Below are 288358 nucleotides of genomic sequence, written 5' to 3'. Positions count from 1 at the left end.
AAATATATAATCAAACCGCAGATTCCTCTAATAAATTCATGTAGTCAATGAATATTTATATATATATATATATATATATATATATATATATATATATATATATACATGTGTGTGTGTAATGCATATATATATATATATATATATATATATATATATATATATATTCACTATATATGTATGTGTGTGTATGTGTGTGTGTGTATTTGGAGAGAGGTAACAGGGAGTAAACTCAGGAACACTCAATCACTGAGTCAAATCCCCAGCCACATTTTGTATTTTATTTAGAGACAGAGACTCACTGAGTTGCTTAGCGCCTTGGCTTTTGCTGAAGCTGCCTTTGAACTTGAGATCCTCCTGCCTCAGCCTTCAGAGCATCTGAGATTACAGGTGTGTGCCACTTCACCTGGCCAATATATATATTATTACTCTGTGCCAGGCACTGCAATGCCACTGCTAACATGGCTCTGAGCAGAGAGACACAGTCTGCATCCCTGATACATTAAGTTCAGTGAAGACACAATTAAGTACTCAAATAAATATTTAAACGCTAATCTTTACAAATACTACTAAGACAGAAAGAGATAAGGCAAACTGGATGATTGGTGCAGTGAGAGCAAGAGAGGGGATTGATTAAAATAGGGTTATGTGAGAAAGATAAGAAATTAGGAATAAGGAGTTACATAAGAAGGGAAAATCATCAGGGATGGAAGCCCTGAACAGGTAAAGTATGGAGAACTCAGGATTATCCCAGAAAGGTAAAGAGAAACTGCGTTCATGAAAGCACATGGAAGACTTTCAGCATTGTATTTGGAGAAATGAAAATACCTGGGGACTACTAAGGAAACTTGCATTAACTAAGCAGTATAGAGATGGAAGTTGAGGCGGGATGGGGGGAAGCTGTGTTAGCTGGGAAGTAGCGTGTGGTAGGAGTACAGGTAGGACCTAGTGACTGCATTTCCTTCAAGGAAAAACCTATCTATTTATCTAGACTAACATGCCAGTCTTACCTCTGATTTTCTGGTGGAAGTGGTAGAAAAGTGTCAGCTTCAGCTGAGACCTAATCCATTTAGCACAATAATAACAGATTTTATTTTAGACTGGATATGGAGAATGATGAGAAAATACTTCAATACTATCTCTTAGGATTTATTGATAAAGTGATATGTACTGAGATGGAGGTTACTGGAGGAACACAGCCAAATGTGGAGCCAGTTCAAAATTTGCTTTTGGCAATTCTGTTTAGTTTGTGATGCATCTGAGCTCTCCTAATAGTGCTGTTGGAGTCCAATCTGTTCCTTGTGAAGTTCAGCAACAGGAAGTTTAGGGCTCCTATAGAACACCCTGGACCTCAACTATGCCCCAGATTGTCTTCTGAACATATATGTCTTCTCTCATCCTTATCATCATATCATGATCACTAGATGGCCGTACTTGTCCAGTTTCATATCCACATTCCAATTGGGAAGCAAAAAGAAAAATGTGCAGAAGGAAACTGCCACACATGTAGCCTGAAACCTCAACTTTTCCAGAAATCTTGTTTAATCTCCTAAGTCCCAAGGGAATATGAGTAACAGCTTTAAAAAAATCTAGTTAAATTGTTGTCCTAAACATTCTTATTAGTTATTTATTTCTTTCTTCTAGTTAAAAAAAAGAAGTAGAAGAAGAAAAGAAAAAAGTAATAAAGAGAGAGAATTGGGCATTAGAATGGGCCAGTATGTCCAGATACATATTATCTTGAAGGACGTAACTCTCTCATGTATGCTGGAAATTAGGTCAAGTGAGTGTTTTCTGTAGAAAGCTGCTTTCTTGCATACATGCCAAGTTCCCTGGAATGTTGGTTATATAGGGACACAAAGCAAGCTAAGCTGGTGACTGTTTCTGTACCCTAGCTTATAAACTTCTTTCCCTGTGGTAACTGGCATGGATCAGAACACTGTGGGAAGGGAAGTGCTTATCCAGCAGGCTGTCACTGGATAAAACATCATGAGAGAATGGACGAGCTATTTCTGGTGAATGAATTGAAGGTGCACCTGTCCAGCCCATCACCATTAGATCTTCCAAGTCAGCATTTCTCATTAAATCTTATATCTCACAACCCATTCCCAGGTGTCTTCTTTGGTCTCTGAGCATCCTACTCCACTGTTATAGCACAAACTGTGGATGCACGAATTCTTTCCCATGGGAGAAAAGAACCCTATCTTTTCCTGCTAAGTACTTTCTTAGCCCCTGAAACTTGAGGAGTCATCCAACAATCACTTGTGGAATAGATGAGCAATAAGGAAATTGCTGATGTTTGTTTTGTCATTCTTTCTTACTTCAAAGCAGAAATCATGCAAGAAGAGTGAACTGAAATGAAAGTAGGAAGGCACATTAGAACTATGTGAACTCTGATAAGGTTTTTGGATTTTAATATGGAATTTTTTTTTAATTAATGAAGGATTTACATTTGCACAAGTATGATTGTATTTACTGTTTAAAAGGATGCTTTTTAACAAGATATAGTTTTGGAGATGAAGAGCCATATTGGAAGTCAAGAACTCAAGATTTACTACAGAAGAAAAGGCAAAAGATATAAATTCTTGGATGAAGAGGATATTGAGAATGTGGAATTCCCATATTCTTTATTAAGGTCCGACTGAATTATTTATAAATAACATTGTTTTTCAGTGTTACTCATGTGGTAAGTATGATTCTAAATGCTTTTCTTATCCATATGATCTGCTTGTCTTTTCTCCTCAGACTTTTAAATGAAATAGCATAAAAATAAGGAAGCACTACAGATTCACACCCAAGTTCACATACATAAAACCTAGCTGAACTGAGATTTAAACTCAGATTTGTCTACCTTGAATACTCATGAGCTCATCCTATCTTCTGGTAGTCAGCAATGTGAGATTGCAGCTTTGGTTTTCCTTGCAGACTGGTATAGGCACTAAGGTCTTCCTTTCTAAATGAACCTATCTTCATTCAGTTCTTGTCCTCTATTCCTTCCTCATTGTGTGAATGTGGGAAATTATTTACCAACCATTCATTGCTTTAATTTCCAGCTTGGCAAAATCATTATACCTAATTCATACAGTTGACACAAAGATTAAATGAGTATTTGTAAAACTTTTCTTCATAGTAAGCATAACACATAAATAGAATGATATAGTTTATTTATTAAATAATATCAGATTTTCCATTGGCTCTGTGAAATTTTTGCCTCATCCTATAAGATATTTTAATTTCAGATAAAGATGTAAAATTGATCTTTCATTTGATTTTATCATCTCATTTGGTTTTCCTTTCAAATTTGACTTCAATTTCTTAATCTACTTAATAGTTTTCTAATACACAAAATATTCAGTGCTTGTCTACAAATTTGCTACTATTGTGAAAGGTTGACAATCATGCTTTATTTTCCTTTAATTGTTCATGTAATAGAGAAGAAGTTTTTATTTTACATTGAATGATTTCAATATGCAGCTAACATGTATATAACTAATACTTTGCCTTACTCCTTCTTGTTGGTAGACGTAGTGTCATTTTTCTTTTCTTAGAAATTTTTTCTCAAAACAAGATCCAGAGAGAAAATAAGAACCATAAGAGAAACAAACATGTTTCATGGCATCGGTTTTACTTGTAAGAAACAGAAAAAAAAGTTATCCCTTCTCTGGCTGAAATAGTTTTAGCTGAGTGCTGAAAATAGCAGTTTATGAGGACTATTGCCACTGTTGAAAAGTCCACTGTTTTGCCCTCATGTGCCAGGAACAATGTGTTTGCTACACCACTCTCACTATAAGAAAACACTACAAAAGACTACCTGAGGCAAGCCTGGAGGCATAGGGATGGATGTAAAAACCAGGCAATCTGTCTAGTACTGAATTTCAACACTCTCAGCTTCATTGCTATAACTTAGGCTTTCATTACTTACTTGGATCCTATACAGGACAGACCATTGGCCTTCAATCATCTCCAAAGCTAAAGTATCCAAGAAAATGGTAAGTTTCTCCAAAGCCCCAGAGGATCCTTACTCCCAAGCAGTGTCTATCTGCAGTTAGGAGAATGTTGGGTACATGACTGAGACTTCTATTAATAACTTCTTACAATTATGGTCTCCAATCATTCTCTTTCCTTTTTGGCATCTATTGGTGCCTTTTCGTCTTGGATTATGTCTCCATGGTGACACATGCAAACTGCAACACTTCAAAGAAATTTAAACCTTACTAAATTCACAGAGAAGGAAGATGGAGAAAAAGAAATAGATGCAAAACAGGATAAAAGAAAAGTTTTTTTCTTTTATATCCATAACACTGTTTAACTCCAACTATGTGGGTCTCTTCCATCTCAAGCACTTCTCAATTCTCTGATCTCTAACTAGATGTTAGAAGTCAATTATGTTCTAACACCAACTAGCTAAAACTAACTAGTGAAGGACTCAGTCCCCACAAAACTACTCCTTTTTTATATGCCAAGTCCAATATCTAGACTTCAGGTGCTTCTGATCAATTGGCTTTAAATTAGGGGTTCCTTACCCTCTTCCACAGGTTTTCTAGAATACCTGACATGACTCAGAAAAACATACAACCTATATTTACTGGTTATTTATAAAGGATACAACTCAGGAATAGTCAAATGGGGGAAAAATAGGCAGAGAGATGCAGGGGAAAGAGGCATGTAGCTTCTATGCTCTTTTTAGTTCTGCTTTATTCTAACACTTCCATGTATTCCTCCATTTGGCAACTCTCCAAACCCAGTTTTGAATTTCAAGGGAGCATTTCTTACATAGTCATAATTGATTAAATTATCTAGTATTGAAAGTTATCTCAATCTCCAGCCCTTTCCCTCTCTGGAGGTAGGGGTGATTGCACAAAGTATCAATTCTCTAAACACGTGTCCCCTGACAAACATTTTTACAGTTTTCAGGGCTTTCCAAAAGCCATTTCATTGACATAAATTCAGGTGTGTTTAAAAGGGGCTTATTTTGAATAACAAAAGACTCCTTTTATCTCTCTTGAGCTATCTCAGGAACCCAGGATGATAACCAAACACACAAAAAAGATATCCTCCTCTACTTCTTATTGTTAGAAAATTACATTGACTTTATGAGCTATAACTAAGAGCTTGGAATGAAAAACCAAAGTACTGTAGATAGTTAATGTATCACACTTATAGAAATGGGATGACTTGGACTTCTCTGTTCCCTAGTAGAAAACTAAACCTCAAAGCACAAAAGAAAGACTTATCAAGCAGACCAACTCAGAGAGTGTAGAGTGCAAGATGGAAAATTTTGAGTACATGCTTGAATGATAGGTTTGGTTTTTTCCCCAGTGTGAAAATGAGAGAAATTGGATTTGAAAGATGAAGAGTGAGATAGTAAAGAAAACACTAGTTTGAATGAGAGACAGTCACTGAAGCAGTTAATATCATGGACAATGATGAGATACAAATTTGGGAATAAAGGGAGAAATAGAGTCTTGAAGGAAGTGCTCCTCAATCATTGAAATGCACAAATCATCTATAAACAATCACAACACCTAAGCCACCTACCCTTGACCCATGTCCTTGACCCATGCTCTTTTAACAAGACAGTGATAGGCAAATGCAGAGAAAACTAGAGCAAAAGAATACAGCTCCAACCTGCATCCAATTCTAGTCCAAACCTTAGCACCTGCCCTTTGTAAGTAGTAACACCACACACCAATGGATCTCTTCCTTAAGAGATAGCCTGATTTCTCTCTTGAATGTCTATTCCTTGCTTGACTCCAAAAGCCTTTCTCTTTAGAGATTGTCTCCATTCTTCCTTGAATGTGTATCTACTTTCCTAAGTAAAACTTCTTTGTAACTTTGAACGGCACTTGCTAAAATTCTTTTCTGTTGCATATGCCAGGAACCCCAATGTTCCTAGATCTAATCCCCCTTCCTCAATGGAAACTTCTCAGACACTTCTTGTCAATTGTGTCTTTTCCTGTGACAAATGACATATTCAAATTGGGAGTGTTGCAATTGGTTCACCTTTATTCCCAAACAGAAAACATGACACTCTAAGGCACCATTCCTACAATATGGAGGCTATTCTGTTTACTTTTTGAATGAATGTCTATGTATCATATTTGAGAGCTGTCCTGGACCTATCTGAACAAATGAGAGAATTGGAAAGAAATGGTAGGACCTAAAGAAGAAACAGGCTTCTTTATTCTGCAAGAATGAGTAATTTTCACCCAAACAAGTGATAATAACTGAAAAGGTATCCAAGATTGAGCCACCTTAATCTAAAGGAATTACCCCCATGTTAGAGTGATCTCACCAGCAAAGCAGGCTTAGGTCTTTCAAAGCCATGATGTACAATTGCTTCCCCTACTTACTGCAACCAGATCATACTTAATATTGTGTTGGAGAGAGGGAAGAAAAAGAGATATAATTTGTGTTTAAGATTAAAGTTTTAAACTGGCTCAAGTTTTTATAGGTGAATCAACTGGGAAGTTATGGTTTCTGCCCAAGATGTTGTGAAAAGACAGGAAAGGAAGATTTAGCAGAGCAATGTTGGAACTAGTTCTTGAGGAAAAGATTCATATTTATATACTGCTGCATAATTTAGAGTCATCAATAAACTGGTGATATATAATATGTATAATACATATGTAGCAAAAATTAATCTTAAGTCTTCTTGTTTATCAAGTATTTACTTGTTTACTTTCTCTCTCCTTCCACTAGATTATAAACTTCATTACAATCCCAAGAAAAATAAGTGAATTTTATAGTCTTGTTGCATTAAATCAGCTGAACAATTGTAAAATATAAAAAGCAAATATTCTCAATCTATCACTGTTTGTTATTAGACATTTAAATTTCCAAGAACCTCCCAGTCCTCTGTTGTCCTGAGACTCAGTAATTCAATTGCTCATTTCCTCATTTATTCACTCAATAAATATGTATTTCACTTCATACACGTTGCAGTATGGTAGGTAATGTAGGAACGGCAGGCATACTTAAGAAACAGCTTTTTTTCTAGAGAACATAAAATCTGAACAGGGATGACATGATGGAACTCAATAAATCAGTTGAGAAGAAGGTGTAAATTATGGAATGAAGTTGTGTTTACACATGCCTTTAGCCTGTTAGAAGACATAGGTTAGAGAAATGCATTGTTATCATGAAAGCAGTAACAGATGTGTAGATTGTGAGAAGGTAGAGGGAGCTGATTTCATTGTCTAATGATGAAGTGAAAAATAAATTGGGAGTCAATACTCCCAATTTGAGGGTCTCTTCAAAAATTCAACTAGTGTTTGTTGGGTCTGATGAGGCTGACCTAGAAAACAGAACTGAGACAAGTTTGACTTAAATAGATCAGCAGAGACTACCAGTAGCCTGCCTAGGTACACATGAGGTCAAGGTTGGCCTTAGAAAAGTGGAGTGAGACTGAGGATTCAGGTCAGTCAAGCTGCAGGGAGTGGAAGTACATAGAAACAGAAAGAGACACTTGTGTTCTTCCTTTTCCCATTTACTATTATAAATCTGAATTTATTATCCTAGTCATAATATTTGCAATATGATTAACGTGATTTTAGAATTGTGTTGGGGCTAATAAATGGAGAACAGTGTTTCTAACCCAAACTTCCTTAGCTGACTGGTTTGCATTAAGAAATTTAGAGGGCTATGGAGAGCAGTTTTTGTCCCCATGGTATAATCCAGGAAATGTATTAATATAAGATTATTACATTTGATGTAAACAGTAGGGGCCAGTATTCTTAGAGCTCTCGACTTGTACAGTCGTGTGGCTCAGCCATTGGAACATCTACAATGTGAACAAACTGAATTTAAGATCTTTTCATGTTGCTTTTACCCTTAAAAGAAAGCCTTATAACTGCTGATCAATATGCTGTGCAGAGCTCCTTCCTGAAACTGCTGGATAATTTTTACTGCAGTTATAATTATAACATTTACTCATTTTTTGGTGTAATTACTGATGCTCACAGTAGCTCTACTTGAATATTTCAAAATCATTTGAATATTAATTTAAAATATATTTCTTCTGTTTATTCTTCTTTTATTTTTAGCTGAGACTCCAGTTGCTTCCTTTCTAAATGGAGTCAAAGGAATGCCACTTCTCTGAAGTGCCTTCTGACCTTTGTCATCAAATGATGGAGTCACAGCACATGAATCCTGTACTGTTCATCTGTCATTGTGATGTTGTGATACAGTAATAAATATATATTTGTTCTTCATCCTAGATTCCTGGATCAGAGCTTCTAAGACCTTTGTAACTTCCTGAGTGATAGGGGTGACAGGAGTGTCTTTTGTTATAGTATTTAGTTTATGGCCCTGATTCTTGGCATAGAGCTCCTAATGCCTTTGCAACTTCCTGAGTGATATAAACAAAAGGAATATCTTCCATTATTCATAATGAACCATTTTCAGTGAGGAGAATCTGCTAATGAGGTGAATCTTGGAGAATATGAGGAATGAATTGTGTGGTTTCAGGGTTGGAAATTGAATTCCAGGTTAGAGGAACTGAAGACTGAGTCAATCTCCAATTGTTTAGATAATTTAATCATCTCCCATTCATAACAGAAACTTCGTAAGAGTCGTAAACAACATAGTTTGGGATTTGGAGAGCTTCTGAGTTGGTACCTATGTCCATGTACTGGGAGGGTAATGTGTCCCATGACACAACCACAGAAGAAGCTCCTGCTCTCACGGCCCTCCAGGCCTCACTTCCGCACCTCTTCATTGTGCCTTTTATAATAATGGTTCTAATAAACCAGTAATAATAAGTAAAGTCTTCTCTTGCTTTCAATGAGGCAATTTTTTGGTGAAGTTTGGACAGAAACTTGAGGAACTGGGGATTCTCTGAACATGACTGACACCTGAAGCAAGGGGGCAGTCTTGCAGGACTGATGCCTTAACTTCTAAGGTTTCCAGGAATTGAGCTAAAAAGCCAGGTGAAGTCCAAATTCAATTAAATCAAATGACACTCAGTTATTGTCTGCAGAGTTATGGATACTTTCTGCATGTGGAAAACCAATGTGTGGTATTAGATTTGTTGGACTAAAAAGCACTATTTTTTCCTCATTTAGTCATTAATTACAGAGCAAACTGTGCAAATCTCTTCTATTGTTTCTCTTTTCATTAATTGATTTGTGTATCTACTTGTGAATTCAACAAAATTTTCAGTTCTTTAGATGTAAAGGTAGTGAATCATGCATTGCAGTAGTCAAGAAACATAATTTATGCTATTTTTTAATTTTAAAAAATATTTTCATAACTCAATTCAATAAAATATAGTTTCTGTCCATTGAATCATTTTAATTTGTGATTCAGAGCCAGTAATCGGTTGGTGATTTTCCTTTTGTAGTTCTATTTGAGTAACCTTTTTTTTTTTTTTTTCCGGTGGTGCTGGGGATTGAACCTGGGGCCTTGTGCACGTGAGGCAAGCACTGTACCAACTGAGCTTTGTCCCCAGCCCTTCAAGTAACTTTATGAAATCTGAATGCTCTACAACCTCTTTTCTCTTCTCCCACACAATTACAGTCACCTATCAGTAAATTTTTGAATCCTTTCTGACTTATTTTCCATTTTCCTCTGTCTTGCACTCCTCCAGAAAAAGAGAAAGTAATTTCTATTAATATAATAAACTCCTGGTCATCTCCTTCAGTTAAAATAGTGATATAGTTACCCAATCCACAGCATTCTTACTAGGAATTTGAGGAACTGGGGACCAAGTTGTTTAAGAGGAACTTTAATATTGGGAAAACTTTTGCTACTAATGAAATTCAACTGTATCAATACTTACCTACTCTGCAATCTGGGTGCTTAAACTCTTGGTGATCCTAGAAAATCTTTATTTAGAAAGGTAATATAAAGTTTGGGATGGATTTTAGTTATTTGTCAACAATTTGATTACCTTTGCACTGATTTTCCTCTTACTGAACACAGCAATGTGAACAATTAGAAGAGACTCTATAAGAAATCTGGGAGTCAGGCCTGAGAGAAGTACATGTGGATTGCAGTTGGCTTTAATATAATTTTGGTTCAGAGTAAATCATCTAGTATAACACAGCAGTCTATGAGTACTATGATAGAGGAAAATGACCCTATACAACATGTAACAGGCTTATTCCTTTCAACTCTGATGATCTTATTTAGATCAAACCATAGGGCAGCCTTTTACACTATTCCTGTCCCCTCTGTGATGCATTCTGCATGGGTATAAAATAGGCTGATGTGAAACACAGTCTCCCTTAACTGCACTGTCATGCTTGGCAATTAATAAAATTTCCACTTGCTTCTCTTTTTCAGGAATAATTTCCATTTTGTAACAATTCAGTGTTTATTTTTCAATCACCAATCAGGATTAGATGCCTAAGCAGAAATATCTGGACTTCGAAGTGTAACATGTCACTAATGTGAAGATAACTATCTAATATGAAATGATTTGTAGCTAATTTATAAAGAAGTGAAAATTTTTTCTGGTTGTCCTGTGACATACACATGGATCTTTCTCTGGTACTGACCAATCCAAATAAATCTTAAACAACTTGGTCTTTGGATAGTAAGTTAATACCTTGTGTTGTAGTCAAAATAATAGTTCAACTCTGTGATTCTAAGAAGAAATTTCCGATTATTCCACATAATTTGATCAAATTGTTATTTCTTCAACCATAGAAATATAAAGGATAAAATCACAATGTTGGAAGGAATATAAGAGAGTTCAATATAACTTATTATTTAAAAGTTGATAACTAAAGTCTATATTAACATTAAATGATTCATATAATTCATTTGTATAAAATTGTCAAATCTTATTACTTCAGACATTAAAATAACAAAAGCAGATTGACCATTTAAGCACTTGGTAACTAATTCAGTCTGTCAATGTTCTATTTTGTGCTGCCTTTAATGGTACAAGTGGTGAAGAATATGGATGGGGATGAAGTTTATTGATGATCCTTGGTTTACCTGTGATAATCAAGTAGGAAGTGACAGATTTCATCCAACAACATAAATGAAGAGTCTTACACACAGCATTTTGTGATTTGCTTAAAATTACTGAAATGGTGATGAAAGGAGAATTCCCAAAGTGCCTGTTTGATAATGCATCTGGTACTTACTGACTGCTGTTATATGCCTCAGTCACATAGCCATTTCTACATGAATTATCACATTTACTTCTCAAAGCAGATTTTGTTTGGTTTCTTATTTCCATGTTGTAACAATTTTTGATGCCACAGAGACTTAGAAATTCTAATTTTGAAATTTGACCACTAGTAAGTGGTGAATTAAATGTGAGGCTAAATCTATTGAAATTAACTCACATACTGTGGCATAATATATGCCATACATCCAATCAGAAGGAAATGCAATTGTCTGAATTTTTCAGAACTATGGCAGAACAAGTGTCATAGATTGCTGATCATGTGTGCAGCTTTCTTCACAAGCCCAAGGACAAAAAATATAGTCTTCTGGTTTCTAAAAGATATTATGTGAGAATATGGAAATATTTATATAGGATATTAGGATTTACATAACTTTTTCTAATGAATTATTGCATGTGGTTGATCCTATGCTTTCTGAGATGAGAAATTAAGAGTAACTTTTATTCCTTATATTTAGTGTCTTTTAAATTGGAACAAGTATATGTAATTAACTTAGGACTTTGTTTCTGTTCAGTTTCATTGTTTTATTGGACCAAAGTTCTTTTCTACCAGAAAAGCTCCAAAGTAATTAATGACGTGATAAAAAAAAATCACATCCTTTTGAGGCTCATGTCAAAAGAGAAGTTTCTTTTGCTGAGGCTGGCTTTTGAACTCGCGATCCTCCTGCCTCAGCCTCCTGAGCTGCTGGAATTACAGGTGTATACCACCATGCTGGGGCTGTAGCTCAGAGGTAGAGCACTTGCCTTGCATTTGTGAGGCACTGGGTTCCATCCTCAGCACCACGTAAAAAATAAATAAAGATGTAAAAAAAAAAGAGAGAGAAAAGTTTCTATAACCAGCAATTTAAGTATGCACACATATAACTTTCTAAACACCCCTATGTTTTACCCTATTTCTTTTTGACATGATTTGTGTGATATATCCCATAATATTCCATGCCAGGAACTAATTTGGTAAAATGTTACTTGCATTTATTTACACTATAAGTCCCTCAAGGAAACTTTGAATCCTTAGCAGATAGAAATAGGCCTTCTTTTGCTTCACTTATAGGTCCTCCCTGTAATTCCATTGCCTTGCTTGAAATATAATCCTATTTTGTGTACTAAGTTTCATTACCCTCCATTTTCCCCTGCCTCCTTCACAAATAGGGTCTCATTATAGTTTTCTGAAACTTCCTTACATTTGTCACCTCATTGATGTAAACGTACTGTTAGTCAATTCAACATTCAAGGTGAGTTCATAACAGTGACATACAGAAGAGCATTATAGTATTTTCCAGATCATTCTCAATCATATCCTCTTTTTTTTGTGGCCAACATTGTACATTGAAATATTCACAATGATGCATAGATCCTTTTCCTGAGAGGTTACAAAGCAGGTTGAAATAAGAATACTTTCTGGTAATATATGACTTGTCACACAGTGATTTCAAAGCACTTTGTTAACAAAGAAAGATTATTACCATCAATTTAATGGGAACTGAAACACATAAGTTAAATTACTTTTTCAAAGTTGAACAGAAAGTAAGTTACTACATTACGAACATAATTCATATTCTTGTCATTATAGTGTTTAATTCTATCTACTGGAGCACACTTCCTTTCAGGCTGTCTTCTATATGACAATTTACTGCCCACTTGGCAGAGCAGAGGCTCAAATTCATGGATATGAGAATCTGGCTGTATCTAGGCAGCCACTGGTTTTATCTATGTGGCTTTGGCAGGATGAAGCGTAAGTTCAACAGCTTCACTACATCTAGAAGCACCCACATTGTCAGGGGTCCATCATTCCCTGTAAACAGACTGAATGCATAGTCATTATTGAAATTTGAAGAAAAAAAATAATAGTCAAAAATTTTAGAAAGATGGGCTGGGGATGTAGTTTAATGGTAAATTTCTAGCCTAGCATGTGCAGGGCCTAGGGTTCAAATCCCAACGCTGTAAGCAAATGAAATGTAAATAAGACTAAGAAAAAAAAAAGAGTATTCATCCCATCATCTAAAAATTGTTACTGAACTATTGTTGGTCGTATCCCTTTCTATTATGGAACTAAGCCCATGACTGAACATTTTAAACATTGGCATTATTGTCTACCTAGAATCTATATCTTTAAAATTTTTAACTTAATATTATTTTTAAAAATTTATAAATGAATTAATTAATGAGGTCTTGGGATAAAGCTCAGAGGTAAAGTATTTGCCTAGCATGCTTATGGCCTTGGGCTTAATCGTTAGTACCACAAATGCATGCATACACACACACACACACACACACACAAAACAACCAAACAAAAACTTTTTAATAAGCAATAATTGAACTGATGAGTCTACTTCAAATGGACTATTAATTTTCATGTGTATATATGTGTATATGCATGTATCTATATACACACATCATTTATTATAGAATTGCTTTTCTTTTGGTGATACCTGGAACTGAATCCAGCAGTACTGTCCTACTGATCTACATCCCCTAATCTTTTTTCAATTTTTATTTTGAGACAGGGTACTACTTGAATGTGTAAGGCAGTGGGTTGCAAAGGCTAGCCTCAGCTTCCCAAGTTGCTGGAATGGTAGGCATGTGCCACTGCTCCTGGCCACTATTGACCTTTGATTACTGTTTTTTTTAAAAAAAAAACTTTTCATCTTCTAAGGTATTCTTTAATTTCTTTCTTTAGCGTTCTGTAGTTTTCTTTGTAGAGGTCTTTCACCTCTTTTGTTAAGTTGATTCCCAAGTATTTTATTTTCTTTGAGGCTATTAAAAATAGCATACTACAGGGACACAGCCACATCAGTGTTTAAAGCAGCATAATTCACAATAGCTAAACTGTGGAACCAATGTAGATGTCCTTCAGTAGATGAATGAATAAAGAAAATGTGGTATATATACAAAATTGAATATTATTCATCATTAAGAGAGAATAAAATCATGGACTTACAAGTAAATGGATGGAGTTAGAGAATATAATGCTAAGTGACGTTAGCTAATCCAAAAAAAACAAATGTCGAATGTGTTCTCTGATACAAGAATGCTGATTCATAATGGGGTTAGGGTTCCACGTGGGAGGATTAGATGAACTCTAGATAGGGCAAAGGGTGGGAAGGAAAGGGAGGAGGCATGGGGGTAGAAAAATAGTGGAATTAGATGGACATCTTTACCCTAAGTATATGTATGAAGACACGAATGGTGTGACTCTACTCTGTGTACAACAAAGATACGAAAAATTGTGTTCTATATGTGTAATATAAATGGTAATGCATTCGGCTGTCATATATAACATAGTAGAATTTTTTTTAAATCATAATTTCAGTGTCATTTTATATAAAATTTTATTTCTCAGTTTTTATTTTCTCATAGACACAACTGTTATCTAAGAGAGGCCCCCGCCTTCTTGGCAGTAGGAACTTTTTGGAATTAATTATTGATGACTTAATTGGTTTATGGTCTTATTGCATTAAGAAGGGTCAGTCATCATCTTATTAACATGTTAGATTTTATTATCATTCTCTGTAAACTACTATTAGATTGTATCTGAAGAATATTTGTCATCTGAAGGTACGGTGTATTCTCTAAATATGACAATACAGTTTTTAAAATATAGATTCATAAAATCCTCTTATTTGTTACCTACATTACATCTTCTTCACCCTGAATTAAATTTATTTACTTGATGTGTTATGGGTTGAAAAATATCCTATTTCTTCTTTTTGTTTTGTTTCCTTTATGAAAGTTTGTGATGTGCTCTTTGTTGCAAACATATTCATAAACGTGATAAGCTTGGAATTACACCCTTCCTTATCTCATTTCATGTGTTTTTATGTGCATTTTACTTCATCTGACTTGATAAATGTAACTTCTTTCTTTTTCTTGGTAATTTTTTTGCTGTAACTTTTTTCATCTGTGTTCATATTAATTATAATTTTTATTTTATCAGTGCTGTTACTTTAGGAATGTCTTTTGCTCTATAATAATGACAGGGGTTTTGCTTTGCGATCAAATCATAAATGATTTTTTAAAGATTATTATATTTACCTTCTTCATATGATACAATTTTTTTTCATTACATCTTTTTTTTAAATATATTTAAGTCTTTCACTTTGAGGTATTGTTGCTTTTTTCTTCTTTTATTCTTTCTAAATTTAAGAGATATTTGATTTTGTTCTAGTGGTTATGATGATAATTGGTTCTTAGCTTTCTTTCTTTCTTTGGAAATTATCCTTTGGTTTTTTAGGTTGAAAGAACACAATAAAAACTTTTATCATCTTCTTGACATTTCTAACTCTTCTTTCTCAATCTGTTTTGCTAAATAATCTTAGTACTCACTTTTGAACAATTGCCATCACTTAACAGCAAGGCCGTAATCTGCAAAATGCATTGTTAGGCAGTTCTGTCCTGTTTTAGCAGCATGGAGTGTGTGTACCAAACTGAGGCAGCTTCCACCTCTGCAAGACAAAATACTCATGGAACTGCTGTTGATTATGCAGTGTCTCCTTGACCTGAATGTTGTTCTGTGACACCTGACTTTATTTTTAAATATGCCTAAAAGTTGGCTACTAAATTTGCCAATTTCTAGTGGCAACCTTGACTTTTAACTATCATACACAAGGCAATAAATAAACTTATTCCCTGTTTCCTCTGTCACACCCGGTCTCCCATTTTTTTAGCTGTGTTTATACTTGCAGATCACTGACATTTACTTTCATTTTTCCACTCCTTTGCCATCTAAAGTTTTGTTTTGACCTGCCATTTATCTTGTTCTTACCTTTCAGGAGTTTCAGAAGCTCTAAGCAATTTTTAAATCATCAAACTAATTGTAAATTTTGTCCTTCAGAACTTGTTCATTGATATATAAAAGTTGAGATAGGGCTTTACCCCATACCCAGAGAACCTTGTAGATACTACTCATTCCCTCAGCATTGACTAGCTTTGTACAGAAGTCCCAAAGGATAAGTTCTTTATATTTAAAACCCAATCATTTTTTAAACATATTTTTCAACTTTTTTTTCTTTTTTCTTTCACAGGGAAGGAAACCAGGGCCTCATGTACGCCAGGCCCAGTGAGCTACATCTCAGTCTTTTTTTTTTCATGTTTTACATATTTGTTAACATGTTGTTATAGATTATTCACAGCCAACTCTCCCTGGAATATTACATGAATTTTTAATTAGTAAAATTTCATTTCAGGAAAGATTTCTTGAATTATGTATTTAAGTTTTTTATTTGGCTTCATTGTTTTGGTTTCACTTGGATATTCTTAGGCATAAATCAGATGTCATTTTCTGTCTTAATCGTCTTCATTTTCCTTCATTTTTTTTTCAAATTTTCTTTATTTCTGCGTTGATGTGTTTCTCGTTCTCATTTTCACCCTCTATAATTTATAATGTATGCCTAAAAGATCTGTTCCCCTCTGTGATCATTTTTTTTAAGTCTTCATTTCTGCAAATGGCCTTCTATTTTTTTTTGTATTCCTTCTTTTAGTTCCACAATTTGTTTTTGTTTATTTTTTGTTTGTTTGCTTTTTCAATGTCTCCTGTAGCCTCACAACATCCTTTGACCTCTAATTGCCTGTACTTCTGGCTTTTGGCTGGAATATCTTCATGTACTTAAATATATATATATATATATATATATATATATATTTCCATATATATATATATATATATATATATTCCCATATATATATATTTCCATATATATATTTCCATATATATATATATACATATATATATTATGTATATATTTGATGGCAGAAATTTGATTTTTTTATGTACACATACAATGAATGACCACATTTTCTATCAAGTTTCTCCATCTTTTTTTCTTTTCTACTGTGTGTCCTCTGATGCTTGTTATCTTTACTCATTTTTCCCTAACACACGCGTGCACACACACACACACACAAATCAAACACAAACTATCTCTAAGGATAAGAATGAGTCATAGAAGTGGACACAATTTATCCCTCCAAAACTGTCCTCTCCAATAAATAAAGAAAATAGGGGGTCATGTAGCACACCCTCACATCCTCTTGTATATCCCCTGGGCCATTGGAGATACCTGACACTTTTCCCCTGAACTGCCCGTCCCTATAGGAATCACTGCTGTACCTCAAGCACATGACCTATGCCTTCCTAAATATATGTAAAATAGCAGACATGACAGTAATAGTTTATTAAAAATATGGTCCCACTCTCTAACATTGACTTCTTTGCCCCAGAGTCTTATCTAATCTGACTCCAAAGTACACTCTTTTCAGCAGACTTCAGATCCCTCTACTCTCTCCCTGGTTGCCAAGTGATAAAATCTTTCTTCCTTCTCTCAGCCCTTGGGCTCCCTTCATTTTTTCTAATTCCAGTTCTCCTCAGCATTCACTCTGTTCAGTGCCAGGCTTGTTCACAAAAGTGCCAGTAAAGGTGAGACCCTCTCTGCCCAGAGGAGTTACTGGGTCTCTCCATTTAAGGTCACCTTCTCCAACCCAGAATTGCTTTTTCCTTCCTTCCTTGTCCCCAAATAACTGAGATTCTGCTCTTTGTAGTATTTTCTTGACCAATATACACACAATTGAGAAGATGGCTTTTTTCTTTCTTTATTTTTACATTTGTTTTCTCCACTTAATTTAGGATAAAAGTGAGTCTACCTTAGTGTGTGTTACTTATCTTTTCTCCCGGCAGCTCTGCATGGTTTTAGGAAAGTCTATGGGAACATTCTGAACTAACCTGACTATATTCTTAACAGACTTTCCATTTAAGCAATGATCTTCATATATAATGCAAAATTGAACACATAATAACATTATGAATAGATCTACTCAAAGTGAGAAGTTATATGCCAAGTTAAATCTTAGATACAACAGAAAGAGGTGTGTCTTTCAGGTGTTTATTAAACTGCAGAACATTGATTCATAGGAACATTGGACAGTGTAGTTAATGCTTAAATGTAATTATGTGCTTTTCCTTTGACTTTCATATTTAAAAAAATCTAAACTTACAAATATGTATAAGTAACTATGCATTTTTTAGATAATATGAAATAAGTATAATGAAAAATATGTATTTTTTTTGAAATAGAGGTTTTAAAAATAAAATCTGATGATAAGTTTAATTAACAAGGCTAATTAATTGTAAGTTTTGATGTCCCACTGTCTTGTATTAGCATGAATAATTTTTAGCTAAAGTTGGGCATGTTGAAAACAGATACAAAATGATAGTAATAGTTATATGCTGAAATTTTTCATGCAAAGACACTCTGAGTTTCTTTATTGTTTTTTTTTAATTTTGTGTTAAGTTTGATGACAACTAATTTGCAATAAAAAAAATTTTCCAATTCCTGAATATAGTGGTGGTCATCCAGTTTTTAAAATGTTCCTACATCTTGAGATAAAATAGCTCTTCTAAAAGAAATTTTTTAAGCTTGTATTGAAGTTTGTTTGAGAAGGTAAAGCTATATTAATATTATAAAGTTTAAATATGACAATTAATGTACTTTTAACTAACTAAAACTGATTGTTACATTCATAGGAGAGAGGGATCCACACTGATAGAATAATTGTGCTAATGACACTTTAAAATGGTTGTTACTTGATCAAGATTACTTAAATGATATTATGAGAAGAATGTCTTGGCAATATAGTTCAGAATAGAATTACTTATTTACATGCACTTTTTGTGGTGAGCTACCACGAAGGAAGATACTGTAGGGAATCTCTTCTTCTGCTTTGGAAAGAATAAACTTATGAGTACTTACATCTTTCTTTGCTTTACTTTTGTATACACATTCTGAAAAATGCTGGAAATTTCATACTTAAAAAAATCTGACACATCAGAAGAAAAAAATAGGTATTTGGATCTGACTTCATTTTATCATGAAATAGATTAAGAAAAATTAGTGGATATTGATACTGAAAGTTGAGAGCCATGGAAGAAACAAGCACAACAACACATACACAGACACCTACACACACTTGTGTACAAAAATGAAGGCTTCTCCAAAAGCTTTTGCCAACCTCACAATATTGATAAGGTGGGAAGATATCAGTTTCTGGCTTCAATCTATCTCCTCAACTCCAACCTTAAAATCCTACAGAAGGATGTTAGATGGTTTTAATTTCCAGAAAGTAAATAAGAAATCTCTAAAATTCTGTGTAAGAGTAAGGTTGTTGGTTGCCAGTGAGACATGGAGAGAAAAGAGGTAACAAGTATGCAGTAAAAGAATAGGAAATGGGAGAGCTTTACTTGTGCTTGTTCCTTGCTACAGATTGCACTTCTAGCCAATATCCTAAAGAAAGCATTATCCATGTGAAACAAGCCAGGCATTCTCCAGGGCTGGTTGGATTGGGGCACAAATTTCAACAGATTCAGAAAAATATTCCACTCCTTGAGAATTGTATTGCCCTCATAATGTATATACCATGGGGTCCAAGTCAGGTTTCTCTTTGTTTTGTTTGTAAGTTGAGGACATTTAATTTCCTCAGGGGCAGCATTATCTGATATGTGTTGTGGAAGGTTGTTAGAGACTATTGTAGCATATGCAACAGCAAAGAACATGCCCTAGAACTTGAGAGACATAGTGTCATCTCATGTAGTCGATATTCTTGGGGGAAAAAAAGGGGTAAGACATATTAAAGGTGGAGTTTTTGTATAAAGATAGCAAACTGAGCAAACTGTACCAATGAAGGAGAATTAATATGGTTTAAATATGAGGTGTCCCCCAAATGTTCATGTGTGAAACAATAGAAAAATGTTCAGAAGTGAAATGTCAGGTTATGAGAGCTTTAACCAAACTGGTGATTTAATCCACTAATGTGGATTAACTGGTTGGTAACTATAGTCAGATTACATGGGGCTGGAGAAAGTCAGTCACTGGGAACTTGTCTTTGGGGTTTATATTTTGTCCCTAGTGAGGGTAGCTATCAAACTCTCCTTCCTGATTTCCATGTTCTGAGTAGCTTTCATTTACCTTCCATTATTATGTTCTGTTTAATCTTGGGTCCAGAATTCTGGATATGGCTGACCAAGGACTGAACCTCTGAAACTATGAGCCAAAATAAACTTTTCCTGACCAGAAAAAACAAAAACAAAACCAAAAAAACTTCTTGCTTTTTGTCAGGTCTTTTGTTTATAGTGTTGCAAAGCTGTTTAAACAACTAATAAACAAAAATTTAAATAGGTTTTTACAATATGAAAATAGAGAAGGATATTGAAAATATCAATTAGGTCAAGATGTTATCTATAAATAAGAATCAAGTGGTTATATTGTGAATCCATAAGATTAAAAAAAAAAAAACTCAACTAATAGAAGTTTTTAACAATGAATGAATAATGCCACAAATCATCTTGATCTACTTGGTGGATGAAAGATAAGAAAGAAAGAATCATAATAAATACACATAGAAAAATAAGAAAACAGAAGTTAGATCAAACATTATAGTAATGCTAGTATATAAGAATAGTTTTTCTTTACCAAACATTAATGAGAAACACTTCAAATAACAAAATGATACAGAAAAGTAGAAAATTTTATATTGGAAAAAAATGTAACAAGAAAACAATAAAATGCAGCAATTTCATATAAAGTTATTCAATATTTTGATAAAGTTTAAATAGAAAGTAAAATTATAAATTTGTAAATAAAATATATAATAATTATCAATATATAAATAACTAACAAAACAACTCAAATGTATCATCCCAAAACTGAAAGACATAGAGAAACAGAAAATAGGCCATATAACTTGATATTTTTCTATAAATTTTTCAGAATCTGAGACTGAATACAAAAAAATACTAATTATTGGAAAAGCATTTCTAAAAGTAACAAGAACTCCACATGTGTATCAGAATATATATTTTTTAATATTAATATTATATTTATAAGGGCACATTTATATATACATACAAGAATGCAGAAATATCAAGGAAAACAATAACATAGTCACTTTTTTTGGGGGGGCAGATCTTGGCCAAATCAAATGGGGTAAGTGGATTCAATGGCTAACCCTGAGCAATATTAAATAGGATTTTATCTTTTCCTCCTGGGAAAAGCAAGAATATTTGATATCCTTAGACTTTAAATTGGATAATTCCAAAAGAGTTGTCATTTCAAAGTAACCTTTTTTCCAGCCATATTTCTCATGTATTCATTTTCGTGCTACAGATTAGTCATAAAAGATATGCCCACTGAGCTTCTCACTTGAACACTTCATTCTTTGTGGCCATGCAACATAGCAATAGTTGTACATAATAATATTTACCATCTGGGCACAATGGCATATGCTGGCACACTCAGTATTTCCAGAGCTGAGGCAGAATTGCAAATTTGAGTCTCAGCATCTTAGTAAGATCCTCAGAAACTTAGCAAGACCCTGTTTTAAAATTAAAAAAAAAAAACAATTATATTAAAAAGAGGCTGGGGATATAGCTCAGTGGTAAAATGCCCCTGGGTTCAATTCCCAGTATAATGTAATAATAATAATAACAACAATAACATCATTAATTGTTTACAAAACAAGACATGAATTACCTTTTATGCAACAGAGTATATTCTAAGTAAAAAACATAAAAACACATGAAACTAGATTCCTGATAATAATTTAGGTCCTATCCTTATAAACAACCAACAAAAACAATAAATATGTAGTAAGGAAGATGAATTCTATTGGGGATGTTGTCCACTGTAGATTGACTGGATGCAGTTTGAGATAGGTACCACTATTTTAGGATATGGTCACAAAATGTAAATTCTAAGGTCATTTAGCACTTACATGGTGGTTGAAGACACAAGAGTAGATTTTCCTAATATAGATTTACATTTAATTTGACAATTAGCTGATTATTTATAATCAATTCTTATAATTTAATCTCCATGGAACATTCTTATCTATGCATTATATCCCTAAAATACATTTTAAGTGTATGTTCTTATTATTTTGATAGAAAGCAGCATTGCACCGTAGAAACAGTCCTTCATTTTCCAATGTGAAGTCAGGAGTTGAAATTTATTCTAACATCTAATTTTTCAGTGGATATAATGATGTAAGCAATACAGAACACAGAATACCTTGTCATTTTATTTAACTATTAGCAGATTTTGTTCTTAAGTGACTTGTCAATTTTGTGAGCATGAAATGATAGTACAGAATCACTGAAGGATATTAGCTGCTTTAATGTGAAAGGAGGATTTCAGTTGGTTCCAAACAAAGGAAACAGTAGGGACAGGGGAGACACATAAGGACAAAAGGTCTGTAGTTTCATACTACATGAAGCATTATTGTTTCTTCCTTTCCCCTGACCCTTTGGATATCTTTTCTTTGAAATAGTCAAAAACCCTCTAATTTAGGCTTTAAGTTCCTCTGGAGTCTACTAAAAGAAAATAACGGCTGGTGTGGTAGAAAGAAAATGGATTTAGAAATCAAATCCTGTTTCAGATTCTACACTCATATTAACACACCATGGACCAAAAGACATAACTTAATTTTGGGAAACTTCCATTGCACTGTGTAACAGAGTTTAGGTGAGAAGGGGAAAAATATATTAGAGTGATATAAAAACATGATGTTAATGTAAGAATGTCACCATTTCTTTTAGTTCATCCCATTAAGTGTTGTCATACTTGCCAAGAAACAAGGGTGGCTATACTTGTATGTATGACTCCTCATCTCAATTATTTTTTGGCTTGTTTTCCTATCAATTTAGGATTATTTTATTTGCATTATTTATAATAAGATTTTATTTATGAGAAATTGTGTTTGAATTATTGGCCTGTATTATAATTATACTATTTTGAACTATCAATTATACTATCAATTAATACTATCAATTATAAGATGTACCATTATTTTATATTGCATTAAGAAAGAAAAAGAATGTACTGTCATTTGAACTCCCACATATTTTGGAGTGGGATCATACCTCAGTGGTAGAGCACTTATCTATCATGCACAAACTCATGGGTTCAATACCCAGCATTGAAAAACCAACAAACAAAAACAAAACAAAACAAAACAAAACCCTTCAATGTACCTGAATCTTAATCTCAGAGTTCTTAAAATGTCAAGAAATATGCATAGAAAGTCCATGATAAATGATGAGCCTTGAACTTTTCTGATCATTAAAAATTTGTTTTTACATATGTATATTTACCACAAGATAATATTAACATTTCCTTTAATAAAAATGCATAGAACTAAAATTTATGCATATAAGTTATTTTATATCACTATTTTAGCATATTTTGGAAACAAAAATTCAGGCCTTCCTCTTAGGGACTTTGTCTTTCCCTTTACCATGTTTTATAATGCAGAAGTGATAAGATAAAAGATAAAATGTTGAGAGTCTTAAAAACATTAGAGGTGGCAGGGATAATTGAGGTTTTAGTCCTTCTTCTCCATTAAGACACAGTTGTATTCTACCTAGTAGTTTATTTTCTGGCTTAGGTTAAACACTGTATCAAATTCAAACTTCTAAAACACCAATGGAGTAAATCTTGAGGGGAGATAGAGGAAAAAACAAACAACAAAGGAATAGGGATAAGAATGGGAATTCCAGCTAATTTCTTTTTGGAGGCCATGCAAATCAAAAGATGGGAAATATACAGCTTTAACCTGTTGGTGGAAAAAAAGCAAAATAAACAATGCCCTACATCCTGTCAGTCCAGAATTCTACAACCAACAAAAATGTCTGTCCTTCAAAAACTGGGAAGAAAAGAAGAAAGTCTAATTGCTCACTAACTCTACTTTTCAGAAAATATTATAGGTCAAAGTATATAATACCTATTTGAAACTTGGATCTATAGTACATAACTCTGTGAGTGGAGGGTTTTGGGTATGGTTCCGGGGAGGGCAGTTGCCTACCATGCATGGGGCCATTATGAGACAATCCTCTTTGTTGGAGATTTTGTTCCATTTGAATCCTTTGCCTCATCATCCCATTATCTCACCTTTGAAATTACTCGTTTGAGTAATACTTTGAAGTGTTGGAGTGCCTACAGAACATCAGTGTCTTGAACCTCAAAACATATTTGTCCTTCTTTAATTATTACATATTTTTAAATTAAAGGTTTATAATAGGGCCTTTGTGCAGTTGTCTTGAACCTGAGATGTAGTTTGTGTAAAAACAAGATTTGCTGCCTAAATAAACAGTGAGGAAAGTCAATAATGAACAGCAACCATCCAGCCAAGTTGTAATGGGGACATGAAGTAGCGCTTCACTTTCCTCTTGAAGGCAGCGTTAGTTTTGTGTTCCAGAAAGAAAAGGGATAAAAATTAGTATTATTATTTAAGATGGAATTATGATAAAGGTTAGAATAAGAATTTAGCATTGAAAATTATACTTAACTTTTAAGAAAAGTTCTAGTTAAGCATCTATTTCAAGTTTATCAAGTAGGTTAAAATCCTTTCCCCTGTGTTTTAAAGTCACTGAGATGATGGGAAAAGAAAAAAAAATCCTTTCTCACTTTCAATGTCATTTTCTAATAATTTAACTGTAAGACATTCAGACACTCAAGACTGAGTGTCAATTGAGTGGAAAGAGCTTCTTTTTGGTCAGGAGAAAATAATTCATATATCACTGTTATTTTAAGTGATTCCTTTGAGTGATGATATGTAACCACCTGGGAACAAAGAAGTGAACCTTATCGGACTATAACTAGATAGGGTGAGCTCAGCCATGATTGCAAATGCTGTGTTCTGTATGAAATAAGTCCCCCCCCCCTTTTTTTTTTCTGAAAGTGGTCTAATGCAATAACAAAAAGTTCTGGGTGTTTTAAAAGTGCTCAAGAACAAGAACTATAAGAAACAGTCGTACAATTTGACCCTAAGCCATGCTCTTCTAGATTTGTAAGCTTCTAAAGGGTAGCAGTGTGAAGACCAAGCAACCTACAGCTATCCTTCTCTTCCCTTTTCCAAGTTCTGTACTGCAGTATCTCCGGGGTCTATAGGATTTAACACAGAATCACAACCAGTTTTGAGTGGACCAGTCAAAGTGTTTGGGCAGGAGTAATGGCAGCAGCAACCCTAGAATTGCAAAGTTCCAAACTTTCACATTCCATTCAGAGGCAATTTATGAACAGTGTGATCCCTGAGTGTGATCAGAAAAAAATTTCTTTCTTCTCTTCTCATTATAGAAACCTTCATTTTCACTTTTGCCTAATCTGTCTCCAAAATCAATTTTCCACTCTTCATTGGAGTTCTTCATTTTTGATTTGCACAATTCAAATGTAGGAGGCATGATCAAGGGCATAACTGACCTAGATAAAATATATCAAGACTATTCAAGGATTTCAATTACCTGTATAATTTTCTTGTTCCTTGATTATGTGTGATGAATTTTCGGTTAAAAAACAAAAACCCTTGTTGTTTTAAAAATGATTTACTTTCTGTGTTTGAATACTGGCTTCTCCTGTTTATACTTGTGTGACCTTGAACAGTTGCCTCTCAGTTCACTCCTCTTCTATTTGAGGACAAAAAAATTTTATCTATCTCTTAGAGTTGTATGGGAAGATATTAAGTGAGTTATACTGCTAAAGTTGTTATAAGAATGCCTGACACAGAGAATCACTATAAATATTACCCATTCTCAAAAATATATATTTACTTTACACTTTTGTGTTATTTTGTTTGAAAATAACAGAAAAAAAAAACAATCAAAACTAACTTAGGAAAAGGAAAGAATTCACTGGATCATACACCTGCAATGTATAAGGCCAGATATGGATTTAGTCATAGGGTTTTAAACAATCTAATTAAAATCTGATTTGACTTTCATATCCTGAGTTTGCAAATTCTGTGAAGACATGTGTTGAATTTAGTCACAAGATGGCTGTTTGTGGTTACAGTTGACATCAAGTAGAAAAGGAAAAGAAATTATATCTCAGCAATTCCATTTGAAGGTTTGTTGTGGTCTGATTTCTGAAGCAATATATGGGATTGAAGAAATGCAACACATGTTTATATCTAATTCATTGTATCTTTTAATATGGGAAATTATATGGATTCAGAATATGGAAACACACGGTTTCAGGGAGAAATTCGAATTTTATTTAGAAAATGATCTGGTCACTAGACTGCAGAAACAGCTGATCTCCATAACAGTCTAGAAATAAGAACATAAGTTAGAACTAAGATGATAATCTCTATATATACAGGATTCTTTAGAACAAAAGAATAGAAATTTAGAGCACTGTAAAAATAATGATCAAACTAATAATAGGATAGTAAGTGATAATGGATATCATATTTTCTTATATATTCAAATGTATTTTTCAATTTTGAAATAATTTCCCATATGCAATTTCATTCTTTTTTTCATAGAGCATCCTATGAAATATCTGTGGTTACCTACTCACAGCTGCACTTAGAGGAAAACTGAGGTTCAATTCTGTTGAGTGATTTTCATAAAGCGATGCAAATAATTTGAAGAATGCAGAGTAGAATTCAGGACTGCTAATTTTTAATCTTGTACCTCTTTCCTATGTCACTCTACTATATTAAAGGGATCTAACCAGAGGCCCATATCCTGGAAGAGTATCAGGAGGAGAAGACTCATGTTACTTTTTGACACCTTTACGAGATATTGTAATTGGTAAGCCCTGCCTGTTTAATGTTTTAGAATTCTACTATATGATACTGCTATAAAAATCCTTCCACTCTGTCTAGAGTGGGCAAAAAACTTAGTTAATGAAAAAAATGATTAGAGATAGAAAGCTGCTCAGCAGCTCTAATGGTCTCAATTTTGTTCACAAAATAACTTATAAACCATTCATAGTATTCTACCAGTACCTCCTTCTCTTGATTTATAATCTCTTTTTTATGGGTTCAGAATGGAATCAATGGTCTGGAAGAGCACAGGAGGGTAATGTTTCCCAGAAGAGATGATGTTAGAAAAAAATGTGCTGCCCTTGCAGCTTTTGATACACGTTCTCATTGGTCTGTAGGTTGTTTTCTTTCTCGACTGTGATCTGGAAATGTACAACCAGAGGATCTCAATAAATGCTCCAATGTGTGACTGACTAATTTTATTAACATCCGTTCTCTCTGAAATTATGCTGCATTTACTTGGAAACAGAAGCAGGTGGCATGAACGAGGAGGCTGTGGATGAATGCTATCACTGAGAGATGCTGCTGCCTCTGAGGACCAGGCACCCTGGCTCCACATTTCCCTGGGAATTGTTTCAATAGGACTAAAATTAATTATGCCTATCCTTCTTAAAAAGCTCTCCATTGAGAAAAGCACCCTCAATGTTTTTGTTTTTATTTCAATATTTTTTTGCCACCTGTTGCTGTTATCACTGCCCTTTTAATGAGAATGTACTATTCTTTTTTTCTTTCAGAGATTCTATCCTGTCCTCGATGGTGCTAGGAAAACCCATTTTCAGAATCCTGTGTTGGGATACAAAGTCTTCCTGTCACCTTCCACAAAGTAAAATTAACCTTAACCTCATGATTGTTTAATGAGCTAGTATCCAGTTATCCCAGAAAGCCATTCATCCAGTTAGCCAATTATTATCTTGTTTAAGGAAGATAATTAATTGAAATCTGAAAGATGTTCCCATTGCTCTTACTACTACCATCACCTCAGGTTTTACTTGCAAGTTCCTTCCTCCCTTACTTAAGGCAGTTATTTGTCATAACAAAGAAGTGCATCACCTTTCTATTTAAGAGAGTCCAACTGCCTGTCAAACTCTATAATATATTAGTCACTCCTGCTATGAGACATAGCAATGGAAAGTAGTCATAAACGTTGCTTTAAATATGTGATTTATATCAGCTTTTGCCTTAGGGTAATTTAAATAAATTATGGTAAAATAGCTAATTTTCTCTTTGACTTTTGTCTGGTGGTTATAAATAATTAAAAAGATAAATTAATTATCATCTAGTAAGCTTCTATAATGTGCCATGATTGTATTCTAAGGATTGAAAATATATATCACTTAGTGAATTCTAAATGCAAAGATAAAGCTCAACACTTATGCTCCAATTTCAAATAGTGATATGTGATGCTCAGCCTTTCAATTGTGGTGTTGAATCATGCTTTCATTAAGTAAAGGTGAAAAGAAGACCTCTTATGAACTTACTTTAGATAACGATGCCTGAGATCCCACAGGAGCCTCTATGGTGGACAAGGTGCGAAGTCACCTCTCTATTGATTGAAACTAATCTCTGCCATGCTCCAGGAATGACTACCAAATACAGTCAGAGGTATCTATTGTATTATTCCAGGAAGAAGAACAAATTCACACTTGACCAAGCAAAAGCGCAACAAGATCCATAAATCAATGTGAGTCAGGTCCCTGTTCTTCCAGCATACGAGCATAGCTCTCAGGCAACTCATGGTTTATGGAAGCCATCTTTTTGCTTTACCTATTAGCACAGGGAAACAGATTTTCATTATCTGCACGAGGAAGCAAACATCTCTTTCCCTGCCTGTCCCACTGTGCTCCCCTCCATAGCATCTGAAGTCATAGAACATTAAACCTGGCTACCTTCCACCCCAGAATCCCTACCCAACTGAAACTATATGCAAGATAACTGAGAATTATGAATAAGCATTTTTCCTATGGAACGAAGTCATGGACTTTTGCTTTATGCTCGGGATCACAAAATTTAAGAATGAGCAGTTAAATCCAGAGGCATCGTGTCTCATAGAAGGAGAGGAAAATATAGAGATCTCTACAGGTACAGTAAGTGTCCACACTTTATCCAAGGCGCAGGCACAATTGCAGTTCAAATCTTCTGTCACTCAAATAGCTGCTAGTTCTATAGGATGACTTCTTTGAGTAGTCTTCTTCAAGCAATTTGCAGTACCATTATAAACAAAAGGAAAAAAGGGTACAGAAGTGAAAAAGAAAAAAAATTAGAAATGGAGAGAAAAAAAAAAGCTTGAGAGAAATACTAGAAACAAAAAACTTCTAATTGTTCACAATTCAAAAGCCTGTGGCTTCCATGGTTAGCACATTCTATTATCATTTACAAATTTTGTGTGTAGGGTTATTGTTTAAATTAAAATTCTTTTTCTTAGTGAAAACAATTAAGAATGGGCTTTGTGTTAATTAGAACAAATAAAAAGTAGAATGGGCTTTGTGGAAAGTGGTTCTAGACCATCACTAAAGCTAAATTTTATACAAAAATTCTAACTCCATTAATAAAAATATCAGTCAATATATACTGATCAATAAAAAAAATTTGTTAACTTTAACTTTTAGTATTCTCATATTAAATTTCAGAACCCATTACTGTTAAATGCAAGATAATATGCAAAGAATTAATAGACATACAACTGAATAAAAACTTAAAAATAATATCACATAATGCAGAAGTTGAATTAATATATATGTATATTAATTCATATGTAGAGATATGCATTTGTCTCAGGAATTGATTGATGATAAGAAATAGCCTTAACAGTATGTAATGTATGGATTATGTGTAGGTAAATTGCCATTTATTTAAAAGATGCTAGGTATTAGCATTTTTTCCCTCTCAACTTTTTTTTTCTCTAAAAACTGCATTGTTTGGACTCTGAATCACTTATATTATAATCAAATGGCTGATAGTAGGCTTGCTAGAGTTCAAATTCTTGAAGTTTTACATAGAATTGCTAAAAAAACAAAACTGAATCAGTTTTCAAGGTGACCCAGGATTCTGAATTTTGTATGAAACTCTACAGGTGCCACTGGTACAGAGCAGTGTTTGCAACTACTCAATGTCTCAGCAACTATCAGATGTACAATCCCTACAAGCCACTGACACCATTAAGGAAGTATGATATACAGATGATACATTTGATTTGTCACAATTAGCCAAATTTGAGTGCATATTATGCCTATGAAATAGGAATGTCATTATGAAATGCAAAAGAGAAAGAATATTAAAGTACTACTGAGTCTCATTTAAGAAACTGTAATGAAATAGACACCAAAACAAATAAAAATCTCTAAAATCAAGTCTGCCTTCTCATCCTTTTTCACAAAGACATGACACTTGGAATTTGGATTGATGAACAGCTTTATTGAAATATAGTAGATGTATAAAAGGCTTATATTGAGTTGTACAATTAAATGAACGTAAACATATACATACACTCAAGAATCTATGACCACAAAAGTGACAGTAGACAGATACAGCCCCTCAAAAGGTCCCTTATGCATCGTTTGCTCTGTTTCTTCTTATCTCAATAACACTTAAGAAGGTTTATATCATTTGGGGAAAACTAAGAATTGTTATTTTCCCTATTTAATTTAGCATCTCTAAGGATAAATTTTATTTTGATTCTTCCATCAACGGAAATATGACTATTTGTATAGATTTATAAGGTCATCCCAGTGGGTTTAGACAAATAAAACTAAACTCATCTTTTTAAAACAATATTAAGAAGTGAATACTCTCTATCTTTTTAAGTCTATAAAATTATAAGTCTAAGCAGTAATTAGTATCACTTAAGTGATTCAATTCATCACTAGCCTCGGGAACTATATATTATGTTATGATTGGGATCATAGAACTCACCCTGTAATATAGAATCATGTACATGGTGTTTAAATTGTGTTGTTTATATAAGCAAATTTGTGCACATTGTATATAAGTAACTGCTTGTCAAATCCCTAGGGTAGTTTTCTTTCTTTTATTTACTTTTCTGTGTCATATTATTTAATTATCTATGCATTTATGTCTGAAATATTTGTTTTGGACTCTTTGAAACCGCTCAACTGGTTCTCCTACTTGACTCTTTTTTTCTCTGTTTTTCTTGTACCACTTTCTAATTCTGACCTCTAAATGCTTTTATCTAAATACATCCTCTACATGAACTCATATACTCTCATAACATTTAATTGCCAAAACATGTTTGGGACATACAAACTTCTATTGCTGACCTTTTTCTTTCTTTACACTCATATATCTAATTGACTGTTTATCTATCATTCCTACTTGGAGATCTATTCAAGCATCTCAAAATTCATAGTTAAGTAAATAAACAAAGCACATTTTCTCCGTATCTATATCCACCTTTTCAGACTTATCCATTTGAAGTGGTTGTTCATGCTCAAAACGTAAGTTTTATCCTTGATTGTTCTCTTTCTTTACACCACTGTTCCCATTGACTCATCCATCAGTAAACATGATTGCTCTTGACTTCTAAATGTATATTATATTCATTAATTTCTTCCATTTCCCACACAATCACTTCTGAATGAATTAACATTCTTGCTCAGAGACTACTGCAATAGCTGTCTCTTTATTGGTGTCTACTTTTTGCACCCATGTGGTTCATTTGTCAACCAATATACATAGTGATTTTCTTATGTAAGATTATGTCATTGTCATGCTTAAAGTCCTAAATATCCCAAGCATGCTTAGAATAAATCTAAACCTGCCATGGTGTTCACGGTGATGCATGATCTCACATTTGCCTACCTCTCCAATATAATTTCCTAAATCTCTTGTCTACCTCTCCAATGTCATTTCCTAAATCTGTTACTCTTATTGTCAATACCCAAGTTCAAAGATATTATTTCCTATCCTTATGCCTGTGAAAGTCATTGTCATTTGTTTTCTGCAGGCTTTCTGTTTGAGATGTACCTTGCCTGGATATTGACCCATCAAGTATTAACATAAATTGCGTTGTCACTGATTGTAGGGGCAAACCATCTATAACTATCTCATAACACTTGCTATTTTATTATACTTTGTTGTTTTCTGACTTCATTGCCTTCTAAACTCATAGTATTCATTGTTAATCAATCCTCACACACCCCAATTATGATGGTTTTCTACATAAAGGCTGAGACATTTTTCTTAATGGATGTTATTCCCATCACCCAGATTAGTGCTTATGATAGGAGGTCAATAAATTATTCTCAACTGACTTTTTGTATTCATTATTTAGTCATTCATTGTATAAGGACTTTTCTTTGTAAACCGAGACCAGCAAAACTTGGCTTAGTCAGAACCTCAAATAAAAAGGCAAGTACCATCATTATCTGCCTTAAGCAAAACATCTAAGTTTTAGGGGAAAATCATGGCAGAAAGCAGGAGATACTTCTAAAGTAATTATGTAAAATATTTAAAAATAATTTTAAATCCACGTGCTTACTTTTATCTATATCTTTTTCATCTACATTTGCCTTTGTAATCTAGAAATTTATACCCACAATGATGACCCTGAGACCATGTGAAACTCATACTAAACATTTTGTTTTGGTTTCTTCACTGGTGTGCTTGAAATTAGTAAACATATGTAGGAATTTAGAAATGGTTTGTGTTGATAGTTAAGAGGTAAAACAGTCATATTTATAGCTTTATTAATGATATTAGATTTTAGAATAGAAACCTTGAAAATTATAATTGTTCTTAATGTTATTCTGATTTAAAAATGTCATTTTTTTTAATCTTCTAAAATGAAAGATTATCCAGGCCACCACAGCACCTCTGGGACAACCTGCATTGTTGTGACATGGATATCAGGATTACACTAATGCAGTTGTACTGTGAATTCCCATCTGACAAGTGGGTAGGCAGAGATTTGGTAAATCTCTCTATATGGGTATACAAACTACAGTATACCCATAATAGATTGCAACCGGTTCTAAATTCGCCTTAATATTTTTTAAAGCATGTTTATCTTTATGGGAAAGAAATAATTCAAGCAAATAAAAATTACTCATTCCATGTGTTTTGTCAATTACTCAAATATTATTTTCAAGATAGTGAAAAAAATATATTTGTGTTTTAAACAAACACTTCCCCCAAATTTTCTGTAAGTTGTTAATGTTACAGAGTCATTCAAAGTCTCCTTCTGAGATGATATTAAAATAGGTGGGGGGGAGGACTTTGTAAATCATGTAAGTTATAGAACTGAAAAGAAAATCCTTTAAAGAATAGGTCATTGGTTTTGATATTAAGGAATAAAGTATGAGATGCACTTTGAGGAACTGTAACCTAACCAAGCAGCTCACACATAGTGGTTTTCATTAAAAAGTTGCCATTTATCTTATCATGGCGAGTTTATCTTACCATGAGCTGTCATTGAAATGATAGGGAAATACTGTGAATGGCTACAGCACAGGAGATATCAAGAAAAGACAGATGGCAACTTTTTAATGACAGGCACTGTTCTCCAGGGCTTTTCACATCTTCAGATTCAGGAGAAGCCTCCATCAATACCAACCTCTGAGACTGAGCTGAAAGGAGACATTAATAGAGTGAATTCTATGTTAGCATTAGAAACTGGAAGTCTTAGGGAAAAAATTCATTTCCTTTGGAATCTGTCCTATTTATACTGAAACAACAGCATTAGGATAAGAGACAAATTTTATTTTAGTGTGCTAATCTAAGCTTTTTAATTTGTTTTTATAACATTTGTGAATTTTCTGGATATAATTCAACAGTTAAAATCCAGTGGTTTTGAGCCACTCATTGTTAGAATCAATCTGCAATTCTTTGTGTCTCAATTTTTTCATCTATGATGAGGGACAAAAAGAAATGTTGCCAACTCATGAGGTTATATAACAGGTTATGAAAAGCAAGGAATAGAATAATATCATTGTTAGTGTTATTGCTTTTAGCACAAACTAATGAAGTCCCCTGCACTTGATATTGTATTCAGTAAATCAAACCTTAAGTCTCTAAAGAAAGAAAGAAATCTACTACTCTCCCCAACACAAATGGAGGTAATTTTAAAATATACATTCTTAAAGCAGTCTCTTAAGTATCATGCTCCCATAAGTTCTGATTCTGCAAAAGATGTAGACATCTTTCAGTCATTTTTACCTTAGAGGGAGATTGACCATTTGGAGAGAACTTTCTTTATATCCAATCTTTCTACCTGGGCTAAAGTCATCTCTCCATTTCCTGATCTTATTGTCCATACCACACATTTTGATACTTCTTTATTAGTTTTATTCTATTAATTTGTATGAGAATGTTTCTATTCCAACTTGATAGTAATTCCTTTTGAGGAAATTTGAGGCACCACATATTTCTCATAGAATTCTGAAGCAACTACCCCGGTGTGAAGCTCAAATTAGAACTTCCAAATATTTTACCTAAAAAATAATATAAATTAATTTACCTAAAATGAACTTATAGTACTATCTTTGTATTGTTGATAGAGGGAGAAAAATACTGAACTCAAACACTTGTCAAACCTAGATTTTAAATCTTTCTAGAGAAAACACTTATTCTCACTGTACCTCAGTTTCAATGTATTGAATAACACAGTAAAATAGTGACTTTCAGATCCACTCCAGATTGAGTATTACTGAATATAACTTTATTCAAATTTGACTCTCTTTGGACCACCATCCCTAATTTCAATGCATATTTATTTCATAAAGTTAGCCCACTGTATGTTCTAACCACATGGAATGACCTTGGCCATAGTCTTCACAACTCCAAACAAAGGTAAAATGTAACAAAGAGTATATGACTACTAGTCTTTTTACTTTAAAAAAGAAGACCATTGGACATATTTACAATGTGAAAGTCATTTCCTATCAGACTGCTTTTAATTCCCTTCAGTGTCTCACTCAGAGTGTTTTTCTTTAATTCTCCATTTATCAGATGCTTAAAAACTCTGAAGAATGAAGTTAACTAATTGTCCATTAGGTGCGATGGATCTTTCATCTATTTAAGGATGTCTCCTTGATGCAGTTCCTCTCATTAGACAGAGCTGTGAGCTTTGCTGTGCACTTGCAGATGGGATCCTGGCTTCTGCAGCAATGGGCACTTAAGCTCCAGGAAGCCCTGTTTAGATGGGGATGTTTTAATAGAGCAGTCCACATCCAACCTCTCACTCTTCTCTAAGTACCTGCTGGTGATGATCACTTTGCTTCCTGCTGCTCTAAGTGTAGTCATTAAAAGAAATGCAACTTTCAGCACGATTGTGAGAGGGTGGAAACTTCTCTCTTCATCAGAAGGTCAGCTCCACCAAATGCTTTACGTGTCCACTGACATCTCTCTAATCATTATGAAGAAATCAGATAATCCCTATCATTAAAGAGGCCTAAGAGATCGGTAAATCTAATTTTTTTTTATTCCAGGAATTGGAAATAAAGAATAAACAAAAATTTAGAAATTTAATGACATTTCCTTTCTTTTTTTAGATATAGAGAAGAATATTATAGCATCCTATAGAATATAGACTAGTATTCAGTACAATGAAATTTTTGAGAAATTATTTGTCCAGTTATCCCTTCAGTTCATTGCCTATGGTAATAGAGTGGATGGTGATAATTTGTTAGTTTGGGGATTATCATTATAGAACAAAAATATAAGAAATGAAGTTTGAATAATTACTGAAGAAGAAAATTAAATTTGATGGTAAGTAAACAGTTTAAACTTTTCAAAATTTTAGACTTATTCACTGTTTTCCAATAATTCCCCAAAGTATTTTTCAAGTAATTATTGCAATTGAGCTGTTACTTCCTGAGGGATATATCAAAGAATCATTCAGCATGACATCTGCCCTCAGGATTGTAAAATCTAGTTGAGTAAGAGAAGACAAATATATATATAAAGGACAAAATTTACATTTAGATATGAAACAAACAGAGGAAAATACAAACCAACATAAATTTAGGCACTACATTTAACATAATTAAGTACAAAAATAAACCATAAAACTTTTATTTGTAATATGTAGTTCAATATTCAAGAGATTATGATTATTTAGGTTAATGCCTCCTAGGGAATTTCAACTGAAATGATTTCAAAGAAGTAGGAGAGAAGTTTTAAATGAGAAAACACAATGAACAGAAGCAGAACCAACTTCTTCAACTCAGAGATTCGAATGCAAATGCTCATCTGCGAAGATCCCTTCCTTCATAGATCCTGAAAGACTTTATCACTTTATTACCCACATGGTCTCCATGCCCATCTGTTTTATTTTTCTTTATTTCAATTGTGTACTTATAAAATCACACCCTCCACTTTCAATAGCCTCAGGGCACAAGTACCAATAAAATTCCCATTGATTAAAGTATTAAAATACATGAAAAGGAACAATAGCCAGCAGCAATAATGATTAAATACATAAGTATCAAACAAAACAAAATTGTATTAAAAACAACAGGCTCTTCAAATCTATCCCTTAAAATGGAGCATCCCAGCTTAGACTGAGGGAAAAATTAGTGGAGTTATAATTATACACAGCAACCCTGGTTATAAATAGAGTAAAACTCACATACTAATGTTTGGCTTAGTTTCGGGGGATTCTCAGTAAAATTTTCTTTCACTTCAGTGTCCCTGTTTCTTTAGCTATCAAATTAAAAATATATTTCTTATCATAGAAAAATACCATGGCATAGGGATGTTGTGAGGAAAAATAAGAAAATTAAAATGACTTGAAAAGCAGATCAGCACAAATGTCTTAACTGTTTCTAACATGACTTATCATCCTAAAACTTTTAAAATACATAAACCTTGCTTGTATCCTTCTGTGATAAGAAACTCTGTATATTTGATATATATTCTGTGGTTACATATGTTAAATACCATAAATAAAAAATACAATATAATTACTTAGAGATTTACTAACTTGCTAATATTCATGGCTGATAATGGAGTCAGTGGCAAAATGACCCTCTCTTCTGTGATGCATTAACTTTACTTGACACATTTTCAAAGCTCTTGCTTTACTAGCTGAGATTGAATATATAGATGATATCAAATTTTGCATTCAGACCTCCAAAGCCAAGAGAATATACTTTCTTCATTACTTTTCTATCTAGATCTGAAAACACAGTTCTACCAATGACTCTCCATACCCCCGCAAAATAACCTGTCATATTTCCTTGTAAGTGTTCATTTACAAATTAAACCTTTAAGAATTCACTATTATAATTTCCACAAATCTATTTAAAAAATTAGCAGGCACTCAAATGCACAAACACACACAGCATCCACCGTTCTGAGTACCCCATGACATATCTTCATTCCAATTTTCTTGAAAAGTGTGAAAAACTTTGGTCTTTACCATCATTTCGAAAAGGATGAAGGTGGAATAATTCACTGAACATCAGATCAGCTACGCATATTATCAAACAATAATAATGAAAACAATAGAGGTAAATGATCTATGTGTCATTTTAGCATTATAGCAATGTCTTAGTTCTTTCTTTGTTGGGAGCTGATGAGATGTTTCCATGCCACTGGTAACTGTGCAAAAATAAGATGTCATAGGAAGAGTTTTCATACTTAAGACAATACAATCTCACATATATATATATATATATATATATATCTACTGATACTTAGGGTATACTTCTCATAATAATGTATCTATCTCTTATGTAATTATAAGGTTCTGTGGTTATAGATGTTAAATACCATAAATCGAAGATACATGGACCTGTTAGCAGCAAGGTTTGATACAGTAATACAGTAATATTACTTATTTGGCAGATATTCTGAAACTAAGACTTTTTAGACTAGAAAGATAGGGATGTGCTATGGTTTAGATATGAGGTGTCCCTGAGAAATATTAATAAGCTGACTTTTATTGGCATAAAAGGATTGACATTAAACACCTGTGAATTTAAAACTAACTCTTTGTGTAGCTAAAGCGAGTACTTTGGCATAAAGAATATTTGTATGTTCTGTTGGGAGTACAGGTAGATTTTCTCCCACTGTAATAAAAAGTGAAATCTTAATTATTTGTATAGTTGGCCTTTTGGTTTATAACTACTTTTACTATATTATAAACATATAATTATATATCTAACAGAAAGATATTTAATGAATACTTCCTAGTGAAATTCAACATTCCAGAATAGGAGATATAAACAAAAGACAAAACTCTAGTTTGGGGAGAAAAACTAAACATAGAAATAAATGTAAAATATAACAGGAGATGATAAATATTATGAATAAAAGTGAAGCACAGGGAGGGAATGGAGGGTAAGGAACATGTGGGAAGGGAAGTCAGTTTAGGTAAATTGGTTGGGATAATGTCACATAGAGAGCCCAGGAAGTGAGCAGCATCTGTGAGGAGGCCTTTTCACGGGAAATAAAAGACAACTCTGCAAGGGTTCTTGGGACTTCTGTGAAATACGAATGTGGCCAAGAAAACTGAGTTGAATGAGTAAAATATTTATGATTCCAATGTAAATTACTATAGCCTATTTTATATTAGAAAACATTTCATGTTTTTGTTTAATTTTATGTTTATAATAATCACCTTCCATTACATAGCACAGATACAGGTTTCCCTTTTCAGATATTGAAACCTGGATTTCCAATATTTATCTCTATGGTTTAAGCCACAGATGGGAGAAATCTAAAGTCCAAAGCTAAGTTTACTGAGTTGGAGTTTTATTCATTCTTCTAAGACTTTACCTTCTTTACTCAGAATGTCTAACACTTGGAAGATTCCTTCCAATTCTAGAAATCTATATCTCTAAGCATTAATTTTGTCCACACATCAACTAAAAAGTAATTATGATATACTTAATTCTCAGGAACAAGAGTCTGATCAAATAAATTATATAAAGAAAGAAAGAAAGCATTGACCCTAAAGACACATCAAATTTTTAGGAAAAAAATACAGTATCTTAAAAGATATGCATTATCTTCTTTTTTTAGGGTTTTTTAAATTGATTTTTTTAAAATGACAACAGAATGCATTACAATTCTTATTACACATATACAGCAAAAATTTTCATATCTCTGGTAGTATATAAATTATGTTGACACCAACTTGTGTCTTCATACCTGTACTTTGGATAATGATGTCTATCACATTCCACCATCCTTTCTAATCCCCTGCATCCTCCCTTTCCTTCCCACCCCTCTTCCCTATCTAGGATTCATCTATTCCTCCCATAATCCCCCTTCCTACCCCACTATGAGTCAGCCTCCTTATATCAGAGAAAATGTTCCACATTTGTTTTTTTTTTTTTTTTTTTTTTTTGTGATTGGCTAACTTCACTAGCATTATCTTCTCCAATGCCATCCATTTACCTGCAAATGCCAAGATTTTATTCTTTTTTATTGCTGAGTAAAATTCCAGTGTGTATAGATGCCACATTTTTTTTTATCCATTAATCCACTGAAGGGCATCTAGGCTGGCTCCACAGTTTAGCTACTATGAATTGTGCTGCTATAAACATCGATGTGGCTGTGTCCTTATAGTATGCTGTTTTTAAGACCTTTGGGTATAGACGGAGGAGTGGGATAGCTGGCTCAAATGGTGGTTCCACTCCCAGATTTCCAAGGAATCTCCATACTGCTTTCCATATTGGCTGCACCAATTTGCAGTCCCACCAGCAATGTATGAGTGTACCAATTTCCCCATATCCTTGCCAACACTTATTGTTGTCTTCATAATAGTTGCCATTCTGACTGGAGTGAGATGATATCTTATAATAGTTTTGATTTGCATTTCTTTAATTGCTAGAGATGGTGAACATTTTTTTCATATATTTGTTGATTGATTGTATATCCTCTTCTGAGAAGTGTCTGTTCATGTCCTTGGCCCATTTGTTGATTGGGTTATTTTTGTTGTTGTTGTTGCTTAGGTTTTTGAATTCTTTATATTCCCTAGAGATTAGTGCTATATCTGATGTGTGAGAGGTAAAGATTTTATCTCAGAATGTAGGCTCTCTGTTCACCCTACATATTGTGTCTTTTGCTGAGAAGAAACTTTTTAGTTTGATTCCATCCCATATATTGATTTTTGGTTTTAATTCTTGCGCAATAGGAGTCTGATTAAGGAAGTTGGAGCCTAATGATTCTAAGATGCAGGCCAGAGGGAGGCAGCATCCTGTGTCACTCTGTGACCCAGATCTCAACTAGTGGATTATCTCTATCTAAGATCAGTTGTCATACACCAAAGACCTCCCATAGGAAGCTCAGAGGGAAGGTGAGCCAAAGATCATTAGACACCTTAGAAGTCCTGCAGTATAAGATGTCTAGTAAGTAATTCTGATGGTAAAGTTGACCTCGGTGACCACTTTCAGTGATGAAACAATTCTTAAGTTGTGTACAATGTGAGACTGTGCATCCAGAACATTCTGAAACAGATGAAAGAGCAATGAAATCGAAAATACAATTAGTCACTCCATTCTATTTGTGTTGTTAGGAAGATTGACCATTAGCATTCCAATCAATCACTTCACAAGGGCATTGACAGTGACAATAATATCTTTACTTGCTTATAGTGGGCTGCCTTGTCCAGAGTGTGGCAAGCAGAGCCAACCATAGCAAAATGCAGAACTGACTATATTTGTCTGCCTTAGCCTCAGTCTTAAATGTAAATTTTCTGAACTAGAATGTGTGAATGATCACACTATAAACTCCTGTGTCTGTATTTTCTGTATTGTACTTACGTGTGAAATATTCTTCACTATTTGTTCACATCTTTGCTCTCTCAATCTAATATCAGAAGGTTGGCAATGTTTGTTAGGTTAAAAAACGGACTTCCTGCTTATTCATATAAAAATATACATTGCAAAAATTTCTACAAATGTGAATTGACTTGGTCTCCAAATAAATTAAATTAGGTTATCAGTGTATAGATAAAGGGCTGTGTATGTGTCTGAGCATTTTTTAAAGCCCAATATAAATATATTGTTTATGAAGCAACAATCCTTTGCTTTTCTGTGGATATGTAACTCTGTTACTTTAGGCGATGCTCTAAGTTGGGTGAGGGGGGACTCTTCTTCCTGATGAAATATGCTGCACTGAACAATCCAAGAAACTTTGGAAAAGATTATATACTCCTGACAGCCCAAATGTGATAAGTATATCAAGATTTAGTGTCCCTTTATTAGTTTCTCTTACAAGAGAACACCATAGCTGCCAAATCTGAATCATTACCCTCATTTTTCCTGATATAATCAGTATGAAAATGGTGACTACTTGCATATTGCCTCAATGTGAGCTTTTCTAACTGAATAAGGTGAGATCAACCTTATTGTATCGCTCACTGATTAGAGTTCTGATTAATGCTTCTTCTTTTATTTTCATTTCCCATGTTGAGATAATGCATATGCTCCTGAATTACTGGGCCTGGCACCCATCTCTGAATCAGACTCTTTCTAATATGTTTTGCTGAGAGTTTAGGAGACCCATAGCCTTCTGGGAAAGTTTCATTACTGCCAGAGTCTACTTTTTCATCTCTCTCTCTTTTTTTTTTTTATTTTCCACAACTTTAGACTAAAAAATAAATGCCCCAAAGCTGTGTAGTGTGTTTATTTCATTATATTGAACAATGTCCAGTCTAAAGCAGCATCGGGCCAGCAGCTCTGAATGCAGACACTTTACATTTTCTGGCAGAGACACTTTTGGAGAAAGAAGATAGGAAAACATTGAAATTCACCACCCCCCAAAAAACTCAAGTGACAGAAAATCTTTCACTGTTATCTGAAAAGATCTGGCATTAAGTATAAAGACAATTGAGCTGGTTTGAGAAAACAATAGGTGGCTTTCCTGTTTTTCACTTACCTAAAAGAAGGAGTCTGGTCCCCTGGATATAAAATGGGGAGAAAATGCCTCCCCCAGAGAACATAGAAATATAACAGAAAACAAAACAGCTTTTTGTCCGCAAGATAAGTGCTTTTTTAAATGGGCAGGTTGCTGTCCTTTTCCATAGCCCAAATATGGCTTTTCTCTTGTGCTCATTATAGTACTGCATTTTCTTGAAAAAAAAAATAGGAAACAAAGCTGGAAAGACAGGTTAAGTGATTTGTACGGGATGCGCCACAAAAGGTATATTTTTTATAGACAATTCACATTAAGGGTGTCTCTATTGTAAATGATATACACATATTTGTAACTAAAGAGGAAAACCTATTGCATTACTTTATATCACCTATTGGCAAACTATAGACTGGGACCACCATTTTTATCAATAAAGTTTTATCGGAACAAAGTCACACTCATTCCTTTACATAACTGTACACAATATACACCTGTTCACACTACAGCAGCTGTGCTTAGTAATTGAGACAGGACCATCTGGCTTTCAGAATCTTAAATATTTACTATCTGGTAATTTTACAGGATATTTTGCCACCCTTCCACTGCTTGTACAGTTAAATTATCCAGGCATGAATCTAGATTCAGAATATTTAGATCTTATACAGCCTTTGTTTATCTCTCCAAATATCTCTTCCTCTCTCTCTTTCTTTTTCTTTCTTTCTTCATCCTCACAATGTATTCCAAAATAATAGGCACATTCCCATGCAGGCTTCCCTACAAACGTTGACAAAAAGTTGTCTCCGATAGTTTATAATTCATACTGTTATGTTAGCAACACTCGAGAAAGCAAAACTCCTTTTAAACATGTGAAGCAGATGACCAAGGAGGTTTCTGCCCTGACACAGCTTATGTTCCCCTACTTAAACTACTTATTGAGGACAGTGAGATCAAATATGGAGATAGGGTGGACTGCATTATATTCCCTCTTCTTAGAGATATGAGCAAGATAAGGCTAACCAGAACCCCATACATTGAATGCAAATATTATCAATTTGTAAAGAGTGTTATATCATGGAGAAATGGGACAGATACAAAACATTGCCAGAACAATGGTGAATACAGAGGAGAAGAGTGCTTATAATCCAGGATGCTTAGGCTTGTAGTTTTTGCTCTTTAAGGAAACTGTTAAGTCAGTAGCCCAAATATTTAAGTCCCTTAAGCTCTTAGATTACTTGAGTTGAATGGACATTTCAGTTGGACCTGATAGTTGGAACAAATAGCCCTCCTGCCATTACTCTAAAAGAATATTTAAATGAGGATGAAAATGAACAATGCCATTTTTTAAAAGTAGTTCATATATTCTATGCCTTGACAGGCCCAAAATGTGTACTTTATTTTGCTAGTTTCATTTATCATGAATAAAAAAATAATTATCAAGATCTGATTACAATTGACTCATGCTCTGATTTTAGCTGCTTGTTATAAACAGAAACCAAGAAATAAGTTGCATGACTATAGACGAGTTCCTGGGGAATTTGTAATGGTTAAAGACAATAAGCTTCCTTGTAAACTGTGTGTTAAGAAGAAAGCTATTTATTATTAAGTCTCAAAATAAGAACATGCTATGGTTTGAGTGGGTCCTGTCTGAACTTCATGCTGAAAAATAACCCCCATGATGATGATATTAAGGGTTAGGACCTTTTGGGTAAGTGATGATATGGTGAGGGATTTACCCCCAGGAGTATATCAACATGGTTGGAGGGATGGAGGGATTTGCTTAGGCTCTATTGTCCTTCTGGCTTAGGCCATTTTGGAACAGCTCTGGTCTCCTTTGGAGGAGGATGCAGCAATAGGTGCCATTGTGGAAACAGGGATCAAGGCTTCACCAGAGACAGATCCTGCTGGACTGCTTAATCTTAGATTCCCCAGAGTCTAGAACTGTGAGAAATGTTCTTCTGCTGTTTATAGAAGACAGAGTCTGTGGGATTCTGCTATAGCAGCACAAAGGAACAAATGCACAAATGAAAATTACTAATATCAATAAAGAAAATTTAGAAACTTGTCACAGTGTGGTCTGTGAATATATTAAATACATGAAAAAACCCTCACCGACAGGATAAATTAAGACAAAATATTCTGAGAAGAAAAGACAGTGAGATAAATGTCAAGATGAGAAATAAATATAAAAAGCAGATCATTGACATATACTACCTAAAAGGATGACTTTTATGACATTGTAAACCTTCCTTAATTTCCAAGATTTTGTGTAATGTAAATTCTAAAAAGCTACAAAATATTAACAAATTAATATACAAATGTTAGCTACTTTATTATTTTGATCCCTAAGTTTAAATTTGGTAGGCAAATAAATAACTGAAATAACATTTAGTGAGCAGTGTTAAAACAGATAAAAATAAAGTGACATTATCTTTAGACAAAGTAAAATCAAAAGTGTTTTTCATGAAAGAACGATAAAAGCTCTATTTATTATATACATATATATTCAACACATATATTTATAACTTTCCTACCAGTCACATAATTTTATACACCAAGTAATTTATCAGTGATATATATATATTAAAAATAAATAGAAGGAGATTCTGAGAAACTCACAATCTAAAAGAGTCTTCAAGCATGCTTTTGTCATTATTACATATATAAGTAGATGCAACAAATTCTCATTGTGGAAATAAATTAGTCATAGTAATATAAAGTGAAAAGGTTTTCCAGACATTCTGAAGTAAGCATGGCTGAACTAAACTACCCAACAATTAGACTGTAGAAGACGTAAACATTATTATTGAGCAAGTTTACCCAATTAACATGTATACAAATTATTTTCAACAATTTAAAATACATATTCTCTTGAATTACACATGTAAGAAGCCTGAAACAGACCATAACCTACACTAAAAAATAAATCTTGATGGATTTAAAGGTAATTAAATAATGTACCATATGTCATATATCAATAATAGATATTTGAAAATTTAACAACACTATTTTAAATAACCAGAAGGATCTGTAAGAAATTTCTATAAGAATAAGAAAATAGTTCAATATAAATTATAATATAATAGAGTGTAACATAATTTGAAGGATATCATTAAGATTTATTAGAATTTTTCACATTAAAGTATTAATAGGGAACAGACATAAGTTTTAAAATTAACAGTCTCAACCTCCAATCTATGATTCTAGAAATAAGTCACAATAAGACCAAATCAGGTAAAATAAAATAAATCACAGAATATAAAAAGTCAACTATATGGAAAATAAAAAATAATAGTGAAAATCAACAGAAACTAGTTTTTACATTAAAAATTGATAAATCAAGAAGATAAAGAAAAAAGAGGGAAAATAAAATTTTAGTATTAGGTATGAAAGTGGGAATTTTATCTAATAAGATGACAAGGATATTATAAAAAACAGTATTTCACAACAATAAGATTCGGAAAAATAATTATGCTCAACTGAAAATTTCAAGACTAATTCAAATCTTTTTTTTTTTTTTTTCCATCACAAGTTTTAGATGTCTATACATTAAAACTTGATACAACCATAAAAGCATAAGTAAAACATTTTAGAAATATTTTAATATATGTGATTAAAATTTTGAGTAGCATCTTGTGTAAGTTAAAAGATATTAGGAATTAGATATATTTTTATTCACAAAAGAAAGATAGAAAGTGGTTACAGATATTTCAGTAAAACCTGGTAAAACATTAAAAATGTTTGTCATCATTAATAATCAAAACAAATAAACTATAATTTTTCATTCATTATAAAAGGTACAGTAAATGCATATAAAAGTGCTTTTTTATCTCCATCCAAATGGGAGAGTAAATTAATACACTGTTTCTAGATATCTACTTGTCAAAGTGCATCAAGAAATTTACTAATGGCAATCTTTTAAACTTGTGGTTCCTTACCAGAATTATATAAAAAGTAGATATAGAGACAAAAAATAATGCATAAGAAAACAAGTTTTATATTTATTAACAATAGAAAAAAACAAATGAAGTACATTATTGGAAATAGCTGAATAAATCAGTAAACATATGAGATCTCTGAATAGTCAATTAAAATCTTTTCTTTCAGAAACATTTATACACTGAGAACATTGTAACATATTTCACATTAAGTTTATGTAACAATGTAAGTAGATTATATCAAATCATATAAAATTGTCAATGTTTGACTGCTTTTATCAAACTATAGGAATAAAAAAAATTCTATAGAAATTTCACGATATTTCGACTTATGAAAATATGCTTAAGACATTTCTATCATTCATATTGTACTTTGAACAAGTTGTACAAGTTATATTTATATTAATAAAATAATTTAAAACATATTCCCTGTTTTAAAAAGGGATTGTCACATTTTGACACTTGTTGTCTTCCCCCACCCACATACAACTCACACATAACACCACATAACACCTCCCACACAGACACACACTACCACACAACACTAAACATATTCCTACCACACACATACCAAACACATGCAGAAAACATAGCCTATTAAACTATTCCTGTATGCTCCAAACTAGGCTAGATTCTCCAAGTAATTGAAAAAGAAACTTTAGAACTCATATATGTAGTAATCTGCTAAGGAAGATACAGCATATGAATATAAAATATTAAATTAATAATTGGGGTTTTACATATTATCGTGTCAAAATGAGACATACAGATTGCAACTATTTATATAAATTTGTAAATGTTGAAGGGGAGGAATCATCATGGAGACACTTTACTGAACTTGGGTCTTGAGTTTGTCCCAGATGAGTAGGTAAATAGAGATTACAAAGACTTCCTAAGGAAGTATTTGGTTAGTTCCTTAAGAAAAAAGGCAAGATAACAGGCACTTAGATAAAGCCCATTCTGCAGTTCATATGCTTTGCCAATGGTGGGTCAGCAGAATCATCTTTTGCTGTGAAAGATGGCATAGTAATTGTGGGCCCTTCAATAAGTAACATACAATGCAATCATGAAGCAGCCTCCAGAACCACTCAGCCGGAAATGCTGAGATGTATTTTGCACCAGAAAATAGCAGCTGTCTTAAAAACAGTTTCTTATTGATTAGAGAGTAGGGCAGGCCATTTTTAAGGCTCACTCCCTGGAAACTTTACCATGCTGTTTGTCATCATGAAAATGTGTAGAGTTTGTTCCAGGAAAAAAAAAAAAAAGAAATGCATGAAACAATAAAAGGAATATTTGGAAAAATGATTCCAGATATTTAGTTTTTTTTTTCCCTGTCCTAAATCAACAATAAACCTATTTTAAAACATCCCCCAGGTTCCTTTAGGTAAATTTCCTGTCTATGGCCTTACTGTGTATATGCTGAAGAATCCAAAATTTTTATTTATATCCTTGACAACTGTCTACATCATCAGGAAGAGCATCTATTAACACATCCTGAATATTCTCTAATATACCTATCAAACATGCTCAAAAGACAGCTCTGGATTGATATCACAATCCAGCATCCAATGCACACTTTTCCCCTTGCAGTAAATAGGCAACATGTGTCTCAAGATAAAAATTTGAACATTATCATTTCCTCCAACAATCCATTCATTGGGTGATCCTGACACCTTTATCTCCAAAGTGCATTTTAAGTGAATTCACCTCTCTATGTTTTTACTACCATCATATCCAACCCATTTTAGGAAATGCAATTTTCTTCTCTCTCTCTTTATATTTCCTCATTCCCTTTTTATTTTTCCCAGTTTCCTTTTTTTCCACATACAATCCACTCTGATCTTTTAAAAATGAAAATCAGTTTATATGATCACTTTATATGATCATTTTACAACAGTTAATGAATTTCCATCATACTCAGGATAAAATTGAAACAACTACCAGTTGCCTTACAAAATCATTTTAAAATGTTGACTTCCATCCCCAAATTCATTGTGTGCCACTTTCTCATCGTTTTGATATTCTATCACTTTCTAATTGTTGGTGTTCCATAACATGTTTTGAGCTATTTCCCTCCTCAGGGTAAACATTATCAGGGTTTGCTACTATCCAGTTCTTCTCTGACTCTAAGCATGTGAAGATTCACTTCTAATTCCCCCTATCAATTTAGCAGGCTCTTCGGTCATAGCTGGCTATATCTCAGTTCTGGGCTAATTTTTTGAAAATTTTATCTTGCCTTACCGTCCATCCACAGCCAAAATATGGGAGGATATCAGTTAGATAAAGCCTAAGTTGGGCTTACAGAAAAAAACTTATCAACCCTTTATTGAAAAAGCACCTGGAGAAGTAATCTTAAATATGTTAAACCATGTTGTTAGCCTTCCCTGAGTAATATTTTACCAGAGTCTTTAAATGAACTCACATTTCCTTAAAAAAATCGTCTCTCTCATTATTCCATACATCATGTCATTTAGATTTTAGCTTAAATAAAGCCTTACCAGAATCACCAATCATTATTATACCATCAAAATTAGCTCCATACACTCTCACCTCAGCATTCTATAATATAATTATCTTAAAATTTCTGTACATATATCTATCTGATATTTTTCTGGTAAATGCATTTGTTTGTTTGTTTACCCCTGATTTCTCCTTAGTCATAGTAAAATCGTCTTGAGTTTTGTTCCTTGCTTTATTCCTAAGACTTTCATTGTAGCCTAACATATAGAAGATGATAAAACTTTTCTCTGAAATATTTGTTAAATTATCAATTTCTCTTACTATGTAATAAGTATTATTACAAAGTAAATGTAAATATTTATAAATAAATAAATACTCTTATTTTCAGATTTTATTTTATGGCAACAATGAACAAAAAATAAATTTAAAAAGTCAATAATTACCTGCAGAATCAATTTGACTAGTTTCTTATGGAATTATAGTGAGGTTTATGGAAGGAGGTACCATAAGTGTTTTTCATGTGTAGAACTTAAATTTTATTTTTTATAGAAGAAAATTATATTCTCCCAGAGGTACTTACGTGAGTAACACAGTATAATCTTTTTGATATTTGAATAATAATATAAAACAGCTTCTTACATGCCAGAGCAAGTGTCTCCATAAATAAAACCATATTATGCATGTAGCTTATGTGTTTAATGCCTGAAGGTACCTTAAAGGTGTACCATGAAAAGCATGAAATTGTTGAAAGATTTCTATTTCTGAAAGCATCCCAAGCAGACTTCAGAGATAAAGATCACTTGAGCTGTTTGTCTGCCTTATGGTGTTAATTAAATGCCAATATTTTTTTCTCTTGAGAAGCTCAAAATTACATTCATATTCTCCTCTGAGAAAGACAAGATCATAAAGTTTGTTTGTCACATGGTATAGTCCTCCCATCCTTATGTAAAATCCCCAGGAAGTATTCTCTATTTACATATTTCTCAACTATTATTTAAAGTTGTAATTTTTAAGCATACTGTATATATTTTATCAGAGTAGTAAGTTTTCCAATTTCATAGAAACTAAAATTGATACAGTTAGTGTCTGATATTATTTAAGGTTATTTGGTATGATGTTTAAATTCAATCTTTGCCTTTCGATGACAATAAATTTGAATCTATTTATAGAGAATATACTGTATACTTATAAAATGAGCTAAGTGGTATGGATTGATGTACAAGGCCAACATAAAATCTCAATATTAAGAATATTTAGGGCCATGAAATTAATTTCAATTGTATAATATTATAGAGCCCCAATATAAGCTAGTCACTTCAAGTATTACATAGGAGATAGGGACAGTTTCAGGGATATAGCTAACAATTAACAGGGTTTATAGAAATAAAAATATATACATATATAAAAATTATAAGTGCTAAGACAAATACCCTAATGGTAGAAAACTAAAAAAAAAAAAAAAAAAAAACAGTTTCAAAAAGCCAATTATAGGAGTGAAATGTATTATTCCAAAAAAAAATGGTGTCAGATAGCAACTATTACAATAGTTCATTATATGGATTCCTGCTTCTGGGCAAAATAAAGAAACAGCAAACTAGATTATTATTCCACCTGATCTGTATCCTTCTCCCCACCTCATACAGAAAAAAAAATTTAAGACAGTAGATATAAAGAAAAAGAGGAAGCATAACAGACAAGGTAAAGAAAACAATATAGTGAGCCTAGATTTATCTCCAGATGACTCCCTTGTGAGAAATACTAGGCTGCAGCCCAGAGTTGCAACCCAGACAAAATGAAGGAGTCATATGAGTAGAAAAGACATCACTAAGAGGTCAGGATGACCAAAGAGATTTCAATACACAGTGCCTGAGAAATGACCACGTCAACCTTCGTAAATGTGAGAGTTCAGCAGGGAACAGATCCAAGGAGACCTCTGAGATCATTGCCTGGGTCCAGGGAAGAGCAGAAAGAATTAGAGGAGCAACAGGTGACATGAACACAGAGCTGCACATGTACCTGTTCTTTCCAGAATGTCTGGAAATCCTCATGCTCTGTGTGACGCTGGATCATAGAAGGGTCTTGCCTCAGTAGAAAAAATTACTAGTTCTTCCCAATATAGGGAAATAATCAGTCTTCAATCAAATGTACTGCTCTGTTCCTAGGTAACATGAAAAGTAAGGGAAAGAACAATTCAATTATCTGCAAGTAACAACTCTATGTTAAAAGGAAGTTAAAAATATTAAGAATTCAAAATGTCAGCGACACAAAAAGGTGAAATTTGTAATAGTTGAAATCCAATAAAAAATTACCAGGCATCCAAAGAAGCAGAAGCTTCTGATCTGTGATGAAAAGAAAAAAAAAATCAATCAAAATTAACCCTAACTAGAATTAGCAAAGGCATTAAAACAGCTAATAAAATTACATTAAATCTATTCAAAAATTAAGGAGGGTATGATAAGTAAGTCATTTTTATAAAGTGCAATTGAACCACTAGAGAAAAAAAACTATAGTGGTTAAAATTAAAAAAAAAATATTGGAAGAGATTAATGATTGTCTCTATGTTTTAGATAAAATATTAGTGAATCTGAAGACACTTTCACAGGAACAATCAAAAACAAAAAGTCGAGAAAAATAATTAGAAAAATACCAAAAATGACATCTATGTGGATCAGTATACAATAATTAATTGTTATTTTAATTAAAATTGTTATTTTAATTTTATGATTGCTGCTGAAAATAATATTCTGTAGATTTCTTAAGTATTTGAAATAAAATGTGACAACATAAGAAAGAATGGAGGTATGAAGTGAGCATACACTAAGGTGAAGTCTTATATTTTATGAGAAGTGATTTAGTAAATTGTAACTGGAAGGTAAATTGTAATGAATTAACAATGAACACTATAAACCATAAACATTAAAATAAGAAGACAAAGCTAATAAGTCAATAAAAATATAAAACAGAAAAATTAGAATAATAATTAATTTAAAGAAATAAAAATAGACAAAGGGAACATATAATAGAAGGGGCAAATAAGAAATAGAAAACCAACAAGAAGATGAACAGTTGGAACATAAACATATAATCCTATTATTTGGAAGTGATCTAAAGGTATTACTAGTTTGAATAAAAAGATAAGAACAGACTACAGGCTGACTCATAGAAACCTACCATAACATATTACTAGGTTAAATTAAAATTAAAGGATAGGTAAAATATAACATGCTAATATTAATGAAAATAAGCTGGAGTGCCACATTAAGTATTAGACAAATAAATATAAGAGAAAAAGAGAAAGAAGTTACCACAGTTAAAGAAGTCCTTTCATAATGATAAAGGATTTGATACATCAAGAGGACACAATCCTAAATGTTACAGGTCTCATAAAATTATTTCAGAATATTATAAATAAATTTGGAAAAATCACAAAGAAATTCATATATCTACAGATACACTTATGTACTTTAACATCTCAAAATTTCATAGAAAAAAAATTGGTAGACAACCTGTGAAGATATAGAAAATCTGAACACTATTAAGTTAACTTAGTGGACAACATTGAAAATACCCACCAATAACATCAGACATTGACAATATGTTGAGTCCTTAAGGGTAGCTATGATAAAGTAAACAAATTTAAATTCTCACAATAGATTAAAAGGGTTAATGTGGCTGGGTATAAAGCTCAGTGGTAGACCATATACCTGGTATTCACAAGGCCTTCGATTGAAATATATTTTCAAAAACTTTTTTAAAACTAAACACACGGATACATACTATGATCAAACTGAAATTATTTATCAAAATTATAATATTTCTGGAAAGTCCCTAAATATTTGAAAGTAAATAACAATTTAGATAAACATTGCTAAGGGAAAAATAAAGAATAAAAAGGAAGAGTGTTTTGATCTGAATTAAAATGAACATATCACATATTCATAATTATGGGATGTTGCATAATTAATTTTATGGGGCACTTCATAATAATTAAACAGTTAGTCTATTAGGAACATATCACAATTCTTAATCTCCAGTTCTCAATATCATAGTGTTAAAATACATAAAGCAAAAAATAAGATATTAAAAAACAAAAATAAATGAAATTTTTCATGATCAAAATAAGATATTTGAACATACTTTTCAATAACCGTTAAATAAAGCAAATACAAAACCAAAAATTAACAAAGTAACATAAAATATTTGAATAATACAACAAATTTGACCTAATTATGTCTGACATATGTAGAAATAGCACCATAAAAATGACAGAATGAATTTTCACTTCAAGTGAACATGGAATATTCACAGAAAATTACCATATGCTTTTTTTGTAAAGAATGCATAAATATTTTTAATTGAACAAATTATTATTATTTAGATATTTTACCACAGTTGAAATGAACTGGAAATTAATGATAAAAAACTAATTCATCTTTTTTTTTTTTTTTTTTTTAATTTTTATTGTTGGTTGTTCAAAACATTACATGGTTCTTGATATATCATATTTCACACTTTGATTCAAGTGGGTTATGAACTCCCATTTTTACCCCGTATACAGATTGCAGAATCACATCAGTTACACATCCATTGATTTACATATTGCCATACTAGTGTCTGTTGTATTCTGCTGCCTTTCCTATCCTCTACTATCCCCCCTCCCCTCCCCTCCCCTCCCCTCCCCTCCCCTCTTCTCTCTCTACCCCTTCTACTGTCATTTATTTCTCCCCCTTGTATTGTTTTTCCCTTTCCCCTCACTTCCTCTTGTATGTAATTTTGTATAACCCTGAGGGTCTCCTTCCATTTCCATGCAATTTCCCTTCTCTCTCCCTTTCCCTCCCATCCCTCATCCCTGTTTAATGTTGTTTTTCTTAAGAGATGAGATTTATGTTGTCCAGTCTGACCTTAAAATCTAAAATTAGATTATCATAGCAGGACTTTTTGATACAGTGGAAATATGATCTGTCCTAAGATGTTCACTTGCTTGTTCAAAACATTACATAGTTCTTGATATATCATCTTTCACACTTTGCTTCAAGTGGGTTATGAACTCCCATTTTTAGCCCATATGCAGATTGCAGAATCACATCAATTACACATCCATTGATTTACATATTGCCATACTAGTGACTGTCATGTTCTGCTACCTTTCCTATCCTCTACTATCCCCCCTCCCCTCCCCTCCCCACCCCTCTTCTCTCTCTACCCCCTCTATTGACCTTCATTTCTCCCCCTTGTATTATTTTTCCCTTTCCCCTCATTTCCTCTTGTATGTTCTTTTGTATAACCCTGAGGGTCTCCTTCCATTTCCATGCAATTTCCCTTTTCTCTCCCTTTCCCTCCCACCTCTCATCTCTGTTTAATGTTAATCTTCTTCTCATGCTCTTCGTCCCTACTCTGTTCTTAGTTACTCTCCTTATATCAAAGGAGACATTTGGCATTTGCTTTTTAGGGATTGGCTAGCTTCACTTAGCATAATCTGCTCTAGTGCCATCCATTTCCCTGCAAATTCTATGATTTTGTCATTTTTTAATGCAGAGTAATACTCCATTGTGTATAAATGCCACATTTTTTTAATCCATTCGTCTATTGAAGGGCATCTGGGTTGGTTCCAAAGTCTTGCTATTGTGAATTGAGCTGCTATGAACATCGATGTAGCAGTGTCCCTGTAGCATGCTCTTTTTAGGTCTTTAGGGAATAGACCAAGAAGGGGAATAGCTGGGTCAAATGGTGGCTCCATTCCCAGCTTTCCAAGAAATCTCCATACTGCTTTCCAAATTGGCTGCACCAATTTGCAGTCCCACCAGCAATGTACAAGTGTACCCTTTTCCCCACATCCTCGCCAGCACTTCTTGTTGTTTGACTTCATAATGGCTGCCAATCTTACTGGAGTGAGATGGTATCTTAGGGTGGTTTTGATTTGCATTTCTCTGACTGCTAGAGATGGTGAGCATTTTTTCATGTACTTGTTGATTGATTGTATGTCCTCCTCTGAGAAGTGTCTGTTAAGGTCCTTGGCCCATTTGTTGATTGGGTTGTTAGTTATCTTATTGTCTAATTTTTGGAGTTCTTTGTATACTCTGGATATTAGGGCTCTGTCTGAAGTGTGAGGAGTAAAGATTTGTTCCCAGGATGTGGGCTCTCTATTTACCTCTCTTATTGTTTCTTTAGCTGAGAAAAAACTTTTTAGTTTGAATAAGTCCCATTTGTTGATTCTAGTTATTAACTTTTGTGCTATGGGTGTCCTATTGAGGAATTTGGAGCCCGACCCCACAGTATGTAGATGGGAGCCAACTTTTTCTTCTATCAGACGGCGTGTCTCTGATTTGATATCAAGCTCCTTGATCCATTTTGAATTAACTTTTGTGCATGGCGAGAGAAAGGGATTCAGTTTCATTTTGTTGCATATGGATTTCCAGTTTTCCCAGCACCATTTGTTGAAGATGCTATCCTTCCTCCATTGCATGCTTTTAGCCCCTTTATCAAATATAAGATAGTTGTAGTTTTGTGGATTGGTTTCTGTGTCCTCTATTCTGTACCATTGGTCCACCCGCCTGTTTTGGTACCAGTACCATGCTGTTTTTGTTACTATTGCTCTGTAGTATAGTTTGAAGTCTGGTATCGCTATACCGCCTGATTCACACTTCCTGCTTAGCATTGTTTTTGCTATTCTAGGTCTTTTATTTTTCCACATGAATTTCATGATTGCTTTCTCTATTTCTACAAGAAATGCCTTTGGGATTTTGATTGGCATTGCATTAAACCTATAGAGAACTTTTGGTAATATCGCCATTTTGATGATGTTAGTTCTGCCTATCCATGAACAGGGTATATTTTTCCATCTTCTAAGATCTTCTTCTATTTCTCTCTTTAGGGTTCTGTAGTTTTCATTGTATAAGTCTTTCACCTCTTTTGTTAGGTTGATTCCCAAGTATTTTATTTTTTTTGAAGATATTGTGAATGGAGTGGTTGTCCTCATTTCCATTTCAGAGGATTTGTCGCTGATATACAGGAATGCCTTTGATTTATGCGTGTTGATTTTATATCCTGCCACTTTGCTGAATTCATTTATTAGCTCTAATAGTTTCTTTGTAGAGCCTTTTGGGTCTGCTAGGTATAGAATCATATCATCTGCAAATAGTGATAATTTAAGTTCTTCTTTTCCTATTTTGATGCCTTTAATTTCTTTCGTCTGTCTAATTGCTCTGGCCAGTGTTTCGAGAACTATGTTGAACAGAAGTGGTGAGAGAGGGCATCCCTGTCTTGTTCCAGATTTTAGAGGGAATGCCTTCAATTTTTCTCCATTCAGAATGATGCTAGCCTGAGGCTTAGCATAGATTGCTTTTACAATATTGAGGTATGTTCCTGTTATCCCTAGTTTTTCTAGAGTTTTGAACATAAAGGGATGCTGTACTTTGTCGCATACTTTTTCCGCATCTATCAAGATGATCATATGGTTCTTATTTTTAAGTCTATTGATGTGGTGAATAACATTTATTGATTTCCGTATATTGAACCAGCCTTGCATCCCAGGGATGAATCCTACTTGATCATGGTGCACAATTTTTTTGATATGTTTTTGTATCCGATTCGCCAGAATTTTATTGAGGATTTTTGCATCTAGGTTCATTAGAGATATTGGTCTGAAGTTTTCTTTCTTTGAAGTGTCTTTGTCTGGTTTAGGTATCAGGGTGATGTTGGCCTCGTAGAATGAATTTGGAAGTTCTCCCTCCTTTTCTATTTCCTGAAGTAGCTTGAAAAGTATTGGTATTAGTTCCTCTTTAAAGGTTTTGTAAAATTCTGCTGTATACCCATCTGGTCCTGGGCTTTTCTTAGTTGGTAGTCTTTTGATGGTTTCTTCTATTTCCTCAATTGATATTGGTCTGTTTAGGTTGTCTATATCCTCCTGACTCAATCTGGGCAGATCATATGACTTCAGAAATTTATCGATACCTTCACTATCTTCTAATTTATTCGAGTATAAGGATTCAAAATAATTTTTGATTATCTTCTGTATTTCTGAAGTGTCTGTTGTGATATTGCCTTTTTCATCCCGTATGCTAGTAATTTGAGTTCTCTCTCTTCTTCTCTTCGCTAGCATGGCTAAGGGTCTGTCGATTTTGTTTATTTTTTCAAAGAACCAACTTTTAGTTTTGTCAATTTTTTCAATTGTTTCTTTTGTTTCGATTTCATTAATTTCAGCTCTGATTTTAATTATTTCTTGCCTTCTACTTCTTTTGCTGTTGTTTTGCTCTTCTTTTTCTAGGATTTTGAGATGAAGCATGAGATCATTTATTTGTTGGTTTTTTCTTTTTTTAAGGAATGAACTCCAAGCAATGAATTTTCCTCTTAGAACTGCTTTCAATGTGTCCCACAGATTCCGATATGTTGTGTCTGTGTTTTCATTAACCTCTAAGAATTTTTTAATTTCCTCCTTGATGTCTTCTATAACCCATTGATCATTCAGTAACCTATTGTTCATTCTCCAAGTGATGTATGCTTTTTCCTTCCTTCTTTTATCGTTGATTTTCAGTTTCATTCCATTATGATCAGATAGGATGCATGGTATTATCTCTACTCCTTTATATTGTCTAAGCGTTGCCCTGTGACATAATATATGATCTATTTTTGAGAAGGATCCATGTGCTGCTGAGAAAAAAGTGTAACTGCTTGATGTTGGGTGGTATATTCTATATATGTCAATTAAGTCTAGGTCATTAATTGTGTTATTGAGTTCTATAGTTTCCTTATTCAACTTTTGTTTGGAAGATCTGTCCAGTGGCGAGAGAGGTGTGTTGAAGTCTCCCATGATTATTGTATGGTGGTCTATTAGACTCTTGAACTTGAGAAGAGTTTGTTTGATGAACATAGCTGCACCATTGTTTGGGGCATATATATTTATGATTGTTATGTCTTGTTGGTGTATGGTTCCCTTAAGCAGTATGTAGTGTCCCTCTTTATCCCTTTTGATTAACTTTGGCTTGAAATCTATTTTATTTGATATGAGTATGGACACTCCTGCTTTTTTCCGAAGTCCATATGAGTGATATGATTTTTCCCAACCTTTCACCTTCAGCCTATGTATGTCTTTTCCTATCAAATGCGTCTCCTGTAGGCAGCATATTGTTGGGTCTTGTTTTGAGATCCATTCTACTAGCCTGTGTCTCTTAATTGGTGAGTTTAAGCCATTAACATTTAGGGTTATTATTGAGATATGGGTTGTTGTTCCAGCCATATTTGTTTATTTCTGTTACTAAACATGGTTTGTTTTCCTCTTTGATTATTCCCCCCCCCCTTTACTGTCCTACCTCCCACTGTTGGTTTTCATTGTTATTTTCCATTTCCTCTTCCTGTAATGTTTTGCTGAGGATGTTTTGAAGAGATGGTTTTCTAGCTGCATATTCTTTTAACTTTTGTTTGTCGTGGAAGGTTTTAATTTCATCTTCCATCCTGAAGCTTAATTTCGCTGGATACACAATTCTTGGTTGGAACCCATTTTCTTTCAGTGTTTGAAATATGTTATTCCAGGATCTTCTAGCTTTCAGAGTCTGTGTTGAAATATCAGCTGTTATCCTGATTGGCTTGCCCCTAAATGTAATCTGGTTCCTTTCTCTTGTAGCTTTTAAAATTCTCTCCTTATTCTGTATGTTGGGCATCTTCATTATAATGTGTCTAGGTGTGGATCTCTTATAATTTTGCACATTCGGCGTCCTGTAGGCTTCTAGAATTTGGGATTCTGTCTCATTCTTCAAGTCTGGGAAGTTTTCTCGTATTATTTCATTGAATAAATTGCTCATTCCTTTGGTATGGAGTTCTATACCTTCCTGTATCCCAATGACTCTTAAGTTTGGTCTCTTAATGTTATCCCATATTTCTTGGATGTTCTGCTCATGGTTTCTTAACAGTCTTGCTGAGCTGTCTATGTTCTTTTCAAGTTGAAATACTTTGTCTTCATTGTCTGATGTTCTATCTTCTAAGTGTTCTACTCTGCTGGTAGTACTCTCAATTGAGTTTTTAAGTTGGTTTATTGCTTCCTGCATTTCTAGGATTTCTGTTTGTTTGTTTTTTATAACCTCTATCTCCCTGTATAGTTGATCCTTTGCTTCCTGGATTTGTTTGTGTAATTCCTTGTCGAAGTGATCTTTCATTGTCTGATTTTGCTGTCTAATTTCTTCCTTGATACTCCAGATCATCTGAAGCATATATATCCTGAATTCTTTATCTGACATTCCATCTGCTGCAGCTGTTACCTCTTCTAAAGTTGAGCTGACCTGCATTGCTTGTAGTCCTTTCTTTCCTTGTCTTTTCATACTGCTTGCATTTCTTTCTTCTTGGTGAAACTGTTGTGTTTTTGAAATTTTTTTCCCCCCTATATATTTATATTGCTCTTGTATAGTTGAAAATTCTCCCTTGCAGGTGCGGGCAGGGGCTCTGCTCTGCCCCTCCTCCAATTGGTGTGAGGTGTCTACCACGCCCGCGGACCCCTGGGCCTGATCCGCTGTTCTGTCGCAGGTCTGCCTACCTTGCAGGTGGGGGCGAAGGCTCTGCCCTGCCCCTCCTACCACGCCCGGGGACCGCTAGGCCTGATCTGCAGGTTGGTCGCAGGTCTGCCCACCTTGTGGGCAAGGGTGTCAGTTCCGCTCCGCCCTCACTCCAATTGGGGTCACTTGACCACCACACAGGCGAGCCGCTGGGCCTGATCTGGGCGCGGGCTAAGGCTCTGCTCTGCCCCTACTCCAGTTGGGGTGAAGTGTGTACCACGCTGGCAGGCCGCTGGGCCTGATCCACAGGTCTGTCGCAGGTCTGCTTACCTTGCCGGCACGGGCGGTGGCTCTGCCCTGCCCCTCTTACCACGCCTGCAGACCGCTGGGCCTGATCTGCAGGTTGGTCGCAGGTCTTCCTACCTTGCGGGCGCGTGCGGCGGCCCCTCTCCTCGCCTCTGGCTCGACGACAGAGCGAGAGAGACTCGGGTATCTGTGACTCACCCTCCCTACCAGGGGACCAACTGTTTCCGTCGCCGCTGGCACGGATGAAGTTTTCTCCTCGGCCGCTCTCCGATGACATCAGATCTCTGCCATGCTGGCATCCCCTGTTCTATGGCTGAATCCCATTTTCTTCTCTTCCAATAGGCGGAGCTGTGCCCTCTGAGCTGAGCTTCTGCCCTCTATGTGCTGACAGAAATCCCTGTACGGTGGCTCCTGGGAGTCTCTCAATCCTGTTAGTCCAGAGCCCTTTCACTTATCCGGCCCCTCCCCCTGTTCCTCCTCCCAGCACTAATTCATCTTTAATGTACTGTTTATAAAGTAAATAATACATTCTAAAATATTGTATAAATTTGTATATACAATATATATGTTCTGTATAGTTATACATCATAAGTGGTATAAATGTATATTCATAAATGCATTCTTGAATATATAAATAATATAAAATATTTTATCCTTTTATTACTTTTTATTTTGACATTATTATTTAAAAAGTGAAAGTACATTGTTTTCCAAATTTAATTCAATCAACTCTTTTCTTCTGTACTTCTGTCAATGAAGTAATTTTACTGATGTGTAATATGGTTAAAAGAATATGTCACAGTCTGCCCTCCAACTTGGATTCTTCCATATTTGAGCTGAAAATTTATTTTTATTTTCATGCAATAAAATTTAATACTTTGTGTACAGTGCTATGTGTTTTGTAAAATATATAAAACCATATGCATATCATCATAGTACCATAATGATTAGATCCATTATGGCAAAGATGTTCTCATGCTTTCCTTTATAAGAAATCCATGCTGTTACCCTTAACCATGGCAACCACCTGTTGAAGGACACATGTGTTATTTTCAGTTTGGGATGATTATAAATCAATCTGTTATAAACTTTAGAATACAGTTTTTTTAGTCAAATTGGATAAATATCTGAGTGGAATTGCTAATTTGTATAACAAATGCATATAGAACTTTATATAAAACTGCTTAACTGATTTCTCATGTGCCTGTGATTTTATGTACCAACAGCAAGGTAAGAGACTCAGACTTGCTCTATATCTCCACCATTACTAGGTATTGACAATCATTTTTAAACCATTTCAATAGTTATATTTTTTAAAAAAAAATATTTATTTTTTAGTTATACATGACAGTAGACTGTATTTTGACATATTATACATATGTGAATTATAACTTCTCATTATTTTGCTTGTACATGATGTGGAGTTACTCTGGTCATGTGTTCATGTATGAACAGAGGAAAATCATGTCCAATTAATTCTCCTGTATTTCCTATAGGTTTTAATTTAAATTTTCCTAATTTATATGTTGATTATTTTTTGGGAAAAAAAGATGATAAAACACTTATCGTTTGTCCTCTGTGTATCCTTTTTGGTTTTTCTTCTCTTCATATATTTTACCCATTTTCACTGAGTCGTTTGTTCAGATGTTACTGTTTTAAGAGTTATATCACAGATTACAAGTAAAAATCATTCATTATCTATTTGACTTGTAAATACTTTATTCAAATGTACAGATTTTCTAAATTGTTTTTGTGTTATCTTTCACTGAGGAAATTTTTTTTCTTTTATTTTATATAGGAACCAATTTTGAATTAGTTAATGGATCACATTACATTCGTTGCTTTCACATGTAATTATTTGCCAAATCCAAGATGTCACAGATTACTTTGGTGTCTTTTTCTAGTTGTGATTTTACATTCTTTACATACATATATAATTTATTTGTATTTTTTTCAATTAGGTACATGGTACATTTAATCTTTATTTCTGGCCTCTAAATATTTTATTTGATTCTCCATCTATATATTCATTGATATTTCAGTTTTTAAAAATTATCGCTATGTATTAAATCTTGAAATCAGTTACTATGACTGCTAAACATCATTCTGCTTTTTCAAAATTATTGTAGTTATTATATAGTATATTTGAATTTCCAGGAAAAAATCCGAATCAGCTTATTAATATCTAATATATATGCTGCTGGTATTTTGATTGGGATTTCATATATTAACCTTTTAGTAACATTGATTATCCTAATCCATGAACGTGGGATATTTATCCATTTATGTATGTCTTTCTTTCTTGTACCAGTATTTTGGAAATTTATGCATAGAAAGTCTGCAAATTTTATTGGATTTATGCCTACATATTTCACATGAGTGTAATACTATAAATGGTAGTTTTTTTCCTAATTCAAATTTTAATTCACCACTTATGTTTAGAAATACATTTGACATTTTACACTGAAGAATTCTTCATGCTATTTTGTCACACATTTATGTTTTTTCATGCTATAAAACTACATATAGTATATAATATAAATACTATATTTTTCTACTTCTAGACATGCATTAATATTTCAGCAAAATAAAATAATGACATTTAATTTATTCTATTTCCTACACTCATCACTTTTTTAAAAAAATAAGTATGACACACATACATTGTTTTTCCTTTGCTTCTTTTGTAGAGAGTTTTGTCTGAGATAGTTTTTATTGTTTGAAAGATATTTTCACTGAGCATTTCTAGATTGAGATTTGTTTTTTCATTTGGTATTTTAAAGAGATCCTTTCTTATGGTTTTGGAAAGAAATATTCTGTGTTTATTAACTTTGTTTTTTCTATAGATGATGTTTTTAAAAATTTTTGTGTACCTTCAAAGTTTCTTTGTCTTCTGAAAGTATTGGCAGATGGAATACATAATGTATTCAATATTTAGGTATTCTTAAAAATATTTGTGCTGTTTAGTTTTCTCTAAGTTTCTTGAATCTTTGGTTCTACATTTTTATTAATGTTGAGATAGTGTTGGTCACTACTTCTTAAAATAGTTCTTCTACTTTGCTCTCTCCTATTTGCTAAATTATTTTCTGTTGGCTCAAGACTATAAACATTTTTTTCTTTCTTTTTTCCACTATTTTTTTCTCATTATGCTTCAGTTTGGATAGGTTTTATTATCCTATGAGATTACTAATATAACTGATTATTTCCTCAACTGTGGTTTATTGTACTGACTGGTCTATCAAATATATTCTTTATTTCTGATACTGTTATTTTTGCTCTTTCAACATTCACATTTAATTACTCTTTATAATTTTCATTCCTCTGCTAAAATCACTCATCTATTTTGGATGTTGTCTGCTCTTGTCATTAGTTTCATTACCGTTATTTTATATTTTCTGTCAAGTATTTCCAGCATCTCTCCAGTTCTGATGATTGCTTTGTCTCTTAAAATTGTGTGCGTGCGTTTATTTTATTTTAAAGTTTTTTCATCTATTTGTATGCTTATTCATTTTTTTGAAAGCTGAACATCTTTGTAGCTGAGAGGTGACTGAAGTAAACAAATTTCTTTTTCCTCTTGGAAATGGCCACAATTTCTTCTGCTGAACATTTAATATAGCAGCTTAAGTTAATCCAGTTCATAGTTGGAAATGGTTCTCAACACTCTATGGATTTGCAATTCCTGTTGTGATAACTTGTACTTAGGGTGGCGATTAAGTGACCTGAGTAATGTCTACTCAGTCCTGTACACTGGGTCTTTTCTCTGTGCTATTTCTTTCCCTCTTTAAGAAAGTGTCTGTCTATTCTCTTGCTTTTCTTCCGTGCCTTTTGCTTCAGTATTCTGTAGTGATTTTTCGTTTGTTTGTCTTATTATATTGGTGGGGATTGATAAAGATAGAGTCTTTATAACATTTCTATAAAAGATATTATTTGTTGTTCTTAACTACCACAGATCAGGGATCAATATTTCAACAGAGATGGGGGATTTAGTGCACAGGTATAACTTGCTGTTCTGCCCCTGTTTTTATTCCACTCTACTAGGTGTGTAGTACCTCTATACAACACAAAATGGACATTTCCACAGGACTCTTATTAATCTGTTCTGTGACTGTCTTTGTGATATATAGATATGTGCATACATATATGACAAAGTGGAAGATAACTAACCTTTACACTTTGCAAAGTAATTTTTAAAATTATATATATATATATATATATATATATATATATATATATATATATATATATGTATTATTTTGTATTATTTTAATTGTGGTGTATTAACAGCTGAGAAAAGTATTTTCCCAATTTGCAGACGTATACACAGATGCATAATGATTTTTAGGTTAATGATGCATTCAAACTCACAGGTAATGATTGGCAGAGATTCATAATGAGAATATGTTTAATCCAGTTTGCTAGTCATTAAATCATTTATTCATTGAAGTTCATTGAGAACATACTGTATATCATATATTAAAAACATAAAGAATATAATCCAATTTCTTTTGAAAGATCTCAATTCTCACTAGATCTTGACCCTTCTTTGGTCAAGTCTTCCTACTAGTTTTTAAATCAGAGTCATGATTCAGGTTAAAATTAATAGATTACAGATTTTCACTGTGACATCTTCATCTTAAAATCCCACTGAAACAGAGCATAATTCTTAAAGTCAGAAACTAAGAACAGCAATTCTCTAAAAATAGTACATGGAAGAATGTTAACTAATGCAATGAAAGGACACACAGTCTCCAGTGCAACAGGGATGCAAATAAGAGGTAAACTGATGCAAAATTTTTTGGATAATATCCAAATTTAGAATCTGTTTGTAAAGAAAGGGCCAAAATAATATGTTAGGATGAAAAATTTGGAAATCAATATAATATTTATAAGCTGGAATAATTATTCTGTGCCATGCTTCCTTGGAATTCCGGTTCTAAAAGTGGGCCCTCACTTAGTTGGCTAGTCTTGTCAATATCTTATATGGCAAAAAGGAAAAATATGAGGACCAGATTACTAAAGCCCCAGTCTCAATTTATAAAATAATGATGATGGTGGAAATTATTGATGGTGGAAATAAAAGGAAAGACTGGATTTTTTTAATGCCTAAATGTGACTTTGGATGCACAGTAGTTTCACTCAGTAAAAACTGCTGCCTAATTATCACTGGGGAATCATGAAAAAGTGAACAAATGACCTGAAAGAAAGAAAGGCAATCCTGGGATAAGGGTTATTTGTTTTAGCAGAAGGGTTTTCAAATCACATTGATTACACAACTGCACAACTTGTTTACTTTCATTGGAATTTGTAATTTATAGAGATAAATCAAGAAACCAAGTGATATAGGATCTGGATAAATGATATAGTGATATAGATAACAATAAATCATTTTTTATTTTCAAATTACTAAATTTCTATAGCTGATTTAATAAAACTGCTTTAATATAGAAGCAACTTTGTAATTATGATGATATTTACCATAGTTGCTTTCTGTGTGACACAAACTCTATGGGACGCTTTACATAAACTGTATAATTTTTAAATTATTAAAATTCTAAGAGACAAGTATTTTTATTAGTATTTTACAGATGAATAATCTGAGACTAAGATTGTTATAAATGAACATTTGATAACCTGTCTAGCAACATTCTACCCAACCCTACCATATACCTCATATGTAGGAAATTCTTAAGCCTCAAGTGTAGGAAACTCATTACAATACTTATGATCTCATGGATATCCTTAAAATCATAGGATGGAATGATTAGTTACAAGAAAGTACTTCTGGGTCAATCACACCAAACTTTAACAAGTTCACCTTGATGGGGGAAATCATCAAATTTCTGGGATGGGATAAAAGAAGACAGGCAAAGTACATAACTGCTAAACTTGTATTTGTGGGCAGTGTCTTTAATAGATTAGAAGATATAATAACAAGGCAGCATTACAAACCTGTAAATGTTTCCTTCACAGTGTGAGAACTAACATTTTTTTTTAGGGAGAGAGAGAGAATTTTTTTAATATTTATTTATTTATTTATTTTTAGTTATTGGTGGACACAACATCTTTGTTTGTATGTGGTGCTGAGGATTGAACCCGGGCCGCACGAATCCCAGGCGAGCACGCTACCGCTTGAGCCACATCCGCAGCCCTAAGACCTAACATTTGATTTTCAGTGTGCCATAGTTTCCATAGAAAACCCGAGCATTAGGAAAATGAAGAAATTTCTGAAGGAGTAAAGTGCAGCTCTCTAAGGGGAATAAAATAAAGACACCTCCTATATGATAGCTTTTGAAAACAAGAAAACACAATGCTTCACAAAATATAACCTGTTTTTTAGGGATGGGAAATGGACACAGCAACTTATTTTTGCCTGTGGACTAAAATAATTATATGAAAATATTCAGTGCTCTAAATCTCCCCATATACAAAGAATGAAGCTAATTCATCCCAGAACTGTGCAATTTAGTTCAATTATTGACATAATTGATGCAATCGTTAGATAAGTATGAAATGAGACAGAAAATATAGACCTATACTACATAAACACAACCCAAAGAGGGAGAAAAGCTTTCTTTTTTTTTTTTTTTTTTTTTTTTTTTTTAATTTTTTTTTATTGGTTGTTCAAAACATTATAAAGCTCTTCACATATCATATTTCATACATTAGATTCAAGTTGGTTATGAACTCCCAATTTTACCCCAAATACAGATTGCAGAATCACATCGGTTACACATCCACATTTTTACATAATGCCCTATTAGTAACTGTTGTATTCTGCTACCTTTCCTATCCTCTACCATCCCCCCTCCCTCCCCTCCCATCTTCTCTCTCTACCCCATCCACTGTAATTCATATCTCTCCTTGTTTATTTTCCCATTCCCCTCACAACCTCTTATATGTAATTTTGTATAACAATGAGGGTCTCCCTCCATTACCATGCAATTTCCCTTTTCTCTCCCTTTCCATCCCACCTCATGTATCTGTTTAATGTTAATCTTTTCTTCCTGCTCTTCCTCCCTGCTCTGTTCTTAGTTGCTCTCCTTATATCAAAGAAGACATTTGGTATTTGTTTTTTAGGGATTGGCTAGCTTCACTAAGCATAATCTGCTCTAGTGCCATCCATTTCCCTGCAAATTCTATGATTTTGTCATTTTTTAGTGCTGCGTAATACTCCATGGTGTATAAATGCCACATTTTTTTTATCCATTCATCTATTGAAGGGCATCTGGGTTGGTTCCACAGTCTAGCAATTGTGAATTGTGCTGCTATGAACATCGATGTAGCAGTATCCCTGTAGTACGCTCTTTTAAGGTCTTCAGGGAAAAGTCCAAGAAGGGCAATAGCTGGGTCAAATGGTGGTTCCATTCCCAGCTTTCCCAGGAGTCTCCATACTGTTTTCCAGATTGGCCGCACCAGTTTGCAGTCCCACCAGCAATGTACAAGAGTACCCTTTTCCCCACATCCTCTCCAGCACTTGTTGTTGTTTGACTTCATAATGGCTGCCAATCTTACTGGAGTGAGATGGTATCTTAGGGTGGTTTTGATTTGCATTTCTCTGACTGCTAGAGATGGTGAGCATTTTTTCATGTACTTGTTGATTGATTGTATGTCCTCCTCTGAGAAGTGTCTGTTCAGGTCTTTGGCCCATTTGTTGATTGGGTTATTTGTTTTCTTATTGTTTAATTTTTTGAGTTCTTTGTATACTCTGGATATTAGGGCTCTATCTGAAGTGTGAGGAGTAAAAATTTGTTCCCATGATGTAGGCTCCCTATTTACCTCTTTTATTGTTTCTCTTGCTGAGAGAAAACTTTTCAGTTTAAGTAAGTCCCATTTGTTGATTTTTGTTATCAACTTTTGTGCTATGGGTGTCCTATTAAGGAATTTGGAGCCCGACCCTACAATATGTAGATCGGAGCCAACTTTTTCTTCTATCAGACGCAGAGTCTCTGATTTGATATCTAGCTCCTTGATCCACTTTGAGTTAACTTTTGTGCATGGCGAGAGGAGGGGATTCAATTCAATGATCGACACAACGTTTTCAATTCCTCAATATTTTTATCAAAAAAGAGGTACCTCATCAATAGTTTAGAAACAATATCTTAATTATACAAAAAGAAGATTAATATAAGTTACAGGAGAGAAAAAAATTATATCAGCTTATTTGTTTTATTTACTTCAAAATATCCTGCCCTTAAAACAGGGTCAAGTTCATATAACCATCAGATGAAACACATACCAACATGGACCTAGACTGATTATTCTATAACTTCCACTTACTAGCTCTGTAAATTTTATTGAGTCTCATAATAGCTCCAGACTCACTAGTGTGTGTGGAAACATTGAGAGAATAATGTGTAAAATCTTATTAAAGGATCTGACACATAATAAACACATAATATTTGTTAATATATTTTTAAATACAAAATTCTACTATTATTCCCATGTCTTTTAATCCTCAATTGCTTTGATTATTTTGCAACTTTACTTTGAGAAATGTTCTCAAAATGATTGGCCTTCATTTACAGAGATGATAAATAAATTTTGTTAATATTTGACAAATACCTATATTTAACTACCTCTCCTCAGCTTACATAGTTTGATAAACAACTGCTTAATAAAAATCAAGTATATAAGTTGTAAATAAAATCATGGTAAGTATTTTTAATAGGGAGGAGCTAAGAACAATCCCCGGGCCATAAGAATTAAATCATTGCTAGCCTAATGTAATGAAATCACATGTGAAGAAAACCTTATAAAAAATTCCATGATGTACTATAACCACTAAGGAGTATTAATTGAAATCTTATCATTAAGGACACAGCCAAAGTGAAATAATCCAGTCCAAATATCTGCTGCTGTACCTCGAGTTAGAAATATTCCTGCTGTATTTGGCATCATGTAGCCTGAGACTTTCAGTCTTCTCCTTATGGTCCTGTAAGAAAATAAGGTTTTATACTATGCCCTGGTGAAGTCCCATTTCAAATCTAGACAGCAGACAGGATGGAGTTGCTACACAACTCTCTTCCCCTTAAAAACATATTATCCCCTAATGGGTATATCCTCACCTTCCTACCCTTCCCTAGGAGAAAAGAGTGTCTGGCATTTTAGAAATATGTGCTGTAAATTGGCAGGCACAAACACCCTAAAAGACTATAAAATAAACATGAATCCCCTTTGAAAAAAACTTTATATTTTCATCACATCCCTTGTAAGCTAACACACTGCACTGTTTACAGTCTTCCACTACAATATATTTTGAAACGATTACCTTCTTCTGAGTCATTTGTGTCATAATGCTCTCCATAGGTACCCATAAAATGAAAATGTAAGCCGTTTTTATTGGCCACACTACATCTTAATTGAAAATATTAAAGGGGATTGCTCTCCTACTGATTTTTTCCCTCCATTTAATTGGCTAATCATATGATATTTTTAATGGAATAATCGTGAAAGAAAATATGAATCTAATTTAAATTCAAACTGGATTTGGGATATTTAAGAGATTATTCCAGAGTAGCAGAGGGTGCATGAGGCAATAAACATCTGTTCATTCCTGACCACTAGCCTTGGTGTTTATGAGCTTGGGGGATATTTATTTTCAGGAGACATGATTCTCTACATTTGAGCTTCAGCTGTGTTACTGCTGTGTTTTTAGTGAAATTTTAAAAATTTATCAGCAGATTTTTGTTCATTTTTTTCACCTCTTTATTTGCACTTATATACAAATGCAATTCTGACAAATGAGAAATTGTCTCAGGGAAAACTACACCCTACTGAGAGGAAGGATTCAGCATTTATTTGTTATTCACTACAGTATAGTATGAATAGACACACCAAATCAGTAACAGCAACTAGGTTTGTCTTTGTGTAAAACCATCACAGCATTAATGATGGGAAATTAATTATTACATTCATGCATTTATTCAAGTGATTTTGAGTACCTAGCATTGTTAGAACCCAGTAGAAACTACTCTAAGCTAAATAAAAAAAGAGGCAAGTCCTAACAACCTCAAAGATTGTGCAGTCTAGTAAGGGAGAAAGAGAAGATTCTGTGAAGACCATTCCTGCAGTGTTAGACATTCAAGGCAACAATGCAACAATGATATATAACAATTCTTCAGTAAGTTTAGTAAATTAATAATACAATCAATTGATATGCAATTTCAGAGAACAGCAGAAGATCATAGTGGACTCAGATAGCCAAGACAGTTTACTCTAGAATAATGGCTTTAAATTCCAGCAATAGAAAAACTTCTAGGACCTTGCAAAACCAAGGTAAATCAAACAAACATCAATAACAACAACAATGACAACAAAACTCTAACATACAACACAGGGTCTTCAAATCTTCATGCCGGGCTGGACAGTAAGTAGTAGGAGACAAAATTTGTCAGTGTGTCAGGTGAGGTTTCTTTGGGCCTATCAAACTGTGAGTATAAAAGACCATAAATGTATATATGTGGGTTGAAGTCTTCTTTCTAATCCAAGCTGAAATTGGAGTCCTCTACAAAATGTCAAGAGTATAGGTGGCACCTGTTTGTAATCATCAATCTGGAAGATATTACAGAACTTCCCTTGAGCAAAGCTAATGCTTCTCCAAATCTTGCTATTCCTACTCCAGGTCCTGGAGGTTTGCTCTTGGCCCTCATTCTACGGCACTGGTCACTGTGTTTCCAACTATTGCTCTGCTAGCCACTATCATCTCCTGCAATGTTTCAAGCACAGTACAGATGAGAAACTAAATCCATAGGTGTCAAATTTCATTTTTTTCTGTAGTAATATGGGACCCACCTGTTTCCAATTTTTATTATATTTATTCAGATAAATCTTAGGAATATACTGTCTATCTTCCCAAATCCCCAAAATCCTTTTGCAAAACTACTCTTCCACATCTCCATATCATAAGTCTCCTGAGACCTCAAGGTTTAAGCCAGTGGTTTCTGGGTCAACCATTTATTTGAAGTTAAGGTTTTGTTATTGGATCAGCTCATCAGATTGAAATTCTTCCCTTTAGATGAGTTTCAACTAGACACATTTTTCAATTCTACAGAGATATGTTTCTGTGGGATCTTCCAGCAAGTCACCAGTCAATCCTATGTGGTCAATTCAGAGGCCCCACAGCACTGTTCAACACCTGCATTTAATGTGCAAAATTTAGTATCTAATAGGGACAGAAGACATTAACATGTACCAGATACTATCATTCTGCTGGACTTACATATTGATAACCAAAAGATTCTCACAAAATGTCCTTAATATATGAATTCAGTTTCAAAATAAGACATGTTTGGGTTCCTTTGGGCACTTCCAAATGAGTTGTGTGAGGTTTTAATACAACTTCAGGGACTGTCTTCAGAGTAGCATTTGGTTTAAGAATAGTGGCAAAGAAATGTAATGGATTTTAAATGACTTTAGATAGCTACATGTAAGAATAAAAATTGCAATTTTGAAATTGTAAATTACTATTTTATTTTTTATTCATTGGTTCTTTTTAGTTATACATGATAGCAGAATCCATTTTGATATAATTATATAAGTGTGGAATATATCATTCTAGTGTTAGGATCCCATTCGTATGGATGTATATGATGGTGGGATTCATTGTGTTGTTCTCATATATGTACATGGGATCATTATGTCAGATTCATTCCATTGTCTTTCATTTTCCTATTCCTCCTCCCTTCTTTCCATTCCCCATTTTCTATTGGGTTTGGGATTGAAATGAGATGATGTGAATCATGAGGCAGATACGAGTAAACAAATACGGACTGTGATCTCATGATATTGCTTCTTGTCTTGAATATGTAAAGTCTTTTCTTTACTGTCCTCTAAAACTAAGGCTTAGGGAATGATAAATACTATAAAATTCCTAAAATGAGTTTGTGTATAAATGTTTACACACACACAAACCCACACACCCACAACCATCCATATATTTCTTTTTGAGACAGAAGTGCTCTCAGTTTTATTATATGAACATATTAGAGTATGCTTTCCCAGAATGGGATGACTATGATATCAGTAGGTGGAACAGTTTTATGGAATCACTGTTGTATATGCAGTGTGTTGTTGACCAGAACTCCATTATGCAGTGCATGACATTTTAGCTACTCTGAACTCAGTTAACTATTTAGGTAACCAAGATGGAAGTTAGGAAGTGTGGCTTTGTTTCAGGCGTGCCTTAAACATGCTATTCTATTAAAGTGTTTTCCTTCTCTGCTCCTCAATTTCTTCATGCATAATAAGGATCATTGAATGTTGTATTCTCTGAGCTCTCCTACTCCAGCATTGCATAATTCTCTGATTTGCTCGCTCTCTTCTCACATGTTGACCAAGAACCAGTTATATTTGGATTATTTTTCTGGTGCATAGATGTACATAAAATATTAAGATAGGAACTCTCCATAGGTCAGTCAAATATATTCAGTCCAATTTTCTTTATGTTGCTCATCTACGTTTTTAAAACCAATCCACAGAAATAGAAAAGTTTTACACATTAACAGGGTACCATATAATGTTCGATACAATGTACATTGCTCAATTCTTAAATTAAACCTAGTTATCTCCCGGAAATTTTATTAATTCCTTCTGGTAAAAACACTTTCTTCTAGCTTTTTAGAATTTAGAGTACACAATTGTTGTCTATAATCATCACACTGTGCAGTAGTATCCCAGAGATTTGTGCTTCTATCTAACTATAATTTAGTACCCATCAATCCAACTTGCCCAATTCATTCCCATGGCCCTCATCATGTCAACATTTTTCCTGGCCTGCAGTTATTTGTTTAAGAGTTTGGGATGACTTTGAAACTAAACTTTTTTTTTCCTCATGCTGTCTTAATTTATTGTAGATTTGCTTTCTGTTTGTTGATGATATTGTGAAACCTAGACCTCACTTGACTTTTTGTTGTATATGTTGTATATGTTGGCCTCTTTGACTTCTATGCACTCTATTCCTGAAATTTGATTCACATAAAAGACTAGATAATCTTTAGTACAGATGTCTTAAGGCCAATGTTAAATTTTCAGTTTTCTATCTGGCTTCCTTCAAGATTGTCTGTATATAAAATCCTTATATTCAAAAACTCATAGCACCAAAATGATAACTATAGTATAATAGAAATTCCATTTGTGCTTTGTAAATTTTAATATTTTATTTTGAAAATATTAGGAAGACTATATGAAATGTTATTTGTAATGTGCCCTGTTGAATTTTAAACCTCAAAAACTTGGAATCCTGAAACTCATTTCTTATCAGCTCGTGCAATTAGAACAGACTATCATTTTCACTCTGGTATAAATCTAAACATTAAGAAAAATTGATAACCACCTTGAAATTGGAAATAGAATACACATATCACTTTCTAGACCCCTGATATGGTAAGAGTATAGAAAGGTCAGTCCCTTTAGTGATAAATGTCTGTAATTCTAGTGTATAAAACAGTTTTATGTTCCTTTAGACTATAACTCAACATGTGACTTGGAAAGCTGCAGGACATCATGAAAAGATGAAATTATATTTGTATTAGTTATAGTTTTGAAAATTTCCTGTTGTTTCCTTGATATTTATTAGTGCCAAGATAGTTTTGATCAAATATGATATGGAAGTGACACTGAATATTGCATGACCTACTTCCCTCTTCTTGAGACTAATAGTTTAAGTCAGAAATAGGGGGATAACCAAAAAAAAAAGGTAGTAAAAAAAAGGGTCAAGATCAGAACACAAGGGGCTACTTCTACTGAGTGATTATATTAATGAGAGATAATCCAAGGTTACAGAACCATAGGGTTATGTCAGGAAGATGAGAGGAATTTAATGAGATTACAGGTCAGGGAGAAAAAAATTAAAGGACAATACCAAATTCTACAGATGACACAGGATAAAGGAAGAAAATAACAGGGAGTGTAATAATGTGGAGTAAAATTGTTTCTGTAAAATATAGTGGGAATGTAATGTATATTTGTCCTCATTCCATCACACATAACATGCTATAGGGCAAATATGTAGGCAAAATTTATACCTACCTGTTGAAAGGAAAAAAAAAATTGATAGCCAACTGTATGCCAAGTTAACAGATTGTTTCTTTCTTTGGAGTACAATGGAGATAGAGTAAAAATGAATGAAAATTAATTCTTCAGAATGTAGCCCTGAGATGCTCATCATAAATATTAAAATTTGGTGCACATCATATGTCGTTCTCAGCCAATATCTTTGCATAACCTCTTTTTAATGGTGGACATTGCCTCTAAGCCTCTTACTTAAACTCTCACATGCAAATGACTCATCTTCTTATGAAGCTCATTACTCTATTGAAACTTTATAGGACATGAAGTGACATAGAAAATTTAAAGTCCCCCACTGTCATTATGATCACATTAATTAAGCAATAAGACCCAGCAGTGCAGGAACTACATTGTGTTAATTCATATCTTGGGATGAATGTTCAAAGTGGTGCTTGGGAATGAAGCCACAGGACTCCCATTAACGTCACAAGGCTGTGTGGATTAATGGTGGACACCTGCTCCTCAACTCTGTCATTGCTAGTAACAATGAGTCCTGACTTATCTTAACCCTTTATAAAATGTTATTGTGATCCACATCTCTTCTCAATACCATAATTCAAGCAAGATCTGTTATTTACCTCCATTTTTTTCTCACGTTAAAAATTTGATTCAAATACTTTTGGCAAATTAAGATGAATAATTAAAAGATCATCTTGGTAATGTCATGAGAAGACAGAATTTAGTGATACCATTTTAACACATAGGTAGAAACAAAATAGAGTTGGAGAAGAATTCTCTATAAGGATACATTTGGAAGATATTATAAGTTTAAATAATAATTTAGAACTTTATTGGAGGTGTATCAACTGCCCTAGTAATGGAAAGACAAGGTTCAAAATTGGGTAGTTTATAATTCCGGACAGAATTCTCATGTTCCGTTAAACACTAAGGGATCTTGCTTTTGGCCAAATCTTTTCCTCCCTCCACGTTTTCTACTCTTTGTTTAGTGTTTGTGGGTTTGGATCAATTCCTACTAAGTGATACTGAGGAGATGTTTTACTCTAATTCAACAGTGCTCAAAATATACTCCCTAGATCAACATCATCATTATTACCTGGGAATTTATTAGAACACAACTTCTGGGACTCATCATGGATATAATCAACCAGAAACTTGGAGAGGACCCAGAACTCTGTGTTTTAAGAAGAATTTTGGATGATTTCGAGAACTGACAAAGTTTAAAAGACAAATGTGTAACTGAAGCAGTAGTAGAAATGCTGCTATTATTTCCATAGAGGGTCTCTATTTTGCTGTGTCTGTCCATAATGAAATATTGGTTCTTGGTCTTCTAGAAATCTTTTTAAATGATTTATGTAAATTTTAATATTGCTTTATTTTCAGTAGTATTTATTAAATCAGTTTGGCTCTCTCTCCAAAATATGAACATAGAGATTCATTTAATATTTATTACCCCCAAAGACTACAAGTTGCATACACATAATGTTACATAACTGCATCTTCATCAAAGCTTGGCTTTATAATGTAATTATTTCAGTTTGCTCTGTGTGATGTCCATCTTGACTCTAGTTTGTCTCTGAACTTGTGCCTTAGCCTAGCACAGAAAATGACTGACTTGATCCTGAGATGCAATCAATAGCTTCTTATTCTTTTGTGATTATAAGGTCCCTGTTTGATATTCTCAACTTCTGTCACCATATTGCTACCTAGTTCCCATATGACCAGACATGTAACTTCTTCTAACAAGAGACTGATCAGTTCTAGAGCTGAACTTAAAATACTCTTACTGGATTTCTGAATGTTATTCTTTTCCTGAAATGTTTTCATGCTCCATTTTCCTGTTAAGATCCTTCTCTTTTCCCTCATTTTTCATAGTGGTGGTCTATGTGGGTACCATATCTGAAACAATTCTTTCTGAACTTAGTGTCCAATCTTTCTTCATAAACATGTCCTATAATATTGCCAATATCACCCACTAAGCCCTCCTAGTAATTATGTCTAGATATAGCCTTTCAAGTGGCACTACTCTATTGTGGTTTGCTCTTTTATTACTAAACCCCAAATATAGAAAGTACTATACTAACTCCTATCTAAGGCTCTCTCCATTGTCTAGTTAAGATAAAGATGTTTATTATTGCAGAGATTATAAAGTTCCTCTTCACTGTTAAAGGCTAGATTTAGGTCAAGACAACCACATTCATAATATAGAGGTTAAGAGATGAGTTATAGAATCAAACAGACTTGCTTCAAAACCTATCTCAAGTTTTGGGTTTGAGAAAGTTGTTGAGGCCTCCTGAAGTCAAAGGTAAATTTTTCTCTACAAATGTGTAGCAGTAATCCTACTGTTGATTTAAGGTTATTAAAAAGAGTAACAAGGAGAGCGTACTTTATATTTATTAGTACTAAATAATTGCCCACTATCCAGATACGGTGCCACATGCCTGTAATCCCAATGACTTGGGAGGCTGAGACAGGAGGATCTCGGGTTCAAAGCCAGTCTCAGCAGTGGCAAGGCACTAAGCAATTCTGTGGGACCCTGTCTCTAAATAGAATACAAAATAGGGCTGGGGACCTGTCTCAGTGGTCGAGTGCCCCTGAATTCAATACCTAGTTCCCACACACACACACCGAAAAATGCCCACTATTGTTATTATTCAATTCATTTTCTGAGGATTTGTAGGTGAATAGAATTGTATATCTGTTTTCAAAAAGTAGACAAAGTATAGAAAATTAAATGTAGTGAACTTGCTTTCCATTACTATAACAAAATGACTTGAGATAATTAACTTATACAATAAAAGGTTTATTGTCTCACTTATTTGGAGATTCTAGTCCATGACTGACTGGCTCATCACATTGGACCTCAGAAAGGTTGCTGGAGGCAAATGCAAGGGGTATATGGTGGAACAAAACTGCTTATATCATGAGCCAAGAATCACAAGAAAAAGGAGAAGACATGGAGTTCTACAGTCCCTTCTGAATGCATGCCCCTGATGACCTAAGAAACAAGCATTTCTAAATATTCCAACACTTCCTAAGAGTGCCACTTTTGGACCTAAGTCTTTAACACATGGATCTCTGACAGACGCTTATCCAAACCAAAGCAGATAATAAGTATCAATGTACATGTGCAAAAGCAAACCCATTATGCATTTTATTGAAGGGCAATAATTTTGACTAGGAGAGTAAGGAAAAGAATATTGGAGGTATCATAATATTTGGGAGTGATATGAGGGATGGAACTGTCAAGCTTTACTCCTACATGCTGAACAAGGTATTGTTAATATACTATGTGTTTTATTTGTCAAAAAGTATAAGCTAGGCTTTATGTTCTCCATCTTAAAGATGCAAACAGAAAGTTTGTTAGTTGGTGAGTAGGGAAGGTTGAGGAACAGACTAAGGAGGTAGAATAGAACAGGAGTCTCGGGGTCCATATCCTGGTCTAAGTGAACAATTTTTTGTCCAGCAGCCTGGAAAGAGCCAGCAAGTCACCCATGTCTCTTTGGCACTCTTGAGCTGATTTATTCTATCATTGAACAGTTCTAGTTTTCTAAAAGCCTTGCTTTCTGAAATACTGTTTCTCTGCTTTCTTAAAGCTTTCTCTATCCTTCTCAGTGTTGTGTCAGAAGCAAAGCCTGACAATCAAGAGGGAATGCTTTTGACAGGACTGGTCAAACCCAGCAGGTATACCATATGAAGTAGACACTAGGACAGTTCTGAAAAAAAAAAAAAGAATGATTTTGGTAATATGGACAGTATTTCTTTTTAAGAGACTGTTTGGTACAGTGCTACAGAATGGACTAAATGCAGCAAATATACTTGTTTTAAAATCCAATAAGCGTATTATCATATAGCCTATAAAAAGTAAGTGAGAGAAAATTAAAATGGTGACTTTTGTTATTTACGTGAAATAAATTTGATGCTTTATAGATTAGTGTTTATGCATCAATAAATATATGTGTGAATAAAGGCATTCCGATGAACAGAGTTAGTCTGTGCTTTAATCTAAGATATAAGTTACTTCAAACTGAATTTTTAAAAAGTACTAATATATGCTACAACCACTATGATAATCCAGATAAATGTATTTTATCAATCCTAGCAATATTTCCTGCCTTCTTGCCTCTCTAAGTTACCTCTTAAATTTTATCTGATGACCCATTCTCTGCTTGTTTAAATATTTAGCTTTTATCTGATTTTTTTTCTTATTTATCTCATAAAATCTAACAATTAATTAAATAATTAATTAAATAATCTAATTTTTATCCAATTTGACTTTTCTACATAATTATTTAGTAATATTTAAAACCAAAAGTTATGTCTTGATCTTTTCCACTAGATTTTAGCAAATATTTGAATGAATAATGGAAATGATGAAAAGATAGTGTGTGTATTGTGCGAGAGTGTTTAACTTTACAGTACATAAAGTAAAACTTGAGACAGAGCAAAATGGAAATACATTAAACCTATTATAAAAGGGAGATAAGAAGAGGAGAGTTAGTATATACTATAAAAAATGTGGGAGTTACTAGGTTTCATTTTTTAAGTGATTTTATCTTTGAGACAGGTTAAGATCATTCCTACAATCTTGTTTATGGACATCTTTGTTTTTGAACCACTTTTCTCACCTAATAACATTAGTATTTAATTCAGTCAGTGTACAAGTGAGCGTAACTAGATTTATGGTAGTTGCTTATGGTTGGGCATGACTCTAGCTCCGATGTGGACTGCGGGGAGCACAGGATTCCATCTTTGTGGTAGCAACAGTTTTGCTTTATACAAAGGGATACTGTGGTGGTTGATTTTATGTGTTGATTTCAAAATAAATTATTTGCTTTATAAATACACAGATGCACATATACAAACACAAATATATTTACAACTGTATAAGAAAAAACACTCAGGACAATTGTAGTCTTTTTTCAGTAACTGACCAGGTGCTCCTTATTGGTATTTACAGCTATCTTCTCCCACTACACATTGGGTATCCTCTTTGTCTCAGCAAGCACCTCAGGTGGTCAAGATTCTTTACCTGTTGGGGTGACCCAAACTCTCCATGAAGAGTGCTTACATATTGGTTTGAACATTACTTTTGAGTGTATCTCTGAGGGTGTTTTGGATGAAATTAATATTTAAGTTGGTAGACTAAGTAAAGCAGATTTCCCTTTCAAATGTGAGTCTCATCCAATTTACATTAGACCTAAATCAAATAAAATGAGAATTATCTCTTTCCGACTGTCTTTGAACTGGGATCTATTTCTCCTGTGTTCAGATTTGAACTCAAACTTACACAATCAGTTTTCTGATTCTCAGCTCTTTGAACAAGGACTGTGATATACCATTAATTCTCCTAAGCCTCCAGCTTGCTATCTGCAGATCTTTGAATTTTTAGTTTCTTTAATTATTTGAGTCAATTTTTTATAGCACATTCTTTCTCTCATTAATAAGTATATGGACTAATGTATATACACCAATATTTATACATACACAGTTTAGACTACAATTATAGTTGAAATTTACTTCACATTTTTCAAATATAAATTTTTGATTTCCAGAATTTAGTTCTAAAGTTAGTTTTATGAATTTCATTGATTTGCAAATTACTTTAGAAAGATCTAGAAAAATAAATGCAGTTTTCAAGATTTGTATAGTTATATTTGAGGTTGAACTAAGCTTTATAAACCCTTATCCATTTTCTTTCCATTTTATCTTGTTATCTCAAACAAGAATAATTGAAAATAGATTAGATGTTATTTTATTCAAAGAGGAAAGGCTGGCTATTACATTCAAAAATCTTTCAATTTACTTGATTGATATTAATAAGTGATATTTCCTCACACATATTACATGCCCACTAACACAGATGAATTTTGTAATGCTGCAGTTACCCTACAAAATAAATACCATGTACCAGTGAACATACTGAAGCTCAGTCAGGTGAAAAAAAAAAAAAACAGTTGGATTCATAGCAACAGTACTGCGATTGAACAAAGGTTCTTTTGCACTTGATACATGAAGGTCTATCAACTCTGACCAAGTCAGTTCCAAATGAGAGAGCTTTCAACATTCAGAGAAAAAGATCACCTTTTTTCTTTCTTTCTTTCTTTTTTTTTTTCAATTTCTAACTGTGCTTTTTGGAAAGGGTGAAGAAAGAACAAATACAAGAATTCAGTATAGAAAAGACGGAGTCCTGCAAATCAAAGCTGCATTAATTTTCAAAGTTAAAATATGTCCTGAGCATCATCTAAGACATGTTTTTTATGATTAACATGTCCTACCTCCCAAAGGCTTATTGACCGGTGTTTACTTAACTCATGGATATTTGATGGAGGATGGTTACATTGTGCTATGGAGCACACCACATTGTCTCAACATTGGACAATGATGGCTGCCCTATTACAAAGTAGGGATGTTTCGGCAAACATGCCACTTTCCACATTTACATGGAAACAATCCTTTTTTCATTTAGGCAAATGTAATGAAACCCAATCTGCCATGAGTTTGCTTAAACCAAAAATTGTCTTGAGGTTGGACAGAATGAATTTATTATTTGAAGAGCAATTATTTGAGCCTCTAGATTTCCAAAGGAAGTACAACAACCATTCACAGCAAGAAAAATCAAGTATTTCACCTCTCCTCAAATCCAAGCTTGAACCTCAGCTCTGGGGCATAACTCAAGATTTGATATTAAAGTGTTTCATTTGCAGGCAATTAGGCCTAAGATTAGATTCTGCAGCTTCCATGCATATGAGGACAATAGTGTGATTTCCAGCAACTGTATTTCTACACCCTTACCCCCTCACACATCCCTTCAGAACCATTGTCGCCTTCATCAAAACAATTCCATTTGTACTTATGAAAGCATTACAGCCAGTAAGTGGAAGGCACAGAACAAGCTTAACCACTGTAGCTTTTTTCCCATCTGAATATCACGAATCTTGTATCTCACCATGGTGTAAGGTCTCTGATTACATCAACCTCTCCAAATTATGCTGAAATGAAGGCCATTCAATTTGCTACAATCAGTAACTTTCGAAAGAGCCCACATAATTGATTTCACAGTAATATAGGCATAGGTGACTGAGAGCCTCCACTTCATTTAGACAATGTTTTCTTTCATTCCAAAGTGCAGTATTCAATAGAAATCAAATTTTTTTCCCAACAGTTGGCAGCTAAGATTTGGCACATGCAAAGTTTTTTTTTTTTTCTTGCTTTTTTTTATGGTGCAGAAACATAAAAATTGAAATTAATGCTCAGGGTGATCTAATGGGAGTCGACAGGCTTTAGGTGAAATAGCATCTTTTTGGAGCTTACCCTGATGAGGATTTCAGCCAGCAGGCAAGGAGCCATTCTGAACGCACTCAGATCTCCAGCAACATTTGTTCCTGAGGTAGTTTCTTAGCACTCAGCCAATGGAGAACTCAGAGGTGCAGGTGGCTATTATCTCCAATGTTGCAATCTTCTGTTTGCCTATTAATGGCATGATCTGATTTGTACTCCTTCACTGACCTATGACTGCTGATGATCTCCACAATTTCCAGAGCACATGTGACCTTAAATCATTTGTCTTCCTTCTCTGACTTTGAGGTGGATAATAATGGATGCTGATTCTTATTTGTATTTCCCAATTGGGTAGTAGTTAAAAATCATGGGGAAAGAAGCAGGTTTTGATATCCACATCCTCAAATGTTTTTGTTTTGGAGTTGGGCAGTTCATACAATTTCAAGTTCATGACTTTTTAGGCAGATATTTGGTTAGAAAAATACATGCAGTAGCTCAAAAAGATGTCAGCCTTAAATTCAAATCCCAGATGTAATCCCAGCACCTGTATGATATTGAAAAAGTCACTTATAGTCTCTAAATTCAGTTTACACATTTATAGCATTAATATGATATTTATATTATAAAAGAATCCTAAAAATTCTCTCTGCAATAACTTCCTTTCATTATTTCTGTAAGAATGTTCTGGGTATTAGATGGGTGACCCTGGATAATTTACATAATCCTCAAACCTCAGTTTCCTCCATTGTCACATTAAACCAATAATGCCCTTTGGGGTGTTTAGATGGTCCAAATAAGTAATATGTGTGAAGGGTTCACTACCATATGTCACTAATCATGAAAGTTTTTATAGTTGTTAGAAGATTATATTTTATCTCTCCAAATCCCCTTGCTTGAAGACTGAGTGAATACTAAGTAATACTAAGTAATGTAACATGCTCAGATTTTACAGTTCCAAATCATACCATGCGTTACATTTTTAATACAAACATAATGCAAAAGAAAGCATTTTCATTTAACTTACTATGGCATCGTAATGCATAATTTTCAAAGGTTCTTTCCTTCGCAAAAAGAACATCTAAAAGAGCAATTCTGAAAATGTGGGCATTTGTTGAAACTGTGGTTGGCTCTGATCCATTGGAACAGAGAGCTTTATAGTAATAGAATGAGCAAGATTGTAAAACTTTATCAAGATCTGGAGGATAAGCTGGGCTGTGATATATCTGTGGCATCTGCCATGGGAGCGGGACATATGTGACAATATAAGTGTCGAGCGTTTTCCATTCCTGGATTTGACCTTGTTTTGTGTGTGTACCATCAGACTTTACCACAAGCAGAATCTAAAAATATACCATTTTTAGAAGTCTTTCTTTGGTCCTTTCTTTCTGATGGTCTTTAGTATCTACATACTGAGAAAATATCAGTCACAATATGTGACAAAGATAATTTTTATTACTAAAAACTTTTAGGTGTTATGCAGAGTCAATAAAATCAGAACTCTGCTAAAAAAGAAATTTATAGAATATATTTGATAGTCTAGGAAATAAATGCAGGGAAAATTGTTTCAAAAGGAAAATATTTAATAATGGACTATTTTAAAACAAACAATAACAGTCTTTGTTATTATATATTTAGTATCAGGGCTTTTTTGTTATTCTAGTGAAAAAAATGAAAATGTTCACAGTATCAATTTTCCCTGCAGTAAGTAAACATATTTAATGGGTTGTTTATAAATGATAATATAGTAATTGTAAATAAAAATCAGCCACACCACATCATTAAAGATAAGCCTTTTTTTTCTCTTTTTCACAAAGTAGCCTTAATGTGAAATGTTACATGAGTCTCTTGCAATCTTACTTCAAGGTAAAAACAAGATACACCTCCTTTGATGCTAGAAGTAGAGTTTATTGTGGTAGAAAAAGTAAGATTATGAGCAACAGAGCTGCAAAATGCAGTCCAGGATGATACCAATGATCAGGAGAAATTTCCCAGGGAATTCACTGTTTATTCTCTCATTCATATATTCACATAACTAAGTTGTTTTTGAAAATATGTTACTGGGGAAACAACTCAGATTTTTAAATACTAGCCCCAAATATTTGATGTAATAATATGATTCATATGATTCAAAATGCTTTTAGCCTCAAAGTAAAATAAAAAGATAGTCCATAGTGAAGATTCATACCCCATTTTTTTAAAAAAATAGATTTTCAAAATTCAGTGACATTTTTATTTGAAAGTATGTTATTTTATACATTAGAAAAAATACCAAATTTCAAATATTTGCCTCAGCTATTTACTTGTTTCTGTCAGTGCCTTCTCTCTCTCTCTCTCTCTCTCTCTCTCTCTCTCTCTCTCTATATATATATATATATATATATATATATATATATATATATATCCATGTATTGTTTATATTTCTTCATTTTGCTTGTGCCCCAAAGAATCCATCTTCATGAACTAAATTAAAGGGCACCCACCCTTTGATGTCCATTGGGCTTAGCCAGTAGAAGACAATGAAGCCAGTGAAATGTACTCATTGTCCTTGCCCCTGACTGGCCAGTTGCTCCAGGTTAACTGTGTCTTTCTACTGAAGGCCACCCTCTTGTTCAGTGTTCCTCTTTTACAAGTTGCCTTTTCACATTCTGGTGACCCACATCCTCCTTTTGTTCTTTGGGTAGATGGTAATGATTCCCAATGTAGTCAGCATTGGGATACTGCTGCACCATCCCTTATTGGTTTCTCTTAATCCTGCTTGTATTTTTAAAGAAGTCCCTTTATTAATCTCTCCACAATTATCCCATTTGAGTATACCATCTGTTTTCTGAAGGGACCCTGAGTGATACCCTGAGGTGGGAGATGTTGATTCTTCCCATAGGTATTGCTTACCCAAGTTATCCACTGGCCTACATTAACATTCTGAGATGCAAATTGAGAGATAGAGTAGAAAATACTCCCAATGGCAAAGTGAATCAATCTAGGCTCTAGGAAGTCCTGGAGTGGGAAGAATGGCCAGGAGGAAAAGCAGTGACAGATTGTCATCCCATATGCACATACCAGGCGTCATTAGAATAACAATTTTGCATCTTTTTTTTTTCACTTAACATATGATTTAATCATTTTGTCATATTCTTAAGGATTCATTGTAAACATAATTTTGGCTACATATTATTCCAAATGATGGGCTGGGTTTCTAGGATTCATAAATTCTGGAAGCCTAACGAACATTTTTCAATTTTATTTGCTGTTCTCCTCCCATTCCTAGCATGCAGTGTACAGCTGTCCATGTTACAGATCCCTTATCAAAATAATCTCAGAGCCTTAATGCATGCACAGACAAAAAATGTTCACCAGGTATGTCTGCATTGGTCCTGTGTACCCTTCCTAGGATGGAAGTAAGTATCCTATTCTCTGGTTTCATACAGTGGGGTCAACAGCTTCATAAGAGAGCTAATCTTTCAGATTTAGTTATGCATTTTAAGGGAGGCTCCTGTGATTTACCTTGTAAGAGTAAACAGTGGAAGGAATACGGAGCACACAAAGGCAGGTAGACATGAAGAGATGTTCTAGAAGACAGCATATGCAAAGGTAGTCGGATCCCATAAAAAGTGGTTTGTAGGTACAATGGTATTGCCTTTTCAACCCGCATATCACACACACAATGGATCTCTAGTCCACTGTCTTATAATCTGACTGGTGAGAGGAAATGGATAATACACAAGATTACATGAAATCATGAAGATACATAAGTACAATAAACAGAGAAAGTACTTCTGAAACGTAATTTGGACTAAAAAAAAATACGAGAGGTGTACAGAAAACGTCCCACAGGATACTGTGATGATGCATGTCTGGAATGACAGCAGCTCAGTAGGCTGAAGCAGGAGGATCACAAGTTAAAAGCCAGCCTCAGTAACATAGCAAGGTCCTGGCAACTTAGCAAGACTGTCTCAAAAGTTTAAAAATATTAAAAATGGGCTGAGGATGTGGCTCAGTAGTTAAGTGCTCCTGGGTTCAATCCATGATACCAAAACCAACCAAACAAACAAATGAAGGAAACGTTATCCCACAGTTTTAAAAGGGACCCAAATTGCCTATGCCTGTCTTCTATAACAGGTCTTAAATAACTGGACATAAAGAGTGGCTTGTCTCTATTGTTTTCTCTTCTGAGGTCTGACATCCACTGGTCTGAGATGTTCCCAGTTATTGGTCACTGGCTAGCTCTACCAAATGTGCGAGTGCTCACCACAATACCATTCTGGTACTTTGCCCATTTATCCCCAGTGATAAATCTTTCTGTGTGTTCTCTTCTGGATAGACAAATCAACCTTCCCTCACATCAGCCCCATTTTTAGATACATTTGAGAGTTGTTTAAATAAACAAGTTATCCCCTATTGTGGAGGCTTTGACTTTAAACAGTCAATTTAAAATTCCATCTGTAGAAATACTTCCACTTCCCACTTGAGTTCAGAAAATCTATCCTCTCTGTGCATCAACCTATGAAAGAATCCATTTAATGTTTGGTGGTTTTGTGTGTGTATGTATGTGTGTATATGTGCATTTTTTTTAACATAAGAGTTCAATAAGAAACTAGCCAGGAGATATATTTCTACAGAGCAAATTTGAGCAGCATTACAGTTTATGCTGCTTAAATCACTTCAGATTGTAGGATATTCAGATCTCTGAATTTTATGATAATGTCAAGAGAGCTTCTGGTGAGTCCCATTAATTTTTTTGGTATTGTTTAATTTTACATGAGTAAATATAATTACTCCTTTTGTCATGAAGAGCAAGTTCTAATACCAATTTATAATTCATGGAGCTAATTATGTTAACGAGGAGGCAATCTTTCCTCAGCTATCTCCCCTGTAATTTTAAAGGATTTTGATTTTTTCCCCTTTCCTCTACAATTTCTCTTCCAGCTATGAAAAGGAAGTGTACACAATTCATCTGTGATATAATTATTTACCATGGCAACAGTTTGTGAATGGGATTGGGAAGTTGCACAGAAAGAGAAAGCAGCTTAAGGGGAACAGCCGAAAAAATCCTTTCAAGAAAAGTGAAGAGGCCTTTCAGGTGGGAACCGTTTTTGTTTTCCTGACATTTTAAGGAGGGGCTCAGGTTTGCCGAACATTGTAAGAACTGTTGTTGATCCCAAAATAAAAGAGTCTATTTTCTACAGTTGCGTTTCAGAAAATCACCTTGATTAAGAGAGTGGCAGAAAATGCAAACCTATGTTTTCCCCCTGCATTTCAATGAACAGCCCCCAGGACAGCAAAAGGAAAAGTATTCATTGCTTATATTTGCAGAAGACATTGCTAGGGAACATTGGGAAAAAAGGAGGCTCCTGTTTCTTGTGTTTCTGAGGACAGGAATACCCTTGAACCCTGGTCTCTGACAAAAATCTTCCTTCTATCATGACTACAAATTCCAAAGAAAATCTATCCAAATCCAGTGGTCTAATCTTTAGACTTTACCTGAGGCTGCCACAAATTCTCTTCCTGTCTCCCCTGTTCAATGGATTATTGATTATTTTATCTCCATTTATGTAATGCCAATGAAATTAATCAATGCACTTCCAAAGAACACTAGTATGCAAATTAAAACAGCAATATCAAAATGCCACCATCTCCCAAGTGTTTGCAGGCTATATGCTTTTCCTCTAGAGAAATGATACTTTTCAAAATCATCCTTTCTTTCAGTTTTTAGCAGTAACTAACATATAACCTTTGCTGAAGTATTCTTGATTGCATGATAAAATTACCTCTGTTCAATCCTCCAGGATGCTAATTGCATCAAGATCAGTGGGAAAAGCTTGCAAGTAGGAACTGTATGAGTGGAAGGCTCTAGACAGCTTGTTCTTCTCAACAACACACACAAACCAAGAGAGGCTAGGAAGATGTCTGGTGACACAACATTTAAAATGGTAATGTTAAAAAATATAATTTGACCCCGGGAACTTGCAGAGTTCCCATGGGTCTAAGTGCATGGCCACATCTGGAGTTGATGAATTGGGCTGAACCTAGAATAGCAGCTTTACATTTTAGAGGGCTATCATTTCCATGGTGTGCCTGAAGTCCAGTACTAAGCACTGCTTTTATGGTATTTTACTTCAATTATGTATAGCACATTAAATAAAGAAAAACATGCTTTTCTGTCTCATCTCCCAGAGTTCTCTAAGAGAAGGAAATTGGAACCAAGAGAATGCAATCACCTTTGGACCCAGAATGCCATCACATTTTGGACTGTTTAGCTTGACTGACTAACTTTGAGAAAATTTACATTAGAAAAAAAATGCCTATAAATATGTAAACGAAAGTGATAAAATAGCTTACTCCTGAGTAATCAAACAAATATTTTCATTAACCAATGATTTATTTAATTGTCCTTTTCCATTGCATCTGGATTTGAGATGACAAGAGAAACACTGCACATTGTTTGATAGAATATTAGGACTAGAAGATAACTTTGAGGTTCACATTCCCATTTCCTCTTCATAATAGATAGCACCAGGAGTTCAAAAGAATAGCTTTAGGTCTCACAGACTTCTTACCTCCACAATTTAATTGCTCGTTCAAACAAGGTGTATAAATTGGAAACATAAAGAACTTTAAAATCAAATACAAACACAGTTGACATGTTTATACAAAAGTGATGAACTGAATGGAAATTTAGAGAAGAAAAAAAATCACCTATTCTGGTTAGACAAGGGAGACTTTGTGGGACAAGTAAGTTAAATGCACCATATATCACACCTGAAATTTACTTTGGGGGGGTCAATAGAAAGTGGTCCTTTCCCAACCATAGGGACATGAGGACCACCATTCAGTTTTCCAGGAGCCACACTGTGGTAAAATCCCTAGTTAGCTCTTACTTTGCCTTTTTGCCTAGTGACCTAGACAACAAGTAAATGAGGTCATTCTTAGCAAAGGCAACTAATGCTCATGGGAAGAGAAAGTACCCTGAATCCCTTCTCTACAAGGAGGGGCAGCTGAAGTGTAATATAATCAACACATTCCATTGTGCATTTGATCACATGGCATTTACTAACCCAAGTATCTGAATTTTCAGTTTAATTACTGCTTGAGTCCTTATTTCAACCACCACTGGGTTCAAGTCACTCCTCACACTCTATTAGGAAATGAAAGGTTTAATTTTAATTTCTTTTTTTGTATCCATTTTCTTTGTCCCTTTTCTAATTTTGTTATGTGTTATGGTTTGGGTTTGTGATGTCCCCCCAAATCTCCAATATGTGTTAATGCAAGACTGTTCAGAGGTGAGATGATTAGGGTTATGAGAGCCTTAACCTAATTAGTGGATTAATCCCACAATAGGACTTAATTGGCTGGTAACTCTAGACAAGTAGGATGTGGCTGAAACCCATGCGTCACTGGGGTGTGTCTTTAGGGTTTTTATTTTGTTCCTGGTTAGTGGAGCTCTTTCTCTGCTTTATACTTCCACCATAATGTTCTGTTTCAACTTAGCCCCACAGGTATGGACTCGGCCGTCTATGGACTGAACTTCTGAAACCATGGGCCAAAATAAACTTTTCTTCCTCTATATTGTCCTTGTTCCATCTTTTAATCACAGTGATAAAAAAGCTAACTAAAACATTCTGTATTCTCCTCTTTTTTAAATCATTCCCATCCTTACACCCAATAGTACCATTTACCACCTTATTGCCTAAAGTGTCAAACTCAACTGCTTTGTTAGACTCTTCCTGTTCAGGAAGTTCTGCTTTGGCCTAGAACCCTTCTCTTTAAGGTACTTGGTCCTGTCAGTGTGCTTTGTAATGAAATGAGGGGAAGTTGCAAATTTATTCATGCTAAACTGTTTGTATCTGTAAGGAACTTGAAATGTGCCCCTTTGGGGACCCTTTCAGTCTGCATAGTTGCTTCCCCTAAAAACTAGAATAGCAGGACTGTATAGTTGAGGTTGACATTAACACACAGACTCTCTGCTATGAAGTGGCAGGTAGGCAGTGGGGGTGGTGTTTGCTATTGAAAATTGAATGAAGATAAGAGAGAACATGGCTATCAACACCTATCCCAGTACTACTCGGGAGAAAATGAGCTTCATGCTAAGAATGCTTACTATTTCAGTGTAATAAGGCAGTTCTCTATTTGAGGAAGTTTGGCCTTGGCCATTCCTGTATTATAAATAAGGAGGTGAAGAGTTAGATTGATTTTATTCCACTTGAATCACCAGGACACTTTTCTGTTTAGAATGTGGTTTATTTACCTGTAAGTCTTCACTGGCCATTGGAATTTGCTTATTTCAAATCAGGTTCCATTATTATTTCTCACTGTAAATTACATAGATAAGTATTTTAATTCTATCCATTAGTCCTTCAAATTTGAGAATGTTAGTTTTTGGTGAGTGAGATAAATATAGCAGACAGAAGTCAGGGTTCCCATAAGCCTGGTCAGCCCCAGGTCCACAAGGGACCCCCTCCTAGAAAAGTATATGAAAATCCTGAGACAGAAACTGGAAGTTTCTCGTAACAAAATTCCTACCATGTTTTCCTCTCTGTGGCTGTATTTGGGAACTTTTTTCTTTTTATCCTTCTGAGAAAAATGTTCACTTGTTTAGGAACTCTTGGAAATACAATGTCTTCATTAAATGGAGGAAGCTTAGTTGTAAAGGGATCTTTGATCTAGCTAGTTCTGTTTTTGAGAGCATAGATAAACTAGTGTATAGGCAGCACTTGTTTTGTGTAGACGTGAAGTTAGATGTGGAGATCACTTTAACCTTCTAAGAACATGCGGCTGTGACTCTTCAAAATATAAGATGGAGTTTGTCAAGCCAGACATCTAGGATCCTTCTGGGCTTAATGGAGTAAATAGCTAGGCTGTGCTTTTGCAATGACCAGAAACCTTCATGCCTCAGGATAGAATCCACAGGGGAGACCTTTCTTTTTGGAATCAGAGCATGCCCACTTGCAAGTCCACCATTCAAAACCAGCCTGTGGTCAGACTAAATGACCTAGTGTAAAACACTTCTCTTGTCTTTTCCTTGACCCTCAGGTAAAGAACAAGTGGATGTTTAAGTGACATTGGCCATCTAAGTCCTCAACCATAAAGAATTCCTCACCATGTGGTAGCTCAGGTTATAGCAATTGCAAAATGGTATTTCTCAGCCCTTCTATGACCAGATAAAAGGAAAACATCAGCACTGACAGAATCAGAGCCTTTTTTTGTGAAAATCTTGAAGCCATGCCCTTTTATTTCTTTGTGGTTCCCCATCCCCACTTCCAAGTGGTTTAGAATTAAAATGGGGACAAAAACATCTCCAGATTTATTTGGCTCTGCCATATTAACCATAAAAAAGATCTAGCCTGCTCCAATCTTAACCCAGCAGTAGACTATAAATTCAACTTCCCCTCTCTGCTGGGGAAATAAAATCCAAATACAGTAGCATCCAAATAATTATCAAGAGTTGAGCTGTGCTGGCAGGGTGCAATGTACAAGATTCAATTTTAACTAGTGATTACAGACCGGCAACCTTCTAGCCCTGAATGTCAAACGGCCATGTCACTTTTTCCCGTCACGGAGTGTGTCAGGACTCACTGCTGCCTGGTGACTTTTCATCAGAGGTAATGAATCTTGTACTCCTGAGATGGGAAATGTCACTGTGTCTCCCACCCCTCCCTCTCCCCCACCCCACCCCTCATTCCCTTCCTGCCACCTGTCCAGGTCCTAATAATTAGGAAAAAGATGTTGTGCGTGACATTGCTTCTCACATCCACACCAGGGCCCTGCTGCTGTCAATTTAAATTGTGTGGTCACTACTCAACTTGCAACCATACATGATGAAAGGGCCACCTCGATAGGTGGTTTATGGTGCTGGGGTCACATGCATCAAGTTCTCTTGTCCTTGAGCAATAAAATGGTAAAGCAGTTAAGCTCTGACCTTATAGCTTGTATGGTTTGGGGCTCCAGTCCAACCCCTGATAACTTGCCTTTAAATCTCTTGAATTTAGCGCCTTTTGTTTCTGACCTTTCTGCTTTTGAGAAGCCTTTTGGGACGTCTTTGTAGGTGGTGTCTGCCTAGGTGTGTACGAATGTGACAGGGAGGGATGACATGGGGTTTGCAATGGAATCTCTTAACTCTAGGAGGTTGACATCCATCCTGCAAAGAAACTAACAAACAGGTTATTTATTTACTTACTCAATGAAAATACAGATAAACATGTACAATTATATCCATTGGTTTTAAAACCAATTTGTTTTTATCATATCTTAAATTCTTCATATTAATCTTAGAATCTTAGAAGCTTGGAGGAAGTATGTATGAAACAAATATTTATATTTGAAGCAAGAAAATTCCCTTCATATTTTATGCATTCATTTTCTTTTAAAACACATTGAGAAGCTAGTTTATTCAATATAATTCACCGTGCATTGAAAGATATAGCAAAACGGGTCATGATCCCTGCCTACTGTTATATCAATAATAGAACACATGTATGATAGGAGTAAAACCAGGAGCTATGCAGTAAGTGGAAGAATACAGTCTGCTATATATGAATACAAACTCCACAGGAAACAAGTCAGTTAAATTCATCTGAGATGTTGGAAAAGATACAAAACCAACAGAGTCACAGTCAACCAAGGAAAAAGCATAAATGAAACAGACCAGGGCTCTCTTAGAATTCATCATTCTAGGAAAAATAGTGAAACCTTAATGTATAGAGACTTATTAGAGTATTTCTCTTATTTCTAGTTTTGATATTTGCCTGGCTTCTTCCCTTCCTCTCTCTATCTCTCCCTTCTTTCCTTTCCTCCTCCAATATTATGTTCTAAATATGAAGCTAAGCATAAGAAATGAAATGGTAAGCAAGGCAGAGAGGTTTCTTGTCATAATGTATCCTAAAGCTTGGTGGAGATGAAAGACAAGTATCCAAGCAATTAAAATATGGTGTATTGGGAAAATGAGAGCGGCTACCACATGCTAATGGGACCCTGATCAGGGACTCCTGGCCCAGATGGAGGAAGGTAACTGAGAGAGCTTTCCAGAGCACACCCCAGGTAAACAGGAAACCTTCACTTTTGTTTCTCCATGGAGCCATGAATCTCTGGGCAGACTTGAGGTTCTGAAATTTCCTTTCTGTCACTAGACTAGGTCCTCCTCACTGGAAGAAATGGAGGGTCACCCTTTTTAATATCAGTGTCTTTATTCTCAGTGATTTAATGTGGCATTTAGAGGAGACCCTCAAGGACAAAAGGGGCTGCATTTGAGTCACATACAATATTCTGATCAAGATTTTATGGTGTGATATTGCAAAGCATAACATACCTTTTTCTTCCTTTCATCTTCTCTGTGCCATTACAAATTCATTAGGAATGAGGATTGGTCAGTAAAATTAAAAATTTCTTTAAACTATCTCCTTGAAGTGTTACAGAAAGTTAATTTTCTACGTTATTTATTCTCCCCATATGTTTCTTAAATTTGCTTTTATTTTCATCTTTTAAATTTTTTGAATAATTGAGTCTTTAACATGTAGCAGGCTATGTTCAAGGCATTAGGAAATCCAAGAGTAAATAAAAATTATAAAATAAAAAAAATTATGGATTATTTCCATTGCATAATTGGCAGGCTAGTGGGGGAGACAGACATGTAAACATAATCAAAATGCAATTTTATGCCTAAGTTAATAGGGGATGCAATAAGTTGTGCTGGACTGTCTCTGTATATGTAGTGAGGGATTGTGGAACAGCAAATTTTTATAGATCTTTTTTAAAAAAATCAAATGTACATAAACCAATACATCTGTTTCATTTAAGTAAGTTGTAAGGTGCCATTTCAAATTATAAAGGTGATTCTTTCCTGATAATTAGTAGAACTATGTATAGCAGCACAGAGAGAGAAGATGGTCCCTGGATCCTATGATGATCTTGGATAGTGCAGAAGTGAGGGAGGTGTGGCAAACGTAAAGGATCCAGCATGCTCCCTAATAGGAAAGATGCATGACAAGCACATGTATTTGTGAAGGTCTCTTATAAGTCAAACTGAATTAAACTGCAAATGTTCTCCCTTCATCACCAACCCTTGGACCCTGGTCTTTTCTTCAAATTGATTGAAATGCATTTCTCTAGGGACAGAGTGACTCCCTGTACAACAGAGCTGAGAAGACAGGTGTCTTAGTGTTTGTACAAGCAGTCACCAAAGAGACACAACCTCCTTGATATGCAGGAGTGTCTGGGATGAAGGTGAGTGGTCACAGCCAACTCAGACTAATTAGCTGACACAGGAGAACATATTACAAGGGAAACTGTTCTGTATGATACGGCAATGCAGAAAACACACCATTACATGCTATTATACATTTACCAAATCACATAGAATACACTGGGCAAAAAATGAATCAATATATGCTGTGGACATCAGTTAATAGTAACATAAATATTGACTCATTATTTGTAAAAAAAATGTGCAACATTAATGCAAGATGTTAAGGTAATGGAAACTGAGAGGGTAAAAGAAGAAATAGACAGGTTGTGGGAACCATTGACATTTCCTTCAAGTTTTCTATAAATGTAAAACTTCTTAAAAATAAAATAACATACTTAAATTGTTATATCATATAGTGTTTATTTGTGTAATAAATTATTGGCTCTTTCATTAGTCTATGCACTAAGAGGTAAGAACGGATGTTTTTTATTTATCTTTTTTTTTTCAACTTTCTATTGAGCAACTAAATAAATGTTAATTGAAAGATAATAAAAATTCTAGAATTTAAGAAATGTTTCTTTGTGGTAAAGTGTGAAACTGAGATGCAGAGGAATGAGCAGGCGGCAGGAGAATGGCAGCAGTCACAGCAGAAATTCCAGGTGGAGGTGGTGCTCTGTGTAAAAATTTGAGTACAAACGTGAGTTTCATTCACCCACCTGAGACTCCATCCCCTTGCCTGGAAGCTTTTAGGGAAACCAAACTAAGATCTTGGTCTATGGGAATATGCAAACTTAGCAAGCCAGTTTTCTCACCGTCCTCAAACTACCTTTCCTAGAATGTCTGTTTAGCTGCATTCATCTTACTATTTTGAATTCAGGGAAAGATAAATTCTAAGAATTAAAAAAAAATGTAGAATCTGTTGTACTTGAAGCCAAGAAAACACTATCATAAAAATCCTGTTTAAATGCAAACTTCGGAAGTTATATTTCAAATAGTCCTAAGAGGACTAATTAATAATTGTAAAGTGCTTTGAAGATGGAAAGTGCTAAATTAATGTCAATATTTATTTATTAATAATCAGAGGAGGCAATGCTGCCATCTTGAAATTGCCTCTTTCGCTATCAAGTGCCAACTACTACCATGATCTTACCTCTCACTTGCCTTTGCCAGCCACCATTGTCAAGTGGGAATTCACACTTTATCTTTGTGTTTAGTATTTCATTATTTAAAAATATTACCAGCTCTATAAACATGATTGGAAAGAATGTCTGCACCTTGTGTGCAGTGAAGCTTTACATTACTATGGCACCTGAAAAATTTGGCCTCATATAAAAGCAAATTGCCCTTAATAGTTAACATTCAGTACAGTGGCCCTCACAGAGTAAGTGCTCGGTAACAAGTTTTTGAGTGAATAAATAAATGGAAAATAGTTAATCCAGTTTCCCTTATGCAAAGTGTAAATGTTATCATTAGACTCACTTCATAACGATTTGCAGCACTGGGGGACCTCCTTTCTATATTTATCAGAAATCAAAAAAATATGCAATTCTTTTTTCCTTTTGCAAATACTGGGTTGCAATCTTCACTGCCATCTATGTTTTTTTGGCAGCCCACACATATGTTGTGTTACTTCCAAACATGATTGAAAGTTTGCCAGTTTTTTTTTTTTTTTTTTTTTAAAAAAAAAGACTATTAGAGGGGAAGAAGGGAACAGGAAGAGGGAGGGGGAAGCTTGGCGCTGGGGAGGAAAAGAAGTACTGGGTACTGAAGTGGAGCAAATTATATTTCATGAATGTATGATTATATCAAAATGAACTCTAATATTACATATAACTATAATGTACTAATAAAACATAAAAGGTTAACAATAATTAAAATATTAAAATAGTTGTAATATCTAGTATCATGAAAATCTAATCTCAATAACTCTTCCTGGTTTTTAACATTAAAGTTAGATATTTTGCATTGTGCAGAGTGGAATTAATGCAGAACCTGGAGACCATGGCTGAGTTTCTACCTTGCAGTCTCTAGCTAATCACAAACTATAGGGGTTAGGACTCTGGTATGAGAGATGCCCTTACAATCTCCGTGAAATATAGAAACATCTAGAATAAAGGAGTGGTCCCTGTGAAATCAAATGCTAATTAGCTGACACATATGAATGTATACAAGAGGAATTATTCTGTATGATTCCATAATACAGGCTACATACAACTACATCTTCATCAAAACCCCTAGAAGCCAGGTGTGGTAGCACATGCCTATAATCCCAGCAGCACAGGAGCCTGAGACAGGAGAATCATGAGTTCAAAGCCAACATCAGCAACAGCAAGTTGCTAAGCAATTCAGTGAGATCCTGTCTCTAAATAAAATACAAAATAGGGCTGTGGATGTGTGTCAGTGATCCAGTGCCCCTGAGTTCAATCCCCGGTACCAAAAAAAAAAAGCCCACATAGAAGGTACCGCATACAGAGTGAGTCCTAAAGTGTGGAATGATATGTGTCAGAATCACAATCCTCTCTTAACAATAGCAGATGTCTTTAGTTGACTAAACACAGTCAACTAACAAGAATTATCGCTCAGGAAGAAAGGAACTGGCAAAAGAAAAATAAATGGCTACTAGAAATTTACCTGCAAGATTAAATGTGGTCTTCAAAAATCCAAGTTTAAGAGGGGAGAGTGAGGGGAATGAAGTGTAGAATGTAGGAAAAAAGCTACTTTGAATAGGGCACATCAAATCATGTCCGACAGAAAGTTCTGAGTGTCCCCACTAACTGACTAAATAAATGTACTTCAAGCATCTGGCACTCAAAGTCTGGAATTACATTTTATGCAAGATATACTGAGGTATCATTTTGAAGATCTAAGATTCTGATTATTTTGAGAAACCCCACAAATTTATTTAGTCTGAGATAACTAGCAAGTGAGTGATAACCCAAACCACATGTCAAATCCTGCCATCTCCAAGGGTCTTTGCTAAATTCTTTACCACATACCCAAAAGCTCCCTTGGAAACATTTTAGAATTAATTAATTAATTAATTAATTTATTTATTTATTTATTTATTTATTTATGAAATGACTTCACAGGGGGAAAAAGAGGAGCTAATTTTTTTTTTAAAAATCTAGTTATGTGCATATTGAACACATGCCTCCTGGTGGAAAGCTGAGCCTGAAGCAAGCAAAGAAACTGTATATCCTTTTCTATATGGACAAATCAGTGGATTGGCAATGAGTCAAGTATGCCCTCTTTGTGACCGGCAATATTTTATGGTCTGAGTCAGTATTCATCTATTACTAAGTAACAGGCAAATGAAAATTCTACATGATGGGAATATAACTGTAATGAAATAATGGTTTATTTTATTTTCACATTTGCAAGTTTTTTCTCATTTATGACATTGTTAATTCCTTAAGGACGAGAAATCCTTGCATAAAACTTTTACAATTTTCAATATGTAACTCATATGGACAATGAGTGTCTGATCAAGAAAACAGTATAAGCCTGCCTGCAACTAAATTCTAACATCACTACTACAGATGCAGATAAAACATAAGAATAATTTTAATTTTACTATTTTGAAGAATCCTAATATTTCAATTTTTTAGTATAAAATTATAGGATGAAGTTTGTATAAGAAATAGTTTATGTCTTGAAGTAAATTCAAATTGCATATAAGGAAGATGCTGTTATTAGACTAATATTTTGCTCTTCTCCTGTCCTGCTCTAATATTCAATGGAACTTCCTCACCAGCCAGCTGCTTTTAATGATCATTATTCTATTCACAACAGAATCTTCTAAGTATCCATTGCCAATATCCTTTAGGAAGTACTTTGCATGTTTTTCCTGCCTGTAATTTTGCTTTAAATTTCTTGGCTTTTCTCTGGTTTCTCACATATCAGTCCTATTGATAAGGCTGTTTTTTTTTTTTTAACTCCAAAACTAACATTTTATTAGAATTATTTTCTTTTTGGTTTATATGCAATGGTTGTTACTGTGATTCAGATATAGTTTGTTCCCCAAAGATTCATTGGTCCCAGCAGGGCAGTGTCAAAGTGTTGAAACATTTAAGAGGAGAAGACTACCAGACAGTAATTAGTTCATGGGAGCTCTTTCCTCCTGAATGGGTTAATGGTATCTCTGGATCATTTATGGTAAGAATGGATCAGTTTCTGAAACCAAGGTTTTGTATAAAGAGCTAGCCTGGCCCTTCCCTGCCTCATTCATCCTTACTTACATACATCACCCATCAGCACTTAGTCATGTCCCTTTTCTGCTTTTATGCCATGATTTAATGTCACGGAGGCCCTTGCAAGCATGACAGTGCTATGCTGTTTGGACCAACTAGACACCAGAATTATGAGTCAAATAAAACTCCTTACTTAGAAAGTACTATGCCTCAGGTATTGTAATGTAGCAACACAAATCAGACTAGCATATTGGCCTATTCTCAGCAGAACTTACTCTTAAAGCATCAGGTATCCATTTTTAGGTGAGAAGGAACAAGTGAAGAGAAGGATTGGGGAAGCTGCCTCCTAGTGTCATCGAAGAAATGTCCTGTAAACCATAAAATTGTATCTCACTTACTACTCTAGACATTGTGTTGAAATTAAGTTAGTTAGGATTCCCCAGAAGTTAATTTTGTTGGAGGTGAATTTTTGACTATTTTAAAGACCACTACCATTTACTCCACATTTTCACTTCCATCCCCAAGTGGTTAAGACCACACTCTGCCTGCTTACTAAAAAAGAGATCTTACTGTTTTGTTTTCCATTCATGGTACAATTTTCATGGTGTGAATTTATTTCCAGGGGAAAATCAACTCTATTAAATTAATACATATTTCTCTTTTTTATCCAAGCCACTCTTGCTCATTTTCATATAGTCATTTTCCTGTATGTGACTCAGTAAAGATTATTTGAAGGTAAATGCTGACCTGTCTTGAGAAGTAGAGATATGCCCTCTGTTTTCATATCTTCAATACTATGTGGCACATAATGGGGTATATTAGATATGATCAGATTTGATTTGACAATTGATTGGCATACCAATTGATTGACTTAATCTCCACAGGAGAGAAAACACCAGAAACAACTGTTTTTTCAATTTGTTGTGGTTCTGTGCCTGCTAGATAGATGCTCCATGGATAGTTATGATAGAGTCTTGATTCGGGTTTGGAGTTATTGAAACTCTATTGAAAATTATGTAATATAAATTGAAATTGAAATCATTTTATCATATTTTACAACTCCAGAGAGGTTAATGTTAATTTGGTTTCTTCTTAATTTTACAAAAGAAAATAACAAAACTTTTATTGTAATTGTATAGGAAAATTGTATGAACTCTTTCTTTCACCTACACAGACACAGACACACGCGTGCACACACACACACACACACACATACACACCCCTCTATATAACAAAAAGACATCACACAAAACACTAAGCTTCATTTGGGCTTTTATGGCTAAATTAAATTAATTTAAGTTAAGTTAAATCAAATACCTTGTATTGTATATTTAAGTTGCCATTCAAATAGTAGAGATTTTTTTCTGCCTGTCATTTAGAATGAATTCAGTACCACAAGTTTTCCATTGAATGAACAGAGCTAACTGAGGGCATCCAAGAAGAAACCTTCATAGATAATTGGCCAGCTCTGGGAGCTAGTGTAGCGGAACATGATTCCAGATTGAATCAAATTCTGGAGCACTCCTGTACAGAGTGCTAAGGGGTGGAAGGAGGAGGTAGTTTATATGTCAATTAAAGAAAGATCTGCATTTTATTTTATCAACTTCTATTAATTTTTACCCAACACACAAATATATTTATGAATATATTCAATACTTAGTCTCTACCTTTTGTGTGTTTTATATATAATGAAGTACATCAAGGCACATTTCTGTTAATCAGAAGAACAATCACCATATCGATTAATGAGCAGTCTATTTTCCCATTTTCTATATTGAAAAAAAATGTTAACAGCTTAAGGGAAACCTTTATAGAATTGTTGCAATGAGGTTCACCAGGTTCAAGGGAGTCCTGCACTGAAATTTATATTAGCTGAAATCTGAACACATCAGTGACAACATCAGAGATTAAAACCAGCTTTATGTTCAAACAAGCATCATTTCATTTGAAATTAAAGGTTCAAACCAAATTACATTTCATCAAGTGATTATTTTTCATATTTATGGTAGGTATAACTCTGTAATTAAACTTGATTCCTTATCATTTTACCCCAGATTTTCTTCATTTTTCCTTCTTTCTTTCTTTTTAGCTTCCTTTCTTTCCTTTCTTTCCCTTCCTTCCCTTCCCTTCCCTTCCCTCCCTCCCTCCCTCTCTCTCTTTCTTTCTTTCTTTCATCTCTCTCTCCCTGTCTCCATTTGCCTATATTTTAACTTTCATCATTTCAGTTATGTACAGTGTTCACAATTCATAGTATATTATGATGTCTATTATCTGTATAAAGTAATATAATAGTATATGTAAAAACTTGGATATTCATGTGTACCTAGGACATATGAATGATCTATGAATTCAATGATAGCTATTGCATTGATCAACATTATGTTGCTGTGACAATACTTTAGGAGAACAACTTAGAGGAGGAAATGTTTACTTGGACTCACAGGTTCAGAGGTTCAATCCATGGTGAGTCATTCCATTACTTTGGCCCTCAGTGAGATGGAACATCATGGCAGAAAGTTGATTGTCTCACAACAGCCAGGAAGCAGAGAGAGAGAGAGAGAGGGAGATGGGGGGGGGGAGGAAGAGGCTTCAAGGAAGATGACTCCTTCCAGGGACAACCCCCAATGACCCCCACTTCCTATAGCCATGCCCCACCTGTTTACAGTTGCCACCCAGTTAGTTCATTCACATTAGAATGAACTGAATAGGTTACAGCTCTCACAATCCAATAAATTCACCTCTGAACGTTCCTACATTAACACAGGAGCTTTTGGGGGACACCTCATATACGAACCATAGCAATTATAATCACTCATTCTGCTGGTATATATCATATGTCATCTATACCATAAGAACTATGGTTCTATTTTATAAATCTGAGGCTAGATGCCTCCACATTCAACTCATACCCTCCCTCTTTGGTCTTCCATCACTCCATAAATCTTTATTTATCTCTCTCTTCCACCAGATCCCTAGTTCCTATGAGGATACCACTTTAGTCATCACTGATTTTTCCATAACATTTTTCCTAGTGCATTGTACATCATGTGTGCTTATTTCATCTTTGATTAATTATTTAATAATTTGTGTTTGCTTTCAGTATATGGAATGATACACACATTTGAATTTTAAATATTATTCTATTTCTTATAGATATCTTAATGTTACTAGCATGACCCAGACTGAAAATTTGACACAAATATCCATTGTATGTAGCAAAGAGATTATGCATTTCCCTAAATAAACTTAGTGTTTAGTTTTGCTGATGTTTGCCAAAAGCACAGCACCTCTAGAGGATTGCAGAGAGTCCCATTCACTGTGGTCTTTGTGATGTTACCCTTAAAAGTTGTGTGGGACTCAGCCTGACAGCTCTGGATGTAGCATCTTTTCCTCCTTCACAATGCATCCAACCTCACAATTCAAAAGCCAAATGGGTCCCAATGGGCCTTGCCTGTGTTTGAGTACTGTACTCTATGTTGTATGCTATTGTTGCAGACAAACATTTCTGTCTCTCACTCTGTGCACTTGGAAACTAGAAATGCAGGAATTTACCAGATTGTTAGAACAGTGACGGCCATGACAATAGAAAAAAAAAACAACAACAACAACAACAGCTCTGCTGAGTAGAATAACTAAGCTGTATCCAGTGGTGACTTGATGTGTTCTCTCTAATAAGATGAGTGACATTAATCACAGAATGACCTTTCCTTTGGCAAGATGCCTAAAAGGGGGACTATTGTAAATGAAATATACTGTAGGTGTATAACACAACATATTAGTGAACAGAATTTTTTAAAAGTCAAAGTTGTCTCAAGATACATCCAAAGCAATGCCAAAAGATCAGCAGCAGTCGGTAGTTCTTGGTAATTTTTAAAGAGGATTGAAGGAGTAGAATAACATCTTCAAGTTCTCATAGGGAAAAAAAAAACAATGGAAAGATTTGGACTTCTAATTAAGCAAGATGACTAACCCAATGGAGTAACTGAATTTTTTTTTTATTCAAAAGGTATTATCATTTTATAAGTAAGTAAGAATACTTAACAGGAAGTTCTTTTCTGGCCACCCTCAGCAGATTTTCAATAAATGGAAACTCTGCTTTATTTCCTGTCAGGGGCCATGATAAAGTTACCTAGAATTCTGGCTTTGTCATATTTCATCTCTCCTGTGTTCCTCTGTGGGAATAAGTGTAGCATTGATTATGTGGGTCCAAGGGCTGGGAGGTTAAACATTTTTTTTTCATCTACAACTGTAAATATGTTGTGTCTTTTTAGTCATTAGCAATTTATGCTACCACCTGCAAAATACTGTCAAACCCTTATTCACTTCATGTCTCCATTAGAGGTGGACTTACCTCTCACTCTCCTGCCATACACAAGGTTCCTCCAAGGATACTTACTCATGTTGAATTTTCCATTATATTTATCAAAATGCATTACATAATGTCTATCATAGTTTTGATAAACACAAAAGCCATATGTGTTTACGTTTAATTAATAATAAGACTGAGACTGAAAATAGTAATATTTTCTCTATTTTAGACAGTATCACCACACAGGAAGACACCAAACACAGCTGCATTCCCTATACACAGCTGTGAACTCTAGTCCTTGTCTCTGACAATCACCTGATCCCGTTTTCAGTAGACTTTTACCAACTATTTCTTCATGCTCCAATGGCATGGAGAACTCTCCTACTACACACACCTGGCACCACTTCTCTTTCGCTTAGCCAACAGTTCTTCTTTTATGCAACCTAGTTTTGACTCTGCTGCACATAGCTGGAGTCAAAGAAATCTCGTTTTCGGCTTCTTCCCCTCCACATTTGATGTCTAATCTGAAAATATAAACAGCAAAGGAATGTAGAACATAGAGTCAAAATAGACTTAAACTGAATAAGACACTCAGGGATGGTATCAATGAAAAGATACAATTGGGAAATCATAAGGAGGCAGGTGCTGAGGCGTATGGAACCAGACGATGTACTTCTGATTCCAGAAGTTCAAGGAAAACAAAGAGCAACAATAAGGGTAAGTTAATAAAAGCAGATGTTCAGAAGGGCAGACTGGATGGATTATGAAAACTCTGCTGCTGCCTATGCTGGACATTCTGAGCAGGCATGATTTTATACCCCAAACATAGGATAGATTTAAGCACCAAAAAATTACTGATAGGCAATTGTGAAAATACTTTACTGGAGTACCACAGATATTTTTGTAAACACTGAGGAAAGCAGCTTGGGTAAATATTTATGGAATCCAGAAATTACAAGAATGAAACCTGAATTTGAGGTTCTTGGAGATATAAATTATTATAAAATGCAAACACAAAACTTATGAAAATGTTTTTCTCATACTGACAACTAATATTGTTTGCTTATTTTTTTCAACTAAGTTATTGGATATATTTAAAAGCAGAATTCCCAGTCTAATAATTGATTTTTTGTGTGGTCATATCTGAGTTCTTCCAAGGACAAGGTATTTTAGTAAGCACGTTTGCTGCTGTGACCAAAAGACCTGAGAAGAACAATGTAGAGAAGTAAAAATTTATTTGGCTCACAGTTTCAGAGGTCTCAGTACTTAGGTGGGTGAGTCTTGCTTTGGGACTGAGATTGAGGCAGAATCATCAAGTTAAAAAAGAGTGTTGGGGAGGAAAGCAGCTCAGGCCATGGCAACAGCAGAGAGAGAGAGAGACTAAGCTCAGCTCACCAGGGACAAAATGTAAACCCCAAAGCATACCCCCAGTAACCCAAATTCAGTCACACCTACCTGCCTACAGTTACCACCCAGTTAATCCCTATCAGGGGATTAATGTACAGATTCCGTTAAGGCTGTTACAACCCAATCAACCTCTGAACTTTCTTGCATTGTCCTACAGGTGAACTTTTGGTGAAAACCTCATTTCTAAACCATAACACCAATTTAAAGAAAAACAAAACTGTGAGAAGAGAAAGGGCTTCTGATACAAACCCTGACTTCCATCTACCCTCCATTTCCCTATGGCCTTCCTTTCAAACAGCTTAAAAATCGTTTTAAAAATGTGTCTTTGTGAGCAGAAAACAGTAAAATGTTCCCCCTCCCCCCATGTTTTGGGTCCCCAACCTCATCACCTGTAGCCCTCAATGAAAACACGGGGCTGGGGGACTGCAGGTGCACAATTCTCGTTTTTTTTTTTTTTTTTCAAGTGCTCAAGGCGATCTCTGGTTCAATGTGGTGATCAAGTGCCTGCATTTGCCTCCACTTCTCATTAAAATGAAAGAATAAAAACAGAATTAAAGTCATAAACCTTAATAGAAAAGAGAATAGGAAAAGGGCCATCATCCAATATCAGGTGCAAAGGCATTATTAAGAGATGGAAAATGAGTGGAGAGCTATGTGTTTGGACAAAGAAGGTTTTAGAACTCTATAGTCCAGAATTAATATGGGAACAGATGACAGGAAAATGGGAACTGATCTTCCAGGCAAAACACCCAAGGGAATAAAATTAGTAGATATGGAGGGAAGGATTATGCAAGGGTCCAAAATTGGTGGGTTCAGAGGAGTAGAGGATCTGACTAAAATTCTGTCTCTGTAATAAGAAACAAGCTACCTCCCCAATCATCTTGTCTTATGTTACTGGACTTAACAAGTGTACATGAACTCTCATGTTGATTCAAGCCTTAAAAAACACAAATAAAATCTTTTATTTTATTTTGATAGTCTTACTAATTTTTTTTATTTTAATTAGTTACACATGACAATGATCTTGACATATCATACATTTGAATCAGATGGGATATAATTTCTCATTTTTCTGAGTGTACAGGTTGTAGAATTATATTGGTCATGTAGTCACGTACATACATACAGCAATAATAATGTCTATTTTATCTGCTGACCTTCCATTCCCCTCCCCTCCTCTCCCATCACTTCTCTCTATCCAATCTAATGTGACCCACTTCTTTTTTTTCCCTCACATCGTCATACCTGTATTCTGTATAATGAAGGGGGTCTCCTTCCCTCTCCATGCAATTCCCATTCTCCCTCTCTTTTCCTCCCACCTCTCTTCCCTATCTAGAGGTAATTTTCTTCTCATGCTCTTCCTCCCTACCCCATTTTGAGTCACCTCCCTTATATCAGAGAAGACATTGGGCATTTGTTTTTGGGGGGATTGGCTAACTTCACTTAGCATAATCTGCTCTAATGCCATCCATTTCCCTGCAAATGCCATTATCTTATTATTTTTTTTAGTGCTGAGTAATATTCCATTGTGTATAAATGCCACTTTTTTTTATCCATTCATCCATTGAAGGGCATCTAGTTTGGCTTCACAGGCTAGCTATTGCGAATTGTGCTGCTATAAACATTGATGTGGCTGTGTCCCTGTAGTATGCCATTTTTAGGTCTTCTGAGTATAGTCCAAGGAATAGCTGGGTCAAATGGTGGTTCCATTCCCAGTTTTCCAAGGAATCTCCATACTGCTTTCCAAATTGGCTGCACCAATTTGCAGTTCTATCAGCAATGTATGAGTGTACCATTTTCCTGCATCCTCGCCAGCACTTGTTGTTGTTGTTTGACTTCCTAATGGCTGCCATTCTTACTGGAGTGAGATGGTATCTTAGAGTAGTTTTAATTTGCATTTCTCTGAATGCTAGAGATGGTGAGCATTTTTTTGTGTGTATTTGTTGAATGATTGTATATCCTCTTCTGAGAAGTATCTGTTCAGGTCCTTGGCCCATTTGTTGATTGGGTTATTTGTTTTTTTGTTGTTTAACTTTTTGAGTTCTTTGTATATCCTAGAGATTAGAGCTCTATCTGATGTGTGAGGGGTAAAAGATTTTAACTAAAAAAAAAAATAAGAGTTTAAAATCTAAGAATGAGTAATTAAAGATACTCCATAGAAATCATTCACACTTACAGAAGTAGCTAGAACATCAACCTAAAAGGATGGAAAGTTGATATCAGATTATTTCTCCTTTAAATGAGAAGGACTATCAAAAAAGAAGAACATAGTGTGAATAATAAACACATACCTCAAGGACATAATAATTTTCCTCTAATAATAAAAAAGCTATATTGATTTAAAAGAATATTGACCACCACCTAGATATTTTTTGGTAAATCTTTCCAAAATCAAAACTTAAACTTTCGCTCAAATCAAAACATCATTTTGTGCATGTTAGACATTTCCAGGATAGGAGGATAGCTAAATACGTTATATATATTAGAAACAAAACTCTGTCTTATTATGCACTCTGTGCTGGGGTTTTTATCATTTATTTATCTTTCCTAAATTTACTAAATAAGCTTTATAATCTATGTAAAGAAAACACACACACACAAATAAAATAATAGTATGACCCCAAAATGACAAAAATACAATGAGTTGATTGGAACAGATTTAGGAGAAGTTACCAAGAATAATTCCTTACTGTGTTGGCAATTCCTTATCAAAGCCTGGCTCCCCAGTGGCAGAAGTGTCCAGGTGGCTAGGTCAGTCTCAGGAGTCAAAGAAAACCCTTGCAGTGAAAAGAAGCCTCCCTTCAATGCAGCAGAGAAAATCCAATGCCCTTCTTGGAAAGGTTGACTCAATACTTCCTGTTTGAAACATGCAGAGATAACCTATAAAGACTTAGATATTTATATAAAAATAATAGCATTAAAATGGTAATATAAGCAAATGAAACAAGTCCAGTGGCAACCAAAATAACTCATAGAGGAGAAAAAAACTAGGGAAGAAAATCCAATTAGTATTCCTCAGAGAGATTTGAAGGATTCTAAGAAAAAAAATCAATGAGAAAAACTCAAGAAACTCTACATAAATATATAGAGAAAAAGGGCAGACCCACCACAGAGGGGATAAAATAAGAAAGGCATAGAACAACCCAGAATAGCCAGCATCCAACATCTCTGAGCTCTAAAAGGAGAAAAGTGCAATAGAGGAAATAAGCAAAATAAAATACAGGAAATTTTTGAATGTCTGTAGACATAAGTTTTGGAGGTGACTTTCAAACTATACTAGTGGCCATCAGCATCATTCATCATCAGAACATTTTCATCTCCCAAAATGAAAACACTATAGTTGCCAAAGACTTCCTATTTCTCCTTCTCTTAAGCTCCTAACAACTGCCCTTCTACTTTCTGTCTTCCTGAATTTGACTTCTTTAACTAACTCATGTTAGTTTAATTATACACTGTTTGCCTGGTACATCTGATTTATTTCTTAACCTAAAATCTTCAGGGTTTATGTATGTTATAATACATATCAGACATATATTCTTTTTAAAGGCTGAATAATATTCCCTAAATTATATGAAACACTAAATAAATTTTCATGTTGTCTTTGAGCAGGGGCCAGGTTAGTCTCCGCATTGAAGATGAATATTTAGCTCATTTTATTACCATATGTGCTACTGAAAAAAGCATTAAAGTTTTAATGAAATGATGGGATTAAATGATGGCCAGCTAAAACATTACCTAATAATTGAGTGGAGGATGAAAAGTAGGGGTAATATAAATGAGCTAAATATTCATCTTCAATGGACAGAAAATGATGATACCTAAAGTTAATAAATTTAGAAGGCATATTGCACCTTGGTTAGAGCTGTGGATGTAAGCTTTGCAAACACCAAATATTTTTACAAATAGCAAAGGAGTTTCTCTGGAACAAGGACAGGATAATTAGAAAAGTAGAGCAGAAAGATATTTTTTTAAAGGCATTTTGCATTACCATTGTTATTTTTCCATGTATATAAAATCATGAAAATTTCCCCAATCGGAGTATTACTTAACAAACAGAATAAATCTCAGAACTCACCACATTTAAGATAGTCCACTTTTCATGGTACCCGGATGCTTCTCACAAAACACTTTGTCTGAGATGCTTACTGTCAGGGACAACAAAGTTTCATAGAAAAGACAGGCTACAGCATGGCTCTGGTGTAACTACAAAGACCCCTCCCCTTCTTTTCTCTATATTACTCCTTATATTACTGACATTATACCATTGTGCATAACCTCCCAATATCTCTCTCACTGCCACTACTGCTGCTGCTTTCCCCTTTGAATGAGGTCTATCTGCTTCTTTTGGCACTGACCTTATTACTTGCCTGGAATGTTCCAAGAGATCCTTGAAACCATGCTAGCTTACTGGAGTTTCCTCAAAGATACATTCCTGTGAGGCCCAATTTCCACATCAGCATCAGAGCTCACCTGAGAGTCTCTGTAATGGCATCAGAAGGCAGAAATTCACCCTGACTCCCACTCAATCTATGTATACCATACCTCTGTGTGCTCTGTTCCCTGGCTTTTTGATTTTTCTTGGCCACCCAAAGACAGTCACACCTAAGTCATGTTTATCTTCCTGACTAATCCACAGGCCTGAGCACCTCTCAGCTTCATTACGTTTCTAAGAAGCTGGTAGTGAGTTCCTAAATCTATGATGCCCACTGTGTGGTTGCACCCAGGGGAGGTGAGAGAGAAGAACATTCACCACAAATTTCAGCAGAGGGAGGGAGATGCCATGCTGCGTTCTTAAATAGATTAGGTGAATGATTTAAAGTTCCTTCTATGCAGAGTTTTATGGAGAGCATGGAAATGTTTCCAACTTAAAAAAAAAACAAACAAAAAAAAACCTTTGAATCTGAAAATCATAATGGGGTCCTCTCAAATATGTTTTCTTCCCTTAAAGTTTTATGCTTTGATGTTTTTCTGATGCCAATTATCATTTTTGCTTTAATAGTTTCTGCAGATGCAGAAGCTTGGTTTGGAAAAGTGATGAAGTGTACCTGTAGAATCTTCTATATGCTGCACTTGTCAAAACATATTTTCAGTACCATTTTGAATTCAGGGTTCCATCTTTGAGAAAAGAAATCCAGAAACTTCTAAAATGAAATCTACTATGCTCATGTCGTGACTGAAAGTCTTATTAATTAAGAAATATTTAAGGGAGCTCAGATGCATAACCTGGGAGAAAAGTAAAGTTAGGAGGCACTGAATTTTAAACGCATTAAATAAGGAGCATTTTTTTTTTTTGGTGTGAGTCCAGTATGCAGAGTTCTGCACTCAAACAGAACTGAGTTCAAATTTACTTCTCCATTGGTGAGTACTGTGGTCCTCAATGGCTTTGTCTTCTGGTTTGTATGTTAAGAGAAAAGAATAATTGCTATAACATGTGATAGTTGTAATAACTAATTGACTAAAATATATGTTAGTTTTTATTGCACACCAAGCATGTGAGAAAATGTTCTGCCACTCAGAGCATCCTCATTAGCATGATTAGCATTGTCATACGTTGTCACTATTCCAATGAAGAGAGCAAATACCAACAAATGCATGTCCTAGCTCAATGAAAAGGTGACTTTCTTAACAAATGAAACAACCATGGGACAGAGTTCAATGAACTAATGAGCTTCCAATGGCCCTCTCACAGGAATTCTGTAATTAAAAGGAGTTCCTGCATTAAGAAGTAGGTTACACCTGATGATCATTAAGGCCCCTCTTACCTTTCAGATGTAATATAATGATTAAGTTCACACAGCTCATTAGTGCTCATAAATTTGGGAGTATCAGTGTAGGACCAAACTGTTCTTCCCTCTAGTTAGTAGGGAGAAAGTTTACCTTGAGAGATTCCAGCTTCTATTTCTGCATGATCTTAGGCCTTGTGAGCAGTTGGTCCTCCTTCTCTTATTATTATTATTATTATTTTTCATCCTGAAAGCCTTAAGAGACTGCCTGTTCCTCCATTCTACTCCCCTAAGAAAATGACAAAATGACATTCTTTCCCACTGTCTGTGAAATGATTTCTGTTAACAGCTCTGGAAAATGCTGCGAAGATGTGAGAGAAATGATGGCAGGATTTGTTGACAAGAAGGCAAAATGAAGGAATTCAGAAAAAAATCACCCACATTAGAGGATGAGGGACTTGTGGGTTCCATCTGCTCCCCTCTCCCCTGGCTTGGTGTTGTCTCAGAATAATCTCCAGGGAATCAGGGTATTCTGTCCACTGACTCAATCAATAATGCCTCTAATAGAGTCAAATAGATTTCACCATTATCAGATTTTTATTTTATGTTTACCTGAAATTTTTTTTGAATAATTTAACCTATTTTTCTTTATTACATGATGGCAGTAATGTTAAAACAAAGGCAGGCATATTTGAAAAAAAATCATATAGAAACTGCTTAAAGCATCCTTATATTATTATAACAATAATTACTCTTTAGATATCCCTTAGGAAAGTCAGATTCCTTAATACTATAGGGCCATGGTAAGTCTTCCTTGCCTTGACATGGTAGTGGTATCTAAAGAAAAGTTGTTTATTCGTTCAAGTCAGATCAATGTGCTTGATTGAGACTCACTCTAGAGTGTTCTAGATCTTATATTAGAATCACCTTGAAGTCATTATGTTAATTAGTGGGAGGAGAAACAACAAAACATCATTCTGAAGGGAATTGAGAGACACAGGCTTTGGGGTCAAATATTTGTGGAATTCTGATTATAAAACCATCTTAGCTAGTTTATTCATCTCACATATCCTCAGTTTTTCTCCTATAAAATGGTCACAAAGATCTATTCTTCACAGATTACTTCCTAGGCAGATTTTCAGGATCCCTAGCATTGTATATGGATTCTAACATCCACTAAAGTTTACAAATAATTACCCCCTCTTTGACGTGAATTAGATCATCATAGACACAGGTGTGAGATTTGAGATAGATTTTTTTTTTTTAAGTTTCAAGACTACTGACAGGAGGCAATAACAGACAAAATATAATAAATTGTGAGTTCACATGAAATTGAGAAAAGAAATCACTTAGGATCAATTGATGGGGTGAGATCCCACAAAGCCTCAATCTTGAAATTAAAGAATCCAAGCAGGATCAAGGAAATGGCATTCCAGGAAGAAAATGCCTAAAGCTTAAAACCAAGTGTGGGGTATACAAGGAATAGTAAGAGAATGACGTGGTGTGAACAAAGAGGAGTGTTGGAAAAAGAGGAGAATGGAACAGTGATCGAGGGCCATGACCGGGTGCATGTGAGAAGCCAGGCAGTAATCACCGTAATTTGAGCTATTCCCTTTTCATAATGCTCATATCTCAGCAAAGAAGCCAGTGGTATGCATCCCAGGAAATATTACAAGTGCATTACCTAGTAACACAGGCATGAAAGGCAAAGTGAAAGTGATGTTGATTTGTGCAGATCATCTCACCTCTTTGTGTCTCACGTTTTTCATCTGTAAAATGGTCATAGTGCTAATTCACTGCCCATAACAACTTTGTAATGATTAAATGAGGCCATAAATGCAAAGTGTTTTGCACAGTCCCTGGCCCATAGGAAGTACCTAATAAATATTGACTCAAAAAAAATTCAAACAAACAATTCTAATTTAACAGCTTGAGTTAATCACTTGTAATGTGATCATATTTCCCAGAATTATATGAGTAGCTCTAGATAATAATATCTAAAATAATGCTGGTGAGATTCTTCAACACAGTGACCATTAAGTGAATATGTTAACTATAATGGACATGTGGAAACACAATGTGATGTTCAACAGACTGTGCAGAACTATCCTGTGAAATTTGGGGTAGAGGCTTCTATACAGGAAACGGGAACTTAGTGTCTTTTGGTAGACTCTGGAATTGAATAAAATAAGAGAGGAAAAAGTATCAGAAACACAATATTCCCTTACTATTACATGATACTATGGTGGCCATTGAAAGATTTTATTAAATGGTAACTGCAAGTGGCTTGCCACCACCTTTCTGATCTCTTGTACTTGCTGACAAAGATCTAGCCACATTATTCTGATGCAGGCAGAGCTCACTTTCCCATTACATTTTCCTTCTCCCTATCCACCAAACATTTCTTAATCCATGTAGATGATTGTTTTGGCTTGTTAATTCAGTGCACAAGTGTTTTGCTGAAGATAAGATGCTAAGATCTGTTGTGAAGCAAAGAGTATCCTTATGTTTTATGTAATAAAATCATTGATCACCAATAGAGAGCAAACCATGTTTATCTGGAGCCCCCCTGCTCCCAAAGGATTTATTCATAGCAATAATACTTACCTATAGGAAACAAGCAGCATCTCTGCTTTGCCAACTCTGGCCAGTAATGCCCTGTGCAAATGAATTTAGAGATTTTCTCAGCTTGTGTTCATATGCTACAAAAGGGAAGTAGCCCAAATTGCACCTACTTGGGCCTGAATTATCGACTTCAGCTTTGAAGTGCAAATGAGCTGAATGAAAACATACTTAGACTGCAACATAGAAACTATTCCTACAAGCTGATTGATGGTGCATTAACTGTCTTGTAAGGAAAGCCTTGTATTGCAATGGATTTGTGTCCTCAGGTCCAATTTTCCCATAGATGAAGGTGAACACCATCCACTGTATGCACCAGTCAATAGCATTTTTTTTTCTTAAAATTCTTACTTTCTCTTTTTTCTAGCAATTCGAGTTACTGAATTGCCCATAAAATATGTCTTTCATGGTTTATCAGCCCTGCTGCTTTGAAAGCTAGACTTATGGACTCGAGCTAAGAAAACAAACTGCTATAAACAACTTCTCAGTAGGCTAAAATCATCAGTATTTATTGTGAATGCAAACTCCTTTGGAAACTTCTAATCATCATAATCCGTCTATATAAAAATAATCCTTGACTAAATTAATATGTCTACAAGGAAAAATGAACAGAACATTCACACGACCACACAAAATACCATTTCGAGCAAATTATTAAAGGATCTTCTGTATTTTGCTGTTCCCAAAACAAGCCCTTTATGGAGTCTGAACATATATGAGGGATTTTGTAAAACAATATTAGGAATTTTGGTGGCTCCTTCATGAAATCATAGATACTAAATGAATACATATACTCGTTCCTGGCCATTTCCCATCTGTACCATCTTAAATCATGTATCAGGCATAATTGGGATGCCCTGCATGGAGGTGCCTCCAGGGAATCCTCCAGTTATATTAGCAGAGCAGAATTTGCTACTGAGGAAGGTCCTTTTCATTGTTGAGTGACAGATAGGTAATGTTTAACATCTGCTTATGTTAAAGGTACTATAAACAACCCTTTTGTTAGATTACGAATTTTAAGGAATCTCTTACTCACCTTTACTCTTCTTCCAAGAAGACTTTCTTTTCACCTTAGAAATAATACTTAGAACTTTACAAGAGGAAATAAGGAAAGCCTATTAAAGAGGAACAAAGAAAAGCTGCATCTACTTTTTTCTTTTGCATGTTCCTGTGTTAGGGACAGTGAAGGCATCCTTTGGTATCCATGGGAGATTGGTTCCAGGATGCCCCAAATATCAAATTATGTGGATGTTCAAGTCCCTTTATAAGATGTCATAGTATCATGCATTTTAATGCACATCCTCCTATTTATTTTTTTTTATTAGAGCTTTATCTGTGTATACATAGTATTTGGGTTCACCCTGACAAACTCATACATGCATGGAATTTGACTTCAGGTCATGGACTCCACCTTTCCCCTCCTGTTCTCTGTTCTCTTTCCTTTAATAGACTTTCTTTTGTTCATGTGTTTATTTATATTTGATTGTTTCTTTTAATTTATACATGAAGGTGAAATTCCCTGTGGTATATTTATACATGCACACAACATGGTTTTTAATAATTAATTATTATTTTTTATTTTTTTATTAGTTGCACATGACAATACAATGATCTTGACATATCATACATTTGAATCAAATGGGTATAATTTCTCATTTTCTGAGTGTACAGGTTGCAGAGTCACACTGGTTATACAGACATGTATATACATACAGCAATACTAGTGTCTATTTTACTCTGCTGCCCTTCCTATCCCTCCTCTCCCTCCCTATCACCCCTCCCCCTCCCCTTCTCTCCCATCATTTCTCTCTACCCAATCTAATGTGATACATTCTTTTTATTCCCCCTCACATAATCATGCATGTATTTTGTATAATGATGAGGGAATATTTTGTCATTACAGATGGACAGAATGCCTTTATTTTATTTGTTTATTTTTATATGTTGCTAAGTATCAAGCCCAGTGCCTTACACATGCTAAGCAAGGGCTCTGCCGCTGTACTACAGCCTCAGCCCCTTAATAATTAATTCTGTGTTGCCTCCCCTTTCCCATCCCACCAGTCTGCCTCTTAATCTCTTTCCTCTACATTACTGATCTTCCCTTTATCTTTATGATACCCTATCCTTCCTTCCCCATTTCCTTTATTTTACTCTAGCTTCCACCTATGAGAGAAAACATTTGACCTTTGATTTTCTTAGTTTCGCCTGTTTCACTTAGCCTGATATTCACCATTTCCATTCAATTACTGGCAAATGCCATGATTTCATTCTTCTTTACCTACCATATACTTTAAACCATCTCTAGATAACTTATAATATTTAAATGATATTTGAAATGTTATTATACTGCATTGTTTAGGAAATAATGAGGAAGAAAAAAAATGCTATTTACGTTTAGTTCAGATGCAATTTTCTCCCCCAATATTTTCAATCCGCACTTGGTTGAATCCATGGATATGGAACTCACAGATGAATTCTTATGGAAAGTTTAGTCTTCAAGTATCCATACTTTCTTACATAAAGATTCGTTCTCCAGAAATGGCCCCAGAGAGCATTTGGATATAGACTTTAACATGTTTCCCACTAATATCACAAGGGGGAAGGTCTGAGATTAATGAAATGCAGAGACAGTCATCAAAATTTATTGTGGTTCACCCACTATTTTTAACCAGTTCTCTCATAGCATAAATGCAAGAGAAGAGCAAAATTCATTGAATTGAATTTCCCATGGCTCACAAAGAAAGGACAGAATAAAGGGGTCTTGCCAGCCAACAAATGAACTAATCCAACTCCAAGTAATTAGTAGGTATCAGTTCAGTGGTGCTGAAGTTTGAATTCCTTAATAAAGGGGTAAAATTATCATGCAATAGGAACCAAATGAGAAAGAAGGAAAGAAGATGAACCCATTTGACTATAAAATTGTACCTGAGCCATTCCTCCCGATTAGATAGACCTAAAATCCCACTTTTTGCAGCTTCAAAAATGGTTTCAGAAAAGTTTTTATTATTATCATTGTTCAATTTCATGCGCCTCTGCACTTGAACTTCCAGCCAGGAGCAGGAGTCGAACAGCCAGAAATGCTGTGAAGAAGCTGTTTTTTTCGTGGCATTTCCAGCCAATATTTTCAGGCCCAGGAGGTTTGAAGACACATCCAAACTTTTGAGTGCTAATATGATTTGAACCTCTGAATCTTCAGAGATTTTTCTTTCCCAATCAGAACCAAATTATGAGCTAAGGAAGCAGAAGAACAGAATACAATTTCAGAAGTTATTTTCTGTATGGGATTCAATATCTGCAGGCCTCCAGATTTCTGTTATGTTCCTTCTCTACTCTGAACATTAAGTGTAATATCTATAAAACTAATTATGATGCACATTATCAAGAGTCACCGATGTTTCTTGCAAATGGGCTCTTTGTGAAATTTCAATCTCTATTTGAATGAGTACTCAGTTTAATAAGAAAATGTATATGTTTAATGATCACTATAGAACAGCTGTGTTCTATACAGAACATATTAAATTATCATTTAATTTATCTGTCATTATAAGGGAATGGTACTTCCAGATAACCAGAATCTAGTTTCAAAAGTCAAAAATGAGCATATTTTGATAAACTGCACTAGATATATTTCTAACCTGTCTCATCACAGTGTTCTAAATACCCTTTAACCATTGCTCAATAACTCACAATTACCACTACGATTATTCCTGCACTATCTGGAAATGCATGCTTTAGTTTAAATTTTTGGCTTGGCATTTTATTGTCATATATAATTTTTTGCAAGTGTCTGCCTGACTGATTCATACAAAACCTTTATCTTTTTCTAGTTTTGAACAGGAGTCATGTTGTGATATGAATAACTGAATAATAATGAAGTGGTATGTTAAGTCAGAGTTGTTAGGTGTTGAATGGAGAACTCAAGTACCTGACTTTAAAGCGAGAGCTTTTATGACAATTTGTGTTATCAAAGGATTTCTTTTTTCTGCTTATTCCCAGAAATGGGTTTATATTCCCATGAGACAGGATTACTATAAGTTTAATCTCTGAATACTTGTTTAGCAGCTACATTCATCAGTGATGAGCATCTTAGTCAGGAGACTGGTGATACAAAGGGGTGAAAACCTATCTATACTTTAGAGAAAGAATTGAGTCCACATGCACAGAGACAAAGAAGACAGCTGTTCATGATGTGAACATGCCAACATCATGTTCACTTTGTCCCTAGATGGCTTGTTTGAGAACATTTCCAAAATCACCTGTCCTTGTTATGTATCGCAATAGACCTATTCCACATAGACTCAGTATATCCAAACAGTTAAAATTGTCACAGAATGTTTGTCAGCTTGGGTTCAAATGCTGGCTCAAAAACTTCTTTTTTTTTTTTTTTTTTCATTACATGAAGTAATTTAATGTTTTTTTATTAGTATCGTTTGGGCATGAAACAAATTAATTTGTACTTGAATGCTAGAAAAATCAATACATACTCTACTATACATTGGACATTGTTATAAGTTATTTATTTATTGAGTGAGCAATTCTTATAACAGCCCTGGAAAATAGGAACCTTCATTTCATAGTGAGGGTAAATAAGCACAGAAGTTAAACAACTTGCCAGATGCCACATGGCTATTGAGTAGCTGGAATAGAAACTCAAGGATTATGGTTTTGAATCTTGTGTTTTTAATTATAAGATAGTAAGGGGGATCCTGAGTGATTTAAAAATATCATTGATGCTGTGTTGACTGAGGAACAAAAAGATATTCTCCGTCAGATCAATTTATTTTGGGACCTACCATGTATATTTGCCCTGCTGATGAGCTGTCTCCTGGAAGAGCTTAAGACCATGGACACAAGGGACTGAACTCCTTCTGATAAGGGACTGAGGACTGCAGTGAGAAAGCAGGTTAGGAGGAGCAGGGAAAGACAGTTAACAATAAAGCAAAAGAAGGAAAGTCACGAGAACATTTTCCCTGTTGCCCATTTTTGCCTTTCCATGATCCCGATTCATTGTATGTTTCAGGCTGTTTCCTCCCCTTTTGAGCAATGACCATGACAATAAACCATTGAGAAATTTTATGTTTCATCCACACTTAATTCCACTACTCTGTTATATCTTATTAAAAGCAAAGTCTGGTTTGTGTCTTAAAAAATACATTTGTTGAACTAACTAAATCAATCCTGATTATACTATTTACTTACCCTAAGTCTTAAATTGGACTTTTAGGAACAAGGCTAGGTATAATGAAGAACTTCACATCTTAAAAATTTTAAGTTTACATATGAAATATATGCACACATACACACACCTTACTTCCATATGCTATTATTATAAGCCACAAGGAAATTAATTCATGTTTTGAAAATGTAAGTAATGGTGCTGAATTTTTACCAGGACTTTGAGTGTCTTCTCTTTTAGGCACTCTAGACACCACACAATCATATGTAGACAAGTGATTTTGTGTGAGCTTTTAAGGAAGCATATCGGTGCCTGAAACTAACATCCAGAACCTCACCTAAATCCATGGACATCAATCACACTGCTGTCATAGTAGAGAATAAAAATTGCACTTTTTAAATTCAGTGAAACATACTTCCTTCCTTCTTCACCACCATCCTGATCAAATAACTGTGAAGAACATGACAGTATGAGGATGATCACATGATCAAGTGATCAGGAAATAAGACTTACACATATTTTTCAGTTCTTTGCCTTACTTTTGTTTTAAAATCTTGTTTATTTGATGATAGGTTTTCAATTTATTTTTAATTTACATCAGGACCTAAGATAGTCAAAAAGTGTAAATATGATAACATTAGACTAGTGTGTTTATCTAATTTCTGAGATAGTGTGTGCCTGAAAGAAATAAAACTTTTGGCTTAAATTTGTAATACATACTTGTGTATTTTAGTTATTATCAAATCTTCAGTAAAAATCAGGGCATTAGAATGCTTTTGTCAGATGAAAGCATAAAATGTGTTTATAAAATATGTCTACTTGAGTTTTGACACCTGATGCAGGGTTTTCTTTGTGCTAATACATTTTAAATGGCTCATTATATTTTAAGCATCTATGTTGACTTTGAGAATCATAAGACAAGTGGTGAAAGAAGAAATATGACAGAGTATTAGAAAATACACCAGACTGATTGTGGAGACTCTTGGATCCTACACTTAGATTTGCTACAAATGTACTTAGTGCCTGACTTCAGTGTATTAATGTGTCAAATGAGGCTGATAATCATATTCTCTCTAACATCAATAACCATAGTGAGTATGGACTCAACTAACCCCTACAAACACATTTTGTGATATTTTAGGCATAATAAAAACTTTAATCTCTACCTGTCATTGTTCTTCATTCCCAGGTCCCAGCTTAGCTACTGTGGCAAAAAAAATTGCCAATATATATACGTATTTAAATAAGATGAAATTAAAAAAAAACAAAACATGTAAACAAATAAGAAAATCCTTTACTGACTTAAAGTATTTGGGTGAAATGACATTTTAAATATTAAAATATTATCAGAATGATTTAAATAAATGAGACATCTCTGATGAATTCATAATGAATTTAACATTATATTTCTTGGTATAGATTCCCGAGAAGCCATCTTAGAGAATAAATAATATTTTACAATTAATAAATCAAATAAATCAATACAATGAAAATTGGCATGTCTAAAACAATTGGAAATGGTGCTATATTTATCCAGAAATTGTTCTAAGAATTTAATCAGGTTCTGAATATGCTGTGCAAATTCTCTTTTTAAGACAATTTTGTTGCCCTATCCAAGATTCAGAATATCATTAAGTTGATTCCAAAATAATGCAGATATTAGAAGGAGGAGATATTTACTAGAATTCATAGAGTTGGGCACTTTTTGTATTATTTCATAAGAATTGCAAGTAGAAGGCATGAGGGGAAATGGGTGGTTGGAGTCCCTTTGGTGGAAGATGTGGGAAGGGGTAAAAATCAACATTCTTCCTAATCTCCTCTTCTTTCCCTGTGCTTTCATGAATGGTTTCTCCAACTTATGCAAGAAGGTTTTGTATCTCCTTTGATACTCAAGGGACTCAAATTCATAGTCTACCTTAGGACTAGAGCAGTATTAAAATTGTAATGTCCTGTGTAGCTAAAAAAAAAAAAAGTTAAAAAAAATGGCTTTTACCACAGCGGTCCCATGCAAAATGGCTTTACCTGAAATAAAGTGCAATGAATAAATCCATTAACATTAGTTTATTCTGTACTTACAGGGTCTAGGAGTATGATTTTGTAAACATATATTGAAGATTAACACAAAAATAACTCATTATAAAATACGGAAGGAAAAAGAAATATATGTACCTCGGTGGTAGGCAATGTCTTAATGCATCCTTTTTATTTTACTTGATTTGATTTGGCCATTAGCTGACAGCCTCAGCAATGCCAGAGGCAATATGGTGTATACTGGTTCCAATTGAACATGTGCAAAAGACTAGCAATTCAAAACTGAAGAAAGTAGAGGAAAATTCCAAAGGTGTATTTTTGGTGTAACATTATATAAAATACCTCAAAGATGAAGCTTTGCAGGAAGTATAGTTAGGAAGGTTGACTATGGTTTATTCCAAGGATTTCTTCAATCAAAAGAAGAATTTACAATAAGCATGATGACTTCCATCAAATTTAAATTACTCATTTCAGAAAAATACTGATTTTTAAAGAATCTGTGATCATGATGAGCCTATTAGAATTATTATTTACTTGATCAAAAATAAATGGCATTATATAATACCTCTCTGACCTTGAAATTGTATAACCCTCATATCCCTTTTGAGGGAAAAGAGGTTTGGTAGAAAAGAATTGCAAACCATTGTGTGGGTTACTAAAAAGCTAACAGTGTTGAATCTATTCTGAGTCTAAATAAGCTTGCCTAATGTTATATTTATGTCTGGATTCATAACGAAACCTTATACAATGCAATTGCCTAACGTGAAAGTTCAGATGTTACTTTGTAATGGCAGAATTAATTTCCTTGATTGCTAATCCATCACTCCTAAGTGTGATGCATGTGGTATCAAACATGGGTATTTCTGCTATCATTAATTGTGGCATATTGTCACAACCGATAAGGAAATGCAGTAAGAGAAAAAGAAGAGAGGCCTGATATTGGCAGTTTAGCCTTGTCTTCCCACAAACCATGGCAGATATAGCCAGAGCCCTCAGAATAAGAGAGAGCCCTCATGATTCTCACAAGGAGAAAAGACCGGCTTCCAGAAGCATCAATCACTGGGTAAGTCTTGCTCTCCATTTGCAAAGCTGTTGTTTATTGTAAGATAATGATTGATAGGGTCTAAACAAATGCTCCAAGAAATCACTGAAGGTGCAGACGCTTAGGTGTGACATTTGGCCACAGGAAATCTGCAGGGAACAGACCAGCTGGCAATAAGGACACTGAGGAAATTAACACAAATGCATTTAAAAGAAGAGCAAATAATGAACTCTGGGTTAAATGACAGCAAGGTAAAATGGCAATAATAGATACCAGGTAAACTATGTGCCACAGAGGAAGGAAAATGGGAAGGAATAGGATAATAAAAAATATTTGGGTAGATTTCATTAAGAAAGGGACATCTTTTAAAGCAGCCATACTTAATAAGAACAGAACATTCACTTAGGAAGACAGAAGATGCAAGAGATAAAATGCAAATAAATGAAATAGTCTTGTAAAATTTTGCTATGAATATAGGCACGATTGGAACAGAAAAGGGTGAATTATCAGTATACATGTTTTACTCCATTAAAATTCCATGAAGGGAGAATGAAGAAAGACAGCATTGCTTGTTTGCCACAGTGAGAACCACACAATCCCAGCATCAAAGTATTCAGAAACATCAGTGTGATGATGACTCGTAGATAAACATCTATACTGCTGACTTCATTTTCATTTTTGCAGGGGGAGATTAGCACTCTGCAGATAAATTCTTGTGTCATGACTTTCACGCCAGTTGAAGAAGAACTTTCTCCATCACAAGCCCTGTTTTTTTTTTTTTTTTCAAAACCCAACTGTTTTAGTCTCATAACTGAGAGCTTTCATCAATAACCACCATTAAATCAGCAGTGATTGGTAAAGACCAATCTCCTTTTATTTCTCCTTAAATATGCATTGCTTTTAAAATTCTGTTCTCCTTGCTGTCTTTTGCAGCATTTGTCTTTTCTGGTCTCTGCCATTTATCCAGGATCTCCCTCTGTGATGGGTCTGGTTCCATGGCTTCCTCCAAAGGTGGTGTCAGGTTTCTTGAATCTTTGATTCCTATGTGTATCTTTTTCTTAAATGAGAAAATATGGAGCCTATACAGAGAGTTATAAATATTGAATGGGCTAAGCTGCATAAAGCTTGGTATATAGTTTTTTTTTTCCCCCAACAAATATATCTTTATTCTATTCCACAGATTTTTAAGATGTTGCAATTAAGGTGCAATGATAAGGTTATCAGACAGTCCACTGTGTTGATGTGCAATTAATTCTTTTATATATATAGGAGATAGAAGTAGATTTTACACTGCTTTTGACAGGCTTGATCTGTTAGCCCTGATTTGTGCACAATAGCACGTGGATGTCATGTGTGAACTTGATTCTGTGTTTCTTCATCATGCTAGGTCTTTGTCTGTTTTGAGCTGATGGTGTTGATAGGTTGCTTTTTGGAGCCCAGGAGTCGTGGTAGAGAAGGCAACTTGTCCTCTGCATCTGGTATGGAAGCTGACCCATGAAGTAATAATGAGAGAAATGGAATAGAGATATGGTGCTTAGTCAAGCCTAAGAAAATTTCCTGAAAATAATGGGTATTTTGCTCCATGTGTCTCATATTTTTTTTTTCCAATCATCCTTCATTCAGAAAAAATAAAAATGCATACTGACCTATGCTACACTGGATAGGAGCAGGAGGGAAGGCACAACCAGAAAAGCAAGCTTCTAAAGGATTCAGCATGAACTTCAACTTTCTTTGTGTAACATGGGGGTAAGGATGGGGAATCACAGACTCTTTGACTTGCAGTGTCTTACATAATAAATCAGTGCCCTGACATCTTTCTACCAATAGGACATAAGTTATTGAGAGGAGTAAATAAAACTGTTTTTTCTGGAAAGCTCTTTGAAAATTAAAAATAAAATAAAGAAGGAAAGAAGAAATGTAGGGAAAAATGAGAAGAAGGTAAGAGGTAGAGGAGAGAAGCATAATATAATGGTTTCAGTTAAACACAATTAATTAAACTCTTCTGTTTTCCAAACCCAGAAAAGCAAGTAAAGAAATCAAGAGCAAAGATGCTAAAAAGATTCAGGAAAATTTTCCACAAATCATTTTGCTCTGTTTCCTATAGCCTCCTTGAGATGCCACTTTGCAACTTTTCAAGGATGGGACTGTGTTCTTGAGTTCTGCTCTAAAGAATGAAGGTAGAGGAGATATAGGCCATTTCCAGGCTAGATTCTAAAAATCCCTCCCTCTTACTGCTGAAGGTATCAGTGAATTGATAACTCCCTCCCCCAATTGCAAAATATTGAACATGAAAGAAAATGTTCACATGGTGCATATAGGACACAGTCATGGATAAATTTTACAGGATAATGTGCGCAGGAAGGACAAATTTAATCTTAGTAACATAACCATATAAGGAAGTGGAAAAAGGAGATTGTGAACATGAAGCAAGTCAGAGCACTGAATATCCACTTTCAGCAATATAAAGCCAATCATCAGAGTAAAAATTGCCAACAAAACAATATAAACATGTTATGTACAATTACATAAATAATAGAAAGAAAAATATCGCTAAAAATAGACAGATTTCTTGCCCAGAAAGTGGAAGGGAGGGGGGACGGAAAGGCACTACCATTTCTTATTTTGAGTCACATAGTGTCATTTGGCTATTTAAAAATTATCTAAGTGCATTAATTGATTTATATATTCTTTTTAAGACAGGAGGTATAATAAAATGAAAAAAAATATTACAGCATAGAAATATAAGGCTTTATAGTAAAGTGCATTCAAGTAACAGGTGGAACAAAGACCATTTACTGGGGCTATTAAAATGGATTCTAAATGCTGCCCAAAGTAGCAAGCTAGAAAATTTAAATATTCATACAAGTAACTTAATGCCAAACCACATACTTCGGGTCATGAGTATTAACCCTGGATCTGCTATAAGCTTAATTAAAACTTGACCTTAAGTAAATCTCCTTTCTTCTCTGGATCTTCAAGATATAAATAAAAAATTTAAAAAATGGGGCAGGGGGGCTAATATCCTATGAATTTTGAAAACTGAAAAAAAAATGGCTTTGCTTATCCAAACTCAATGAAAATAGTCCGACTGATTGCCCATATCCAATGTCAAAATGCTCCCAGGATTTACTCTCAGGAAAGATTTGCTAGGGAGTTTTATTTTACAGTGACTAAGGAGCCTCATGAATTCAGCAAAACCCTTAACCACATCCAATCTTCTCAGGCCCCCTTTCATTTAGTTCATGGATGTTGGCATCAATTGAACAATATTCTGACCTTTTTTAAAGGGCAAATATAATACTACATCAGCTTGGTTTGCTGAACTTTAGACTCCTCTGAATTGGAGAGTATTTGGGAGCTCCTGGGTAGATTTCATATATAATGTCATGGCAGAATTAATGATTCATTTCTTATAGGAATTACAAAGCTTTCATTTAAAAACAAGTTAAAATATATATATCATTTAAGCTTGAGCATTCAGACCTACTGTTGAATCAGCAGCCCTCAGGATAAGTGGAAGTAGATTGAAAAGAAAACAATGATTGGATCAAGAAAAAATATGCAAGATCAAAGGCATATTGTTCACAATTTTAGAGAAAGAACAGGAGTGGCTCTAGGCAGAAATAGAAAGTGGCTAGCACTTATCAGCAAATCCAAATATATTTTTGGGTCCCCTCAACTGGTTTAATGCTTCCCTCTCTGGCCCAAATCTGTGCTTTTCCTTAGCATTCCAGAATTTTTCCTAAAGTGGATTTTTCCTCATTGAAACTTACTCCTTAAGCATCTCTTCCCATAGGTTTTAGAACATTCTAAACTGTAATGGAACAATTACTGTAAGTCAGCTCCTCTTTGTCTTCATCACGATTATCATCCCAATTCATATCTCAATCATGTTTCACAATTTGCAGGGTATCATTCAATCCCCACAATCAACCTGTGAAGGCTGGTGTTAATAATCTGTTCATTTTGAAGGTGAAGTTGATAATACAATTCTAATTATAGTACCTGCCATAAATGCTTAATAAATACTAGCTATTAGTTTAATTTAATTTTCTTATCTTCCATGACACAGCAGGAACTGTATATTTAAGAAACATTTCTCCCCTTTATGTAGTCCCAGATATATTAAAGGAGGCACCACATGTGCAAATCAGATGCAAAAGGGTTTCAATGAAAATCAGATAATGGATATTTATTGACACAATTGTGCCATGTGAAGTAAGATGAGAACAATAAAGAAATAAATAATTACATTTCTAGAACCAGTAAGCTCACGGTCTGATCTGGGAGCCAGGACATACACATGAAAGAAGAAAAATAGAATAGAATAGAATAGAATAGAATGAATCTGAGGACAAAGGAAAGAGTATCCTATGTGAAAATGTAACTGGTAAATGAGTTGAAAATAAAATGACAGTGAGTTCAGATTGGGAGGGCAAAGGGAAGACTCAGGAGGCAGGAAGGACCTTCCTGGAGGAAACAAAGATATCTTGCAGCCACAGTGTGCTTTTGAAGCTCACTGAAGATACGTAAGCTGTGGCAGAGCAAGTGCCTTTGTGTATGTGGCTCTAGCTTTCTTGCTGTAGACAATCTCCTGTTCTCTGTGTCAACAAAGCCCATCTCCTTCCGACTATTTTGACAGCATTTGAATGACTCCATCAGCAACAGGGTTATTTTAGAAGCTGGAACACTTTCCAGTCATGGGGGCAACCTCAGAAGCACCAGTAAAATGGACATACAAGACTGTTTAGCCAAGAGGTAGAATTGCTGATTAAAAACAAAAACAAAAGCAAAACAAAACAAGTTTATCTTGTCTAACAGTGGTGGATAAAAAGAAATCCTTGAATCATCTGTTCTAAATCCACATAATGGTTCTATATCAAAGCTCCTCTCCATAAGGAGATAAAATGGGTGGGTCTTGACTAGAGGGAGCTCCCATGCTAAGCCCCAAAGGGCAAAATAAAGATGCTGCTCTAAAGCAGAGATAATATGAGACCTTGCTCTGTCCTCAAGTAGTATTTGATATTGGATAAGTCCCTCCTGGTCTGTTTACTGTTTTCTAAACTAAGCGGTCGAGTGAGGTGGTCCTTGTCATCCTTGACTATATTGGTGTTATAATAAAACTATGTGTGAGATATAGCACTATGAACAGTATTTGGCTATTTGATTAAAAGAAAATATAAATACACACAGTATGATTAAGACTACTTAGATTTCTGAAGCTTTCTATCATGAAAGGTGGTCAGCCCAATTCTTCCTGAAAATAGCTAGGAAATAGGTGTTCAAGGAGCTGGAAAGATACCAATACAATCATCATACGCTTTGTGAATCAATGTCTCTAATTATGGCTATTGTCTGAAATATTCCTGTTGGATTGGTATATGTTGCAACTTGACCCCCTCCAGGAAACCTTTTCATCTCCTAATTGTAGACACATGCCAGTGCACCAGGAAAGAGGAGAATTGTCTTTGGAAGCAACACACAAAGGGAGCTTCAGAATGCTGGGACAAGTTTCCTAGCCTTTTCTGTTAGTCCACTGTCTACAGGGGTTCTCAAATTCAAATATTAAACTACACTGGAATCTAATATTCCTCACTGACTAAGAAATAAAATCACAATCTAGGGAAAAAATAAAGGAGTTGCAACCAAATTACCACTACATTCTTTTTTGTTATAAAACAAAAGAAAAAGACAAGGAGATGAGATTTGGGCCTATCATTCTAGATTTTAAAAATACAATGTAGTTATGTTTTATGGACCAGTTTTGACGTGCACCACCTATGACTGAGGATGTCCCTTTTCGATGGTGGTATGGGACACAGAAGAGAAAGGATCAGGGTCTTCTGTGCACCTACTTAGTTCCAAGTTCAGGGCAGGCACTTAATTTTTTTTTTCTTTGATTCAATTTTTAACAATAGATTTTTAAAATATTTCTGCATTTTCTTCCTCATGAAATAGAAGCCCATAGAAGTGTTTTAGACAGTTAGTCAGGTTTTTTTGTTGTTGTTGTTGTTGTTGTTTGTTTGTTTTTTAATGATGGGAACCAATACCAACTAGGGTAGGAACAGATGGAATTCCTAAATCCTAAAAGGGAGAGCAAGGGGGCACCTTCTTGAATTCTCTCAAAGAGAAGTCCACAGTGGAAGCCATGAGAAGGAGATTATTTGTAATCATCTAAGAGGAGGCAGGTGATCTGCAGATAAAAATGCAGCCCACTTGGCTCCTGAGTCCTTGAGTGATATTCCTCATCAAGGAAGATTTATGTCAGCCTTCTCCTCTATGTATTTCACAAACTGTCCTCCATTTCATTATTATTCATATTTTCATGTAAAATTTTTCTTTAAATTTTATTCAATATTTAAAAAAAAATGTGTGCTCAGTGGCAAAATCCATTCTAGGTGAGACAAAAGAAGCCAGAGAAATGGCTTTAGTGTCAAGAGATTACAGTTTCATTGGAGAAAAGACCCAAACCAGGAAAGTAAGAAGTTAAGCAAGATTTGTAAACTCAAGGGTACATCATGAATAATATGCTCAACATTATAAATAATCTGACCCATTGATTCTATCACTGTTCTCTCAGTTTATGCCTTGTGGAAAGGAGGGACCCTGAGTTCAATGTTATTTGTTATTTTGTATTTATAGTTGTGGTATATTTTTTTAATGAAAGCTGACCAGCATCTACTGGATATAAATGTATTCTTTCTATAACATTTATGGGTATTAGTAGAGTTGTGGTAAGGGATCTGAATTATTAATGTTTTTATTTCCCCGTGGAATCTCAAAAACAGATGTTCATTTATGCTTTTATAAAAAGAATATCTAAAGCAGACAGCCAAGAAGATCAGAGAAAGAAAGGGCTTGGAACCAGTCTATTTTGCCAAGATATGAGATTTTTCTCCCACGTTTCTGGTCTTGGATTATTTGAGGGTAGGTTTTGACTAAGCACCTTTCCCAACTGCTAATATGATGAACATAGTAAAAAGAACAGGGATTGGCACATGGTGCACAATAAGTGCACAATTATGGAATAGCTGAATAAATGAATAGGAGACATTAAACCTGTCCTGTTTCCTATAATTGTCATATTAGTCAACTTTGCTGTGCTACAATGAAATAATTGTGGCAATTAAATTATAAAGAGAAAAACCCTTTTTTTTTAGTTCATGAATCAGTTCAAAATTAGGAAGCCCCATTTTCTTTGGGCCTCTGGTGAGGATGCTGGATGTCAATGACAGAAAAACCATCAGGGAACAAACTACTCATGTAATGAGCTCAAACACAGGGAGGTATTGAGACAGGGCTCCCATTGTCCTCCAATAACCCAAGGACCTCTCCATTCTGCCTTATCTCCTAAAAGTCCACAGCACTTCCCTATACCTTAACCCCAGGGACCAACACTTGACATATAGACCTTTGGGTGACACTGATCAAAATCATAGCAATGGGTTATTCCACTGCATTACCGTGAACAAAATATTACTTCTTTTTATATAAAGTATCTCCAGATATTTACAGTCATTGATCTCCTCCCCTTTATCTTTCAAATGGGCACATCTGACATTTGCAATGATGCTGTGCTTATTGAATTATGTATGTTATGTATTGATTGATTGATAACATTGCCACTTTGCATATATTAACCTGTGTTCTCTGGAAGGTCTGTGGTTCCTTGGTACATTTAAGCTGAAGAATTCGGCCATACCTTCCTCACCAAACTCAATCACACACTTACTCTCTTGGAGTTTCAGCTTAGCTCCTTAGTCCTTGCCTCCTGCCATCTGTACATTAGCATTTCTTCCCTTTATTTCTTCCATCATGTGGACTCCAAAATAATTGTAAGTAAGCTTCTTGCTTGTTCTATTCAGTTTCATTTTTTAGCACACAATATATACTTGATACTCTGGTAGGCTTTGGGATATGCACATGTCTATGACATTGGACATAGGCACTTGAATTGAGTAGGGAATACACATAAGTAAGTAGATGATTTCAATGTAAATTGGTTCATGAAATGATCCAGAAATATGGTTAAGGTGAGCAAAGCTGTTCAAGAGAGCTACACAAATGAGAGGGAGATAGCATTCAAATTATCTCTGGGAGAAGGAGAAGCGTTAACTACGTAAACAGCCAAGAGGAGGAAAAATGGCTCTTTTAGGTAAAGGAAAAAATAAGGAAGATCCCCTGTCTTCAGGAAGCCACACATAGAGAGAAAGCAGGTTGACATAGAAGTCAAACAACTTAATTTGGTTCTATGTAGATGTCTGTTTGACAAAAAGTCGCAGCTTTCTCCTCCCATGGCTCTAAAATTCTGGAGGATAGTAAGGATCAATGACTTTACAGCATGGATTATGGGCCATTTTAAAATAGTAAGAACTATTTTCATACTATGAAGATGCTTCTGGCATCTTTATTAAAGGATTCAAATTTCATAATAACCCCCAAGAAATTAGGTGCCAGGACCGACTTTAGTTTTATAAGTGAGGAAACTGAAGAACAGACGTTTTGTGGAGCTAGGATTTGAACCAGGCAATCTAGTTCTGTAATCCATAATTCTAACCTGTACCCTACATACATATGCTGTTCAACAAAAATAGTTTTATCTTTTCTTGTGTATATTGAGTATAGACAACTTTTGGGGGCTTCAAAAGAGCTTAGGGTCTTCTTGATCTCTAGGATGGATTCAAGAGAGGCAAGGTATTTGTGAGAGGGCAGTGTAATTGTACATTGATGGCAACTTATTTATAATGATTCTCATTCAAACCGATCTTATCCAATATGGGAAATGACAGTAGAAGTCAGTGAAAGATAGTTGAGAAATTTCCTGAAATACCTTTGTGACTGAGAGAAGAGTCACTCTATGTATCCCTGTCTTCATTTATAACATTAGTTCTTTGGCTTAGGAGATACTATGATCCTTCCAAACAGACCATTATATATTTTAATGCTACAATGCACCTTTCATAGTCAGGTTTCTGCAACAATGTTTATACCTTGATAATCAGTAATATTCTCAGCCAAGAAATTAGTAAGCAAAAGAGAATTTTGAATCAGAAAAGAAGAGTGATGAGGTCAGATCACAACCCTCAGCATATTTTATTCTTTTCTTTTTTGTATGATGCTGAAGCTCAAACTCAGCTTATCCTGTTTTTTAGATGAAGTTCAATGTTCAATGTAGGTATTTTGGAAGAGATATTCAAAGACATGCATCTAAATGAATTAAATATAAAAAAATATTTATCTGTTTAAAATCTAAAGACCATACATATGGGAAAATTGGAAGCAACACATTGACTTAAATCTTTCTGCTTTAAATAGCCAAAGATTTTCCAGAAGAACCAAAACTAAATGTGCACAATCTATATAAGAAGAAAACCAAAAATGAGTTGGGTTATTTGTTTTTATGGTGGTAAGATTTTTGAGTTCTTTATATATTCTAGAGATTAGTGCTCTATCTGATGTGTGTGATAAGAATTTATTCCCAAATAGTAGGCTCTCTGTTCACCTTACTAAGGATTTCTTTGGCTGAGAAGAAGCTTTTTAGTTTCAATTCATTCCATTTATTGATTCTTGATTTTCATTCTTTCACTATAGGAGTCTTATTAAGGAAGTTGGGACCTAATCTGACATGATGGAGATTTGGGCCTACTTTTTCTTCTAATAGATGCAGTGTCTCTGGTTTAATTCCTAGGTCTTGATCCAGTTTGAATTGAGTATTGTGCATGGTGAGAGATAGGGGTTTAATTTCATTTTGTAGCATATGGATTTCCAGTTTTCCCATAGCCATTTATTGAAAAGGCTATCTTTTCTTCAATGCATGTTTTTTGGCACCTTTGTCTAATATAAGATAACTGTAATTATGCAGGTTAGTCTCCGTGTCCTCTATTCTGTACCATTGGTCTACCAATCTATTTTGGTGCCAATGTTATTCTGTTTTTGTTGATTCCATCTCACTCTAGTCAGAATGGCAGCTATCAAGAATACAAATAACAATAAGTGTTGGTGAGGATGTGGGGAAAAAGGCACACTCATACATTGCTGGTGGGACTGAAAATTGGTGCAGCCAATATGGAAAGCAGTATGGTGAATCCTTGAAAAACTGGGAATGGAGACACCATTTGACGAAGCTATCCCTCTCCTCGGTCTATATCCAAAGGACTTAAAAATAGCATACTACAGGGACACAGCCACATCAACATTTATAGCAGCACAATTCACAATAGCTAAACTGTGGACCCAACCTAGATGGCCTTCAGTAGATGAAAGAAAATGTGGTATGTATACACAATGGAATATTATTCAGTACCAAAAGAGAATAAAATCATGGCATTTGCAGGTAAATGGATGGAGCTAAAGATATAATGCTAAGTGAAATTATCCAATCTCCCCCCAAAACAAATGCCAAATGATTTCTGATTTAAGAATGCTGAATCATAATATGCTGCAGGTGGGGGCAGGAAGAGAGGGGTGGAAAAATTAAATGAACTCTAGATAGGGCAAAGGAGAAAAGGGGAGGGAGGTGAAGGGAGAGGTAATAGGAGTTGGAAAGAGGGTGGAATGTGATGGTCATCATTACCCTAAGTACATGTATGAAGACACAAAGGATGTGATTCTACTTTGTGTACAACCAGAGATATGAAAAATTGTGCTCTAGAAGTGTAATATGGATTATAATGCATTCTGTTGTCATATATAATAAATTAAAATTTTTTTTAAAAAAAATTAAAAAATATAGAGACCTAGGCAACCTCAACAGTTTAATGGAGAAATATCATCACTCAAAATCCCTTTTCTCCTCCTTTGCAGACTAGATGGGCTTTAGTGGTGAAAAGCATGTGTTTGAAAAGATCTTCTTCATATTGCTCATAGGAGCACCTCTATGATGGTTGCTCCCTTACCGAGTCATGAAAGAATACTCACATGTAACAAAAGCCATCTCTCTGCAGACTTAAGTAACATCTCTCTTAAGAAATATGAAAAGATGTCATGAAGAATAATTCCTCTCTGTAAAGCATCCCAAATCAGCAATATTTGCTTGGACACATTAAGTATAGTATGATTTTCATTTGAATTTTTTTAACAAAACTATACTGAAAAACAATTCAGTATTATGCTTACTGAAATTTTTGCAAAAAATAAAAAAATAAAAAACAAAATGCCCTACATGGAACCATGTTTGAAACCTCCCAAATCTATCTTCCCAACCATGTCCAGAATGTGTTATGTCTGCCAGCTTGGCATCTAACCGTGATTCACTGAAATGTGTTGGAAATGTGATTTGTGTGGAAGTCAAATAGAAATCAGATTGGCCCCATCCCTTATATCTATATCTCTCTATATACATTTGGCTTTGACATTCATCAAATTACTCTGTCCTAACAAAGCTTTCTTGCACGAAGTAATCTCAAGTGACAGTGCATAGCTATGTGTATAATATGAAAGGAGTTAAATGGGTAAGTAGTCAGCTTGACAGTATCACTAAAATCTTTTATTGCATATATTACAGAGTTAAACATTGCAATCTGCTTTTCCTGGGAGACCCAATAAGTAAGGAAAAAGCCAGGTTTATTCAGGATTAGAATGGTTTTCTTTTGTTTTCTTGCCAAAAGAAAAACTCTTGATTAGCTTATGGAAAGCAAAATTTGCATCTCTATGCTTGGAGGGCTGAAACTTTTCTGTTAGAAATCCATTTTCAGAAGGATCCTCTTGAGTTAGATATTTCATCCCACTCTTCTGTCTCCTAAATTAAAAACAATTTTATTTTAATTTTTGATTTTGTAAATGGGAATTTTATCCACTTCATGAGAATGACTCATATGTGAATCACACACTTTAGGGAACTGATGAATTGAAGTATTTTTGTTTGTTGTTTGTTTATCTCACTCTGAAAGCAGCGCCTGTGTTTAACCCAGCTCTCCTGGACATATCAGCCTTGACACACTCTGATAATCAGATGAAAATAAATTATAATGTTGCCAATAGCAATGACAATGGAGAATAAGGAGGAGAAAAGAGCTGCCATTCCCCAAATGACCACTGACAGTCTGTGACCAGATATATGTACATGTGAAAAGTGTGTTTTTAAACACCTACCTACATACATACAAACCAAACTGTCCAAGACATCTGCTTCTCATTTTAGAATAGAGTTTATTCTTTGGAGGAGCTGTATAACTCTTACATAATTTCTATAATTTTTTTTAAAAAGTTGACTAATTCCCTTTAACTAGTTTACTCTTAAGTAAACTCTGATTCAAGATACTCTTGATTTCTCTGTTTTTTTTCTCCTACCCTCATCTCTGAAAGCAAAAATAGCATCACATTATTTCATTACTAAGTGAACCACGAAACTATACCACAATTAATTTTATTTTATAAACTGTATATACACTTAGGAGATGTCACATCTGATTATCAGAGTGTGTTCTAAGTCTTTACCAACTAAGATTCCTTTGATCCTCAGAAAGACATGGAGAAGGAGTGGTTCAATTCTCATGTGAGGATCAGGGAGGTTAAGTAACTGCCTCCAGTTCATATCAGAAAGAAGTGTCAGAGCTTCATTTGAGCCCACATAATCTGGTTCTGGAATCTATTATCCTAAGGAATGTGCTGTGCGAGAAACAAAAAAAAAAAAAAAAAAAAAAACTACTGAAAATTCAAACTGTAAAGAGTAAACATAGGAGTGGCTTGAAACATTCTCAGAGCCTGAAAAATGATCTTCCAGAAGTGCATTTCCTTATCTGTCTTTTCCATTATCTGAAATCATATTGCTAAACATTCACTGCAGAATTATAACTTTAAAGTGTTAAAAGACATGGGAGAGTTTAACCTCCTTTCTTGGCACATAATAAACTGAGAGCTACAGCTGAATAACTTGTGCAAAATGACGTGGCAAATAAATTGCAGAATTCGAAACCTATTCTTGTTCTTTCTATTTTGGCAGAAGTATCTAGAAGGAATCAGGTGGGGCTAAATTAAATCTTAATAATTATATATTTAAAATGAATATTTGTAGCTATTTTACACATGTTAAGATTGTCTTTTTACCTCAATCATTAATAATTAGTGAATACAACCAAAGCAAGCTAATTTCTTGAGCTAATAATAAAATATCTGGAAGACATATTTGACATGTTCAAGAATAAATGGTCTATAAAAATAAAAAAAAAATCTTCAACATACAATTTTACTTCTAAATAAAAGCTCTGAGAAATTATGGAAAGCTTTCTTACTTCATACGTTTTGTCTTTTTAGATTTATTTTATTATTATTTAAATATTTCAATTAAAAAACAAAATATCATAAGTGGAGAATTAGGAGAGGAAATATTCTGAAGAAATTTAAAAAAGACAAAAATCTGTGACAAAATTGATATATCAAAAAATGCCATCCTGAGGAAAAAAGATAAACCTTTTTTTTAACTCCTAATTTTAAAGTAATTGTAGACTAACAGAATTTCCTCTGGAGAAGGACACTGCCCCTCTATAATTCTACTCTAGATTTTTCTTACCTAGAGGGAAAAACAAATTATAGAAAACAAGTAGAAATCTTCTCTGCAGTCAGGGGAGAGAATAGGGGATGAGATAGGGGAACAGAAAAAGGAACAGAAACTCTTAGAAAGACCACATTTTCAGGACCCAAGGCCACTGTGCATCTATGCTTCTAATGAGAAATTTAGTAACACCCCTCAAAACACCCCTGAGCACACACCTTATAGCATGTGATGCTGACAAGCCTTCAGTCCTTCAGTAACTATAAACATGTCACAGCTGAGAGTTTTTAGACACAGCATTCCTTCAGAGGAGAAGTCCTGTAATGGACACATAGGTAGTTGTGTTGTAATTGAGAAAATAAACAGTGAACTGAATACCAGTGAAAAACAAGAAGGAAAAAGAGAAAAAATGTAGAATAAACATGTGGAGAAATAATATTTTACTTTTATTAATCTTAATTGACTTGGAAGATAATCATATCTTTAAAATGATAATGATAACAATGCACTGGTTATCTATAGCATTCTGATAAATGAAGCAAATGGAAATGATTTCACAAGGGATGAGAGAAACAGAGAGAAATCAGTGTTAGAATATATCTGTATTTTAGTATTCATAGTTGATGAAGTTATAATAAGTTAAAGTGTGCATGGAAAACCCTAGGTAAATATGAAAGAAGTGGATTTTTTTTAAAAAGTATAAATGCTTTGCTAAACAGATGAAATAGAATCATATAGGATGTTAAATTAAAAATGAATGAGGTATAACAACAGGGTATAAAATACCTAAGAAAAGCAATGAACAAAACAATTACAAAGACTGTCAATTTTAATTCAGCTATATCAGTAATCATGTTAAATGTAATGGTATGAATTAAAAATTGGATAAAATGTAAGGTTAATCTCTCTCTGTGTATAGGAAACACTTTAATTATAACTCCTCAATGGATCATATAACAAATATGCTATAAAAAACATGAGCCAAAAGACAACTGTAGCATTTTCAGACAAAGAAGACTGTAAGCCATGGAAGATTATCACATATAAAAAATACATTGTATTATGAAAAACAGATCAGTACTCCAAAAAGACATACCAATTCTGAATCAGTTTCCACTTAATAGTGGAACTTCAACAAAAAGATGGTCAAAAACTGATAAAACAGTAGGTGAAACAACAAAAATTGGAATTACATTTATTATATAGACTTACAGTCTTCTCAGTAATTAATAGATCAAGCAAGGAGAAAATCAGTAAGAATAAAACACACCTGAATAGTATTATAAATCAACTTGATCTAATGGACATTAATAATCATTCTTTATAAAAATAAAGATATTCCAATATCTATAGGATACATACACATTATTCTCTAAAATACATAGAATAGTCACCAAAATTGACTGTATTACATGTGATTAAAAAATCTTAACAAATTTAGTAAAATAAAAAAATACAAAGTAATTTCCAAATTGCATGGAATTAAGATTATATCAGTAAGATATCTGACAGACATCTAGGGAATTTTGCAAATATTTGGAAATGAAGCAATGTTCTTCTAAAAAGATCAAAAAAGTCTCAAGAAATATTTAAAAAATGTACAGTCACTGAAAATGAAAATATAAATGAAATTTACAGGATGTCACTAAAGAAATTCTTAAAAAAAATTTCATAGCATTACAATATAATTACAATATAATTCTATGTACATATATCTAAAATCAATAATTTTATTTTCCACCCTAGGAAACCAAAGAAAGAAGCAAATTAACTCTAATCCAAGCAAAAATGAGAGAGTAGCAAAAAATACTACAGAAATCAATTAAATTGAAAATATCTCTTCTCTGTAGTAAGTAAGAATTTAGTACCATTAAAAAATATGTTCCTTTATTTAGGAAAGTCACTTATAAACTTAACAGAGAAGGCCAAGGGCAGTTGCTCATGTTTGTGATCCCAGTGGCTCAGGAGGCCTCAGTCCTAAGCAACTTAGTAAGATTCTGTCTCAAAATAAAAATAAATAAATAATAAAAGGCTGGGGATGTGTCTCAGTGGTTGAGTGCCTCTTGCTTATATCTTGGTTAAAAAACAAACAAAACAACAACAACAACACTTTATCAGACTAAAAGGAGGAAGAGAAGAAGTAGGCATGAACTGTAAAATTAAATTCAAATTCAAGGGTTACAAACATGGAATCCTGATTCAGTGTTTCTAAGTGATGCAGAGAAAATTGTAGTGTTTTAACAAGCACTTCAAGTATATTTTACACTTTCTAAGTGGTTTTGGCTGTTGTGTAGAAATAAGGGTATTGTGTGTATTGACCTCAGACCTGTCACCTTACCAAATTACTAGTATTAAGTTTTGCTATAGACATTTTGGTATTTTCTATATAAATATTTAGTTCTATGATACATAAATAATAAGAGCAATATTTTTCCCTTTACAATGTCTTTGCCATTTTGTTGATTTGTTTCTTATTATATTGATTAGTGGCCCACTATAATGTAGAAGTGAAGTGATGATAGATGACAGTCTTATTCTGTTTCCTATTTTCAAATTTAGGATAATATTTGATTTAGCCTTTTATATGTATCTTTTTTAAAACAATTTTTGAGAAAATTTTCATCTAATCATACTTTTCTAAAAGCTTATAATCATGAATTTATGCTGAACTTTGCTAAATGATTTTTTTCAGCATGTACTCTGACAATTTTATGTTTTCCTAATCATAGTTTGAAATCAACAGACAGATGATAACAACAAATACAAGAATTCTCTACATTATTTAAGGAAACTGTCTAAAGAAAAGAGTTTTAACATAATGATTATCAGGCATGCTTAAAAATGTCCCATTCCCACAGAGGATAAATTTTGTTCAAATTCAGCCTGAGCTTGATCCTGATGTGCTACACAAAAAGCATTTTATAAAGGGAGTGGTCACTGTCTTCAAATGATAACATTTAGAGTGTTTGGTACTATGAGACTTGGTATAGATAGGAAAAAGCATCATTTTAAACCTAAAATCTGGGTTTCATCCCATTTAACCTCCTAGTATCCCAGTTTATTCTAATTCTATTAAATAGAAATAAATCACATTCATCTGATTCATAGAATCACTCAAATGATTAACCTCAATAATGATTATGACAGTTCTAAATGTATAACATGCAACTCTAATTTGTTGTGACAGTGGGGAGAAGAAACACCGATGAAACTTAGAAAATAGGTAAGGTAGGGCCATGTGGTAGTGGGAATAACATGAAACGAGGGAAAGTGGAGGATGAAGGGCAGAAAATAACTACAAATCCAAGGACAGAGGTAAACCAGTCTGTCTTTTTTTTTTTAATTGCTTGTGGTGGAATCATTGTTTTAGACGAATGTAGTCCTACTCTCTCCTTTATTCAGAGCATTGTCTTTGCCCATCATTCCATAGCTGTTCAGTTAAGCAATAGGTACAATGGACACCAGCCAGGATGCTTCCCAAACTCAGAATACAAAGGCAATCCTAGCATTCTGTGTCTCAAAAATTAATTCACTGAAAACTCCTAAAAGCCACGACTTTCAATAAACTCACAGGCAGCTCAAGCAATTTCAGTGATGGAAGTATTGTTTAGGAGATTGGCATGTAGCTTATAAGTATTAGGTGAAAGGAACAAAAAAATCTTTATTAAAAAAAGGGAATTAATGAAAAACTAATTAAAGTTCCATAAGAAACTTTTCCTCTCAGCTGGAACTGCCAGTATTCAGACCTGGGACTACATAATACCAACAGGCTGTCTTGAAGATATAGAAGGACTGACAAGGAGACATATCAATAGGGGAAAGAATCAGGCTTCCAGGTTCAGTTCTAGGCCACAGTAACTGTGATGAGGCACACCAAATTCTGGATTGTGGGACTCAGGAAAGATATGGGCTAGAACAGCTTGCTTGGTTTGTTGCATCTATCTGAGATTCCCCATCGATAATAAGTCACTGTATCCCATCCACTTAAAAAAGTGACAGTATTTTTAATACCCAATTTACCATTTACCCATATTCATCATACTTTGGGAGCACATACAGCACACCTACAGGCAACTGGAAGAGAACATCTGTTGGTTCATTTATTCAGTCATACATTCACTCATTCAATTCATTCATATTATGAGGCATTTTGCCAGGAGATGAGGAAGGTAACACTATATGAAGCCAAGCATGTTCTCCCCTCTGGGAAAAATTTGTCTTGATAATGAAGAAGTCAGTTAGCCAAGAAGAGCTCTGTTTTTCTTGATGTCATTTGTTTGTTTTGTGGTACAGGGGATCGTACCAAGGACCTCATTCATGCTAGGCAAATGGTTAACAGTTGAGCTCACCCCCAGTTCCAAGAAGAATGTTGAGTAATGAGAGTCCAACTCATGCTATGCTCATAACTCAATGCTATGGTGGGGGAATTTTCTTTGATCAACACCACCCCCAATCTCAGAACCCTACCTTGCTCACCTCCCATTATAGATAATACAAAGTCACAGTCTATTTCCCAATATCTTTCTTTGCAGGTAGGAGAAGCCAGAGATCCAATTCCTGATGAAGAGGTGGAAGAATAATATCTGGAATCTTCTTTATTTTCCTGATGAGAAGACTTGAGAAAAAGCTCACTGGCACTACCCATTTCCCTCTTTCTCTTCATTAAATATAAGTATAGAACTAAAGGTGAGTTAGCTATCATGCAAGCTTGGACAACAAATAATAAGAGAACACCCTCATGATCTTGTCATGACAGCAGAGCAAAAAATAGAAAATGACTTTGTTTTTATTAGCAAATTCAGTGAAATCATGACAATGTTACTTTTTTAAAGAAAACCAATAGTTTCTTTTGTCATTTTTATAGATAGCTGATAATTAGCACTATACCTCCTAACTTGTGCATATTTTTTTCTATTGGCTAATTTGAAGAGGATTAATCTTTTGAATGGATATATTCTATGTTTACTTTTAAAAAGCAATTTCATTATATCATAATTTTACCTGAAGTATCAGCATTCTCTTACCAGCATAACACCATATTTACAATCACTGACCCCACATCAGTGAACAAAGATGCCCTGTATCCAAATTAAATATTAACTTAAGTTGTGTTCAAATCATAACAGATTAAATGTCTTTTTTGCTCCACTTTCTTTATTGATGGTCTGTGGAAATTTGGATTGGGTTTCCCATTTCTTTGGAATACACTACTAGTGTGTGCCTCTATGGCACTGCCCCTAAGGAGCCAACAGGCTAAATTCTGTTTAGAAGTGCAAGACAACTGAATTTTGAATAAAAGCATTTTCCTTCTTTGTGTGCAGAGCAGAAAAAGAAGGGGGAAAATAACTTCACCCACTATTCATCCATGTACTTATTAGTATTAGTTCCAGACCCAGTGCTAAGTCAAGTATTTTGAGATGTTAGTCCATGAATAATAATGTCGTCGAAGCACAATAATTAATAGAACAGGAGAATGCTCCCTGAAGAGGAGACACAGCTCTGCAAGGGAAGAGAAGACCTCGCCTTTCAAACACGTCTGATACGGACGCTTGAACTTTGATTTCTAAAGGTGGGGGCGAGGTAAAATGAATTACACTTCATTAACGATGTGGAGGGAAACACAGCCTCTGGTCTCTAGAGAAGCAGCCTTTAATTGTTCAACTCCCAGCATTCTCTAGTGAATGGCAAGGCAGATTCTCTGTCTTGATTCTGCTGAGCACAGGTAGCATTGTGTGTGTGTGTGTGTGTGTGTGTGTGATTGGTTATAATTTTCTTCTCCTGCCTGTCACTATTATTGTTATTATTTATTAAATTACGCAGCTCTGTTCATAGATACAACACAAGGCTTTGTGACCAAATTATGAGCTCATAAACATGTGCCTATCTATTACCCTACAGCACCAAACTTCAATTCCTATTGGGCAGTATCCCCTATCATGTTATACCACGCATCCTCAATGTCTCATCTATAAAAAGGAAATACATGGTGTGATATTTTCTTACTCTTAGAGTTTCGTAAAAAGTAGAATTCTCTTTTGTGCATTTATTTTTGTCTCATTTCACTAAAATGTGGATTAAAGACATCTTATAGGATTTACGTAAAATGAGCATGTAATTTAGAATCAGGTTTAGGGACAATCAAATGAAAATAAATATTTAAATAAAATGTAAAAAATATGAGAAAAAATAAGACACAGAAAACTGTATGCTGAATATATATATATATATATATATATATATATATATATATATATATATATAATGAGAATTTGACAACTTCTTGGAAAGAGGGATGAAAGCATATCTGAACTGCTACTAGAAATGCAGCAAATGTAAATAGCAATCTTCTATTAGATGCAAAATTAACAGGTGTGATAAGGTGGTCAGTTCACTTCTGAAAAGGAAAAACTATGATTTCCTCATACAACATATTGTGCTGTCTCCAATTTGCCGCAGTCTGGCTGGGCACAAATGCCGCAGTCTGGCTGGGCACACAATCACAAGCCACCACACAGCTTGTAGATTCAAACAGCAACTCTTTATTCCCGAACTCACACCAGCCGTCTACAATCACGTTCTGGGGAAATCCACGTTCTCTTCCCAAATCCACCTTCTCTCCCAAATTCACCTCCACTGGGCTTCTATCTCCAAAATATACTGTCTGAATCCCGTGAGAACTCAAGGGGAACTCAGGCAGCAGGATACGCCCTATTCCCAGCAGGAATAATCTTAAACCTTAAACCTGGAACCTAAACTGGGAACGCCCTAAACAAGATTATCTTAAAACCGGGAACACCCTAATCTGCCTTGGTCCTTGAGCAAGGTCACTTACATTCAATGTCACTGCAACATGTCAGCAACATGGGGTACGCTGGCAAGGAAATTGTCATACCTACTTGGCTAATGGCTCCCAGCACCAATTCATTAAAATAAATCAACAATATGATAAACACCTTAAGATTTGAAGCAATAGTGAATGTCCCCAAGCATTTTTCAATTGAGAAAGTAATGTCAAAGTAAACTACTTTGGTCTGCAGAAAAAAACCAATCATATAGTCCTTAAAATCTGTACTTTTATATAATATAACTTTTTAGTAAGTGCTTGGTGGTAAGTTTCATACAAATTGTATCCCTCGATAATTAAATGAATAAATTATTCTATGCTACTAAGATTTTAGATATAAAATTAATGAATTTTGGAAAAAAGTTTTAATATAAAAATTGATTTGGATTTTTTAGCATTTCATTTGTCAGGACAATGATTTGGTAGTATGAGGAATGATTCCTCCAGATGATTTTTTTTAGCGGATGATAGTACATCATATTGTACAATTTGATGGGAATAATTAACTGAAGGTTTTCATGAAAAAAGCTGGTGGTGGACTACAGAAATAAATACTAAGATACATACAGTAGACACATTACAGATCATAATAATCATTATAATAATCCCAATATTTTTTTTCAGAAACTTTTACATTTAGTCAGTATCAGTGTTCAAAAAAATATATCAACCCCTAGTGTTATCGTTTTCTACCAATAGTTGCAAGATTAGGCTTCACTCAATTCTAAATAATTCTTTATCCCTGACCTCAACCCATCTTTGCTCCTTTACAGTGACAATCAACCATATAGTCTTTCTATTCCCATCAGTATAGCCGATAAATCTCTTTGCTCTTATTGGAACACAATAAGGTCTCATACCTTCATTCCAAATGCTATTCACATAAAGCTTTTCAGGGCTCCTCCTTCATTGTCTTCCATTGTTAACTTGGTCTATTGTACCTGTGCCATTATTTGTACATGAAGTGTCTTTTGTGAATGCAGTAATGCTTAGAGGTGAAATGTTGGATTGTGAGAGTTCTGAGTAATCAGTCCATCTAGTTTGAAAGGAGTAACTGGTAGTAATTGTAGGCAGGTGGGGTATGGCTGGAGGAGGTAGGTCACTGGGATCATGCCCTGGAAGGGTTCATCTTGCCTGCAGCCCATTTTACTCTTTCTGTTTCCTGTCAGTCATGGACTAACCAGCACTTTATTGCCACAACTTTCCACCGTGATGTTCTGCTTTATCTTGGACCCAGAACAATGGAACTGACACACCATGGACTGATCCTCTGAAACCATGAGCCAAATGAGTTTTACTTTCTTAAGTTGTTTTTTTGTTGGGTATTTTGTCCATTGCAATGAAAACCTCACTAATAAAATCTACAAATACCTCAGTATATTCTTTAACAACGCCATGTATTCTACTAGCATTGGCTATCGGTGCTTCTAAAATCTTGGATTATAATCATTTATATATTGTATACCCACTACATATCCCTCTATTTAAAGTTAACATTGAATTATTTATCTTTGAATTTTCAGAACTAAACAAATTACAAAATGAGTACTGGTGCCAAGTAGTTTATAAACATAAAAGCATAAATGAATGAAAAGATGGATAAATAGAAAAAAAGTGTAATTTTTGAAGGAATATCAAGAATCAAGCTTCCTATAGGAATAAGATATAAGTGGGTGGGAAAGGCAATTGAGAGAAATTCAGGAGAGACTACTGGAGCCCCTAAAATCATATAGCTTTTCCCCTTTGCTTGAACATATGCTAGACCCTGATCAGGAGCATTGTCTCTTCCAATGAAGGATAGCATATTTCATTTATTTAAACCACTGGACACCTAATGAGTAATAAGAATTTTCATTTTAAAACCAAATCTTTTCTTATGGCAGGGTTAAGAAACCCAAAGCATCACAGGCATTGGGCAGGTGGAACTACATGGTAAGTGATAACCTTCTAATGAGAATGAGTATATATGATTGAACTTAATGAAATGTTTTTAGGCACAGTCAGTAAAAAGACATTGTAGAAAATACAGTTCAATGATATGGTACAATAAAATGTCTTGGTTCCAACCGTTAACCGACTTCCCTCGAAGTGAAGACATCTCCACTGGATGACTGGCCTTGAATTAGGCCATCCGTATAATGCACAGTGACATAAATTGCCATTACAAGCAAATGAACATTTACAAAGTGGGACATGGGGGAATAGTCACAAAGCTGAAAGGCTAGGCCTAGGAACTTTGTATTATGGAGATGATTTTCTAAGACACTGAGACTTTAAGGGATCATTGATACTGCCAAAAATGAATATTAATAACAACATTGTATTTGTATGTACTATCATGACTTTTAAATGTACTTATATTCTAAGAAGAAACTATGCTTTCAAAATAATTAAACCATAATATTTCATATTTGGGAGACAAATACTTTATTATAACTTTAATATATATAATCATTTTATTTTTAAAATTTATATAATTATATCAGTGTCTAAAAATCATTTTACATTTATAAAAAAATTATTTAACCAGTGGAGAGAATAGTTTTGATAACTTTTCTTTTTGTTGTAGAGACAGAACAAATAAAGACAGCCTATCCCCCCAAAAATGGAGATCTGTCATTTCAACATAAATCAAAGTGGGGGTGAGACAGAAATTTTAAAATTCCTCACAATTGTGAAATGCCTATTACATAATGATTTATTATTATACTTTGTTAGTTTGTATCTGAGCTCATGTAATCAAGAAAACCTAACAAGGAAAGTAAGTTTTCAGATAAAGAGACCAAAGCTCTGAGAAGTTAGAAAATTAATCCAGGATCTAAAATTTGTCATGTTGATAAGGCAGCATTGCACACTGTCTATTCTGGTTTCAAACTCCGAATTATTCCCAATACTACATTCAGGATCCATGTGTTTAAGTGAAAAGGAAACAGTTTTTTTTTCCTGTGTGAGGACAATGGGAGATGCATACCCTTCCTCAGGCTCATTCTCCTCTTCATGAAAGACATATCTCAGGACACCAAATGAAAGGCAGAAGATGGAAAATATCAAGTCACATTTCTCTGCCCAATTCTTATTACAGTAACTAGAAGAAGCGTAGATTGGTGTCCCCATATAAACCTTTGTGCTAACTTTCTCCCTACCATCACCTGTAGAAGACATTGTTTGTACATTTTTTTTTTCTGTGAATCTTGGACTCAATCTTGGTCTCCAGAGCAGTAATACTAGTTTATCTAACTGGCCAGGTATAACTAACCTGCAAATGATTGAGTGTAGTACAAAACTCCATTTTTTTTCTCCCTAATATTTTTTATCACCTGGCCACTGGTTCGTTATCCAAGGTTCTTTATTACTGTGTATATCCTTCCAATAAATAAGCATTGAGTATGAACAAATCAGACTTATGATTGCGCCCCCAACCCCCCAAAAAACTTACACTTTTTTCCTCCACTTGTTTTCTATGTATGCATATGAATTGGATCTGCTTTTTACAAGAGATGTCATTACATTTATCTTTGTAACTCCCAACTAACGAAAACCATTAATTTCTACTTCACTGATCATGTCTGACCTTGTATGTGGAAGTCATATATTTTTCTACATGCTAATTGTTCATCACTTAGCTTGGGGTCCCATAACAAGGTATTATAGACAGGATAGTTTAGATAACACAATTTATTTTCTCAGAGTCATGGAAGCTGGAAGTCTAAAAGCAGGGCACAGCATTGTTGGGTTCTGGTGAGGCCTCTATTCTTAAGTTGCAGATGGCTGCCACCTTCTGCTGTGTCCTCATGTCTAGAGATAGGGCTCTGGTGTCTCTTCTTTTTCATTTAAATGTACCAGTGCTATGGGTTCAGGGCCTCACTCCTGTAACTTTGCTTAACCTTACTAATCTCCTTTTAGGCCCTATCTCCAACACAGTCACATGGGCTTTTGTTAGGGCTTCAACATATGAATTTGGGTGGATGCAGTTCAACCCATAATAAATATTTCCTGTTTCAGCCATGGTTATCTTTCAAGGTTTTTCAGAAGGACTTCTTTGAATCCTCCCAAAACAATCAACACTACTTATTTGCTTAAAGAGCTGTGTCATTCAGGCTCAAGATAGCTTTAAAAACATTATAAAGTCCAACTAAAATGTTCACAATGTAGTCTACTGTTGCAAATTTGGCCTCACATTTAATAAATGTCTTTCATTATTTGATGTTGCCAATATTTGAGGTCACATGGGTAGTCACTTGTTCAATTCCATTTGACTCTTACACTAACACCGTTTTAGCTTATTGACAGGAGAATGGTGGTGTTGGGAAGAGAGAGTGTGTTTATGTTATACCCTAATATCACCTGTCTGAACAGTATAATATAAATGTGAATGAGCTGATTGACCAGGAGTTCTTGACTAAATAATATAGGACAGTGAAACTGAAATGTAAATTCATATTTATTTATTTATTTATATATTTATTTTAATACTGGGAACTGAACCCAGGGTACTTCACCACTGAGTTATATCCCCAGTCTCTTTTATTATTTACTTGAGATAGGATCGCACTGAGTTACTTAGGGTTTTTCAAAGTTGCTGAGATTGGCCTGGAAACTGCAATCCTTCTTCCTGAGTTGCTGGGATTCCAGATATATGCACCACCATATCAAGAATAAACTCCAAGTTTTTCAACAACATTTTATAACTCAAATAATGCTAATCTAACCAAAAATATGAAATGAATCCAAAATGATGTAATTATGATAACCTTTTACAATTTAGACCTAATCAGGATGATGAAAAAAAAAAACATAGAAAATATGTCGCTAAACTCCTATGAGCTACAAAGAACTGTTCAGTGGGGATAAGAGAAGAAATTTGTCTTGCAAGCATCACAAAACATTAAGCAGTCCAGTAGACCAGGCAAATATAAGAAAGGTAGCATTCAACACCAGCTCTTATTCATATTTAAAGGGCACTGGGTCGAATCTAAGATCTCTGCCTCTAAGATAAAGGATTTCAATTTTCAGAAAGTGTTCTGCAAAGAAATTAAAAAGGAAGAAGATAATGTTATCAAAGGAGATTCTGGCATCTTTGTTGGGCCCTAAAGACAAAGTCTCTAAATCTCTATTGTGCTCTGCACTAGTGTGGATTTTGATATAGCATGACCAGATCACTAGATCTATGGGCTCAGAAAGTAGCAGGGCCAGGTTTGTGTGAGAAGGGGAGGAAGGGAGCTTATTAAAGCAGAAGGTGACAGAAATCTCTGAGGGATTTCTGCTGTCACACAGGTGGAATGATTAACCCTCTATCTCAGACTTAAATATTCTATATATTTTTCTTTTTCCTAGCAAAGTACCCAGCAGGTGGGAGACACATTCCAAAAGTCCTCACAATACCAGCTAAGATGAAGAGAAACCTGAATTTTGAAAAAGCTGCTCAATTACAAGGACTCGTGAGTTTCACAGCTGAGTAGGCAAATAGATTTACTTATAATTTTAAGATTAAAATAAACCACCACTCTAGGTCCTTTAGTGACTTAGACTCTTTGACAATGCCATTTAGTTGACAATCTTCTAAGGAAAATGTAAATGTGTAATGATTCCCACATCAAGAGGCAAATCTGTCTAACCAGCATGTCTTTTGCAAGTTATTATTTGTGATTCTTCCGGCCCTGTTTAACAGCAACTCACATTGGCTATTTATTTATTTACAGGTGGAGCTCTGAATTGGCAAAGGAGCTGCTACTAGTCCCTTGCAAAAGGAGTGAGTGATCAGACCATTGTGCTCATAGAAAATAGTAAGGAAACTGTCCTGAGCCATGAGTATACCCAGGAATGAAGATGAGGTTTAGCTAAGATACAGAGACTGGCCTGATCATTCATAAATGTGTGTTCATAGATGATGGAGCATAAGAAGAGGTGGTAATTTTGTTCTGTACCCAGGCTTAATCTGGCCTGGAGAGCATTTTATGCTGTAGTTGAAGCACACAAACTGCAGTGGAATCTTGCTGGTTTAAAGTACATTTTAAAACTTTCAGTGAGAATTCAAAATTCAACTATAATTGAGAATGACCAGCTTTTAAAAAGGAGACTATCATCTTCAATGAGTATTCACAGGAAGGGCTGGTTAACTTTGCCTCAGAGCAGATGGAGAATACAGTGAAGGAGTTGGAGCACAGATTCTGAAGTTAGACATGCCTTTGTTATGACCTCAATCTGACCTCTTTGCTTTGAGATCCTGGAAAAGTTACTTAATCTTTCCACATATAAGTTTCTAATATGTAACATAGCACTAATAGTAGCATCTATGTCTTCTAAGGGCAGAGATGGAGAAAGGTCATACACCTATTGCATTAGGATCCCTATTTTTCTCCACTCTCCCTAGGAAAATCCCTAGCAAGTTTTTACCCATCATTTTCTTAAAAAAAGGGTTTCCTATTTTTTATAAGCTTCAAGCCCCACAAAATGTGGGTTCAACTCTATGTATGCAGGGTATTTAACATAGTGAATTCATCCAGAAAGTAATGACTATATTAAAATTATAGCCCCTTTATTATTTCTATCCTCTCTTTTTTTATTTTTTAATTGATTTTATTTTTTAAATACATGACAGTAGACTGCATTTTGAAATCCCTGGTGATTCTTAGAAATAGATGGCCTCACCAAAATCTTTGTGGCCATGAATAATCATGTAAGCATTTCTTTGTGAGATACAATACCAATTTATCTATTCTCTAATATTGTTTTAAATAAATTAATTAAAAATGAAGTTTTGAAAAAATGAGAAAGATATTATCAATAGATATATAAATTAATGAATCCTTTTAGAATATCAATTACTACCTTCCTAGAGATGAGAATAGTAAGGAAGCTATTGCTTAATCTAGTCAAGATAAGTACAAGACAGATGATTATTTAAATCATTTGCCCAGGTGGCAGGTGTTCTAGGGTGGGGGAAGGGGAGTCACCTTAGGGAGGCAGGCAGACAATAATGACCCCTGGGTTTCCAGGTCAAACCATCTGGTTGAGGTTTAGCAATCTGAATTTTATCAACCCATGCCCCCCTACTCCTATGATTTTCTTGCACACTAAATATTGAAACTGGGTACATACAGGCATATTATCTAATCAATACAATTGGCTGTGCAGAGTTCAGGAGAACTTGGAGATATGGCCTGGTTGCTGGAAGTAAACAAATAAAGAGGCAGGAATAAACCCAAAATAATAGTGAAGTCATGAAAGCAAAGTCAAATAAAGTGCTCATTTTGAAAAAATGAACAGTGGCCCCAGAGATCAAAATCCACAGACTGAAAAGATTCCCCCTTGCTTGTGCATTTTGCAAATCACTGTTGATCAAAGGAGGAAATAGGGCATCAAAGCACAAGGCAGACTGTGATGGGCTGATAAGGCATGGTGTTGAGATTCTAAACATGGTGTAGGCATTTGAAAGTGAAAGGGTCAGGGCTGGGGATATAGGTCAGTGGTAGAGCATTTGTCTATCATGTGCAAGGTACTGGGTCTAATTCCCAGTACAAAAGAAGGAAGGAAAGAGAGAGAGAAAGAAAGAAAGAGAGAAAGAAAGAAAGAAAGAAGGAAGAAGAAAGAGAGAGAGAGAGAGAGAGAGAGAGAGACAGAGAAAAGAAAGACCTTAGCTAAAAATAAGTAAGAATAAGATAATGAGAGAACTAAATCAAGTGAGAGAATGTTTCTTTTCTTTTTTAAAATGGAATTAATTAATATGTATTAATATTCCAAGAAAAGACATTGAGGACAAAAGCATTAAAACTTTAGGAAGAATATTGTGATGTTAAAAAAAAAAGAAGAAGAAGTAAGACAGGAGAAATTTAGAAAGTGTTCCTGATTAATTGGAGGCTAAAGGATTGCTGGTAGAGACACATAAAACAATTACAAAAGTTATTTATATAAACAACATACACATATACATAGGAGCAGGTTTTGAGAAGAGGTATGCTATGATTTTGTTCTGGCATATTCCCCTTTTATTAAAGGTTTGGTCCTCAGGTTGTTGCTATTGGGAAATGAGGGACCTTTAAGTGTTGGGACCTATAGGAAGAAAGTTAGAATCACTTTTGAAATGGATATCAACCCCCCACATCTTCCCCCCACCCCACCTCTCTCTCTTTCCTTTAGAGAGGAGAGGAGTTCCCAGCCTCCATGAGGTGAACAGTTTTCCACAAAACATTCTCTGCCCCATGCAGGCCCGAAACAACAGGGCCAGCAAATCATGGACTGAAACCTCTGAAAACATAAGCCAAAATCAAATTTATCTTTCTAAATTTATCTTTGCCATATATTTTGTTCCAGTAGTGGAAAATCTGACAAACACAGGATGCTAGGTTTAAATGGTAACAAGCAAAAGGACAAGATTCAATCAATTTATGCATAGGTTCATCATTTCCATTTTGTCTCTATCCTGAAAACGATCCAGAAAAAATATGTTGAATCTACTATATTGAATAATTGTGTAGTATTATTTAAGGAGTCCCTGGAATATTTATCTCTCTCAATATGTCCAAAGTACCCATCCAAGTGTAAAGTGAAAATCCTTCATGATTCAAATAATTTCTGGGAATGCATACTAAGAAGCCACATACCACTTTGCTGAGAAGTTTCTATTTATGCTTCTCTCTCTCTCCCCTTTCTTTATTGTGGCCTAAATCATTAGGTTACTAGAGGATGATGAAGGTGGGAGTAAATTACCAAGGTATAGATTTGTATTTTTAGCATCTTAAGTTCATGAAATCTTTTTGCTTAGAAGTGCTGCTCTGCAGGCAAAGGGCAGGAGTTTTTTCCCATCTGCTGTGCCCCTTTATTCAAGTCTTACATTCACAGCACCATTGGTCCCAGGTGCCATCCATCTTCAGCCAGAAAGATTGCTTTATTACCACATTCATCAATTTGTACTCTGGGCTCGAGTTAGAAGTGACTTGGAAAGACAAAACTGTTACCTTAGTAATTGGATATGAAAGTCTTATTAGGATCCACTTTCACTAATCTGATATGAAAGTCACTAATGTGATATGACTTTAACACTGTATAAGCAACAATAAATTCTGATATGATATGAATATTAATACAATGCAATGGGATACTGCTAATATGTTAATGTGGTGAGATATTACTAACAAGATATGAGGATCTTGATTGAAAAAATTAATATTACCTCACCATAATTCTCTGAAACTGCAGTCACCATGTTCCAAGATAGCCTTTGTCTAGATTTTAGGAATAAATTATTTGCTTTTTGAGTCATAGACAAAAAAAAAAATCTGGATTATTTGAATGTTCCAAGTTAAGAAATATTTGTGAATATGGTAAACAATTGCTGCTTGCATTGTTCTTGTCCCAGCTGTGCACATCTATTGATTGGGTTACATGAATTACGTGAGTTAACAATAGCTCAGACATCAGTATGACTTACCTACACTCTGGGAAGAAAGATAAGGAATAATAGGGAGGCATGGAATCTAACTGTCCCTGTGCAACATCCAGCAAGCAGATACGTCATTCATCCAAATGTTTCATTGTATTGTTCTTCTATTTTCAAACTTTTTGTTTTTCTTCCTGAAAAGGTGCAATTCTATGTTAAATCTATTATACCACTCCTACTCCCAAAATGATTCAGGAGCCAGCGAGTGAGTATTTCATCATAAATCAGGCAATGGTAATGACCTTCATTTTGCCCTAATTTTTCACAAGTTTTGTGCTTTAATTTTGTTATTAGCAATATGTCTCAGAATTCATAATTTATGACAAATGTCAAGATACCAGGACTGAAAATAGCTGGTATAGACATAGAGAGAATGGCCATCACTACTGTTCAACTTAGTCTTTTTCGGATTGACAAATTTAGCCATAGATATTACCTTGAAAGATCCAGTAAATTAAAAAAAAAAATGTTAATGTGAACAATTGCAAATACATAAATAGTGAGGTTAGGGTTTTCTTTTTATGATGTCTAACAGCTAAAGAATATTGTCAATTATAATTTGTATAAATTTTCAAGTCTTTGCAAAGCTGACACCAATCATCCCTATTTTCATTTTACTTAGACATTTTGTAGCACACACACCTTCTCTGCCTGGCATGACTAGAAGACTCCCATGAATACTTATGCTTTAAAGTTTCATTGCCCCAGCTAACAAATAAATAGTGAGATTTCACTGCATACAAAACATTAAATTAAGCATTTTAGAGGATTAAAAATGTGAACAAATTGTTGTCCCTAAATACAAGAAGTTTGCAGACTCAGAGGAAATATTAAAAATAGTTATGTAAATTAAAATACAGAATGAAATTGTTCATTTTGATTTGAGAAAAAAAGGGAGGGTTATACTGCTTTAGTTTAAATGACAGGGAGATAAAATATAAAAAATTTATTATTTCAAAAGTAGAACATTATAAGGAGAAAGATCTCAAATAAAAGCAAAGGTACTAAGAAAGCTTTGAGTGCATTTAGAACACAATACTTTGTTTACGCAAACAGAATATAGAGAGAGCAGTGTACCAGATTTTAAAGCAGTCCGGGACCTTTTCAAGCAGATACAGATGTGAGCTAAATAGTCCTAGTTCAGCTCCTACCCAGTTTCAAGTCTAAATTTTTGGGACTTTTAGTGATGATAGAGGAAACATTGACCCCATCACTTACCCACCTCCTCATCCCTACCCATGACTTACTAAGGTGAGTAGCACAACTTTGTGTGTTTACTTGACTCAATAGTAGGTTAGACTTATCACTTGGACTCCCCTTGGGGGAGGTAAGTAAAAGAACAGAGCCAGAAACTGTCTTCCCAATAACCTGATGTGGATAAAATTCCCAGGCTGTGGATTACTGCAAGAATGAAACAATAGATAGCAAACAGCTGAGTCTTCATAATGGCTGTCCAGCGCTGGTATGCATCCACACAAGAAGAAAGAGAGGAAGGGGAGGAGATGTAGCTTGTGGAGGGAGCAGGGTAGAAGAAATTATTGTTCCTTTTACATAATGGGTCAGAATTAAGCAGCTGTAAACATTAAGAAAAATGGCAGTCGGAAAGATTGAGCATATAGATTCAAAAGAGAGTTTAATGAGCCAAGATCCCAGGTCTGATCAATAGTGTACAAACCCTCATGGTCCCAGTACTGACTCTAGCTCTGCACATTGCCCCAAGCCAGCCCCACCAACTCCAGCACAGAAGAACTTGGCAAAAATCTCTAAGTGTTTCTAGAATTAGGTTTATCTCTGACCACCGCACTACAGGAATTGATTCACTTCCATACTCCAGTTCTCTCATTTCTGTAAAAATGTACCCTAAAATCAAGTTCAGCAGAAACTATAATTTATAATGTAAACTGAGTCATATGTGAAGAGAAAGGTTGTCCTTTCCAACTTTTATTTGTCTTTGATAGTGCAAAGCAAACCCAAATCAATTATATATAAATTTATTTGAGTTTACTTCAGACAACAAAATAAAGAATTACTTATCTCAAATCTAAATAAGATGGGAAGGAGAGTATAAGTCTTAGATAGTACAAGTATCTTAGATTTAGACACTTAAATCTAAGGCAGAGGAAAGAATAGTTGATTTTTTCTAATCATTAATTCTGTGTAGTCTATAAATCTACTGTAACTAGGATAATCTTCTAGAGAATGTAGGATCAATTCCAAAAATGCAAAATTTTATAGAAAAATTGTCTATTGCTCACTCAACATGAAAATAAAATGAGAGAGTGTCAAATGTCAAATGTTTATGATCTTGTAACAACTGTGAGATACTGCCCTGGAAAAAAAAATTGTTGCTAGGAGTCAAGATAAAACTGTAGAACCTATTCAGAATAAATTATCGGTGCCAAATTAGATGCTATTAGGGGAACCAAGGACCAGCTGATGAAGCAACATGCAAATCCTGGATCTGCTATGTGGAGAAGCTGGAATTTGAGACCAGAATCTTAGATCCTCAGAACCCATATTTTGAACCCAGTGCCAGAGAGCCTCCAGGAATTGGTGGTCATCAGTTGAATAAAAAATGTTTGCATCCAGCATGGTGGTGCACACCTGTACTCCCAGCAGCTTGGGATACTGAGGCAGTAGAATCCCAAGCTCAAGGCCAGCCTCAGCAAAATAGCAAGGACCTAAGCAACTTAGGAACACCCTGCCTCAAAATAAATAAACAAACAAACAAACAGACAGACAAATAAATAAATAAACTAAATAATACATACGAGCAAATAAATAAATAAGAGTTGGGGATTGGCTCAGTGTTTAAGCATCCCTGGGTTCAATCCCTGGTACCAAAAAAAAAATGTTGGGCAAGGTCTATTTCACGATAAAGACCCAGGAGCTCTAAACCTGGGGAAGAAGATAGAGGAAGGAGGACTGGAGTCTAACTGAAGAATTCCCCAAATTATATCTCCAATATGACTTTCACTCACCAAAAGTAGTCATTGAAAATTTATCTGTACATCAGGATTCCACCAAGTGAATTTGCCCAGGTCTTATTCCTCATATTTCCGGTCACACCATAGAAGAATCAGGCAAAGTAGGCATTTCCTTTACCAATACATTTGCAGGTGGTCAGAGAGGAATCACCATGATTGGACACAAAGGGGGTGACATGTTTTTAGTTTGAAACAGGGAAAACAAGCCATCAAAGTCCTAGATTCATTGGCAGGACACGAGCAAGTTCATTAAGGTCTCCATCTGTGAAATAGAATAATCACAGCTACTGCTTAGAATTTTATAAAAGATTAAGTGAGATCTAACTCTTGGAAGCATCTAACCCATTGTCTGTGTAAGGTTGTACCCAGAGTTCTTGCTTAAATTCTTGCTCTCAAAGGATTGTTTTTTTATGTAAAGATCACCTTCCACTTGTTGGTGATGTGTAAAGGCCAAAGGTACTTATAGCCATCAAAATCTGAGAATAATATAGGAGAGAGCATGATGAGCATGTGTGAGGCTGGCATCTCCTGGGCACAGCCTTGGAAAGTCACTTGGCAGGAGGAACTGCAAGTTTTACACTTAGAGAAGCCAAGAAGAAAATAGACACGGAAGAGAAGGAGTCATTGTTACATGTGACGGTATGAGAGGAAGACGAAAGCCGAGACCACAGGAAATGCGGCAGGCAGTAGTTTGTTAAATAAGAAAAGTAACTAATTTTAGTTAGAAACTTTCTTTGGCTGCAACTATGATCCTCCAAAACTAGTTGTTGATTCAAAGTCAAACGTCTGTAGTGTTAAAATTATTCATGATATGAAAAAAATCACCCAAGTCTCCTGTCTGTATAAATATGTATAAAGGGATGTAGGCTGTTTGTGTGCACAATAGGCTGGCAAGGGCCAGAGCTTTTCTCCTAGAGATGGCCCATCACCACCCACTGCTTAGCCATTTTGTAATAACATGATGGATGAAAAGTGCCGGTGCCCAAATCCCTTCTCACTCTTCAGAGATGTTTTAGATACCAAAGTGCAGAGGGAGCATACTTTAAAATGTGCATGTCATACACCCTTCTGTTTAGGACTTTCTGTATCTTACTGATAGTGCTCATTAAAAAACAGGAGTCTGTAGAGGGCAGGGAGTACTGAGGGGTCTGCAAATAACATGTGAGTCTGTTGAAAAAGAAGATTGGTGGGTACACTAAGGCACATAGCTTTAATTATCAGAAGGACTATCATCTATGATAAATGTATTTTTTTAAAAAAGTATCAAGAGAACCCCCCCACCAAAAAAACAAAATAAGAGTAAATACTGTCTCAGCACAGTAAGTTTAACAAACTCTTTAAAGTTGGAAGCAGGTATTATGGGAATGGTGAGTCCCTTGTGACTTGCAATATTCAAATAGCTCCTGCTTCTGGTCTCCCGACATAGAAACTCTAGAATGATCCTTGCCTCATGTAGGGAAGCCTGTGTTACAGAACTATGCAATGTAACTGTGCAGAACTATGGAATGCAACTGTGCAGAACTCCTGTGGTGACCATGCACACGAGTCATTCTGCAGGCTATGCTTCATGACAGGGAAGAAATAGCAAAATCTGCAAACCTTGAAGTGGTCCACAAAAAACAGTATGGATTTATGGATTTTAAGGCTCAAAATTAAATCTTCATTTCAAATTTTAATGAAATAAAATAACACAAGACCAACTATCTATCTCATAAATTTTGGTTCTTCATTCTTCAAAAGCAGTCACCGAAGCATTTTCCTTCTTTCCTTCATTCCTTCCCTCCATCACTCCCTCTCTCTCTCTTTCATCACTTCTCTATTTACCTATATACCTACCTATCTAATATTTTTGCATGTTTCTGTACATTTTATTCATATAAATTTATATTCTCATAAAGAATATTCTCATAGCATTGTTTTGTTTCTGTATATCAATAAATATATAGATTTATCTATATATAATCTATGTTTATATACACATAGATGAATATATATCTACATATTGATATAAAGAAGATACTCTCATAGATTTTCTTTTAAAACTCGAAATTTATTTTCACATATTTGCATTGTAATCCATATGACTAGCATTAAATTTTCAGTGAAGAAAGTCATCAATTTTCACTGCAGAGGATTTAATTGTCCATGATTAATTTCCCACAGAATTGTAATGCTTTTTGTCTCACATAATAAGCTTCCAATCTATAAGTGGTTATACTTTTACACTCTCTGTTTTGTTCTATTGTCTAATTGTCTACCACACTGTTTTAATAACTGTGGCTTTGGAACCAGCCTTTGGTGGATCAAAGATTTCTTTTTATTTTTTCAAAATATTCTATTATCCATTTTCAAATGAACTGTGTGTTCAGCTTCTCGGATTCTTTTGAAGAAAATTGAGTGTTTTGGTGGAAATAATGTGCTACTTATGAATTAATTTTTGAGAGAAATTTCATTTTTGTCATTTTTGTATTTTCCATTTATAAACCTGGTGTACTTCTCTGGTGATTTTGATAGCATTATATATTCTTCAGTAACTTTTAAAAATTGTCTTTGTAAATTATGCATCTCTTTTTAGATTTTTTTTTGTCTAGGTTCTTTATACATGTATTTATAAATTATTCTCTTTTTTGCAAAATCATGTGCCTAATTGTTGGTATATGGAAATACCACCAATTTTTCCTATATTGATAATCTTAGTTTAAATGACTGTTGAAGTTTTCTATTAGTTGTAATGGCTTGTTGTATATTCTCTTCATTATATATTCTATACCAGTATTTGCAGGGTCTGTGAAATATGAAGGTTATTTTATCCCCAAATTACTTAAAACCTTTTTCTTTACTTTTAGCTCATGTTTTGTTTTGTTCTCTAACTGAACAATTTTTTCTATTAAAATAAAAGGACTAAATGAATTTTATTCCTTTCCACAAATTTAAAATTGCTTCATATAAATCATCTTTTTATTTATAAGTTATTTACAGTCTGATTATCTGCAAATTCCTCATAAATTTATGCTTAAAATCTTCACCTCTAGTTTAGATTTATACGTTTTTCCTTTTTAGTTCTGTCATTTTTTTCCAAGGGTTTGTTTTTCAGTATAATAATGTATTCCTTTTGACTTGCATATTTTAGAATTACATGAATTTTTTAATCTATCAATTTTTCCCTTACAGTGTATATTGGTTGATATTCAAAAATTTATTCTAGTTTCCCTTTAGCTAGTGTTTTTAAGTATCCATCCTTTCAATAATTTTACTTTCAAACTTTTGTTTGACACTTTATATTTTACATTTACTCAAGAATAGTGTAAAGGCTCTTTTTTTCTTGGATTGTAGCCTCCAGGTCCATGTTTGATTTTAGACAATCTCAATATTCGTTCTCACTTAGCTCAGGTTGATGACATCATTTCTCTTACATAGATCTATGAAAATCCAAGGCCTCAGCTCTTTATTGTCCCTTATTTCTTCTGCTTGCACTTTGTATAAGGAGAGGTTTTTTAAAAAATTCTTTCTTTTTAAAAAACTCAGACCTTTGTTAAATATGTTTTGGTCATTTATTATTTCATTTAATTTAGCTTACTTCTAGCAGGAGGATATCAGCACTATTTTATCCCTCATTTTGCCCAAAACAGATCACTCCAGATTCCTTTCTATTTTGAAATCACTCTCAGCTTTCAAAATTCTACTTACCATCTATGAGATTTATTGCCTAATGATCAATCTTTTGGTCATTGAAGAAGAATTAAAGTTGGAAATTATTTTATCCTGTAGCACTTTTATATTCAAGTTTCTTTTCTTGTATATACTTCATTTCCTACTAGGAGACAAAGATGACATTTTATCTTTCTTGTTTAAGGCCTAGAAATATAGTAACTTAAAGAGGTGGAGTGACAACATTCTCAAGAAAACCTGTCCTTAGTCACAGTCCGTATGGCTCTGCAGCACTGCTAAGTTTAAATTTGATTCTAGAATGTGTCTTTCCCACCAACCCCTGCAGCCATGGTCAAGTGGTAGATGGAACCATAAAGCAGAAGAAGCATCATGGTCCAATGGGATGGACTTTTGACTTGGAAGTGGCTCTCATTTCAATTTAATCTAAGTGATTTTTTTTTTAGCAATATGGTAGATTGTTGAGAATGCTTCCCTGTAGTAGAAAAACAGGGATATAATTAAATTTCATATTTAAAAATGATTAAAAGCCAACATTGTAACCCCTTTATTTATTATCAAATATTAGAAAATATGTACTGTGGAAAAGAAAAATGATACTCATCATTGATAACATACTTTTAACTTTTTAAATATTTTTATATGAATTATTTTATGTTACAACATAAATATTATTTTCAGGATAAATGAAAATGAGCCACTAATTTTTCCTTACTTGTTCATTGAGTCCTCAGTCTGTTCAGGACCCTAGCTAAATGTTGAGGGACATCTGAAGAGGAATCAAGGCTGGTTCCTGCCTTCCAGACTTAAAACTCATCAACATAAGTTAAATTGTAGATACAGTTTATGTAAGCAAATTATTACTTAAGCTTGTAGTTTAAAAATATGCTTTAGGATATGTGAAGATAAAATGTCATAAAAGTTCAATGAAAGGAAATAGTAACGCTATCCATGTGGCAATGAGAAGCTTTATATGAGAGTTTATAATTGCACAATTATTCTCTTTCCTAAAGTGATGAGTAAATCGAAGATGTCCTGATATTAAATGTGTCACCTAAGGATACAGAAAACACTTGTGATAGCTTGGACAAAACTTAAGGTCTTCTGAATTCTAATTTAGTACATCTACTAAATTTTTTTTTAAAAATCTAAGAAAGGAATAAAATATATAAAGATTTAATGAATATCTGAAGAAACATGCACATTTAATTTAACATTATGTGGGTTAGCCATTCTATTTCTGAGTTTTCAACCCAGGCAGAAAAAGCATCTTAACAATATCTTTTGCTACAGAAAATAGAATTTGTGACTAGATTTCACTGAAATCACATCCCAGTGAAGGGAGCTTAGTAACCTGTCTCCACCTTAACCATGAAGCTTAGACTGGATTGAAGGAATGTGACTGAAACTTTTTGAAATATGCTAGAGTTTCAGGCACTGGCTCTTGAACTCTGATTGGGTGCATTTATTCCCAACTTTAACTGCAGGACTAGCACAATGAAATTAGCCCCTGGTGGGAGGATTTACACCAAGGAAATCGACCAAAAACTCTAATCAGAAATATTTTTTTGTTGTTGTTTTGTCTTAAAAATTGTATATATATATATATATATATATATATATATATATATAATGCTAAGCATTCATCAGCACGTGAACTGGCTTCTTGAATAGAAGATAAACTTCAATCAAGTCACCTTTCAAGACCAGTAGGGTTATAGTCTGAAGATCAATCTTCTCACCCATGTGCGGCTGTGATGGACCAAACCTCTGGTATAATCAAAAGTAGCAAACAAACAGCATCAGAGGTTTTCCCATACCCAGCCAGGGCGAAAATGTAATTAGTAAAAAATGCTAGGCGAGAGCATTGTGTGACCAGAACTATTCAATCAGAAAGTGCTGATTGAACATATATAAGCACAATCAAAGCCTTTATTTAAATAGGGGTTACAGTCCTAATAAAACACAAAGGGAAGTAGGGGCATAGGCCTCCTCGACAGGTAATGAAAGAAAAAATTAAACTCATCCAATTACATCTGGGGAAAAATCCATTACCTATAACACAGAGAGGACTGCCCCAGGAAAATTCAGATGCAAAACTAATAATGAAGGCACACTGTCCTTTCAACAGATTCTAAATGAGCTCTAATTTTCTTATATCCACCATTCCCAAACTATATAAATTTCAACTAAGCAGAAAAAAGTGACATGCTAGCACAATTGTTATTCCAAACAGGCCCAGCTGCTTGCTCACCTTAATTAGACCTAATCCCAAAAGGGAGCCAATCTTTCCTTATTTTCTTCTATGAGCTCACCTGATTTTCCTCAACTTTCCTTTTCTAATAGATTTTGCTGTAACCTTTCAGCAACTGTCATTTTAGATACTCTCCCAGGAATCACAACTCCTCTGGTTGCTCAGCCAAACATAACTGGAGCCCATGAGTCAGAAAGAGAGGGAGAAAGCTGGGGTGCTGATCTGAAAGTGGGAGGTCTGCAGGAAAAAGTTGAACTTTGGCACCTTTCTCTGAATTCCTGAATATGGAGTGTGTGCAAATGTACATGTGTGTTTGTGTGTGTGTGTGTTGATACTTGAAATTCTAGAAGGACAAATCCTAGAGGGATGTTGGAAATCATCTCCTACTGCCTTCAGTTGAATGGCCCTTGGAAGGCCTTCAAAATAAAATCGTGAAAAAAAATTTAAAGGCTAAATTTTATTAGAGAGATGAAGCGGTCACACAAATTGCAAATATATTTAACCCCCCTAAATATCTGTATCCTGCGGGCTGATGCTGTAGGTGATGGCCAGTGTCATTGGACATTAAACTCCATGAAAACCTAAAATGTCTCCTTAAACTGTTTTATATCTCTAGTGTGAACACCATAAGCTAGAAGTGTCTAGTAGATGTTTGTAAGAATAACTTGTTTCCGAGTTATAGAACAAAGTCTCATTGGATATTAAACTTGGAAGTGACTCTCGTAATCTCAAAGAGGAATTTATTCCCAGTTTCTGAGGCTACAAATTAACTCAGTAAACACTTATCTAACAAAAAATGGACCTGGTAATGCATTTGACACTAGGCACTATGTATAAATATAAATCATGAGTTGTATTTCCCAAAACCACAGGTATTTTAAGAGAAGAGGTGAGACTAAAATTATGCACACAAAACAAAGTGGGAAATTAGTAACACGCTGCATATTGTTGGCTAAGTAGTAGAGAAGTAGTGATACACGGAGCTTAGAATAGGAGGTGCCTGCAGGCTGGGAACACTAAAGAATTTTTCATGGAGAAAATAAAGTTTAATCAAAACTTTGAAAGTTGAGAATATTTATAAAGCATTTGGAAAAACAGATAGGCAGAGCACTATAATCTTGAAAATATATATAAGCATTGTGTGTTCCAGAGGGGCGAAAGACCTGAACAAAGCTTTTTTCTGACCACGCAGTCTGCACTGATCTCTCAACTAAATGCTGATAGTACTTATTGCTCATCTGATTTATATTCCTATATTGCTATTCAAATCTTGAATCTTTATTCAACATTTCATGCATATATATCATGTCTTCCCAAATAGCAGCAAACTCCTGAGGGCAAGAGCAGCGTATAATATTCTTTATGTTCCCACAAATGCATTATGCATTCCCCATATCCCTCAATGCATTAAGTAAGTAGAAATATAAATATAAGCTGCACGATGAAAGGATGAGTATAAGGAAATGAAACAAAGAAAGGGAGAGAAAATGCAGAGAATGGGTGGAAAGGAAGAAAGGAGTGCAACTACTCATGTGAATGACGTGCAATTGGAATGTACAGCTCAGGTACTTGCTTCTCCCTCCAGAGATAACTTCACTTGTCCTCATCAAGAAATTTAGCAAAAATCATAGCTATTACCTAATATGTTATGAATTTGGTTAGAAAACATCTGTTTTGAAAGAAAAACCTAACAATACAGATTCAAAGATTTATGCATTCAATGGAAAAGGTAAAATTTAAAACTAAATTTTCCAATAAGATTCACTACCCTCCACCTCCTTAAATCTTTAGAGGAGTTCTTATATTTGGTGTCTCTGCTAAATTTGAGGACTGTCTTTATTAAGAAAAATAAAGAAACCCAAACCAGATGCCTCCCAGATAGCTATTTTCACAAAAGCAGTGTCATATTTGGGTGAACATTTCTATTTCAGTTCCATTAACAAAGATTCTTCAAAAACATGACCACGTGTTCCTCATTTCTGTGTCTTTTCTTTTTCTTTTTCCCACTGCTTGTCTCTGTTCTGAGTGTGCACGAATCACATGCCGTCAGTGTCACCTCTACAAAGGCAGAACTTCAGTTTGGGAAAGTGTAACTATTCCCAGAGTTAAGTCGCCAGACACGCATTCGCTCAAATTAGCTTTGAAAAAAAGTTGTCACATCTGTGTATGTGGGATGTCTTTGGAGTGTAGAAAGGAAGAAAGCAGAGAAATGTATTCTTATAAAAAATCTGCCACTGCAAAAGCCTCCCATTCTCGTATGTTTGCTTAAAAAGAGAGAGAGAGAGAGAGAGAGAGAGAGAGAGAGAGAGAGAGAGAGAAGGAAGGAAGGAAAGAAAGAAAGAAAGAAAGAAAGAAAGAAAGAAAGAAAGAAGAAAGAAAAAAGAGGCAGTTTGTGCCAATATGGGGGTGGAAAGAGCAGTCGAAAGAGAAGAGAAAAATAGGCAGATAGAAAGAGAGAGATTAGTATATCCCTAAGATTCATCAGGAAAGATGTCCTGCCATTTGACAAAGAAAGTAAAAGATCATTCCTTTCTGCCCCTGAACAGGCTTAGGAAGATAGAGCAGCTCTCTGGAAGGAAAGAGAGGGAGGAACAACAGTGGGACACTGAAGCACATACATGACAGTTGACAACTACAACTTCCTGATTTAAACCAGCAAATGAACATCAGGGACACAATCAGCTCTACCATTTCCAGGATCTTCACAAAGGCATGACAATGTACAGATGATTTTTTTTCCCTTACATAATAAGGTAGTGCAAATATCAAAGAATAAGAACATCATCAAAGCCAGGTGCAATGGCTTACGCCTGTAATCCCAGCAGCTCAGGAGGCTGAAGCAGGAGGACAAGTTCAAAGCCAGCCAGCCTCAGCGACTTAGTGAAGCCCTAAGCAACATAGCGAGACCCCATCATAAAATAAAAAGCAAAAAAAAGTGGGCTGAAATGTTGCTCAGCAGCTAAGCAACCCGCCCCCCAAAGAGAGCATCATTGATGCTTATGAATTTCACAATATCCCCCAGAATTCCTTTGGCTTGCCTATCAAAAAGATAAGTAAATTGTTGGTCCTGTGCTAGATGAAATGATCAAAGTTACGATCCCAGCAGGTGAATACATAGTCTAATTGGAAAGAACAAACACGAATGAGGGAATAAGTACATATAACAAAATGAGGCATGGCATATACTAAATTATCAAACTTAAGTGAATAAAATCACAATCATCTCCCAAAGAGGTTTATCGCATTCCCTGTTCTCTCACACCAATGTTAAAACAAGAAGAAATAGACAACTTGCTCTCTGAAGATTTTTACACAGATTCATAGTTCCGTCTTGAATTTTTAAGAAGACAGGCTTATGTAAATTTCACAGGAAGAATTGTTCATTCAATAATCATTAAATGAACAGCTTTTACATGCAAGGCTCTGAAACCAAAACTTTAGGGAGTACATAGAATGCAGATGATAGTTTTTTTGTCTTCAAAAAGCTGAGCATCTGGGAAGTTATGAAAAAGGTAATTCCTTGCTTGTTCTCTCTCCACACTGGGCAGGAATGGTGGGTGTTATTTCAGAGAAAACCTGAGCAGAGAGGCTAGCACTGATTCTTGTCCCTCCTCACCATATGCAACTATAAAAACTCACCCCAGAATGTAGAAGAGAATTACACAAAAAATCCCGAAAAGACCTCCTTTGATGAAAAGTTCAGTTCTTCTGTTTTCCTATCATTTCTTTTAAAAATAATAATAATAATAATTGCATAACCCTTGGCTTTATCATCTCTTTGCTCCTCATTTTCAAAAACTCTGCATGTGCTCTTCATTATCCCAAGTGTTAATTAAGTAATCAATGAAGTGATTATTGGTTGAAGGAGCATGTGTCCTGCTAGAATGTAAATGCATCAAAGGAACACACCTCATTTTCCCAACGCTGTGCCTGGTACTAAGCAGATGCTCTGATAATGCCACTTCCTCCAGGGATATTTCCTAAGTCAATGAAAAACTTAAGAAGCCTGTGGATATATTACTTGACTCTGAGCTTACCAATTATTGGTGAGCCAGTTATTATAATATTTTCCTTCAAATGTATTCTGAACATTCAATGTTTAATTCTAATTACATAAAACAATAAGAAAACACAAATTCAAACTCTCATTGAAAGTGTTCTTAAATATGACATCCTAAATATGGCGTTCCCAGTTTCCAGAAAGTAGACTTCAAACAGGCACTGATCACCTGCACTTGTGATTCTTCTTCCACAGCAAACTTATTCTGTTGAATAACTTGGATGTTACCATTGGAAGAAAACTTAGCTTCTTTAAGTCTCACATTGACAAATATAAAGTTTCTGAGATTATGATATTTTCCAAAGACAGGGACTGAGAATGGGTGATTACCTGTGATGAACCAAATTAGTTAATGAACAAATTGAAACCAAAACAGAAGCTTAGGAGAGTTTGTGACTCTCTAAGTTCTCAGGCTCATGGTATTATGCTAGCAATTTATTTTTGAAATGCAAATAGAACAATAAAATATAAAGCACCTTGAGATATCCTTCCTGACAGCTATGTTATATCTATGAATCATTTTGTTTCTTTTGCTTCTGTGTTTATCTGATAGTTTAAGGGGTGTCTCTCATCCCTAACTATATCATTCTTCTCAATTTATAATGTTCCAGAAAAGAAGAGCTGCTATATCCATGCAACATCAGAACAGCTCAGATTTGGGGAGCCAATCCCAGTATAAAATTGTCACCTGTTTGTTTGATTTCCCCCAACACAGAATGATATAACATTATGATGATGATGATGATGATGATGAAGAATAAGAAGAAGATGATGATGATGATGATGATACCAGGTATTCAACCCAGAGGTGCTTAAACATTGAGCCATATCCCCAAGCCCTTTTTCTTTTTCTTTCTTTCTTTCTTTTTTTTTTTTTTAAGAGGAAGTGCATTTTATTAGAGACAGGTTCTCACTGAGTTTCTGAGGACCTTGCTAAGTTGCTGAGGCTGGCTTTGAACTCACAATTCTCAGCCTCAGCCTCCTGAGCTGCTGAGATTTCAGGCATGTACCTCTGTGCCTGGCTATAACATTATTTTGTAAATAATCAAACGAATCATATCAGTAAGCATTACAATTAAAACTTATCCAAACTTGGATAAGTTTCTAAAGTGCAAAGTCCCCAAAAGATGGGTAATGATAGGCCAAAGACACATTTGAATTCTCTCACAAAAAGGATGTCCTGCCAAAGTATATTATGTGCTACCAGGGCATGGAGAAGCACATCTACCTGCAGATTTGGAATACTTTTACCTGTGTGTTGGGGTATTTCTGTCATAGAAAGTGAAGAGCAGAAACTTGGCTACTTCAGCCAGACAACAGTGAATGAAACCAATCTGTGTGCTTTTATTTCTTCTATAAGTCATTAATAGTCTAACTCTTTTTTTATTTAATTTTTTATTGTTGGTTGTTCAAAACATTACAAATTTCTTGACATATCATATTCCACACTTTGATTCAAGTGGGTTATGAACTCCCACCTTCACCCCATACACAGATTGAGCAAGAATGGAAGCAAGAAAGAAAGAAAAAGAAACTTAGCTGAATTTGGTGGTGCATGCCTATAATCCCAGCAGCTCAGGAGGCTGAAGCAGGATTGTGAGTTCAAAGCCAGCCTCAGCAACAGCGATGCACTAAGCAACTCAGTGAGACCCTGTCTCTAAATAAAATTTACAAAATAGGGCTAGAGATATGACTTAGTGGTCTAGTCTCCCTCCATCCCCTCAAAAAAAAAAAAATTGAGTGGAGCTCTACATTGCTCTTCAATTTAACTTGTGTTTGTGAATTTTTTGTCTTCTGTTTTTGTTTTAATGGTGAGGAGTTTGTTATCATTTACTTTGTTTCATTTCTGTTTTCATTTTCCCAGATGTGACCTGCCACAGCGTGAAGTCTTAAATTCCACACAGGTTAAGCCAATTTTATAAAGATTGCAAGTCTAAAGAGAACAATTTAAGCAAAGTGTTCAAATAGAAACATCCACAAATGAAGTATTAATTGAATTTTAACCATTTTCCTTTCTTAAATCTGTGGTTCTTAGTAAGCAAACACACAGAAGACAGGGGAGAAAATGCAGTATTTCCTGGCAGCCTAACTTTCAAAGGAGGACTGCAGTTTTTGATTTGTATAAATCCCCAAACCTCAGTATTAGATACAGCAGAGGCTCAGGCATTGGTATGTCCAATGTACCCAAGATGAAACACATTAGAAATCCATAAAACCAACACAGTGTCAATTTTGTTTAAATTATCACCCTTCAGCATTCAAAGTATCAGCTGTATTTAGTTGCATAGAATAGAGGAAGAATTTTATTTCCCTGTGACTCCATATGACTTTTATTTTGTGCAATGTTCTCACACATCAAGTAAATTGTGTTAGCCATGGGGAGAAATTTCTGAAAATCAAAGAGAAATGCATGTTTTATAATCATTGCTGCAGAATGGGAGGAAGCAATGCGAAGTTGCTGAGCTCTGCCTTGTCCAAGGGTTCATAAAATCGGGATTCTGATTCTACTTCTCTAAAAAACTGGGTGCTGGGCTGACCTTAAACAAATCTCTTTACTACTTAGAGGTATCAGGTCTTTTATCAAGAAAAAATTGTGGGTAAATTAGTTATTGCCTACAAACTTTGATTCCTAACTATCTAAAAATGCAAATGTCTAACTAAGAAATAAAATAAAAATTTATTATTATTTTTTTTTCATTTTTATTCTCTTTTAATCCAAAAATTATTTTGAACAAACTTAACATTTTAGATGATTGTCCACAATATTTATAATATTTTAGTGTAATTTTCCTCCCTACATTATAAAATATACATGTTTTGGGAGTCACCATTTAACCTTATTTCATCATTTATAATTTGATGCATTAACAATTACAGCACATACTGATGCAACTAATTAAAGTAAACTCAAATGAAGTTTCATTATTGTGATAATTGATTTGTAACAGAATAATACAGCCATATCTGTTACTTTGTTGACAAATTTAATTAAAATATTTCTTATTTTTATTGCATTCTGTACAGATTATTTCTCACTTCTAGGAAAAATAATCTGACTCTTTTTTGGCTTTCTGCATGGAGAAATATTTTAAATTAATGCATTTAGGACCTTCTTTGTTTCTTTTGTGGCTAAATATTTCATTGAAAAAGAATAATTTATAATGTCTAATTGCCTTTTCCAAGATCAATTATACCAAATTAATACTAGAAACAAATTTGAAACTCACTACAGAATCCTCCCACCCTGGGTCACTTGATTCAAATAGTGAGAAAAAGAATATTTGGGAGGGGGGAAGGATATGCAAATAGAGCAAGGGAGTTAAGACCAGAATGATAGGCCTTCTCTCAGTCACTGGGGAGACCATTGCCTTCAGCACACAGGCTAATGAAATCAGGGAAGTAGCTCTGTCCAGGGTACAGGAGTACTAGAGAAGAAAGGCAGGTGGGGCAATAGCCAAGAAACTCAGCCCTCTTTTCCACCAGCCTCCTGATCATCCAGGACTCAGGTCATCAGGAAATCTGAAGCAAACATGAAGGAAAAAGATGGAATTATAGAAACAATGAAGGTAACAGCAATAACTGTGATCATGGGATCAAGAGTGATTTAGGGGTTAAATTAACACTTAGATTTAAAATAAAGTTTTCTCATATCTCAAATCAGGAAGTGAGAGACAGATGTGCAATACGTATTTGAAAAATGATTTAGTGAAGTTTAAATTATTGATTATTCATGTATTCAAACAAATTTGAAAATGTAATCTCAGTTTTGTTTTTATTTATTATGCAGGCATCTCTTAGACTCAGTTGCAGTTCATGGAAAATGGACCAATGAATAAATCTCAAAAACAGAGACCCTGACATTTTTCAAAATCACAGGCACCAAACTCTGGCCTTTTATATGTAATTCAAACTGCACGAGAGTTCTAAATATAACAAGATCTCAAATAAATTTAAGATGAATCTTTTGAACAGGAAGAGGCCCTTTTTATAAATAAATGGATATGGCTGGGTTAAACTACCTTACAAATAAAGACTAATCATTTCCACTTTTAAAGTACATCATCCAGGCTAGAATAAAACAAAACAAAACAAAAGTTTGCTTATATAAGTAAAATAAGTTAGCACTTGAATGGTTTCCAATGTTGACAGATTTTTAAAAGCAATATTTGCAATCCTTCAAAAAAAGAGTTAATAATTCTAACACTCAGTATTTATTTAAAAACACGTATATAGGATTTTATTCCATAAAATGTTTAATAGAGGATTATAAAAATGGCACAAAAAATGAAAAGACATGGTCTCCTTCTTTATAAGTCAAATCTTACTGTGAAATGTAGGACAGGAAGCTCAGAACACACAAAAAGGTTAATCAAATAGTAAGAAATTGCAATGCTGGGTACGGATTATGTCATGAGACAGTATACTAGTAATTAATAAATTGGTAACTTTAAAAACAAGTTCTTAATGGGTCATAAGATGATGAGATCATTGTGGACTGAATTAATTAGGACAGATTCCAAGGAGGAAACAATTTAACCAGGCTTTGAAGGAGATGTCGAATTTTAATAAATAGACGTGTTATAGAAAGTCACCTACAGCTAAAAGAACACTCTAAGCATGAAGGTATGAAATGTAGACTTACTCAAGGGACAGGGAAGTTATGACTGGAGTGTTCATTTATGAATATGTAATGCTTTCTGAAGGCAAATAAAATTTCAGGGAAGAAAATAAAAATTATTCTACATGCATTTTATTTCCTATTCCTCAGTATCTAAATACTATGCTTATTAAGACCCAACTTTCAATGGCTTATCCATCCTCCATGATCCCATCTTTACTACCATTCCAAATCCCTATACTGTCCTATCATCCACATTACCAAGGAGATTAGGGGAAGCTGACACCAATTCCATTGCTTTGAGTAATGATGAGTTCAAGATTCATGGGGTCCCCAGCCACTATTGATGATTCTGAAATAAGGTAGTGACCAAAGTTAAAATAATCAAACTGAGGATATTTCTATTCCAAAATTTAAGGATATCATTTATATTCTCTCTCTCTCTCTCTCTCTCTCTCTCTCTCTCTCTCTCTCTCTCATAAGCAAGATAAAAGTACATTTCAGCCTAAAGCAAAACTGAGGACATTTAAAGAAAGAGTAACATGGGCCCTGTTGACCTTCAGTGTTTCTGTTTCATAAGTTTGTATGCCACCTTAGTTTGTAAGCTGTTTTAACTTGTGGTTAAATGCAGCCTTAAACCAATTCACCTACAGTAGTCAGAATTTCTTTAGGAATTTGATGAAATTAACACTTTTAGTGCCAAATCAGGTTGAAACCAAGAGGATCTTATCTTTGCAATTCAATCAAAATATCAAGGGAGTGGGCAGTGCTTTTTAGCTAAATATTGCTATACAGGTTGGCAACAAATTAAAAACACCAGGAATTTAACAAAAAATTAAGAAATGCAGAGTGGTCAATCTCATAGCTTATGTCAAAGTCTCCTTACACTAGGTTACAAAACCCCAATCACAGACTTCATGATTGACACATTGACAATGGTTCAAACCAGTTTTTTTTTTTTTTTTACCTTCCACGCAAAACCCTGCTCTACATTCTAAGACCTGAGCTATTGCATTGGGTATGCAGTTTACTAGCTTCTTATTGTGTCATCAGTCATGGCCCACTTTAGTATGAAAGACTCCCTCCTGAACTTACCAAAAGGGAAATCTGTAGAACAGCTTAGTTAGTTTCATAAAGTATACCACAAATAACCAGATCTTTAGGTAAAACTATGAATTTAATTATTGACACATTACATCCTTCTTTGATTGTAATTGTAATTGATTAATGATTGCAGTATATGCATCAACTCTATTAAATCCCACTGGCTTTCAACAAAGCTCTATTTTCTGGTCAAGGTACCTATCAACATCAGATATGCTGCAGGTTTCTTGAATTCTTTTTTGACTCAGGTTTCTAATTTTTATGCTCAGGATAGTGAGTGAAACCCTACAAGTTCTTTCAGAACTTCTGCTCAACTATGGTACATGTCATGTGTCTACATTTTATTGACCAAAGCTAGATATACACCCAAGGTCAGCATTAAAATTGCTGAGAAAGTAGTGCAGGTAACATGATCCTCTTGCATGAAGTCAGCAGGAAGAGTTGGAAATAATAACACAGTCAGCTAGAGCCCGTCATTTATCCTTTTCATTACTACTGAGAATCTCTGACATTTCAACCAACCTGTTTTGGTCATGAGTAAAATTATAGTTATATAAAAGATTTGCCTTCTTTCATTAAAGGGCTCAAAATCTATAAATAAAATTATCCTAATATCTATAGAATAAAAAAATTGCATTTAATGAATCATTTAACTTTAGCCATGAGTGATATAGATATGAGATAGTTGATTATTGCTTTGAAGTATATACATTATCATTATTGATAATTGAAGTTAGACACTTCAATTGCTCTTATTAATAAAGCAAAGGGGAAATTCAATAAAACAATTAGAAAACCCTCTGGGTTCCCTCCCACACTTAATAAAATAAGCCACACTTATTTTAAATTATTGATGACTACCCGGTCAACAGTGGTCAACAAGTATGGTAAACTTCGGCAAGATATAAATTAAAAAGTATAATTTTATTAAAATGTTAATCTCAAATATCATTGGGAATAAAAAGAAATTCTCCATTAACAATTATAAACTGAAATATACACAGACTGTAAACAGATCCACCCACTGAGTTCCTGTGCCTTGATAGGTATTCCTTGGGGTTTAAAGTTCACTCAACTCATAAGTAGTATCAGAGACATATGTAGCTACATCTGAGACTTAGGGTAAAGTTCAACTGTGTTGGTTGACAGCTTAATGCAGATAAAAAAGGGTGATTGCATTCAAATAAATACTTCAGTCACATAAACCAATAATTTAAAAAGGACGCCAGCTCTTGTACTATTACTCTGATACACTGTATTAGTTCTCTGTATACAGATAAAGATGTGTCCTTCAGTGTCAACTGGGGGCTATTCTTGCCCTTTCCACATAACTGCCTATAAAAAGTTGTTATCAGAAGCCTCCAGGTTTACCCACTCCCAAACTAATTAAAAGAGCTTATCCTGATTATACTTTTTGGATTATCTCCCCATTAATGAGGTTTTGGGAGGCCATCTGCAGCATTGATTCCTGGCTTTAGAGGGTGTGAATTCAACACCCTCCGATGGAGGCCCAAAGTTTGGTTATTTGTTCTACCTTCTCAGGAACTTCTACCCATGACTTTGTTACCCATGTTGGCAATCTGCTCATGTCACTGCCTAGCTCTGCAGCCATAACAACATTTCCTGAAGCTTGAAACATCCTATTCTATTTCTCTTAATTTCTTCTTTGTGGCATGACTTTAACTTGATTTTAGTGTACTTCTATAAAAGAAGTCATTTTGCTATTAAGAACCACCCAGAAATTCTAGGGCTGTTTTTCCCTTGCCATTTCAAACTCTACTGACATGTGACCAGAATGATTACCACTTCTATTGCTCCACATCAAAGCCTGAGCCCTACTTGATTATTTAGTCTGGATAACATATCTTTATAAATTAGTGCTCTTCTTCCTTCCCCATTTTATACCAATGGCCATATGTTGTTCCTTCTTTAAATACAGAACTCAAAAATAACTCATTCTACTGCCAGGCAAACTATCCCATGTGTCCAATGGAAGGAAACCATCAAAAATATTAATTTCTTTCTGAAAAAATTCTTAGAAATGTATCGCTTAATAAGAAGAAGGCATAAATTTAACTTTGTTAGATGTTGCCAATGATCTTATAAAATACTTAAACAGTTGATGCTCAAATTAGTAATATAAAAAAAATTTTCACTTGTTTTACATTCTTTCCAACCCTTGATGTTGTTGATCTTTTTAACTTTAGCTCTCTGACAAATGTAGTTTTAAATTATATAAAGTTTATCACTTATTTCACATACTTATTGAACTTGAACTTTTGGATTTTTTTATTGAGAAGTGCCTGTTTATGTCTTCTAAATTGGATTCTTCTCTTTATGGATTTGAAAAGTTTTGTGTAAATTTAAATGCATGATCTTCATTAGATGTATATACTTTGAAGTCTTCTCCCAATCCAAGGCTTATCAAATGTACACTTTTGCAATGTGAATACAGTGAGAAAGAGAGAGAAAGAAAAAGGGGGGGGGGTTGCAGAGAGGAGAGAGAGAAAGAAAGAGAGATCACATTTTTCAAATAATACAAAAAAAGCATTATGCTAAGATTAATTATGTGACAATTAATTTTATGTGCAATGTCAGATATTTGATGTATGCCCTTGTCTGAGAAGCCAATGGTTTGGAGCTACTACCATCTGTAGGGTTATAACTGAATACCTCCAAATCAAAATGTTACCAAGGTGGAACAACAGTCATATCACTGTAGGTGAAATTATGTTTTTATATGTTTTTTGTTAGAAGAGTAACATGGTTTAAGGAGGTATGTATAGGTGCCAAGTTGACAAGGGCTAGGCTTGTGATGACTAATTTTATTTGTCAACTTTATTGAATTGAGGAATGTTCCGATAGCTGGTAAGAACATCATTTCAGATGTGTCTATAAGGGTGGAAGAAATCATTAGCTTAATCCGTAGACTGGGTTTAGAAAAAATCACCAAAAGAGATTACCAATATTGGTGGCACCACCCAATTTGTTGAGGGCCTCTATAGAACTAGAGGTAGAATAAGAGTGAATTCTCTTTCTCTGGTTGAGTTGAGACATCCATCTTCTCTTGCCCCCAGACATTGGTATTCCTAATCCCTGGGCTTTGGAGGAGTATATAATTGGTCCAAATCAGGCCTTTGGATTTGAATGGAATTATACCAATGGATATCCTGATTTTTTGTCTTGTAAATGGCAGACTATAAGACTTCTTAACCTTCATCCAATTCCTGTGAAAATTTTCTTTTAATATTTCTCATATTTCTTATTTATTTCTCCCAAGAACCCTCACCAATACAAACTAATTCTTGCAATGCAAAATATTTTATTAGATATTTGTTGTGGCCATGAGGCTAAACAGAGTATCAATTCCCTTCCTTCAGCCTCATACAACTTTGTGGTTTCACAGGGAGGAATTCATTCAATAAATAAGTGATTGTAGTCAGAGTTGAAGTCTGTGGAGGAAAAGAGAGAGGCCAACTGACTAATTTGAGAAGTGCTGATATTCTTGATGAAGCAATGAATTGAGAAGTATTCCCCAGTAAGGAGAAAATGGGCTCTGGATGCATGACCAGTGGGGCACCAGAGTGTTGGGAAGGAGGCCAGGGTCACCCTTTATAAGATTAATACACACACACACGAATTGAGCACATCTAAATAAAGCAAAAGAGTGGCTCGAATTATCAACTAAAGAAGTGAAGAGAGTAGCAAAGGCCAAGTATCCTTTATCCAAAGTACTTAAGAGCAGGAGTAGTTTGTATTTCAGAAATTTTCAGGTTTGGGAATACATATTTTTTATATATATGGTAAACACACACACACATAATGGAATATTTTAGGATGAGATACAAGCATAAACTGAATTATTTTCTGTTTCATATGTATCTTTACACATAGCCTGAAAGTAATTTTTTTTTGTACTGGGTATTGAACCCAGGGCCTTGGACATGACGAACAATTGCTCTACCCCAAGATACCTCAAGGTAATATTATGCAATATTTATAATGTACCTGTGTTTTGACCACAACCTTTATTATAAAGTCAGGTATGGAATTTTTTTTTACTCATGTTCTGGGTTTTAGAGCATTTCAGATTTCAGATTTTTGAATTTGGGATCTTCAGCCTGTAGTAACCAGAGTCTGATAAAATTGGTCTTCATGGTAATTTGGGCTTGTCTGTGACTGATCATTTAGTCATAGTAAGGGTTTTTATTCATTTTGTTTTGTTTTATTTAACTCATAGTACTGGTTCTTGCGATTGACTTCTTTCAACCTATTTGAAGATTAAAGATACAATAATGGGCTCTACATGAAATAACTCTGAACCATGACTATATGTCTTGAAGGATAGTTCATTGTGGAGATGAATAAATGCATACCCATTATGATTATGGTGAAAATGTCTAAACATGCTTATTTGCCCCCCAGGAGCTATAATTTGGAACCAAACACATATTTTATGAGATGGAATCTCAAAGTGCATCACCAGCCCCTAATATGATGTTCTTCATATGCCATACTTTATGGCTTCTGTAACACAAAACACAAAGAAGAGGACTGATTCAAGGCAGGAACAACAAATGCCCTTTGGGTTTGTGATTTTAGGAAGGCAAGAGCCCTGGATGGAAACAAGAAAAGGAACAGCAACATGATCAGATAAACATGCACTGTCAGAGCCACTTAAGGGACACTGACTTGATAAATTCTCACAAAGGAAATAAATAGGACAGGCATGCTACAGCCTTCAACATCAAAGTGGCACATCAGTTTCAAACTGAAAAGATTCCAGGTTGGCCCTAAAAGTTCTCCTTCCATCAGGTGAGCCATCTATGCTGATGATGTCAGGACTAGCACTTTTACATGCAAACATGCTCGCTAGCAGTTCAAGTGGAGAAGGGTGTAAAGGAAAGCAAACGGCAAAACTTGTTTATTGGATTCAAGTTGAACCATCTGTTGTTAATGATTAGATCTTCAGCTTCCAATTTTCGTTTGAATGTTATTGCTCATTTCTAGTGGGGTGCTGCACTACGGCTTTCTCCTGTGTGTGGATTCTAAGTAAAATACAGCTTAGATTGAAAGCCTGTTGGAGGAAGAAATCATGCCTAATGATGTCTGGTAGATTTTCCTTTTGCCCTGAAGGAAAACTCAAGAAGCCAGGTCAGGAAAGAGGTCAATTCTTGGCTTGGTGTGGCTTTGGGGTAATGCAGGCACTCTGAGGGACTCAGTTTGCCATGTTGAAAATGGAGATAGTTGTTTCTTTCGTCCCAGGAGCTGGGGCTTGATGAGGATCAGATACTATTTTCCATACACTTTAGATGAGGAACTCAACTTTGATGCAAAGTTTATGAAGATCAGTTCAGATTTCCTCTGTGGTAAAAAAAACGGGTTGTTGGTATAAATGTTTCTTTCCTGGATGGTTTTATGTCTCTATAATTGTGGTTTAAGGGAGTATCTTAAATCACAATTTTTCAAAGGTCCTATTCACCCTTTGGAATTGGTTGTATTGATTGCAGATAATTATAATTGTATTTGTCATGCTGCATCATCTATATGTGGGGGCATGTGAAATTACATGGTACCAGACCTAGAAAATAATGAGTGAGGTAAATTGTGTGTGTGTGTGTGGTATTGTGAATATACCTAACATAAAATCCCCCAAGTAATGCATCTCTCTCTCTCTCTCTCTCTCTCTCTCTCTCTCTCTCTCTCTCTATAAAAATAAACTTTCAGCTAAGGGGTATACACACACACACAGGGCAATATATACATAGATACATATGTATATATTTAATATGAATAAACTTCTAAAATTGCCATACTATTTATCTCCTGCATACGTGTGTGTGTGTGTGTGTGTGTGTGTGTGTGTGATTACATACACTGTTAAATCCAGAAAACCTAAGAGAATCAGGGGACCAGTACTTGGGGTGCTTTGAAAACACTGAGAGATTTTCAAAATGCTTCCTCAACAGTGAAATTATCCTGACCCATTGTGAAACTAAGTCTCTTAATCTGTTCAAATAAACAAGTCACAGTACAGACCACATAAATATTGAATACAGAATTTGGAAGTGAATTGTGAAATGTTACTTCTACATTTAATTCTTCCATAGTTCAAGTATTTTTATTTCTGTGTCAGATGTACCTGTGAAGCTTGAAAATATAGAAGTAGGAAAATATTAAGAAATAAAATTTTAAGAATTTACTGATTCACTTGGAAGCCTATAACAAGTGTTTTGTTGTTGTTGTTGTTGTTGTTGTGTTATTTAAACAAAACACTAATGCTAGTGGAAAACAATGCATGTGTCATGACATGGCCATGAACCCAAGTCTCAGGGCAAATGCGTGTAATAACTACTGCACATCTTTGCGGATAGTGATCACAATGAAATGGAGAAATTAGGGAAGGCTTTGCAGAGGAAGTGAAAAAACACAGACAGTTTCATAAATGGATGGCATAGGTCACGGAAAAAGACTTGCCTGCATTGCCCTTAGTTATGCAAACCCATTGATGCAAGTTAGATAGAACCACTTCTCCTACCCATCACTGGAACTTTGATTCAGTCTGGAATAGACTTCTTCAGTAAAAAACTTGCTGCCAGTCTTCGCAAACACCCTTTGGTAACTTCTTCAGTGTCCTCAACATTTTACCCTCTTTTTACTTTCTTACTCCAAATGAATCATATTATTTCTACTTCACACATTTTCTTTGTTTTGGTAGTTAAATCCAGACTTTGTATGAAGATTCTTTATCTTGGAATGTTAGCACAAAGAGTAAGGCATTATTTGTTTAGTTGGATATACTCCATGTGATGTATTGTTATGCAGCAAAAATTCTGACAAAGGAACATGGGAGTGGTGTAAGATATTTTAAAAAGAAAACACCAGACATCCTAGAGTTCTCCAAATTACATATATGTATGTATGTATGTATGTGTTTATATATATATATATATATATATATATATATATATATATATATATATATATATATATATAGTGAGAGAGAGAGAGAGAATAGTAGATAAATATATACATATATATCATTATCCATATCCATCTATCCCTATTTTTCATGGTTGATTTGTTCATAAGACCTTAAATATGAGAAATATTAGAATTTTTATTTTCTTTATATTCTGGTTTATTAATAAAGTATCCTTTGTGATGATATGTTACATAGGTTTGTTCACCTGAAAGCTAAGCAGATGGAAATTGGTTAAGCAAAAGAAAAAAAAAGAAAAGTTAAGAAATGCACACTGAATGTGTTTTGAGACAAATAGGCTGGCACAGGGTTGAGGCCCAGGAATGCACCAGGCCCAGGCCTTGTCATGTATCACAACTTCCTGGCTGCTGCCTCTTATATTGACTCAGTTGTCAGTAGCGTCTTTTCTTGCTCTCTCTCTCTCTCTCTCTCTCTCTCTATATATATATATATATATATATATATATATATATATATATACACACACACACACACACACACACACACACACACACACTGGGGTTGTCCTACTTTCCATCCTACTCTCAATGGACTAATTTAGGGGTAACTCTCGGCAGGTGGTCATGAAAGAAGAAGGTAGGTCACTGGGAACATCCCTTGGAAGGGTTCATCTCCCCTACAGCCCCTTCCCCTCCTCTGTTTCCTGCCATTAATAAATGAAGTACTGCTTCTTCACCATGCCCTTCACCATGCCCTTCAACTATAATGTGCTGCCCTATCATGGGCCCAGAGCAATGGAGTCAGCTGGCCATGGACTGAACCTCTGAAACCATGGGCCCAGATAAATGTCCTCTTCTACGTTATTCTTGTCAGGTATTGATCCCAGTGATGAGAAGCTGACTAACACAAGTGGCTAAATGAAAAGAGATGAGAAGAAGAGCCTGGCTGATCCTGTTGAGGACCAGTTCACAGGGTCTTTCCAGTGGTTGGGCACCTGAGCAGAAGGGAACAATGAGTAGATACCAAGCTACCAATGTGGGGAGGATTTTCAGACCATGCAGCAGAAACAGGGTGGGTAGAGGAATAAAATCTGAAAAATGGAATTGAGAAGAGAGATTAATAATGTCTACAGATAAAACTGCTGACTTTCTGAGTTCAAAAGGCCTTGCCCACACCCCTCGGGAAGTTATACTAGATGTGCATAATATGTTTCTTTCATAGGCTGGATATCTTGCTGTCCACATTGCCATGCCAATCATACTTCATAATGTCATTTACTTAACTCTATCATTATTAGGGTTTAGTTGTGCATCTGGAGTTGTTCTTGACCCTGAGAGTCCTTGGATTTCAATGGAACAATGAGGAAGAGACTAAACAGAGTTCTTGGCATTGAGAAGAAACTCAGTAACTACTGTTCCCTTTGAGTGTCTCATGATTTAATAGAGTAGGCAAGTGCTAAGCTCTATTTTCTGTGTCTTTGCTAGTGTTTCTATAGAGCTCCCTTACATACAGTATTGTTGATGGAGTCTCAATAAGTAGGACTCAAGGCAATCCTAACTTTGTCTTTACAAGAGAAAGATGGATGAAGAACAGATAGACACAAAGGTTACTCACTATACCAGCACAATGGGCTGATAGAGTATTTTTTTCCATGTAAATAGATCTATTATTCTCTTGGGGTTGTGGAGTGGACTTTTAAAATTTTTATATTTGCATAAGCCTTAATCTTAGCCTTGAGGAAAGATAACAGAATAGTTCACAATTTTGACCCCCTCAAGTTACTGAATCAGTCAAAGATGTAATGTCATGTGAGAGAGATCTGGGTTCCATGAAAATTGATGGAACATAAATAAATGGAGAAAAGAAAAAAAACGATATTGTGGTTTTACTATAATGTGTTCCTCAAAATCTCATGAGACAATGTAGCAATATTCAGGAGTAAAATGATTATGAGAAGTGTAACCTAGCCAGTGGGTTAATACATTTGATGGATTAATAATGTGGAAGAAATACTGTACTGGGTGGTAACTACATGTAGGTGGGGCACATCTGGAGGAAGTTGGTAACTGGAGGCATGCCCTTGGCTTGTTTACTTTGACCCTGGTGCCTCCTTGTCTCTCTCTGATCCTCTCTGTCATGAAGTGAGCACCTTTCCCCTGCCACGTCCTTCCACCATCGTGTTCTACTTCACCTGGAGCCCAGAACAGTGGAATAAGATGACCTTGGTCTGAACCTCTGAGACAAATAACTTTTCCTCCTCTAAAGTTTTCTTATCCGGTATCTTGGTCATAACAATAAAAGAGTGACCAACACAAGTATGTTCTGTCTCTTTAATTCACACACACACACACACACACACACACACACCCCGCTTTTATTTTTATTTAAAATAAATGCAAGTTAATCTGGAGAGAAAATGAAATTGCTACATAGAAATTGTCTTGATTCATATATCACTATTAAAATATTCATTAACAGCAATTGAAATCAATTGATTTATTGCTTTGCATACACAATCATCTGATGTCCCATATAAATTAATTTTATTGTGATTTTCACAATCCTCCCTCCCTATGATACTGTGGACACGCTGGGGATCAGAGTGTGTGTATCACAGTGCATTTCTTCACCCTGTTTCTACCTTCACCTAAAGATTGGGAGAAAAAAAGGGGGGCAGCAACCCCTGAAAGAGAACCTGAAAAAGTAGAAGCATTCCCACCCTTTCCCTGACCTTGGAGAGGAAATCTGGACAACTTAGCAAACCTGGGGCAACTTCCCCCTCCTTCTTGGTGCCCCACCTTCATAGTAGAAGGGCACTTCAGTTTATTTACTTTCTGAGATTTAACATCAAGCTGGTGAGATTCAAAATGTTTATGCTCCGAGCAAAGGAACCTTTTTCATTGTTTGCCAATCTGTGTCAGATTTAATCTAGATCTGCAAACACCACTGCATTTTCGATTCTGATGCAATTTCCTTAAATTTACCCTACAGAGGAGGCTTTTATTGTTGTTTTCTTTCTTCCATTTTTTTTTTCTTTTTAGTAATCTAAGACTTAAAAAAAAAAAATCCCTGAACCAATTGGTCAATCGATTAACAAATTAACTGCTAAATAATGGATTGGGCCCTGTCTACATGGTGACAGGATGCCCAGAATAAAATATGTCTCTACAATACTTCTTTGAACACATGCCTAACAAAGCAACACTTGCTTTTCCTAACTAGTTTACACAAATGCCTAGAAACCAAATAGAAAAACATGGACCGATAATATTTTATCATTCATACAAGCTGAACAGAAATGGGTCTTACACTGAGAAATGAACAAAACTCGTTTTCTTTCGAATTAAATTTTAATGTAGCAGAACTTTACATGATCCTTTGAACATAAATAAATGCAAGAAGACAACAAAATATTTTCCACTGCTAATTATACCATTTATACTGAACGTTGTGTAAAAGTACACAAGAAATAATGTTACTAAGTAGACAAAAAATTACAATGAAAAGGATTGGAATGTGGGGAGGATGACAGAACCATATAATGAAGTTTGTGTTATGTAAGAATTATCCTCTACAATTTTTCAAGTCTTGGTTATTTACTTAAAGGCTTTTAGTCTGGAATAATGATGATATGAATAATCATCAGAAGCCAAAGCTGTAGCTTAGAAACCTAGTAAGAAAGATGCAATATGGAAAAAAAGAAGGAACTGTATATTAAAAGGAGGACATTTAGGACTGCTCTTTACTGATAATATTCACACAACTCCTGTAAAGAAGTCACAGAAGAGAACAGGGCTCTCTCCCTAACCCAGGTTCTCCATTCATTTGTGGTTTTTCAGATTGATGGTTTTGAGGGATGCTTGTGGATTCAGGCTGAAAGCAATTTTCAAATCACCAGGTTGGAGGATTTCCTCAGACTGGGATTTAAGCTGCATCCCCACAATACAAAAATCAGTTGACTGGTGGACACCTAGTTTGAAAAGCAGTTGGTTGGCATACATAACTCAAAATAAACTTAAAATCAGTCTCCTCTTTAGCGAGTTCTATCTGATTTTATTCAGTAAGGACTACTAGCTCCTATTATCCACCTCTGTGTGATGTGCCTATTGAGGACTAGGGGAGTGTGGGAAGGGTCCTAGAGAATCCTATGAAACATATTGGAGGATAAGATAAAAGAATATAAATACATATGAAAAATTACCATTTAGAATATTATCAATCATTTGATTCTGATATTGATTTGATTGTCATACTGGTAAGATGTGCTAGGGTAGAAAGTGAACAAGTTTTGGAATAAACAGATATAGAATTCAAAGTTAAATCTCAATAACTATGTTTCCAAGAGGAGAACTGGATAGCCTGACAACATTTTATTTTAGTGTGCTTGAAATCAGTATGATGTTAATCAGAAAGTGCAGGATGACCCAGCCAGAATGAGGAGGAATGAGGTATGGAGAGGACAGACTGCCACCGAGAGCCTCCCTTCTATTAAGGACATCTGTCACTTCTGAAAGTTGGGAAGTAGAGCAAAACTTGGGACTGGGGGGGGGGGGCGGAGTTGGGACAGCAAAAGCAATGTGTGTGCATGTGTGGGTGTATAATTGAAAAAATTAATATAACCAATTAAACACCTCAAGAGACTCATCAAGAAAGAGAAGACACCAAAAACATCAGAAATAAAACAGGGAACTTCAATATAGATTCTGTAAACTTTAAAACGATCACATGAGGAAACTATAAACATGTGGATCTATGCAAATACAATTGAAAATTTAGATAAAATGGACAAAATCAGAAGAATACAGCCTACAAGATGGGTGCAAAAAGTATTTTATGAAGTTGAGTTTGTAATTAAAATTCACCAAAAAGAAACTCAAAATTGGTATGTGTTATGACTTATTTTTACAAACAATAAATAAATAGTGTTTGTCTTAACAGGTTTCAAGAGGAACTACTTTAAAGAAGAAGATTGATAAATGTGGTCAAAAGACATTAATAAAAAATTCAAAGACAAACCATTGGATAAACATTTGTACAACTGGTGGAAATCTTGATTTTAGACTACATTAGAAAAGTCCAAAATTTGTATTTCAAATCAACAATAAATACTAACATTAGCAATTAGCTAGGGATTTAAACTTACATTCCATACAAAAATATAGCAATGAAAAAATGTTCAACATAATAAATAGGAAACTGAATGTTGAAATGAGATATTACTATGCCCTTACATAATATCTAAACTTACAAAGAATAACAATACAAAATACTAACAAGAATGGTCATGTAAGTAATTCTGTTACAGTAAAAGTTTATGTAATTTGTACAACTTGTTTGTCAAACTGTTTGGCATCGTCTAGTAAAGCTGAAGATTTACATTCCCTGCAACCTGGACATCCCATCAAAACTCAACTGTGAACATTTGCACCAAGACGTGTACACAAAACATGTTTGGATGTCTAATTACATGATAGTTGAAATATAGGAAATGAACCAAACATCCTTTAATGGTAAAATGGACAAATAAATCATGATAAGTCACACAATAAAACAGCTGTCATCACAGAAAATAAACAGATTATCACCAAATCCAATGACATGTATGAGTCTCACAGTGGTATGTTGAGTCAAAGATGGCAACACAAGAAAGCAAATGTTATATGATTCACATGCTTGTTAAAACATAAACATGTGAAACTTTAGTGTCTAGTGAGTTATGTTTGTGTAATAAAATAGAAGAAATAAAGTACCATTATATTCAATATATGTTTAGGAAGGAATGATATATTGATTTTTAGGGAGATGGAAGCTTTTGGGGTTTGAGTACAGTTCTATTTTTTCACCTAAACTGTATCTTGTCATATTGTTGCTTATATTAGAATGAATCTATCATATCAAAAATGTTTTTAAATGACTTTGGGAGTGTGTTATAATATACCTGCCACAGTCTGGCTGGGCACAAATGCCGCAGTCTGGCTGGGCACACAATCAGGAGCCACCACACAGCTTGTAGATTCAAACAGCAACTCTTTATTCCCGAACTCACACCAGCCGTCTACAATCATGTTCTGGGGAAATCCACGTTCTCTGCCCAAATCCACCTCCACTGGGCTTCTATCTCCAAAATATACTGTCTGAATCCCCTGAGAACTCAAGGGGAACTCAGGCAGCAGGATACGCCCTATTCCCAGCAGGAATAATCTTAAACCTTAAACCTGGAACCTAAACCGGGAACGCCCTAATCCGCCTTGGTCCTTGAGCAAGGTCACCTACATTCAATGTCACTGCAACATGGGGTACGCTGGCAAGGAAATTGTCATACCTACTTGGCTAATGGCTCCCAGCATATACCCACAATATATTTTTTTTAATTTTAAACTTCTACATGGTAGAAAGCTCTGCAATACTAGGATTCCTTTTATAAAAGATGTAGATAATAAACAAAATACTACCAAAGGTTTCTAGATCATCTAAATCAGATACATTATCTATAACATAGCAAATACTAATGTAAACTATAAATGTAATTCTTCATAAAGGTGAAGAATTCTTCATTTTTTAAAAATTAAAGATGAGAGCAGATGAGTTAAAGTAGATGTTAAAAGCTTAGTAAGTGGGCTGGGGATGTGGCTCAAGCGGTAGCGCGCTCGCCTGGCACGCGTGCGGCCCGGGTTCGATCCTCAGCACCACATACCAACAAAGATGTTGTGTCTGCCGAGTACTAAAAATAAATAAATAAATAAATATAAAAAAAAAAAAAAAAAAAAAAAAAAAGCTTAGTAAGACTCCTAAAGCTGAAGAAATAAGATTAAGAATCCAGGGAAGGGAGGAGGCATGAGGGTAGGAAAGACGGTAGAAAGAGATGGAAATCATTATCCTAAGTACACGTATGAAGACACCAATTGTGTGAACATACTTTGTATACAACTAGAGATATGAATAATTGTGCTCTAGATGGGTAACATGAATCGTAATATATATGAAACAAATTAGAATTAAAAAGCAATAAGTCATATATAACAAATTAAAATTTTAAAAAAAGAATCAGTAAGTCGTATGGCTTCAAATTAAAACATTTCTGCACAGAAAAGAAAATGAGAGTGAACAGAGAGCCTACAGAATGAGAAATCTTTGGCAGCTACTCCCACAATAAGGGATTAATATCCAGAATATATTAAAAAAATTTTGGCAATTTAACAACAAAAACAAAAACAAACCCACAAATAACCCCAAAATTAAATGGGCAAATGATCTGCACAGACATTTATAACAAGGAGAAATGCAAATGGACAACATACACAGAATAAAAATGTTCAACAGCCTGTGTAATCAGGTAAATACAAATCAAAACTATACTGAAATTTCATCTCATTACAGTATAATGACCAATCAACAGAAATAATAATAATAAGTGTGGGCAAGAACGAGGAATAAAAAAGTCACTTGTCCATTTTTGGGAGGACTGAAAATTTTGACAAGCACTTTGGAAAGCAGTGTGGAGATTCCTCAAAAGACCACCCTAGGACTAAGCACTTGGTATTCATTCAAAAGAACTAAAATCACAATATTATAGTGATAAATGCATACCAATGTTCATAGTCTAGTAGTGCAATTCACAATAGCTGAGTTATGTAACCAGGCTATGTGCCCATTAACAGACAAATGGATAAAGAAAATGAGGTATGTATACAAAATGCAGTTTTGCTCAGCCACAAAGAAGAAGGAAATTATGACATTTTCTGGTAATTAGATGGACTGAAGAACATCAAGCTAAGTAAAATAAGCCAGACTCAGAAAGCCAAGGGTTGGATATCTCCCTGACGTGTGGAAACTGAAGAGAAATAAGGAATTAAAAAGGGAAGGTCTCATGAAAATAGAAGGGAGAACAGAGGACTAGAGGGAGGAGACCAAGGTCAAGAGCAAAGGAATGGAAAAGGGGAAAAACCGTGGGATAAAATTGACCAAAATATACCATTTGCTTACATGAATGTATTACAAAGAATTCCAATTTTATATGCAATTATAAAGCACCAATTAAAAATAATAAATATGGGGCTAAGGCTATAGCTCAGTGGTAAAGTGCTTGCCTCACATATGTGAGGCACTGGGTTCAATCTTCAATACCACATAAAAATAAATAAAGATAATGTGAGTTCATCTACAACTAAATAAATATTTTAAATAATAAATAAATAAATAAATAAAAACAAGACCAAAAGAGTAAAGGGAGAGGATCAGGGTAGGGATGAAAAAAGCAAAAAGAGATGTACTATGGAATGAAATGGAGCAAATTATATGCAGTTATGAATGTGTCAAAATGAACCCCACTATTATGTATAACTACGATGCACTAATGAAAACATTAAAAAGATGGATCAGACTTTTCCTTCCTTTGCCCAATTTTAAAACTTATTTATTCAAGCACATGTTTGAATGAACATCTATCATTGAATATGTGAATGAGGATTCCTGTGTTAGGTGGAAATGGATCTGAAGGATCATCATTATATTTCACAGAGAAAATAATGCTCATAAGGAATATGAAAAGTTTCTTACACCAATTCTTCAGAGCAGACTGAAAGGAAAAAAATGTAGTCCAAGACCTTGATTCTTTATTTAGCAATTGGGACAGGAAAAAAAAAGGCAAACAATTTGGAATTATGCCATTAGTCTTGTCTTCCTTTGTATTTTCATGTGCCACATTCACTTTTTCAAAAGATCCTCCAGCATTACCATTAAAATATTCTCAGGATCCAATCACCCATTTTCAGTCTCCCCCAGGGCCATTATTTTGTATGTGTGTGTGTGTGTATGTATGTGTGTGTGTGTGTGTGTGTATATATATATATATATATATATATATATATAAATTTTAATACTTTCCCTAATTGTTCTCTTCTTATTGTCCTTTAACTCCTACAGTCTGCTCTTCAGATATCAGACAAAGTAACCCTTCAAAAACCACATTGTCCATTCTCCTCTCTTAAATAGGTGAAGAGAAAATACAAGGTCCATGTGGTGATCTTCAAAGTTCTTGTTGGTCTTCCACTCAGACTTTGATCCCTACTTTTGTCTTTCATGGCAGAATCTTCTTTCTCTTCCTCAACACAAGCCAACACAGTTTCCTCTGAGTTTTCTCTTACTACGTTATCTTTTTGAGCCCCCCACCATACGTGTATCACCCATTCTCTCACTATTTTTTATCTATTCCCCAATTCTCCCTTATTAATGTGACTATCCTGACCACCCCACCTAAAGTTGTGATGGAAGACATCTTTTACTCAATCCATTCCCTCTTCACCCAATGAATTCTCATTGCTGGACACCCTGTACATTGATTTTCTGTTTGGTTTTTTTTTGTCAGACTCCATAAAAACAGGTAGTTTTTTTTTTCTGCTTTATCCTCTTCACTGTTGGGCCACTATTTAAAATAATACTTGGAATATGGCATTTGCCCCACAAAATGTATCAAATGGATGCATATGAAGTGGAATTCATGTCATGCAAATGGACAATATATAAGCAATTCATTAAGAACCTAGTATACACAAAATTAGAACTCTTCTATGATTTTGAATCAGCAAGATAATTCCAGATTTATGTATTTCAGCTCAAATCACCCATTTATCATCTTTATTTGTGCACACAGACACACACACACAGACACACACACAGATACACACACACACACAAATCTACCTTTTGCTAGCCATGATATAGATTTCTACTCAAAGGTAAGACACCTAACTAAGTCTCAAAATGTTAACAGCTGTCCAAGAAGGTACTGCTGTCTCAAGGAGTGACCATTTAATAAATCCCCACTAACCAAAGGGTCAATGAAGTCCTTCCCAGATGTGTCATGCTATTTCAACCTGCTCACAAATGAGCACATTATTATTAACCACCAGATTGCATACCCTTATATTTATGTAAAACGGATTTGGGGAAACTATACAACTGGGAAGTGTTAGAAAAGTTTCCATAGCCCGTCATCCTGCAAATAAAGCCATTTCAGGGTCATTACGAACATGATGTTAGAGTACATAATTTTCAACTTTTTTCCCCTGATAAAAATAATATTTTTAGAAGACAGCAATATTGGTATTTTGCCCCATGAAATTTAATTGATAAGCAACTTCCAGGTTTAATTCAACATCATTGAAATAAACGGAAGGTACGTTCCTAGGAGACAGTTGTTCCAGTCTCCTCTAACCCAGGTGGTTCTTAAACATTGCCTTATTTGAAATTAAGAGATACTCTATTTTTTAAATTGAAATATTTACTTTGGAGTAATCTTGGAATGCTCATTCAATAAAAAAATTGTGAAAAACTATATTGGCAATTTTATAACCTGGAATACAAGCATCCTCTGACCCCACATTCTGATTCCCATTCATGAAGAGCACCTCTGATTTTTGCTGACAATGACTTGCTCCTTCCATTTCCAAATACAATTCTGTATTCATGGCAGCAGCATGCTCACAGAAGTTTCTTCTCAAATGAGCCGCCTCTGCTTTTCTCTTGATTTTTAGTCCCCTTTTCTCTTCCTTCTCCCATTCTCAAGAGAGATTTTCTTCCCTTCATTCATCACCCCATACCTTCTCTTTTTCCTTTCTCCCTCATGTTTTCCATCATGGTAATAAACAGATTTATAGTATAATGCATATTTAAAATAGAATGTCTAATAGATACGGTAATATCTAAAGCTATACATATTTTGCAGCCTCATCCTGACTTCTAAAAGTAATTTCCACAGTGGCTTTATGTAGCAAAGTGATGCATAATGTCAATGACAACATGTCTTTGGAGAATCCAGGCATGTCACTTATGTTTTCCTCTAGGGCCTTGACTCACCGTTGGAGAACTCATAAGAATTGCATGGAGAAATCTTTATAAACAGATCATAGGGCTCCTATCTAGACCCCACTGAATCACAGTCTTTAAGGAAGGACGATGCTTTAAAATTTTCAGATATCTTTTTGGTCACTAAGGTGGATCCAGTTTCTAATAAGGTAGTTATGAAAAGGCTATTTGTCTATACTATAGAAATTGAACATTTGAAGGTTTCCTGGCATTTTGTTGAAGTATAGAAATATTCTGTTTGCTTCCCAGAGATCTTGGTCTCCAAATTTATTTATGTATCCCATCAATAAGGCAACTTGGGATGCACAGTACCATTAAATTCATGCTGATGTTTGTCTATATAACTATAACAAAATATATGAGGCAGGTTAGCTTTATAAAATAAAAAGATTTATTTATCCCATAGTTTTGTAGGTTGTAAGTCCAATATCTGCTGGCCCCATTCCCCTCCCAACTATGGTGAAAGTAAAGTATCTGTGGGAGCAAGAGATAACCTCACAAAACAGGAAGTCAGAGAGAGATTCTAGGTCAGGCCTAGGCTTTCATTAAAATCGTTTTTGCAAGAATTTGCCAGAGTCTCTGGATAAATAATTTAATGCCTTATGAGAACAGCTCCCCAGTGTTCTAACAACCTCTGCTAGTCCCATCTCTTAAAGGTCCCAACATCTCCCACTTATGTCACATTTTGTCCATGTTTGCTCTCAAAATATGAACCTTTAAGGGAACAAATGACATTCAAGTCATAATAAGACCTCTTAAGGAGCATTGGTGGCACCAAAGAGAGTAAAGCATGCATCAGCTCTGGCCTGACCTCCTTCCATGTACCAGTTTTGCACTGGTAGTCATACTATCCCCACCCGAACCCTCATTTCACAGTTGAGAAGTCCTGAGGTGTAGGTACACTGTGACATGCCCAACGTCAAGGGACTTGGTAGTAGGAAGGCCTGGAACAAATCCCAGATCGGATTCTCTGCAGAGTGCTCCTGTCACTGCTCCACACAGCTCCCATGGGCACCTGAATGCCCTGCTGGTAGCTAGCTCCGTTTGGCAGAGAGTGCCACTGTTTCTGGTTTTGCAGTATCAGTTGCTTTCTAGAACCATCTTCCTCTGTCTCTTGTGATTCTCCTGCTTTTTGACCACGTTGAGAGAAAAATGCATATTTGTTCTCTTCATTTTGCATTTGCTTCTCTACTTGCTTCAACTCTGCCATTGTGATTCCTGCTGCTATCTGTGAGGGGCTTTCTTTTTCCTAATGTTTAAAATATCTTTGTGTAACTCAGAGAGCCATGCAAAATTTCTCTATTGAAATTCCAAACCCAACCATGCTTACCTCATTTCAAAATAAGACCAAATCTCAAGCCAGCCAGTTTTATTCAAACCATTCTTTTACATATTTTTATTTATTTATATGAAAATTATTTTATTTTCCTGTGGATATTTTGTATCTGCAAGAGAGATTTTTGATTGTTAATGAGAAAGAGGCATGATAATAACTTACATTTGCACACCACTACACAACCCAAAACTTCTGCAAGCATCTTTCCTCAAAATGTCTGGTGAGGTTACTGGGAAAATTGTTTGACATCTCCCTTACCACACCTGTGCACACACACATACACACACACACATGCACACATGCATGCACACACAAAACCAAGCTATTGAGTCTTTCAAAAGTGAAAAAGTGAGTAGCCCAAAAGCTCAAGGTTGTTAAATAGAACAAAGTTTCCCACTCTCACAATAAGTTGTATTTATCATGAAATTTGGACATGTAGTTTAGCATGGTGAAGCTTGGGCTATCTCTTACTGTGTCAGGTTTCTTTAGCTCTCAGTCTACCTGGGAAACTTACCAAGTAGCACTTTGATGTTATAGAAAGTATGTTAAAGGCTCAATGGCATGGGAAGAATTAATAAGCTTATTCCATTCTAACAGGATTCCTATATTGTTTGTATCCACCCTTTCTTATTTGAGGGCATTTTATTCCTCAGCTCAGGAACTTTTTTTTAGTTTGTAATTGAGTCAAACATGTGGGATTTACATGACAGTGTTTAGTTTAGGAATGTCCTTCTCACCTACTTCTGATCAAAAGATATTTGAAGAAATTCAAGAAGATAGTTTGGGCAAGGATGTCCTTGCTCCTAAACTTGGGTTATTAAAGGGAGATGAACCTTCTTTTTTCTTTCCTGTTGACTTTAGATGTAGAGCCTGGAAGAGATCAACCCATTTTGTTACCTGTCCGAAGGAGGAACTGATTTTCCGCTGGGTTTTCTGGTACTTGATTCTAAACACCCTAACTGACTCCTGTTAATGGCTACTCTTTGCAGGAGAATTCCTATCTAGTTTCTTTTTGCCAGATCCATAGGTCAGCATATCATAGTCTAGTCATACTTAGAGTCATGACCAGGATTAAAAAAGAAAGAAAGAAAGAAGAAGACTAGTTCTTCCAGTCAAATTACCATGGCAGAAATTTAGAGTGAGGAAAATCAGAATGCTGAACTATGGGACTCAACTCAAATGTCATGTAAATTGGGAGTTAAAAGCAACAAGATGGACTGCCTCTGATCACCCTAGAGTTACTCATGAGTTCAGGCTATAGAAAACCAAAGGCAGCTGTCTGCAAGTGAAGAGAGGAAATTGGCAGAGCTAATGCACAGAGAACGATCCACATGAAACAAGAAATTCCTGGTGCATAGTAGGTACTCAATGTGTGTGTGATTATAATATTGAAAATTAATTGTTTACACATTTCTCACAGACCTTGTATGTGTAGTACAAGTGAATTCTGGGAACATCCGATGGCTACTTTAAAAATAAGATTCCCACTTTTTTGCTTTACCAAGTGTTTTGAAGGTAGTCTCTGGACTGGCCATTTGCTTTGTGATCCTGTTCTAGCAATCATGGCCAAGTCAAGCTGAGTATGGGCTTGTATTTCCATTCACTCAGGCTCTTTCAAGGAACACAAGCAATTCCTAAAAGACAATCATTATAGATTACTCTTTAAAATATAACGCAAGAACATCATACAAATATTTATCTATGTAACACCAAAAAATAGGCAACATTAAAGATGAAGCATACCTATAGGAAATGAGTATTAAAATTTTCCATTTCCTGACTTAAGATATTATAGTATCAAATGTGGACAGAAATGTATTTTTGTCATAAGATCTGAATTGTAAGAATTAATAATCATGATCATTATTAAATGAGTTAAAACACTGAAAGTTAAAGTATAATAAATGCACTTAATTTGAACTTAATATATGTTTTTTGTTTAAATTATCCCCTGTCCATATAGAACCACTCTGTTTGTACCTACCTAAGCAGTAATAAGTATATCTTTGTATTTCTTCTTAAGGGATATCAGAAGCAAGGACAAGTAGAAAAAAAGACCATAAAAACTGCATGATGATGTCCTTTTAAATTATGTAAACCTCATTTTATGTAATAGTGTCACTGAACAAATAATCAGTTGGTTGAGGAAGATTAGTGGCTGTAATTATTTATTCATTTTAATGTTTGTTATTAAGCCTTCCTTTTGCTATTTGTGGCCATTATATGATGAAAGATCAATACAAAGAAGATGAGAAAGTGCGGAGATGATGGTTAATTATCAGAAAGGAGAAAGGTAGGCAGATGCCCGGCTCCCTGCTGATAATCCCACTCTTTATCTCACAGATGTTTCTCAAATCAACATTTTCCTCAGCTTGAAACAATACAGAAAGATAAACAGCTGCCTAGTCCCTTCCCCACAGCTGGGCACATTTCTCACCAATGGGGCGGATTTTGAGGTTGTCTGTCCTGTGTCCTACTACATCCTGTGTCCTCAATGCCCAGATCCGCACCTAGCATATAATGTGCGCTCAACACATATTTGCTGAATGAATAATAAATGAACAAGAAACTCATTAGAAAGCATCATATCCTGCCTGGAGGATTCAAATTTTCATTAGCATTTTAAATGTTCTGGTACGGTCTGCATTAAACCAGCCTCCTTATTTTGCCTAAATTTGAGATCAATGGATTTTTCCATTGTTTATGGGTTGCATTTCACAGAAACATGTACAGAAATATTTTTGAGATAATTTTTTTCCAATTGTGGTACGTTGTTATTTTCTTTTCCTAATGCCTTATAATCAGGTGGAAAAAATAGTTTTCAGTAAGAGAAGTGAGAGTCCAAACTGACTGTCTGGTGATTCTATTAAAAATGGTCCTTTTCAAACATTTCAGAGGCTACCTTCACCATTCACATGGTTCCTTATCTCCACCTACACTACATTCAGGGCCATGGAACAGCATGCATTCCTGAGAAATGACACACATATGGGAACAGGTCTTCCATGTTTGAAAATGTCTTTGGACACACATAAGTACACACACACACACACACATACATGCACACAAAGACAAAGAAGAAATTACATTATCTGTGATTCCCTGAAATACATTAATTCTATTAATCATTAGGTGAAAAGTATTTATTCTTACAGTCATTTGTTCATGTAGCTCCATCGTCAGTCCCACCATCCATATACCACAATGCATCTCTCCTTAAATAGGCACTTACCATCTTTGCATCTTTGGAACCTAATATTAGTTATATTGCACACTTGTTTTATGATCATTCTTCCTTTATTATTACTTTTTAAAACTGATATGTAAAATAAAAATGGTACACATCAAGGAATTACCATTTGATGTTTCAATATGTGTATATATTGTGTAATGTTTAGAGTGGACACAACTCTCCTTTCAAACATGATAAAAGATTTTGAAATACTTTGTTTTTTTTTAAATATACAGTACATGATCTCTAGTTGTTACCTATGGTTACTAAGTACAATGACACACGGGGACTTCTAATTGCTGTAACTTAGTACCCATTGATCTATTCCTCCCATTTCTTTTCTTTCTCTTTTTCATTTTGACCTCTGTTAACCACCATTGTACACTCCTTTTTTATGAGATCAAGATGTTTATATTCCAAATATGATAAAGGTAAAGTGCTTCTGGGTTCAACCTCAGGTGTCAAAAAAAGTAGGAAAAAATCAAATTAATATTATATATATTGACATTCATAATATATAAAAGCTACCATGTTAATTTATTTAATCCACATGCATTTCGTGGCATACGAAAGAGCAGAATGGCCCCAACCTCAGAAGGAGGATGCTGCATAGTGTTTCCCCAGGGTTTTGCATTCATCTCTCCAGAATGATCCTGTACAATATTCTTAATACTGATCCAAAGAGAGAACAACACCTGGAGTAGCCTCCTGTTTTGTCAATCACACAGGTTAGATCTTCTTAGGATTTAGGAAAGAAAAAGATTCAAAGAATTTTAAAAGTCACATATAAGTTTTTTTTAAAAAAGTTTACTCTTAAGACTTAAAATTTTATTTATTTATTTAATTTTGGTGGGAAGATACTAGGGATTGATCCCAGGATACTTTAGCATTGAGTTCCTTACGCAGTCCTTTTTATTTTGAGATGGGGTCTTGCTAAGTTGCTGAGGCTGGCTTCAAACTTATGATTATACTGCCTCAGTCTTCAGGGTTGCTAGTATTACATGCATGTTACACTTGTACTCAACCTAAAATTATCTTTACTTGTTGCAGTAGGTCTTTTGGCAGCAGGGCCTGGTCGAGGTTTTGTGATCACAAAGTAATAGTGATCTTGATCTGACTTGATATATGATTTTGATTTTACTCTATGACCTCACCTGCCTCAGGGTTAGGAAGGGAGATGAGAAATACATTGTGAAGAATATCCAAAGGCACACACCTTAGGAAAAAGCAAACCAGACACCTTCATTTTAATGACTTGTTCTTAAACAATGGGATTAAAAGAATAGGCCTACTCAATTACACAACAAAACAAGTAGGTTATCTCTGTGTTTTGGGCCAGTCACTTGAATTTCAAATCATCAGTTTTCTCTTCTGCGACATAAGAATTATAGTACCCGTCTGGTATGCTTTTTGTACGCATTAATAACACAAGTTATGCAAAGGTTTTACTGTTGCACTGGCTGCATGCTAAGCAGTCATTATCACTTGAACTTTGTTTTTTAACATACAGATCACTGGCCATTTTATTTCAGTGACATAACGAAGATTATCAAGCTAAGTAAATACTAAGAGATGATAGTGGCAGTTTAAATAATCGGTAAGAATCATGTTCAAACTATTCATTTCATTGTAATAAAAATTGAAATATTAAATAATGAATTTACTGAATACTGATATGTACCTCCTGACTGGACTCTGTGGTGTTTCAAAATTCCATTTCATTTCATATTTCACTCTAACTCTACAGTGACATCATTTTGCTATCCTTATTTTGCCAAATAAACTCAAGTAATAGATATGTTATTTTTTAGTCTATGTAAGCATGGTTGTTTCCCGGGTTCCATAGTGAGCATTTTGATTTTGAAAACGTGACTACACTTTTATTTGAATTTTTCTCTTTTAACAGTATTTTTTTTAAAAAAAAAACATTTGTTGTTATTTGTTTTTCTATCCCTTTTGTTTTAGGAGATGAGCACACACAATAAAGCCTAAAAATTACAAAGGGTCAGGGAGAGTGCTTGCTTTTTGTGGTCCATGATGTACATTTTTGTTTTTTAACAGAGAACTGAGTTGTACAGCAAACAGAAATTACTTTGGCAAAGCTGTGTGGAGAGGAATCTAAACTCTTTCTGTTGTCTTTACTTATGCTCCTGTTTTATTAAGGGATCAGAATCTATGTTCATTTTCTTCTCAGTCACTGTCTTCACAGGGACATGGCTTAATCTCCCTTTCATTCTCTTGATGTTTCTGGTAGATCTCCTTGTCTTCTCAGCATTGAAGTTCTAAAATGTCCATTTCCATTCCATTTAAAATCTCCGTCTCATGTCAGACTGAATGCTCCTTTCCCCCTGCTCTCTCTGAAGCATATGGGCTTGAGCCCTAAAGAGTGAGAGCATAGAAAATCTGAGTTTAGTAGTATCAACCTCCACTTCTTCTTCCTGGTCTCTGGGGCTTACCTGTGAACAAGAGGGAAAGGAGAAGCAGAAAAGGAAAAGAATCACTCCCACTGATGCCTTGTTCTATCGGGCGTACAAATGTTCCTTCTATTCTGTGATTTCATTGTGATTTCTTTGGGAAACTGGCTAGATATCTCACTCTACATTGCTGCTGTGGGTGATCTGGTGTAACCCCTGCCCTCCTGTGCTGCAGGCCTTGTAATCTACTCCACAGATTCTTACTCCTGAAATGTCCTTGACCAGTGACCAACGTTTTAGGGTTGGGTACTGGCAAGATGGCTCAAACCCGGCTACCTTTCATGTGTCTCTTTTAGCAAAGAAACACACAAATATCTTTGCCAAGCCAAGCATCAGAACATATACTTGTTCATCGAGGCTCCTTATCTCCTCTCTGTCTTTCTAAATCTATCTTCTCAGTTAAGCTGCAAAAACTCTGCTTATACATATATTCAACAAAGAAAAAAGAAAAAGAAGCCTACTCTTCCTACTATATCTGATAGTCCATGATTTCTTTCTGTGTGTGTGTGTGTGTGTGTGTGTGGTGTTGGGGTTTGAATCCAGGGCCTTGTGCATGTGAGGCAAACACTTTACTAACTGAGCTGTATCCCCAGCCCCCATGATTTCTTTCTAATCCTTGAAACATGTCCAATCATGGTGGGGAGAAATGCCTGTCCTCCCCACTTCCTTGTCTTAAAGAATCACCTCATACTTCTCCTTACTCCTTCTAGACAATCTCCATGAAATCACTCTCTATTTCATGTAGGCTGGAGGAGGTGAGAGGAGGGGTGTGAAAGGAGGTCTCCTGCTTCTTGGAAAGGTATCTCTCTCCTAATTATTACATTATGAGTTTGTCTCTCCTCTTAAGGCCACTTGTCAATTCTAAAATTCTTACTCAACATCCTGATGATCACAAAATAAATAAGCAAACATAGCAAATCCTATATGCTAGTCTATATACATATATAAATATATCTATGCCTATGCATATATATTTTTATTTATTTATTCTTTTTTTTATTGATAGAGAAGTGTTCTCCGCTGAACATCATAGTGTTGAATTCTTATAACTTCCAAATGTGAACAGCTAATGAAATCAAAGCCATAGGTTAGTATTTAGCATTTATATAACACATGTATTTGCAAAGTACTTTAGAATAATTCAATCCTTAATCCCCATAACAGCCCTCTGAGGGAGGCCCAGTTCTCATTCCCTTTATGAAAGAGGAAATGGACACCTGGAAAGGTGTCCTGACGTGCTACATGGCTGATTGGTGGCAGTCACCGATTAATGCACAAGGGTCTTGACCTGGAGGAGTGTTGCTCATCCTTTAGGCTCTAAAGAATGAGATTTCTTAATAAACCTGTGAGTCATGGAGAAGAGGCACAGACTGACTCTGATTTTACTAGGCTGTTTCCACTGCATCTCATTGATGGCTTAAATCATCTTACTGCGGCTGAACCCTTTTCAGCAATAAAATAAAAAAGTGTATTAAGTGCTAAATTCTGCCCATAACTGGTATTTCTCATTGACTGCAAGTTTATGGAAGTTGTCAACTTCAGAGACCAAACTTATATGAAGGCACTCCAGCCTGTGTAGGTAGATGAATTGATCTAGTCAGAAATGACAAGGATAAAATTAACAAATTTACCAATCTCTTGGAGCTGAGGCTACATTTGCCAGTTTTCATACTCCGGGACCATCTCCTTACAAAACTCCAGAGTTGAAGCATCCATCTTCTCACCTGCAGTTCTGGTTACCTAGATATCTCAGTTTTAGATACAAACTTGAGATCACCATAGCAACCAATTAGTATTTATGTTGCCAAGACAGCATGCAGAGAAAAGGGGAAGCAGGATGTGCTTACTCATTTTTATGTGATCTCAATGGAGAAAGGATAAAATGCTGATTCCAGTTTCCAAATTCCCATTGACTGCCTTCATCCTAATTTATGTTCACATCTGTCTTTTTCCACAGGTAATCTACTTGACAGCAAAGTACTTATGGTATCTACAATAAATTCTACCATGTTAATAGATGCAGAAAGAAGGGAGAAGTAGTGAAATAATTACATTTCCTGGCATGCTGACCTACTGTAGAGTCCTTCTGTTCTAAAGACCCCTGGCATTCAAGATCTAAGCCTTTGTCTTACCATTCTTGAAAGAATATCAACCTCCAATGACATACCCACTTGTCCTGTAACAGAATGTAAGCAAGTGTGGTGGTTTTTTTTTATTCACCATTTGGCCACATTTTAACCTCCTTGGTTTAATTTATCCTGAGAGTCAGAAAGAGCATCTCATCATAGAAAGAAAATGGGTCAAGGTAAGATCCAAATCCCAGCTTCAGTACTATCCAACAGAAGGGCCTCTGGCATTCTGCTAAGCTTGCCTAGCTTAAAAGGAAGCCTAGGAGTTTATTCCTAGGGCAAGCGAATGTCTGGGGATTTGCCAAGTAAGTGCTCACTAAAGAATACAAAATAATTCTGAATAAGGTATTTTTTTTGTGTGTTAGTGTATGTGTGTGTGTGTGTGTGTGTGTATTCTATATTTATCAGTTTGTTCTCTTTCAAAACTATAGTTCTTGAGGGGGAAATGGTGTCTAAAGCCTCCCTACAATGAGTGTGTAGCAAATCCAACAGAACACATGCCACAAAGCTTCCACAATTACATGGCTATGTGGATATCACCATATCATCAATCCCCAGTGGGACTAGAGGAAATCCCCCAAGCAGCACAACTTCTCCCCAGGTTCATCCTAAAGCAGTTCAGCACCCTTTGGAATTAATGAAATAGACTAAGAAACTATTACTCTAAAAAGCTAAGTGTCTATGTAGTTTGGATAAATTGAGTAAAGAATTAAAATTTCCCTTCCATTCAATTTGTTGTAGACTGTTTTAATAGCAAATAAATGGTAAAAGCCCTGTTTGTAGACCATATAGGAAATGGAGCAATCTTTTTGGTTTGGGCTGTTTGACTTCAGTTTCTTTTGACAAATCAAGTAAAGCAATTAGTCAAATGAACTGATGAGTTACTCAAATGAATTTCAGTTCATGTCGTAGCTATTGTAAAATATTCCCAGCAAACCACTGCCTGCATAATCCCCACCAGCACACTGTCCCTACCCATCATAAACATTCGAGGTACTGTCCTTCCCATGAGTGACCTCCACAATTTGACTATAAACACAGATTCCATGTCCAACTGCCATCTCTCCTGCATCCACTCTCTGCTCCCTTCCACCTCGCGATGATAGCATTATGATAGATATTAACATGGGGAATATTTATTAAATGATTGCCAATGCCAAAATCATGCCAGCAATAAACACAACCACATAAAGCCCAGCTCAGTTGAGTTTAATTGATAGAGAAGAATCATCTGCACTGTTATTTGTTACATAATTTATTTCTCTGTTTTTCTTCCTATGTACAAAGACCCTTAAGACTTTAACATTTACTATATGCACAGGTTGTGTGTGTGTGTGTGTGTGTGTGTGTGTGTTTAATGGAAAAATTGTAAAGTCAAAATGGTGAATAAATCCTGTGATACTTATTTCTATCAATTACTGTGTATGAGAGGTTTTTCAAAATTATCATTCTTTACAATAATTTAGACTACTTTGGACAAGGTTAAAGATTTTTGAGTGCCAGATTTTTTTTTCTGAGTTTTTCCCCCCTTTTTGGTAGTAAGTAGTCATATCTCAAATAGAACATTTCTCTTCTAAAGGCCAGCTGGTTTGAATCTAGAATAATTCTTTCTGTCTAAATCTCCAGTGAGGAAAAATATGTTGGAATTATGTAATTATATTTAAAGAAGAATAGAAGGCATTGTCTGCCTATGAAAATCCTCCTACATCTATTATGAAATTAAATTCAGGAAAAATAATTCAAAAGAATCAAAAGTAACAAATATATTTTAATACCTATAATGGGCAATGCCATTTGCATGACATTATAAAATATGTAAATATGAACATTATTAGGCAGCCCCTTGTTTTAGGATCTAGTTAATTATTTGAGATACAGGATCTAAAAGGGTGAACAGTTAAACAGTTATAAGAAGTGAAAATACCCATCCAAGGTAAGTTACCTACACAATGTAACTCTAAGGGCTAAAGAATAAGACAGTATGAGCATTAAATAGATACAAGCTCAGAGGTGGGAAAAATCATTTCAGATGGGGAGTGTTCAATCCATTCATCCCTTACAAGCATTTCTTAAAATTGGACCATGTACTCCCTCAGGGAGAACTTTGTGGAAGGAGAGGATTAGAGCTTGGCTTCCTGGAATGTAGACTGTATGTACCAGTAGCTTAGAACTTATCACAGAATGCCCTGTACTGTTGCTTACGTTTTTAGAAGTGTAAATATACAACATTGGCAATAATAATAGCTACAGTAGCTAAACATTATGCAAATAGTTCTGTATACGTAATCTCATTTAATTCTTCTGATAACAGTTTAGGATCCATATTGCTAAATCCTGTTTAAGTAAGAAAAATTTGGGCTTAATAAGAATTAATGGCCTGGATGTAGCTCCACGGTAATAGATCCATGAGTTCAAAGGCGTGCATGGCATTGCATGGAAGTCTATATTCTTAACCACTTACCTTCGGTGCTTCCAAATCTACATTATGAATTCCATGATGGCAGAGCCAATGCCTCTTATGTATTGATAAGCTCCCCAGTGACTGAGTGTGATTCTGACACTAAGACTTACAATGAGTAGCTTTGTCATTAATTCTTGCATAAATAACTATAGACTCTGGAACTTTAAGAAATAATACTTCAAACATCGAAGTTAGGTTAATGGCTTCTTAAATTAGAGTGAAGTGAGGAGGACTCTACCCTATTCTAGACATGAGCCTATGAGGAAGTGATTTACATATGCTCTCCCTCAAGTTTTAATCTTTAAAATGGATAATAACAATACTTACCTGATTATGTTGTTAGGATTAAGTGACAATGTATGTCAAGCACCTAGAACCAAGCCTAACATATAATAAGTGATCAAAAATATTAATTTTTACCACCAATCTCTGGTCTTTGGAGACATTTTCATTCTTTTTGTAATGGCAGAATTTAGTAGTTGCTCACTATCTATTCCTCACTAATTTTTCTATACAGTAATAGTAACCTGAAATGATAAAGCAGGGTTTGCAGAATAACTCAGGAGTGAAAGAGCCAGACAGAGACAACAAAACAAAATTTAATAAACAGGACTGAACTACATCTCAGAGTCCATGCCTCGGGTCAACTCCCACCCTTGGTGAATCTGACACAAAGTTTGGAGATGAAAACAGATTCTTTCTTTGCTGAAATTCCCAAGAGCATTTAAGCTTGGAGTTCCTTTTAAAGTTGTTTTATCTGCTTTTTAGAAAGAGTATGTGTGTGCCTATGTGTGTGTATGTGTGTGTGTGTGTGTATGTGGATTTAGCATATTTTTCTTTCCTAGAAGTTGAAAACATGACCTAAAGTATTTTATCCGTTCTTTATTGTGATTGTTTTGAATTTTTTTGAATAGTTCAGTATTATTTTGGATATGATGGGTGGAAGCCAGAGTAGGCTGCTGTCTCAGTGTCCTTGTCATTCAGTATTCAAACTGACATACTTTTGACATGGAAATCTTTAAATGAAAAATCAAGATCTATTCAGCTTTCCACATATTACCAAGACTGTATCTATAAAGTACCCTGAAAGTGCGATTCACACAAGGACTAAAATAAAATACCTGGAACTAGTTCTTTGACACTAAATAACCAATTAAAATGTAGCAGATTGAGAAAAATAACACTTTTTTAAGCCATAGATATGCAGAATTATTTCTGCCTCCCTATTAGCCAATCAATTCATCAATCAAACCTATACCAAAATGCTATGTTTAGTTGCCTACCAAATTTTTTTTTTGTTGTTGTTATATTTTCAGCACAGGGGATTGGACCCACAAGTACTCTACTCCTGAGCTACACCTCCAACCCTTTATATTTATTTTCTTTATTTTGAGACCAGTCCTAAGTGGTTCAGGCTGGCCCTAGAATGTGAGATCTTTCTACCTTAGCCTTGCCAGTTGCCTGGATTACATGTATGCACTAGCAGGCACCAGTGCATAATGAATTCTTGGTCTTGAATATTGCTGTGTGAGAAATGGAAGAGAGGAAAATAGTTAACAGTATTGATTGCTTATGCCAGAAAAAAAATAGTTATAAATTACATTGTTCTTGGGGCTTTTCTAGAATGGGGTGAAGATTAGGACCTGATAACAGGAATCAGGTTTCTTTGGCTCTTTTTCAGTGAATAATCAGAAGAACCACAAATTTCCTCCTATAAATTTGAGAATCCCTGAGGAGCAACCAGTCCTCTGAGGAGCTCCATCCTCTGGGCTGGGACTTGCAGTAATTCTTTCCACTTTGACCCCTCAGGTTTGGGCTGAGAAACTTTGGTCACAGTCTTCCTTCTCAGCTTCTTTCTTTATAATTGTTTTTGAAAACATCTTTCCAATGTTTCTGATGGTTTTTACCCCTTTATCTCCATTAAAACAACTCCCATCTTTTCCTTGTGTCCCCCTAGATCTGGTTTATTATTTATGGTTTTTCATTCCATCTCTTGCCTTCCTCATGAACTTATCTATGAGATTGGTCACATTCTCAGCACCTTTCTTGACTTTTAGCTTCCCCTCATATCCTACATGTCAGTCAGTCCTACCAACTATGACTTTAAAATGTATTCAATTTGTAATTGTTTCCACAAATCATGATTGCAACAGTTAGGTCCCAAGGAGCTCTTTGCTATGTTTGAATCATATCAATAGGCTCCTGAATAAGCCTCTCCCACTTGGTTGACTACAACCTTCTCTAATAGATGGTTCTTAAATTGATTTTATCTTTTTGATTGATGAGTTTAGGCCATTAACATTCAGAGTTATTACTAAGATATGATTTGTATTCCTGACCATTTTGATTTATTTTTTGTTTTTTTAACTTAGTTTCTCCTTTGATTGACTTTTCCTTTAGTGTAGTTCCTCCCATTGCTGCTGGTTTTCATTGTTTTGTTTTGTTTTTCTTTTTTTCATTTCCTCCTCAGGGAATATTTTGCTGAGAATGTTCTGTAGTGCAGGCTTTCTAGTTGTGAATTCTTTCAACTTTTGTTTATCATAGAAGGTTTTTATTTCATCTTTAAATCTGAAGCTTAGTTTTGCAGAATATAGGATTCTTGGTTAGCATCTATTTTCTTTCAGAGCTCGGTTATTCCAGGACCTCTTGGTACTGAGGGCCTGGGTTGAGAAATCAGCCTAGATCTGAATTGTTTTTCCTCCTATGTGATTTTATCTATGGGAGATTAATACAATTTTTTAAATGCAGATCTGATATATCATGCTTACCCTTAGAGCCTTACAATGATGCCCTGGTTTTTGAGGATAGAGTTATTTATTCTTCTGTCCTTGCCTACACTAACAGCCTGATTTTTCATCCTCCATTCACTCCAGAGTCCACTTGCAGGCCAGGGTAAACTTCATGGTACCTAGAGATGCTAGTTCTCTCTTTGATAACAAAGTGTACATCCTATTCCTGTATCTAGAAGGGCTTCTTTACACTCAGTCTCCTACCACACTTCAGTTCTACCTTAAATTAAGTGATTTTTGGGGAGGTGGTCTCACCCTCACTCCCCACCCACAATCTTGCACGAAGTATTTCTCCTACATGGTCTCATGGCACCCTGGACACCAGGACTCATGCCACATTATCATCAACTGTTTACTGAGTCCTATATCCCACTGTAAAATAATAAGGCACCAACAACATCATGAAGTGCATGATGCTCAGTTAATATCAGAAAAGTGAATGAACAATGCAAAGTGCTGGTATCAGAAGATGCTCAGTTAATATCAGAAAAGTGAATGAACAATGCAAAGTGCTGGTATCTGCTACTCAGGCTCCTAATTCCCATGCCTTCTGAAAGCAAAAAACACCACTATCAGCTGAGAAGACTGAAGGCCAAGGCAGAATGCATAACACCAGAAGAGGAGTCAATGCCTCTTCCTATAATTTTCAGAGTCCGTGGCCACAGAGGTGGGCACCAAATCCTGTATTTTATCACATGGAAAACTTCTCAAAAGGAATTTAGTTAAATAGGACTTTAACTGGTTTGTTACTTTTCTTACAATTCAAACATTGGTAAAGGGGACTTAGAATAGAGAATAACTTAATTTCAGATGTAAAATAATAATTCATCGTATATCATTTCCTCTCTTGACTATCTTTACACTTGTCTGGAAGATTCAACTTTTGTTTTCCTGGGGTCAATATTTACTAGGATGACACCAAGTGCACAGTGAAATAAATCTTTATCATTTTTTAACCAACTGAATGTCTCCCTAGTCTTCTGGAAAAGTTTAAAGTTGAACATGGATCAAAATACATAGGAATCATGTACTAAAGTCTGTATCTTACTTATGGGGATTACAAAGGCTCTGATCCTATTTCCATGCATTGACATTATTCTTATACTTTATGCTGATTTTCTTTGTGGCAAAACAGAAGAGCTATAGGATATTCTTTAGTATTTTTTTAGTCAAAGATATCCACTAGAGAAGATTTCAGGATATCTGAATACTTGTTTGAGATATGGGCAAATCAGCTGAGGGGAATTCAGCAAATTAAACACCTCAGTGAGCCCATTTTATCATTTGGAAAATAATGTGATTCCATTAGATGATTACTTGCTTCCTTTTTTAAATTTTCGTAAAATTTCATGAACTACTGATCTCTTTTCTCAAAGACTCATCAATCTGTTTAGAGAGGTAAGGCTTTACACAGAAACCATAAAAACATATCATATAATTAAAGATTGATGGAAGTTCTTGAAGTTACAACAGAAAGTGGCACAGGATAAGTAGAGAGATTCAGAAAAGAATTTAGAGCATCTTGACACAGCTTTCTACAGAAACAACAACTGTAAGACACACTCCCACAGTGATTTTGTGAATATCAGAAAAAGACCCACATATCAACTCTCATTCATACAGGGGTCCAATTTGGCCAGGGTCCATTAAAAAAAGCAATTAACATAAATAATAGTAAAGTCCCTTGAAATCTATGAAAAGGGATTTAGCTCAGAGATTTAACCTACAGTCTCAGTCCTTAAATTGGCAAACGTTCACCTATCAAGAAATTCAGCTATACAGAATGACTTATGTCTATGGACTTTGAATAGTGACAGCTTTACTTTAATAATAATAACCACAGTGCCGGAAAAGGAAAAGACAGATGGACCCCTACTTCTGTGCCTTACCATCACTCCTCCTGATTACTCTTGCTTATTTTGAGCATCGACAAAACGGCATGGCAGTTATCATAGATCTTTGCATAGCATTGATTCAAGTGTGTGTTGAAACAAGCCTGCTCCTGTGTAATTCATTTATATCACTAGCTCATACCTGCCTCTTCTTCCCTTCCTTCGATCTTACATATCTCCAAGATGAGCATTTATCTTACTTTGCTCTCCTGTTCCTCTTCTGTTGTCAGTCTAGCAGGTGTTCTTTTCAGATTGCTTTCATCCTTCATTATTCATTTTGGGTCCCTTTCTACTTTTGTGTCCGTTTTTATCCACCCCCCCCCCTTCTTTTCCTCCCTACCTCAGGCATCAGAGCCAACCATTTGTCAGAAATGTTTGCAACTATTTGTTTGTGGTTATTTCCCCTTTAAACCAGGGCTTAGAAAATCCACCTGGTGAGCTCTTCCTTGTTTTTAAGGGAAGAAAGGCTCTCTATGCTTAGGAGAATGAAATGAGGACTGTTCGTATTCACACCTGCTCCAGGCCTGATCCCACAATTCTTCTTTGGTGGTCCTGTTTGGTTCTGAATAACATCACTGCTTTTTTTTTTCTTTTTTAATTTTTTTCTTCAGCAATAAATTTGGCTGAAGAGTTTTTGAAAGTATGTGGTCTCAATTTTGCCGTTTCCATAATTTAGAAGTTCCTTCCTTTAAAGTTTATTTAGCATTTGGCAAGTTGTTAGTGTTAAGAATCACACTGAAGTATTTAAATAAGTGTGCAAATACATTTCTTTATGAATTTCAAATTGCTGCTTATGGAGCGACTGTCAGGAGACCCACCCCTACCCTTTCAGAGAGATTCAAAACCCACCAGCTGTATCTCATTTGCTTCTAATGTAGCAAAACCTGCTGTTTCAGCATTTGGGGGATCAGAAAGGCATACCCATTCACACCAGAAGGTAACCAGGGCACAGCCTTTGGACCAGTAAAGGGTTCCAGATTCAACTCTCATTCATACAGTGGAAAAACATGACATCCACCTTTTGATATAGTTGTCAGGCACGATACTGTCAAGTGGATGCAGATAACCCTTACTTTAAAAAAAGAAAAGGAAAACTTCCAGGCATTTGGAGAAAATACTTGATTCAACTTGTTATCCAATTCTATCCCTTATATTTGCATACATTTGTACTTAACATAACCTTCATGGATGCCAGAAGTGTATACTTTTTTGGATGCATCCTTTTATCATTATGAAATTTTCAAAACTTCTGCAGTCTTATTCTTGATAGTATCAAGACCCCTCTCCTTTATATGTATATATGCATATATTTGTGTGTGATATATATGTATTTATAGTTAACAATTTATTTTATTTGTTATGGAATTTAAAGTAACCGATTCTTATAACAAGAACAGCAGAGTTGCAAGAGGCAGGCTCCGAAGACTAGAGGTGTGGACTCACTGTTAATAACAGTCTCTGTGCTGCAGCTTTTCTGAAACCTGTCAGTCCTTACTTCAAATTCTGAGCACTTTATTTTCCAGTTTAGCCAAGTGCTGTAATAGTGCTCCTGACTTTCAGACTTTTTTCTTTTTTCTTTTTGTCTTTTGATCTGGATATATGCAGCAGCATGAATTGACTGACAACAAAATTCTTTCCATTTTAAAATAAAGATTTCCAATTTATTTTCTTCTGTAGTTGTAAGTCAACATTCTGAGGTGGTAGGGGGAGCAATTCGTACTTTGCCTGACTCAGAAATCAGCTTTTCATCATTTGGGGATTTCTGCAGAATATGTGTCATGTTATCTACAACCTGGACACAGACAGCACTTCATACTTCTATTAACAATTGATTCTGTTGATTTTTAAAAATACATTTTCAAAAGACATCCATATTCCTATCCAATGTCTCTGTAGTTTTGACTTCTAACCTATACTTTTTTTTGTCTTTTTTAAAAGTAGAAGGTATCAATATGAGATGCTTTTTCTTTGTAACTTTTGTATGACCGTTTGAAGTTGTGCATACCTGAATAGTATGAGGACATGCATGTAAAATTTCCTCGTTGATGAACACAGAAGTTTATCCATTGCAATCACTGAGGGTGCTTTCATACTTTTTTCACTGAAATGGTTAACACAACAAAATGTTTAATGAGTATCATTATTCAGTGGAACATTTGGTCTTCTCAAAAAATATGTCAGGTATTTGAATAAAAGTTCATTACAGCATGGTTGACATTCTCTCCATTGTCCATACATCTGTAAAACCAGGATGGGGTGTTTATCCCCATGGATAATTTATTTTTTCTGCACAATTGTCCATTCATCTTTAAAGACCACAGGGCATAGCTCTTCATTGTGTTTGTCTGCCCAGATTCTTCCTTTCCCCATTCATATTTTGTCTCTGAAAGAGTTTTGTCAATGAAATATTCACTGGAAGCAAGATGAGATGGTTCTGAAGTTAGGAAAACTTTATTTCAGTTTACATTTTCAGTTATTGATAATGGTGTTTCAGAATCTGTAGCACCCCAAAAGTTGAATGACTTTTGTCTTATTATTTATTTATTTATTTTTATATTTCATCTCTGGGTATCACATATTCTACAAGCAACAGTGATGAGTAAATACACCAACTGTTTATGGGTAATATTTGAGCACCACAGGGTGTCCCTTAGATTGATCTGTGTACTACTCAAATGAAAAAAAGCAACATTAGAAGAAAAGATTTGGATTGAAGAATAGTAGAATAGGTTACTTGAATTTCCTTTATAGTTTTCACATCCATGAGATAAGAAAAAGTTAATAGTATTTTTAATTATAAATAGAGTAGGGGTGGATAAAATTTCCAAATAATAGAGAAAACATAATCCCACATTGCCCTATTGAAATCCCCATTTATCCTCTAATTGTTTCAAATGACTGATTTTAGGAATACCTTCTGCAGCCTTTCAGACAAGTTTATATACTTATATTTTTCCATCAGAAAAATTTCATATTATTCATGCTGATGAGAAAATTGTCTTTCAATTTTCAGAATTGTTAGATGATAATGAAAATCTTTCACTGACATGCACAGAATTCTCCTTATGTTAAGTAGCATTAGACAATATCCTCCTAAGAATGTGCATTCCTGTAGCATACCCTTCCCATATTGATGGACACATAGATTGTCTTCAAATATCTCTTACTTTAAAGAATGGAAAGTTGAACACCCTTGGCCATTTCTGTTGATTATTTTTTGTAGAACACACAAATGAAAGTAGAATTATAAGGCCAACTTTCAAATGAAATGTATTTAAAGTTTTTATGTTGTAAATTTCCTTCAAAATATGCTTGAAAATCTACTGTCCTACCAATAATATTGTCTGATAAAGTTACATATTGTTCTTTTAATTTTTGCCAATCTATAATAAGTTAATAATGTTAACTTACTATTAAATGTGTACCTTAGCTACATATTTAATGTATATATTTTTATTGAAATACCTGTTCATACTCTTTATTATTACTCTTGAAGGTTTTATTTTGTAATTGATTTTTGGGCTCTTTACATGTTAGGGATATCTATCATTTTCCTATTCAAATCATTACATACATTTTTGCCAAATGTATTCATTGTTCAACTTTGTTTTTAGTGTCTAGTATCAATGCAAAGTTTCTATTTTTCCTTCCATTGTTTCTGCAGGAAATATTAAATAAAAGTAGAAATTACCCTAATAACAGTTAAAAATAAACCTATCATTTGACAGAATATGAAAATTGCTTGTTTTCTTTCACAATAACTCCAGTATACAAGAATTCATTTGAATACAGTGAAAATTAAAAGTAATTTGCAACTGAAACCTCTTTTGACCCCTACTCCACTATTTTGCTGGTGGGAGATGGGAGAGGAAGGACAAAAACATAGTGTAGTGACTGGCTTGAATATAAACATCAGGCTTCACTATTAATACACTTAGCGTGTGCCTCCCCTCAGGGTTGACTGTAAACAATGTTGGATCCCTGCAGGCAACTGATTTTGCCTCAAAACCTTGGATTAGTAGGAATTCAATTACAGTTCACAAAGATATTGTGAGGGGGGAAAAAGTGAATACAACTAAACTGTTTTATGTACTCATTTCAGATAAATCTAAATGTAGGGAATGAAACATTGACCTTGGGTGATCTTACAATGAAGAAGTGGTCCTTTTGACTTCAGACTGTAAATGTCAAAGTCACAGGGACACAAGGAAGTAGGAACCATTAACTCTTCAAATTCAAATGGTTTACCTTGTTTTATTGTCTTTTAGGCCTCAACTGTTAGAGAAATAGGTCACTACTCACCTTTTTAAAATCTCTGTAGAGTTAAATTATTTAATCTGCAAGAACCTTTCCAATATCAGTTCTTTAAAGTTTAGTCAAAAGGACACAAATATGTCAATTCTAGAACAAGCAGCTCACAAGCAAAGAAAAATTTGAGAAACTTATTCCCATTTTTATTTATTTATCTATTTATTTACCTTCCTCCCTGCGGACCAAAATGTACTTGATTTTGTTTTAGAGAACTGCATACTAATATCATCTTAGCAACCTTTTTGGGGAAGTTACTATTTTTGTTGTGATAAATTCACAGAATTTGAATAATTGTAATGAATTGATCTTTTAAGATGATTATATATTTAAAGCAATCATTTTAAGAGATTATAGACTATAAATTCTTAGTGTTTTATATGTATCACAATTTTTTTAAATGAATAACAAAACAAAATGTATAAAAAATCAAAAAAAATATCGCTTCTCGGCCTTTTGGCTAAGATCATGTGTGTAAAAAAATCAAAAAGAACTTTTTAAAATTTCTTATGTATTTATTTACTTATTTACTTATTACCTAGTAGAGGTCTGGAGTACCCTGAGGAGAGGACCTCACGTCCTCAGAGACAATTACTTGGTTTATAGTTTTCTCTTCAATACACATCAGTGCAAACTCAAAATACGTTGGTCACCTAAATAATGTGCATCATGCCTATTTTTAAGCCCTTCTGCTTTTATCTATTTTGCCAAACATTTATTTCTTTGCAGGTAAAATGCCAATTCTTGCTTGGATGACAAAATGTGAAAACCAAGAAAGAGCAAGTAGGTGCCCTTCCTTGAACCTCCTGGTAGTGGAGGTGCATGACCTGCAGGTTTACTCACCTAGATTAGCTAGAAGTCAGGCAGCTGCCTTTACTTTAAGGGAAAGGAAATCAACTCAGAACCTTCTAGATGGAAACTTTGCCCTTTTGCTGCTGCCTTTCCTCCTAGAAAACAAGTTAAAAGGAACCATTGGCCAGGTTAATTGACTTACAAGTGTGTCTTTTTAATAAGTGTCATAAAGTATGTCAGGCTGCTGAAACTTGCTTTCAGTGCATTTTTTAAAAAACTGTTGTCAACCAGATTAAAGTTTATTGTTCGCATGTACGTTCGGTTTTCAGGTGGTAATGAAAGACACTGAATTGATTTGCCATGCGTAAAGGGAGAGGGGTTGTGTCCTTTGCTCTCTCTCTCAAAGTGCCTTTCCCTCTGGCATCCGGGCTGCTGCCTAGACTGTCCAGCTCTGAACCTCTCCACTTGCTCAGGGGCTGCCGCTGACTTTTCTGGGTCTTCAGACAGTGATTCTCTGAGGAGTGGCTTCTCCACCGTTGATTCACTTTAAAAATCAGTGTTTTGAATAGTGGAGTGTTTGGAAATGAATCCCTTTCTCCCTCAAATTAGATAGCTTTAGAAGGAAAGCTTTTCTCTTGGTTTTCATTGGTAGCTATTAACACCAAGAGACTGGGCTGTATGCAAATTTCACAAATCAGTCAAAAGCCTTTATTCAGGAATGACATTATAGTTCTGATGAGCCCACTCTCCTGAGGGAAAATGAGCCACTGAACAAAAGAGGGGGACTAGTCTTATATACCTTGTGGGTGATTTAGTTAAGTGTGTTAGTGTGGGAACTCAGAAATTTGGGTCTTTGGGTTGAGGATGATGGGTGGCCAGCACCTGGAGAGATTTTTTTTTTATCTTGGAAGAGATTAGTGTTTCCTAGAGACTATCATTCTAAGTTTGATGAAATACTTGTTCCCTGCCTGTGGCCAGCATCTGGGAAGGATTTATCTTGGGAGAGATGCAAGCTATCAATGTATGACTTTTCATTCCCTTTTCCCAGGTCTCACTATTTTGGGGCTTTTCATTTTCTATATCCAATAGCAGCCATTTCTATTCATGTAGTCAGCGCCCCTGCTTCCCACCATGTTTCAACTTGACCTTTACAGCTCTGCATCCCATGAGCAACAGCTTCACAAAAGCACCTAGAGCAGGATTTGGGTAAAGGGAGTCAGTTTCACTTGCCAAACATCCATCATCTTCCAAAGTTCAGATAGGTAAAAAAGAGGAGGATGAAGTCTCTCAGTGGTCACTTCAGGGAAGCTTAGTAGGCTGTTGGCAGGTCCAGATGTAGTCATTCTGGAATTTCAATCTTCAAATATTATTACTGTGATTCTACATAAAAATACTAAACTGATGCTTTAGTCTTCCCCTTAGGGTTCAATCTGACATAAAATGTGTCTACAAATGAGGAATCAGCAGACCTGGCTGAGGGCAGACAGAGGATGGGGTGCTTTAATTTCTCATTTTTCTGAAAAATCTCTGGGCCATTCTTTCCCTACACGACTTGCTGAAGTGAAGAGTGAAGAATGGTGTACCCAAACCAAAGGATTCTTATCAGAGGAAGACATACCTGATTTCCACCCTAATGTCAGAAACACATCGTTGCTTGAGCTTCATGTCTTTGGGTTAAATTATCACTAATCAAGATGCATTTGTTATTTTATTATCTTTATCTGAACATTAGACTCTAAACACCATGGAAATGTGAGCTTTGCACATTTCTGCCTCTATGGTAATCGGCAGAATTTAAACTCCAATTAATATTGGTAAAACTTCTTCCTTCCTTCCTTCCTTCCTTCCTTCCTTCCTTCCTTCCTTCCTTCCTTCCTTCCTTCCTTCCTTCCTTCCTTCCTCCCTCCCTCCCTCCCTCCCTCCCTCCCTCCCTCCCTCCCTCCCTCCTTTCTTTCTTTCTTTCTTTCTTTCTTTCTTTCTTTCTTTCTTTCTTTCTTTCTTTCTTTCTTTCTTTCTTTCTTTCTTTCATGTTAATTACCCCTGAACAACAGTACTTTGTGCCCAATAGTGTAATGTGAAGGGGGTTTTTCTATAATGTTTATATCTGTGGGTGACGTCTTGGCTATTTTCATATTACAGACTGAGCACTGGAAGGGGTCCTTGGTCAAACAGAGTGACACATCACACAAAAATGGTGGCCACCTTATCAGTATTGTTTCAGGACACAGTAGTTTCTCAGTGGTATCTGTGTAGATGCTAAAAAGAAGTTAGGTACATCAAAATGCTGTGCATGTAAAATAATAAAGAAATTCTAGCCATAAACAAGGTTTAAAAAGGAGAGGGGGGGAGGGAGGGAGGGGAAACACATGGAAACAAAAGGAGAAAATATAAATTTGATAATATTAGTAGGAGCCACAGTGTGTCTAAATGATTATTCTAGAGAGTAGCCAGATGACAGCATATGAAATATTAAGTGAATTTAAGAAGGGTGGAAACTTTTAGAATCAACACCTTAACAAGCGTTGAAAATGCTTAAACTGACTCCTGCTCTCGAAAGCCTCTGTATCTCTGGGTTGTCTTTTATTCTTTGGAGCTGGATTTGGCTACACTGATTATAAGGTGCTGTGTGTGTGTGTGTGGGGGGGTGGTTGTGTGTTGGTGTGTTAAGGGGGATTAGGGAGAACACACTAAGGAAATTGTATTTCTTTGGGCTACTCATCTTCTGAAACTGTGTTAATGGAGGGTCCTGTTCTGCTCCTATGCTCATAGCTGATCCCATGCATTACCAATTTGTCCTACCTATATAGCCTTGCTTTAGTTTAGAACCAATCCTCTTTGTAGCCCAGATGAATATTTGTGGAGCTGTAAATATATGCAAAAATCAACACAGCATCCAGCTATCCTTCCCATTTTTATGCTCCTGGTCTTGGCCCAAGGCCTAGTGTTCCTAGGTTTATCCCAAGTCTAGCCATTTATTTCTTTGCTTATCACCCAAACGCTGTGTCCAGAATGCTTTCCTCTGACTCACCTGCAATTTTCCAACATCCTGGAATCCCAGCAGTTGCAAAATGTTACTACCTGACTCTTAGTTAAAAAACTATGCTAATCTAAAGCCAAAAGGATTATTAGGAACTTCTCTGATGAAATCAGATTTTCTTGATTTCTCTGTTACTTATTTTCTGTATGTCACAGCAAGGGTGACAATTTTATAAAATTCATGTAATGGTTCATAGATTCCATGGCCCTTTCTTCATCTTCTATTTTATTTCTCCTTCTTAGAAACTTTGGTGAGTGGGCTGGACAGGCATGGGAAAGATAACAGATTCGAGGAAGACAGATTCTGGCTACAACTGACATAGCTAGTTTTTGTGCACTGGGCTCTGAACCCTGAGGGGTAACCATGCTCTCCTCACTGTATTCCTTCTGTTCCAGGAAGGGGCTGCCATGTGAGATGGAATTACCCAGGAAGAAGTCATGGGAGAGGTGACTTTCCAAAGGGGCCTTGAAGAAATCAATAGATCATCCTAGGTAGGAAGGAAGCACAGACCAAGGAAAGGAAGCAACCAACAGGCTATATGGTGGGAGAACAAGAAATCAAGAGAGACAACTTTCTGTGAGTTTGAGATTCTTCAGAAAGTAGTAAAAGAGGAAGATCCATAGAAGGCACCTATAAATGGAATTTATATGCTCTTGTGTGAATGTACATAAGTACAAGGAGGGAGAGACCCTCATGAAGGACTGCAGTGGGAAGTATCCCAGGGCAGCGTTAACTTCCTAACACTCTTAAGCTGATAATAAGGAATACCACTGCAATCTTGGAACCAAATGATCCAGTTACTCTTCGGAGCTGCCACTAGGGACTGCATAGCACTGGACAACACCACCTTCCATGGACCTGTCCTTGTGATCCACAAATGAATGTGGATAAAAGAGCCACTTCAGCAGCAGATAGAATTACAAGGTATTCAAGATAAAAATGAGATAATATGTTCAAAAGCACATCATAGGCCAGTAAGAGTGCTATAACAACAACACTTTATTCTCACTTCATGAGTAACAGAGGAAACAGGTTGGAGGAGTTAACACCCAGGCACCCACCAGAATACACCCACATCCATAGAGATGTGTTTCCACATGGGACACTGGTAAAGTCTCTTTTCCTTTCCTCCTGACCTGGATATGTGTTCAGCAATTTCCTTGATGGTCCAGAAACACCTTCTCTGTCTTCCCACAATATCCAGGCCCCATGAGACCCTGGAAAGACTCCCCTGGGGGTACCTACATTCTCCTTGCCTCCCCTGTCCCCTTGCCCCCAACCTTCATGGAAAACAAAAGCCCTGCTTGTTGTTTCTTTGAGAGCACAATCAGCATAGCCAATTGGAACCTACATGAATAATTTAACCTCCCGGCAGGGACTGGACAGGATCAGAAGATGCAGCAGCTTCCCAAAATTAATAAAGGCTTTTATAGAGCCATAAAAAGCCATAATTCAATCATTTTAAAAAGGGCACCGAACACAACGCTTATTAAAGGCTGGGTGCTGCTGAGGTGTGTTCGGGGAGGCCAAGAACGCTCAGTCAGCAGCTATGGCCCCAGCTCACGCCCACCCTCTCCGCTTGACATGCAGATAACCTGACCCAAGCATTTAATAAGCAATATTTACTGATGATTCTTCCCTGACTGACTCAGTCAGGGGAGAGTACTAATAAAAAGGATGATTGAAACAAGGTAGGATTTTTTTTTTTTTTAAATCAGGAGTTAGTCATTGCAATTGAAAAAATCACCTATCCCTGGAGAAAACTTGGGCTGTTTTTTATAGTCAAGCACTTTGGGGACAAATTCATGCAGGCCTCCCCACCTACACCATATTCTTTTTGAAACAGGACAATTATTGTGTGTGTTTTCTCTAAGACTCTGTTTCCTCATTTGCAAAATCAGAAAGTAGCCCCAGTTGTTGGCTTTCAGTTCCAAGTAACCATGCTCCCAGTCACCTGTGCAGAGTGACTCAGCATGCCCTGCTGCTTCCTCTATGACTGCAAGCCCCAAGGGTAGGAATAGGCCAGTCACATCTTGTTCAGGACAAGATGCACAGTTTATGCAGTGCACAGGGGTGGCCCACAGGACAGAACAAGTGGGGCTGACTGTGAATCCCTTGGTCCAGAGAAAAGAAAATCTTCTTCAGTTCTTCCTTCCTGGAGGAAGAGAGGTTTTCTTCCCATACTTCCCACAATGGCACCATCAGCTGCAGCCGTTCCATCACAGAACTTGACTCTCTTCCTATCCCTTACCAAAGTCCTCATGTGTTAAGCAATTTCTCTCTCCATCCTGTGATGGCAAGGCTGCCTTTTGGGAGGGATAGGGATCAGCTAGCTGTAGGGACAAGGACAGTTTAGAACATGCCCTTTTCACCAAAGAGAATTTAAGTGGCAGACCCCAATGATCATGGCAGTTTTGCTCCAAGCATGCCTCTTCCTGCCCCGTTTCTGACTTCACTATTTTCTGGGACAAATGTCTCAGGGCTGCCACAATGGATGAATTTCTAGCAAACAAAGCATAAATAAATAACCAGCTGCACAGCCAGGATGGTATCTCAGTGACTTGTCTGACCCACATTGCTCTCTGTGTACTTTGCTCTCCCAGCTTCCTTCCCAAAGCATGAGGGGGGTGTGTCTTGGGGGCACCACAGGTACTAAGTGATCTGCCTGATTGCCTAACCTCAAGTGACAAAGTGCTGGTCCTCATATATCACAGCCTCTCCCGGGTGAGGATTAGGTCACGCTGGGCTGAGGTTTTGCTAATGAGATCATGCATAATCAATAAGGGTCGGCTGACATCTTGTCAACTCCATCACTGTCACCAGGGGGTCTGAGGTAAGGCAGTGAGGAGGGGAAGGCTGACAACTACCCAGAATCTGAGTCAACAGGCAGCATCCTATGGAGCCGCCGCTCCTCCTCACAACTGGCCAGACTCTTACTAGTGGAGGAGATAGGTTCATGCATTCATTCATGGGTTCATCGCTTCTTTGTCCATCCCAAAGATAGTTATTGATGTGCCAGGTATAATTGGTACTGCTCCTGCAGCAGCAGATGACACAGGGAAGGACATCATGCATCCGGAGCTTCCCCTGAAGCATCTGCATTTCACAGGGGATGGTGAAAAAGAGCCAGAAAAAATAGCAAGGAGGGGAAAAAAATAAGAAAGAAACAAATAGAAAGAGAAAGGAATGAAAAAGAAGGATGATTGAAATGAGGTAGGCTAAAAGGAGAAAAAGGAAGGGAAGGGAAAATGCTTGTGTAATATCAGATAATATTAATGTATTGGTCAGGAACCAACATAGGGCCACATGAAATAGAAAGACCCACACTTTAATAGGAGAGATCAAAACACTTCATTTTTTTAAAGCAGTTACACATTTCATTCATGTTCTCATCAGTCCTAAGTTTCTGCAATTCTGAACAGAGGGAAATGATTAGTTACCTCACATCAGTAGCCAAATAATTGTCATTGGATCCATGATGTCTGTCCTCAACCATTATACTATTCTTAATACAAAATTTAAAACTGACTTCCATCAGCTTATAGTTATGCACCCTTATGGACAAAATATAATTCTTAAATTGATTCATTGGGTCATAGACATATTATATATATGAACACACACACACATACACACACACAATGGATGTGCTTCCATTTAGTAATTTGGGGTACAAGATAAAGTTATGTTTCTTAGTATATCTTGATTTGTATGATTATATATATATATATATATATATATATATATATATATATATATATAACATATTTATGGTATGTTAGGTAAGTGCTATATAGAGATATAAAAAATGGAAGAGGTGTCTGAATTGTTGAGGGAAAAGCAATATTGATAGAAGTTGTCAGGAATGGTATCACCAGATGAGGGGACATTTGACCAGACACTTAAAGGAGGGAAATATCATATAATATATGGAAGAATATTATATTCAAATTCCTAAGACAGACTTACATCTATGGTATTGCAAGAATGGAGAGACAGGGTAAAATACAGTAGATCAGAAAGACAGTGGGGGTTTTAAGTGGTGGAGGTGGACATTAAGCAGGGTCATATGGGTGATCAGAGAGTCTTCCTGTGAGATGAGAAACCATTGGAGTCTGTGTACAGAAAGAATTATGTTTTTAATTCATCAGCAGACATTGTATTGAGAATACACTACATGGGGCATAAAACATGAAGATAAAAGAAATAATGAGGATGAAGATGAGTATAAGAGAGTAGGTATACATTATATCTGTTAGTGTGTATGGATATGTGCGAGAGAGCTTATTCTATGAACATGAACCATAGAAATTAACATTGTGAAGTTTTCAGAGAGGGTAAATCTTTGAGTGCATAGCTGGAATTATATTTTGGGTGGAGGAATACACAGGACAAGATGATATATTTCCCAGTAAAGAGAAAGACTTGCCATCATTCTTTTCCATTCCCATTTAAACTGAAATACACTTGTGGTTAAGAGACTTATTCATCTTTCTTTCCACACTTCCATGCTTTGATTCATCCAGATGTGACCAAATTTCTACCAAACCAAGAGACATTTAGTTAATAACTGTAATCAACCTATGCAGCCATTGAAATCATAGGGAATACCATCTTCTTCATTAACGTGACTTTAAATTATGTAAAAACACAAAGAAATATGATAGATAGGATAATTCCTTTACTTTAAAAAATGTAGTTTCACTCTATTTCTGCAAGGGTCAGCTCTCCTTGTATGTTCATCTAACCAGTTAATACATCCTTTTAACTGTTCAAATACTTCAGAATATACTTAATTTCATTATTCTATCATTCTCTCTGCTTTTTTTCTTGTGACTTTCTGAATCATGGGAGTCTATTAAAATGACTATAGTTAGCATGAATTCCATACATCTTCAAATTAAATGCAATATTTCCTGGTTGTTCATCCCAGTAGTTTTTCATGACTACTGTTGATAACATTCTTGCTTCAATCTATGGCATATTTTATATTCCTAAAACTAGACTTTTTAAAATGTACATTAACTTTTTGAGATGCTATTTCCCACAAATACCCTGAGGAGAATTTCTTATCTGAATGTGTTATGATCAGTCAACCCTAAATATTTGCCAATTTCTTTCTTAACATGTCATACTTGACTCCATACCCAGACAAGGTCCAGAATAGCTTCTGTCTGCCTTGGTTGCTAAGAGCATGATGTAAAGGTAGCTACTTATTATTATTATTATTTTACAGTATGTGTATGCTGTGCTTCAGTGAATTTGGGTTTGATGTCTTGTCCTTATAAAGACAATACACATATCTTTTATAATTAATGCTCTCTAGTTTGATTAGTCCATCGTTGGTGGGGAGAAAAATTTGAACAGGTTTTTTTTCATCTCATCTATATCTCAGACACACAGCCTCACACCCATAAACTGAGATCACTTATCATTTCCCCATCTATCATTTATTTTAATCTAGGCCATCTTTGCAGAGGGGTAAGATCTGCATACATTTGCTTCTTGAGACATCGTGCCCTTTCTCATTCATTTAATTCTAATCAATCAGCATCTGTGTGTGTTCTGTATATATTTCCCCTGTAGTTTCACAGCTTGTCAGTCACTTGTCATAAGCAAACTGGCCATCAACCTCAAAAGGCCTGGCCACTGAGTGGCTCCTCTGACAGTATCTGGGTTTCCCTCAGGGCCTTCACTTCAAAGAAATCTTAAAATATCCACAACAACGATGCCAGGCCTGTCCTGACACCTCATGTAAGAAGTGCTTCTCTGAAGCATGCTAATCATGAATGTAGAACAATGCAGTAAGGAGGGGTAGTTTATAGATAACAAGGTCTCCCTCTCTACAAAGTCCAAGTAAAACCTGAACAGCAAACAGATAGTGGTCAATGTTAGCCTGGAAATGAAAATGCTTCTAAAAATACTATAAATTTTTGTGGAATTAATAAATGACTGGCTCAACACGAGTTAATAGCTTTAACTTTCAATTGTAGTGATATTGTCATGGCATATAATTGATTTTTTTAAAAAAATAATCAGTCCAATGACTTCTAAATTGTTCTAGAATGGTCTTGTCACACATAGAACCAGGAGTCAGTTAGAGGAGTCACATTTTGAGAGGGACTTGGAAAATCTAGGGTGAATCTTCAGGAGAGGGACTCTGAAAATTATATTATGAGTGAGGGATCAAGTGATTAGTCTGAAAAAGAGAAAACAACATTAAAAAACCTTAAAAGACTGTAAGGTTTTCATTTGGAAAAGGGCAGAAGTTTATGTTACATTATGCATATTCACTCATTTATCCAAGATTTGTGATCACTTACTATCCGTCAAGCAATAATCTAGCTAGCTGAGTTAAGTGAGAAGAAACAGTAAGAGAGAAGGGGTAGACAGTGTATGGCTTTAGCTTGAATGACAAGAGGCCACTGCAGTTTTGAGCAGAGAGATGATATCATCTGACATACTTTCCTCAGATCATTTTTGGTGTTGAGTTGAGGTTTCAACTCCTGGAGACAAAGGTGGCAATAGGAATGATAGAAAGCCTCGGCAATAATCAGAAGCATGGTGTGCAAGGCTAAGAAGAGTGAAGATGACTATGATTGGTTAAGGACAATTCCCAGGTTAGAAGTTTTAGAACCTGGCATTTCCAAGAAAATTTAGAGACAGAAAATCAGCATTTTGGAAAAAAAAATTGCTATACCATACTTTGAAAGTATGGATAACAGTGAAAGAATGAATAATTCCTTCAAGCATATTAGATCTATTTGAAGAAAAAACATATATAATAATTTGAATGACAAATAATAATAGAATAAAGAAACAGGTGTCATGTAAGCCCAAATGAGCAAATAACACTACGTGTTTACTCAAGAGACTTAAATGTTTCAATGGAGTTTTTGGAGTCTCAGTTTTCTCATTTATAAAACCGAGGTCATATTTTCTACCCTGCATCTTTGTTGTGAGAATTAATGATACAATGGGAATTACATTGTGAGGTTTTAAGAGGAAGAAAATTGAATCAGATTGTGGCATATAGAGGTAGAGTCCTATTCCATCCTAATACAATTAGATGGGGTTCTCATGGTGAGAACCCTATGATTTAACTTTAGAGATTATATAAAAGGAGGGAGAAAGACCCACATATGTATCGATACATGCCTTTTCTGTTTCTTATACTACCTTTGGACTCTGATACTAAGAAGTCTACCATCAGATCCAGCCTTGTACTAGAACCATGAACACAAATAAACCTCTTTTCTTTATAAAATTCTCCATTGTCTGGTATTTTATTATACTAACAGCAAACAGACTGATATAGATAGTTTGATCAACTTATCATTTATTATGAAGTAAGATTAAAAACTGACAGAGTATTATTCCTTGAGAATTTACTTCAGTATATGACCCATTCCCAATGTTTTTTGCTGTTTATCAATAATCTACAGAAGATACTTCAGCAAAAGACTATTTGCCCACAGGAGGAGTGGCTCTCAGTGATTACAAATCTAGCTATCTTCACTTTTGTTCCACAAGATTTTGTACACATCTGTTGATTAAATGGATCTTAACATTCTTCACCAAAAGTCTGAGTTCATCTTTGATGATCACCGAATGCATATCAGGAATTCTTCTTAGCTTCTAGGCTGCATTATTTGACTTTACTGACTTTAAGGGATATCATTTCTGGTCCCTTTTTAGTGCCCATAGCTTAAAGTGAAATTTTTATAACTTAAGTATCATGATTTTTTAAATCTCCTGTAGGTTTGTAACACTTGTCTTCAAGTTTAGGGAAAAATAAAGAATAAAAAAATTAAAATGATATTCTCCAGTTCTGTCCATTTACCAGCTGCCAAAATACATTCTACTGCCATGTATAACTAAAAAGAACAACAACAATAACAACAACAACAAAAATAATAAAAATAAATAAATAATAATTTTCATGGAAAAAAACTAATATGAGTCTTTAATCATCACCTCATGCATGTCAATGGGAAACCACTACAAGGAATCTGCAAGGGAAATTCTGTACAGGACAGAGATTCAACAGGACCCTGTTTTCCATAAACTTGTAAGGAATTAGTTTCTACTGTCCCTGAGTAGAATGATCTTCATGAACTGTCAGAACTCATAGAACCAACAATACAAAACAACAAAGAAGATTTTCAATGCCAAGACCAAGTTTTTCTGATGGTAAATATTACCCTACATAATGAAGCCTTCTTTAGTTGTTCTTCTGTTGAAGTTTACTTCAGCATTCCATTCTGTTCTCTATAAACCTCCATGTGTCAGTACCACTTATGAGTGCCTACCCTAGCCTATGGGGTTAGAGGCTGCTTAAGTGACACAGGACCTGAGAATGTGAGCAAAGCATGCATGGCCTGACACCTACCCTGTCCTGACAACACACTAAGTCTCTTTAGATAATACCTATCCTGCTTTTGCATTAATGTTCAGCAAGCATATCTTCCACCCAAAGGCTAACTTCCTGCTGTAAAAGCTGAAGATATTGCTGTTAGATCCTTCTGCACACTGTTCAACTTCTGTTGAGGTGAAGACTTGAAGTTGATCAGTCAGCTTCTTGTTTTCATGACTTTTGATGTTAAACACCATGTTGCAAACATGCAAAAATAAATCACTTTATTACAGCAGAAGAACCTAGATATGACTGGAGACAGTTTCTACCACCAGGCTTTTATATTCATATTTGTTCTAAGTACATTATGCATCTTTCCTAAAATTCTGTTCTTTCTCATAGCCTTTTAAAAAATTCAGAGCAACATGGAGCCTGCCTGTAATACCAGTGTCTCAGGAGGCTGAGGCAGGAGGATTGTGAGTTCAAAGCCAACCTCAGCAACAGTGAAGCACTAAACAACTCAGTGAGAGCCTATCTCTAAATAAAACACAACAAAGAGCTAGGAATGTAGCTCAGTGTTGAATGTCCCTTGGTTCAACCCCTTGTGCAAAAAAAAAAAAAAAAAAGAATTTCAGAGCATTAATATAACCTAATATTCTTTTTGCATGTTAGCTAGAGTTTTATTTATTTATTTGTTCTCTGTTTGCTTCCAACCAAAGAATCCTAACTGATACAGAGCAGTAAGTATGCCTTTTTAATTACGACCTCCACAGGCCTGGGCCTAGGGGCATCGTGTAAATGTTTATTTAATGAGTCAATGAATAAAAGTTATTTTAGTATAAGAAGAAAGATGAGACCACATAAATGAACATTCAGACTGAGCTGAACATGGACTCTGCTTTGTCCCTGATTCCTTTGAAAATACTTTCTTCGATGTCGATTTTTTTCTGTCCTGGTTTCTGGTTTTCAGTTGTAATTTGCTTTAAAGATAATACTGTCATGTTTCTTTGAACTGAAACTATCCAGCAATTTATAGCCAAATTTAAGTTTGGCATAACAGGCTTAATGTTCAGCTTTCCATCTGTATTCTATGCTTGGCAAAAACCCAAGGAAACTTGGGATTTTATGCTCCTGAATTTTATAAACCAGTAAACACAAAGGTATTGGAATTGTATATCTTAGCATGAAACATTTTATCTTGTGCATAAGAAAAATCAAATTGGACTGTGGTTTAGGCAGCTGAGGGATTTGTGCTACTTCCTCCCTTTAGAAATGTTCTTATTTAAGAAACAGTGTCTGTTTAAAGTGATGATAAAACAAAAACAATAATTTACTTTGCTCACTGTGCCCAGCTTGTAAAGCTATTTTCATATGGATCTATCATGTTATCTGCTTTTTTTTTTTTTTTTGATACTGGGGATTGAACCATGAGGAGTCCTGAACCACTAAGCCACATTTCCATGCACTTTTTTTTTTTTTTATTTCTTTCTTTTTTTTTTTTTTAATTTTAAGGCGAGGATCTCGCTAAGTTGCTTAGGGCTTCCCTAAATTGCTGAGGCTGGCTTTGAACTTGTGATCCTTCTGCTGCAGCCTCCCTATCCTCTGTGATAAGGTGTTCACCACCACACTCAGCTTCATTATATTTTCTTTTAGCACACCCTAAATGCTAGGGTTTGTGTCATTTCCCCATTTTCTAGAGAGGTCAAATAGAACCCCAGAGTTCTCAAGTGATTCCAGAGGTTAATAATGTAACGCAGTACCTATAATTTATGTTTCCTTTGTTCTAACCACCAAAAGCAAGGTGAATTAATTCTTTGATTTACTCCTACGTTTGCTCGACAGGGTCTTATTTTTCACCTACCATGTGCCACATATGTTATAGGTTCTCATGACAGAACTAGGAACCAAAGAGTTTGAACTTTTGTTCTGAGTCTTTAATGTGGAGGAACTAAACATGGCACTGAGTGATTTTGGATACTTTAGAATTCTGCTCAGTCTTTTGGAAAACTCAGCCAGGCCTACTCCATATGTGAATTACATTGATGCTAAGGCTGCTGTTGTTGTTGTTCATAATGCTGAATAGCACATTAGAGGCAAATCCTTATTTTGTGCATTTGTTTATCAATCATTATGTATCTTTATTTTCTGAAAAAATCCTCTCTAACCTACTTACTTCTAAATAATATGTTGGTTCCATAAAGCTCAGTTTCAGTGACATTGCCAATAATATCATTGTTCCTCATCACCACATATTAAGTTCAAGTTCACTGTAGGTTGAACCATCTTCTATGGCCTAAGAGTCAGGCCTCCCCTTGCTTAACCTCTGAGACCCAATTATAATAGAGTCCAATGTGGGGTTAAGAGGCAACCTCGAGTGGAGAAATATTGAATCAGTAGCAAGATGTAATAAATATGCAAATCTCTCTTTTCAGGAGCCTTATTCCAGGCCATCTAATAATGTCTCCATATTTCTTCATGTTATTATTCTCTCTGCTGCAGGGGGAGGAGGCTGCTTGTGCAGCAGTGCTGTTCTGCCTTCCCACCTGTTTACATTTACTATATGGCTGCCTAGGGAACCCTGCAGAAAATAATGCTTGTGTGAGCCATTTAGTTGACTACATGTCAAAAAGTAATTTGAATCAAAAAGTCACTAACTTAATTGATGGTGATGGCTCCATCCAAAAACAACCAAAGAAATTGATGTTGTGCAAATTGCACATATATTGCTCTTGAATTTGTGAGCATATTCTTGTTTGCCTTGACAGGATTCAAATTATCTTTCGGACAGCTCGACACATTACTTAAGATGTGCCTGTGTGTGAATTTTAGCTGCTAAAGGGGGCAATAACAACCTTCCTGTGAAATTAATTCCCATGACTTCAACTTCATCTTGCCATTTCTTTTTTTTACTCATTGCCTGCACATACCCCTTCTATTTCTTTACAATTTGCGTTTTAACCTCTAAGTCATTCTGGTCACCAGGGAATACAGACTTATTGTCTTTGCAGGTCCTACAGAGAACTCAGGCTTAAGGAGAAAAGGATGATGCTTTATAGCCCATATAAGAATTTAACATTCTTTGGACCCCTACCCGTCAATACCTCTGAGTTCTAGTTTTGAATTGTTATTGGGGACTATTTGAGGGGTGGGGATACTGAAGGGTTCAGAATAAGTCAATTTCAAAATCAGCTTTTACATTCTTGAGAGAACCAGACTTTGGATTCTGAGTTAAGGGGGACACACTAGAAGCCATCTGTCCAAAGTGTTAATAGTGTGATCCAAAGACTGTGTCAGAATAAAGAGCACATTCAGACTGCAGCACTTGGAGCACTGGACCAGTCTACAAGACAGTGTGACACTCCCCAAAATATCTCTCATCAGTGGTTCTGTCCTAGGCCTTTCCAGTGAGTGCAAATTCAGGAGACCATATAATAAAGAGAAGAAAACCCTGGACAGAAAGGTAAGAAATACAGCATCCAGATATACTTCTGAGAATACTGAGCTTGCAGACATTCCACAGACTCTTTATCTTTCAACAAGAGAAGAATAGCTCTTTATCAGCTTTATGGGGTGGAGTTATTAAAAGGTCAGGAGGAAGGGAGATTGCACAGCATTCTACCTACTTAGACCTCTGCTCTGTTTGTCATTTCATGGAACTCCATGTAACAGTAGCCTACATTATAGTTAATGGGTCTTGATAAATTTTATTTCCCAAAGTATACTTATATAGGTTCAATATTTACACTAACCAATATCTAACTGGTAATACAAAAATATAGTCATTTATTTATCTATATCTGAAAGATTATTTGAGACCCCACCCAACCCCATGCAAATAGTACAAAGTTAGATATTCCACTTACAGCTAATTTTACCTACTCCCATATTTCCTTTCTTAGAGGAGATAATCTAAATTGACAAACTATTAGGGAATTGTTTTAGGGGCAGACCTTCCACCACTGATCACTGCTACTTCTACTGAGAATCCAATACATAAATACTGATCTGTTAGCATGGGTAATATTTGGTAATTGCTTTTAGGTAAACCTGGGGGAGCTGAGTTACCCATTTGACCATTCTCTTGCTCTCCTTCTGAGGCCTGGCTTCCTCCCTCAGTCCCCTCTAAGAACCTGCCCCACTACACATTATAGTACACTTAGATCAGAGCTCTCTGCAGCTTTAATGATGAGCTCACAGAGACTTCTTATATATTCTCCGTGTCTCCAATGCCAAATCCAACTTTGGAAAACAAATTTGCCCTCCAGATTCTCTGCCCATTTGCCTTTCTAGTATGCCTTTCCAGTGTCTTGCCTTGGCTTTTTTTGTTTGTTTGTTTTAGAAGAGGAAAAGTTTATTTTGGTTCACAGTTTCAGAGGCTCAATCTACTGTTGATTGGCTCCATATCTCTGGACAGAGAATGAGGTAGAACATCATCATGGAGGAAGGGTGTGGCAGAGAAAGTAGCTCAGGACATAAGAGAGAGAGAGAGAGAGAGAGAGAGAGAGAGAGAGAGAGAGAGAGAGAGAGAGATCCACTAACCAGGGGAAAAATATAAACTCTAAAGACAATCCCTCTAATGATCTACTTCTTCCAGCCATACTCTGTCTAAAGTTACCACCACATTAATCCATTAATGTGGACTAATCCACTGACTCAGTAACAGCTCTCAAAATCTACTAATTGTCATCTCTGAATATTTTGCATCCTCTCACAGATCAGCTGTCAGAGGGTACATTGTATCCATACCATAACATTCCTTCCCTGGCCCCAAATGCTGATTGGCCACCTTGTTTTAATGTTGTATGGAATTCAGACTCAGTTTTGATTCTCAATGTGACTGGATGACCTGAATTATAAATATTGCTTATTCTTAGCCCATGAACATATTGCACAGCTTTTGTAGTTGGGAATTAGGCAGTTGGCTATTAACTTTGCAACTATTTAGGTACATTCTGGAGGACTTCTTTTCCAGTGAATGCCCCATTGTGTGCCAGGGTTTCAAAGATTTTGGTAGTGAGTTAGACTGACTTCATTTACCCTATTCTTCACATTCATTCTGTAATTATGCTACATTATCATCTCTCCAACTTTTCACTCACTACAAGTCTTGGTGCTTATATCTTAGCCTGTGCTTTACTTAGTATTATTGACCATGTCTATGCTTTCTTTTTTAGGTACTGTAATTGTTTATCATGGTAATATGAACAGCTAGTCCTATTCCCAACTCCCCTTGGGACATTCTACTATATCTAGGTCGACATCTACACAGGATACTGACTTCTTGGACATATTACAAGTGGAATTGAGTCATTATAAAATTCTTTTATTGTAAAAAAAGTGTAACTTTATCATTTCAGAATTTCTTTGATTGCTTCCGCCACTTAAACAAGTGATTCTAAGTTTTAACATATATATGAATTATCTGGAATCTTGTTAAAATGCAAATCCCTACTCAGTAAATCTTGGGTGGGACCAAGGATCCTAACAAGTTCTAAAGTGACATCAATGCAGCTAGTGTACTGACTACAAGTTCTATAAACTGTTATTTATTTCAATTTTCTTTGACTATGTCTCCATTACTATTCCATTTTCATTTTATTAGTCTCTCTAATTACCCATATATTATGATTGTGAGGTAATCTAAAATAAAAATTGCATAGATATGTATATTTTTAATCCAGAGTTTATTAGTACTCAATTGTGCCTACACAGTGGATACAAATCATTTTTCAATTCTTTACATAATATAACACACCTTACACAACTTAGTAAAGAAAATATTATGAAGATCCTTTTTAAGCAAAGCCATTTTCTTAGGCATGGAAGGGCATTTGAATGTAGGAAAGCAACCCAATGAGAAAAGCACCTGTATTCTAGGCAAAGTCACATTCATGTGAACTTTAAAGTCTGTACATCATTTGGATTTCTCCATATCCAGGTTGCACTTGTTTCTGCCAGTTGTCCAAACCTGCCCGCCCATGCTCTGGTATACAGTAGCCAAGCCAGGGTCCTCATCAGTTTCTACTCCACAATGGGGCTGGGAGGCTCTAGCTGCTTACCATCTTCCTGGTAAGCAAGCTGACCTCAAGGGTGTGTGACCTCCTCAGTCATTGCCTGCATTCTCTGATCCTCCTTTGGCTTTGCCTCACTCTCTGGAAAATGTGTTCTTCATCCTATCTGTTGGGCCTACAACTTTTCAGCCCCTTGCTATGTCATGTGCTTGTTCAGAATGGAATGAGAGGGAAAGCTAGGATTGGGGAGATAGGATTGAAAAGCAAAGGGGCTTATTGAGAAATGACCAAATATCTGATAAATGCCCAATCATATTCTTTACAGGAAGCCACCTCACAGCTACATAAAACAAACTGAGAGTCTTTGCCTGTGAAAACTAGTCTTTCATTTCAAAAGAAATTATGATGGAAAACTCAAACCCATTGTGCCTTTTCTCTTTCAAGTGACATCTTCCAAGCACAATTTGCTGTTTTGCTGGTTTTGCTGGCAATGAAAAATGCCACACACGGATTCAGTCTGTGCACTTTGGAGGCATAAGACCTTTTACTGAGTTGGAACAACATTGCCACAAAGCAAAACCCATCTTTTTTGCCACTGTCAGCAGCCAAGAGCTGCAGAAACAGGCAAGGTTTGCATAAGGAAATGCCCAGATGTTAATCCATTTTTATGACTATACTTGACCCCAAACTTTTTATGAGCTTCTAAAATATCGAGATAACTCTTTCCTTGCTCCTCTTTCCTTTGTAAACTGAAGGAAGCCTAAAAGCAGGGAATTAGCTGAAGTCACATTGAAGGTGACCATCCTCAGGCTGTTATCTCCAGGGCAGGAAGCTAATTGTTCAGATGAATAAACGAGGAGTCTAGAGGCAGAAGACCAGCTTACAATGTTACCTGAACTTGGGAACATCTTTGGGGTCTCAGGCTGTGCAATTGTGAAATTATGGTAACATTGTCTTCTTCCAGTGTAATGCAACTTTCCCTCTAGGAATGAGACCTAAACGTTTGTCTTGTAGCTGAGACCAGAGCAATAGCACCCAAATGAATATGAAATAAGTATTTCTTAGAAATCTCTTTTCTAATGATGACAAAATCAAACCTGCATCTTTCTGCTTATCATTGCATACATGGAAATAAGGAAACATTATTTTCTGGCCTACTGAAAGTCTTCATTATCTCCTGTATTCATGGAAAGTTTTCATCTATCATAGATACCATGATTCATAGTGAGATTATAATATGTCTAAAGGATTATAATTACAAAATGTAAAACTACTTCTTATTTCATTATACAAATGTAAACAAAGAATATGAGTTCCTGGAGGAAATAAAAAGATACAGACTTCCAAATGCATTCCAATATCTTAGTAGGTAGTTTGTGGTTTGTTAGTGGCTTAATTCTTAGCCAAAGTCTATGGGCTAATGAGAGGGGAAGTGGAAATACACTCATGGGAATGTCAGAAACTCTGCTGCTCTAGCAGAGCATTTTTTAAAATGAATCCACTTCTGAAATATGAGAAACATAGCCACACCCCAGTGTAATGAGACTGAGAATGCAAACCACCCTTCCTGAGAGTGTGGGAAGTCTGCATAAATGGTGGAGGAAGACAAAGGTGGGGGAGAGGGGAAAATCTCAGCAGAGAATTATTAACAAAGAAGACAATGGATCCATCTGACTCATGCACAAGTGTTCTTAGAGGTTGCAAATAGAGCAAGGACAAGGCAGAAAACTGTGAAAGGTTTTTATTTTTCATATTATCTTTGTCATAGTTTTATAGAGTATGCCTTTTAATGTCACAGATTAATTTTGGTCATAGGTGAGAAAGTTGTTGAGCTGTGAAGTGAATTCAACTAGAATCTTATTTAACTGATGAGGACAAAGGCTTAGAGAGGTTGGGGGACTGTCCATAGTCCCAAGGCAAGAAGCAATTAAAAGCAAATTCTCTACCTCTGGTGAACTAGTTGAGTATGTGTATTTCACCTTCACTGAGACCCAGGAAGCCGGGGTTGAGTCTGCAAATGAGCATTTGTATGCATGGTGGATTAACTCTGCTGTGTTTGCTTCTGTACTATCATAAGTAGAGTCCTTTACATGAAATGAAATAGAGACAGAGGTGGGAATAAAACATAGAGCAGGGGTGGGAAGCAAAAATGGGAAAGGAACAGAATCTAAAATTAAAATCTAAAATATAAAAAATGGGCCAGAAGATTAAGTACAGGGTTTCTCAACCAATCTCCAATAGTAGGTCTCAGATGAACCTGTTGAAATGTGAAAGAAGTAATTTTTTGTTGTTAAATCATGGGAAGATCTATGTTAAAAACTCTATGAACACTAAACAGTTACCCTGGAGAGGAGGAAGTGACAGAAAATATGCTTACTTTCTAGAATGATTTACACAAATTCATTCATGTTGACCACTTTCTAGGCTGATAAAGGAAGATGTACCTTTGGAGGTTCCATCCCTAACCATTTTATGTTAATATCTTGAAGAACAGTCACAAAAGCTGATCATATCATTTTATAACCAAGTTCTGGGCTTGACTAAACATAAAAATGAGGCTGGACAGCTTTGTCTTATATTGTTAAATGTTCTATCAATGTTGACAAACCCTGTTTTTTTTTTGTTTTTTTTTTCCTGCTAAATCAAATCCATAAAGCATGCAAAGCAGGCCAATAAGGAAACATCTTTCCCTGACAAGTACGACCTCGTGGCATTCACTAGCATTTTAAAGTTAAAATAATTTAGATCATCTAACCCTGCTGCTCTGGACTTTGGGATTCATACTCCATAGTGGAAGTCACTCTCCATCAGACCTGAGTATGCCAGAGGGTTGCAGATAAGTCCAATTCACTCATGCAATATGATAATTCTAAAGCAAGAGACCAAAAAGGCAACACTTCATGATTTCTTAGAAGGGATAACAATGCAAGGCCATTCTTTCTGTTTGGGGTCCAGCTATGTTCAGTGTTCAATCCCGTGCAAAAACTTTCAAAAGGTAAAGAGATATTCAAAGTCTCTGGAACTTGAATGATGTTGGCTGTGAAAGCACCAGGAATGACAATAACCTACAGATGTGGAGAATTGGAAAAAAAGCATTGAAAACCTGTATGAGCTAAATTCTCTGAGGACCCCACTCTGCAACCTTCTCCAGAAATTTGATGAGCATTACTTATCTCATTCTTGCAGTATTCTCAATGGTAATTATTAGCACCCTGATATTTCAAACTTGGACTTTAGCTGCTTCCTTTAGAAACTGGCTATTTGGGGACAGGAAATGGTTGGGTAATTCCCTTTACAATACACCAGGCAAAGAACATGTATCAAATGAATAATTGGGGCCTGGTAACCTCTAATGTATCATGTGAAAGCAAAAGTTGCTAACAATTATTGACCATTTTCCCAAATAAAACAACCTTGATAAGAATTGGGGGAAGGAGGAATACAATCTGTGACATAGACTTACTTTTAACTAGAGAGGAGTAAACAGTAAAATAACTTATAAACTCTTCTGCCAACATCATAATATATTAGCTTGAGCACCGTGATGCCTGTTTTGACTTTGTGGGTTTTCTCCATCTGTTCTTGAATATACCAGAAATTTACCATTTACCAATATGACCCATATCAAGCATGGAGTAAGTTCTATGATAGTGAATGCTTATTCCACATGTCCAAACTGTATGCCAGACTTCAGGGCCAAGTGACCATCAGGCTTCTTCCTTCCAGATGTCTCAGGATAGAGCTATATTTGTTTATGTGAATTAAAGATGCTGCCTCCTTTGGCAGCAATCTCTTTGAACCAATATGTGATACTGTTTGTGTATATATATATATATATATATATATATATATATTTTTTTTTTTTTTTTAAAAGCATAATTTCTTTGAACCAGTGAGACCAGCCATCTTTTGGTTCAAAATAAAACATTAAAAGGTGCAAGAATATTATGTGTTATAAATGAATAATGCTTTCATAATTTGTTTCAAATTATTGGAAACTCTACAGGTGCAAGGCCTACAACTATACATACATTGTGAATCCTTTTGCCCTTTCTACTTTTTTATTCTATCCTTACTTTTTTCTCCTTCCTTCCTCCCTTCATTGCTTCTTCTTCATCTCCTCTTTTCTTCTACTACTTCTTTCTCTTCTTTCTTTCTTTCTTTCTTTCTTTCTTTCTTTCTTTCTTTCTTTCTTTCTGTCTTTTCTTTCTGGCTGTTGCTTTCTTTATCTCTTCCTTCCTTCCTCTTTCTCTTTCCCCCTCCCTTTATTTTATCACCTTCCTTTATTCGTTCCTTCATTGTTCTTTCCTTGGAGTCATTTTCTCCTCTTTCCTCTTCCTCATGATTTTCAATTCTATTTCTTTTCCCCCCACCCATTGGTTTATACACCCATTTACTAAGCAGATATAAGCATTCTTTAGGTGACCAACAAAAAAAAAATACAAGTCCTATTTCCTAAAGACTGCAATATAGAGACATTTCTTTTAAATAAATTATATAAACTTTTAGTTTAATTCAATGTATTGAAATTTACATTTTTAAAAAAATGTACACAAAGTGCAATAAGAAAAAAATGAAGGAGAATTTGTTACCTGCTGGAATGAGGCTAAGTGACAATGTAGCCTCGACACATATGATATTTAATGTGGCATGAATCTTGAAACATGATTAGGCATTTGTCAGATGGGGCATGGGATGGAAGAACAAAGGCACAGATCTATAATAGAATACCTGGTGTTGTGCGGAACTCTGTAAATTTAAGTATGGGTTGTAGAGTATTGACAAAAGCTAAAGTATAAAAAGGAAAAAATAAATAAAAAGCAAAGTCAGGTTTTGAAAGTCTTTGTATACTAACATAATAAATCAGAACTTAATTCTTTTTGTATTTAACAGGATAAGAATGAGGGTTTTACAACATGCTGTAGAAATCACATAGAGGATAAAGTTGTGAAGAAATGACCAGATGCAAGACTGCCTTTGCACTAATCAAAAGCAAAGATGGTTTGAGACTGTTCAGCAGGCTTTTTCCATAAAGGACAGATTAAATATTTTGTCTGCCTTTACTTAACTCTGCTTTTGTTGCACAAAAACTGCCCTATACTATATGTAGGTTAATAGGCATGACCATATGTTTATAAAACTATTGATGAATTTTTTTTAATATTTATTTTTTAGTTGTAGTTGTCAATACCTTTATTTTTTTATTTAACGTTATAAATAGTAGTTGTAGTTCTGAGGATCGAACTCAGAGCCTCACACGAGACAGGTGAGCGCTCTACCACTGAGCCATAACCCCAGCCCCTACTGATGAATATTTAAATGGATACTTTATGTCATTTTTTATATCACGAAGCACATCACCACAATAACTAAGACAATGATCAGATATATTGCTCCCCAAATTTCCTGTCTACCCATTTATTAACTCTTTATCATGCATCTTCCTACTATCTCTCTACCACTCACATAGGCAGTCATTGATGCATTTTGTTTCTTCTAGTATTTACATAAAATGAACCATAGTGTTTGTACCTATTTCTCTCATTTACTGTTTTTCAGCATAATTTTAACTCATTCCTGCTGGTGTGTGTATGATTACTTTATTAGTTTATGCTACTGAGAGGTGTTGCACAGGCTTGGCAAAAATTGTTCACCAGCAAATGGATATTTTAGTTTTTCCAACGATGTCTAGCAACAAGTAAGGCTGCTATGTACATGTGTGCAAAAGTTATAGTGTGGACATATTTACTTTTTCTCAACATCATTTAACATTTTTACTAGCAGTATATGAAAGTTCCGCTATAGACATGACAATGCCAAGAATGTCATTGCTGTTGGTTTTGTTTCTGTTTGGCTTTCTAAATTTGATGCATTCTAATGTGTGTTTAGTGTTATTTCACTGTGGTCTTAATTCACATTCATGCAGCAGTGATAATTTTGAAATTTCCTGTGCATCATCCAGACAGAGGTGTCCAGAGTAAATTAGGAAGGTGGAATTGAAGTTCAGAGGAAAAGTTGCACCAGGAGATAGAGATTTTCTGGTTATTAATAGATAATAAAATTTAATTCCAGCTTTTGGAAATTTGATGAAATAGGTAAGGTTCAATTATCCCAGCTTGTTTGATATTTATGAATATTTATTAAAGGATTATTGTACTTTAGAATATATCACTATTTTGTACTTCTTTCCAGCTCATTCCATTCCATTGTTCCCCCTGTATTCTTTGGGGCAGCTCTGGATTTGCCAGATTTACCAATTTGTTTTGAGACTTCAGATTTTTAACATAAACAGTAAGAGTCCATGGGAAAATATTTTTTTCTTTTTTAATCACACTCATTTTTAGTATAAAAATAGTTAACATAGCCAAAGTAGACAAATGTCAATAATGTATCAATTTGAAATAAATATCATTTTTTTTATCTAAACATAAGATTTAAGATTCTGGGGCTAGCGATATAACTCTGTGATAAAGCACTTACCTAACATGCATGAGGCCCTAAGTTCAATCCCCAGTACTGCAGATAATAATAATAATAGTAGTAGTAATAATAATAATTGTAATAGTAATAATAAAGATAAAAATCTCTGAATCACAAAAATAGCAAAAGTAAATAAACTACTTTTCTCTTATCTTGATATTCAGATGACTAAAATATGCCTGCTGTTAGAAGTAATTAAATTCTACTACTTTATAGACAGATGTCCATTCTCAATTGTTCTTATCATATGTATGTGGTCAAGTGTAGAAGATTGAATTAATGAAAGTATAACAAAAGTATACTATTATAAAGAGTCCCTGCTAGCAGAGTTAAAAACTACCCTGAAATCTTAAGATAAATTTGTGGGTTGGGTCTAGTAATTCAGTGCTACATACATTCCTAGTATTCACACACAGTCTTTACTTTGTTCAGTTAATTCACAATTATACTCATAGCTGCTGGACATAAGCCCAGCAAGTGATTGATTGAGCCTAAAACGACCTTTTAAAATGCTTAATCATTTTCATGTTGGACTGAATTTACTAAGTTTTGAATTCACTATTATAGTGTAAATGCATGATAAGATGTGATTTATTTTGAATTCCTAATAGAGATATCAAGAACTAAGGTGAAATACAAGAACAAAACAAAAATTTTGAGAAATTTAAACCAGTCAGTTAAAATGGCTCATAAAGTCCTCATATCTGTCAAGGTTTTAAGCGTGTCTTGGATTGTAGACTAAAAGACATTTCAATTTATTTATATTATTCATAATTATTTTTTAAAAACTTAAAAAATAATGTTAAACTTACTGAAAATGTATAGTACAGTACAAAGACTTATTTAGTTTACCATTTCAAAATTAACTATCAAATTGACGTTCTAACAAGCCTACATATATTAGGACTTATTTCATACCATAAGATGATTTTTCTATAAAACACACAGCAATTAGAATTTTTAAAAATCAGTGTTGATACAACACTTCTATGTCATGCTCAGATTCTATTCAACTTTCACCAATTGTAGTGGTGTCTCTTGGAGTAAAATGATCCAGTCCAGAATCACATATTGCATTTACTTTTCTTTTCATATATCTTTGGTCTTCTTGTCTTTGACATAGTTTGTTATTCTTACTTTGACTTTTGTGGATTCAACACTTTTGAAAATTTCAAGACATTTGTTTTAATATAAAATATTCCTTCAATTGGGTACATCTGAGACTTTTTTACAATTAGATTCAGGTTATGCCTCATTTGCAGGAATATCATAGAATCAATACTGTGTTCTAGCTGCAGCCTATCAAGCAGTGCACAGTTACAATGAACCATGAACACTTGCTTTGACCACTTCATTAAAGTGTCTGCCCAAGTTTTCCACTCTGAAGATATTTTCCCCTTTGTAATTAAGAGGTATTTTGTGGGAAATTTATTCAGAAACTATTAATATCACATTTCATAGCAAACTTTCTGTAGATTATTGAATTTCATTATATCTCTATGGAATAATGCTTATCCATTGTATTCAAGGAGTCGCAACATTTTACTGCCACTCATTATAATGCTCAAATTATACCAGACTTCTCAGTGAGAGCTTATTCAAATCGTTTTCTGTATCTTTTTGACCAGTCTCTATCATTCTTTGAGCAAATCTTTACTTTCTGGCAATAGATGTTTGAGACTCCTTCTATACATTTTGCTCCACATGTCTGGAATAAGCCAATTCTTAGAAAACAAAAAACCTACTTTCTTTAGTTGGAGAATAACAGTGAGTAATGAAGATATTGGCACCAGGTGTCCTCAATGCTTTTGTATTAGAGGTTATCTTAGATTCTTTCAGAGGACAGAGCCAGGAAATTCACACAAAAACACAAGACACAAATATCTACACCAGATTATGTATGTATTATGTGTACATTATATATATACATATACACATTTTATATGCATATATATGGTTATACGTCTGTATACTGTATGTATGTTTATATATTTATACATTTATATTATTTACAACCATTATATATAAACCATATATATAGCTTTAAATAGATATGCATGCATAAGCCTACATGTGTATATATGTATATATGTGTGTGTGTTTGTATATATATGTACACAGACACACACACACACACACACACACACATATATATATATATATATATATATATATATATATATATATATATATACCAGCATTAATTTGCATTGATATACCCAAGTCCAGTAACCAGGGTTTATACTAGTTTTCTCCATTTCCAAAATTATAACTACTTCTTCACTACTAAGAAATTAGCTCCCATAGCCTCACTTTATTTACTTATATTGAATTGTATATTATATTAAAATATAATTAAATTATATTATATTTTATATTTGGCCAAGTCTCCCCCTCTTTTTCCCCCATTCTTCCCTCTTTACTCACTCAGATTCCTCACCCCGTGTCATGAAAGTCCCACTATAGATGCCCTTCTTATGCTCTGTGGACTCAGATGCGTCATGCAACGTGCCACCCTCAAGGGGGCATACTTCTCACTTATCCCAATCTTTGACACCATGTAGCAGATTTTTCTCCTGTGTAGGTGCTACCTTTACTCTGATTTGACCTCAAACCTCATGATGGACTGGCTTCATATGGCTTCATACATGAATATCCCTTTAACCTCATCTGAACTCCAACACATCACACTCTGGACCCCTGCCATAACATGACCTTCTCACTCCATTAGAGCCCTGCGATGCCATACCAACTTTTCTTACCCTTACTTTAAACATTATAAATATACTATTCAAGCTAAATTTTAGGTTCAACTTTGAATCCCAGTTCTATTTTTTTTGTAACTTTATTTTCCAGTTCTCTTAGAGCTATGCCCCCACCATCCATCCATCCATCCATCCATACATACATACATACATACATCAGCTCAACCATTTTATTCTTCAGACATTGAGTGCCTTTGTATACTAGACAGTGTGCTACTTTCTGTAATGTTGAGGAGAGTCACAGCCTAGGGAAAAGACAGTATTAAAGTTATTCAGAAGATGCTGTGAAGCCTCAGAAAAGAGGTCCTGAGTTAGCCTGGCACATGTTCTGAGAGGCTTCTTAGATAATGGATGGAGATGGACAGGGCTGGAGTGTAAAGAGGGCAAGGATGTGGCAGACACAGAAAATGGCACAAGAATAGAAAAAGAAACTTGAACCTGAGTGCCAACTAGCCTATTGCACCTTGTGCCATATCCTGGGTCTAGGTCACTGGCCTAGAAACTGGTTCTTTTCTAGGTTTTGAGTTTCATCCTGTCTGATAGAACCTCCTAATGATAGTCAAAGGGCATAGCCATTGTTCCAGCCTGTTGCTCTAGCTGACTCTCCAAATACTGAGGAAAATCAGTTAGATTGTCCATATATTGCCCTCTGGCCTTTTAGGCATGCCATTATATACTTGACAAAACTTGCAGATGGTGACTACAGAAGGTCCTATCAAGGAAGCAAGTCCTTCACTGCAGGGGCACATTTATTTCAGATCTTGATCTTTCCTTGTCTACCTCAAAATGCCAGACTTCATTGTCTTGCATAATTCAAAGTCTATTTACTGATATTTTATAAAAATCAAAAGTATGCTTAAAATTAGACATCATCCTATAGTCTTCCTTTATTTATGAGAAAAACCTATAATGGCTGTGTGTAGTGTCACATGTCTGTAATCTTAGCAACTTGGAAAGCTTAAGTCAGAGGGTCAGAAGATTAAGGCTGTCCTTGGCAACTTAATGATACACTTAGTAATTTAACAAGAACCTGTCGCAATATAAGAAATAAAAAGACTGGGAATGTAGATCAGTGGTAAAGCATCCTGGGTTCAGTTCTCAGTGCAAAAAAAATAGAAAGAAAGAGAGAAAGAAAAAATCCATATTGATAGTGCAGATATACATTGGAGATAAAAAGAAGAAAAATAAAAAAGAAAGGAAAAGGGAAAGGAGACTTGAGGAAATATAGCTACAATCAAGTGAATACTAAGTGAAATTAAATGGGATATAGGGAAATCTGATGTAAGGCATGGGAAATGAGAAACTAAAATGTGCACATCTAAGGTTTTCAGCCCTCTGGCCAAAATAAGATCAAGTGTCTCATTTAGTATAATTATTTCCTTCTCTTTCTAAATTCCTTGAGGCCTGAATGATGCTTGGTTCATCATTAGAATATCCTTAGAACCTAGTACTAAACTAATCCCAAATAAACAGATCTGCAGATTTTTCTGATACCGAAGAGTTCATCTTTTTGGGGGGAACACTAACGTATATTGCATCCCAGGTCTTTCTTGCGCTTCACTGTTGTAGCAATAATCATTTGCAACTTCAGAAATTCTACCTAAATACTGTTGTTTCTAAAATGCAATCCCTTACCAACACTTCTTAGCCTGGACAGCCACTACCTTAGGTCAGGAATTATATTACCATTATTATGACCTTTTTGTTTTTGCATCAGATAATGGATTGAGATGGACATGGCTGGAGTGTGAAGAGGGATGGTTTATAATTCACAAATCATTCTCCTGTCAAACAATATGTATCCATCCTATGTGTTTGCCAAGGAAACTGAGGCTCAGGGAAGATCAAATGTTTTACCAAAGTTTCCCAGCAATTTCAAATCAGAACTTAAACTCATAATTCTAAAGCATAAATCTCAGGGCTTTTATTCTAGTTCTCTGTAAAATATATGTCATAATTCTGTAGTCATACTAGCACTTTTTAATTAAAAGAAACTTCCCCTTGAATTTCCCCCATGCCTTCAATGTCTAGCATACAGCATTGCATGTACTGTGTCTCAGACATATGTTGGCCTACTGAATACATTATCACCATAATAAAAATTATGTAATTCATGTGAAGGTCTAAAACTATAATAACCAATGGGGAAAAAGGTCCTTTGCTTTTAGTCATGTCTTTCTCCCACTCTTCCCTTATTCTCTGTAACAGAATACAGACAACAGCCTACTTCCCTATCAGCGTGGAGACCACTGAGATGCTCCTACATTATTCAATCTAACCACAGTGGCTTCCAAGGGGAAAATAAATACCTCGATTGAGGCTTCGCTGGTCTGCATCGCATGCACAAGCATGAAGGATTTCTCTGCTGTCAAGCTTTCAGTTGGGAGCAAAATCCCCCTGCTGAGCCTCGTTGCTCACTACAACACTTAAGATATGATTCGGCACATGGAATCTTAGGCATCTCTGAGCCAGTACCTCTCCCTCCATGTGCCTAAAGCTTAGGCAGGCACAAAAAATGGAATTCTTGACTATCAGTTGGTAACAGATGTGGCAGGACTGGAAAGTTGACCACCTGCCAGTGCATCCAAAGATAAAATCATCACCCTTTCACTAGTGGGCCGTGCACTTGCAACTGTGTTTCTGGAAGAGAAAACACGTCTTAGTGAATCATGAGAAAAATAAATAAGAGAGAAAGAAATGTAAAAAAAACATACTTTCTTGAGACTCTATTAAATTTGTTGAGGGTTGCTGTTTAAAAATAATGTTAGAAAGCAGTGTCAAGGCAGCCACTTCAAACCTAGTTGGAATACCATAATTCAGGATTTTAAAGATACATGCTAGCAGAAGATAAGGTGTGAAATACTCCACATCATCAGTCTAACTATAAAAACTATAGTTTTAAGGGAAGTTGTTAGTAAGGGCTAGGGTTTGGAAGTATAACAGAAAGAGCTAATGAAGAAGAAAGATAACTTAGGCTCAAATTCAAAGAAAATGTTGATTTTTAAACAAAAAAAAAAAGGAGAAAGCACATCTGAGCATAATGGACTGACAAGTAAATTTTGAGTTAGAAGCTATAGATGGGTTGCATGGTAAGAGCTGGAGTGTAGTTTGAGCCAAGTGTTTACAGGGCATATAAAGACTATCTTAAAGAAGTTGGACTACATCCTGCAGACAAAAAGGGACTATTGAAGTTTATGGGAAATGGTATGAGTAGTAAAAATCTGGGTTTTGTGAAGTTCAATTTCAGAGGGTATAGTTTGAAAAGGAGAAGAAATTAAGCCAGGGAAATTTTTAGGAAATTGTCAAATCATCCAGATATAAAATAATGAGGACTTGTACTTCAAAGTACTGGAAAGTGGCAAGGGGACATAAATGTTCACCAGAAGGCAGTGAATGCGGATGCTTCAGGACATCAACTTTAGTGACAGTGTCTGTGATCTGATATAGCTCAGTGCTGGGAATATCATAGAATATGGGAAGTTTTGCTTCAGAGCTTCCCACATTTCTTTCCAGGTCACCCACTAAGTAACTGTTCATCAATCCCATGATCAAGTATAGTCCTCCCATTTTGTTGCAACACAATGATTCTCTTGATCTAGCTTTATAAGTGTATCCATTTTCTTTAGCCAAGTTCACCATCACTGCCTCCTGCCTGTTAGATAACAAATTAACACCAGAAATTTAATTTGATGAAGAATTACTGCTCAGAGGTTCAGTCTGTTCAGTTCAATTAAAAATATGCTCTGCACTTTTGCCCATGCCAAGAGGCAATAAGAATAGAAGATTCTTTTCTTGTGGCCTGATGTCAAGGTGAAGAGAAGAGGGTGTGTGTGTATCTTTTCTCTTTTTATCTGTGAGCTTGGGCTGTAGGTGAAAGCTTTGGTCATCCCAGTATAAACTTTCCAGAATGGCCATGACACTGAACAGCACTTTGACAGTTCTCACTGCTTCAGAACTTGTAGGGGCTCCTTTGTTCAGCTCTGTAACACTGCCAAGCACCCTAGCATCATGCAGACTGTATTATCACTTACCCTGCATTATTTGTGTGATGCAAAGACTCGAGAAGGTACAATGCATTGTCACTCTATATTCTTTGCAGATTGTTCATTTTGATTCAAGTTTATTATGAAAATTCTAGGCAAGCAATAACTCAGAGAAAAGAAAGTTGTTCCTACAAAAGAAAGGCCCAGCTGAACTGATAGGAGAGATACCCCCATGAACACAATACACTGGATAGATGCAGGATTGGCAGAGATGACTGATAAGCTGAGGACTCATTCTGGATGATGTCTACATGACATTCTGAGCCTCACAAAGCTGGAAGAAAAGGAACACTCCAGTTACCTCCAATGTTAGCAGCTACGGTTTCTCTGCATTTCAGCCCATGCCTTAAAGGGTACTTTGGTAAGCAGCCTGCACCATTTCTCAGGGTAAAATATCTAACTAATCCTTTATTTTTCTATTGAGATTTCATGAAGCCAGAAGCCCTCTAGTATATTCTCTCTAGAAGTCCCAGAGTGCAGGAATGGATTTGTGAGCAGGAGGAAACCTCTGAACAAACAATTTGCAAAGTGAGTTCAATGACACATCTTCCAGAATGCTCAGGGTCAAGCCAAAACTCTGAGAGGGGTATTTATGGAAAATTGGGGAAGAGAGGACTGTTGAAAGTATAGTAGGAATAAATAATTCATAAGGCAGATGCTAGAATAAAATAGAAATTATTATTTTTTAAACTGAGATTTTGCTTTAATTCCAAGCTCTGCAAGCATACAGAACAGTGCTTAGAGAACTGGCAAAAGAAGGAGCAAGAATGAGGGAGAGAAAAAGGGAGAGAAGGCTGGAGATGATGAGAAACAGGATGGCAGGGAGGAAAGACCAAGAAGTCTCATGTCAGATAATTTAAAGATGAAATGCTGCTTTTGCATTAGCATACCAAGGTGTTTCCTCATTCTTTGTGAAGTACTGTCACAGAAAGGATGCTGACCCAGTGAGTGTCCACTCACATACTCCCCTCCACTCATGTACTCCTACCTCTAAACAGATGTTGAGACTGAGACACTGAGCATCTCAGGTAAAGACATATTGTTCTGCTCTCTGGGCCCTGAACATGCCTGCATTTCTAACCCTCAGTAGATAGATCATGGTGTCTCTTCCACAGAAATATTTAAGTGTTTTCTTCCACCTTAGTGATGCCAGATAAAATTGAGAAAAATAAATTAAGTTTGCAATTTGGGATAAACAATATTTTTTTTTAGTATAAGTATGTCCCATGCACTATTCAGAGTCAATTTGTAATCTTGTGTTTTTAATTAAACATCTTTGTAGCTCATTTTTGATAAATATAAACACACAAGGAATAAGAGGATGAGATTCCATGTGCCTTTTATTTTGTTTCCTCCAACTGCAAAACCATGGTACAACCAGGATATTGACAATACAGTAAAGAAATGGAACATTTGCAGCAATAATTATTACTCTTGCCCTTTAATAGCCACACCTACCTTCCTCCCACCCCACTCACTCCTGAGTCCTGTCAACCAAGCAACTTTTCTTCATTTCTGTAATTTTCTTATTTCAAGAATGTTATATTTGTGAAATCCGAGAGCAGGCAACTTTTAGAAATTGTTTTTCTCATATGGCATAATCCTCTGAAAATCCATCCACATTATGGTGTGGGTGAATATAGTTCATTCATTTTTATTTTGGAGTAGTATTCCATAATATGGATGGAACACAGTTGTTTAGTCATTGATCCCTTAAAGGACCTCTGGGTTGTTTTCTCTTTGGAGTCTTTAAAAATAAAGCTGCTTTAAATCTTTTTGTAGGGACTTTTATATGAATATAGTCTGCATTTCTCTGGGATAAATGTCCAAGAGTACTCTTGTAATTTCTGGGTTTTCTGGCAGTTGCTTATTATTTTTTCAAAAAAACTATTAAGCTGTTTTTCACAGTGCTATATTATTTTGCATTTCCATCCTGTATGTATGAGTGATTCAGTCTCTAGCATTTAATATTGTCCCTATTTTTTAATTGCCATTCTGACAGATGTATAGTGATATTTCACAGTGAAATTAACTTGCATTTTCCTAAGAATTAATGATATTAAACTTCTTTTCATAAACTTATTTACTGTCTACATATTCTCTTCAATAAAAAGTCATCGGTTTATAGTCTGTATTATTTGTTGACTTTTGAGATTTTGGAGTTCTTCATATATTTTAGGTAGTAGCCCTTTGTCAGATGTATAGTGATATTTCACAGTGGAATTAACTTGCATTTTCCTAAGAATTAATGATATTAAACTTCTTTTCATAAACTTATTTACTGTCTACATATTCTCTTCAATAAAAAGTCATCCGTTTATAGTCTGTATTATTTGTTGACTATTGAGATTTTGGAGTTCTTCATATATTTTAGGTAGTAGCCCTTTGTCAGATATTAGTTTTGCAAACATTTTCTCTCACTCTACCATTTGTCTTTTCATGGTCTTTGTCTTCACAGAGCAAAAAGTTTCAATTTTACAGCATTCATTTTATGAAGTTTTCCTTTTGTGGATCATGCTTGGGGGGCCAAATGGAAGAATATGTTTTCTAACTCTAGGTCCTAAGGACTTTCTTCTATTCTTTTTCTAAAAGGTTTATAGTTTTACAATTTACTTTAAAGTCTATAATCCGTTCTCAGTTAATTTTTGTGTTTTTTTATGTTTACACCACGTTTTCTCTTTTTTTTCATCCTATGGATTTCCAATATCTCCATTCATTTATTAAGAAGGCTATTTCTCCTCCTTTAAATTACTTATATATTTTCATACATATACAAATTAGGCATATAAGTGTAAGTCTATTTCTGATTTAACTGTTCCATTCCACTGACATATAAATTTTCCCTTCCACCAATAAGATCTAATCTTGATTACTGTCATGATGTAAGTCTTCAAATTTTGTAGATTTATTCTTACTATTTGATTCTTTTTTTTTTTTCAAAATTGTTTTAGCTATTCTAGCTCCTGCTTTCACACACACACACACACACACACACACACACACACACACAAACTCTTTCTGGGATTTTTATCGAAAGTTTGTAAAACCTGTATGACAACTTGAGAAAAATTGAAAAACCTTTGGTTAGCCTTGTAACTTGTGAGAACATGTCTCACCATTTATTTAGATCTTAAATTTATTTCATTCACACTTTACACTTTTAATTTTTTTTATATTTTATTTTTTGGGGGTATCAGGGATTGAACTCAGGGGTACTTCACCATTGAGTCACATCCCCTGCCTTATTTTGTATTTTATTTAAAGACAAGGTCTCAATAAGTTGCTTAGAGCCTCACTCTTGCTGAGGCTGGCTTTAAACTCTCAATCCTCCTGCCTTAGCCTCCTAAGCGGCTGGGATTACAGGCATGTGCCACTGTTCCCGGCCACCATTTTACAGTTTTTAACAAAAAAGTCTATACACATTTTGTTAGGGTATACTTAGATATTTTATTTTTTGATAATTATAATATTGTACTTTTAAATTTTATAATTCACATTTACTGATTGCATAGAAATATAACTTTATTATGTTTCATTTTTACCGAACAACCTTGCTAAACTCATTTACTACTTCTAAGATTATTTTTCTTCTCTTTTTTAGTACTATCTGTATTTTCTACAAAGACAATCATGTCATTTGTAAATATGGACAAATTTATTTCTTCCATTCCTGTCTTTTAATTTACTTGTTTATCTTACTGAACTGCGAAGAACTTCCAGCACTATATTGAATGTGTGGTAAGAGTAGGGTGTTGACATTTCTTTTTTTTTTAATAGTTACTTTTTTTGTTGTAGCTGGACACAATACGTTTATTTTATTTATTTATTTTTATGTGGTGCTGAGTATTGAACCCAAGGCCTCACACATGCTAGGTGAGTGCTCTACCACTGAGCCATAACCCCCAGCCTGAGTGTTGACATTCTTGCCTTGCTCCTGCTTTAAAGGGGAAACATTCAGGTTTTCATGATGAAATATAATATCTCCTATAGGAGATTTGTAGATACACTTTGTTAAACTGTGAAAACACTCCTGCATTCCTACTTTTCAAAGAGTTCACATCATGAATCTGTACTGAATTCTGTTACATGTTTTGCATGCATCAGTTGATTTACTTGTGAATTTTTCTTCTTAAGCTTGTATATATGGTGGATTACATTTATTGACTTTTGAATATTGAACCAGCCTTGCATATGTAGAGTAAATCTTTCCAAGTCATGGTGAATAATTTTTTTTTCATACATTGATGAGTTTAATTTGAAAATATTTTGTTGAGTATTTGGCATCAATATTCCTAAGGAGTATTGGTCTGCTGTTTTCCTTTCCTTTAAGGTTCTTATCCATTTATTTATTTTCCTGTGTTAGGGTCATTCTTGGTCTTATGGAATAAATTAGGAAGTAGTTTTTTTACTTCCATTTTCTTAAAGTACTAGTATTGTGTTTATACCATTCTATCCAAAAACATTTGATAAAATTCTCCATTAAAATTATATGGGTAAGCTGGGCATGGTGGCACATGCCTGTATTCCCAGTGGCTCAGGAGGCTGAAGCAGGAAGATCGCCAGCTCAAAGACAGCCTCAGCAAGAATGAGGCACTAAGCAACTCAGTGAGACTCTGCCTCTAAATAAAATACAAAAAGGACTGGGGATGTGGCTAAGTTGTCAAGTGCCCCTGAGTTCAAACCTCAATATAAATAAATAAATAAACAAACAAAAAAGTAAATAAATAAAACCATATGAGTAAAGTATTCTTGAAAGGGTTTTAAAATTATGGAGTCAATTTCCTAAGTAGGTATGGAAATTTGTTCAAATTATCTATTTCATATACTCTATGTTGTATTTTTTGTTTTTCAAAGAATAGTTTTATTAGTTTAAACTTTCAAAAATATATTTGTAGAGTTTTTTGTTGTTATTTCAAGTGTTTCCTAAGACAGAAAACCCCTGATATTTGTAATTTTTGTCTATATCTTTGTTCTTTGTCAGTCTTGTTAGAGGTACGTCAATTTTATTGATTTTATTTTTAACTTTAAAAACTGAAGGCTTTGTTTCATTGATTTTTCTGTTATTTTCTGTTTCAGTTTTTTCTACTTCTCTATTATTATTATTTTAAAATTTTCTTTTATGTTTTGCTTGCTCTATTTTAGTTTTGTGTTTGAGATGAGAATTTTAAACATATTGATTGGGTACTTTTTCACTTTCTAATATACACACAGTAATCTAAGATGTCTTCTTGGGGCTGCTTTAGCAGAGTCCAACAAATTTTGAGATAGAATTTTGTTGTTCATCCAGTTCAATTATTTTTCATTTCTCTTCTCACTTCCTTTTTGAGCCATGGATTATTTAGTTTCCAAGTGTTTTGTGCTCTTCTAGGTATGGTTCACTTTTTGAATCATTATGGCAAGAAAATCACATTGAAATCCTTTGACATTTGTTTAAGAGATCAGGATACGGTCTACCTTGCCATGTGTTAAAGGAAGTGTTTATTACTGTTGCTGAATAGTCTATAAATACCAAATATTCCCTGTGGCTGATAGAATTATTGAGTTCTTCTATGTTCTCACTTTTATTCTGTCTTGTTATTATATCAATTGTATAGGCAAGCAGGTTGAAATTTTTAGCTTAAATTGACTATTTCTCTTTTCACTTCTACCAGTTTTTACTTCATGGAATTAGCAGTAGTGTTACTTGTTTCATACTAATGTAGAATTTCTATACTTTCTCAGTGGACTGACATATAATGGTGATGTGCTGCTCAATAATTTTCAGATGAACTGGTCTTAAATTCATTGTGTCTAATATGAAAATAGTCACTCCTGTTAATGTTCAATTAAATTTTTATGCTATATCTTTGTCTATCACTTCATTTTCAAACCAACTATGTAATTATATTTTAATTGGTTTTCCTGTGGATAGCATATAATTGGGTATGTATTTTAAAATTTACTCTGCTTCCCTCAGCCTTTTAACTCCTTTTGGTGTATTTATTTCATTAATATTTAATATAATTTGATGTATTAAGGCCTAGGTCTGCTGCTATATTTCTTGTTACCAGTTTCTAATTTTCCTACATTTTACTGGCTTTTTACTGGGATGGGGGCATTTAAACTGTTTTCATTTTCATTTTGTTTATCTGTAATATTTTTTGTTTATATCTCATTGTGTTGCTCTTTTCATGTTTGTTTTAGGCATTATGTTATATAAATAAGATTTATCATAGTCTTAAAAAGAGAAATAAAGAAAGAGTAATTTTTCTATGACTCTTTGTTCTCTAATATTTATGATAAAACTGTCTTAAATATCTTCACCACATATGTTTAAAATTACTTCATATAGTATTGCAATATTTGCGTCAACCACCAATTATACTTTAGAAAACCTAAGAAAGAAAGGACAAACCTATATTACATTTACCTATATTACTTTTTATTAACATCTTCTTTCTTCATCCCAGACATTCCAAAGTTCCTTCTTTGTTTCCTTTCTATTTATAGACTTTTTTTAAAATGAATCTCTTAGATTATCTGCTGGCAATTAATTCTCTTGGTTTTCCATAATCTGTAAATATCTTTCTTAAACACTATTTTAGTTGTAGTTGGACACAATACCTTTATTTTATTTATTTATTTTTACGTGGTGAGGATCCAACCCAGCACCTTGCACGTGCTAGGTGACTGCTCTACCACTGCATCACAATCCTAGCCCCTAAAATATCTTGAACTTACTTTCATTCTTAATGAAAGTTTTGCTGGGTATAAGATTTCATATTTACATTTTTTTAATTTTTTTTTCTTTATTTCATTGCTTCTAATGAGAAAGACACTGTCATTCCATTGCTTCTAATGAGAAAGACACTGTTTTGACCCTGTAGGCAAAGGGTCAATTTTGTCTGGGTACTTTCAAAATTTTTAATCAGTTTTTAGTTTTTTTTTCCTGTTTCCTTCATTGTGCAATTGGATCCATCCACAGAGATTTATATGTCAATTCTTGTACTCATATCTAATATTTCCACTGGTTTCTCTTTTGTAATTTCTTTTTTATTTTGGGGGGAGATTTTTCTTCACCAGGCTTTCTGATTTTTCATTTTCTTCGAAATGCCCTCATAATTACATATTGAAGCATTTTTTTTAATCACAGATGCTTTAAAAATATTTCTTAAGACACTATAGCCTCACTGTCTTTTCAGTGTTTTCATGTATTGATTGTTTTTCTTTTCATTCATTTTGAGATATTTTTGATTTTTTTTTATGACAGGAGGTGTTCAAGTGAAACCTGGAAATTTCCGTATTTTCTTATGAGGTTCTCAATCACACCAAAACCTTTTTTAATAGCTAACATTCTACAATAAAAATCAAACTGGGGAAAGCTGTTATCTAATTACTGTCAGATGCAAACAGAAGTCCAAGTTGCCTACTCTCTTTGTTGTTGTTGGCCTCCAAAATGGGTATTTTGTTTTGGGAACTGCTCTTCTTCCCTGCTGGGTGAGAATGGGAATATTTGCTGCCCATACTCTCTCCACTAAAACACAGTGGGGAGTGGCCTTGTTATCACTGGGTGAAGATCAAAGTCCTGACTGTCCACTAGGCCTCATCTGACACTACCCCCAGAGGGGAGGTTCAGAGGTACCTTGTTACTGCTGGGTGAAAGAGAGTCCAGGCTCCTCACATCATCTCCACTAATATCGTGGAACAGTGAGGTGAGGAGCGGTCTCACTTTCAGTCAGCAGTGACAGAGGTCCCATATCCATCTTTGGTCATCCCAGACACCATCTTGGGAGAGATACTAAGTAAGATATCTCATTACCACCTCTTGAGACTGGAAATCAAGTAGCAGTCTAGGATTCCAATACAGCCTTACTGACTGGACTGTCTAGAAATGGAGCCATAATTTGTCAGTTATGTTTGGCTGTGGGAAGACAGTTATTTTTTAAAGGATTTTCTGTCTTTCTAGTTAGGCACTTTGTTGGTTCTGTGGTTAGAGAGATCAGGCTTTTATTGAGGCTTTTAAAATCAGAGTATATTGGCATTTCCAGGTTGGCAGTTTTATCAGCTCCAAGTCTGGGTTGCATGAGATAAAAAGAAAGTCCAGAGAGAGATTGTTACCTCCATGTTATTTCTTGGATCTTGAGATCCCTACCCTATGTTCCTGCCTCTTTCCACATTTCAGGGTTTTCATTGTACTTAGCAAGAAGAATAAAAAATATGTCTATTTCACCTTTCCAAAAGGAGAAGTGCGTTTTATCTTTTTATTTGCTAAATCTGATTACTTTCCTCTGCACATACCTTCTACTTCATCATCACCGAGGTTACATAGGTATTGTTTATCTTCCCCATTCTTAGCTCCATTGTACCATTTCTTCATGTAAAATCAGTTATGTATTGATAAAAGGTAACATTTTGATTGTATAATGCATTTTTGAAACACTTAGCAAACTTAAAAACTTGTAACACAAGTGTTTACCTAATGTTATGTCACTAGATTCTTTCCCAATGCTTTACCTGGAATGAGCAGTCAGTGAAGACTGTTGAGTGGACAACTCAATGTTAATTATGTGAAATGTTCATGGGAGCTTTCAAACTAATTTTGAAACTTCAGGTTATTGGGACCTACACAATATGACTATAGTTGGAAAAAAATTTTTTTCCATAGAATATTGGACCAGAAAAAGTTCTACTTGGGGCTTGTTCAGGATCATGGCATAGCCATTTTTTCCAGAACACAGTGTTTTACAATAGAAGATCATTTAACTTTTATTACCCTAAAGTTTGTTCCTGTGATATTAGGATATGATAGATACACATATTTGATCTTTGCCCATAGTTCTTGGTACACAGCTTTTGAAGACTTGGATTCTCCAAAGTTGTATATTTTGTATGTTAATGAGATAACTGATGTTGGGCCCTTGAATAGTTTCAAAATGGAGAATGGTTGTCAGGGAAACCCAATAGGGGTTGGAACTTTCATTTTTAGCCTCCAACCTCCAGGGAGAAGAGTAGAGCTGAATATTAAGTTGATCATCAATGGACAATGATTTAATCAACCATGCCTACATAATGAAGCCTTCCTGAAAATCTAAAAAGACTGGGTCCGGGGGGGCTTCCAAAAAGCTGAATATATGAAGGGGTTTAGAGGGTGGTACATTCAGATAGACTGGAAGCTCTATGCCTTATACCCACATACATTTCCCTATATTTCTCTTCATCTGGATGTTCATCTGTATGCGTTGTAATATCCTTTATAATAAGCAGTAAACATAAGTGTTTCCATGAGTTTCATGATCTATTAAAACAGATTAATTGAACCCCCAAAGGAGATTGTGGTAACTCTTGTGTCACTTCAGTCAGAAAAATGAATCATAACCTGAAACTTGTGATTTGAATGTGAAGTAGGGGGCATTTGGGGGTGACTGTGCCTTTAATCTGTGGAAAGTAATGTTATCTTCAGGTAAATGATGTCATAATTGAAGGAAGCTACAGGATACCCAGTTGGTGTATGCTGAAGAATTACCCGAGTTATGTAGAAAATTCCACAAACAGCTTGTTTCAGAAGTGTGGTGTTGAGTGGTGTGTGAGAACAGGAAAAAAAAATATGTTTCTTTCCTATCTCTTACAATATTCCACTTTGATACCACTTCTAAGATAGAAGGGGAAAAATTCAGTGTTTCTTCCTATTCTCACACCACTGAACATAACATTTCTGACACCAAATGTGTCAGAAGGGTTTTTCTCACACACCAAGAAAGTCTCCATTAGATATTAACCAGGAATCCCAGAACTCAATTCAGTTCTAATATTGTCTACCTAGTGACAGTATCAGATCCCACAGACTGAGGGCTCAGTAACTAAGATCCTTCCACCCCCCACCAATTTCAGGTGACAGTAAATCCTGTTCTTGACCTGTACTTCTGATTGGCTATAAATCAAGATTATCATGATCCCCTTTTTTAGGGTTTGATTAATTTTCAAGAGTGTCTCACAAAACTTATGGAAATAATTACTTTTCATTTAATGGCTTTTATAAAGGAACTATGAAGGATACAGATGAACAGCCAGATAAAGAGATGCATAAAGCAAGGTTTGTGGAAAAGGACGTAGAACTTCTATGTCCTTCTAGGCAAGATCCCCCAGTAACCTCTGTGTATTCTACTTTTTTGTAATGTCAATGACACCAGTGATTTTGAATATTTAATGGAGGCTTCATTATGCTGGCATGATTGATGAAATCATTAGCCATTGATGATCAGGTTAGTCTTACCACTTTCTTCCTTGGAGGTTGGTGTATGCATCTGAAAGTTTCAACCTCCTAATCTCATGTTTTGGTCTTTTTGATGACAAGCCACCATCCTCAAACTGTCCAGGAGTCCCCAGTCACTGATCAATAGCACACAAAGGACACATATGCCATGCAAAATTCTAAGGATTTTAAGAATTGGGTGCAAGAAAATAGGAATGAAAATCCATACAAGTTTTTGTAATTCACAGTATCACAGTTTCTTGAAGCATTCACATTAGTGTATAAATACTAGTTGGTAAATGTTTTAAGTTCAGGGAATGGAGAATCCATTGTTCAAACAGTTTTTATTGTCGCTTTATGCTTTTTAGCAAGGGAGATAGAGAAAAGGACATTTCCAGGCAAATGGCAGAAATTTCTTTCAGTAAAGGAAATACAGAGTATGAGGAAAGCACCATTCACTGTGGAAAAAAGAAAAAAAAAACAATCATGACAAACCCACTACATATACTAAAAAGTCACTAGCCAAGGACTGCTGGGCTGAAGTCCTCTGCGGACTCAGCATAGCTGTACCTCTTAAAGCAAGGTCAGATAAATTAACCAAAGTTAATTTCTCAAAATGACTTTGTCATCAAACTTTTATGTCTTTTCTTCTATCATGAGAAAAACTCCAGGGTACCTAGACCCATGTCAGTGCATGTCGTCTTCCCAGGAGGACACAAAGTGGACATTTGGTTCTGTGTAAGTAGCATCATAGCCTCTCTTCTGAACTCAAAAGATATCTTAGTGAGAGGAATTTCATATCATGGCATAAAACAACACTTGATGGAATTTAACATGGGAATCAGCAGCAATAATCATTTTATAGACTACATAGTATATCTTACTTTCCCCAGGAACTTTTGCATTTATGTTTATCTTTTCATTTAACTTCATCACTTATGCTTATAAAATTGAGATGGTGTAACCCCACATTAGAGGAGAGATTTGGGGCATCATTGTGGGGAAGAAAACTTTAAAAAAAATGCAGTGATTGGTAGTGAAAACTGGTTTCATTCTATCCATTTTTCCAAAAAAGGTTGTATAAGGGAACAAAATAGCAACTTCTGAGATTAAATCGACAATAATATTTAGATTTGGATTACTAATGGTTTTATTCTAGGTAGTGGACACCAACTTATTTCCCTATTGAACCTTTCATTTATTTTCTTGGTGAAACTTTTAAGTTTTAGTGTGTTGGAGAAATTTGAATTTCCCTCTACAACACCCAATCCATCTGCTTCCTCAAGCCCCTTCTGTCTTCTTCCCCACAACTTCAGCAGCATCAGGAGCTGCTGAGAATGAGCGATGGATGGTGATATGATTTGTCAAGTCCAATCTGCCCAAGAACATGGTGGATTTGAAGTGTAAAAGCCAAACTAAGCCTTTCAGGTTTGGAGTTTGGTTAATAATACGGAGGATTTAAATGGGATTTTTCTCCCAGACAGTTCAAAGAGTTTCTTTTCTTAGTCTGTATTTTTCCTGAAATCAGTGAAAAAGGAAAGAAGGAGCAGGAATTATCAGCCTCATTTCACAAGGCAAAAAATAAAAAAAAAATAAACACTTAGAGCTATTTCCCCAAATGACAGTGGATTGTAGAAATGACAGGAGCAGCACTTTATCCATAATGTTGGTGTGGCTCAGGACCCATGTTAAGAGGATTCTAATTACTAAAAGCTTGGGAGGAGAGATAATAAATCTGAATTTGTCTAACTGAACATTAGTAATATATTAACCAATCTTCATATGTGCAGACCACAGTTAAGGAAGAGATTCAGAAGATTAAGACTCAGTTACCTCACTAAAGCCCAGGGGACCTGTTTATTGAACAGAGTACAATATAAAGTTTTGAGGAGAATAAATTCAGGAATTCAGAGCAGGGATTTATAGTTGTCGGATAAAATATTCATTGGAAGCTTTGTAGAAGAAGAAAGGTTTATAAGAGAAACATAATGTAAGTGATGTATATAAAGGGCAATAGCATTTGCATGTTTGTTTGTGCTTTATATTTAATCTGGGTGGGCTGTAATATTCTGGATATAAGATTCAAAGCATCTTTATTTGAACAGAACTAAAACACTTGTGAGAAGATATATGTTTGGTCTGCTCTCTTTTACACAACCTTGCTTTGGCCCATAGGTAGGATATTTATTAATGATTGTCACTGTTTGAGTCTATATATGTGGCAGTGTCTGGGAACAATACACACACTGGAGACATGTTGCGTTATTCAGAACAAGGTAGGTAGAATGTAACTTGGAAAAGATGAGGGAGATCAGGAAAGAAGGTAAAGATTGAGGTTGAACAGGAAGGCATACTTCCAGATCAGAAAAAGAGAGTGACTCAGGTGGCATTACACAAGGCTCATTGCAGACATTTTGTCTTTAAAATGAAGCAGTTATATGATCCTTCTTGTAGTATTCATAACTCTCAATCACAAAGTCCACACTGGCCAATTCCAGCAAAATTTCCCAAATAATTTTGTACTTACTTTATCTGCTTTACTGATCCTTCCTTTTTGGTTTGGTTTGGTTTGGATTGTTCTGATTTACTGTATGGAAGCTTAAACCAAGGGGTGCTGAACCACTGAACTATACTTGCCATTCCTTTTAGCTTTGTTTTTATTTTGAGAGAAGATATTGTTAATTTGTCCAAGCTGACCTCAAATTTGTGTTCTTTTTGCCTCAGCCTCCTTAGTAGCTGGGAGTACAGGAGTTATGCCACCTCACCTGACCAAAATGGCCCCACTTTATTTTCCTATACTGATTCATATTCAGTATGACCTTTAATAGCTAATCCAAGGCCAGTCTCCTTTATCTAAATCTTTCTATAACTGACCCAAAGCCTTATTGTTCCACTTAATTATTTATTTTATATTAACAGCAGGAACATGTTTACTCTTATGCAATATAACATGTTTTCTAGGCAAATATATATGCATGGCAACATCCTTTATATGTCTGATAACTGCCACAAGTGATCTAAGATAATTCTAGTCCTGATTCACTAAGATTCTTTTCCCTTTAGAAAGACACTTCTAAAACAGCTAATTCTTCAAACAGTCTTCCTAAGCGTAAAGCTATCTTTGATACATTCCCTTAAACTGAAGTTCTTCCCTTCTTCATCACTGAATTAAATTCTGTTACCTTTTTGCTTGCACATAATTTAAACACATAAGTAATGTAAGGTCTCTAATGCGTTCCCTGAAGATATATTTCTGCATCATAATGTTCTACTTAGATCATAAACTACTCAAGGTCAGTGTGAGTGCCTATTTAACTCTCCTCATGTTCTTCTTACAGCAGCATGTACTAAGAGATCCTGAATAATTGTCCTCATGAAAAAGTAGTTGAAGGTGCTTCCTTCCTTAGCATTGGAAAGAAAATCAAGGTTAAATTAAAAAGTTATTAAAAACAGTTGAAGTTTAATGAGAAAATACTAATTGTACCTAGGTATTTGCATTTCTTTATATCTTGACTCAAGATTACCTTTCTTTATGAAATATGTTAGTAAATACTAACAGCTACCAGATAGATTTATGATATGACATTAAGGAGGAATTAAGTATCTATTTTAAAAAATGGAAATTAGTATATTGTTGTGATGCTCAGCTTGAAATTTTACAATTCAGAAAAAATAGGAGGCTTACTTCAAAGGTGGGGTCCTGGGAGCCTTGGACCCTCACTTCGTCAATCACATTTGGAGGTGCACACTTCACCATTGCATGTGAGCTTTTCAGGGTAAGTGCCTAGGTTAATCCTGACATAAGAATAAGGCAGTCCTCAAGCATCCTAAGAGTTGGCAATGTGTATCCCAGAAACTGCAAGTTCAGTTGAATTTTGATGCTCCGGCTAATTTATCAGCTGTGGGTGCTCCCACTCAAGTCAGGTACATATATTGCATTATTGTCACACTTCTGAAGTAATTTATTCTGTACCGTTGCTAATTTCTTCTTCCTTGTGCATAGATGATTCCTGGAATAGGTATTTAAATTTCCCTACGCTTCTTGGGACATCCAAAGACATACTTGGATGTATTGTTAACATATACATGTTACCTTTATCCAAAGGAAAAGTCTGAGACAAAATCAAATTTGAAAGATCATTTTTTAAGAAGCTTGTGATTATACTGGGTTCACAAGTTATTTGCATTCGAGATTATACTGTATTGTCTTCTTGGTCTCAATCACAAAAGGAACTTTTCTTGACTGTATTTGGTGATTCCTTGATAATATTAGAACATGGTCTTTAAAGTGATGTTTCTCTCTTTATCCTGAATTACTGTCATTATTATGTTGGCTTGGAAAGTCTGACCACAGGATCTCTCTTTCACATCTGGAAAAGTCCACATTCATTTCTAGCTTAGAGTGTGTTTTACTGTTGACCACTTGCCTAAACTTATCCCTCTGCTGCCTGGCTCCTCCTTAGCTCACATGTCTCAACAGGAAGGTCACTTTCTAGCCTATACTTTTGGTTTTGCTGTTTCTGATATAAGCAAAATCTTTCTTATGACTTTCTCCCAATGTTCTTCACCTTTAGCATACTCACCAAATTGTGCTTGCAATTGCATTGAGCTGTTTACAGTGATTTTTCACACTTCACTGTGGGCTTCCAGGGCTGGGTCTGGGTAAGCACCCAGTGAATAGTGACAAAGTACTGTCATCCTGACCTGTTGACTAACCAGTACCTCCTTCCCAGGCATCCAGCTATATAAAATGATGTGTACAAGGAGGGTCAAAAGTAGAAGACCACAGATGTAAGTAGAATTCCTGGGGTCTGATCTATGGTTAGATTTTAAAATAGGACTTTGCACTGTTTTTGATTCCTCATATAGTCTCTGAGACCATTCCTTACCTCAGAGACATGGAGTATAGTCAGAAAGAAAAAAAAAAAACACTTAGATAGCTCCACTGACAATATATTTTATATTTTCTAAAACACGAGACTGGAGTCATAAAGGCAAGGTAGATTGGGCAGAAGGGCTCTCTGTCTGGGGGAGAAACCTGGAGGAGGAAGCTATGTGGATGACAGTGGCTACCTCACAGCAATAGCCTCTGGTTGACCCTCCTATGCTCCATGAAGAAGTTAGAAATGGATATTCTCAGGTCACAGGCAACTCCAGAAGGAGATTAAGAATATGAGACTGAGTTTCTGAGCATATGGAATGCCTGGGGGTTCCCAGAAATTACAGAAAATAATGAGGGGCAACTTTTATGCTTATCCATTAGTTGTAACATACCTGACAAAATTATCTAATTGACAGCTACAAAATAGGAGGATTTGGTCATAGTAAAGATCATAGTTGTGAACAAAGTGATCTCCTTGATATATTGTGTCTTTGATTCTGACCCACATTTTGTTTTTATTTTTGTTGTTGTTGTTGTAATATTTTTAAAACTCAGGATGATTCCTAAAATATATGTCAAAACACAACAGCCAACTGTTCATTGAGGAGTAAGATGAGATATATTCAGCACTGCCTAGGAAAACTTGGTTATGCTTCATGGTATCCATCCATCTTTCGCAAGGTTGGTCAAGTCATTGACCTTGGTAGCTGCTTAAAGTTGAATGCTTACGTTCTATAGTGTTTTGGAAAGACTCATAGTGGAGTCTCCTAGTCGTTTTGAAATAAAAGTTCTTACATAGTTTTTTAATAGAATAGAGAATAGCCTCTCTCTCTCATACACACATACATACTAGGTAAGGCCATTTAGAAGGTAGAAATCACCAAGTGTCTGGAATATATCATGTTTTCCCTAGCCTTCTGGGAGTTTCCATGTCTGATCACTGCTTCATGAAGAATTGTCACGTAGGTACCAATCAAACATGCCATGAAGCTTTGAGATTTCAGAGAACGTTTTGTTTATATTTCCATTGCTACTTATTATTTGTATTGAAACAGAAAAAAATGTTAACTATAAGTTCTGCAAAAAAAAGGAAATTCAAATAAAACACTGAAGTTCCATGTATCTCAAAATTATGTCTATCCTAAATCTGTCAAATACAGGTATGCTGGGTTAGGAAATGTGGCCCATCCCTATGACATTATGTACAAGTTCCAATTTCCCCACTTTTGTCTCTGGATGAGAAGGGACTCCAATAACCCTGAGAATGTTATATGGGACTCATAGACTATTGTGTGGATAGACTTGTCCTTGATATTCTTTTTAAAAAGAAGAAAGAATATATTTAATTAACAGAATTATGTTTAATTTTAATGTACCCTCTAAAAATATGAGCACTTGATAAAATACAGTAAATTTTGTTTATTTGCGTGTGCCAGCACATCCTCTGATGTTCATGTGATTGTGACAAATTGGAGGATTCAGACTTACAAGCCGAAGTCTTAGGATTATATGGCCATGAGACTAACTTTGGGAAAGTTCAAGATAAAAATGTAGCCTAACATATGGAAGCCAAGACTGGGTAATATCACAGGGCTCCAGCAATAGCCTTGAGGTTGAGGCTCTATACAAGAGCTATGAGGAGGAGATGAACGTGGCATCAGAAGCCTTCCAAGCAAAGGACAAGAAAGGAGCTGACCTGAGACTCTCAGGAAACAACTCTTGCATGTCTTGGATCAGAACAAAACCTGGAATCCAGGCCAGTGTCTGCTCTGAGTTGACAGGTTTCTGTGGCTCCAGTGTGGCTTTCAGCTGAAATAGCACAGTATTTCCTTCAGCTCAACCTTCTGTCATGAGACCCCTTTGCTATTTGTAGCATGTCAGTACCTTCTCAACCAATTACCCACTAATGGGTCAATATATTCGTTTATTTGCAAACATTTATTAAAGGGTTATTTAGGGCTACCAGGTGAATACCATAAAATTCTTGGCCTCAAGGAACTTCGATTCTTGTGACAAAAAAAACAGCATGAAAATAATATGAATTGAATATTCATTCCTAGGCCAGTAAAGAATGTGTTTTTTGATTGCTTAAGTAGGTGCTTTTTGTTTTGTTTTTTCTAAGTTTGTGGGACTTTCTGCCTTAGACTATCCCCCCAGAGTTTGGTGAGAGTTTAAAAAAAAAAAAAAAATATATATATATATATATATATATATATATATATATATATATATAGGATCCATTTGTGTGTTTGATTTAACTGGAGCCTGTGAAGGAGATTAAAGATGCATAGAATAAGGGAGGAACAAGGCCTGACAGGGCTAAAGGGGTCTGGGCCACTCGATAACACTGAAGCCTGTCATACCATGAATATGCAAAGGGAGCCTGATGAAAAATGTCTTCACAGATGTAGGAGCCAACTCCTGGGCCTAGGAGAATGCTTTCCTACCATCTGTCACCTGGGCTGAGAAGATAATTGCTGACTTCTGTGTGAAGAGCTGCTTCTAAATGCAGCTGGATGGCCAGCTCTCTTAAATTACCAGGCCCAGGAGACCAGGACTTTCTGTTGTTTCCACGTATCCCCTAAAGTCCTACCTTAGATGAAGATTCCTGTTCGGTGAATATGCACTGGAAATGCCATTATCCTTCTTGACAGACAGATGTCCTGAAAAATCTACTTGCATTCCCAAAAGACAGAAATCCTTAAACAAAATTAAATTAAAAATGAAAAGACCGTTTTTCAGTCAGGGATCAAACCCATGAAGAGAATAGACCAAAGAAGACACCATAGCTTATACATCTGATAGAAAACAGGCAAGTTATGAATAAATATTTATTGTTCTCCACCCCATCTCATTTTGTACAACTGCATCTGTTATTTCAAGGGAAGGTATAGCTTCTACCCATGTTGGATTATTGTATTATTTTATAATCCATGAAAATACTCCTCCTCCAATTTTTCACTTATAACTCAAGTACAGATTAGTCTGTATGAACAAAGAAAGAGGTTAATTCTAAAAGACAATTTCGGTCTTCCTCAGCTGATGAAAAATGGCAATTTTCAACCTAACTGAAGAAGATATATGAGGATATAATGTTTTTTCAAAGGTAAGCAACCAGACATGGCCTGAGTCAAAAGAAGTCTTTGCAGTGAGAAGCTAAAACATAGGTGTAGAAAACTGGAATGAATCCATTCAAGGGGAGAAAAGGAAAGGGTAAATTTCAGCAATGATCCAAATACAGAAGTATTCCAAGCATACTTAAGAGACCACATGCAGACAGGCCCAGTCGTGCGTGCATGGTAATGTTTCACCAAGAACAATCTGAACTTCATTGAATATCCATTTCTCATCTGAACCCAGTAACATTTTGTTCTGTTTTACTGTCTCTAAAAGTAGAAATTCAAGGAAAAATGATTCCAAATACAGAGGGATAGCTATCAAGATAAACATGAAGATTTACCACCCTAACAATAACTGTAGATCAATTAAAATAACTTGGAACGAAGTTCAAATACATTCTTGACCATATGATGGTAAAAGTGATACTTGAAATCAATCAGGATATTTCTGGTTGTTAGTGACAGGAAAACACAAACCCCTCCAAGCAAAATGGGGAATTAGTTGGACCATTGAACCTCACCACACACACACACTCACACATACACACATACACATGCACACACACATACACACACAATGGGAACAGAGTCAACCTCAAGGTCAATAGAATGTGGTATAACAATTGTGTGTGTGTGTGTGTGTATACGTGTGCACGTGTACACATGGGTCTGAGAGAAAGAAAGAAAAATGGACACAGATACATAGACATACAGGGAAAGAATAATATAGACTATCATTCTCTTCTTCCTATATTTTGAGTGCTTGTTGGTCTCAGTTTTCCTGTGCTCTGCATGTGGCAGGGATCACTGTCACTGGCAGCTCTGGGTCACAGTGTCACTGTCTGTTATTCAAGGGGGAAATACCATTTTACTCCCAGGGACTATAAAATGACATCTCCTGAAGAAGTCAGATTGACTTGGCATATATTCTTCACCCTCATTGAGGCGATCTGTATGGTCATAAAGATGGGTTCTTTTCATTGGCTAGTCTGAATCCCATACTCATTCTTATGGCCAAGCAAGCATGCTGTTATGGTTAGAAATCCCAGAAGAATGATTTGGGAAGAAGGTCTTCTCCAGAGGTTATCATTAGATAAGAAGAGAAAAACATTGAAAAGTCAGAAAATGATTTCCTTCATAACCTAACAAAATGCAGTTTCTACCAGTAAAGAGGCATCTGGTTCCACAGAGCACACCTGTAAATGCTTCTCCCAGGCTAATACGAATGGCCTCTCATAGACCATCTTTATGTATGCGCCTAACTATGTGCATTCCCCTTTACACTTATTTGCTTAATTTCTTTCCTGATTCCTTCCTTCTTCATGGTTTTTATCTTGTGACCCCAGTCATTACCTGACATCCCCTCACCAGCCAGCCTCCAAAAAGTAGGTATTAGTCTTAATGTAATCATTACTATTGGCCTCTTATTCTATTCTCTAAGAACTGTAAGTGTAATTATATTTTCTACCCACCCTCATGAAATTTACAATGTAAATTATAAATTAATCTTCTAGACTCAGTAAATTCTGCAAGCTATACTTGAGAAGACACTGTGCTACCTAACATTAATTTTGAATAGGTCCTGTGTCAATAACATATAGCTTTTACTCTCTAGACTGAGGGATTCCTATACCACTGAGAAACAATAGCCTTTGATTTTTAAGTAAAAATCCATGGGTAGTTAGTTTATCTCTACTTCTATAACAAGATGGACATGGCCAATTTTGTGTGCATCATACACACACACACATACACACACACACACAAAGTGAATGTGCTCGTACTCTGTGTGTGCATCAATACAACTTTGACCTAATAAAAAGCTAAATCGTTTCTGATGGAATATCATGTGAAATAGAGATGTTTCCAAGGAGCCATTATAATGTGGTATTCCCTTTGGCAGAGAGTTTATCAAGGTTCCACATTTAATTCTGCAGAGACTGACCATGTAATAGTTCTCAGCCTGCCCAGTTTGGTTTATGGGTGAGAGATATGTTTAAATTGAGCTGGTTTTAGTCACATTAAATTAGTGACCCATTAGTCTGGGTGAGTATCGAAGAATTGTGATTTTTTTAAGCTCCCAAGTTTAGAAACCATTGAGTCATAAGATGGCAATTCCATATCTAATTAAGCTGTCATTTCTGAATACATAAAATGTTCCTGGACTCTGATTGCTATACACAGTGAGAGAATTTGATGAAAATTTCTGGTGTATTCTGTTCATACTGATTTCTATGATTCCAAAGTTCCTCAGATCCCCACCATTTTTTTTTTGATAAATAGCATTATCTCTGTGAAATCTTCTTCATATCTCTTAAATTTTACTTACTTGATTTAGTAAGTATGGTGTACTTATTTAAATGTGAATTTCAGATAAATAGCAATTTTAAATTTTTATAAAAATTATGTCTTTGTTTTATTAAAAATTTTCTCAAGTTTGCAAGAGACAAACTTACACCAAAGAAGGAAACAAATCATTATTAATCAAGCTTTCATGTACTCAAATTTTATTGGACATCCTACATTTGATCTAACTGTACTATTCTGAGGCATTATATAAGTTCATTAGAGTTACCCTATCTGAAAAAAAAAACAAAGAACAAGCAAACAAAAACAAACAAAAAACCTATAGACTTTATGGTTTAAACAACAGAAATTTATATTATTATATTTCACGAGGCCAGAAGTCCAAGAAGAACTTTTAGAGAGTGGCAGTAGGTTAATTTCTCCTGAGGCCTCTCCCCTAGGGTTGCAGATGACCCTCTTGTGTTGTGGTGAGTTTCTTATACCCTTATTTCCCCCAGTGACCTCTTTAAAGGGACTGTCTCCAAACAGCATCACATCTAAAGTACTGAGGATGAGTTGTCAATGAATGAATTTAGGGGAACAGCAGTCAGTCTGTAGCAACCATACATTTATTCTCTCTGAGTTGACAGGTTTATGGCCAATATTCCTTCAACCTAGTGTTTTAGAGCATTCACTGCCTCTCATGTCCTGTTCTGGTGAAGACAAACCTGTCCCAACTCAGAGGTAGCTTACATTCTAGACAAGGGAATGAGATAATCAACAAATAACTGAAAACACGGTAGTGTTGATTTTCTCAAGGATAACTCTTGATCAGAGTGAGGCTAGGGGTTATTTTTCTCCACTCTACCATTTTCCTTTTGTCTACATATAAAACATTGACTTCCATTCTAGGTCTTTAGAAAGAGGTATGAAGATAACCAAATTTCTAAATGTATTGAACAACCTTCTTATCTATAGTTTCTGGACACTTCACTAAGTTCTTTGTAAAAATGCAGCTGAAGTTGTAAAATCACTTTGGAAACCAACTCTGACTTCTGCTTTGTGTCATTTTGGACTATTTTGTTTGCTCTTTTAATACCTTGAAACCCAGTCTCCTGAAGAGGAAGGAAGAGCCATGGGTAGCTATTGTTTGGGGGGCCAGATTGGTCACAAAGATATTTAATCCTGTTCTGACCAAAATTCCTTTATGAAGTTTTTGTTTGCTTATTTGTTTGTTTTGCTTTGTTTTTCTTGAAAGAAGACATGATTTTCACCCAAGAGAATCAGGATGCTGGGGGTGGGGTGGGGAGAGCAATGCGAATATATCTGGTGTACAGCAAAGGCTCCAGGAAATGAAAATAAAAGTACACAGAACAACATTGCAAAGCAGGGCTGCATACCTGACATTCTGATTCATCTCATGAATGGGCAGGAGGCCAGAGTCTCCAATAAAGCAGGATTCTTCAACATTTCAGAATTGTGTTTGGAGAGGTCTTTTGCACATTTAAAGTCAGTATGTGGCTATTAAACTTATGAGGGATTTTGTTGCTGCTGTTATTGTTTCCCCTCACCTTTTTTTTTCCCAACCTGTCTTCAGTCACCAGAAACTACAATTAAGTTTAATGTAAAAGATATTTCTCTTAAATGGTTGTAATTTTCTGGTTCCCCAGTCCCTAGCAAATGTCTCATTGTATTTGGTAAATATTTATAGCATTTTTCAACATAGCTCTTTTGTAATATTTTCAAGGTTATTTTCTTCTGCCTTGCTTTGTAAACTCCTTAAATATATAGATAGATTATCTAGAGGTATACAAACGAGACCCTTCTGAGGTTCAAACACACTCATTAATAAGAGAAATGTGGTATTTTCCTTTGCTACTCAAGTCCTCCAAATCACATAAGGTTGAGATAGATCTGTGACCTTCCCATCATATAATGGCCCATATTTAGAAAACAAAGGATTTTTCTCATTCACCCAAAGCAACATTACATAGCAAGCCTCCACCTTTCAGCAGCAAGGGGATGGGTTAGCAATGTAAGATTGTAAACTATGCACTAAATTGCTATGTTACGTTTCCCATTGTGTTTCCACAACATTCTCACCAGGATGAGTACCTGAATGTAATTAAGGTCAAAGCCTTCAGCCCCAGCAGTGAAACTGTTGAGCCCAAAACGAAACACAAACGGGAGGATGCTCTGAAGAAAGGCTGGTGTTTGGGATACAGGGGACTTGGGAATAACAAGTTGAGGGAACTTCATTAATTGTTAATGCAGCTTCCAGTCACTAGTGTTGTTTCTCAGGGAGAACAAGACTCATTTAGATGGATGACAGTAGTAGCCTGTGTCATGGGAAACCCTTAACAACAATACCTTGGTGCAGGCTTGAGACAAATCAGTAGATAAAGTTTGGCATGTGGGAAGTGGGACTCATCTTGTGTACATACAGGCAGGAACAAAAGGATATAAAGAAGTTTTCCAAAGGATGCCCAGCTGAATTTGTCACTGTGTGTGGCTGGTTTTCTGTAATGTGGCTATAAGCTCGAAGGAGATATGAACAGCAGAACATTTTCCTATTGTTCTTTCCATGTCTTATGATATGATATGCTGATGCAGAGGAATAATGTGTTTTATTATATTAGGAACCTGATGAATAAATAGATGTCCTTAATTATAGTTCAAAAACTGCAAGAAAACATGGACAATTTCCAAAGTGCCTGCAAGACCCTGAAGAAATGAAATGGTGAAACAATAGAGACCACAGAGAAGGAAGAGGGTATCTGTGAACTAAGTTTTATTAAATCCCCTGGGACCAAAATATAGTGTTTTGACTGAATTTCATCTTCATTTTCCTTATCGGGAAGAAAAAAGACATATTTACACTAAAGTATTATGGAAATACAAAAATCCAGTAGATATCTTTTGTGTTTTCAATATGGAGCACCAAGTAGGGATCTGTGGGTGTTTCAAATTCTCTGTTCTGGTTGAAGAAATGCCCTTGGGAAGGGTTACATAGTATTTGGTACATTCCAGATAAGAAAAATATACAATACTCACAACCCACCAACTTTGATATTAACACAAAAGAAAATATACTATACATGAGGACCAGGCTTTACATGAATCACCTTTAGGGATTCAAAACATACATTTTTTTAAATCATTCAGGTTTGTTTTCTGAACTTAAAATAAAACAAATATAATTATCTGATACCACATCAGTATATTCATACACATTAGTCCAGAGTGATTTTAACACAATTTAGTATGTGGTTGGATTAGAGACTTGTTTAATAATTGTTAATTTGTTATTCATAGTTCTTTCGTGTAACACTGAAAGTTGTTAAGTCATTATAGGGAAAAACGTGTTTTAGTGTGTATCAGAAGATTCCCAAATCAAATTGTATTGAGAAAGTTTGAGTGGTTTGCAGGAAACATGACAGAAAGCCCTTGCAAAAAAATTCCCCATTCTAATTCAGATGTTTATTTGCAATCATTGATGAATTTTTCAGGGAGAGGGTGGGAGAGGGAATTAAATTTAGGGGCACTTGACCACTGAGCCACATTCTCAGCCCTACTGTGTATTTTATTTAGAGACAGGGTATCACTGAGTCGCTTAGTGCATCAATTTTGCTGAGACTGGCTTTGAACTCATGATCTTCCTGCCTCAGCCTCCCGAGCCGCTGGGATTATAGGTATATGCCATCACACCTTGCCAATCACTGATAAATTTTTAATGGTAAGATCAAATGTTATTCTACATTAATTTCTTTTCTTTGTGATATTTTCAGGTGTTATAATTACTGTAGTAGTTCATGAGGAAGACTAACTGTGAGCTGGAACCTAGTCTTGATAATACCCCTTTTCCCTTTCTATTTCCCCAGTAGCTGTTTTAAAAAATATTGTAATGTTCTTCCAACTCACTCATGCCCCTATTTCCATATGCTTTCTATTTAATCTTCAGAATACTGTATTCATTTGTTGATTATCTAAAACCAATAGGGTAAGATAAACATTGGTACTTTAAAATGAAAGTGGACTTTGAGGGCAATTTAAAACCAAAGAAGTAATATTTTATAGATCCATGAGTTAATTTGCTTTTCACAAGTTTTGGAAACTTCAAACCCTTTGGAAAATTCAGAAATTCATGGAAATTCTTTGAAAACAGCTAAGTAGACTTATTTACAGAGAAATTGAAAAGGAAGAAGTCCCTGGACATGTAGTTGTATTTTGAATTTTTTTTTCTTGGTACACTTAATTTTTCGAACATTTTTAGGTACAGGGAAATTTGAGAAGAACAAAGAGATTCCATATAACCTACACCCACTTAACATGCTACACCAGCAACATAGTTTTGTTGTAATTAAACACTCAACATTGGTAGGTTGTTATTATTATAGTTCACTTTTTTTTTAGTATTTCTTATTTTTTCCTAGTATCTTTTTTTCTGCTGGAATTCCATGAAATAGGTCGCATTGCATTTAGTTAGGCATGTCCTTAACTAAAATTTCCTCAACACTACTTTGCTTTCAAAGTTTCACAAAAACTTTTGAAGAATACTAGTTAGGTACATCATAGAATACTCCTCCATTGGGGTTTTCTGTCTTTTTTACTATTCAACTGGAATTATGGGAGGAAAATCACAGATACAAGGTGTCATTTTTATCACAGGGTAGAGAGAATACACCTTTTCACATGATTTTCCATAGCAGAAATGAACTTTGATCTCCTAGCTGAGGTTGTGTTTGCCAGTTTTCTCCATTGAGAAGTCATTGCTTTCCCTGTTTACATGCATTACCTTGGCAGGAACTGACTAACTTTTCACAGTCCACTTTTAAATGAGTGGAGAGTTATTCTCCACCTCCTTAAAGGCAGAGTATATATACACAATATTTGAAGTTTTTCTTCAAGGAAGATTTGTCTGTTCTCCCTATTAAAGATATATTATATTATATATTCATCAATAATTTATTTGTGTCTTCATTGAAGTCATGGAAAATATTTATTTCAAACTTTAGTTATAATAAAATATTTATTTATTTTGTTGCTTAATTTGTTTTTTCCATCTTTGACCACTGGGAGCTCTTTCAATTTGATCCTTTGTCCCTTGGGCATAAGTCAATCATCATGATTTCTGCTTGCTAGTTTGTTTTATTTGGCTTTGTTTTTTAGGATTTTCTTATTTTCTGCTACTACAAAATGTTCCAGACTCTTATTAAATATTTACTGTCCCATTCTTTCAATGAACCATTTCTTTAAGGAGTCCTCTTTCCTTTTATTGGGGAATGGTGTTAGAAATCAACACCTGGGCACTAAATACAGTAGGAGAGAATTTTCCAGAAAATTGCCATTAAACTTCTGAAGCATTGGCTCTCTTGGGTCTCCACCTGCTGGTCTCCAGACTGAAATTGCACCACTGTGTCTTGATTTCAAGTCTGATAGGTCCCCACTACAGATATGTTTGCCAGCCTCCATAATTTCACAGGTCAATCCCTTATAATTAATCTCCTATGTTTTCATGTTTATATAAATATGTGTGTGTGTGTGTGTGTGTGTGTGTATATATATATATATATATATATATATATATATATATACACACACACACACACACACACACACATTATTTTGTTTTTCTTGAGAACCCTAATGCCAGAACATTATGGATGTTTAAAAATGGTTCTTTTTCTCTTCCCTTTCCAAAGACACAAGACATTTTTTCTTGGCTCTTGACCATGATAATGTGGTAGATTACATGGAAGTAAATAAAAGCTATGTAAACGTAGAACATTTCTATGTCTGCCCCTCAGTAGAAAGAATTCTCTCTCAAGCTAGTACGCAACTTCCAGAAATTTTTCAGGACTGCCTTTTAGTTGTTTCTACCTGTTTATGCCTTAGTACCTGCTGCATGCAAGTAAACTAACCTTACTTATTTTTCTACATTCTTTCTACATCTATTTCTACATCTATTTCTTTAGGTCTTTCTACATCTATTTCTTTAGGTCTTAGTGTAGAAACTTGCCTTGCAACTGTAGTTCTTTTATAGGTCCAAGAAAAATCATTGATTTGGGGGTTGCTCAGCTTCCTGTTACAAGGATGGAAATCAGGACTTCCAAACTCTACCTGTTGTAGGTAAAATAATACACATAGTTTCAATGAGACCTATTTGTTACAGAAAATGATGATAGGACAAAAAGATTGATTTACAAATAATGCTTACTAAACAGGTGGTCAAAATTAACCATGCATCTTAAAGATATATTAAAAATATGTATAAAAATATGTAGACACTCAACTAAGCGATTTAATCTATTAAATTTTTATCATGTTGGAATTTAGTTTGAAAAAAAATTTATATGGAGTTGATATATTCTAAATGTGGTGCAAAACTTCAAAGAAATAGAAAAGAATATCGCTTTTATATATTAGAAAGAAAATACATAAATTATATTTCCCTTCTAGAAGGACACTACTGACCAAAGTTTGTCTGAATAGAGAGGTTTCCTATCTTTATTTCTGAGGGTGGGTCATACTGGGGATTAAATCCACGGGCACTCAACCCCTGAGCCACAGCTATAGCTCCTTTCATTTTTTTTTTTATTTAATTTTGAGACAATGCCTTGCTAAATTGCTGAGGCTGTTCTCAAACTTAAGTCCATCTTCCTGTCTCAGCCTCCCAACTCACTGGGATTACAGGTGAGTGCCACTGTGCCTGGCCTTTGTATCTTTAAAGCATATTCTGGATGCAAAACAAAATCTCTTGAGAGCTTTTGAGTGTGAGTCACCCTTTGTCAGTCTACAGTGAGTTCAAGTAGCTCTTTTAATTATTGTTTTTCTTTTTAAAAATTCTTTTATTTTCTCTAGGCATCTCCAGACTTTTAAAAAGCTTATGATTGGATGTTTTTATTTATTTTATTCTAATACCTGAAATAAGCCTTTAATTACTTGCTGTTGTTTATCAGTCATCTCAAATACTCAACACTTGATGTAGACAAGCTGTTTCTACCCCAATATACACAAATGATCTGCACTCTTTCTTTCAAGTCAGCAGTTCTAACTATGGACCATAGCCACCTCCTAGCAATAGATGACTGTGCATAGGCTTTGTGTCTCCACAAAGCCTATGCACAGTCAAGTCTTCTGACAATCTCTTTGGATATAAAAACTAGGGAACCAACCTAGGTGCCCTTCAACAGATGAATGGATAAAGAAAATGTGGTACATATACACAATGGAATATTACTTCCATAATATGAAATTATGTCATTTTCAGGTAAATGGATGGAACTAGAGAATATCATGCTAAGTGAAATAAGCCAACATCAATAAAAAAAAACCCGAATGTTTTCTCTGATAAGCAGATACTGATCCATAATGGGGTAGGGGGTAGGAAAGAATGAAGGAACTTTGGTTTGTGTAGAGGGGAGTGAGGGGAGGGATGCGCTGTGGGGATGGGAAGGATGGTAGAATGAGACAGACATTATGATATAGAATATTTACACTCCCCCAAATTATTACCGTATATACATATATGAATACACTACTGGTTTGACTCTGCACTATGTACATCCAGAGGAATAAGAAGTTGTACTCCATTGTGTACAATATGTCAAAATGCATCCTACTGTAAAATTTAAAAAAGTAAAACACTTTCTTTAAAAAAATATAGTCTTTGAGAGTATGTATACCAATTTTAATTATGTAAATTTCTAGAAGACACAAAACTATAGTGATAAAAGCAAATTAGTGGTTACCATATGTCAGAGTTTCAGGGAGGACTTTGAATACAAAAATGCATGAGGGAAATTTAGGGGAAGTGTAAATATTCTATATCATGATTATGATGGTGGTATGTAACTATATGCATTTGTCAAGATACATCAAACTATAGGATATTTATTGCATATAAAAAATATCTTGATTAATTCATTAAAATAAAAACTGTAAATGACCACAGAGTAAAGTTGAAAAGAGAGAGCGAGAGAGAGAGAGAGAGAGAGAGAGAATATTTAGTTCTTGAAAATGAAGTTTTACAGACTTAATGGCTCAGTCAGTTTGTGTGACCATGAGAAAATACCATATGCACTCTGTAGCTTAAACAGCAAACATTAGTTCTCTTATTTCTGGAGTCTGGGAAATTAAAGATCAATGTGCTCACAGATTTGGTGTCTGGTGAGGGGAGCCACCTTCTTGCTGTGTCCTCACATGGCACAGAAGGACTTTCTCTCTTGTACCTCTTATCATAAGAGCACACCAATGGTATATGAGAGCTCCTCCTTTGTGGCCTAATTACCTTTGAAATGTCCCACATGAAAATGCTATCATACTGGGGATTAGGTTGTCAATACACAAAATTTGAGGAGACACATATTCAGTCTATAACACTGAAATAAGAATAAAATGAGTAAAATTCTCCACAATTCCCTCCTAGGAACACCAAATTGTTCCAAACTGTATACAAGGAAAATTGAAACTATCAAACACAGAGAATTTTCTTGGGAAATGCCAATTTCCTTTCTCCACCACATGGAGAACAGTCTCTTTTGCTCATATTTCACAGTATCTGTGGTTGGTTGTATTAATCTCTATTGGGTTCATTCCTATGGATGCAGATGGGAGGCAGCATTGAAGTAAGAATTTAAAATTTCATCATTATATTGATTTTGAACAAGAAGTTAAAATCTAGTCTGCAAACACTGCCTTATGGGATTTTTGTCTTCTCTATTCAGTTAGTCCTGTAAATATCTAAGCAAATAGCTTTTCTTATGTGGAAATTTTGGGTTGACTCTTTTCCTCTTTTATCAGGGTTTAGAAAATTAGAAATTTGAGAAGCACGTTGATGACCCTTCACCTGCAAATCTTATGATGGTGAAATTTCCAAGATTCCAGTAATGATGAGATCTCTTAGTACCTGTATTTCCTTTATCATCAAAACCCTCATTGTTGTTTTGACAGAGTAACACATGTAAACAGGTGCAAGTGCTGTGTGTACAACATATTACATGGTTACAACATCACTCAAGTATGTCATGCTCATTGCAGTTTTCAGAAACAGCATGGGATGGTCCTGGAACAATTGCCCAAACAAAAAGGAGTGATTTGGGCACCTACAACTGATACAGAAAAGTGGCAAGTAAAAGACAAAGGCAGATATATATAATGGCAAATTCTCTTGTACTTGTCTGAAAGACCACCTGGGTATCCTAACAGGCACACAGCAGTGAAGGAGCACCAGGAAGCAGGAGGAATAGAGCCACAGGGTGTGAATGGACTCCTCATGCTTTACTCCCAACCTCTGGTTTCATGACTACTCCATGACTTAACTGCTACTACAACTATTCCTGTTTAAGAGCTGAGAAACAGAAGGCATCACCATGATTCCATTGTTTTATTTGTTCCAGGGATTGACCTCAGGGTCTCTAGTTCCATATTCTTTCTACCTACAAGAAATTAAAATAGAAAATCCATTTTTAATTGAACCAGAATAATAGTGCAAATCTATGGGGCATTATGTGTTACTGGAAATAAGCCATAAGTAGAAAAGACAAATATAGCATGATCTCATTCATGTGGGGAATCCAGAAAAAGTCAATCCTGTAGAATAGTGGTTACCAGAGTTTGGAGAGGGGTGTGGGGAGAGGGGGGTGGGAAGATGTGGAGAACTTGATCAATAAGTACAAAGTTGTGGTCTGGAGGAATTAAGTTCAACAGTTCTAGTTCACAGTAAGGTGACTATAGTCAATGATAATACATTATGTACTTTATTTTAAAGAAGAGAGCATTTTGAATGTTTCATTACAAAGAAACAGTAAATATTTGAGGTGATGGGTGTGCTAAATACCCCGATTTGATCATTTCACAATGTATACATGTATTGAAACAACATATCATACCCCACTGATTTATACAATTATGTGTTAATTAAAGATAATAAAACTAAACTTATAAAAAGAAATGTCTCATTGGAATAATAGACTCAGGATATTGTAGTTTTCAGTGGGATTGCTCACCAGTATTTATCCTCTCCTTTCAATTTCCTACCAGAGACCTAATAGTGTTAAGGAATCTTTCATCTCTCACTTTGACCCTGTTGATTGAAGGGCTATTGACTGCACGCCAGTTTTGGAGGTAGGGTTTCCACTTGTCTAAGAACAACGTAGCACTATACTTTCTGCTACTTTTTGGTGTATAAATGGGCAAATGAACTAACTAGTTATTCTCTGAAAAAGTGTTCCTGGGTGATTCTGAAAAGTTATTTTCTTTCTCTAATGAAAAATAATTGAGAGATAAGGTCCTTTCTCTCCTACAATATATGTCTTTGGCAGAAACCTTGAAAGCAAGAGAGGAGACAAAGTGCACACACAAATTGGTATGTTGCTGAGACCAGTTGTCAAAGAAGCAGAGTCAAAGTCCCACCTGTGTGAGATCTGAAGATGATCCACTTCTGGATACTGTGTTGTGTAAGAATTCCTCATAAATTCAACCAGTTTTTAAGAGGTTTCTCTGACTTTTATCCAATAAAAATCTGATCAATTAATGTACATATTATTTTATTGCTAGGACTATGTATATATTGCAAAACATTAACTAATGATAGGTTAAATGCAAATTATTTTAACATAATTCCTTTAAACTTTTAGTTTTTTTAATGCAGCCTTTTAATCTCCAAATGATGTTCCACAATTGCCTTCACAACAATTGATGTCCTCTTTCCTTTAATACTTTATGAACTTCATATTGAAAAATTTTTCAACAACAATCTATTTGCTTCATTCTTAATGTTTTAAAAAATGACAGTCTATACTCTTGTCCAAAAGAAGGGACTTTCACATTTCCACATAACTATTTACCAGTTGTGTACTTATTTATATTTTAGTCTTTGTTAGCATTTCATCTTCCACTTCATTATAATCTCCTGTGAAAATCTGGGCTTAAAGTTTCCTTTCCATTTTCTACAGCACCTAGCACTAGGCTCTAAATTCAAGGGGCATTTAATCAATTTATCCTGATAATAAATTGAATAATATATCCCAAAAGTTTCCTGGGTAAAGCAATTACAAAGTTCCTTGGTTTTCTGCTTCATAGATTCAATTCAGTTCTTACCATAAAATCTGAATGAGATTGACCCAAAAGAAACATTGTCTTAATATTCCCAAAATATGAACAGAGTTAAAAGCAAGGACTAACAGGTGTGGCTGTTTGTCACAAATCTATGTGTCACTTTACTTTTATATCACTTGTAATTTTTTTCCCTGGTATAATTCTTACTCCTGCCTAGACTGGTCCGGCCCCTTGTTTTGTCCTTGGGCCCGATGTCCCTCCTGACAGACAGTTCACCTTCACTATCCAATTTGAGACCATCATCTCCTGACATAGTGCTGTCCTATGAAGACTCACCTTGCTCCCTCTGGGACCACATCCTGTTAATCATCACCAACCTAATAACAGTGATGTTAATGCAGCAGCCATAATACTCATCTCCCTCCCCAAGCCTTCTAGGCTGTTCAGATGGCTAATGTCTTGTTAAAACTTTTTTTACTTATTAATTTTATCTGTGACAGAGCCTGATTAGCTTCTGAATTACTCTGTGCCTATTTTTAGTCTGACATGCTTCTATCCTTCACAGACAGTTTAATCCCAAAGTATTAATTCGTCTCTATATATTGCTGGGTTGTCTTCCTACAGGTATCCTAAATCTTCCTGTTTTCACTTAAAGTCTGTGCACCTTACTTTAACTTACGTTCCTTGTCCATCGCTTTCCTCTCTCTGTTGTGGGAGAGAATTCCTTATTTGAAAGCCTGGTGAATGCCAGAGGCCCATCACCAAACTATCATAAACACATGCAAGGAAGAATGTCAGACTGTAAATATCTATTCTGGACAGCAGAATGGAATCAGACATAACTTTCTTATGTTCATATATGAATACACCACTAGTGTAAGTCCACATCATGTTCGACCACAAAAATGGGAAGTTATATTCCATGTATACATGATATACCAAAATACATTCTACAGTCATGTATATCTAAAAAGAAAATACACACACACACACACACACACACAGATTCTGTAAGCAAATAGCCTCACTGTTAGAAGCAACAAACTTGAGATGCTTTTTTTGCCAATAAATTGTTCATAAATTCTGACATTGAAGAAAATTAATAATGTGAATTTCAACTGTAATCAATGTAAAATGATTAAGAATAAACCAGCTGAGGATTAACTGACTATAGCCACATGACAAACTGTGTGGCCCAAATACCCAGTGTTGTATGTAAATAGAAAGAAGAAGAGGTAGTCAGAGAGTTTGTAGACAGCATCAACAGAGGGCTGAGATTCTGGAAAGAAAAAAAACAGCAAAGAATGTAATTAGAACAGAGAAAACATCATGAGAGGAGAATGTAAGAATGTAATTAAAATAACACAAGTTTTATCTGGTAACGGTTCTAGAAAAGGCATAACCTGTGGAAAGGAGACATAGAATAAAAGTTCTATAGGTGTTCAGGGTTCCACTGAATTTTAAGTTGAAATACTAGGTATATTTATAACAGATTAGGGAGAAATTAAGGTTTTCATCAAGGTCAGTAAGATATACAGATGGTCCCTTGACTTAAGATAATTCAACTTAAAGTTTCATGCAACTTACTTTCAGTAGAAACTGCACTTGAATTTTAAAATTGATCTTTTCCCAAGCTTGAAATATGAAGATACTCTTGCCACACAACCATGATGCTAAACAATAGATTCTCTGCAGTATAATGTGTTGCTAATTTATGGTGTTCTGGAGATTGATTGTAATAAATGTTTCTTTGACCAATGACATTTTCAATTTATGGTGGGTTTCTTGGGACACAAACCCTTCAAAGGTTGAGAATCATCTGTAAATACTTAACATCTAAACCATTTGAATACTATTATAAAACCACATGGAATCTTCTTTCCTCAAGAGTTGACCCAGAAGAGAATGTAAGTATATATGTACGTACAAAGTACATATTATCTCTTCCAGGTTTTATACACTTAATATCACAAATGTTTTAAACACTTACATTTTGTACATCATTTTTGACTTCATGATTTTGATTGTCTTTGCCAATAATCTAATTCCTTTACATTTAACCCAGTTTCCATATACTACTTTCATCCTGATTTTAGCTATATCTTTGGTCCAACCCCTGGCTTTATTCTTGTCTTTGATGAATAACTGCACTCAGGTGCAAATGTCAGGCTACTCTTTGTCTTGACAGTCCTAGATCACTGAGATCTCCAGTATCTCATTCAGTTAGCTCTTTTGGAGGATAGATCTCCATGAACTACATGTTATGAACCACATAGACTCTTTGGGGGATATATTTCCATGAACTACATACACAAAAATAATTTGATAGGCAATGAACAAATTGGGTAAATTAGGAACTTCATTTCTATTCTATAATCAGGACCAGAGACCAAGACTTTTGAGAGAAAATCTAATACTTTATTCATGTTTGCACACCGATGGACTTTGCAATCACTGGCGTGGGATATATACTAGTATGTATTTGCTACAATATTTTTGGTCAATTATTTCTCAATAAGTCTGGAAAAATTAACCAAATTAATTGTTACATTAAATTCAGAATAAATGCTTCCAGGTTTTAAGAATAAGCTTTTATTTTATTAGAAAATTATTTGATGAATATGGGCACAATTTTGACTTACAAACTGTATACTCTAGATCTATGCAGTTAATTATACACCAATTATAACTGAATAAAACAATTAAATAGATCACCTTCCATGTGTCAGGAAATTTACAAGTAATTTCATAAAAATTAAAAGACGAAAGGTTACATTTCCTGTGCTAAAGAAATATGTAGTTGAAGAACATCACTAACAGCAGTAAAATGAAATCACAAACTTAGCACAGATGAGTCTGGAAGGTTTCACAGAAACATCTAAGAATTAAAGTATGAATAATATTTTTCCAAAAAGGCAGGTAGAGGTAAGACTTTCTAAACCAGGAAGGAGAGCCTTTGCAAAGACCCTACTTGAGCTGTGGGAATAACAGGTGTGTTTTGTGTAGATGGACTATAAATAACTCAAGGCATTGCCAAAGGCATTCCATACAGAGGAGTTGTGCTGAGCCTTCTATACTTAGCTACTGTATGATGCCTGTCAGTACTGCTGAGAGATCCCCACCAGCTTGTTGTATGGTGGAGACATTTCTCCATCTGGAACATAGTGAATATAACCTATAATTCCCATACCCCAATCTGTACTAAGTGGATAGTGTGGCAGTATAGTCAGAATCTCAAGCTGAACCTCCTAAATTTCTAGGAAAATCAAGTTTTCTTTGAAATATTTGTTGTTGTATTGGTTTGGTTAATAATTATTATAACTTATTCTTTGATAATTTTCATTTAAACAACCTCTATATACAAAAAATTATTTTTTGTATATAGATATATATAGTATGATAAATATATAGACATTATATTTATCATATTATCCTGAAAGTTAAATCTTTCACTGGATTTTTATCTCCATTTCACAGATAATGAAACTGAGATTCAAATAAAATGACTTTGAAATACATGTGACAAAAATTAATCACAGAGACATAACTCTATTGATAGACTTTCTCCTGTGGTGTTTTCTCTCTAAGCTCAAAACACCAAAGCATCCTCCAGAATTCTATATTTTTTGTTCCTGACTGTATCACTATATAGGAATAGCTGTTTATTCTTTATCAATCCTCTATCAAGAAAAAAATGAGAGAAAAGATTATTTTAATAAATACAATCATTACAATTACACATTTATTTAGGAGTACAATAAATGCTATAATTAGCATGGATACACAGCCTGCTTAGGGGTCCTCTCTGCAAATTCAATAGACAATCTCTTGAATTATTCTTGTCATACATATAGATAATAAGGAATCTAAAATTTTGATTTTTTTATTTAATGTTTTTGTACTGCTTCTGATAACTGAAAACTAACCTACTGATTGCATTTTACTGAAATGTTGGTTAAAGAGTTGGGCCTACTGGCCGAAGGGACAGGTCACTTGAAGAAGGAAGTCTAGAAGAGTTTAATTAGCCCTGGCCCAAAGTAGCCTTACTTAATTTGAGTTCTGAGTTAATTCTCCACCTTTTAGTATTTTTGACTTGATTTTTGACTTGTTTTGACTGACTTTGGCTCTTAACCTTAAGAGATTCTGCAGGGATGGGTAGATTTAGTTTGTGAAGCTCTCTCCACTGATCTCACAGACGCATCTGTGTGCACTGTCACTGTATCTGGTGACCTGTTACTGAGTCTCCATCAAGTGTTCCTGCACCCATGGAAGTTGTCCATGTCCCCCAATCCCATTCCTCTCTCCCAGTTGAACCTGGCAATTAGACATATAAATGAAAATGAAAGTCTTATTGAAAAGCAACACCACAATGTTTTTGTAGCCAGAAATGATCCATGCAAGAAAACAACAAAAGAAATTTCCAACATTTAGACTCCATTGATAGAGAAAACAAATTTGCTCACAAAACAGAATCAATTTCAGCATTGTTAATTACTTCACTACTCTGATTATCTTAATAAGATCAAAATGCCATCTTTGTCACATTATATTGATTACATATCATCAACATGACTTGTCATTGCCTACGAGGTTCTGATAGCCTCAACAAGATAGGGTTTGTCTGTTTCCTCTTCTATGAAGTCATACTTTCCTTCCCCTTTAGCATTTGTTCCTCTTTGGAAGGAAGTACCTATGGATGGTCTGCTCTTGTGAAGAGTTATACTCCACCTTTGGATTCTTCAGGACAGAAGAATCTTTTTTTTTCTTTTTTTCTTTTTCCCCTTTTATGTATTTATTTAATAGTTTAATTATGTCACTATGAACCCATGGACATTCGTACTTAGGATTATAACTAAAATTGAACTTATTTATATTGTTGCTGCAATTACGTTAATTTTGGCCATTAGGGATTCTCTAAGTTGTCTCCTTTTTTCCTTTGATACACTGAATTTTTCATATTCATATTCTCTCTCTCTCTCTCTCTCTCTCTCTCTCTCTCTCTCTCTCTCTCTCTCTCCCTGTCTCTCTCTCTCTCTCCCTGTCTCTCTCTCTCGCACACACACACACACACACACACACACACCCTGTCTACTTCATTTTCTGGTGGCTCAAGATACTCCAGGTTCATTCTGCATATTTATTTTTGTATTTTCAATCATTTTATTTTCAATCATTTCTCTATGAAGACCACCCTCCTTTTATTGAAGAATGCTATTGAAAACAGAATTTAGGGACCAAGTGCTCATTGGTGTTGTAGTGTCATTGTTTCCAAGACCTCTCAGCTTACAGATAAATATGAATTCTAATTTTGAAACCATAAAGTTTGTTCTTTTTGAGGGGTGAGGAGTGTAGTGGGGATTAAACTGAGGGGCATTCAACCACTGAGTCACATCCCCAGCCCTATTTTTGTATTTTATCAAAAGACAAGGTCTCAGTGAGTTGCTTAGTGACTCTCTTTTGCTGAGTCTGGCTTTCAATTCTCTATCCCCCTGCCTCAGTTTCCTGAGAAGCTAGGATTATAGGTGTGTGACACCATGCCTGGCTAAAGTTTGTTCATGATGCTGGAATTTGTAAGGGTTTAGACAAATGCAATCTTATGTACACACTGCTGCACTTTCATGGAGGAGAGTTTCGCCATTTTACATTTTTTTCTATGTGTCATCTATTGAACCCTCTCCTTCTTTCCATCAAGCACCAATATTTTGGTTGTTGCTATAGTTTTTTTTTTTTCAAAATATCATAAAATCTAAATCAGAGTATTTTAGTCTTTTAAGATTGGTTTCTTAGTAATTATGTCTTTAAAATTCATCTGTCTCTTCAGAATTTGTTAGTTTATTTCTTTTTATCATTAAAAATGTACCATTGTATCAATACACAGTTTGTTTATCTATTTACCAATTAAAGAAAAGCTTGATATCATCTAATATTTTAGCAATTGTGAAGAAAAATGTTGGCAATTTCCATGTGCATATTTTTGTGTGAACCTACGTTTTCAAATAATTTGAGTACATACCTTAGAATGTGATTATTTAGTCACCTGATGAGATTTTTTTTTCATATATGTTGCCCATTTTATAAAAATAATTTTCTATTCAATGTTAACTGGTTTCTGTCTATTTTGATTACAGGTCTTATAACTGACATGTGTTTTGGTCAATGTAGTCTCCCTTTCTGTGGTTTCTCTGATTTTTTTTTAACAGTGTGCTATACAAAGCAGACTACTTTAACATTGGTAAAGTCCAACTTCATTTTTTTTCTATCATAGTGATGTGTTTAAAAACTCACCACTAAACCAAAGATTACCTAGATTTTCTTTTGTTTTCTGTTAGAGAGAAGTGCAGCATTTTAGATCTGAACATTTTAGTCAATTCTTGTGAAAGATATAAGACATGGATCTAGTTCATTTTGTTGGGGGTTCAATAAAGAGGAAAAATGTATGTCATTTTTCTGCAGAAATATTACTTTTACCAAATTATTATTTCTCAAAGACCAATTGAATATATTTCCATGGGTCTATATCTGATTGCATCTCAATCCCATTGACCTATGTGCTTACTATTTTGTTAATTACATGCTGGATTGATTACTGTAGCTTTTTCAGTATTATTTTGTATATCCTCCATATTTTGTTTTTGCATACAAAATATAAGAAAGAAAACTTTATATCTTATCAACATCTAGAAAATTGCTAGCTTGAATTTAACTAGAATTATGTTGAATTTGTAGACCAAATAGAGAATAGTCTTATATTAACAGTTGGTTAAACTCTACCAAGGGTAACAAAGAGAAAAATTACAGATTAATAATATTGTCAATGAAAGGATAACATCCAATAACTATACATACTTAAGAAATAATAGGAATTACTATGTAAATCTCAATATCTATAGTTTGACAATTTAAACAAGATTCTCAATGTGTTGAAAGACACAAACTATAAATAATCACCAACAAAAATAAATAGAAAATCTGAATAAGTAAACTACAATAAAAATATGACTTTATAGTTACAAAATTTCATTAAAATAGTCTAGACCTAGACTATTCTACTGGTTAACTTTATCAAAAACTTTAAAGAATAAATAATAATTCTATAGAATTTTCTTTAGGAAACACAAGATGGAATTCATCCTAACTCATTTAATGAAGCTATCATTACCTTAACAAAAAATAAAAAATAAAAATAAAAGAAATTGCAGGAAATAAAAACTGGATCAATATGCCTCATGAATATAGATATAAAACTTCTGAGCAAAATATTCGTAAACTGATTATAGTAATATAAAAATAACAACACACTCCAATGGCTTGAATTTTATGTCAGCAATGTGAGACTGCATAAGCATTTGAAATATCAGTAGGTGCTATGGACTTTTGGTGATAATGAGTGTCATTGCAGGTTTATTGATTATAATGAATGTATTACCATGGTGGAATGATGGTGATAACAGAGGAGAATTGGCAGGGGGTGAAGAGGATGTATATTGGAAATCTCTATATCTCCTGCTCAATTTTGTGGTGAACTCAAAATGCTATAAAATTGAAGTCTATTTTTTCAAGAGGGGGAAAATGCAGGTAAAATCTACCATATGAAATGACTGAAGAAGAAAATTACATTGTTATGTCAATTAAAACATTTATAAAATTCAATATCAAGTAATGATTAAAAAAAAAAAACTTTCAGCCAACTAGGAATAGAAAAGGGTTTCTTTATTTAACACTATTCCCTCAACCAAAGTCATTAACTATCATAATATTTAGTGAGAAAAGGTTATGTTTCCTTAAAATTGGGGTTATCTCTCTCTGCTCTCCTCTCTCTGCCCTCTTCCTCTTCCTTCTCTCCTCACTCTACTCTCTTTCTCTCCTCTCTGCTCTCTTTCTCTTTGCCCTCCTCCTCTCCTCTCTCTGCTCTCTGCCTCTCCTTCTCTTCCCCTTTGGGCAGCCCTGAAATAAAATCTCTTGGTTGAAAAAAAACTTGGGGTTCTATTAAGGATGTTGATTATTAACATTTTTAGTGAATGTCCTATGGAAATCCCAGAGATTGCAATAAAGCAAGAAAAAAAGAAATAGAATGGTATACAAATTGGAAAGGAAGACACAAAATGTCCTTTACAGTAGATATCATTACTTAAAAAAAAAACAAAACAAAAAAACCTCAGCAATCTCCTTATACACGTGCACACACACAAGAACGCTTGACATTGGAAAAATTTCAAAGTACTATGCCAATAAGAGAAATTGGTCTCAAAGACATGCATGCTATGTGATTTTATACACATAATATTTTAGGAAAAGGCAAACAACATAGATTGAGAACAGATCAGAATCTGCAGGGATTAGAGCGGAGGAATTTTCACCTATGATGGAGCATCACAAGGAAGTTTTTTGACATCATTGTATCTGTTATCTACACATTGTTAATGGTGCTTGTTACCTGACTCTACATATATGTCACAGCTTATAATACTGACCATGAAAAAATACTACGTCTAAATAATAGCAATTTAGTAAATGAACAAATAATAAGGGTAATGAAATGGAAGGTATTGGTATTGAGTTTAAAAAATAAAAATTATACATGTATTTAACAGGCTGGTGTGGTGGTGCATGCCTTTAATGCTAGCAACTGAGGCAAGAGGATCACAAGTTCAAGGCCAGCCTCAGCAACTTAGTGAGACCCTATCTCAAAATAAGATTTACAAAAAAGGGCTTGGGACTCAACTGAGTGGTAAAGTACTCCAGGGTTCAACCCATAATAACAAAATTAATTAATTAATTAATCAATAACATTTAAAAATAATCACAACTTAGAAACAAAGGTTGGGATTTTTTATATATATATATATATATATATATATATATATATAATTTGTAGGTGGACATAATACCTTCATTTAATTTTCATGTAGTGCTGAGGATCAAACCTAGTGCCTCATGTGAGCCAGGCCAGAGCTCTACCACTGAGTCACAGCCCCAGCCCCCAAAGGTTGGAATGTGAATGCTCCCATTTTGTAATTCTTATTGAAGACTAAATGCAATCAATAATCATTAGTGTTTTGAAGATCATTCAGAGGGACAACCAGCCATCATGTCCCTTATAATCTACCAAGCACAGCCTGGAGTCTTATCAAGGGGTCTCGATCTTATTGTGATTCAATATCTAGAGCTAGCTGCCAAGTTACAGTAACTACAGAGGATTTTTTTCACTGGATGAACTTCATGGTGTGTCCCGTCAGCAAAACCCAGACCAGGGGAAATGCTACCAGCCCAATAGTCCAGGTTCTTCAGCAAATGAAAGAGATGGAAAATATATAGAACTCCCATACATTAAAAGAAACTTTAAAGGCTATTAAAATTAAATGTATCCACAGCATCAATGACAGTATATGCTAAAGTACATTTGGGTTATAAATATACAAAAAATGTACAGGTTGCATCATACATGTCAGGACAATCGTTCCTCGTGAAGCAGAGAGGGCATTGCGTTTGGAACCAAACACATGGAAGACATTTCTCGGTGGCTAGAAAGGTTGTATTTATGGACCCTCAGTGAACTTTGCTTTAGAATAATTTATGAAGCTGCATTTTGTTTGTTTTTCTATCTTATTTTACAAAAAATAATTTTTATGAATGATTCCAAAATACTTATCCTCAGAGGAGAGAAAGAAAATTTTTGATTATATGCATCAAATAAGGAAAAAAGTATCACAAAAGCCGTTATTAAAAAAATATAAATTTGTGAGCATCTACATGCCAGGCATTGTGCATTTCTCAGCAAAATGAGATTCTTCATTTTACATGTGCATTTGCAGACATGGAATAAAGGAGCCTATATACCTATTTGTTATTACACAAAGAGTTAATTGAGAGAATTAAGACGTATCCAGGTTGTGACATTGCAAACCCTATGTTGCAATTCATTTCAGCCTATAAACCACACTTTGGAATCACAGAGGACTTTGGCTTATTTATATCAGGTATAGATTCAGGTTAGGAATAGCAAAAGAGTCCTTTCAACACACTTAAACAGAATGCTTTTGGTGCCATGCATAGACAATGCTGCCTCTCATTTACATCTCCTCAAAGTCCATCTTTAAAGGACTACATCTTTCTACATCTCTAAAGGGTTATACCTGGCTACTAATCTTTAAAGAAACCCTAAAAATGGAAACACCAACAAGAAAAAATTTAAATCGTGAAGCACAAGCAATATCCCTGGATTATTTTACTCAAAGAATTAATGATTTTTTCCAAGTCCATGTTTCAGGAAATTGTTATATTTGTGTTGGTTTGACATAACTGTAGATATTTCACCTGATCTATCGTCAAGTGTGGACCAGAGAAAAAACCTCAAACATTTTATCAAAGTGACAAGACAATGATCCACCATGTATCTTGGCTGCAAAAATATGTTATTAGATTCAATTTATCATGAAAAATTGCTAGATTGTGAGAAGGCTGAAATGGCAGCATGGCAAGAGTGCAGCTCTTTGGTACTAATTATCTTAAGAGTTGACCTTCCAGGTCACCCCAAACCCTGTATTAATTCAGGAGGAGAGCTTAGATGGCCAACTCAGAGATGTCAGAAAATTCTAGCAGAAAACTGTTCAGCTTAACTCTTGCAAGACTGTATGAGCAGACACACATTACAATATCTAAAGCCTTGACAATCTGTGTACCTAGCTATCTTTCCAACCTTGCTTTTCACTTTTCTCTGCACAAATCCCTGTGTTGAAATGATACACTGCCTGTTAATAGTAGAAGTCTTTCTTTTTTCCTCCTTATCTCCATTGATACTGCTTCAAAAGGTAGAAAGCCATCTTCTTCCTAGTCATTTGTGAATAGTTATCCTTCTTCCTGCTCAACCCCATCCTATGGTGTCTCTCTAAAAACTATCCCTAAATTCTTTGTACATTCCTGTAAACAAAACTGTTTCTTCCTTTATCATGTTGTAGTAGCACTGTCCGTGTCATACTGGTGCACTTAATATGTGCATTTTGAATGTGCCAGTAAAACGTACCATATTATCTATCTAATCCACTAATTAATATCTTGATTTACCTCTTTATAAGCTAGCAAGTTTTACATAAATGGAAGTATGAGTGGAATAGTTGATTCCTTCATTGATTGTGTCCCAAATGCATTTTTGTCTTCACACTTTTTAAAAATTTCTAATTAGTTATGCATGACAGTAGAACGCATGTTGATACATCATATATAGATGAAGTATAATTTCTCATTCTTTTGGTTGTACTAGATGTACAATCCACAGGTTATAGAGTTATATATGTACATAGGGTAATAATGTCTGACTCATTCTACTATTCTTCCTACCCCTATATGCCCTCCCCTACCTTCACTCCCCTCTACCGAAACTAAAGTAACTGTATTCTTCCTTAGCAACCCCCTCCTTGTTTTGAATTAACATCCAAATATTAAAGAAAACATTCAGCCTTTGTTTTTTTGGCTTTGGATTATTTCACTGAGCATGATATTCTCCAGCTCCATCCATTTACCAGCCAATGCCATAATTCCATGTCATAGTTCTTCCAATTTCAATCATAACATATATCACATAGCCAAAAGTTCACATGAGTAAATTGGGTTATGGGATGATAGTGTTCTTCTAAAATTCACAGGCTGATGCTCTAATCCCCAGTACCTCAAAATAGGATGACAGTTGGAAATATGCCTTTTAATAGGTAATTAAATTGAAGTGATACCAATCCAGGTACAATGAAGCACGCCTGTAACCCCAGGATTTACGAGGCTAAAGAAGAAGGATCACACGTTTGAGCCTATCCTCAGTCATTTAGTCAATCTGTCTCAAAATATACAAAAAGTACTGGGGATATAGTTCAGTAGGAAAGTAACCTGTGTTCATAAAATGTCCTGTTGCTGGGAGCTACTGTTAATATTGTTTTCTGTATTTACAACTAATAACCTAGACAAAAGCATCAAAACAAAGATTTCAAAGAATTTAGCACTGATACATGCACAAATCGTCAGTACTAATGTACTTTGCAATATACCTTATGGTTTAGCCCTAAGTCTTCAGCTAAATAGTGTTCTATTGATCTGTGGATTGTATGCAAGAAGCAGAAATTCCTATTTTCAGTGGCTTAGATTATGAAGGTTTGTTAATCTCACATAAAGAGGCAGGTGGCTTTTGGCACAAGTTTTGCAGCTCACAGTCAGGGTGGGCCAATCTTGGTAATTTTCTTATTCATTACTTTGTTACCTCATAGTTGCAACATGACTTCTCTTAATATCTATCAAAATGCTTGTGTTCATGAAAAAAAAAGAAGAAGGCAAAGAGAAAGAAGAATAGCCATGCCATCTCCATCTGTCCTTTCTTTTGCCTTAGAAACCAGAACAGGATCACAGTCACTGCCATCTTCAAGAGAGGATGGGAAAATATTCTAGTATCTTCCATAGTGGGCAGAAAACAGGGAGATGGTACTGGGAATAGATTTTATGTATCCCATCAATTGAATTTTCTTAATATAAATTTTATTACTCTGTGGACTTCTAAGCAATATGTAAATATTTAATTGTGTGTGGGGGGGTATACATGTTTCCGACTTTTGCAAAAAAACTTCAATTACCCAAAATCTCTAACACTTAATGAGATCACATGGGACCAAAGAGCTGGCATGAATCATTATTTCTTCCCTCCCTTTAGCCACCCTATGGTCTGTACTCCTCTTGGAATCACTATTTATCTGGATATTTTTATTTTCTTTTTTTCCCCCTGAATTTCTATTTTGGGATTTTGGGTGCTTCTCATAGGAACAGTGCTGAACCATTACACTGTCCAATTTACGTTACCAGTTTCTGTATCATGTGTGATCTCTCTCTCTCTCTCTCTCTCTCTCTCTCTCTCTCTCTCTCTCTCTCTCTCTCTCTCCTTGTCTCTGAGTCTTATTAAAAACAGCAACATCAATACTCCTTCATTTGGTGCCCACCCAGCCATAGAAAGAAGACAATCTCCATTTAAGACTTTGTTCAAATAAGTCATGAAATTGACATTGTCTTACTGTCTTTTTTCTTTCTTTTTTTTGATCAAAAAGTAATATAGGGTTAATCACATACTGTTGTGTTTTTTTTTGTGTGTGTGTGGTAATGTTCTTTGTATATTTTAGGTGTAGTTTTTTATTATTGTCCTTAAACTCCAAATATTTCCTCTAGGAGAGTAGTTTTCCTGTTTATACCTCAGAGCCCGGAGGGCTTTCTGTGCTGGAAGGTCCCACAGCGGGCCCCAAGCTGACCATAGGGTCCTTAATCTTTCATCTTCTATTTTTTTTTAAACTTTCATCTCACTTTCTGCACAGATTGTTTTCTGTTAGAGAAACATTCTTTTTCTTTCTGAGGGCTCCTCAGTAGTAACTTCAATATTCTCAAAGTCTTTCTATGTCCCCAAGAGTATGATACAGTCCATTCATACTCATTCACTAGGGTCAACTGTCAAAATCTTAGGAATTCTATTGAGTCTATTAAGCTATTGTTAAGCATACCCATTTTAAAAAATGAATTTACAACTAAATAAACTTGACTTTAAACCATACTAAAAATACTCAAACTCATAGTCATAGCTTCCTAATTATCTTATCACATTTTGCCATTATTTGTGCTTTTGAGATTATTGACATCTATTGAATGTTATGTTGTAAATTCCTTATGTGGGTCTTTTCCCAGCTCTACATTCAATAATGTCATGCTGGAAGATAGAATTCAAGCCAAGTTAAAGATACTACCAAATACTAAAAATCAGATTTTTAAAAAAGAAACTTTTATATGTTTTTAAAATTCAGGTGTTTTTCTAGAGTAAGAGTAACAGAGTAATAGTTGATTTTCTAAAGTAAAAGTAAGAATATTATGGAGAAAATATTAAAGCAGAATAAACCTTAAAAAGTATGCCATGTTTTCTTAATCAGATAAAAACAGGAAATTTATTTTAGTATGATTATATTATTAAATCTGGCAAAAAATTGCTGAAATCATTAATGAATAGGAAAATGTAAATATAAATTAGTCTTGTATTACTTTTACCATATTTATTGACATAAATGAAAACATCAAACAACATTCATGTTTTAAGTACCCTGGTTTATCAATTTCCCTAGGCCTGCCAAGAATATAAGAATCAGTGAAAATTAAGAGCAGACAACAGTCTCTGAGAATCAATTGATAGGTTGAATGGAATTTATGTTAAGTAATATTGTATATTTCATAATTTTTTAAATATTTTATGATATTTTATATCATAGGATTTATAATAGATTTGTGCTTATGAATAAATATGTGCAATTTTTCCCCAGGAGAGCTGGTTCCTTAACATTTAACGGCATATCTCTGAAGAGTTCTATCACTTCGGTGCAGGGGTCCCTCTTTTATACCATCAAGACCAGGTTATCACACCCCTTTTTGATAAACTCTTGTTTATTTGTAATATCCAAAAGATTGTTAGCCACTATAAGGGGGAAATTGCGTTTTCCATCTTCATATTCTCACATCTAATGCAAAGCCTTAAATAAATATCATAAGTAAATGGTTTCCTGCTTCAGTTTATAAGGTAGAGAAATTGAAGATGAGAAAATTGGATGATTTGCCTACTATCATACAGCCAGCAAATTGCAGAGCTGGATTTGCACTGGGGTATAAGGCAAAATTGCTCATACCTAGCAAGAAAGACAAATGCCCCCAGGATCAAAATTCTATTTTTCTAAAACAACTGATGTAGAGACAATGGCACCATCTCTCCCTACTTTATTTCTACTAAAAGCCAGCACATTTGGGGGAGCATACAAGGAATTTTATTGTATTTGAGTATCTTTTTGATGATTGCACTGAGGAGACAGATAAATGAGAGAAGAAAAGAAAAAAGGTATATCTGCTTCCAAATGCCAAGCACCAAGGGGCAGAGTGTGTGTTGAGGTGTGGGGTGAATGTCCTTCAGCAAGAGGAGGACACATGGTCAGTCAGTCACTAGACCTTGTGGCTATTTCTTTGAACAGAGTTTAAATAAGAGAGAAGGGAAGAGCTTATGACATTAAGATTGTTGTTTGTTTTTACCTCCTTATCTCTTTTCTCTTCTGCTTATAAGTCTTCTAACAAGAGATTAGTCAGTTGTCCTGTTCAGTCCCCAGGACACATTTTGATGAACAACAGATTCAAAGGAAAAACTCCAGGTATCCATGGCAGAGGGAAACTGCACATTTTCCTTCTTTGATAATCAAATCATTATTTTTGCACCCTTAAGGACTATCTGCTTACAACAGAATTCAACATATAGTGTAATTTTCTTATCTGATCTTTCCCTCCACTTGACTGACTTCTATTTCCTCTCCTATTCAAAAGTCCCTTATAATTCAAATGGCAATCCTCTTTTTTCAAAGGCTGATTAAGAAAGATAAAAAAGTTTGGATATTTTAGAGCATCCTACTCCCTTTTTAGTACCTGTTCCCCTACACAAAAAGACAGTATACATTTCAGCCGGGATCTCAGGTAGATACTTTCCTCTGGCTCTTAATTCGGAAGGAGTCAGTTTATTACACGTGCATCACCAGATCAGCTGAACTCTCTGTTGCCCTCCTCTAATTAATTACTGTTTGTAAAGAGCTCAGAAGATGAATAGTGCTATATAAGTGCTAAGTATCATGATTTCATTGTCCTATTTCAGTTCTTATTGGAATGAAGTATCATCATAATAATCAGCTCCTTGCATTTGTAACTCAGGAGGGGGAGAGCCATAGTAATAATACCTTTACCAGTTGCATTTCTAAATTTCTGGAGCAGCCACTGAATCTTGCAATGACCTCTTGGGATCATTGTCTGGCTTCATACAGTAACCATCTCCTAGAAAACCAACTTCTTGAACATAAATCGGGCACACAAGGAGTATTTTCAGTGGACAATGAAGATCTGCATGGAATTTTTATTCAAGTGGCTTAGGTTTCAGCTTTACCTTGATGGTCAAATTATCATTTATTTTTTTAAGCTTTGGCATTTTTATCTATAAAATGGGTGAACCATTTTATTCATAAAACCATCATGACAATCAAGTTAGATAATATACTTTAAAGTGCTTTGTAATATCAATGAGATTATTTACATACTTTTATTTCATTTCTTTCAGAGTTAAGCAATAAAGTCCTAGATCCAGAACATGTAGTGGAGACACTATGAAATTTAAAATACTGTACCTGGAATTTATTTAGGTGAGATGATAAAAATGACTCTGACATATTACTATTGAGTTGAAGAGCAGAGGTCATCTCTAGTTGACATTACATAGAGAGAATGGCCAATAAGTCACTTGAACAACCAAAGAAGATAGTGAAAAAAGGAAGATATAAATGATAACTTGAAGGCTAAAATTAAAGGTAAGAAATGAGGGCAAGTATTACCTTCTGGAGAAAGGGAGAACAGAAATTCCATCTGAGCAGATTCAGTAGATTGTCACCAGCAAATTGTGTGGCATTCTATATTTTTCTTCTTTGGATTTTCAAATTCTGATTTACAATATAAAAGAATATAAAAATGTTTTTAGGCTTTTACCATACTTTATAATTATATAAATTCTAAGTATTAAAGTAATGTGTGTAGAGAAGTATCACGCATGTAATTCCCCTTGAAAGATAGTGTGCTGTAGGAAAGGTCATGTGGGCAACTTTAAGTTTAGTGGGAGATTTCAAGGCAGTGGATGTGAGTGGCAGCAGGTGCTGCTGCTAATGCACTAACTACTGTTTTAACTTGAGATTGCAGGATGTGTGTTCCAGGCTCTGCCCTGAGTTCATGTGTTCACCCAGGTCTGTAAACCTCCTAGAAACAAGTAATGGTGCAAAGTACTTTGATGTACCAAATACTCCTGTGGGAGGCCTGACCCTACATATTATCACATTGCATGTTGTCTCAAAGAAAATTCTAGACTCCAAATTTTATATGGAAATATGTAGTATGAAATCAGATATTATTTTCCTCAGTGATATGCATTAATAAGGATAAGTGTGCAAAAATTTCAAATGATTTACACTATAAGTCTAGACCCATATCAGAAATAATCATGAGAGGTTAAGAGATTAATGTTCCCTACCTATGTGTAGCTCAAACACCATATAAATCCCTTATAAGTTTATAATCCCAAACACTCAAACATCCTATTCATAAATATATACATGCAAGAAAAACATTCACACTGACTTCTGGGCCTATTTTTGTGTCTGCAACATTTTGGTCCTATGAGCCTTCTTTTCTATACTGACTATTGAACACTTCAAATTGGATTACTGTACTGTGGTGACTCCAGTAATTCACCACTTGGAATTTTATTATTATAATTTGACAAGAAACACATCAACAAAACATCATTTGATGCCCACTTCCCACTACAACCAAGCAATTGAGAAACAGGGAGGATACCTTCAGATCACTTCTGAAAAAGCAGATACCATAGGGAAGGACGGTGATACTTAGACCCTGTTGGTTCAAAGCATACCCACCAAAGTCAGTGGGATTTCTTCAATTTCAAAATCCTAAGACGAAACTCAAATGGAAGAACGGTCAATCTTTTAGTCACCAATTACAATAATATAATCAAGAGGATAAAATCAGAGAAAGTACTGGCTTCTCCACTGCAGTTTCCTCATAGAAGAACAGCTCACCTGTCAGGAATCAGGTGCATCAGCAGAAATCTTAGGGTTATTGCTGCTGAGGAAACCCTGAACAGAAAGTTCTTGAAGTTTTATGGATCCTGGACTTGGGAGAAGGAAATGGGGAATTCCTGGGAGTGTATTAGCACTAAGTGCTGAGAGTAGAGAAATGTATCTTCAAGCTTTCCTGATAAGAAAACCTCCAGATGGATGCTTCTGGGCCAGAACTACAGATACACCTAAGACCATGGTCTACCAGAGGAGACTGAATCCTTTACTGAAATTCTTTTTAGAAACTCTAGTATACTGAGTCTACTGTGGGAAGGGGAATTTTAACTTTTCTGTGAGGCTTGCAAGGTGTGATCCTCATAATTATGGAGAACCCTAAAAATTCACTCACAGGTTTTTGGAAAAAGAAGAGTTGAACTCTTCACCTAATAGACCTACATTGTAGTGGAAGTGGTAGGGATAGAAAAAAACTGATAAAGCTCAGAAAAAAATTGGATATGAATACAGCTTCACTCAGATTGATTATATATAAGAGTGATAATGAAGAGAGACTAAGGATATGGAGAATGTTAACCCCTAGAACACATGGAAGGAAGGATGGCAGGGAGATAAGAACCTTGATCATTAAAAATAATTATCAGTGCAATTTTGGATATGTCAGATGTGGTTTATATAAGAAACAAACAAGTCTTAGTTGTATGTAAACTGCATGAGTCTAAATTTGGGGGGAAAGATCTGAGCTAGAAATAGTCATTCATTCAACATATGGATGGTAAGTAAAAACATGGTGGCCAATGATATAGCCAGAAACTCGAAGAATAAGAAGAGAAGAGAACATAGAATGGAACCATGTGGCAAATAAGTGAAGACCCTAAAGAACACTGAGGAAGAATGGCCAGAGAGGGGAAGGAGAGGAGCTAAGTAGTTTGTGACAGTGATGCCAAGTGATGGGATGGTTCATGGAGGAGGAACCAATGCCAACTGAAATAAGAACTCAATAATGATCCTGGGGTTTAGTGATAATTTCATCATTGGTTCTTTTTGGACCAGACATTTTTAATCAAGTTTCAGAAAAATATATGAAGCTACGCTCAAAACTATATAGGAGAGTCACACCCGAGATGAAATTAGATTTAAAACTATGGGTGTTAAGGTACAGTAAGTACACAAAGTACCAGACCCTGAGGAAAACATAAGACCTGCTTCTAGCCCAGCCTTTACTATTAACTCACAATGTTTCTTTGAGTAAGTCACCAACACTTATTAGGTCTTTGAGTCCTCTTCAGTGGATCACACATTATCTGTCCTACCAATAAAATGCATGGCCAATAATCAATGAACTTTGCTGATATTAGTGAGTAATTCTTGCTAAGAAGATGCAGGGCACAGGAAGATTGTAGGGTAAAGTGGACAAGGACAGAAGAGAATAGAACTAATATGGGAAGGTTTTATGTGAGCATATGTTAGGAAACAATAATGGAGAAACCAAGAGACAAACAATAAGACCTAAGAAAATTTCAAAATCAGTAGGAATAAAAATTAATCACTGGAGAGTAGAGGTCATTATACAAAGATGGGACTGCTCTGTGTGTGTTCCCACTCAGTTATATCTTAGGAATATTAGCCATGCCAAGGATATAGTTGGCTATTTGAGGACATGAATGAATTGTTCAGATAGCATAAAAAGTTTTGGAAACAAAATTAAATATTCAAATTTTTCCTCTGTTATTTACTATCTTTGTGACTTGGTCAGACTTTTTAATTTCACCAAATCTCAGTTTTATCATTTATAAAATTTGAGAAAAAACCCCACTTATCTCAATAAGCTTATCATGTGTGTGTGTGTGGAGAGAGAGAGAGAGAGAGAGTGAGAGAGAGAGAGATTGATTTATATTACATACACTTAGTTCTCATGCATTTGGTGTATGTGTGTGTACATATATCCATTCACCCATATATAATTGTATTTTCCCTAAAGACCAAGGGGAAATTAAAATGTCATATCTTTGAAAACTCACTTTCTTTTCCCCAAAACCTAGCCAAGTTGAGGGAAC

This window comes from Marmota monax, unplaced genomic scaffold (assembly GCF_021218885.2).
Source record: "Marmota monax isolate L192 unplaced genomic scaffold, Marmota_monax_Labrador192_F-V1.1 WCK01_AAM20220418_F8-fsc00031, whole genome shotgun sequence".
In the NCBI taxonomy this organism is placed as follows: domain Eukaryota; kingdom Metazoa; phylum Chordata; class Mammalia; order Rodentia; family Sciuridae; genus Marmota; species Marmota monax.
The sequence above is the reverse complement of the archived record's forward strand: the minus strand, read 5'-3'. Positions refer to the sequence as shown.